This window comes from Tachyglossus aculeatus, chromosome X3 (genome assembly GCF_015852505.1).
Source record: "Tachyglossus aculeatus isolate mTacAcu1 chromosome X3, mTacAcu1.pri, whole genome shotgun sequence".
NCBI lineage: Eukaryota > Metazoa > Chordata > Mammalia > Monotremata > Tachyglossidae > Tachyglossus > Tachyglossus aculeatus.
The window spans coordinates 13325441-13613798 of record NC_052099.1 but is presented as its reverse complement, the minus strand read 5'-3'; the positions used below and the strand labels follow the sequence as shown (position 1 = coordinate 13613798).

The window sequence follows — 288358 nt, the reverse complement described above, 5'->3', positions numbered from 1 at the left end:
TGGAGCCGGGATTTGAACCCCTGACCTCTGACTCCAAAGCCCGTGCTCTTTCCACTGAGCCACGCTGCTTCTCCTTTCTAATGTGCTTTGGGATCCGCTGGGTTCAAGGGTCCAAAAAGACTAGATTCATTCTTCCGTTTTCCTTGGCCAATTTGTAATACATTATCTCCATATTAAAACACCCCTGAACAACCCAAGCCAAAACTTTGGGCATAAAAAGACCAAAGAAGAAGTTTAAATCGGTATCAATTTTAACCCACCATTTTGGCTCTCTCCCCATAGTGTGAGAAAGGCAAGAATCAGGCAGGTCTAAAAAGACCAATGGATTTTCCCCACTCCCTTCAGCCTGCCTCCTTGTTTGTTTCCATCTGGCTCACACTGTCCATTGCTAGCACGCAACATTCAAGCCCAACAAACGAATATAGACCAATTCCCTCCTAAATCAGAGGTGAGATCTCAGGCTATTTCTAGCACTAAAACCCCAAACCTCAACATGAAATTGGAATCTAAGCTCAGGTAAGAAAGCCAGCCAGAGAGTGGCATGTGATTTGGTAGTGGTAGTAGTGGAAGTAACTTATTAAGCGCCTGTTGTGTGCACTAAGTGCACTAAGTGCTGGGGAAAAAACATGGGAGAGAATTAGACAGGGTCCCTGGCTCTATAGGGACTCACAGTCTAAGAAAAAGAGCAGGGAAGGTTTTGCCTCTGCAATGGACTTCAGTCTCAGGCCTCACAGTTACAATTGAGAGCGCCTAAGAAAAGGTTTTTCTCCCTGCTCCATTCTGACCAAGGATGGAGAAGCACATTGTTCTGGTGGAAAGCTCACAGGCATGGGAATCCGGAGACCTGGGTTCTAAACCTGGCTCTGCCAGTTGCCTGCTGTATGACTTTGGGAAAGTCACTTAATATCTTGGTGCCTCAGTTTCTTCACCGGTAAAACGGATATTAAAAAATTGTTCTTCTTCCTGCTTATACTGTGAGCCCCATGTGGGACAGGGACTGTGCCCTCTCTGATTATCTTGCATCTACCCCAGTCCTGGGTATAGAGTAAGTGCTTAACAAATAGCACAATTTTTTTAAAAAAAGCAATCAATCAATAGTATTTGAGCACTTATTGTATGCTGATGACTGTACTAAACACTTAGGAGAGTACAATACAAAAAGCTTGGTAAGCACAATCCCTGCTCACCAGGGGTTTACAGACTAGAAGGAGAAATGGACATTGAAATAAGTTACAGATGGATATGTACACAGGGTCTGGGAGGGAGAGATGATTATCAAAGTGTTAAAGGGGTATAGACACACAGGAGACATAGAGGAGGTGAGGTCTTTTGGTTTGAGAGGATAGGGACTGGGTTCAACCCGATTTGCTTGTATCCACCCCAGTGCTTAGTACAGTGTCTGGCACATAGTAAGAGCTTAACCTACTAGTTATTATTCTTATTATCTCACCGCCGACCCCTTGTCCACTCCCTGCTCTGGCTTGGAAATCCCTCCCCCCTTCGTCCAATAGGCCGCCACTTTCCCCACCTTCAAAGCCATTCAAAAATCAAATTTCCTTCTAGAGGCCTTCACTGACTATGCCCTCACCTCCCCTATAGCTGCAGAAAAATTAAGAGTTGGGAAGTTCCGTGGAAGAGGGGAGGGGAGCAAGTATCGGCTGCAACTGAGTGACCCCTCCAGATATGCCTAGTGGCCTGCTGAGGAAGCCAGTTCAGGGAGACGTGCAGGGGACAATGGTTTGTCTGTGATAATAATAATAATAATAATTATGGTATTTGTTAAGCGCTTACTATGAGCCAAGCACTGTTCTAAGCGCTGGGGTAGATACAAGGTAATCGGGTCATCCCAGGTGGGTTCACGGTCTTAATTTTACAGAGGTAACTGAGGCACAGATAAGTTAAGTGGTTTGCCCAGCAGATGAGCGGCGGAGCCGGGATGAAAAATTGTAATAAAAAAGGTTAGTGCCGATGGCTGGGAAGAGAAAGCATGCTGGAAGTTAAAAACTCAACTCCCTTCCAGGGCCGTCTTAGGAAAGGCCACTGCAGGAAAAATGGCAGATAAGCTTCATTGGAAGCAGCTATAATGTAACCCACCCAGGAAATCAATCATCCAATTTACACCAACATGATGGCAGGCTCTGAGCTATCAATCATGACAAAGGAAAGACTCTGGGATTCATTGTGAGCAGTTCTTTCAAATAATCGGTTCAGTGTAAGTAGCAGCAGCAGCGAAGAAGGCCAGTTAGATGCTGGGCATCATCAGGATAAGGACAGAAAGAAGCACAGGGCAGCATTGCCCCTGGAAGACTACGTGCAGTTCTAGTTGATGAATTGTAAGGAAAAATGTAAAATAAATGAAGAAGGCATCAGGTTCAGAGAAGGGGCAACTATGATGATCGGGGGGGATGGAGAAGCTTAGGACTCTTCCAGGATGGAAAGATGTGGCCGAGGGGTCATGACTGAAGTCTACAAAATCACGAAGGGCGTGGGTAGTAGCGAAAATATGTTCACCAGCTCCCAGTTCAGCGGGATGAGGGAACTCCTCCTGAAGCGTGAAGATGGTAGGTTTAAAAGAAAGGGGTCCAGCAGGTGCAGTACCTCTGCACAAAGAAAGCACCCCAAAAATATTGATTGATTGACTGATTAATAGAGGGAAAGTTCAAGATGTAGAGTGGGCAAAGTTAGGAACGTTAGATGGTGTATCGGTTCCTCTAAGACTCTTGTTGCCACTGTTGGACTCAACATTGGGCCGGGCATCAATTATGTTTATGTTGTTCTGTAACAGCAAATCATAGATGAGTGCCGAAGAGGCAGAGCAGATGGCATGGGGATTGATTGGGGGATGCCACCTGGAGGAGTTCCGCCAACTGTCAGCTGTGTGACTTTGGGCAAGTCACTTAACTTCTCTGTGCCTCAGTTACCTCATCTGTAAAATGGGGATTAAAACTGTGAGCCCCCCCGGGACAACTTTATCACCTTGTAACCTCCCCCAGCACTTAGAACAGTGCTTTGCATTTAGTAAGCGCTTAACAAAATGCTATTATTATTATTATTATTTTAAAGGAGCTTTGAAAGAGGAGAGGGATAGGTTTTTGGAGGCGCTGAGGAAGGAAGCATTCCAGGCACGAGAAGGGATGAATAATGGACAGAATATTTTAAGGACACGGGAAAGAAAAGTCTCAATCTCAGAGACTCTTCCCATTACTACTGAAAACCAGGATACAACAGTAGCAGCCAAACCTGACTAGCACAGTGCCATAAAAAAAAAAAGAATGGCTCTTTTTGAATAGTATAAGATAATTGTGGCATTTATTGTATGCCAAGCACCGCACTAAGAGCTGGAGTAAATACAAGGTAATCCAGTCAGATCCTATCCCAAGTAGGGCTCAGAGTTTGAGGGAGGGAGAAGGGGTATTTAATTCCCATTTTCAGATGAGGAAAGTGAGGCACAGAGAAGTTCATTGACCTCCACAGGCAAGTGGAGCATCCGGGATTAGAACCCAGGTCTTTTGACTCCCAAATCCGTACTCTTTTTTTTTTTTAAAAAATGATCCCTGTAGCAAAGTGAAGTGTGAATTGGAGGGGGAGAGACAGGAAGCAAGGCAAGATAAGATAAGGGCTTGGACTGGTGTGATAGCTGTTTGGCTGAAGAGGAGGGGGCAGATTGTAAAGATGTGGTGAAGAAGTTTCTGCTATATTTAAAGGAGAATCTGTCGCTATCCGAGTCATGAGCTATGAAATTTTGCTGGTTTAGCATGTGACCTCAAGCCAGTGATTGGCCAGGAGGGCCAAGTCCCCAGCTGTCGCAGACTTGTCTCTGGAGAAGCAGAACTGGGACCAAAATGGCTTTGGCCTCAGATCCTTGGGTCTTTTCAACCGTTGCCTCAGCCTCAGATCTACTTTCCTTAAGACCCAGAACTGGGGCTAAGACTGGCAGGACCCAAAGAATTCCCCATTTTTTTTTCCAGCAGACATTTTGGGGTCAGGTGTCTCCCTGCCACCCCGGTGATGGGCTTAGGGGAAGAACAGCAGGAGATCTTCTCTTCCCTGTAAATTATTTGCAAGTTTTAACTAGTAATAGCATATTTTTTTTTATCCTGGAACACAAACCGAAAAGGAGCAATATCTACTGAACATGTTTGGGAGAAATAGGGCTTCTATGTCACCCTTCAATCAATCATTCGTATTTATTGAGCGCTTACTGTGTGCAGAGCACTGTACTAAGCACTTGGGAAGTACAAGTTGGCAACATATGGAGACAGTCCCTACCCAACAACGGGCTCACAGTCTAGAAGGGGGAGACAGAGAACAAAACAAAACATATTAACAAAATAAAATAAATAGAATAAATATGTACAAGTAAAATAAATAGAGTAATAAATAATAAATAGAAATCCAGCATGTTGCTTTGGGTATTTTGACGTGTACTTCTGCACTGTTTTTCCTGCCTTGCCATTTAGGCAAAGCTAGTGTTTATCTGTAATCATATCCTATGCACTCATAGTGCCAGGTAGCTTTTTTTTTTGATGGTATTTGTTAAGCACTTACTATGTGCCAAGCACCGTTCTAAGCGCTGGGGTGGATACAGTGTAATCAGATTGACCCACGTGGGGCTCACAGTCTTATTCCCCGTTTTACAGGTGAGGGAACTGAGGCACAGAGAAGTGAAGTGACTTGCCCAAGGTCACACAGCAGACAAGTGGCGGAGCCGGGATTAGAACTCACGACCTCTGACTCCCAAGCCCGGGCTCTTTCCACTAAGCTGCTTGGCACTTGACCTGCATTTCTCCCTCTGAAGAAGAACCAAGCCCCTCTGATTTGCAAGCGAAGATAAATGAGGTAAATCCTCTGTGCACTGAATGTATTCTTTTCAAGGGGAGGCACAGGGAGTCTGAGGTGGTTAAGATCAATCCTGCAGTGGGGGTTCTTAGCAGGTGAGGCTTGTTTGTACAGAAGAAAAGCATTTCAAGCAACTTTCCTTACTGTAGGGAATTCAACTCGTTTGTTTTAAGTGAAGATAGCAACCTTGATTTCCCCAGGAGAGCATCAAGCAGGAACTTCAGTTGTTAGCTAGAATCCTCTGAAGACAGGAGCCCTAAAAATCCCTGCCAGTGGAAACCAGACACGACTAATTGTGCATTTGCTGCATTTGTTTGTGGGCTGAGCGCTAGTAACAATTCACTTTGGAACTAAATTTCCCAGAGCTGAACTTCCACATGTCACCTTTCTGCAATCTATAAAGGCCCCTTGTTTTTTGACCAAAAAGTCCTGTAACCTGATGTTTAGGATAATCGGATAGAGAGATTCAGCCCAGGAAAATGCAAGAGAAGCAGCGTGGCTCAGTGGAAAAGAGCCCGGGCTTTGGAGTCAGAGGTCATGGGTTCAAATCCCCGCTCCGCCAATTGTCAGCTGTGTGACTTTGGGCAAGTCACTTCACTTCTCGGTGCCTCAGTTACCTCATCTGTAAAATGGGGGTGAAGACTGTGAGCCCCATGTGGGACAGCGTGATCACCATGTAACCTCCCCAGTGCTTAGAACAGTGCTTTGTGCACAGTAAGCGCTTAATAAATGCCATTATTGTTATTATTAAGTGTGTGAAATCGGCCAAAATATTTCAGTGCTGTGCAAATAGGGAAAGTAGAGGTTGAATTCTGTTTCGGTTTGCTCTGGTTTTTTCACGGATTCAGGGCTTGTGTGCGGAAGGTGAGTTTTGTTAGAGACACACTCTAAATAATAATAATAATGATGATGATAGTATTTGTTAAGCGCTTACTATGTGCAAAGCACTGTTCTAAGCAATGAACCATCGGGTTGCTCCAGGTTGATTACTTTCAACCAGAACATTATTTATCCTCCCCCCTCACTCCAGCATCTCCTCTCCAATCAATTTTCCCATCTCTAGAATAATAATAATAGTAATAATGGCATTTATTAAGCACCTACTATGTGCAGAGCACTGTTCTAAGCACTGGGGACGTTACAAGGTGATCAGGTTGTCCCACGGGGGGCTCACAGCCTTCATCCCCATTTTCCAGATGAGGTGACTGTGGCCCAGAGAAGCTAAGTGACTTGCCCAAAGTCACACAGCTGACAATTGGCGGAGCCGGGATTTGAACCCATGACCTCTGACTCCAAAGCCCGGGCTCTTTCCACTGAGCCACGCTGCTTCTGTGCTAGATTGATGAATGAGTACCCTCAGTTCTCCCATTACAATGTAGTCTAGCAGAAAGAGAATGACTCTGGGAGTCAGGAGGCCTGGGTTCTAGTCCCAGCTTCACCACAAACCTGCTGTGTGACCTTGGATTAGTCACTGAACCATTCTGGGCCTCAGTTTCCTCATTTGTAAAATAGGGATGAGACATGCTCTCCTTACCTCTTAGATTGTGAGCCCCTTGTGTGGCAGGGATTGTGCCCAGTGTGACCCTCTTGTATCTACCCCAGTGCTTAATGCATAGGAAGCATTTGCTGAATATCAGAATCATCATGTTTTATTACTCACCCATATCCAACACCATGTTCATGTGCACAACTATATAATAATAATAATGATGATGATGGCATTTGTTAAGCGCTTACTATGTGCAAAGCACTGTTCTAAGCACTGGGGAGGATACAAGGTGATCAGGTTGTCCCCCGTAGGGCTCACAGTCTTAATCCCTATTTTACAGATGAGGGAACTGAGGCCCAGAGCAGTTAAGTGACTTACCCAAGGTCACACAGCTGACAAGTGGCGGAGCTGAGATTTGAACCCATGACCTCTGGCTCCAAAGCCCGGGCTCTTTCCACTGAGCCACGCCACATCTCTAATGTGAAGGGGGTGGTGGGAGAAGAGAGTGGATACCTAGGAGAGGGGAGTGCTGATTGAGAGCCTAAAAGCCAACGGTTAAGAGTTTCAGCTTGAGGAGAGGAATGAACAATCCTTTGAGGTCTCCGATGGCGAGGAGACATATGCTGAATGACATTTTAGAAAAATGATCCGGGCAGCAGAATGAAGTATGGACTGGGGAGGAGAGGGTGGAGTATTTTTCCATCCAGACAAATGGGTATTGTTGGAAGAATTCCCTAATTCCCCAACAGCGTTTTATCCAATACGCACAAGACGCTTGCTGCTGGGTGATAGCCATGAGACCCCGATTCTTGGGATATAAGAAGCGCTCCACGGCAGGAAGAACAAACTTGTTATTTTCTCACTGCCCTCAGCCCAGATGTAAAAGATGAGGCAGTGGCTTTGGCTTTCGGTGAAGCGCCCAACGTGCCTGAGAACTGAGAACTGTGTCCCAGACTGGTTTTGTGATAAGGAACCTGTCATTCTGTGACTTGATACTTCAGCTACTCCATTTGGGTAGTGCAACAGCTGAACCTATTTTACCAAATGCTTCCTTCCTCCGCCCCCTGCCAAAGCCCAAGCCCCTTCCCCCACCCGGCTACTGCTTTGTACATCACTCTCAGTCATGTTTCACCATGGTAGTTGGCCCTTAATAGACCTGGCCAGGCCCTGTCTCCGTGATTAGGGGGGTCGCTGCCAAGAAACGAGTCTTTTTCGGTTTGTTTTTTGCTAAAGTGACATCAGCTGGGGATGGGAAAGTGGGAACTGTAAGGATGGGAAGCATGAATGGGGGTGAGGGCAAGAATGGGAGCCATGGGGAAACAGAGAAACAAAATCTCTAAGTCTCTTGGAGGAGGGATTACCTGAGATGGCAGGGAGAACTCAGCCCTTTTAGTTCTGCTGAAGTAAAATTTGGCTACAATATCATGCATATTTTTGTTACGTTCTTACCGCCCAACAGGACTGGAAGGATCTATTTGGGGTAACCTCCACCCCAAATAATCCAAAGGCTCGTGGAGATGTCTCAGCTACAGTCTGTAATGGCTTTTGGGCTCCCTAGGCACAAAGGCTTCTGGGGAGGTTCGTGTTGTTTTCCATCCCATTAGAACACGGGGTTTAAGAAAAGCCAAAAGTGTTGGTTGTATCAGAGTCCAGGGAGTTTCAGGCTGGGTGAATTTTTGGAAAATTAAGCCGTTGCTGCCGAGATCTGCAAACTTTTCATCTGCTTACAGTCGCATTCAATAAATCTCTTCAAGTGAGGAGAACGCCTCCACAGGGCCACTTCAGGGCTGGACGTCCGTGTTTCATAGTGGAAGATAAGTATAACCCAAATTGGGGAAGTGTCTAATGTTCCACCAAAGAGAGAGAGAGAAATGCTGCCTACTATTAGGATGCAGTTCTGCATTTCCAACAGGCTGCCAGCCACCACCTATGCGCTAAGCGCAGGGATAGACACAAGATTATCAGGTCAGCCACAGTCCCTGCCCCCCATGGGGCTCACAGTCTAAGAAGAAGGGAGAACAGGTATTGAATCCCCATTTTACAGGTGGGGAAACCGAGGCATCGAGGAGTTCAGTGAATCGCCCACAGCAGACAAGTGGCAGAGCCAGGATTAGAACCCAGGTCCTTCTGACTCTCAGGCCTGTGCTGTCTCCACAAGGGCACCCTGCTTCCCGAACTAAGCTGCTTCTTGCTGGACTCCCTCCAAAGGCGAGCAGCAGCACAAGCGGAAAATAATATACATCAACCCTGGCCGCCCCTCGCAATTTGTTGCACCTGTGGAGACGTCAACCTAGGGAGCTTCTATTCTTACACGCTCTAGCAACTGTTAGGGTCCATTAGGAGGATGTGGGCTTGGCTATTTCGGTATGCACGTGGAGTGGCTATTGTTGAGTGATGTGTGGGTGTTCTTGTGTTTGTGTGGGGGGGGAGGGTAATTTGCTGTGAAGGGGGAGAACTGTGGAATGACAGCCTTAGCGCTATCTCCCTAGCCCCAAATAAAGCTGGGCCTTTCCACGAGTGTTTTATATAGAAAACATCATATACCTCCAAAATCAAGCCGGAAAGATTTCATGATTCAGGGAATGGACCTATAATTCACTTGAGGTCTTGCCTGCTGCTCCCCGGTTGCTATAGCAACATCTGTAATTACCCCCACCACCCTATCATTTAAGACATTGCATTAAATGGGGAGAGTGGATTGAACTTGGCAAAGATTGAATTAGTTTAGCTTGGCCCATCTAAACTATGCCGAAGCTGCCAACCCGAAATGGATCTAGAATGTTGCTAAACGAATGGTATGCAGGGCTGCTGTAGCTGCTTCTAGACTGTGAGCCCGTTGTTAGGGAGGGACCGTCTCTATGTGTTGCCAACTTGTACTTCCCAAGCGCCTAGTACAGTGCTCTGCACACAGTAAGCACTCAATAAATACAATTGAATGAATGACGGGCGAACACTTGAAAGGCCAAGGCAAGGGGCTCCAACCAGTTATAATGCAGTCCTGTTTAAAAGTGCCGGGTAAGCACAGAATAGTCCATGGGACTAGAAACCATAATGATCAGCTGGCAAGATAAGCACACCTGGGACATGTCTTTTTGTATTTAGTTGGTTGGGGTGGTGGGGGTCTATCACTTTACAGAACCACCTGTTCATTAAGTGATTGATTTACTTGGCTCTCAATAACTACCACTGATGGATGAAAAAATAAATCACTGAGCCTATGCAAGTCTGTGCTGAGTAAAAGAGTCTGGGAGATTTTAGAGTGGGAATTTTAGCGAGAGCATGCTGATTTTTTTCCTCTTCTGTTGGGTTAAGTGGAGTAGCAGACCAAGGGGGTGTCCTCAACTTCCACTAAATTTAGTTTCTTTTCAACATGTGGAGGAAGAACTGTTGTTTTTAGTATGATTTTAGAGGCCAGGATGGTGGAATAAGAGCCAGGGAATAAAGGTTGGCTAGAAATAAAACATCTGCTTTTCCTATTCTGTGGTGAAAATACTTTGAAAGAGTCATACCCAGAGCTGCGGGAGGAGGTTAAGATGAGGAAATTTCCATCCCCCGGAATTCCTCCAAAACCAGGACACCACACTCCCTCATATCAGATGCAGCTTCAGAAGCCTCGTCTGTTCAGGGCTAGTTCATCTTCAGAGTACGCCCATTAGGGAAACTGGGCTTCGAGTGAGAGGTAGCATCTTTTCAAGGAGAGTTATTTCCACTTGGAACAGGGCTCCCCAAATATTGAGCTCAACATAGAATGGATGGTGAATGGGGGTCGATCTCCAAGGTGGTAACTGGCCTTTGACTGCAGAGGCTCAGTGACAAATTCTTGTTAGCGTCTGGAAGGGAAGAGAGAGTTTGGCGGATAAGGGCAGTAGCCTGAAGGGCAGACAGGCCAGTGCCCTGTGAACACTCTCTATGAGGAAGCCTTGATAAAGCCTGGAGTTGTGTGGAGTGCTAAGTACAGCATGACACTCAGTAAAAGCCTAACAAATACTATTATCATTATTGTTATTGTTAAGTGATCTCTGGAGGAAGGGGACTTTTCTAGGTGTTTGCCAGGACCCTTCCATTCCCCCAATCTGATCACAGTTAAGCAATTATAGCACAGACTCTCACTGCCACTGGGTCTTACATTATGGGGGCTATAGTTAGCTGACTGATTTGCCCAGGGGGAGTGTTCCTCTATGAGGGTTCAAAGGTGAATTCAAGAATCAGCAGTGGGGAGGACTTGCCTTATTGTACAATTCTGCAGCTGCCATTGGAAACTCACCAGGAAGTGGAAGTATGGGGAGCTCAAATGCCTGTCTCCAGAAAAAGCTGCCCAGGGTGATTAGCTCCGTGACCTTCCAGAATCAGACGGACATTAGGGAGGCGTCGGATCAATGAGTTTGTGTCCGCTCCCCTACCTGGGATGGGGCTGCCCTGACTGGGAAGAAGCAGCGTGGCTTATTGGAAAGAGGACGGGCTTGGAGTCAGAGGATGTGGATTCTAATCCCAGCTCCACCTCTTGTCTGCTGTGCTGTGGACAAGCCATTTAACTTCTCTGTGCCTCAGTTACTTCATCTGTAAAATGGGGATTAAGACTGTGAGCCCCATGTGGGACAACTTGATTACCTTGTATCTACCGCAGTGGTTAGAACAGTGCTTGGCACTTAGCAAGTGCTTAACAAATACCATTACTATTATTGTAAGAAACGAGGAGAAACTTCTGTGCTCTCCAACCTCGACTGCTCTCTCTCTCTCTCTCTCTCTCTCTCTCTCTCTCTCTCTCTCTCTCACTGAGTGGCGGGGTCTATTGAGACTCGAGAAGCCCCTAGAAACTCTCCCAACATCCTACCACCCATCACTTTGTACATGTCCTACCCACAAGAGGAGCTTAATGAATACTATGGAATGAATGAAAAAAGTCTCCTTTACCCAGCCCAGATGTCCTTGTATTCAAGATGAACTGTTATGTGGGCCTGGTATGGCCCAGTGCTTATATACATCTGGAAAACTCTCTAGCAAGCTAAAATGCACCTTGCATTGATTTAAAAAAAACCAACTGAATATATTCATTTATAAAGATAGCTAGCCTCTGATTCATGTGGCCCAGTTATTAACTAGCTGCTATTATCATCCACAGTGCTTCTTGTTGGGTGGAACCAAGTTTGAAAATTTTAGGAGAGAGAAATAATCTGAGGGTTACTTATTCTAATTTACTTGGTAAGCCCACTGAGCTGTAATTCCATGTTTTGTATGGTACAGGTAATAATCATGGGTATTAGCCCTGTTTATCTCCCTATTTAACACTTCAAGTGACGTCTCAAAAATAATGGGTTAGATTTTCTTTTTGGCTCATTGTGTAAATCCTAAATTGGTTATAGACAGGGTAGAGCAGTAATCTGGCTGGCGATTAGGAAATCAAGAGCTGGTTGTTTTGGCAGGGCTTAGTGCTCCATTTTTGGTGACAAAGCAGTAATTTACTCAGAGCCAGCCCAGAGGAGTTAAAGTCCAGAAAAAGGACAGTCACCCAATTTGCCCGCCCCAAGACCGGCAGGTCGCGTTTCAACCTATTCTTCTCCCTAGGAGAGGAGAAATCCATGGCGCATTTGGATTCCCACCCGCTTACGACCCTGACGGTTTTAACCTGGAACTAGGTGGAAGGTCTGACAAACAAAGCCACATTTTTAGAGGGCTTGCCCTTTGGTAGCTCGCAAGTATGTAACTCTACTCGTTGGCTCACTCACTCATTATTCTCGTAAGACCCTAGACCACACCTTTGCCCCAGCCAATAAGCTTCCCAATTAGTTGGGCAGGTGTGGTGGCCGTGCCAAGCCAATTCATCATGCCAAGGGTATCAAGTCCTTCTGATGACTCATTGTGAAGCCACCGTGAAATTCTAGGTAGGCGTAATGTTATCAGACTCACAAACATTCCTGCATAGGTGGGCACAGGCCAACTGGCTCATAGAAAATGCTCTTTGACCCGTGCACGAGTCCTTCCCTTCTAAAGAAGTCCAACTCGGAATGAAAATATTCGGCCAGTTGTGGGGTATTCGGAATTTGCCCAAAGGAAACCCTTCCCCCATCGAAGAAGATTTCATCAATCAGTCAGTCAAAAGTAAAATACTTTGAGCAGCTTCTGGGTGCCGAGGGCAGTACTTTGGTTTCAGGGCAGCTCTTCTTCAACCACCCCTGAAAGATGACGGCTTACCCTTTTCTTTAAAACCTCCAGGAAAAATGTTTCTTTCGGTTTGGATTTACCTGTGCTTTAAGCCTTTCCGGTGTGTAGAGTGATTCACAAGACAATGGGCTTTGCTTTCACGCTGAGTTTCCATTTTTTAGCATCAGAACGATTACAGCCAACAACGAAAGGAAAAGAAGCTGAATGTTCTTGGCCTTTTTCTGTTCGTTTCTATTTGGTTTTCCTTCAGCTTTGGTCAGGGGTGAGAGTTTGTGAGGAATCGTAGAGCAGCTGGACACTTAGGTCTTTTCAGATGTCCATTACCACAACTCTATTCGAGGATTTGCTGCTCAACAAGGCAGAGTGACCTAGTGGAAAGAGCACGGTCCTGGGAGTCGGGGGGCCTGGGTTCTAATCCTGCCCATGCCACTTGCCTGATGTGTGACCTTCAACAAATTATGGAACTTCTCAGTGCCTCAGTTTCCTCATTTGTAAAAAGGGGATTCAATACCCCTTCTCCCTCCTACTTAGACTGAGCCCCAGTGTGGGAGAGGGAATGTGTTCAAACTGATTATCTTGTGTCTATTCCAGCACTTAATACAGTGCTTGCACTTAGTAAATGCTTCACAGATACCACAGTCATTATAAGAAACAAACACAGCAACGGGCTCGGGAGACTCATTTCAAAATTTAAAAAAATGCCATTAATAGCTCCTCTTCATCAACAGTTACAGCAGGGGCTAAGTGAAAGGACTGTTCGATTGGGCTGCTGTAGAAAGTGGGACTCGTGCGGTTTGGCCTCTGCAGGTTTAGGTTTCACTTCGTCATTTTCTGCATTTCATGAGCCTCAAAGAGTCAACCTACTGGAGAAGGGATTGCATCGCCTCAGAATTCAGCTGGGCTGTCTCTGGGAAGACTTTCCTGAGCCTCCATGAGATCCATCAGTGGATTAGTATAGTCTCAGTCCTGCTTGAATACCCTGGGTCTCTTTGCAATTCTGAATTTAGCCTGTCAGCCTTCTGGGCCAAAATAGAGTTTAATTCCATGTGTGTTAAGCACCGGGTGTCCCGCTGGTCGCTCCATTTAGATTTAATGGTGTTAGCAGAGCTCAGAGGAGCTCCTCAGGGGTGCGGTAGCCTGCGTCCGAGATGGAGCCCCGAGGTCCCTGTGAAAGAGAAGTAGCGAAGTCAGAAGTTTCCTGTCACATGACAGCACGGGTCTGTGGTGAACTCGGAATGAGCACCACAGAGGCCGACTAGCTGAAACCTGAAATGGTCTGTTTGCTTCCTCTTGTCGTTTTCTGGTTTTGCTCCATTACGGGCCCAACTTCGCTCTCCATCTCGCCATTAGGTTTTATCTGGCTGGTGAGGTGAGTAGGAGTAGGACTGAACTGCTGCATTTTTTGAGGGCGGGAGACTTAATTACCACCTCTGCTAGATACAACTGGAGAAATCAAATCACCTAAGTGGTCAATAAATGTCTAGACCATTAGTAAGTCTAAATATGTCCCTGTCTTTCTCCTCCCGTCATCAGTATATATGAGCACCTATGGTGTGCAGAGCACTATACTAGGTGATTAATCAATCAATGGTAGTTATCGAGTGCTTATTATGTGCAGAGCACTGTACTAAGCGCTTGAGAGAGTACAATGCAACAGAGTTGGCAGACACGTTCTCTGCCCACGGGCTCACAGTCTAGAGGGGGAGGTGATTGGGTAAAAGTAGAAGACTTCCAGGAGTTTACCATCTAATTACACTAGGAATGAGAGACAGAGCCAAGACACGAATGATAAAAATGAAGTGGGCAGTTCACTAAGATGTTTGAAATAGACAGCAGCTGTACACATGCATTTTAAGGATGGCTTGTGGGATGACATGACCAGGGATTAGACTTTTCAGAGACTTTTCAGCGGGGCTTTGAAAGGCAGGAGGGCTGCGGTTTGTGGATTTGAGTGGGGAGGGAGGCTTCAGGCAGGAAGAAAGACATCCCACCCTGTTCATCGCATTTGGACTGTGACGTGAAAGTCTCCTGTTCTCTGCTCGCGGGGCCTCCCATGCAAGGATTCGACCCCCTTGCGTTAATTGAGCATTTCCCGGAGCTCACATGCGGTTGCTGCTCGTGATGTGTTTTTCAATCAGTCTGGGTTGTGAAAGGCTTCTGTGATGAGCTCCGCTGCATTCCTTTGGATACCTGTTTTTCGACAGAAGAGAGCCAGCCACATGAACAAAAGCCCTGCTATTCCCCTCACAGAAGGCGCACTGTGACTGTGGGGCTCTGGGCTACATGCGCTCTGTCTGGCTCTGTGAGAAGTAAGTAAACCGGACAGGGCTGGGAGTCATTTCTGCTCCCTGACTGTTGGATAAATGCTAAATAAGGTGACACCCTCTCTGGGGGTACAGCCACAGCAGAGTCAGCGGTGCCTCTGAAGGGAGTGGGGCAAGAAGCTTTCGGGCCGTGAGGAAGGAGGCCCCGGGTGCCACGGAGATCAGGCCGGGGAGTGGAGAGGTGCAACGATTCACTGGTATCTGTGAACTCTGGGCATTTGATATTTGTCCCATCCTCAACCCCACAGCACTTAGGTACAGATCTTTCAATTACATACTCTAAATTACTTATTTACATTAACGTCGGTCCCCCCTCTCTAGACCGTAAGCTCGTTGTGGGCAGGGAACGCGTCGGCTAACTCTGTCGGGTTGAGCTCTTCCAAATGCTTAGTACAGCGCTCTGCACATAGCGCTCGATAAAACCACTGATTGATTGATTAACGGATGCATAGCTGGAGTACCGGGAGAATCCAGGAACCCCAGTTTCCTCTCCTCCCGAGGCCATTCCGGTCACATCCCCTCCCCGTAGCAATTGAAGTTGTCTGCCCGGGCCCTGATTTCTTGGTCTGGAAAGTAGGGGCTGTGACAATACACCTGAGTGCAAGGCGGAGATGAGGATTGCTGACTGCAGAATTTTGAAGCATTTTGGAAACAGGTGCTACACAGAGAATGAGTGACTCCGTCCATCATGTGCCAACCAGGCCTTTGAGACAATACAGCATCCAATTTGGAGAGGAAAAAGACAGCTTTATATTGTATTTATTTTTGCGGGCGTCAGTGTTACGGTGAACAGATCTTAGGTCAGAAGCAGCACTGACAAATGACGTTTTATTAAATGGCAGCTTCTTTCATCCCATGTTCTCCAATTCAAACACGCATGTGCGTGTGCACACACACACACACACACACACACACACACATATACACCCACCCCACTTCCCCCGCCCTTTACCCAGCCTGGAAACACCTCTGTTCTTCGCACAATCCTTCCTGCCCTGGAAGCTCATAATCTTGGTATCATCTTTGACTCCTTTTGACTCGATGGCCAGTCGGTTGCTAAAGCCTGCATTTTTCCTCTTCAATATTTCCCACTATTTCTTCCTTTCACCAGCTCCTCGAGCAATAAGTAATGTGACGGTGGTATTTGTTAAACCTTTACTGTGTGTCAAGCGCCGTGCTAAGCACTGGGTTAGATACAGTACAGTCAGATCAGACACAGTCCCTGTCACAAAAGGAGCTCACAGTCAAAGGTGGAGGTTGAAGATATTACTGATGGTGAAACCTGTTTGGCAAATTCTCATCTACAATAGTAGGAGGCCTGTTGGAGAGGATGTTGAAATCTTCTTGCCTTCTTTTTAGGATTTCTTCCTTGTCCGTGATGAGACCGGACCTATCTTCACCCTGCGGAGGTACTGTGATGGCATGTAAAAGGCCATATAACGTGTCCTTCCATGCCAAGACGGAAGTACCTGCGGGCAAAGGAGAGCGGAGTCGGTCAGACCCAGGAAATGGGAATGGGGCTACTCACCAGAGACCTCACAACTGGAGCTGACCGAACCTGACCTCTCCATCCAAAATAAATCGGTAGGAAGGGGGCTGTTTTAACTAGGCAAAGTGTACCCAAGGAAACACAGCCTCAGATTCTTTGAAAAAAAGAGTCTTGTGTCGCTCGATTGTAAGCTCCTCAAGGGCAGGGATCATGTCGACCAACTTGTACTCTTCCAAGTGCTTTGCACAGTGCTCTGCACACGGCAAGTTCTCAATAAATGCCATGGATTGATTGTGTGTGAAAATCCAGTCTTGAAGTCAATTCTGTCCAAACCTCCCCGCCCCCCCCCCGCCCCACCAAAGTGCCAGGGCAGTTTGGTTACCCCCTGCCTCTCATTACTGCTTCAGGGCCTTCTGCTTCAAGGAGCAATTTGCTCTCACAGTGAAAACTGAAACACCCTCACCCCCGGCGAATCCAAACAGTTTTGATACTCCTGACCTCGGGGAAGAGGAAATGAATCTATGCCAAGTAACCCAAGCTTCTTGGATGCTGACTAAAGAGCTATGTGTGAAGCCAGAAAGGCATATTTAATTTCGCTCAATAGATGGAGACTGTACAGAATATCAATTCTGCTACGACATGTTTCTGCTACGACATGTCTTCCTTACACGATTCGGATGTAACACAATGGCAGCAGTAGGGCATGTTCTTCCCACAGCACAAATCTGTTCTGGTGAGACATTATCCCCAAATTGGCGCCAATATCTCTGGTGTAGGGAGGTAGAGTTGTGCACATGTACATCGTGTCTGTCAAGGCGTGATGCTGTTATGCTTCTCAGCTTCTAACTCTTTGCACTATTCCATGCAGTGCTTTTGGTTTCTTATGGCTTTTGCAACTTTACAGTATTTAATACAGTAAAATTACAATGAGTGGAAAAGGTATAAGGTTTTTTTTTCCCCTAATGGCGGATATCATGAAAAGCAGTGTGACCTCGTGGAAAGAGCACGGGTTTGGGAGTCAGAGGACCTGGGTTCTAATCCCTGCTTGGTCGCTTGTTGGCTGTGCAACCTTGAGCAAGTCACTTAACTTCTCTCTGCCTCAGTTCCCTCATCTGCAAAGTAGGGATTTGCCCACGGTGAACACTCAGTAAATACAACCGAATGAATTGAATGAATGATCCCTGTTCTCTGCACATAGTAAGCGCTCAATAAATACGATTGATTGATTGATTGTTCTCCCCCACCACTTAGGCAGTGAGCCCCATCTGTGACCTGATTATTTTGTATCTACCCCAGCGCTTAGTGCAGTATTTAGCACAGAGTAAGCACTTAATAAATACCACAATCATTGTAAGTCAGGAATCTGAATTAAATATCAGCCGCAATGGTTTCTGCATGCTGATTTGGCTGAAAAGATCTATGTGTGACCATGACCCGTGGCCCCTTGGTAGTTTCCAATCTGATTTTTGGTCTCCCGACGTTCATGAAGTCTCAGTCCAAGGTGAGCAACTGTGCTCCCGATCACCAGTTGTCAGGTGGGCCTCACAGCTCCAATGGCATCCCAACGGCCTGCTGGTCTACCACATTATTAGAAATAGTGTTTCTATACCCCAGCTCAATAAAGACAAGCAGGGTTGGGGTGGTGGGATGGGGGAAAAGAGAAAAACACAGTCTTCTGGAACTTGGATTGATGTGTCAGAATTTGAACCAAAGCCCATCAGAGAGAGAACAGGGCTTCTGTATGTTGAATGCAGGGAAAACGTCATCAGTGGCTGATTTTCCAGAACAGCGCAGAAGCTTCAATATAAAGGCATTTGAACAAAGGGATATGAAACTATCTGAATTTAGGCCTCCAAAAAAATCCCCTCCTTCGAGAGTAAGACAAGCACCTCCCCACCCCCACCGTAATTTCCACTTCGGTAAGGGCACAGCTCTGAGAAGAAAATGTTGTGTTTTCCCAGATGTTTCATTGTTCTGGTCTGACCCAGTGTCTGATGGAGGTGGGAGATGTTTTTCCAGCTGGAGACAAGGTTTTTTCAGTAGGCTAGAAGCATTCTCAAGCAGATGTGGTTAGCAGAGACAGGAAGCTTGAGACGATGAAAGGAAAGAGGAAAGAAGTGCTCAATTGAGAAATTTAATAATGACCTTTATGGAAATGATCTAAAACAAAACAAATTAGCCAAAGGGCTGATTTCCCATCTGAGCGTTTCTTGGCGCTTGGTGGCAACAATTCCCAAAACCAGAGTAACTGCAACTTGAAGTCTAATATGCAGAAACCTCAAGCTAAGATATCCTTAAAATACTCACCTCTTTCCCAGGTGAGGCATAAATGAATAGGGGAGATTGCTGATTACATTTTAGGACGCTGTCTGCTTCCATTGAGAAGGCAAACTAGCAAACGTTCGGCCTTGGATTTATTTACCAAAATAAAAGCATACACCCAAATCGGAAAGTACTAGAAGTTCTGGCTGCAACCGAATGGACTCTGTCCTAATCCTTCTCGAACTCTTGGCTGCTTTCGACTCTGTGGGCCTCCCCCTTCACCTGGAGACACTATCTAACCCTGGTCTAAAATGACACAGTTCTCCCCTGGTTCTGGGAACGTATATCTAACCGACTGTTGCATTATACTTTCCCAAGTGCTAAGGACAGTGCTTTGCACACAGTAGGCACTCAATAAATGCTGCTGATGGATTGGTTTGCCTCCTACCTCTCTGGCTGCTCCTTCTCAGTCTCTTCCTCTGTCTCCTATCCCTAACTGTGGGTGGCCCTCAAGGCTCAGTTCTGAGTCCCCTTCTCTTTTTAATCCAAGCGCTTAGTACAGTGCTCTGCACATAGTAAGCGCTCAATAAATATGATTGATGTTAATCTACACTCCCTCCCTCTGGGAGCTCATCCTCTTCCATGACTTCAACTATCACCTCCACGCAGGTGACTCCTAAATCCTCTCTCTCTCTTTGTAATTTAGCATTTCTTCCCGTCTCTAGGTTATCTGTACATAAACAGCCTGGCGGGATCTCAAGTTCAACATATCCAAAACTGAACCCATCTTGCCTCCCAAATCCCCTACTCCACCTAATTCTCCCTTCATCCTCCTCCTCCTCATCTCCCAGGCTCATAATCTTGGCATTATCCTCCACTCCTTCCTCGCTTTCAAACCCCATACCCAGCTTGTCATCAAATCTTGTTATTTCTTTCTCTACAGCATTACCCCCAATCCATCCTATCCACAGTCCCTGTCCCCCATGGAGCTCACAGTTTTCTGGGCGGGGAGAACAGGTATTGAAGAATCCCCATTATACCAGTGGGGAAACCGAGGCACATGACACCCAAATTCCCAGACCAGGTAAGTGGCCGAGCCGGGTTTCGAGCCCTGGTCCTCTCACTCCCAGGCCCTTGCTCTGTCCACTAGGCCATGCTACATCTCAGATGGTCTCCGCTTTAGCCGATTCATTTTGTGGCCTTAGGAGATAAGCCCCATTGAATGTTGAGGGAGGGGAAAACTGGGGTGACAGCGGTGAGATCTGCAGCAGAGACAGTAACGGGGCTTTTGGCATCGGACCTGTCCTGTGAAGGGACAATGGGGAACTGGAAGGTGGGTTTGGAGGGCCGAGAGAAGAGCCAGGAAAGCCCCCAAAGCACAGAAGCCCAGGGCGAAGGAAGGGGAGGAAGGGGCGGGCCAGCTTTATGTAGCTTGACAGGAAACTCGTGGGCAGGAAACGTTTCTTCCGACTCTGTTGTTTTGTACTCTCCCAAGCGCTTAGTACGATGCTCTGAACATAGCAATCGCTCAAGAAATACCATTGATGATGAAAGGAGTTGTGTATGTAACTTCTTCATCGCTCTGACGTGATCTTTTCATCCGTTCATCCTCCCTCCCATCCCCGCAGCACATAGGTATATATTTGCAATTGATTTATTTTTGTATGTTAATGTCTGTCTCCCCCTCTTGACTGTGAGCTCGTTGTGAGCAGGGAATGGGCCTGTTTGTTGTTACATTGTACTCCCCCAAGCTCTTAGTACAGTGCTTTGCACACAGTCAGCGCTCGATAAATCCAATCGAATGAATGAGGTTCTGGTGGAGTAAAATGTGCCAAATCTGCTCCCCTGATGGAGAGCTCGGCCCATTTCTCAGGAAATATCACCTGTCCGGTAAATGGTATGCGTTTGTGTGGGGGTTGGGGGAGCGGTTCTTTGTGTGTATATGAGAGCAGGGTTGGGCGAGTGAAGAGGAGTGTTTTTTTGTGGCAGGGCAGCTGACAGCCCTATCTCCACCTTCTCTGACAAGGATCTTAGTGTTCTCGACACATTCCTATAGGGAGGATTGATTTAACACGAAGCACTAGGGCGGCTGAAGATCATGAGTGTCTAAGTTCCCCGGGGGTGTCTGCTGCCAGAGTTGAAGGGGCTAAACTTTTCTCTTCCATTCTCTTCTTATCTTCCCCTTAAACTCACTCTGGACCCAGTGAGTGAACACGAGCCATCATTCCCCACGTTCATGCCCAGGTGAGGAGAAAGAAGTGTGTTTTGTTTTTCTTTTTTGACTTGTTACTGGATCTCTGGTGAACAGGATAGGCAATGAGATACCTCAGCAGGGAGGGGAATAGACATGATCAACTCTGGAAACCCTGTTCACTATTCTCCCACCTGCAGGGAAGTCTCCAAGCACAGTCTTTTAGACTGTGAGCCCACTGTTGGGTAGGGACTGTATATGTTGCCAACTTGTACTTCCCAAGCGCTTAGTACAGTGCTCTGCACACAGTAAGCGCTCAATAAATACGATTGATTGATTAGGGGCCCCCTGAAATCCAGTTGCCTCTGATGATAATAATAATAATGATGGCATTTATTAAGCACTTACTATGTGCAAAGCACTCTTGCACCTGTAGTGGATTCACCTGCTTTGTCTCTAGCTAATAATAATACTAATAATGATGATGGTATTTATTAAGCGCTTACTATGTGCCAAGCACTTGTTAAGCCCTTACTATGTACCAAGCACTCGGCTAAGCCCTGGAGTAGATAAAAATATTTAGGTCAGATGTAGTTCCTGTCCCTCAGGGGGCTCATGAGCTAAGGGGGAGGGAGAACAGGTATTTACTTCTCCACTTTATAGATGAGGCACAGAGCAGTTAAGTGATTTGTCCAAGGTCACACAGCAGACAAGTGGCAGAGCTAGACTGTGAGCCCATTGTTGGGCAGGGACTGTCTCTATATGTTGCCGATTCGTGCTTCCCAAGCGCTTAGTACAGTGCTCTGCACACAGGCTCCCAGGCCTGGGGGTCTTTCCTTGCCGCTTCCCATTTCTTCATGTCTACCCCAGATGTCAGCAGCAGAGCCCTGCTTGTCTAGTTAGGGTGGGAGAAGGATTCGGATTTCCACTCATTGAGAAAGTCCTTCCTGAGGCAGTACAGTTGAAAATTGCCTCACGCCTTCCATGCACGGGAGGCATGGGTAAAATAAAAATGGAATCGAATGGCAACGGCCACGTGAGTCTAAAAAAGCCGCCACTGCTACAGCTCGGTGAGGAGCAGGGAAACACTATAGGTCCCTGGGCTGAGTCTGAGTCTCATCTTATCCCGACTGGATTACTGCATCAGCCTCCTCTCTGATCTCCCATCATCATCAAACGTATTTATTGAGCGCTTACTATGTGCAGAGCATTGTACTAAGCGCTTGGGAAGTACAAATTGGCAACAGTCTCTCCCCACTTCAGTCAATACTTCACGCTGCTGCCCGGATCATCTCTGTGCAGAAACGCTCTGGGCATGTCACTCCCCTCCTCAAAAATCTCCAGTGGCTGCCTGTCAACCTACGCATCAAGCAAAAACTCCTCACTCTCAGCTTCAAGGCTGTCCATCACCTCGCCTCCTCCTACCTCACCTCCCTTCCTACAAGTTGGAACCAACTTGTACTTCCCAAGTGCTTTGTACAGTGCTCTGCACACAGTAAGCGCTCAATAAATGTGATGGAATGAATGAATGAGGCTGCATCCTGCTACCTGAGAGAGGGAGAGCAGCAGGTAAGTGGGACAGCTTTTCCCCCCTTCTTTACCATGAAGCAGTCCCTGCACCCTATCCAAAGTCACGCCAGTTTGCCCCCAGATTTGTCGGTGTTGCTTGGATTCCACCCCTGGCCAGAGGTTATTCCCCTAGTACTTTTCTGACCGAATGGACCAGAATTACTTAATCAGCCCTGATAAATTCTACCCATCTCACTCCTATCCTTTCCGAGCCCACCTCTCGTCTCTTTCCGTCCCTCCGCGACTCTAGGACTGGAGGCAAATGTGAAGCCCAGTAGGACCTGGCTTCTTATAGACAGTGAAAATAAATAAGATCGAATGAACGAATGAATGAAAACTGAAAATACTGTTTCCCACGTGGCTCAGTGGAAAGAGTCCGGGCTTGGGAGTCGGAGGTCATGGGGTCTCATCCCGGCTCCCCCACTTGTCAACTGTGTGACTTCGGGCAAGTCACTTCACTTCTCTGTGCCTCAGTTCCCTCATCTGTAAACATGGGGCTGAAAAGTGTGAGCCCCACACGGGACAACCTGATTATCTTGTACCTCCCCAGTGCTTAGGACAGTGCTTGACACATAGTAAACGCTTAACAAATACCATTATTATTATTACTATTATTTGCTAAGCACCTCCTATGTGTCATGCACTGGAGTAGATACAGTGAGGTCAGCACCATCCTTGTCCCATGGGGGAATTCTTGCTCCAACCCAAGTGGGGTTTGGGAGCAGGAAAAGTCCCAGAGCATATTCTGTTTCAATTTTAGAGAGCTGAGCTGAGGAGTCAAGGCTTTATTGGAAATAGCCCAATAATCTACTGTACAGCAAAAAATGAATTAATATAGGCCTGTGCTGATCAGTCATTCCAAATGAGAAACAGCAGAACTCCGGCCTCCTGAGAGGCCAGAAATTCACCATGAAGAAAACTGTTGGTGATGATGAGGAGGAGATGATCCAACCTCAACCGGAACTCCCATTACTACTACTAATAATCATGGCATTTATTGAGCCCTTACTATGTGCCAAGCCCTGGGGTACACAGAAAATAATCAGATTGGACACAGTCTCTGTCCCACAGTGAGATTCACAGTTTAAGATGGCAAAGTGACCCCTAATGCTCTTTGCCAAGAGGGAACACCTAAAGCCACGACCATATTCTTGCCTCACTGGATGGAACTGGAAGGGCTGGGAAAGGAATGAGTCAACCTCTAGCACTGTTAGAAAGGTCAGTTGCCCAGGATCAATTGGAGTTTTACCAGGTCAAGAGCAATTTAAAAGAGCTCTGTTTGCAGCTCTTCTCACCTCCTTATCACTCAGGTACCCTCTCGGGAGGACTTCCTGTCCCATCTCTGACTTCTTGAATGATTAGCAGGAAGACAGGCCAACTAGCCACCTCCCCGCCAGTTTCAACAGAGTTGAAACCGGGCAATTCTGGCTATTTTTGTCAGGAAAACAAATTACCACCGCCTGAGCTGATATGAGCAATTTCAGCTGCCCATCAGGTCTCTCCTGATTGCAGCTCTCCGGGTTGTGGGGCTGGTAAAACAGCAGGCCCTCTCAGGAATGCAACACATTGGGAGGAATGAGGAAAGCAAAAAGAGCTCTGCTCTTTTCTGAGTCTGAGAACCTGATATCCAATTTCATTCCCAGTCAGGAACCTCTCAGCAGGTTAGATACACACTCTGCCTACATCTTTAAGGCAGGTATTGCCTCTTACGGAATCAGTTTATCACAGAGAGAAAAATAATTTCCCATTGCCCTCCTCTCTAGGGTTCCAAAGCAGAGCGGGTGCTGGGTTTGAAAAGCGCATATTCCCATTTTGTGTCAGTGCTCCTCAGAGGCTCCAGTGCGAATCTCTGAGAGAGAGAGAACTGGGCTACAGGTAAACCCAGTAAAAGGGGTTTTGCCTCTAGTAGATTGAAGATACAGCAGACAGCTGATTTTCAGCCTTCCTTGGTGGATTTGAAACACCCCAGGGGCATCGGGCCACACAAAACCCTAGCACCTGCGTGATTAAATTCCATCCTCAGCACTCCTGCATATATGTATCAATCAATCCCTGGAAAATATTTATTGAGCACCTCCTGTGTGCAGAGCACTGTGCTGAGCAATTGGGAAAGTACAATAGCATCAGTAATAATAATAATAATAATGACATTTATTAAGCGCTTACTATGTGCAAAGCACTGTTCTAAGCACTGGGGAGTTTACAGGGTGATCAGGTTGTCCCACGGGGGGCTCACAGTCTTCATCCCCATTTTCCAGATGAGGTAACTGAGGCACAGAGAAGTGAAGTGACTTGCCCAAAGTCACACAGCTGACAAGTGGCGGAGTGGGGATTTGAACCGATGACCTCTGACTGCAAAGCCCGGGCTCTTTCCTTGTCCTCTCCCTTACTTTCCCATCTCTGTTGACGGCACTACCATCCTTCCCGTCTCACAAGCCCGCAACCTTGGTGTCATCCTCGACTCCGCTCTCTCATTCACCCCTCACATCCAAGCCGTCACCAAAACCTGCCGGTCTCAGCTCCGCAACATTGCCAAGATCCGCCCTTTCCTCTCCATCCAAACCGCTACCCTGCTAATTCAAGCTCTCATCCTATCCCGTCTGGACTACTGCACTAGCCTTCTCTCTGATCTCCCATCCTCGTGTCTCTCTCCACTTCAATCCATACTTCATGCTGCTGCCCGGATTATCTTTGTCCAGAAACGCTCTGGACATATTACTCCCCTCCTCAAAAACCTCCAATGGCTACCGATCAATCTGCGCATCAAGCAGAAATTCCTCACCCTGTGCTTCAAGGCTCTCCATCACCTCGCCCCCTCCTACCTCACCTCCCTTCTCTCCTTCTACTGCCCAGCCCGCACCCTCCGCTCCTCCACCACTAATCTCCTCACTGTACCTCGCTCTCGCCTGTCCCGCCATCGACCCCCGGCCCACGTCATCCCCCGGGCCTGGAATGCCCTCCCTCTGCCCATCCGCCAAGCTAGCTCTCTTCCTCCCTTCAAGGCCCTGCTGAGAGCTCACCTCCTCCAGGAGGCCTTCCCAGACTGAGCCCCTTCTTTCCTCTCCCCCTCGTCCCCCTCTCCATCCCCCCGTCTTACCTCCTTCCCTTCCCCACAGCACCTGTATATATGTATATATGGTTGTACATATTTATTACTCTATTTATTTATTCATTTATTTATTTTACTTGTACATTTCTATCCTACTTATTTTATTTTGTTGGTATGTTTGGTTCTGTTCTCTGTCTCCCCCTTTTAGACTGTGAGCCCACTGTTGGGTAGGGACTGTCTCTATGTGATGCCAATTTGTACTTCCCAAGCGCTTAGTACAGTGCTCTGCACATAGTAAGCGCTCAATAAATACGATTGATTGATTGATTGATTGATTTCCACTGAGCCACGCTGCTTCCCATGCATCAGTAAACATGATCCCTGCCATAAAGGAGCTTACAACGAAGTAGACAGACAGGGGAGACAGAAACTTCAAGAAATTACAGATAGGAGATACTTTCTGGACTGTAAACTTGTCTCTAGACTCTAAACTCACTGTGGGCAGGGACTGTGTCTACCAACTCTACTGTACTTTCCTGAGCACTTAGAGTATGGGAGATATTTACAAAAGGGCTTCAGGAGGTAGTGAGCATTTAAGTGCTTAGGTGATGTGGAAGTGTTGAAATGGAAGCCGGGGGAGAGAAAATCATGGGATTAGAAATGGATCAGGGAAGACCTTTCGTTTTATGCTGTCGAGTTTCCGACCCATAGCGACTCCCTGGATACATCTCTCCCAGAACGCCCCACTATCCATCTGCAATCGCGCCGGGAGTGTACCTGTAGAGTTTTCTTGGTTAAAAAAAATTGCAAGTGGTTTACCATTGCCTCCTTCCACTTCAGGATTATATATTCATCGATCTAAGCCTGTTTACCCTCCCAACAGACTGTAAGTTCCTTGAGGGCGGAAATCACGTTTTTACTTCCTCTATATCAATCTAAGGACATATGTCCCCACGGGTATAGAGCAGACCTACTCCGAGGTTTTGTGGGGGTGGGCTGCTTTTCTGTCTCACTCGCCGGGGTAGTGTTGGGCCGGTGGGGTTGGAGCTTCCTCGGTGATGCGGAGGAGAGTCGGGATGGGATGCCGGGGAGGCAGCGAGGCGGTCGGATAGAGGAGGACACCGAGGGCCTTGGTGTTGTGATGGGAAGGCGGAATTCATTCTGGACTGTGATCCCGTTGCTAAATAAATAATAATAATAATGGCATTTATTAAGCGCTTACTATGTGCAAAGCACTGTTCTAAGCGCTGGAGAGGTTACAAGGTGATCAGGTTGTCCCACGGGGGGCTCACAGTCTTCATCCCCATTTTCCAGATGAGGTAACTGAGACCCAGAGAAGTGAAGTGACTTGCCCAAAGTCACACAGCTGACAATTGGCGGAGCAGGGATTTGAACCCATGACCTCTGACTCCAAAGCCCGGGCTCTATCCACTGAGCCACGCTGCTTCTCTAGGTAGGGATTGTCTCTGTTGCCGAAGTGTACTTTCCAAGCGCTTAGTACAGTGCTCTGCACAGCATCTGACAAGTCCCTTTTGTGACATGAGGACATAGGCTCACTCCAGGGAGGGGTGATTCTCGCCGCCACCTCCATGCCACTTCCCCTGCAGAGTCTTGACTGCTTCTGTTTGGGCAGGACTTTCTTCCAGGAAAGAACGTTGCCCTCTTCCTCTTCTCTCAGCTGTCTGGACGGTGGGAGCCGTGCCTTCTGTTGGTAGTCCGTGTCCAGGCCAGAATAGCCTGTGGAGGCTACAGGTGGACGGGAGCAGAGCGGTGAGTTGCAAGGAGTAATAGTCTCCTTGGCCCGCGTGGGGGTCTTGCTTGGCAGTTGGGCGGCCCACCTTGGAGTGCCATTCAAGAGTAATGGCACCCTGGGTAGGCTCTCTAGCTGCCATGGAACTCTCTGGAATCATCATCATCATCATCATCATCATCATCAATCATATTTATTGAGCGCTTACTGTGTGCAGAGCACTGTACTAAGCACTTGGGAAGTACAGTCTCCCCACTTCCTCCCCTCCAATGCCATGATTATTAATAGTAGTAATGGGAGTTCCGGTTGAGGTTGGATCATCTCCTCCTCATCATCACCAACAGTTTTCTTCATGGTGAATGTCTGGCCTCTCAGGAGGCCGGAGTTCTGCTGTTTCTCATTTGGAATGACTGATCAGCACAGGCCTATATTAATTCATTTTTTGCTGTACAGTAGATTATCGGGCTGTTTCCAATAAAGCCTTGACTCCTCAGCTCAGCTCTCTAAAATTGAAACAGAATATGCTCTGGGACTTTTCCTGCTAACCCCTCCCTGGAATGCCACCTCTAGCCATTAAAACAGCCCGTGCCTCCTGGGCTGCCATTTTTGCTGTCCCACATGGAGAAACGAGTGTTCCTGAATGCGAGAGGATCCTTTTCTCGGCGGTGGAGCCTCAGCCTTCCCCAGTGGCCATTTCTTCATTCCGTGAGGGTGCAGGAATTGTGTGTTGGTTCTATCAGTCAGTGTGTGCTCTACTTGGACTCTGAAGGGAGGGCGTTTGTGCAATATCTTCCTCGTGGGACTCGTCAAGTAATTACACTGCTGATGCTGCTAATTCTTTCCCGTTCTCAGTTGTGTAAAGCTAAGAGCAGGGCCTTTGGCAGGGTGGGGAGGCCCTCATCGCCCTTTAGGAATGAGACTGTGGGAGTTTCATTTGCAAAATACGCTTTTCATTTGGGATCTGCCACCTACCAGTGCAATACTTTATGGTCTTGTTAGCTGAGTCTCAGGGATACATAAGAAGTGCACGTTGTGAAAGAGTTGCTCGGACCGGAGACACAATGTATGACTCTTCGGCTTGGTCCAGTTGGCAAAATGATGAAATCCGCTGTAACACATGGGGAGGAAGAGATGCCGGGAGTGGTGGGAAGACGGGTGCCGTGTCATTTTACCTTGAGCCTCCCAGGCAGCCTATCCTGTTAGGAAAGCCACGCTGCTTCTCTGCAAAGACGGTTCTGAGTTACTTGAGAGATCCCACAACCACCACTATTTTAAAATAGAAGCCTCTGATGTTTATAAACATATTCTTCTTTCCTGAACTAAATTCCATTACTAAAAAGTGAGGTCTTTCTGGGGAGATTGCTGTCTAAAGGACTTTTCAGGGTCACTGAAATTTTGAAAGAATCAGTCCATGTGGAAGTAAAATCAATTAGTGGCATTTATTGTGCCCTTCCTGAGTTCAGAGCACTGTACTAAGCACTTGGGAGAATTATAATAGAGTTGATAGACGCAATCACTGCCCACAAGGAACTTATAGACTTGAAATAAGCCTTCCACTGTGAATCCGTTGTTGAGGAGGGACCATCTTTATATGTTGCCAACTTGTACTTCCCAAGCGCTTAGTACAGTGCTCTGCACACAGTAAGCGCTCAATAAATACGATTGAATGAACGAATCTGGGACTGAATAGGCAACAGGCCTGGCAATGCAGTTAGTAAGTCACAAGTCCTGGGATGATGAAGAAAGACGCACGATCAGAACAGTAGCCTGGAAAAAGAGATTGTCAGACCTTCAACCTTCGAGACGAGAAGCCACCGAGACACAAACTCAGATTCCCCTCATTAGGAGGTGTTCCCTGAAAGCCCAACGTCCGTGGCTAGTGACAGCCTTCAAGGATACCGGGCATTGAGATGCATATGATATCCCATGCGTTCTGCGAGGCACAGAGTATAACAGGATGCCGTCGAATGTGCCATTTTGCAGAAGTATCCCGAGTTCAGCCAAACCTAGAATGTCTCTCCTGGGAAACGCCTGATGTCCCCAACACACGCTTGCTTTGTTTTCCCTTTCCAGATCCCTCAGAATATGGGCACTGTTTTCGAGTCATACCTTTTGGTAGGAAGTGTCAAGGGGAGGCCTGGGAGCCGCATGCTAATCCCAGCTCAGCCATTTGCCGGCTGTGTGACAACAGGCAAATCACTTAACCTCTCTGTGCCTCAATTTCCTCATCTGGAAAATGAGGATAAAATATCCGATCTCCTTCCGGCATGACTGTGAGCCCCATGTCGGGCAAGATCTCTGTCTGACCTGTGCAAAATTGCCTAGCAACAGAGACACCCGAGACCCTTCTGGCTCTTTATTTCCTGAAAATGGCAAGGAAAGAGAATGGTTCTGGCTACCAGTTTTTCTACACTCATTCTAGCAGTGAGTAGCGTTCTCATTGCTGAGCTAAGCAGTGCTGGCCAATCCCCTATGCCTTCATGTGACTTCTTATCGCAGTGATGCAATTGTCAGAAGACTATACAAGGCAGCAAGCCAGACTCTAATAGCCCAAACCACTCTGTAACCTTCCATCTGGACAAGTGGTGCTTCTGAACTCTAATCTACTCCCCTGAGTTACTTGATTGCCTGATTCCCAAGTGACAATGCCGGGAATTTTACGGCCTCCTTTTCAAAAAAAAAAAATTAGTAAAGAAGAAAGGGGACAATGGGGAAAAGAGACTAAGAAAATTCTGAGGGAATGTGGGAGCAAGGTCAGAGGCCAAAGAAGCAGGAGGCAAAGTCTAAAGCTGGGATTTCTTGTCCTCAAAGTAGGATTGCCCTGGAGAAACTGGGAAAGAGGCCATTTGATGTCCAAATCCTATTATTCTTTTCCAACTAGCCAGGTGACGGTTGTGGGCGAAATAGTTCAGGAAAAAACAGCCATTCTTTTTCTTTGGTGGGCTGGAATGTTCCCTGTTATATTGATAGTCTTTGATGTTGTTCTTTTTGGTTTCTAGACACTGCTCAGCCCTGTGCAAGACTACAGAAAAGAAATTTTTGGAGAAACTCAAATTGATTTTAAGACAAGGCAATATAAACAATCTCTACAACACATCCCAAATAAATCAGATCACTGGTGATCTCCGGGTTGATTTCCCAAGTGAGCCCATCACAGTAGAGGAAGAGAGGATGGGAGGTCTTTTCTCAGAATCTGGGCCTTTCCTGGGAACATCCACGTGGATAATGAAGTCCCCAGGGATCAATGAACAGACAGAGAAAAAGAGAAAGAATGTGAGAAAGGGATCAAAAGGGTACTGGAGTGAAAAGGAGGGCTTCTACAGCATTCTTTCTCTCTTTCTCTGTCTCTACAGTGATCCTTGGGGACTTCAATATCCACTGTTCTAAATGCAGAGGTAGACCCAGTCCCTATCCAAATGGGGCTCACATTGTTAACTCCCTTTTTACGGATGAGGTAATTGAGGCCCAGAGAAGTTATGTGACTTGCCCAAGGTTACACAGTGGACATGTAGTGGAGCCAGGATTAGAACCCAGGTCCTTCTGACACTCAGACCCATGCTTTATCCACTAAGCCATACCGCTTCTCTATTATCTACTTGTATAATAAGAATTCCTGATGAAATCGGTTGGTGTTTACAGGTAAACACAAGTTCCCCCTTTTAGACTGTGAGCCCACTGTTGGGTAGGGACTGTCTCTATATGTTGCCAATTTGTACTTCCCAAGCGCTTAGTACAGTGCTCTGCACATAGTAAGCGCTCAATAAATACGATTGATGATGATGATGATGATGAATAGAATTGCAGGTACAACTGCATATTGAAATACATTAAGCACCTCAGATACCACAAGAAATCCTCACAGCATCAGGTAAGGAGCACTTCCTTCATGACAACAGTTCTGAGTTTTAAATGCAGAGTAGTAGTAATAGTATTTATAGTATTAGCATTTACAGTATAGTAATACTGTAGTATTTAAGCACTATCCTATAGTAATATTACTTATTTAAGCACCACGTGCAGGCCACTGTATTAAGTTCTGGGAGAGAACAGTGCTTGGCCCATAGTAAGCACGTAACAAGTACCATAATTTTTTTTAAATGGGGATTAATCAATCAATCAATCAATCATATTTATTGAGTGCTTACTGTGTGCAGAGCACTGTACTAAGCGCTTGGGAAGTACAAGTTGGCAACATATAGAGACAGTCCCTACCCAACAGTGGGCTCACAGTCTAAAAGGGGGAGACAGAGAACAAAACCAAACATACTAACAAAATAAAATAAATAGAATAGATATGTACAAGTAAGATAAATAAATAAATAGAGTAATAAATATGTACAAACATATATACAGGTAAGACTGTATATATACAGATTATATATATATATATATATATATATATATATATATATATATATATATATACAGATTAAGACTGTGAGCCCCATGTGGGACATGAAATGTGTCCGACTTAGCTTGTATCTACTTCAGAGCTTAGTACAGTGCCTGGCACACAGTTAACACTTAACAAATACTATTTAAAAAAAATCCAAGTGACTAGTGATTTTTGTAATGCCACAAAGAATAATTAAAATATGTATTTATGTGACTTGTGTATCTATACCTTCTGAAAAAAAATCAGTTGGATAGGTGGCTCTCTAGATATAGGGTGCATGGAGATTAAATCCAGCCCTTCACCAAAGTGAATAGAGCACGGGCTTGGGGGGCAGAGGTCGTGGGTTCTAATCCCGGCTCCGCCACTTAACTTCACTGTGCCTCAGTTATCTCATCTGTAAAAGGGGGTTTAAGACTGTGAGTCCCACATGGAACAACCCGATTGTATCAACTCCAGTGCTTAGAACAGCGCTTCACACCAGAGTAAGCGCTTAACAAATACCATCATAATTATTGTCATTATTTTTACCACACTCCTCCAGGTAATAACAATTGTGGTATTTATTAAGTACTTACTATGTCCCAAGGACTGTACTAAGCACTGGGGTAGATTAGAGAGATCTGGCCTGGCTTGTCCTGGGTTGGCCTGACTGCTTTCCTCTTCTTGGAATCAGAGTTGGGGTAGTGGGAGGGGATTCCCACACGCTCCTGTATCCCTAGGTCCAGCAGGGAGTGTTTTCCTTAAAAAAAAACCCACTTAGAATGACCCGAGAATGATTCAAACCCATTTCCTTCCTGTCTGCCCTGTTGGAATTCTTAAATGTGTGCTCAAAATGAAGTCTGCTTCTTGCAATTTCCTCCACTAGAGTCTTCTTCCCCGGTATGACTACACGTAATTTTGTTCTCGTTGGTGACGATATATCATTTGAAACATAGAAGTATTTGGAAAGCGAAACCCTTGGACAGATCGGGGAAAACCCACGTGGGTCAGACTCCTGCTTTGGCAGTCCCAAATCATGATCTGGAATTCAGGGTTGAAATGGGTGTGGAACTGGAGGAAACGTACAAAAATTATAACAGGGTTCCATTTCTCAAGGTGTCTGGATTTCCCTCAGAGGTCTTTTTGTCATCTGGGCTGTCGGAGAAAAAGCCCCTTGTCTCTTGCTCAATAGGATGTACTTACTGTGTTGACTCACGTAATTGCTCCGCTTTCGGCACACGTTTTGTTACATTAAAACACGGGTGGGGCAATTTACGGGTCAAGTAAGAATTAAATCTACCAATGGCGGGGGGCGGGGCAGGGGGAAAAGCAGAAGATGGAAATGAGGAGGAGGAAAGCAAGGGGGAAGGAATAGTAAGGTAAGAGGGCACTCGAGAGAGTTTCTCCTACTTCTATCGCACTCTCCCAAGGGCTCCTTCACTGAGTGTACTCTCCCCCCACCCCCTGCTTTGTCGTCTCTGTTTTCGCCCTTAGAAATGTTATGAGTAGCTTATAATAATAATAATGATGATGATGGCATTTATGAAGCGCTTACTATGTGCAAAGCACTGTTCTAAGCGCTGCGGGGATATAAGGTGATCAAGTTGTCCCACGTGGGGCTCACAGTCTTAATCCCCATTTTACAGATGAGGTCACTGAGGCCCGGAGGAGTGAAGTGACTTGCCCAAAGTCACACAGCTGACAAGTGGTGGAGCCGGGATTTGAACCCATGACCTCTGACTCCAAAGCCCGGGCTCTTTCCACTGAGCCACGCTGCTTCCGAGCTTCAAATGCCATCATGTTTTATTTTATGAGAAGCAGCATGGCCTAGTGGACAGAGCACGGGCCCGGGAGCCATAAGGTCATGGGTTCAAATCCTGGCTCCGCCACTTGTCTGCTGTGTGACCTTGGGCAAGTCACTTGACTTCTCTGTGCCTCAGTTCCCTCATCTGTAAAACGGGGATTAAGACTGTGAACCCCATGTGTGTGAGCCCTGGGACGACCTGATGACCTTGTATCTACCCCAGCACTTAGAACCGTGCTTGGTACATAATAAGTGCTTAGCAAATACCATTATTATTATTATTATCAATCAATCAGTAGTATTTATTGAGTACTTACTGTGTTCAGAGAACTGTACTAAGTGCTTGGGAAAGCACAATGCAGTTAAGTTGGTGGACATGATCAAAGAAAAGTGATACTTAATTGGGGAAATAAGCACCATAGCTATATCTCTTGGCGGGGAGGGGTGTGTGTGTATGTGTCCCCATAGTCAAATTCAAATCCAGATCAGTTCTTCATGCTGATGCAGGACAGTGGTCAATGATTCACATCCACTAGGTCATCAAACAAAATATCCAGAAAAGGTAAAGAGGGCTAATCTGGGAATTCACTCATTCATTCAATCATCTATTGAGTGCTTATTGTGCACAAAGCACTGTACTAAGCACTTTGGAGAGTACACTACGACAATAAACAGACACATCCCCCCCAAAAGAGCTCACAGTCTAGAGGGGGAGACGGACATTAGTATACATAAATGCATTAAAGCTATCTACGTATGTGCCATGGGGCTGGGAGGGGGAATGAATGAAGGGAGCGAGTCAGGGCGACGTGGAAGGGAGTGGGAGAAGAGGAGAGGAGGGCTTAGTCAGGGAAGGCTTCTTGGAGGAGGTGTGCCTTCAATAAGGCTTTGAAGCAGTGGGAGAGCAATTGCCTGATATGAGGAGGGAGGGCATTCCAGGGAATCTGCTAGCTGAGGTTGTAATCTGGATGCTAATCCCAATTAATCGTAATAACTGTAGTATTTGTTAAACACTTACTCTATGCAGAGCACTGCACTAAGCTCTCGGGTAGATAGATAATGAGATATTCAGGTTGGATACAGTCCCTGTCCCATGTGGGGCTCACAATCTAAGGGGGAGAGAGAACAGGTATTTCACCCCCATTGTACAGATGAGGATACTGATGCTCCTTATCAGGTGTAGTGTCTACCAATGCTATTATATTCGACTCTCCTAAGTCCTCAGTTTCTGCCAATGCTATTATATTCGACTCTCCTAAGTCCTCAGTACAGTGCTCTGCACACAATAAATGCTCAATAAATACTATTAATTGATTGACGTGGGTTCTAATCCCGCCTCCGCCACTTGTCTGCTGTGCGACCGTGGGCAAGCCACTTCACTTCTCTGTGCCTCAGTTCCCTCATCTGTCAAATGGGGATGAAAACTGTGAGCCCCATTTGGGACAACCTGATTACCTTGTATCTACCTCAGCGCTTAGAACAGTGCTTGGCACATAGTAAGCGCTTAACAAATACCATCATTAGTTAATTAATTGAGGCACAAAGAAGGGAAGTGACCTGCCCAAGGTCACTCAGCAGTCGAGTGGCAGAGCCGGAATGAAAAGCCAGGTTCTCTGATAGCTTTTTCCGCTATGGGCAAGGATCATGTCGACCAACTCTGCTGTATTGTATTGTTCCAAGTGCTCAGTACAAGTATTCTGCACATAGGAAGTGCTTAGAAAATACCACTGATTGACTGACAGGCCATACCATTCGTTGAATGATCCTGGGCAAGTCACTGTCTTTGTTTTTCGGGTGGAGCAGCCCACATTCACCATCCACGCTCTGCCCAAGGATGTTGGGAAATGAATGAGATTCAGTATAAGAAGTGCTCTGAGGTCATCACGAGTAGAGATGCTATATAAATGCAAACTATGATTATCCCGAGCATCGATACCACCGATAACCAGCATGAATCACCCCACCTACTCCTTGGCTCTCCCTGCAGGTGGGGCAGAAACCTCGCCCCATTCAGTTGACCTAGCCACACAGTGAACAAACTCTTCAGGATCTCGGGGAGTTGGAGAATGTCACGTTCCATTTCCTGACCCACAGCCCAGTCTGGTTCATCAGCAGTGACACTCCCCAAACCTTGCCCTTCCTGTTCTGTAAGATCCTAGGAGCCATTCTTGGTCTTGATATGCTATAGCCTAACCCCCTTCAATGCAACCCGGCTCTGGCTTTTGTTCCGTCGAACGTCCCCTTCTCCTGGAAACATTATCCAACCTCGGCTTCAGTGACACCATCCTCTCCTGGTTCTCCTCCTATCTCTCTGGCTGCTCATTCTCAGTCTCTTTTGCAGGCCCCTCCTCTGCTCCCACCCCCTAACTGTGGGGGGCTCTCAAGGTTCACTTCTGGTTTCCCCCCCCCATTCTCCATCTACACCCACTCCCTTGGAAAACTCATTCACTCCCATGGTTTCAAGTACCACCTCTAAGCGGATGATTCCCAAATCTCCATCTCCAGCTCCGATCTCTCTCTCTCCCTTCAGTCTTGCATTTCCTCTTGCCTTCAAAACATCTCTACTTGGACGTCTCACTGTCACCTCCAAGTTAACATGCCTAAAACAGAACTCCTTATCTTCCCACCCAAACCCCGTCCTTCTTCGACTTTCCCGTCACTGTAGACGGCAACACCCTCCTTTCATAACCTTGGCATTATCCTTGACTCCTCTCTCTCATTCAACCCACGTATTCAATCCATCACTAAATCCTGTCGGTTCAACCTTCACAGCATCGCTAGAAGATGCCCTTTCCTCTTCAAACTGCTACCATGTTAATCCAGGCACTTATCCTATCCCACCTTGATTACTGTATCAGCCTCCTGGCTGACCTCTCTGTCTCCTGTCTCTTCCCACTCCAGTCCATACTTCACTCTGCTGCTTGGATCGTTTTTCTACAAAAACATTCAGGCCATGTTTCCCCACTTCTCAAGAACTGCCAGGGGTTGCTCATCTACCTCCGTATGAAGCAGAAACTCCTTACCATCGCTTTAAAGCACTCAATCACCTTGCCCCTCTCCTACCTCACCTACCTACTCTGCTGCTACAACCCATTTTGCACACTTTACTCTTCTAATGCCAACCTAGTCTCTGTACCTAGGCCTCGTCTATCTCTCCACTGACCTCTCACCCACATCGTGCCTCTGGCCTGAAATGCCCTCCCTCTTCATAACTGACAGACAATTACTCTCCCCGACTTCAAAGTCTTATTGAAGTCCTCCTCCAAGAGGCCTTCCCTGACTAAGCCCTCCTTTCCTCTTCTCCCACTCCCTTCTATGTCGCCTCGACTTACCCCCTTTATTCATCTCTCCTCCCTGCCCCTCAACACTTACATACAGATCTGTAATTATATTTATTTATTTATAGTAATATCTGTCTCCCCTCTAGACTGTAAACTCATTGTGGGCAGGGAATGTATCTGCTATATTGTTGGATTGTATGCACCCAAGCTCTTAGTACAGTGTTTTGCACACAGTAAGCACTCAGTAAATATGATCAACTGACTGAGTGACTTGGGCGAAACCCGAGCGCCTATTTCCAGTGACAGATCCCAGAGATGTCCAGTACCTGCCTGCATCCAGCCCCTAGGGAGACACTCTTTGTGTATCTACCTCCGCTCCACCCTCAGGAGCCCCCAGGCAGGCAAAGTCAGTCAGTCAATTGTATTTACTGAGCACATACTGTGTGCAGAGCACTTTACTAAGCTGACTTCAGTGATGTTGTGAAGGTGGGACTGACAGGGTTTAATGATGGATTGAATATGTGGGTTGAATGAGAGAGAGGAGTCAAGGATAATGCCAAGGTTATGGGCTTGAGGGACAGGGAAAATGGTAGTGCCATCTACAGCAATGGGAAAGTCAGGGGGAGGCAGAGTTTGGGTGGGAAGATAAGGAGTTCTGTTGTGGACATGTTACGCTTGAGGTGATGGGAGGACATCCAAGTAGAGATGACTTGAAGGCAGGAGGAAATGTGAGACTACAGAGAGGAAGAGAGATCTAGGTTGGAGATGTAGATTTGGGTATCATTCACATAGAGGTGGTAGTTGAAGCCATGGGACTGAATGAGTTCTCCAAGGGAGTGGGTCTAGGTGGAGAATAGAAGCAGACCCAGAACTTAACCGTGAGGGACCCCCACAGTTACGGGGTGGGAGGCAGAGGAGGAGCCCACAAAGGTGACTGAGAATGAACAGCCACAGGGATAAGAGGAGAATCAGGAGAGGACAGTGTCAGTGAAGCCAAGTTTGGATTGTGTTACCAGGAGAAGGGGGCGGTTGATAGTGTCAAAGACAGTTGAGCGGTCAAGGAGAATTAGAATGGAGTAGAGTGTGTTGGATTTGGCAAGAAATAAATCATTGGTGACCTTAGAGAGGGAGGTTTCTGTGGAGTGAAGGGGACAGAAGCCAGTTTGGAGGAGATCATGGAGAGAATTGAAGAGGAATTGGAGACAAGGTGTGTAGACAACTCGCTCAAGGAGTTTGGAGAGGAATGGTAGGAGGACAGTGGGATGATAACTGGAGGGAACTGTGGGGTCAAGGGAGGGTATTTTTAGGATGGGGAGACATGGGAATGTTTGAAAGCGGTGGGGAAGAAGCCATTGGAGAGTGAACAGCTGAAGGTGGCTGTTAGGGAAGGAAGGATGGGAAAGTGTTTTGATAAGGTGCGAAGGAATGAGGTCGAATGCGCGGGTGGAGGGCGTGAATTTTGAGAGGAGGTAGGAGATCTCTAGAGATACTGTTGGGAAGTAGAGCATCTGTTGGGAGAGTTAAAGAGTGGGCAGGAGCAGGGAGGGACTGAGGAGGGGCAGGGAGATTTCAGGGTGATCACGCCTCATAGTGTCAATTTTCTTAATAAAGTAGGTGGCCAGGTCATTGGGGGTCAAGGGATGGAGGATGCGGGGGGACAGAGGACCTGAGGAGGGAGTCATATGTCTGGAACAGCTGACCAGGGTGATGGGCACGGGTGTCAGTAAGGGTGGAGAAATAATTTTGCCAGGCTTATCTTGGTGAACAGCATTTTCAAAAGCTGTGGGTTCTGGCCAGGGCAATGATGAAGGGAAAAGGGTGTGGGGTAAGAGACAGGGAGTGGACAAAAAGGAAAGGAGGAGAGGATGGGGTGATTTATGCAAAACTCACCCACTCACCATTACGTCACTTCAGCCTCTGCTGCTTCATCTGCCTTATCCACCTGATGGCCCTGGCAATGACACAGAGCAGGAAGGATCAATCACCTGGGGCTGCTGAGCTAACAGCGGTGACAGTGGTTTCAGCACCGATGTGGACTAGCACAGACCAGTTTGGTTGGAACTTCCACCAGTGACTCCTCCTTGCAGTGGCCATGGTGGGAGATTCAGCAGCCCCAGAAAAATATACCCGTCCTGTCCCTTGCCATCACTGGGGCCCCTAAGTGTCTGAGATGGCAGAGGAGAAAGCACTGATGGGGAGCGAGTTTGCCTTTGATAAGCGGAATGGGTCTGAAGTCAGAAGGTTATTAGTCAGAAGGGGGTGAGGGCTGAATTTAAGGGGAGGGAGGGTGTGGGTTAGGTGACAAGTTAGAAGATTGTGATCAAAGAAGTGGTCAGAGCTGTTGAGTTTCGAGAAGAGGCCTTGTTTCAAGATGATGTGCTGTAGCGTGTATCCGTGCCGGTTGTGTGACTGAGGCGTTTTGAAGCAAAGAGGTCAGCTGACCTGAGGAGCCAAAAAGGAAGTGGATGGCTGGGGGATCAGAGGCGTCACCAGCATGGAGGTTGAAGTTCCCAAGAATCAGAGTCGGAGAAGGGAATGAGAGCAGGAAGGGGAATTGATTGATTAGAGAAGCAGCGTGGCTCAGTGGAAAGAGCCCGGGATTTGGAGTCAGAGGTCATGGGTTCAAATCCCGGCTCCGCCACTTATCAGCTGTGTGACTTTGGGCAACTTCTCTGTGCCTCAGTTCCCTCATCTGGAAAATGGGGATTAAGTCTGTGAGCCCCACGTGGGACAACTTGATTACCTTGTATCTACCCCAGCGCTTAGAACAGTGCTTTGCACATAGTAAGCGCTTAATAAATGCCATCATTATTATTATTATTATTATTCTACTATTAGAATGAGAATTAGAATGGCCCGCAAAGTGCCGCTCACGCACTCTTTCCACCCAGCCAGGCAGTTTCCTGCTGGCAAAATCAGTCGGTCAGTTGTATTTATTGAGCACGTACTGTGTGCAGCGCACTTTACTAAGCGCTTGGGAGAGGACAATATAACAATAAACAGATGCATTCCCTGCCCACAACGAGCTTAATGGTCTGGAGAGGGAGAATGCAGTGAGCAACTAACAAGAGCAGAAGCAGCATGGCTCAGTGGAAAGAGCCCGGGCTTTGGAGTCAGAGGTCATGGGTTCAAATCCTGGCTCCACCGATTGTCAGCTGTGTGACTTTGGGCAAGTCACTTCTCTGGGTCTCAGTGACCTCATCTGTAAAATGGGGATTAAGACTGTGAGCCCCCTGTGGGACAACCTGATCACCATGTAACCTCCCCAGTGCTTAGAACAGTGCTTTGCACACAGTAAACACTTAATAAATGCCATTATTATTATTATTTTTTTTTATTAAGAGCAGGGGTGGGGGGAACAGTACATTGAAAAATCCACACGTCCTCATTAGCCAGCTGAAGACAGAACTAGAGTTCGAACTCAGGTCTCCTGATTTCCAGAACAGTGCTCCTTCCACTAGACCAAGAGCCGGGTTAGGACAGCAACTAGTAGCTGTAAAGGGTGGTAGAGACAGATGACGTGGGAATCATAGGAAGAGAAGGAGAGAGAAGAAGGGGGAAAGCATCTTCCCATGAAGGAATGGGAGAAAGAATGGCAGGGGAGATAGTGTCATAAGGCAAGAACCAAATCTTAGTCACGATGAAGTTGTCCAAAGTGAAGCAGGGATTTCCCAGACCAGAGCTCAGGTGTGGAGTGGTGGAGGGGGAATCGATGGATTGATCAGACCCTCTGATAGGGGTCTTCCCTCGGGTAGATGTGATGATCAGCCGCTGCAGTCTTTACAGCATTTTGAGAGTCTTTTAGCCTGGGTTCTCTAAACTTTGCAACCCCTTGCTCCTTTACGGGAGAGTGAGCAGGCGGCTTCAGTCTCCGAGGTTGGGAGTGGGAAGAGGGCTTTGCTGCTCTTCGAACCCTCTGATCCTTTTCGGGAGAGGTGGGGCATGCAGATTCAGGTGACGCCCTAACTGCCTGAGCTTTGCTCACTGTAAATGAGGGAGGGGCTTGAAAAATTGTCCTAAACATTGGCGGCCTCACCCCGAATTCGAAACTGGTTCACCGGAGGACCACACCTAGGGAATCTTTATCTTGTGGTGCAACAACAGGTGTAAAACCAGTGGTTTATCTACCCCAGAAGCCCTACTGGAATGAGGAGCAACCAGCTACAAGTTACGACGTGCACAATAAATGAGCCCTTCTCAGAGACCCCATATATATGAAGACTTGGGGTGTGACAAGGAGACAGCACCAACACTAGTTTGATGTCTCAGGGACCCAGAGATGGAAAAATCTCTCATGATAAAGCAGGAAATGTTTCAAGAGCTTCTTGCAGCTCTTTATGACTATAACGACATGGAGGTTAACAAAAAGTTTGATGGACTATATGGAGGAGAGGCCAGAGAGATAGGAGGAGAACCAACTGAAACCCACCGAAAGCAACTGAGACGTCGAGGAGGATTAAGATGGAGTAGCGGCCGTTGGACTTCGCAAGAAGAAAGTCACTGGCGACCTTAGACGGGGCGGTTTCTTTGGAGTGAAAGGGCAGAAGCCAGATTGGAGGGGGTCAAGGAGAGAGTTGGAGAAGATGAAGTGGAGGCAAGAGGGTAGATAACTCGCTTGAGGATTTTGGAAAGGAATGGTAGGAGGGAGATCGTGCAATAACTTTTGCAGTAAAGGGACTGTGGCACAGAGAAGTTAAGTATGTCCAAGATCACATAGCATGCAGGTGGCATGTGGCAGAATCGGGACCAGAACCCAAGTCTCCGGACTTTCAGTCCTGTGCTGTTTCCACTATGTCACACTCCTTCTTCTGTGGGAATGGAATGCGTCTCATGCTTCTTTTCAACTTTCCCAAGTGTTTAGTAGAGTGCCCTGCAGTCAGGGGAGACTCTAGGAATCCCCTCTCCCATTTTCATCTTCTAAACTCTGGTTTAATACAGCCGAGGGGGCCCGAGGTGAAACGGGTGGAACCTCCAGTACGTAAAGCCAAAAAGACATGGGGACGAAGGGAAGAACAGAAAGAGGGCAAGAGGGACAGAGGAGGAGAAGGGGAATGTGAAAGAGGAAGAAGAAGGGGAGGGGGCAGATAAAAGGATGCTGGGCTGGAATTCTCAGGGGAGGTTCTGGTCATGGACGGAGGCTTAGAGGATAAGATGTCGCAAGAGACTGAGAGCCGGCTACAGAATGAAACACCACAACAAAAGGCCCGGGTGCTTCCTATCACCTCATCACAGGAAGCATAGCCGACGTAGGCCAGTACTTGACATTACAGAACTTTCCAGAACGGGGGAAGCATAGGCTCCCGTAGGATTTCGCCACGCTTTGCCACTTACCTGTAAAATGGGAATTAAGACTGTGAGCCCCATGTGGGACAACTTGATTACCTTGTATCTACCCCAGTGCTTAGAACAGTGCTTGGCACATAGTAAGTGCTTAACAAATACCATAATTTCCTCTAGACTGTGAGCCTTTTGTGGGCAGGGATCGTCTCTTTTTATTGCCGAATTGTACTTTCCAAGTGCTTAATATAGTGCTCTGCTCTCAGTAAGCGCTCAATAAATATGATTGAATGAATGAATATAGGCCCTAAAGATTTATAATCCTAAGGATTGAGGCCATAGAACCGGTAAAAGGTGCCGACTAAGGCCGCAGTGACTGACTGCGATACGTCAAACGAAGCTATGGCTGGGAACCAACGAACCGATCTCAGGGGCCAGCGCCTATGGAATCAGAAACCAACCGAGAAAAACAAAATATCATGCAGACAGTGAGTTGTCAAGCCAAAAGAGGATCAGAAGACGGTAGGCTTTTGTTCCAGATGTCCTCAGCTCTTCGGGGGGCGGGGGAGGAGGGATGCAGGGTGGGATGAAGGGGGAGGATGCAGGGAGGAAACTAAAAATCAAGCTCTGCCCCTTTTTAATCGCCCCCTCCCTTCTACTGTTCACTCAGGGCCAAAGAAGCGGCACGTCAGACTGTGAAGCCACTGACCCCATCCCCTGCCGGGCCCAGACAACCACCGGAATCCAGAAAAGGCCCACGCACAAGAAGTCAACCAATTCTGGAAGGTGAATATCGTTGTCCTGAGCATGGCGGAGGAGCTACAGGGAATGTGTCATGCGTCTTTTTCCCCTTTGCGGAGTAAAATGGAAAAATATGAGAAAATGGAGGATTGGCCTTGGTGTGTCTTCCCCCCAACCCGCGGGCAGCCGTTCTCACCATTCATTCATTCAATCGTATTTATTGAGCGCTTACTGTGTGCAAAGCACCGTACTAAGCGCTTGGGAAGTACAAGTCGGCAACATATAGAGATGGTCCCTACCCTATAGACAGCGGGCTCGCGGTCTAGAAGGGGGAGACAGACAACAAAACAAAACATGGAGACAGGTGTCAAAATGGTCAGAATGAATAGAATTAAAGATATATGCACATCGTTAACAAAATAAATAGAATAGTAATTTTCCTTTCTGGGAAAACTGACCTACCCTGGGAAGAGAAAACATAAACCCCCCACATCAGAAGCACACAACACATTAGTTGGTCTCTGAAATCCTGTGAAGGGAAATAGCACCTAGGTATTCCATTTTATTACTCACCTCAGCATTTAGGTATATTTTTATTCGGCAGCTCATTTATAAATACTATTATTCTGCTATTTCATCTTTTCATCTGGCTCTGATTATCTCCTTCCACACCTATCATTTGTGAATAGCTTTTGTCCGTGTTTTTGGTTATATTTTAAGCCTCCACCACCATGTCTTCCACCATCATGGCATCCTGAATCCAGACAGATGGACGTTGTTGGACGAATGTTCCCAAATTCTAGCCAGAGCGTAGCGTGAGAATCCATGCTGTGGCAGAACTGGATTACCTGCAAGGGACAACATTGCTTATAGCCTGTCTTAAAGTTGAAAGACCAGATTGAGAAAAAGGGAAAGATAATGAGGCAAGAAATAAATGCGTCAGGGAATGTGAACTGGAGCTGTTGCAAACAGTTTGACCCACAAATCAGCTGAATCCCATTTCTGTGGAAATGAGCTCATTACTGTTAATTTTTTTTCAAGCTTCTAGTTGATTCATGAAGTGCTTTTTCAATTTTTCTAAGTGCTTCATGAACCACTAAAAAACATTTAAGCAAAATATACGGTGTCGGTGATTACCAACTCTCTTCAGCGCATCATGATTTACAAACACCCACATCAAGGCTTCAAAAACTACGTAGAATTTGTTCCTGCATCTAGATGGAAGGGAAACCTAAGAATATTTGCCCTCAAAGGTGAACAGTGACAACATTATGTGGTGTCTGCGTTGTCCATTGTATTAACCAAAGCCTTCAAAACCGCTATGGGCTAGTCTGTAGTCACAGTAGTAATAATAGCGGTATTATTTCTCGAGTGCCCTCTGGGTACAGCACACTGTACTGAGCACTTGGGAACTATAAAACAAAGAAGTGACACATTCCCTGCCCACGAGGATCTTCCACTCTAGTTGGGAAGACAGATATAAAATATTTCTAAATAGAGTTGTAAAGATGATCAATTGACTGTAGGGTTGAACAAATATCATCATCATCATATATGTAAAAAGGGCTGAAGATGGGTATAAGTATGTTCATAGGCCCTGGAGATGACTGATGGGTTTCTATGCGAAGCAGCGTGGCCCAGTGAAAAGAGCCAGGCCTGGGATTCAGAGGACCTGGGTTCTAATCCTGGCTTTGCCCCTTGCCTGTGCTGTAGCCTAGGGAAAGTCATTTAACGCCTCTGCGCCTCAGTTTCCTCGTCTGTAAAATGGGGATTAAATGCCTTGTCCCACTCCAATATAGTCCATGAGCCATCATGGGGGACAGGGGCTATTTCTTGCATCTACACCGGTGCTTAATCCAGGGCTTAACACACAGTAAGTGTTTAATAACTACCACTACGATTATTATTATGACCGAGTGCTGGCTTGCTAGAGAAGGTGGGATTTTAGAAGGGCTTTGAATGTGAGGAGAGTTGTGGCCTGTCTGACAGGGAGAGGGAGGGAACAGGGAAGCCTGGGAATCCTTCCCTTCCCAAGCCTAAGCAAGGGGACAGATATGGGAAGGTTGAAAACATGATTAAAATGTCATCTTGGGAGGAAGAAAGAGTGATCTGGGGAATAGCAGTTGAAGAGAACAGGGAAAGTGGGGAGGCTTGGTGGAGAGCCGGGAAGCCAATTATGAGGAGTTTTTGTTTGCTGCAGAGAAATGCAGGAGCTAACAGAGAGCATGGTGATGTTACCGACTGAGAAGGGAAAGTTAGGAGAAGTTTAGGGGGAAAGATGAGGAGTTCACTTGTAAACACGTTGAGATGAAGATGTTGGCCGGGTATCTGTGTGGAGGAGGCAAGACAAGATGGAGATCTGCAGATCAGGTGAGAGGACAGGGCTAGAGAGAGGTGGAATTGAGACTTTCCACAGAGATGGAGCAGTTGAAGTCTCGTGAGCAGATGAGTTCCCCGAGTGATGGTGCGTACAGTGAGAAAGGTAGGATAGCCAGAAGGGAACCTTATGGGATGTCTGCCATAAGAGGATGAGAAGAAGAGGAGAAGCTAGTGAACGAAACCGAGAAGGGCGGTCAGACAGACGCCAAGAGAACCAAGTCAGTACTGTGGCCGTGAACAGAGGCCAGATATTGTTTGGAGGAGGATGGAGTGGTCTACACGGTCAAAAGCAGTTCTGAGGTCGGGGAGGATGAGGATGGAGTAGCCTCCTTTTGGTTTGACTCTAAGGAGGTCGTGGAAGTTCTCCAGGAGGTGGTGGAGTACTTATTGTAAGGATGAGAAAACTGGCCCAGAAAAAGGATGGGTAGAAAGGGCAGTGGATTACAGCCAATTCTGGCCCACCTCCATTCAGACCACATGTGCACCTCCTTAGAAAACAGTCACATAACAATAACGTTGGTATCTGTTAATCGCTTACTATGTGGTAAGGTAAGTGCTAGGATAGATGCAAGATCAGTAGCACAGACGCAGTTCCTCCCACCGTCTAATGGGGAGGGAGAACTGGTATTGAAACCCTGTTCTACAGGTGAGGAAGCTGAGGCCCAGAGAAGTTAAGTGACTTGCCCAAGGTCACCCAGCAGACAACTGTCAGAGCTGGTATTAGAACCCAAGTCCTCCAACTTCCAGGCCCACGCTCTTTCCACTAAGCAACGCTGCTTCTCGTGGTCAAGAAAGCTTCCCTCTGCCTTTCGAACCTTAGGCCCTGCTTCCTGCACTTCCTCTATCACCTCTCTGCCTCCAGAGCAAATAAAACAGGACGGCTCCTTCCCTGTTCTTTTTTATAGACAGCCGGCCAGCAGTGGAAGTATCTTTTTCATTCCCCAAATCCCACCCAGACTTTATGGCTATTGCTTGAAGAAACGGTGGAAATTCATTGAAGGGAGTCATTTTTCCCAGTTAATAAAGGCTTAGACGCCTGAAGTACTAGAAGACTGGGGCTGTTTCTACACTACACAACAACAACGAGAATTACACTATCAGAATTGAGTGGGGAGGATCTAGGGAGAAGTTCATGGTTTTCCCCATCATTATAAACCATAATAATTTGAGGCTTGGAGATGTAGGTTTAATACCCAGAGAGAGAAAGAGGAAAAAGACCACCCAGGGTCCAAATGCTTGCAATTGCTTAACTATTCAGTTATTCAATAGATATCCAACTTTCCATAAACACACAAGCTGACTTCCATAGATAGATGAAGTTCTATTAACATATAGGCCTTCTTAAGTTTAGGAGAGGCAGTGTGGTCTAGTAGAAAAAAATACAGTTTTGATGTCAAGGAGATGCAGATCTTCCTCCCAGCTTTGCCTCTGGCCCGTTGTGTGACCCTGGGCAAGTGACAACAATAATAATAACTGTGGTATTTGTTAAGTGCTTACAATGTGCTAAGCATTGTAGTTAGCACTATGGTAGTTACGAGAATAACCACATTGAACTCAGCCTAACCTCTCTGGGTCACAATTTCCTCTTCTGTAAAATGGGGTTAAATTGGATTGCGAGCCCAGAGCGGGACAGTGACTGTGTCTGATCTAGTAACCTTGCATCTACCACAAAGCTTAGCAAATATTAAGCAATTTATAAATTCCATAATTATCATATTATGCACATGTTCTCACTCTTCATCTCCTGGAAGGTCCTGGGGAAGATCCTTCAGAGCAGCTGGCAGGGAATGAGTCAGCAGAAAGCTAGGAACAGATAGGATCCTCTCCGTCCTGAATTTCAAAGCTCCGCTGTACTTGCTGATTAGGTAGCTCCAATGTAATTATGGCATATATTTAGCGCTTACTATGTGTTAAGCACTGGGGTAGAGACAAGATTATCAGATTAGATACAGTCCCTGACCCACACGGGGCTCACAGTCTTTTTTATCCCCATTTACAGATGAGGAAACGGACACGGAGAGCAGTAAAAATAAAATGACTTACCCAAGGTCGCAAAGCTGGGATTTATAACTCAGGCCCTTTGACTCCCAAACCTGAGCTCTTTCCACTAGGCCAGGCTGCTCCTTGTGATTCCCAGTCCCATGTACTTTCCTCTAGGTCATGTTGCCTGCCATTATTTCTGATGTAGTTCCCGGGAAGAGGGAGCTTTCCTCTCTCCTCTTTAATCCCCAATCACCTGCTTTGAACCTCACCATTTCTATAGCCAGTCAAAAAGATGTGCAGATGATCATGAATTGCTTTGCAAACTGAGTACAGCAATATGGACTGATAATGGGCCCAAAGAAAATTGGGAATATGTTCTAACCTAAACCTGGGAAGCCGTAAACTCAACTACAAGTTTTCATCAGCAACTCAGCACTTACTGCTGGCCCCAGATTCTGATATCAATTGATCAATCAAGCGATAGTATTTATTTGTCAAGAGCATAATACAACAGAGTCGGTAGACATGTTCCTTGCCCACAAGGAGCTTACAGTCTAGAGGAGGAGACATATACTAATATGATGTATACTATACTATACTAAATGATGTAAATAAATTATGGCTATATACATAAGTGCCATGACTGAGGTGAATATAAAGTACTTAAAGGGTACTGATCCAAGTGCATAGATGACACAGAAGGGAGAGAGAAGAGGAGAAGACGGGCTTAATCTTGGAAGGCTTCTTGGAGGAGATGTGATTTTAATAAGGCTTTGAGTGTAGGGAGAGTGGTGGCCTGTTTCATATGGAGGAGGTGGGAGTTCCAGATCAGAGGAAGCACGTGTGTAAGGGATCAGCGGCGAGATGGATGAGCTCAAGGCCCAGTGAGCAAGCTGGCACTAGAGAATAATGTGTGTGGGCTGGGCTGTAATAGGAAATCAGCAATGGGGTTGAGCTGATTGAGTGTTTTATAGCTGATGATAAGGAGTTTCTGTTTTATGTGGAAGGAGCTGGACAACCACTAGAGGTTCTTGAGACATGGATGAATCTTTTTTTATTTTTTTTTTAGACAAGTGATCTAGTGAGAGTGAAGAGTGAAGTAGAAACTGGGCTCCTTCTCCATCGCAGCCCACACCCTCCTCTCCTATGCAAACCTCCTCACTGGGCCTCGTTCTCGCCTGTCCCGTCATCGACCCCCAGCCCACGTCCTTCCCCTGGCCTGGAATGCCCTCCCTCCACACATCTGCCAAGCTAGCTCTCTTCAAAGCCCTACTGTGAGCTCACCTCCTCCAGGAGGCCTTCCCGGACTGAGCCCCCTTTTTCCTCTCCTCCTCCCCATCCCCCCCGCCCTACCTCCTTCCCCTCCCCACAGCACCTGTATATATATTTGTACAGATTTATCACTCTATTTTACTTGTACATATTTACTATTCAATTTATTTTGTTAATGATGTGCATAGAGCTATAATTCTATTTGTTCTGACAATTTTGACATCTGTCTCCATGTTTTGTTTTGTTGTCTGTCTCCCCCTTCTAGACTGTGAGCCCGCTGTTGGGTAAGGACTGTCTCTATATGTTGCCTACTTGTACTTCCCAAGCACTTAGTACAGTGCTCTGTACGCAGTAAGTGCTCAATAAATATGACTGATTGAATGAATGAATGAATCACCAACAAGGTCCTGGAATACTGTCAACTCTCCCAGATTGAGGTAATGCTCATAGCAACATTCATTCATTCATTCAATCGTATTTATTGAGTGCTTACTGTGTGCAGAGCACTGTACTAAGCACTTGGGAAGTACAAGTTGGCAACATACAGAGACAGTCCCTACCCAACAACAGGCTCACAGTCTAGAAGCAACACAGCTTCACTGGGCAGAACACTGGAGAAGAATGGTTAGTAGAAGGTTTCCTTTACATTGCACGGAGAAATGAAAATGAGAATATGCGAATGGGGACGGCAGAATAAACCATTTAATGACCCAGTGAAGAGCAGTCCCTAATACTACAGCACAGCCGAAGCCAGCTGGGAGACCCCCGCAACAGATGGATCGGCCTGGTGATAAGCAATTAGGAGAGGAGTTGCTCTCCTAGAACAGAGGATTTGAAAGATCAGACTATGAAGGGGGTAGTCTTGAAAATATGCATCTCTGCAGGGACTGTCTTTGCATACACCTGGCATTCAAAGGATGGAACGTTGGCCGCATATCTATCTTTTCAGTCATCTCAATGCATGCCGATAGGATCTCAGCCAGTAAATGAAGTTTAGCTATAAACATATATACTGTTTTATCTTCACTCTTCCTGCTCTGAAGCATGGAGAATTATAGCCTGGGATTCCCCCATTGATTTTATTTCAATTAGTGTTTTCTAGTGGGAATACTGCATTACTTTGTTCTCAGAAGCGCCTGAATCTCTGGGAAGTCTCAAATCCTCCCATCCTCCCACGTGTCTGAAGGTCTGGCCCATCTCTTTTCCTTTCATTTAAAATCCAGGAGTCAACCCAAATTTAGAATTTATTTGAATGTTCTGGATGGCTTGAATTTCACAAAAAAATTCAACAGCAGGAATAATGAAAAAGAATGTTAAGGCTAAGATTCCAGCTAGAAAGGGCTTTGGGTCAAACAATAGTGTTGCTTTCTTAGTATTTCTTCCCTTCAAACTTGTTCTTTTAACACTGATCCACTTTTATTCCAAGAACACCAGTGGCATTCTCACCTGCCCTCCCTCCTTCAAAAAACAAAAAAAGGAGAAAGGCTAAACAATTTGCCTTTGAGGTAGCATCCCGTGATTGAATGTTTTGGAAGAGACCAGATGTTTTGTTTTCATGAAAGTCTGTGGGATTTTGCTTTTCTTAGCTACAAAGCACAGAGAAAGGGAGATCTGCTCCAAATGGAATCTTTGTCATTTGAAGGACAACTTGATGTAGGTTACCCCCACACCCATGCTGAGATTTCATCCCCACTATGGATTATCACCTACTAGTGCTTGTTGGATTTTCAGGCAGGTATCAAGACTAGAGGATGCTACCTAATGAAGGAAATCAGCATTTGTGACAGTAATCTAAAGCTAGCCCATACACAGAAGTCACCCGTTTACTAGCCCGCCCAAAGGAAAACTCATTACCATGAGGAGTCAAGATATAACCCAAAGACATCATCTGGAATCAAGCCAGAGGTGGGAGGTTAAGGAAAAGGGGAAGGGGGCTAGTTGGAAAAGGACATGCTTATGTCTCCCCTATCCTAATAAAACCCTCCCTTGACCACCTGGCTCCCTTCACTTATCGCCCCATCTCCCTCCTACCATTTACCTCCAAACTCCTTGAGTGAGTTGTCTACACCTGCTGTCTCCAGTTCGTCTCCTCCAATTCTCTCCCTGACCAGCCTCCAATCTGGCTTCCACCCCCTCACTCCACAGAAACTGTCCTCTCGAAAGTCCCCAATGATCTTCTTATAAAAATACAATTGCCTCTACTCCATCCTAGTCCTCCTTGTCCTCTCAGTTGCCTTCAACACAGTAGACCACCCCCTTCTCCTGGAAATGTTATCTAACCTCAGCTTCACTGACAGTGTCCTCTCCTGCTTCTCTGCCTAGCTCTCTGGCCGCTTCTTCTCAGTCTCTTTTGCAGGCTCCTCCTCTGTCTCCCACCCCTTATCTGTGGGAGCCCCTCAAGGCTCAGTGTCTGTCACATCTCTTCCAGTCATTCAGTCAATCATATTTATTGAGCACTTGCTGTTTGTAAAGCACTGTACTAAGCACTTGGGAGACTACATTATAACAATAGACATATTCCCTGCCCACATTCCCTTCCCACAACGAGCTTACAGTCTAAAGGGACGAGTGAGAGGCCTTCCCCAACTAAGCCCTCATCTCCCCTCGTCCCTCTCCCATCTACATCACCCTTGCCCTTGAATTTGTACCCTTTGTTCACCCCACCCCACATAGCTGTAATTTCTTTTAGTGTCTGCCTCCCCCTCTATTCTTTAAGCTCCTTGTGGGCAGAGAATGTGTCTACCAACTCTGTTATACTGTACTCTCCCAAGGCTTAATACAGTTACAGCACTTCAGTTTACCATGAAGTGCTGAAAGCAGCAAGGAAAACTGGAACCAGAATTATTAGAAAATTAGAAAATACCTCCAGCATTACTGCAGGAAAATAGAAGGTTCTGGTAGCAGGGCAAGGGAACCTCTCTGGGAAAAGTTTCCACTTTAAAGGGAAAGGCCTTTGGATGCAATATTTGGACTGAAGTTTCTGTTCCTTAAATACTGCTCTTTTGGTCATTTCTATACTGAAACCCAAGGGGCTATTTTGATTATCTTTAGATCACTTACAGAAGTTAAGCCACCTTTTTGACCTATTGGAATTAATGCAAAACTGGTTATAATAATGATGGTATTTGTTAAGTGCTATGTGCCAAGCACCGTTCTAAGCGCTGCGTTAGGACCCTTAAGACCTAGAGTCTGAGTGAACTGAGGGTGTTCATCCACCCAATCACACTACTTCGGGTGCTAACCCAGATAGACAAGGGATGGTGAGAGTAAAATGAGTGGTAAAGTTTGGGGGCACGCCATGGTAAGCCTATAAACCACCTCATTCTTAGTAAAGGAAGCAATTGAGGGTGTCGAAACCTTCAGACCAACTTTGGGTGTTCAAGCTCTGGTTCAAGTGGCTTCAAGGGTTATTCAGGGATGGGAAGAGCTGGAAAAAGTTTCACACCAACACAGCACTTTCAGGCATAGTTTCTTTGGAGACAGGAAGCATTGTGGCAGAAAGAGCAGGCTGAGCTGGTATGAAAGGAAACATGGTGGAATATCACCTATTCCTGTGAATGTGACAAGGAACCCCAGTTAATTATTTAAGACGTCAGAACCCTGATAGAGGAGAATCCCCACTCTTCGCCTTCTAATCTACCACTTAACAGAAAATGTTCAAAATCATCAAGGGGAAATCCAAGATGGAAGCTGTACACCCAATCTGCCCCCCATTAGAAAATACTGTTAAGCACTGCTCTACTTTCTATTAAAACCATTCAGCTTTCATTAAAAGGAATACATGTGTGAAACAGGCCCACCTAACTTTTCACAGTCATAGACTTGTTCTCTACAAATCCTGAAGGCTTCGTATTCATTCTCGTTGCAGTGAAGCATCCGGCATCAAGACTTGCACCCTGCAGATGCTCAGTGAAAACTTGTTGACTGATTGTCAAATATCCTCTTTGCTTTTCAAACCCCCGTTGAGCGTAGGCTAGAGTTAAGCAAGTCTATTGCAATAATAATAATGATAATTATAATCTTTCTTAAGTGCTTATTATTTGCCAATCAATAAATCAGCTGTATCTATCGAGTGCTTACTTTGTGAAGAGCACCGTACTAAGCACTTGGGAGGGTACGACATAACAGAGTTGGTAGACACATTCCCTGCCCACAATGAGCTTACAGTCTCAAGGGGGAAACAGATGCCAAGCACATTATTAAACACTGGAGAAGACACAAGATCATCAGATCAGATAGAGTCTGTCCCACATGGGGCTCAGTCTAAGGGAAGGAAGACTCCCCATTTTACAGATGAGGAAACTGAGGCACGAAGAAGTTGAGTGGTTTGCTGAGGTCACCCAGCAGACAAGTGCGTAGGCCAGGACTAGAACTCAGGTCTGTGCTCTTTCCACTGTCATGCTGCTTCTCACTGTATTCTCCAAAGCATTTAGTACAGCATTCTGCGCAGAGTAAACACTCAATAATAATGATGGTATTTGTTAAGCACTTACAATGTGCCAAGCACTGTTCTAAGCATTGGGGGATATACATGGTAATCAGGTTGTCCCACGTGGGGCTCACTGTCTTAATCCCCACTTTACAGATGAGGTAACTGAGGCCCAGAGAAGTGAAGTGACTTGCCCAAAGTCACACAGTTGACAAGTGGTGGAGTCAGGATTAGAACCCATGACCTCTGACTTCCAAGCCTGGGCTCTTTCCACTGAGCTGCACTGCTTTTCAATAAGTGCTTCTCAATAACCAGTAAGTGCCATTGATTGACTGCTCTGTTCTTAACTACGAGGCTGGGTGACTAGGAGGGCAATTCTCACGTGGTTCCTCAAAGAACCTAGGTGTCTCATTAGAGAAGAGACCTGTGAGCCCATTGTTGGGTAGGGACTGTCTCTATGTGTTGCCAATTTGTACTTCCCAAGCGCTTAGTACAGTGCTCTGCACATAGTAAGCGCTCAATAAATACGATTGATGATGATGATGACCAGGGCTAGATGGACCATGTGGCCGACACAATAATGGCATTCCCTGGGCTTGAAAAAACCATGGCTTCGTAGCCCAGTGGTGGTTAAGTCCTGATTTGAAGCGCAGTGGTGAAAGGAACCGAGATAGTGACTTCTACCCTTATTGGACTTTTCCCAACAGTTAATGCCTCCGTGGGATCTAAATGAACAAATCCAGGTTCTCTGAGCTACTCGACCAAATCGGAATAAGCAGTCTGTATGATTTCTTCTGCTGTTCTGTATTATTTCTTCTGCAGTCAAAATGCATTTGGAATTTTAAATGGCTATGTCATGTTCCCTCCAAATTAATGGTAAGGTTTAGTCTCCTTGGGAAACCATTTGTGATTTACCAAGGGGGTTCCTCTTTTTGAGCACTTTTGTGCAATTCTTATACTTATAGCATATAAATCCATTGACATTCTTGTAATTGGGAAGGGCCAATGGGAGCACGTTAATAAACTGGGATAACACCGCAAATTACGCAAAGTAAAGTAACTGTTCAATTATTTTAAACCGTTAGCTCTGGAGATGCCATCTGGGAGGTTTTCAGAGACATTACGTTCACCAATTAAATGTTTATCCCTAAAAGAAGCAATATGAATGAACAGGACTTTTATTTTAATTCCAATTTACTGTACCTTCACCTGTAAATTTTAACCATGTTTTACTTATCTTGTTAATGCTGGCAAACATCTTCTATTAGGGTTTTAATTAACACTGACTGGGAAGGTTAAATGAAGATGGCAAGCCTTATTCAGGTCACATCTCCTCCAAGAGGCCTTCCCTGAGTAAGCCCTATTTTCCCTGATTCCCTCTCCCTTCTGCATCCTCTCTGCACTTGGATCTGTACTCTTCAGGCACTTGGTATTCATCCCCTCCCTCAGCCCCGCAGGATTTATGTACATATCAGTAATTTGTTTATTTAGATTAATGCCTCCAGACTGCAAGCTCATTGTAGGCATTCATTCATTCATTCAATTGTATTTATTGAGCGCTTACTGTGTGCAGAGCACTGTACTAAGCGCTAAGGCAGGGAACACTTCCGCCAGTCCTGTTGTACTCTCCCAAATGCTCAGTACAGTGCTCTGCACACGATAAGTGCTTGATAAATACCATTGATTGCAAGCCACTACTTCTTCTGGATTTAAAGTTGTCCAAGGAAACCCTTCAACTTCCAATTGTTTTAACATTTTAAGTCCTCGGAACTCTTTCATACACAGTGTAATATAACCTCTATCTTTACCAAGATATATGAGTAAGAAGGCATACTACATATTAAAGCCAAGTTTCTAACTTCCAAGTCAACACCCCTTCTGTAAATACAATACATGATACAGGGCTCTTGGTAAAGAAAAGTAGACTTCAGGCTTTCCAATAGCCCATGATGCATTTCCTCACGATAGTCCATATTATCAGAGTCTGGAAGTTCTGGACACCATTCAGCATTACCTTGTTTTGTGTTTCAACTAAATGTTAAAACACATATTTAAAAGTGTGTCTGTTCTGTCTTTGTAAGAATGTTCAGATATTCAGTCAGTCGTATCTATTGAGCACTTACCGCGTGCCAAGCACTGTACTAGCGCTTGGGAGAGTATAGTATAACAACAAACAGACACATTCCCTGCCCACAACGAGCTCACGGTCTAGAGGGAGAGGCGGACATTAATATAATAAATAGATAAATACATGTGCCTTCAATCAGGTTTTGAAGTGGGAGAGGGTCATTATCTTTCTGATATGAGGCATTCCAGGTCAGGGGCTATGGTGAGCCTCGTGAACAACAACAAGGAGGAGCCTTTGTGAAGCCCACTGATGGGCTTTACCTGAAACAGGTGATTGCTGGCCTGTGGGCGTGACTTTCTCTCCTTGTTCTATCCAGTAACAGGCCTGGATCAATCAGTGATGGCCATATAAGCCACAGCTGTGATGCCTAAAACAGGTAAAAGGTGGTTGCTTTGAATCAACGGGGGCCCGTGGAAGCATGCAGAAGGTGGCAGAGAGGCAAGCTGAGAGCAGCAGAAAAAAAGCAGCATTGGCAGAAGGGGCTCCTTTGACTACAGACTGGCATTGGACCCTTGGTTGAGTGAGTGAGTTTGTGTTTGGGTCACTCCCTTGCATGCTAGTAAAACTAACTAAAAAAAATTTCCCCAGTAACCTTGGTGATCAGAGGTGTGGTTTGAACTCTACTACGTGTCACTGAGGCCCCCCCAGTCCAGGCGTACTGGTCGGTATGAACTCGTGACAGGGGCGAGATAGACGAGGTCAAAGTACAATGAGAAGGTGAGCATTAGAGGAATAAAGTGTGCGGACTGGCCTGTGGTAGGAGAGTAGCCAGGTGAGGTAGAAGGGGGGAAGATGATTAAGTGCTTTAAAGCCAATGGGTGAGGAGATTATATGTATAAGTAAACTAAAATGTTCCAGACTTACAGCCAATATTTCAGATACATGAAAGAATAACAGGTAAGTGAAGTGATGTGAAGATGGTAGGTTGGAAAACAGTCAGGCCTCATTCCTTCAGCGCTTAGAACAGTGCTTGGCTCATAGTAAGTGCTTAAAAATTCCATCGTTATTATTATTATTATTCAGGACATTCATTCAATTGTATTTATTGAGTGCTTACGGTGTGCAGAGCACTGTACTAAGCACTTGGGAAGTACAAGTTAGCAACATATAGAGACGGTCCCTAACCAACAACGGGCTCAAGGGACAGGGACCCTGTGCAAAGGAATTGATTGTAGAGATGGTGGTTTGTGCAGTGAAGCAGTGTGGCTCAGTGGAAACAGCACGGGCTTGGGAGTCAGAGGTCGTGGGTTCTAATTCTGGCTCCGCCACTTAGCTGTGTGACCTTGGGCAAGTTGCTTAACTTCTCTGGGCCTCAGTTACCTCATCTGTAAAATGGGGTTGAAGACTGTGAGCCCGTTGTGGGGTAGCCTGATTACCTTGTATCTACCCCAGCGCTTAATACAGTGCTTGCCACATAGTAAGTGCTTAACAAATACCAACACATTTATTTTTTTTATTTTTATCTCTGACAGGCATGTTCTCACTGGGGAAAGGAATGCAATTAGCAAGTCGGTGGGCAGGAGGGTAGAACGTGGCAAAGGGAATGCACCCATTTTTTGTTTTTTACATGCAGGACCCATTTATGATAAAAGTGACAAGCACTCTGGTGCTGAGTTATTGAAGATGATGTCATGAAAATATCAATAGGATCGATGTTTACATGTATTCATGCGCAGCAGAGCCAGAAGGAAGTCTTAGATGGAAAGATTAGGGATGTGGTACGGCTCTTGAAATGTTAAATAGATTGTCAGGATGAGTTCTTGGTAAATCAATGATGTAAGATGCTTCATCCACATCCCTCACTTAGAGGACTGTGTATTTCAAGGAGGGCAACCATGCTATTATTCCTCTGAGCATCCTTTGGTGATGATGATGGTATTTAAGTGCTTACTATGTGACAACCACTGTTCTAAGTGCTGGGGGAGCTTCAAGATCAGCTAGAGAGGTAAGAGAAGCAGGAGAGAGTCGTGACGGGGAAACCAAAGTTAGGTAATGTTTCCAGAAAAAGGGTTCATAGGGCTGAAAGGTTGAGAAGCATTAGGGCATAAGAGAAGATCATGACCCAGCAGAAAGAGCACAGTCTTGGGAGTCAGAGGACATGGGTTCTAATCCTGGCTCTGCTACATGTCTGCTGTGTGACCTTGGGCAAGTTACTTCTCTGAACCTATTACCTCATCTGTAAAATGGGGATTAAAAGTGTGAGCCTCACTTGGGACAACCTGATTACCCTGTATCTACCCTCGCGCTTAGAAAAGTGCTTGATACATAGTAAGCACTTAACAAGTACCTTTATTATTAGGGAAAAATAGAATCTACTAGCGATGACATCGGTGACCTGGGGAGAGAGAGTGGTCTCAGTGAATTGAAAGGAGCCGAAACAGGATTGTAGAGGGTCAAGAAACCAGCTGGAGGAGAAGACATAGAGGCAGCGTAGAGAGTGTATGAAATCTGCTTCAGGAGTTTGGATAGGAATGGGAGGAGAGAGTTACACAGGAAATCTCATAATATATGGAGTTTTGTGGCAAGATAACATCTTTTTCCAACTTTAGAAGGTACTTGATCCGGATGGAACCTTGACTTCCAAGTTCAACTTCAGCCACTTAAGGTTTCAGTTCTGTTTACTTTTGGAAAATTTTCTCCAAAGAAAAGTTTAAAATGCTAGATTGGGGGGGAAAAAAAGCCCATCAAATTTTTCACATCAAATAGATCTTATAGCTCAACATTTTGATGAGGTAAATGGAAATGCAGCAGAAGCATATGGAACACATTTACTGTAAAATATACTTCAGTTGAATCATAAAGAAGAAAAGTTCTTGGCAAAAGAAGTTTAGGGTTTTAATGAACCTCAACCATTTTGCTAAATAGAGAGAAGTAGAGCTTTTAGTTTGGTAAAATACATGACTTGCTTTTCTTTTACGTTTGTTACTGAACAACCCGTTACTCTTCTGCCTTTAATGAAATGGTAGTTACACATTATTGTGGTTGTTAGCTTACCATGATTTCCTTCATTATCCTTTTCTCTCCCTTAAATTGGCACAACTCCCAGAATGCCACAGAATATCATCATTTCTGATTTGAGGTACTAAACTGTCCATGGCAATGAGTAAAAACTTCATTACCTAAAGTTGAGAGCAAATATTTTTAAATGTCACCATTCAAAATGAGTCCTACAAATGGGAAAGGGGGATGAATTTAAGAGGTTGATTCAGGATTTTGCAAATCAACCGGTCAGTCATCAATATTAATTGAGCACCTGTGTCCAGAGCAGTGTTTTAAGTGTTTGGCAAACAACAACAGAAGACATGATCCCTGCCCTCATGTAGTTTATCATCTACCTGGGAGGCAGACACAAAGCAATACACAATTAGGAGGAAGAGGAGAATGGATATGTGGATAAACAAGTGTATTAAATAGTAAGGTTATAATATGTAAACTCCTCCCCATCCCCCCGCCCTACCTCCTTCCCCTCCCCACAGCACTTGTGTGTGTGTGTGTGTGTATGTATGTGTGTATATATAGATATATACAGATTTATTATTCTGTAAATGTGCAGATTTATTACTCTATTTTACTTCTACATATTTACTATTCTATTTTGTGCATTTAGCTTTAATTCTATTTGTTCTGACGATTTTGACACCTGTCAACATGTTTTGTTGTCTGTCTCCCCCTTCTAGGCTGTGAGCCTGTTGTTGGGTAGGGACCATCTCTATATGTTGCCGACTTGTACTTCCCAAGCACTTAGTACAGTGCTGTGCACACAGTAAGTGCTCAATAAATGCGATTGAATGAATGTAAAGAGGCAGAGAGAAACCATAGCTCATACAGATGAGTTTCAAAGGGCAAATTTCCTCTGTGCCCAAAGGTAGATAGCAATCGATCGGTTAATCAAGGACTTAGGATGTTCTAGGCACTGGAATAGGTACAGGCTAATCAGGTTAGACACAGTTCATGTCCCACATGGGGCTCACAGTTTTCATCCCCATTTTACAGATGAGGGAACTGAGGCACCGAGGAGCTTAGTGATGTACCCAAGATCACACAGCAGGCAAGTGGCAGAGCCAGGATTAGAACCCATGCCCTTCTGACTCCCCAGCCTCCGTTCTACCCACTAGACCACGCTAAGTGCTGTGGGGCTGAGGAGGAGTTGAATAGCAAGTGCTTAAAGGGTATGAATCCAAGTGCAAAGGCAACCCGGAAGGGAGAGGGAGTAGAGGAAATGAGGGCTTAATTGGAGGAGATCTCTTGGAGGAGATGCAGTTTTATTAAGGCTTTGGGAGGGCGGAGGGAGTGATGGTCTGTCAGATATGAAAGAGGAAGGGATTTGGATGAGGTGGACAATGAGATGGGTGAGAATGAGAATACCTGGCATCAGTACTAAGTGCTTAGTACAGTGCTCTGCACACAGTAAGCGCTCAATAAATACAACTGAATGAATAAGGAGCGAAGTGAGCATTCTGGGCTGTAATAGGAAATCAGAGAGGTAAGATAGGAGGGGACAAGATGACAGTGCTTCATCAGCCTATGGTAAGGAGTTTCTGTTTGAAATGGAGTTAGGCAACCACTGGCGGGTCTTGAGGAATAATAATAATAATTCTGGTATTTGTTTAAACTCTTACTATGTGCCAAGCACTGTACTAAGCGTTGGGGTGGACACAAGCTCATTGGGTTGGACACAGTCCCTCTCCTACATGGAGCTCACAGTCTCGATCTCCACTTTACAGATGAGGTAAGTGAGGCACAGAGAATTTAAATGACTTGCCCAAGGTCCCACAGGGTGATGGACCTGAAGTTGGAGATGGTAGTAGTAGTCGTGGTAGTAGTACAAGGATAATTATTTATTGTTTAGAGAGTTCAAAGAACTGTACTAAACCCTTGGAAAGTACATCTGAAGCACAAGATACATTCCCTGCCGACCCAGGACTTACACTCTAACGGAGGAAATAGACCAAAAAATATTGCCAAGCGTCTGGCAGGTTTGTGGGGGAATTCTGCGAGCAAGAGGTCAGAAAAGGGTGAAATTAGAACACGGTACAGTTGGGAGATGAATTTGGGAGGAGCAAGCTGGAAGTTAGTAGGTCAGGAGAGCTGACTTGTTCAATGGAGAGAGTCAGTGAGGATAAGGAACTTTTCGTTTGAGGGAAAAGATTGGGAATCATAATCATAATGATGGTATTTAAGTGCTTACTATGTGCCAAGCACTGTTCTAAGCGCTTGGGTAGATAAAAGGTAATCAGGGTGTCCCACATGGGGCTCACAATCTTAATCCCCATTTTACAGATGAGGTAACTGAGGCACAGAGAAGGCAATCTGCTACATGTCAAAACTCAATGATGCCGGGCAGCAGCAGCATGGGAGAGAGTCGAGGGTGGAGACTCGAGTTTACCACACGGAAGGTGGCAAATGGTAAGCCATTTTGGGATTTTTTTTTTTTTACCAAGAAAACTCTCTGGCTACACTATCCGCTATAAACGGAAAGCGGGACATTCTGGGAGAGGTGTCTGTGGTGTCACTACGGGTTGGAAATGACTCAATGGCATAAGACAAGACCTAACCCAAAGCGCTTAGCCATTGACTTGCATGACCTAGAAAAAACCTACAGAATGGAGCTTCCCTGAGAGTCTCCCCCTCCTCTTCCCTTTCTTTCCCTATGATCGCTTCCTCACTGGGGTGATAGGAAACCCACCCACTTCTAGAAAATCCCTGTGGGTTTGAGGAACAAACCCACTTGGATGTCTTTTCCCCAAAGTCCCAGGTCTAACCAAAGGGATGATGAAAAGTCAATGGGCTCACCAGCACCTGGGAATTTATAGAGTCATCCTCATGGTTATCATGAAGTAAACCTTTAGGAATAAAATCAGTCACTTTCTAAAAAATCCTTCCCATATCCTGGAAAGAGTGTTAAAACGGCAGGGTGTAGAGCCAGAGATTTCAGACTGGAAGGCAGGACGTTTAGGAGAAGAAATGACATCCTCATTAATAAAAGGATAGAAAATCAACAAACACAAACCACCAGGCAACACACCAAAAAACCCTCATCTGAAATCTAGCTTCTGGAGCTTGTTTTAGTTTCAAAATGGCTACTTACGATTTTATTCTAAACATGTCATCTCCAATCCTTTGCTACTCTATCAGAGTGTATTTTGATGGATTACTATGTATAGGACTTTTCATATTCATGAGTATTAATATTTAGCTTTTGACAAAACATGCAAAAATCCCCAAATTGCAGAGATGATTTGTGAGTTTAGGTTTAATTGCTGACAAATGGGTTTTTTTCACAACATAATATAACCTCTGGACTAAATAATTAATTTACCACTAAAGCCTGCTGATGATCAGCTGTATGTCAGCATACATTTCAATTAACATTTAAATTATAAAGTATAGTGAGATTATCGCCATTTTTGAAAATGATCTCTTTATAAAAGTCAAAGTAAACATGGTATGCCTACTAGAAGTGCCATCATCCTCCTGTTTACTCTTGTCATGGTTCTCTGCATTCAAGTGGGTCTTCATCTTGTCTCAGACTCTAACGTTGCATTCAGATGGACCACAATTAACAAGAATTTTGGAGTTTTAAAGTCCATTACTAGGGTTCTTCATCCTGTCTTGTCAATGCAGTTTATACAGAAAATGGCTCCGGTTTCAAGTGGGATTTGCATAAATTCCTTATGGCTGAGTGGTCCGTAAGGAGGTACTAGAGGGAAAGTCAGGAATGGGAAGAGGAGAGCCAAGAGAGTTGGATGATCCTTGCTTGGTCACTGGAGGGAGAGTTGGGAGAAGGAAGAGCTAGGATAGCTGCTATCCCATCTGACCAGCCACCTACATACACAGGATTGTGCTGTTAGCTTGGGAACTCTCTGGCTTTTGAGCCTTTCTCTTTTTGAGAGCTCCACTCACTTTCAGTCATTCAATCGTCTTTATTGAGCACTTACTGTGTGCAAAGCACTGTACTAAGCGCTTGGGAGAGTACAATATAACAGATACGTTCCTGCCCACAATGAGCTCACAGTCTAGAGGGAGAGACAGACATTAATATAAATGAATGGGTAAATAAATACATAAATTACAGCTTATATGTGTGCTGTGGGGATGGGAGGGAGGATGAATGAAGGAGCACGTAACTCACATTGTCCCACTCCTCTGGAGGTCTTCTAGCGAGAGGAGGGAATGGTTTTTAAATTCAGAATGGGGAAAGAAAAGCACATTTAATAATAATAATGATAGCATTTATTAAGTGCTAACTATGTGCAAAGCACTGTTCTAAATGCTGGGGAGGTTACAAGGTGATCAGGTTGCCCCACGTGGGGCTCACAGTCTTAATCCCCATTTTACAGATGAGGTATCTGAGGATTTGAACCCATGACCTCTGACTCCAAAGCCCATGCTCTTTCCACTGAGCCACGCTGCTTCTCCAGTAATACATGAATGCATTTAATAATGTGTTAAATGTCCTTGGCACTATCCGAAAGCATTTAAATTAGAATGTTATAATGAGGGGGGTGGTACTTTTTAATCAATCAGTGTACATCTGCTTGTGATCTCCATTAAACTCTATGCTCTTCTTTGTATTGTCCTTTCCCAAGCGTTTAGTATAGTGTTTGGCACAGAGAAAGAGCTCAATAGATAGGGGGGATTGTATCCTTTACTTCTTCTGTATGTGACCAAAGTTTCCAGGTCAGGGAACATGTGAGTAGGGCAGAGAGCTGAATATCCAAACAGATACTGTATGGTGAGCTGAAATTGGGAATCTGAAAGCAAGGAGGTGTTTAAAGAATAATAAAAATAATAACGATTATAAACAACAATAACAATAATGTCAATGGAACTGGAGTAGATACAAGGTTATGCCAAAGACTGAATTAAACACTGGGGTAAATACAAGCGAACAATAATAATAATAATGGTATTTGTGAAGTGCTTACTATGTGCCAGGCACTGTACTAAGTGCTGGGGTGAATACAAGCAAATCGGGTTGGACACAGTTCCTTGCCCCTCGTGAGGCTCACGGCCTCAATTCCCCATTGTACAGACGAGGTGACTGAGGCACAGAGAAGTGAAGTGACTCGTCCAAGGTCACCCAGCACACAAGTGGCGGAGCCAGGATTAGAACCCATGACCTTCTGACACTCAGGCCTGTGCTGTAGCCACCATATCACGCTGCTTCATCAGTTTAGACACAGTGCATGTCTCACATGGAGCTCACAGACAGTCTAAATCCTCATTTCACTGATAAGGTAACTGAGGCACAGAGAAGAAAAGTGACTTACCCAAGGTCACACAGCAGACAAGTGGCAGAGCGGGGATTAGAACTCAAGTCCTCTGGTTCCCAGGCCCGTGCTCTTTCCATTGGGACACACTGCTTCTAGACTCAATGGATTGATTGCTATCTGTTGAGTCTAGTGTGTGCTCAAAGAAACCACTATCCTTAGATTCTGGTGAGAAGGTCCTTAGAAGCCTATTCACTTCTTTTTTTTGGGGGGGGGGGACTAATTTTCCCTACAAGTGAATGTTAAGTAGCAGGGAACACGTTTACCAACTCTATTATAGTATACTCTAAGTGCTTACTACAGTGTTCTGCACACAATAAGCGCTCAATACATAGGATTGTTTTTTTGATGGATTGAGTCTATGACAGTTCTTACAACACTCAGGTGTTTGTCATGTTGGCTAGACTCTGAAGCATTCCACTAAACCTTTAAAGAATTCACTGCCATCCCTCATGGAACAGATAATTAGATCAGCAATTATGAACCAAGATTTTTCGGATTATGATTCTGCTCAGTGTGTTTATGCCGCTTCGCTACAACAAATTCTTTATTGCTGTTGGTAATCAGCTCTTTTAGAATGAAGAGCACTGAATTTCAAATCCTCCCTGAGGCACATGTATGTAACTAGGAAACTTACCAGCTCTTACTCATAAACAAATTGATTATCCTTTCTTCATCTTTAATGAAATGTATACGGCCCAATTGTTCAGTTTCAGCCTAAGGAATGCATCATTAAGTCAAACACAAGCATTGTCTTCATTAATCAGCTGGAATCAATCAATCAGTGGTATTCACTGTGTGCAGAGCACTGTACTAAGGGTCTGGGAGAGTACAATAGAGGAGCAGCGTGGCTCAGTGGAAAGAGCACGGGCTTGGGAGTCAGAGGTCATGGGTTCTAATCCTGGCTCTGCCACGTCTGCTGTGTGATGTTGGGCAAGTCACTTAACTTCTCTGAGCCTGTTACCTCATCTGTAAAATGGGGATTAAGACTGTGAGCCCCACGTGGGACAACCTGATCACCTTGTATTTCCCCCAGCTCTTAGAACAGTGCTTTGCACATAGTAAGTGCTTAACAAGTGCCATCATTATTATTACAATATAACAGAGTAGGTAGATACATTCCCTGCCCACAGGGAGCTCGCAGTCTAGATAATTTAGTTGAAAGGAATTTCATCCTAATGTGATTTTAAGTTTCTAGCAGAATAATACCAACCCAATACACCATGGAAACACATCAACATTGGTAGGCTTTTGGAGTAACTTGGAGCCCCTAAAAGTTCTTTTATCTTGTTGACAGTTTTAGTGTCACAATGTCTCACTGCAGTTTATAATGCTAACTCTTCCGCTGGACATTTTAAGTATGTTAGGAAACAGGGCCCCTAGGTTCAAGGATTTGCTCTTGGAACTCAATTAATCAATGTCAATCCAACCATGGTATTTATTGAGAGCTTACTGGGTGCCGAACACTGAACTAAGCACTTAGGAGAGTACGCTACAACAGAGTTGATAGACACGGTTCCTGCCCGCAATGAGTTTACAGTCTAGAGGGGGAGACAGACATTAAAATATATTCTACAAATATACATAGGTGCTGCAGGGCTGAGGGTCGGGCGAGTATCAGGTGCTTTAAGATCCAAGCGGTTAGGTGATGCAGAAAGGAGAGGGAGTAGGGGGAAAGAGGGCTAAATCATGGAAGGCCTCTTGGAGGAGATGTGACCTTAATAGCTGCTATCCCATCTGACCAGCCACCTACATACACAGGATTATGCTGTTAGCTTGGGAACTCTCTGGCTTTTGAGCCTTTCTCTTTTAGAGAGCTCCACTCACTTTGTCATTCAATCGCATTTATTGAGCACTTACTGTGTGCAAAGCACTGTACTAAGCGATTGGGAGAGTACAATAGAACAGACACAATTCTGCCCACAATGAGCTCGCAGTCTAGAGGGAGAGATAGACATTAATATAAATGAATGGGTAAATAAATACATAAATTACAGATATGTGTGCTGTGGGGATGGGAGGGAGGATGAAAGAAGGAGCACGTAACTCGCATTGTCCCACTCCTCTGGAGGTCTTCTAGTGAGAGGAGGGAATGGTTTTAAATTCAGAATGGGGAAAGAAAAGCACATTTAATAATAATAGCATTTATTAATCGCTTACTATGTGCAAAGCACTGTTCTAAGTGCTGGGGAGGTTACAAGGTGATCAGATTGTCCCACTTGGGGCTCACAGTCTTAATCCCCATTATACAGATGAGGTAACTGAGGCACAGAGAAGTGAAGTGACTTGCCCAGTCACACAGCTGGCAATTGGTGCAGCCGGGATTTGAACCCATGACCTCTGACTCCAAAGCCCGGGCTCTTTTCACTGAGCCACGCTGCTTAGTTTGGGAACTCTCTGGCTTTTGAGGCTCTCTCATTTTTAGAGTTCCATTCACATTATAAATGTCCTTGTCTCACTCCTCTGCAGGTCTTCTAGTGAATGGAGGGAACAGTTTTAAATTCCGAATGGGGATCGAAAAGAACACTTATAAGAACCTAGAAAACTTTCAAAGTGAACAGGTTTTGGGGGATAAAGCAACCACAGGTTATCTAAAGTACATAAGTCAGCAAGCAAAACACTTCCCACGCTCATAGGAAAGCAACCGTAATAGAAAGGTTTGACCGTGTGTCACGAGATTGATGTTGCGAGGTGACCTTAACTGAAGCAGCCTCGTTGGTCGAAAAGGAGGAACTATGACATAGAGGAAAGAGCACGGGATAGGGAGTCAGAAGATCTGAGATTCATTCATTCAATCGTATTTATTGAGCGCTTACTGTGTGCAGAGCACTGTACGAAGCGCTTGGGAAGTGCAAGTTGGCAACATATAGAGATGGTCCCTACCCAACGGTGAGCTCAGTTCCAGCTCTGCTGCTTCCCTGCTCTGTGACCTTGGGCAAGTCAACTTAGTAATGCTTTGAAGGTGGAGAAAGTGGAGGCCTGGCGCATATAATAATAATAATGTATTTGTTAAGCACTTACTATGTGCAAAGCACTGTTCTAAGCAATGGGGAGGATACCAGGTGATCAGGTTGACCCATCTGGGGCTCACAGTCTTCATCCCTATTTTACAAATGAGGGAACTGAGGCACAGAGAAGTTGTGACTCGCCCAAAGTCACACAGCTGACAATTGGCAGAGCAGAGATTTGAACCCATGACCTCTGACTCCAAAGCCCGGGCTCTTTCTACTGAGCCACTCTTCTTCTCATATGGAGGGAGTTCCAGGCTAGGAGGATGATGTGGGAAAGGGAGTGGCGATAAGATAGACGAGATCGGGACACAGTGAGTAAGCTGGCATTACAGGAGTGGAGTGTGAGGGCTGGGCTGTAGCAGGATATTAGGTGGAGTAGGGTGGGGGGAGCTGATTTAAAGCCAATGGTAAGGAGTTTCTGTTTGATGCAGAGGAGGATGGGCAGCCATTGGAGGTTCTTGAGGAGTGGGGAGACATGAACTGAACGTTTTTGTTGATAAATGGTTCATGCAGCAGAGTGCAGTAGAGATTGGAGTTGGGGAGGACAGGAGGCCAGAGTTCAGCAAGGAGGCAGATACCGAAGTCAGGGCGGGTTAGGATAAGTGCTTGGATGAGCATGGTAGCAGATTGGATGGAGAGAAAAGGGAGGTTTTTAGCAGTGTTGTGGAGGTAGAACCAATGGGATTTGGTGACGGATTGAATATACGGGAGGAATGAGAGAGATGAGTCAAGGACAATGGCGAGGTTACGGGCTTGTGAGGTAGTGGTGTTTTTATAGTGCTGGGAAAGTCGGTGGGGACAAGTTTTGGGTGGGAATATAAGGAGTTCAGTCTTGGACATGTGTAATTTGAGGTGTAGCTTGCCCGTTGTTGGGTAGGGACCGCCTCTATATGATGCAGACTTGTACTTCCCAAGCCCTTAGTTCAGTGCTCTGCACACAGTAAGCGCTCAATGAATACGATTGAATGAATGAATACATCTTGAAGACAGGAGGAATTTTGAGATTGGAGGGAAGGAGGGTGGTCAGGGCTGGAGATGTAGATTTGAGAATCTTCTGCACAAAGGTGGTAATTGAAGCCATGAGAGTGAATGAGTTCTACAAGGGTGTAGAGGGAGAATATAAGGGGACCTAGAAATGAGCCTTGAGGGCCCCTATTGTCAAAGGGTGGGAGCCAGAGGACGAGCCAGAAAAAGAGACTGAGAAGGAGCGAACAGAGAGATCAGAGGAGAACCAAGGGAGGAGAGTGTCAGTGAATCCAAGGTTAGATAATATTTGAAGGAGAAGGGGGAGGTCTACAGCATCAAAGGTGACAGAGGTCTAGGAGGATGAGACTGGAGTAGAGGCAATCAGATTTAGTGAGAACAAGGTCATAGGTTACCTTAGGGAGAGCTGTTTCTATGGAGCAAAGGTGGTAGAAAACAGATTGGAGGACATCTAGGAGAGAATTTGAGGACAGGAAGCAGAGACAATGGGTGGGGGGGGAAAAAAACCTCGAGAATTTTAGAGAGAAATGGTAAGAGGGAGAAAACTGGAGGGAGCCATGGGGTCAAGGTAGGGTTTTATTTAGGATAGGGGATACCTAGGCATGTTTAAAAGCACTGGGGGAAAAGCTGGGAGAAAGTGAACTGTTGAAGATGGCAGTCAAGGAGGGAGCAAGTGTTTTTTAAAAAGGTATGAAGGAGTGGGGTCATAAGTACAGGTGGAAGGGGTATATTTAGAGAAGAGGCAAGAGATTTCATCCTGTTACTGCAGGGAACATATGGAGAGTCATAGAGGGTGGAGTGGGGGGATTGGAGAGAAGCAGGGGAGATTTTAGGGAGATCATGCTTGATTTTGTTGATGAAGTAGGTACCCAGATCATTATTAGGGGAAAGAGATTGTGGGGGTCAGGGGAATAGGAGGTTTGAGAAGAGAGTTATATGTCTGGAACAGCTGGTGGGGGCAGTGGGTATGGGAGTGAGTTAGGAAGAAGTATTATTGTCGCACAGTAGAGAGGGCCGAATTCAAGCAGATAAGAATGCATTTTAGATGGGCAAGGTCAGAGAATTGTCTGGATTGCCTCTAACAGCGCTCCACCACTCAGGCACAGGAGCGGAGGCGGCGGACTGTGGAGGTGATCCAGGCTTGTAAGTTAGTGGGACGAGACTGTCAGAGGGCCAGGGGGTCAGGGAGTTCAGTTCAGGGGAGAGGGTGGTGTCCAGTGTGTCAATTTGTGTGTCAGGACAAGGTAATTTGGGTATGGAGACCAAATGGGGTAAAATGGCTATAGTATACTGGTGGGGGGTCAAAAGAATGGATGTCTCTGAGGGAAAAGGACAGATTTGTGAGGGGGTGGTTGTATGGAAAAGAGAGCAGGTGAGGAGGTTGTGGTCAGACAGGAATTTCAGAAATGGTGAGGGTAGAGATTGAACAGTTACTAGAGATTATAAGATTAAGTGTGTACCTAAATTCATGAGTGTATGCCAACTCCTCCCCTCTTCCCAGTGAGTGTGGGAGAAGACAAGGCCTACCTCTAGAGAGAGTGGCAGGGGCGGTCTGTATCATCTGTTCATTGATGGCAAGAAGGATCTGTGATTGGGTCAGGAGCAGGTCATTAATGAAGGGAAGCTTGCTCACGGAGAGTGGGGTAACATGGGTGGAATGTTTTTGTGGAAAAATGATCCAGGTCGCAGAATGAAGTATGAACTGGAGTGGCGAGAGGCAGGGAGGTCAGCTGAGAGGCTGATACAGTAATCAAGGCAGGATAGGATAAGGGCTTGGATGAATGAGGTAGCAGTGTTGGTGGAGAGGAAATGATGGATTTTAGTGATGTCAAGGTTGAACTGAAAGGATTTGGTCACAGATTGAATATGTGTGTTGAATGAGAGAGATGAGTTGAGGATAAAGCTAAGGTTACAGGCTTTTGACATGTTAAGTTTGAGGCAGCACAGCCAAGTAGAGAGGCCCTGAAGGCAGAAGGAACTATGAGACTGCGGAGAGGGAAAAAGAGCAGGGCTGGGAGATGCAGATTTGGGAATCCTCCACACAGAGATGGTAGTTGAAGCCTTGGGAGCGAATGGGTTCTCCAAGGAAGTGGGTGTAGATGGAAAATAGAAAGGATCCCAGAACTAAGCTTTGAGGGACTTCCATAGGGATGGGAAGCAGAGGGAGAGCTCATGAAAGAGATTTAGAATCAGCAGCCAGAGAGAGAGGCGGAGAAACCAGGAGAGAACAGGTCAGTGAAGCCAAGGTTAGATAAGGTTTCCAGAAAGACGCGGTCCACAGTGTCGAAGGCAGCTGGGAGGTCGAGGAGGATTAGGATGTGAATGCCTAAACTGGCGTGGGAGTGCTGAGGTGGCAGTGGGAGCTACAATTTGGGGGAAAGAAAAATTCAAGTGCAGGATTTCTGAAAGGGATGTTATTTGAGAAGGGCTTGGTAGACGGAGAGAGCTATGGTCAGGAATAATAATGATGAAATTGCTTAAGCATTTGCTCTGTGCCAAGCACTGAGTGCTATGGTAGAAGATAATCAGGTCAGATGTAGCTCTGTCCCACATGGGACTCACTGGCTTAAACAGGAGGAAGAACAGGTAAATAATAATAATAACCACGATAGTATATGTTAAGTGCTTACTATGTGTCAAGCACTGTTGTAAGAAATGGGGTAGATACAAGGTAATCAGGTTGTCCCACGAGGGGCTCACAGTCTTAATCCCCATTTTACAGATGAGATAACTGAGGCACAGAGAAGTTTAGAGACTTGCCCAAGGACACCCAGCAGACGAGTGGCATAGCCAGGATCGGAACCCAGCTCCTTCTGATTCCCAGGCCGTGCTCTTTCCACTGCCTTGATTAGGTTGCCTTGAAAGAAGTGAAGCATGTGAGCTGGGGTATAGTGGGGAAAAGAGATGGATAGGTAGAAGGGAGAGAGCTGATTGAGTTGTTGTCTTTGCTGTCAAGTCGTGTCCGACCCATAGCGACGCCATGGCCGTATCTCTCCCAGAACGCCCCACTTCCATCTGCAATCGTTCTGGTAGTGGATCCGTAGAGTTTTCTTGGTTAAAAAAAAAAAATATGGAAATGGTTTAGCATTGCCTCCTTCCACAGAGTGAACGAGTCTCTCCCATGCCGACTCTCTCCCATTTCTAGACTGTGAGCCCGCTGTTGGGTAGGGACCGTCTGTATATGTTGCCAACTTGTACTTCCCAAGCGCTTAGTACAGTGCTCTGCACACAGTAAGCGCTCAATAAATACGATTGAATGAATGAATGCCGCTGCTGCCCAGCACAGGGGAGTTTTGACTTGTAGCTGATTGCTTTCCAATCACTAGCCACTGTCCAAGCTAGGAACGGAATGGGTAGGCCTCTGCTTGACTTTCCCCCCTGTTGTCAAGACTTTTAGAGTACTGGAAACTCTCCAGGTGTGACCCTAAGAGGCACTTTAAAGCAAATGGCCAGGATTATGTGCAGAGATGACTGGGTAACCACTCAAGGTTTCCGAGTAGTGGGGCGATTGTGTGCAGAGCATTAAAAAAAAAATAATTTGGACAGTTGAGTGAAATATGAACTGGAGAGGGCAGGGAATGATGGCCCGGGGGCCTGTGAATGAATGTGACTGAACAAACTGGGCTCCTGGGCAGTACACTAGCTCTCCAAGTAATAACTAACCCCTAAGCGAGGTAATGATAACAACACATGTTGTTCTCAGAGCAAGAGCTGCTGATTTCGTTTCTGTCACTGTCTTTTCTAGGTCAGGCAGTAAAGAGAACAGAGCTGGTCAGATGATTGTGCCAGCAAATTACTGCCAGAGGTCCAGCTGCTTTTTCAATCTTCACTTCCCCAAATCACGGACTTCCCCCACCAAGTGTTTTGCTGTTAAGCTGCATTTTCCCCCCGGGCCCTTACCCATTGGCCCGCTGGTAGATAGGGCACTGACATCAAATTGCTGTTTCATCTGAAATGTCTGGATTGTCCAGGAGCTGTATCACTTTCTGGGTTGCAAAGTTGCACAGATTCTAGCTTCATGCTTTTTAATAATACTAACGGCATTTATTAAGCGCTTACTATGTGCAAAGCACTGTTCTAAACACTGGGGAGGTTACAAAGTGATCAGGTTGTCCCACGGGGGGCTCACAGTCTTAATCCCCATTTAACAGATGAGGTAACTGAGGCACAGAGAAGTGAAGTGACTTGCCCAAAGTCACACAGCTGACAATTGGCGGAGCCAGGATTTGACCCCATGACCTCTGACTCCAAAGCCCGGGCTCTTTTCCACTGAGCCACGCTGCTTCTCATTATTATTTTTATTATTATTACGATTATAGTAAGCCTGGCCGTGGTATCCTAGGTATGCATTCCAACCTGTAAGGTTCCTGCTAATCCTTCCGGTAGTAACAGAGTTAGTAGTAATGATTATGGTATTTAAGTGCTTACTATGTGCCGAGCACTGTTCTAGTAGTAGTAGTAATGGTGTTTGTGGAAAGTACTGGTTTGTGATTGATCTGTGGCATGCTAACCTACGCTTCCCGTGACAAATGAAAAGCTTCTGGGGAAACTTTGTTTTTTCAATTTGTGCAATTAAAACATTCATTTATAATCTGCACCTTCCCCACCCCCTCATTCATTCATTCAGTCGTATTTGTTGAGCGCTTACTGTGGTCAGAGCACTGTACTAAGCACTTGGGAGAGTAAACGATAACAAAAATCAACTGAATTAATCAATCAATGATATTCATTGAGGACTTACTGGGAGTAGAGCACTTCACACAATCCCTGACCACAAGACACTTGCATACTAGGAAAAGAGAGAGATAGTACAATTAATTACAGATGGGTATGTACGTAAGAGCTATGGGTCTGGGGGAAGAGTGACTATCAGAGTGCTTAAGGGTAACAGACCTAAGTGCATAGACAACACAATCAAATTTATTGAGCGCTTACTGTGTGCAGAGCACTGTACTAAGTGCTTTGGGAGAGAACAGTGTAACAGACACAATCCCTGCTCACAATGAGCTTAGAGTCTAGATGGGGAGAAGACATTAATATAAATAAATGAATTATGGATATGCATATAAGTACTGAACAGTGCTTTAAAAAATAGGAAGCGCTTAATAAATGCCATTATTATTACTGTGGGGCTAGGAGGGGGATGAATAAAGGGTGATGTGGAAGAAATGGAAAAGGGCTTAGTCAGGGAAGGCCTCTTGGAGGAGATGTGCCCTCAGTAAGGCTTTGAAGCCAGGGGGAAAGTAATTTCCTGTCAGATATAATAATAATGATGGCATTTATTAAGTGCTTACTATGTGCAAAGCACAGGCCAGAGTCAGGATGTGGGCAAGAGGTAGTACTGTGGCATTTCTGCACCTAATTGCAGCTCTTCCAATACAAAAAAAGGATCAGTTTTTGGGTCCTGAGGAGTACACCTTGATTTAAGCTTGTCCTGCAGTTGCCCCTCCTGTCTCTGTTTACTGCGTGGGAAAGGGCTGTTCCTGCCAGCTTCACTGCTTGGAAATCCAGGGTGATCTCTGAACAAGGGCCAAGCCTTCCCAGCCGGCCAGCCTGCCTGCCCTTCTTCCCAGGGAAAAGTCTGTGACTCCAGGCACCAATCAGTCATTCCCTTGTGCTAGAAACAGAAGAAATGATTGTAGTGTTTTGAATCCCTTCCTGTGCTTGAATAATGGTATTTATCTGAAATGACAAACTTTAGGGCATAAAAATACTTGACCTTTAAACAAACAAGTAGGCTTGTTTAAATCACCCAGACAGGGATTGTAAATACTGAATCTTTCACGGGAGCAAGGTCTAAGATAAGCTCATGCCAGGTAGGCTCACCCTTGTCTTCTCCCAAAGGGAGAATCCAACACTACCATGCTGTCCTGGATCCAGATTCCTGAGTCTCCTGCTTCATTCTTTGGAGCAAGACAAGGAGTCGGTGACTTCTACTGGCTAGAAGACAGTTTGCTGAATGCCCCCCGCCCTCCCCGGGCCTTTTTTAAGGTATTCATTAAGTGCTATTGCCAGGCACTGTACTAAGTGCCGGGGTAGATACAAGATTGGAAACAGTCAATGTCCCACATGGGGCTTATAGTCTTAACCTCCATTTTACAGTTGAGAAAACAGAGGCACAGAGAAGTTAAATGACTTGCCCAAGGTCACACAGCAGACCAGTGGAGGAGATGGGATTAGAACCCAGGTCCTGATTCTCAAGCCCGTGCTCTAGCCTCTAGGCCATGCTGCTTCTCTTCATCTCTAAGCTTCCCCCCCAGGTCAGGTCAATGTTGTGACCTCAGCAGCTTGGGAGCTATACCCTCTTGAAATAGTCATTTCTCCTATACCACGGGCTTGCACTCTTGGTAAGAAAACTCCAGCTGCAGTTCCTATGCCATGACCAATACCACTTGCAAAACCACAACCGTTTCTTCGACAATGCGATTATATTTATCCAGATAAGTGGGCATGGTAGAAAGAAGGTTCCCTAATTCCCTAACAGCCTTCTAACCAAAACATGTCATGAAAACAATTATGAGAGAACCGAGTGTATCCTCTTGGTTTGTTCCATTTGCATAATTTTATGATAGGGGTTTATTGGTTGGGTAGCCTCCTTATTTACTGCTTGTTTTATTAGTTTACTACTCTTCTCCTCTCTAGTGTTTTTCTCTTTCCAGTCTCACTGGCCCATTCGTAAGAGAAAGGCAGGTGGATGAGACAGAGAAAGTACTGCTTGGGTTCTGGGATATCTTTTCCTGGAATTGTTGTCTGTGCTCAATTTATATTGAGAGAGGTGCTGGGATTCATGGAAAACAGGCCCGCTCCCATTGAGGAGTCAAAGTGATGAGCCTAAATGTAAGAGAGTGAGGGAAGAGCCCCCAAGCCCAGGCTCTTTCCACTGAGCCATGCTGCTTCTCAGAGTCCTCAGAGGGCTGGTCACACTTAAAGCCCAATTCCAAAACCCAGGTCTGGCATGTTCAGCTTCTGAAGGCAAGGTCTAGCATGATTTATGGAAGTCTGAGAATCTCCCAATCATTAGTCTAGTCTTCATCTTCCATACATGATACCTGGATTGTCTTGCCACTTATTTACAATTTCTAATCCATTGATCAATTGATTGAGTGCCTACTAAGTGCAGCACACTGTACTAAGCACTTGGGTTAGTAGATATGATCCCTGCCCTCAAGGAGTTTACAAAATTGTGTCGGAGACCGTTACTGAAGTAAATTACAGATAGGAGGAATAGTGAGAAACCACCTGGTCTGAGAAGCAATGAGGCCTAATGGAGAGAGCAAAGATTTGGGAGTCAGAAAGACCTGGATCTAATCCCAGCTCCGCCGCTTGCCTTCTGGGTGCCCTTGGGAAAGCCACTTAACTTCTGTGGGTCTCAGTTCCCTCATCTGTAAAATGGGGATGAAGAATTTGAGGCCCCTGTGGGTCAGGGACTGGTCCCGGTTAATTAACTTGGTTCTACCCTAGATCTCAATAAGGCACCTGGCAAATAGTAAGCACTTAGTACCATAAAAAAAAATATAAAAATACATACATTAAGGGCTACAGAGAGGTTGGAGTGGGACCGAGTATCCAAAGGTGGCACTGAAGTGTGGGAGTTGGGGACCTCACAAATGAATTTGGGAAGGGTTACTGGAAGAAAGATGATTTTAGAAGGGCTCTGAAGAAAGCGGTGCAATGGCTTGCTGGATGTGAAAGGGGAGGAAGTTTCAGGCTCGGAGGAGGGTGTGAACAAGCAGTTGTCTGTGGGGGAGATGAGACCGCCGCACAGCAAGTTGGTTTGAGAGGAATGAAGCATACAAGCTAAGAGAAGAGAGTGAATGCAAGGGAGAGTGCTAATTAGGTTCCTTAGAGCTGATGGACAGGAATTTCTGCTTGATGGAGAAGAACGGGCAGCGATCGGAGGTTTTTGAGGAATGAAAAGATGTGCCAAATGAAGGCTTAGAAGAACCATCTGAGCAGCCAAATCAAGTATGGATTGGGAAGTCAAGTCTGGTTGTGACATAGGTCCAGATCAGAGCGGTGGCTGTTTGGATGAAGAGAAAAAGACATTCTGGAAATGCTGGGGAGGAAGAAATGGTAGGATTTGGTGACAGGATGAATATGGTGGTTGAAAGAGTGAGAGGAGTCATGGATAATTCCAAGGTTACAGGCTTGAGAGATGAGGAGGATAGTGGTGTGTCTCGACTGTGAGGCTGTTGTTGGGTAGGGACCATCTCTATATGTTGCCGACTTGTACTTCCCAAGCACTTAGTACAGTGTTCTGCACACAGTAAGCTCTCAAATACGAATGAGTGAATGACTGGTGCTGTCAAACTGTGATGGGGAAAATTGGGTGGAGAAGATTAGGGAGGAAAGATTTCTGCTTTAATTATAATTGTATTTCCTGTATTTCAAACTTACTTCCAGTATGTCATCTTCTGTCCTAGACAGGAGGCCTGGAGGCAAGTGGCTCCAAAGGAAGGTTATTTTGAGGGATGGAACCAAATAGGAGAATCACATAATCATTTTAACTGGAATTCATCAATAATATTTTTATTGACTACCTACTGGGTGAAGAGCAGTGTACTAAGGACTTAGGAGTGGACAACAGATGTAGAATATGTGATTCCTGCCTGCAAGGAGCTTACAATCTAATGAAACACTGAAAAGGAGTAGGAGTGAATTTCAGGGTTTGGCAGCTCTCCTTCAGTATCCTGGTTGCACAAATGGCCCCGATGTCTGAACAGATGCTAATGCACTTTATTTTTGAATTTGTCAAATGCAAAATGACTACTCTGTGTTCTGCCTGCGTGAGCCTTAACACTCCCTTTCAGAAAAGTGGAGCTAGAAAAAAATCCCAGAGGGACAGGGAATACTAGGAGTGGGCATTGAAGCCATACGTGGCATTCTAGGGGGTCAGCAAGGAGTGGGGAAGGAGTCTGTGGAAGCCTGCTGTTAGTGTTTGTAGCTAAAAGTTCCAAGTGATAATAACAATAATAATAATAATAATAATGGCATTTGTTAAGCCCTTACTATGTGCAAAGCACTGTTCTAAGCCCTGTGGGGGATACAAGGTGATCACGTTGTCCCACATGGGGCTCACGGGCTTAATTCCCATTTTCCAGACGAGGTAACTGAGGCTCAGAGAAGTTAAGTGACTTGCCCAAGGTCACACAACGGACATGTGGGGGAGCCGGGATTAGAACCCATGACCTCCGACTCCCAAGCCCGTGCTCTTTCCACTGAGCCTCGCTATAGGAATGGGGATGAATTGAAAGTATTCTCCTTCAGGTTTGGAAGTAGGAGTGGGGAGGGAATGCAACCATAAAAGCTGGAGCTTAAGGCAATTTCTCTAATTCCTTGCTCTGCAAAAGCTTGAAAGCTTTCACCTACCAGGAAATGTCGCTCCTGGAGCCAGAAAAAGGGTTTTAAGTTGTCTTATGAAAGGAATCCCACTTCCTGCCCAAATGTCTCCCAAGTAGAAGAAACCTCAGCCACATGGCAACCCAAACAGGAAACTCCTGAAGACAGTACATCTCCCTCGGGGGGGGGGGGGGGGGTAGCTTAAAATGAATGGACCTCGCAGCATTTAATACTGTCCGGGGGGTCTGAAATGGTGAACAACAGAGCCCGGCCTTTACATACCTATGATGAAATCCATTTCCCTGTTTCCCTCCCTGCTCTTTCCTGTAAAGTCAGGAGTGGGAAATTCTGGAAAAGGTGACCTGCAGTCCTTCCCCCTCTTCTCCAGCGTCGGTCTCCTTTCATTCATTCAGTCATATTTATTGAGCGCTTACTGTGTGCAGAGCTCTGCACATAGTGCTTGGGAGAGTACAACAGTGCTCCCTCTCCTCCCCCATTGTCACTGCGTATAAGCCTCCCTGGGTGGCAATGATGGTGAAGAGCTTGCTGGGAGCAAAGTGGCTGTGACTTCTCCCTTGAGTGGCTGCCTCTGGCAAATGTTAGTCAAGAGCCCGGGCTTTGGAATCAGAGGTCACGGGTTCAAATCCCGGCTCTGCCAATTGTCAGCTGTGTGACTTTGGGCGAGTCGCTTCACTTCTCTGGGCCTCAGTTACCTCATCTGTAAAATGGGGATTAAGACTGTGAGCCCCCTGTGGGACAACCTGATCACCTTAATAATAATAATAATAATAATGATGGCATTTATTAAATGCTTACTATGTGCAAAGCACTGTTCTAAGCGCTGGGGAGGTTACAAGGTGATCAGGTTGTCCCACGGGGGGCTCACAGTCTTAACCCCCATTTTCCAGATGAGGGAACTGAGGCCCAGAGAAGTTAAGTGACTTGCCCAAAGTCACACAGCTGACAGTTGGCGGAGCGGGGATTTGAACGCATGACCTCTGACTCCAAAGCCCGGGCTCTTTCCACTGAGCCATGCTGCTTCACCTTGTAACCTCCCCAGCGCTTAGAACAGTGCTTTGCACACAGTAAGCGCTTAATAAATGCCATCAATATTATTATTATTATCTGAAGGCCGCCCACAGCCTCTCGACTTTATACTCCTTGTGGACAAGGAATATGTCTACCAACTCTGTCGTACTGTACTCTCAATCAAATCTATTGAGCACTTACTGTGTGCAGGGCACTGTACTAAGCTCTTGGGAGTACAATACAATGTGACATACATTACCTGCCCACAGTGAGCTTACAGTCTAGAAGGGGAGACAGACATTAAATATAAATAAATAAAATTACGGATATGGATGTTTAGTGCTGTGCAGCTGGGCAACAGAGAAGGGAGTGGGAAAAGAGGAAATAAGGGCTCAGTCAGAGAAGGCCTCTTGGAGGAGATGTCTTCAATAAGTCTTTGAAGTGGGGGGGAGAGTCATTGTCTGTCAGATAAGAAGAGGAAGGGCGTTCCTGGTCATAGGCAGGACATGGGCGAGAAGTCAGCGGCGAGGTACAGTGAGTAGGTCGGCATCAGCGGAAAGAAGTGTGCAGGCTGGATTTTAGTAGGAGAGAGGCCAAGTGAGGTAGGAGGGGGCAAAGTGGTTGATTAAAGCTGATGGTAAGGAGTTTCTGTCTGATGCGGAGGTGGATGGGCAGCCACTGGAGGTTCTTGAGGAGTGGGGAGAACATGGACTGAACATTTTTGTAGAAAACAGATCCAGGCAACAGAATGAAGTATGGACTGGAGTGGAGAGAGACAGGAGGCTGGGAGGTCTGCAAGGAGACCGATTTGGTAATCAAGGTAGGATAGTATAAGTGCTCGGATTCATGTGGTAGCAGTTTGGATGGAGAGGAAATGGCAGATTTTAGCCAGGTTGTAAAGGTTGAACTGACAGGATTCATTGATTGAATGTGTGGGTTGAAAGAAAGAGGAGTCAAGGAAAACTCCTTGAGAAGCAGCGTGGCTTAGTGGAAAGAGCACAGGCTTGAGAGTCAGAACGCCCAAGGTCACACAGCAGGGAAGTGGCGGAGCCAGGATAAGAACCCATGACGTTCTGACTCTCAGACCATGCTGAGAGTCATGCTGCTGCTTTCTTGCGGGGAGGCGGATAAAAATCATTTACAGATGAGAAAGCAGAAATGGACCAGGAGTTGATCAAGTAGACAAGCAAATACACAGGAAGCTATGTAAGTTGAAAAGCACAGAGGTGCTACCGGTTGGAATGAGCGCATAATTGCTTGGTTGCCACAGGAGTGCTGAGGTGGGAGTTGAGGGGATATGGTCTGAGAAGAAGAAATATTAATCGGAGAAAGGCCTCGTAGAGGAGATGTGATTTCAGAAGGGTTTAATGATGGGGAGAGCTGTGGTCTGAAGGGTGAGGGAATTTCAGACAGGTAGCAGGGTATGAGGAAAGGGCTAGAGGTAGGAGAAACAAGAACAGGACATATTGGGAAGATGTGCCATAAATCTTTGGACAAACAGTATGGATCACAACAAAAGACGATGGATTTTGAGCTTCTATCTCCCATCGCCCAGTGTCACAGACCTACCAAGCCCCTGAGACAATACCACATCCGTTCTACTAGGGATCTGCCCAACTTCATGCTTATTTTTGTGTGGGAATGATGTTGAAGGAAACTGACCCTTGACCCATGCAGTACAAACAAGAACTGTTTTTATGAAGGAGCAGCTGGCTGCAATTAAGTGGCTGTTTCGCTTGAGTCCCCCAACAAAATCAATTTTCCCCTGACCAAACCTTATCCCACACTTATTCCTCTGCTAGAACCTGCTCTGTTCATGCCAACCTATTCCTCCCCGAGTCCTCCCAGGGCCTCCCCATTTTCATTACTTTGTACAGCCAGGGGCATGCTTCTGGGTTTTCTGATAATTCCCTTCTGCCTTCTTCCCCAGGCATGAAGGTGAAAAGAGATCTCAGCCTAATAATATTTGTTGATGATGATAATAACAATTATAATAGTGAGATTTGTTAAGCTCTTACTATATGTCAAGTGCTTTGGTAATAATAATGATAATAATAATGGCATTTGTTAAGTGTTTAGTATGTGCCGAGCACTGTTCTAAGCACTGGGGTAGATACAAGGTAATCGTTTTATCCCACGTGGGGCTCTCAGTTTTAATCCCCATTTTTACAGATGAGGGAACTGAGGCACAGAGAAGTGAAGCCGCTTGCCCAAGGTCACACAGCAGACAAGTGACGGAGCCGGGATTAGAACCCAGGTCCTCCGACTCCCAAGCCCACGCTCTTTCCACTAAGCCATGCTGGTAGGTACATGATACTCAGATCGGACACAGTCCTTATCCCATGAAGGTCTCACAGTCTAAGGGAGAAGGAAAATGGATATTGAATTCCTGTTTTACACGTGGAAGCTGAGGCACAAAGAAGTTAAGTGACTTGCCCAAAGTCATACAGCAGACAAGTCAGAGAGCCGGGATTAGAACTCAGGTCTCCTGAATCCCAGTCCTGCACTCTCTTTCCACTAGGAACACAGCAGCATCAAAGCCAAAGAGACCTCAGCATGATACCAGTGGTGTCTATGACTTAGCAACTGCCAACTTTCTGTAAAGATTTATTTTTTTCCAGTCCTAAACCCTAGAGAGGTGACATTTTGAAAATCATCCAAATACGTGGTTTTTACAGATGCCATTTGGTATGGCATCACAGCAGAGTTGCGTTGGGCTGTTCTGATGTTGTCTCAATGGTCTAAACAAAATTCAGACCTCAGTTTGTATTCCTGTCTGGCAAGGATAGATCGTCCCTTAGGATAAGACCATTATCCTTGGAATTCTGTTACCTAGCCTAAAAGTCCAGTTCCTGGGCCTTCAGAAGAAATTCAGTTAGCTTCTTCCCATTGCCACCTTGCTTGTACCCCATGGTTTGCAAAGTAATTATGTGTTTAAATCTCTTGCCAGAACCTAAAGGAATCCCTAGAATTATTTAGGTGTGGTTCTGCTTGAAAGAAGGTGTCGGGGCCAGGGTGGCGGGGGGCCGGGGGGGCAATTCAGGCTCAGTGTAGCCACCTAAAATCTCTTACAGCCTTCAGACTGACTGATGGATATCTCAGATCTAACACTGTCCACCCCTCAATCTCAGGGTGCTTCCCCTGGGATACAATACATTCTGATCTCAGCTATAGCATCCTGCAACTCTGATTCAGTCAATCAGTGGTATTTACTGAGTGCTTATTACGTGCAAATCACTGTACTAAGCTCTTGAGAGACATGATTCCTTCGCACAAAGAGTTTACAGTCTAGTGGGGTGGCAGACATGAAAATAAATAATGATATAAGTGCTGTGGGACTGAGGGTTAGGAGATCTGATTGAGTGACAAAGCTAATGATAAGGAGTTTTTAATGAGCAACCATTTGAGATTTTTGAAGAGTGAGATGTGGACTGAACATTTTTTAGAAGAATGATTTGGACAGCAGAGTGGGGAGACAGAAGGCAGGGAGGCCAGAAAGGAGGCTGATGCCATGCTGGAATCAGGATATGAGTGTTTTGATCAATGCGATAGCAGCTTGAAAGGAGAGGAAAGGGAGGATTCTAGAGATGGTGATGATAGAACCAACTGGATTTGGTGGACAGATTGAATATACGGGTAGAATGAGAGAGATAAGTCAAAGGTGATTCCAACACTACAGGCTTGAGACACAGGGAGGATGGTGGTGGTATCTACAGTGATGGGAAAGTCTGTAGTAGAATAGGGATTGGGTGGGAAGATGCGGAGTTCTGTTTCGGACACGTTAACTTCGAGGTGTCAGCAGGGCATCCATGTAGAGGTGTCCCGAAGGCAGGATAGACATTTCTAGGGCTGCTCTGTGAATTGTGCGATTAGAGGAAAGGGATTGACTGGAAACTCCAATCAATCTCATCTGCTTGGGACAGCTTTCATCTTTTCAGCCTTCAAGGCCCCAGCCCTTCTTGTGGAGATAGTGGGAGAGAGTAGGGATGTGAGGCATCTGCCGCAGAGCAGATGGCACCATCGCCGCCTTTCCTCTCTCACCTGACTCCCTCTCCACCCAAGTCCTACCAGTGACAGAGTCTGAAGCGCAGATCTGCTTCAAATGGGAACTTGTCTGAGGAGCTGTGCGCTGGCTATCAACAACCCTTAGCCCCTCCCAAGCAACTCTTTAGGTAGGATTGAGGAGACTTTGAACAGGAGCTCCCAGACTGAGCCCCTTCCTTCCTCTCCCCCTCGTCCCCCTCTCCATCTCCCCCATCTTACCTCCTTCCCTTCCCCACAGCACCTGGATATATGTATATATGTTTGTACATATTTATTACTCTATTTATTTTACTTGTACATATCTATTCTATTTAATTTTGTTAGTTTGGTTTTGTTCTCTGTCTCCCCCTTTTAGACTGTGAGCCCACTGTTGGGTAGGGACTGTCTCTATATGTTGCCAATTTGTACTTCCCAAGCGCTTAGTACAGTGCTCTGCACACAGTAAGCGCTCAATAAATACGATTGATGATGAAGTTAAGGCCATGTTGATGAAAGAGTTGCCTGCCACCTCCTGCCCAGGCTAGGAATCTCCCTAAACAGAATACATGTGAGCCCTTGAATCCTGCCTCATCTTAGACAAGGAGCTCTCCGTGGAAAGGGAGGAAGAACAGCCGACGGTCCGTGCAATTTAGACTGACCGCTTTTGCTATAGAACAGTCCCAGTTCTGGGATGCTGGTGTATATTTTAAACCATTTCCCTGGGAAAGTCATAAAAAAAAATCCGAGATTGCCCTGGCCAGATCAGGTTATTTCTGCTTTTTGCTTGGTTATTTTAGGTTTGCTTATGGGAAAGCTGTGATTGGGCTGGGTTTGTTTTTTGTTTTTGGGGTGGGTTGGGTTTTTGGGGTTTTTTTAGCTAAATTTGCATGCTGGTGTTGTTGTTGGACTGTTTGGCTTTTGAGCGTATTCATTTGATTCTGAAGGATATGAAGTCTCACTTTTGCCAATTCATTATCTGAAAGTACCTTCATATCCGATAGACCACTGCTTCCCCACCTTCAAAGCCTTGTTACAAATCACAGCTCCTCCAAGAGGCTTTCCCTGACTGTTTTCCTACCCTCCTCCCTTCTGCATCACTCTTGCGCTTGAATTTGTTCCCTATATCACTCCACCTTCAGTTTTAGAGCATTTCCGTACATCTTCATAACTTGATGTCTGATTGTAAACTCCTTGTAAGCAAGGAACATGGCTACAAACTCTGTTCCACTGTACTTTCCAAAGCGCTTAGTACAGTACTCTGCACACTAAGTGCTCAAACTGGTTGACTTGTGTTGGGGCTAGTTGGATGCTGAAAGGAAGCAATGTCAAGAAATAGAACAAGAAAATAAAAATGAAATGGTGAATTGAAATCCTTTTCCTTCCCTAGGTTATTCTTATTCATTAGTATTCATTAAACACATGATAATAACCATGGCATTTGTTAAGCACTTACTAGTCACAAAGCACTGTTCTAAGCTCTGGGGAGGATACAAGGTGATCAGGTTGTACCATGCGGGGCTCACAGTCTTCATCCCTATTTTACAGATGAGGGAACTGAGGCACAGAGAAGTTAAGTGATTTGCCCAAAGTCACACAGCTGACAAGTGGCGGAGCTGGGATTAGAACCCATGACCTCTGACTCCAAAGCCCGTGCTCTTTCCACTGACCCATGCTGCTTCTCACTTATTACATGCCAACTCCTGGGCTAAGCACTGAAACAGATACAATTAATCAGATCAGACACAGTCCCTGCCCCACACAGGACTCCCATTCTAAGAGGTAGGGGAAGAGCTGTCCATTTTCCAGGTGAGGAAACTGAGGCACAGGGCAGTTAAATGATTGGCCCATGATCACTCAGCAAGCCAGTGACAGATCTCCTGACTCCTAATCCCTATCCTCTTTCCCCCCTAAGCACACCTACCTCCCTTGCTTTTTCTTTGCCCTTGGTAAAGAATTATACATTGTGCCTTTTATGTCTATGCTGTCACCGTAACACTGAGATGTTGGGGACTGATTCCCATTTGGCAGTTTTGATAATGTTGAGGTGTTCCTATGACAACCAGAGTCATATTCATGTCGCACTACGGTGAACTCTGTTACCCAGGGTTCTGTGGCCATGGATGGTATGGGTTTCAACCATTTCCACATCTTTCAACCACCCCTTTATATTAAGGACATTAAACCGGCTGGTGAGTTTTCTTTTTTGTTTCCTTCCTACCCTCTGGTGGTCGTATTGTTGAGCAGAGAAATGGTCAAAAGGCAGGGACAGAAGAGAGAAGCCACAGCAGCAGCGAGTCTGATCATCCACCCAGTGACAAGTTGATTCCTGAACAATTGAAAACGGATTCTCTGGGTCTGCATTTTGGTTGTGTGTTTCCATGCTTAACTGTTTATAATCATATGACCTGGCCGGGGCTGGTTTATTTTGGGAGCAGATCAACCCAGAGCTGAGCCTTCAAAAGCCTGTAGCGTGCCCTGGTTTGCAGGAGGCTCCTTAGGACAGGAGACAAGAGACCTTTATTGGGAGGACTGTCTACTGGGCTCCCTGTTAGTTGGTCACATGTGGTTATGATGAATGTCATAACAGCAAGCACTAGGAACAAAAACCACTTCTGGGCATATGACCATTATCCACCTGGGATTGGCAACAAGGGGGTGAAGTTTGGCTTTTGAGGCTAGGCAGGCCGCCAAAGCTAATGCACTCTGCCTTGCCGGTTGGAGCCAGATAGAGATCAGAGAGGGTGCTACCATCTTGGCTCCTGATGAGAGGAGGAGGAAAAAGAGGGGTAGGAGGAGGAAAAAGAGGGGTAGGAGGAGAAAGAAGAGAAGATGAGGGGAACACTTACATGCATCTATTTGTACCCTATTAAACCCTAATTCCCATACATTTCCATCTTTCCTCCTTCCTATCTGGAAATGCTTTTTGTTTCTGTCTCCCCCACCAGATCGAAAGCTCCCTGAGGGCAAGGATCATGATCACTAACTCTATTTTACCTTCCTAAGTGCTCTGCAACCAATAATTCCATTTGTTCTGATGACTTGACACCTGTCCACATGTTTCGTTTTGTTCTCTGTCTCCCCCTTCTAGACTGTGAGCCTGTTGTTGGGTAGGGACCGTCTCTATATGTTGCCAACTTGTATTTCCCAAGTGCTTAGTACAGTGCTCTGCACACAGTAAGCGCTCAGTAAATACAATTGAATGACTGAATAAGCACTTAGTAAATGCTATCAATGATGAGGATGGTGAAAGGAGAAGAGGGAAAAGGAAGAGGACATTGTCCCTTCTACAGTTTCCACTTTTCTACATCTCAAGGTCTGATCATTCTCCTTTTCTGCAGTGTCAAATTTCCTCCTGTCTTCAGGACATCTCTACTTGGACACCTCAAATTTAACATGTCCAAAACGGAACTCCTCATCTTCCCACTCAAGTCGTGTCCTCCCCCTGACTTTCCCATCACTGAAGACAACACCACCATCTTCCCTGTCTCACAAGCCTTTAACCTTGGCATTATCCACAACACATCTCTCTCATTCAACTCACATATTCAATCTGCCACTAAATCCTTTTGGTTCTACCTTCACAATGTTGCTAAAATCCACCCTTTCCTCTCCATCCAGACTATTACTGTGCTATGTGGGTTCTAATCCCTGCTCTGCCCCTTGTCCGCTGTGTGACCTTGGGCAAGCCACTTAACCTCTCTGTGCCTCAGTGACCTCATCTGTAAAATGGAGATTGAGACTGTGAGCCCCATGTGGGACAATGTGATTACCTGTTATCTACCCCAGTGCTTAGCACATAGTAAATGCTTAATACCATCATTATTATTATCCAAGCACTTTTGCTAAACTCCACTCCAGCTCATACTCACTCTGCTGCCTGGCTCATTTAAAAAAAAAATGATATTTAATAAGCAGTTATGTTCCAGGCACTGTGCTAATCTCTGGGATAGGTATGAGTTAATCAGGTTGGACAAAGTCTGTGCCCCACATGGGGCTCACAGTCCTATTCCCCATTTTACTGATGAGGGAACTCTGAGAGGCAGAGAAGTTAAGTAACTTTCCCAACATCACACAGCAGACAACTGGTCCATGTCACTCCACTCCTTAAAAGCCTCCAGTGGCTGCCCATCCACCTCTACAAACAGAAACTCGTTGCCATTGACTTGACGACCCCCTTGTGCCCCTGTATTTTACCTCACTGATCTACTTCAGCCCACCCCACTTCACCCCTTTAGTAACAGCTTGCACACTATGCCCCAATCTCATCTATCCTGCTGCTGACCCCTTTCCTATCTTAAGATTTGTCCTCCCCTCTAGACTTAGTTCACTCAGTTACCCACTCTGTTGTAATCTCCCAAGTGTTTAGTACAGTGGCCTGCACACAGTAAGCACTGGATTAACTTGCACAGTAAAATAAAATGGAGATTAAGATTTTGAGCCCATGTGAGACATGGACTGTGTCCAACCTGATTATCCTGAATGTAACTCAGCACTTGGTATGATGCTTGGCATGTAATAAGTGCTTAAGAAATACCATTAAAAAGGTGTTCAATAAATATCATTGATTGACTTTCTCCTCCTAACTGAACTTCAGAGTTGGTTGTGAGCAATTCCTCTCACTCCAGCCCCAAAGTCCCATGAAAGAATAGCATTAATAATAACAATTATGGTATTTTTTTAAGCGCTTACTGTGTGTCACACACTGGGGTAGATACAAGGGAATCAGACTGTGTGGCTCACAGTCTTATTCCCCATATTACAGATGAGATAACTGAGGCCCAGAAAAGTTAAGTGACATACCCAAGGTCACACAGCAGACAAGTGGCGGAGCTGGGATTAGAACCCACATCCTCTGACTCCCAAGCCCTTGCTCTTTCCACTGAGCCACACTGCTTCATCAATCATCCTCACCCCAGCTCTGAGTTCTAGGGTCCCTGTTGCTTTTTGCCTCCATGAGGCCACAGAGCAACTAAGCCCCTTTTCAGCCAGGGTCAACTGGCCTTAGCTTGCTATTTCAGGTATGAAAAGCAGAACGCAAATCTCTTTTTGCTTTGCATGCCTGTAGGACTCATACAGTATTCTAGTAGCTTGCTCACATGAACATGTAATTACTTAATGTGCAGGAACATAATTGTCACCATTGTTAATGGTTAATGACAATAATGCTGCCACGTATTCAAAGTGATTAAAATGGAAAATTTCATGAGCGCTTCAGCCTGGGACTTCTTTCAGTGATAATAATTATGGAATAATCCTGGTATCTGTTAAGCGCTTTCTGTATACTAAGCACTGGGGAGGACACAAGCAAATCGGGTTGACCCTGTCCCACATGGAGCTCACGGTCTCAATTCTTATTTTACAGATGAGGGAACTGAGGCCCAGAGAAGCCAAGTGACTTGCCCAAGTTCACACAGCAGACGAGATGGAGCCGGGAGATTCGGTCACATCTTCGATGACGGTACATCAAAGGTCAGTGCTTACCCACTAAAGCAATCTCCATCGAGTTGGAGACAGTCCCATCAGCTGCAATGTACAGTATGTGCCATTCTTACCCAACTACTTTACTCTGCTCAGCTGAATCCCTGTTGTCAGATGATTAACATTCCAGCTTGCCGCCACATCCTGGATCACTTTCCTTTAGACAGAGCTGCCTGAATGAGTTTTGAATTGTCAGCTGAAAGGGATATCCACAATTCTGGGAGGGTGAGTCAGTATCCTAAGATTGGATAACGCTGGTTTTTATGTTCGCCATCTTCGCAGATGAATGTATCTCTGGTGACCGGATGCCAGTTTCTATGAACCTCGATTTGAGGCAATTTCAAAACTATAGCCAGAGTGAAGGTCATCATCCTCTAATTTAAATGCTGAGATTCTCCTCTTTTTGTTCTCAAGCCCTGATAATAATCTTCCCACACGATTCTAGCCCTGTGCGTGCAGGCGTGCGTATGTGTGTATTGAGTAGAGAACATCTTCCAGGAGGCTGCATTAGCCCCTAAACGTGAACTCATCCATCCCTATAGTGAGAAGGTAAAACAGCCAGAGGTTGGGCAGCGTCTCCTGGGGTGAGGGTCTCTTACACGCTGGAATCCTGAAAATGGCAGGGTTAACGTGAGCAACGAAGACTGCAGTAGCTACTTGGGTAGCTAACCTGGCTACCTCTGGCTGGTCTGTGGTGCGCGAGCACAACATCAGTGTTAGGCTGCAGTTACTTTGGAGAAGGAGCATGGCGCAGCCGATAGAGCCTGGGCTTGGGATTCAGAAAGTCTAATCCCGGCTTCACCACTTGTCTGCTGTGTGACCTTGTGCAAGTCACTTCACTTCTCTGTGCCTCAGTTCCCTCATCTGTAAAATGGGGATTGAGACTGTGAACCCCAGGTAGGAGAGGACCTGTGCTCAACCCGATTTACTTGCATCCACCCCAGCGCTTAGTAGCGTGCCTGGACATAGCAAGTGCTTAATTACCACTTTTTTTTTCATAAATTAGTTTTGTACTTAATGATGGCATTTATTAAGTGCTTGCTATGAGCAAAGCACTGTTCTAAGCACTGGGGAGGTTACAAGGTGATCAGGTTGTCCCAGGGAGGCTCACAGTCTTAATCCCCATTTTACAGATGAGGGAACTGAGGCCCAGAGAAGTTGTGACTTGCCCAAAGTCACACAGCTGACAGTTGGTGGAGCCAGGATTTGAACCCATGACCTCTGACTCCAAAGCCCATGCTCTTTCTACCGAGCCACACTGCTACTTGTGTGGACGTGTCATGTGCACTTTGCAATGTGCTGCAGCCCTGCTCGCCTACTTTCTCGATACGCTCTGTGCCCCAGAAGGAACATGGCTGGCCAGAAAGGTACTACAAGTGGGGCCGTGCCAATCATTACACTATAATCACTTCCTCTGATCAGGTTCTTGGTCTTGAAGCCTTTGTGACTCAATTGAGGCTTTTCTGGGTTACTCCATCTTCTCTGCTTCTACACCTCTGGAGACCTAGCAGAGTTATTAAAGCTCCTGGAGAAACCACAGCCTCAGCACAAGGAAAAAAAAGCAACTCGGCACACTTGCCAATGTGGGCATTTTATTTGGCACAACTGGCCCATAGTGTGCTCTGCGCTAGGTTTCCTGTCCTACGCTTCTGGATTTTATCCCTTGCTTTCTACTCCATCTCTCATGGTACACAATCTGTGCAGGAGAAGAGCTCACAAGACATTCCTTTATTAGGATCGGCAGCTGTGTTTTCCTATAATGGTGGGATGCTTTTCATGGGAAGCAGTATGACCTCATGGATAGAACACAGGCCAGGAGTTAGAGGATTTGGGATCTAATCCCGGCTCCACTGCTTATCTGCTCTGTGCGACCTAAGGCAAGTCACTACACTTCTCTGTATCTGTTACCTCATCTGCATAGTGGGGATTAAATCCTCCCTCTGATTTAGACTGTAAGTCCCTTGTGGGACAGGGGCTGTTTCCAATCTAATCGCCTTGTATCTAACCTAGCCCCTAATGTAGTGTCTGGCATGTAGTAAGTGCTCAATTAATTGATTAATTATAGAGTGTTTCTTAACGTGGGGTGCTACAAGAATGTTAGACCCCTTGTTACAGGAGAAACTCAGAATCAAACTTCATCTTTTTCAGACTCCATCTAGAGGGAACATTTTGGGCTTACATTCAGGCGAAGAGAGGGAAGAGAGCCATGCTCCTTCCAGTAACACATCAGATATCTGTAAGTGGCCCACAAAATTAGAGCCAATTGTCCCAGTCCAAACTTTCAAGTCAGAGAATGAGTTGAAGAAGGGAAGCGCCGACCACCTACGCATCCCCATTGCCTCCCCAAAGTGCCCTTCCTAGCCTGCTGTTTCACACTCTGACCCTTCTTTCCCCTGGAAGTGGCTTTCCATTCTCGTGTGGGCTATCCTCGCCTCCCTGGAGTCCCACATGCCCCTGCCTTGTAAATTTCCAGGGGTATGAGGACTTACATTTCTGTTCTTTGCTGTCCGCTGGAGAGTCGAATGATGCAACCCTTCCAGGCAGAATAAGCTTTCCAGTAATGTCGCTTCTGCTAGAACCTGAATCTACGGGACGCTCCTCAGAGGAATCCCCAGTGGGAACTAAAAGCAATCAAAGAAGTGTACTCTTTGAAGATGCTGCCCCTTGATTGGGGAAAATAGGAACTAAAAAAATAGAAAGGAGAAATGGGGACATTTTTCACCTGGATCGGACCAGTTTGTAGTGCAGTCTGGAGTATACAAACATCCTCTTTTTCAGGGCCGGGAACGCTGTTAGGTTCCCTACTGCATATTAGTGAGCAGAAGTGCACAAGCAGCCATTGTTCCCCCTGGGAGTTTTCCCCAAAAGCAACTCTATGAGTAGGAAAAAAATAAACAGAGCTTAAAGAGGATGAAACTCGAGGCTCCTTGGGAATCACAGTCTAAATAGGAGGGAGATCAGGTGTTGAATCCTCATTTTATAGATGAGGAAACTGAGGCCCAGAGAAGCAATGTGACTTGCCTAAGGTCACATAGCAACCAGAAGGCCAAGTAGCCCATTGTCTTGACTTTTAGAAGCAAGGCTCCAAACCAAACTCTGTAAATCTCACTCTCTTGCTCTTGCATGCTCACTGCAGCAGGGGATCCAAATGAAGCCCTGGCCATTCCCTGTCATTCCTGGACGGGGAATGAGAAGGAGCGAGTGATCATGGGCCAGTGAGAGAGAGCAAGAGAGTGAGCTACATGGATCTGGGTTTGGATACCTGCTAGCCAAATTCAAGTTCAGCAAACCCGCCCCCTATTCCCTACCCATCCTAGTGAACAGACATTCCCCCCCAACACACTGGAACTTCAGTCACCCTGACGGGGTCCAATGGGGCCCAGGATGGGGAGGGGAGGCAGAGAGAATCTGCTAGTTCCAGAGGACACCTGGGCCCCATCTTGTGACCTATCCCTGAGCCCAAGGTGGACTCCCTTTTAAGAATCAGTTGCACCAGCTTCTGGGGCTCATGTGAACAGCAGGCTTTTCTGGTGAGGGCTAGACTTACTGCTTAGTCTCTGAGGTTGTGCTCAGCAGGGAGGGTGTGGGGTGGGGGCGAAGGGAGAGCTGAAGGCTGCGGCTGAGCACGAGGCCCCATCGCTCTTTCATCAACCAGCCTCCTCTTCACAGAGCGGAGGAATTAAAGGTGGCTGCCCTGCATGCCTAGCATCAGCGGGAACGGGAGAAGGATTGAGGAAGAGGGATTTCTGGTCAGCTCCAGTGCCATCCTGCTGATATTGCGCGTATGCTGTGGCCATCTTGGGAAGGTCTGGTTCGAATACCATCTTAATAAGGCCCCGGGAGGGCCATGAGGTACATAATTACCATCTGAAACAACGGCTCGGTTCACTTGTTTAAAGGTGCCAACAAATAATAATAATGATGGTATTTGTTAAGCGCTTACTATGTGCAAAGCACTGTTCTAATCGCTGAGCACTGTTCTGGACTTGACCCACCTGCCCCAGTTTTCCCAATCGTTTCCTGATAGTCTTGGTAAAATTTGGAGCCTAGTCACCCAAGCATTTTGGAAGGCTCCACCTGACCTTGTGGAAGTCTCAAGGCTAATATTCTGTCTACCTGTGTGCTACTAGCTGTCTGCTACCTGTGTGACTTTGGTTAAGTCACTTCACTTTGCTCATTTCCACTGAGCGTGGCTCAGTGGACAAAGCATGGGCTTCGGAGTCAGAGGTCATGGGTTCTAATCCCGGCTCCTCCACTTAACAGCTGCGTAACTTTGGGCAAGTCACTTAACTTCTCTGTGCCTCAGTTACCTCATCTGGAAAATGAGGATTAAGACTGAGCCCCACATGGGACAACCTGATTACCTTGTATCTCCCCCAGTGCTTAGAACGGTGCTTGGCACATAGTAAGCGCATAACAAATACCAAAATTATTATTATTATTATTACTGTCTCTAGAGCCAAACCCTCCTGCTAGTCCTGTGCAAAGAGCACAACTCTGCAAATCAAGAAACCGGGGTTTTGGTCCTGGCTCTCTAAGTAGGGCAAGGCCTGCTCGGGCTCTTCCAATAGAGATGAAGGTTTCTGACTGACATGGAGAGACTTTGTAGGAATCTTGAAAAACAACTGGCTAAATGGGCAGCCACCAAGGCAACTGCCTACTGAATTATGACTACCACTAAGCATCAGCACTATGGTGTGGTCACTTGGGCCATAAAAGAGTCTTGCATTTCAAAAAGAAAAAACTGCCTATGCACTGCATTGTGATTTGCTGTCCTACCTGCCTACTCACTCATTATATTCCATGCCCCATTATCACTATAATCAATCTGTGCAGGTCTTTGGTCCTGAAATCTCAGGATCAAGGCTTGTCCAACATCATCATCATCAGTGTCTCCAGGATGTGTGAATATTAAGGTGAACTGTAAGAATTTAATCGTGCTTTTAATCTGTCCAGTCAACCCCACTAAGCAGATGGTCACAGAGGCAAAAAAACCCCACAAAACAGCTGGCTCAGAATGATAGAGGGAAGTCCTTTTGTACATTTGGTTTCCTGGCCACCGTCTGTCCTGAAAAGGGATTTGAACAAGGAAATGGGGGAAGATGCCTGAAGATATAGTTGGAGCTAAACCAATCAATATAGGAAATGGATCAGGCAAATAAGGATGGATAAAGGCAGAAAACTACTGTGAATAAGGCATAAAATAGGTTTACCACGAGAGCTAAGGTACCTTGAGAATGAATTGCCAAAGGACAGACACTTTGGAGAAGCTGAGGGGGAACCTAATGGATGAAAAGAGAGAAACTTAATTAAAGGCCAGACCTAGAAGGATATATAACTTTGCAAGGTTCTTAGAGCAGGGAGTTAAACAGAACTAGGAAGACATTTGCACTTTGTGATTGGATAATACTAACAATTATTACTATGATATTAGTTAAATACTTACTATGGGCTTAACAAATACTAAGGACTAATACCTCCTAAACACTGGGGTAGATACAAGATAATCACATTGGACACAGTACCTGTCCCATTTGTGGCTGAGAAAAATGAAGTACAGAGAAGATAAGTGACTTGTCCAAGGTCACACCACAAACACAAGGCTTGTTGCGGGCAGGAAATGTCTGTTGCTTTGTACTCTCCCAAGCACTTAGTACAGTGCTCCATACACAGTAAACACTCAATCAATACAATTGAATCAATGACAGAGCTGAGATGAGAACCCAGGGCTTCCCATTAAGTCCCAGGCTCTCTCCATTAAGACACACTGCTCCTCATTTATGCTCTTTTGATGTTACTCATGCAATGTTGTTATCTAATGTAAACTTGTTCAATTCTGATTGCTGAACTGCCAAATATTTAAACTAGCTTATTTCACCTATAGTAAATATTTTTCCAGTCTGAGGGAACCTTTGTGTGTCTTGCGTTCTGGCCACACACATCCTTATTGCGCTACACAATATAAGGAGAGATTTGGAACAGCTTCAACTCAGCTTAGGGTTGGATAGTGAAACCTCACCCGATTCCTGTGCCTTTAGGGAGCTAAGTGCTAGGTACTATATTAAGCACTCGAGAAACTTTGATAGTAAGATACATGTTCTCTGCCCTCAAGCTTACCACCTAATGGGAGAGATAGACAAAAATTAGTTACAGACAGGGAAAGCTGCCCCTGTCCCCTGATTCCCTCTTACCCACAGGCTCCAAAACACCGCCAAGTTGGAAGGGAAGGAGACAAGTGGAAAAGCACCTTCCAGCTTCCTCCCACTCTTGCCTGGCCTGAGAGGCTCATTCAAGAGAGACCCTCTGCATTTGTCCCAGCAGGAGAAGCTGGGTGAGAAAGGGGAGGGTGGGTTTGGTAAGATCGGTATTTGTCAGAAAATAGGGAAGGGAAAGAGAGAGAGAATGTTAATATCTGTTAAGCTCTTACTATGTGCCAAGCACTGTACTAAACACAGCCGTAGATCCCAAGATAGGTTGGGCATAGTAGTCCTTGTCCCGCAAGTAGGAAGAGAGATGGGAGAGAGAAAGAAAGAACTTAACTTGCATCTGGTTGATTTCTTCCTTCTCCTCCGTCACCACTATTTTCGCTTCACTTGGCTGCTCTGGAAACCGAAAGGTGGGCAATTACACCTCCCAGCACAGCAGCTGAATTCATTCCCTGCCCCGGTGCTTTCCTGTTCAGTATACAGCCCACCCATAACCACCATCAGTGACCACAGCAGCCACTTCATGGCAGAGGGATTGTTCATCACCCCTGCATGCATTGGGGCACCTCACTTCCCTGTCTGACTTGACTGGTCCACCACAGGACTGCTGCCGCTTTCTGCAGGCAAATGGGAGCCATATGTGAGGAATAAAGGATGGCCATGTGGGAAAGCATGGAGTAGCCATTTTGTCTCTCCTCCCCCGACTCAGTGGGGTGTAAGACCTAGCTAATTCCTGCCCAGCTTTGGGCTGTGGAGTCTAAAGTAATGGCATCACCCTCATAATAGTGACTCTGCAGGTGTTCAAGAGCTGTATCTGATGCCAACAGTGGGAGAGATTGACAAAAATTAGTTACAGATAGGGAAAGCTGCCCCTGTCCCCTGATTCCCTCTTACCCACAAGCTCCAAAACACTGCCAAGTTGGAAGGGAAGGAGACAAGTGGGAAACCACCTTCGAGCTTCCTCCCACTCTTGCCTGGCCTGAGAGGCTCATTCAAGAGAGACCCTCTGCATTTGTCCCAGCAGGAGAAGCTGGGTGAGAAAGGGGAGGGTGGGTTTGGCAAGATCGGTGTTTGTCAGAAAATGGGGGAGAGAGAGTGTAGCTCCTAAGCCAGAGGTTCTCACCCCTATTTCAAATTGTTATAATACCACACCTGTGGAGTCCAGCATCTTCAGATAAGGTAGGATGAGGGATAAATGATACTAATAACGGTAACAATACCATCACAGGCTGGATATTAGACCCTGGAAGATTAAGCGTTGCCCTTATCCTCCAACCTTAAAGGAAGAGATTGAGATTTATTATTATTATTTTATTAATGACATTTATTAAGTGCTTACTATGTGCAAAGCACTGTTCTAAGCGCTGGGGAGTTTACAAGGCGATCAGGTTGTCCCACAGAGGGCTCACCGTCTTCATCCCCATTGTACAGATGAGGGAACTGAGGCACAGAGAAGTCAAGTGATCTGCCCAAAGTTACACAGATGACAATTGGCAGAGCTGGGATTTGAATCCATGACCTCTGACTCCAAAGCCCGTGCTCTTTCCACTGAGCCAGGCTGCTTCTCTGCTGCTCAGATGGCTGACAGTAAGTCTTTCGGGGAATCTACTGGCTGTATTTTGGACAAATGTGAAACTGTTCTCCCTAACATGGAACTCTCGATCACATTCAGTATCATCATTTATAATTGTTATCAACTAGCAGTTGCCATAGGGGTATCATTTCCCCTGACTCTTCAGTTTTAAGACAGTAAAGTAATAGAAACTCTGTCCTGCATCGGAAGACATAGATTGATGTTCACAAGCTGAAAATGCAGCATCTTAGCAGAGGTCTCTAAACTCCAAAACATCAAATAATCCAGGAAAGAAGAGAGGAATTGCGTATCTCCAGTTCTACGGGTATCTATTGCTTCTGTCGAGAAGCAGCATGATGTAGTGGTTAGAGCACAGGCTGGGGAGCCAGAGGTCATGGGTTCTAATCCCAGCTCCTCCACTTAGCTGTGTGACCTTGGGCAAGTCACTTAACTTCTCTGGGCCTCAGTTCTCTCATCTGTAAAATGGGGATGAAGACTGTCAGCCCCACGTGGGACAACCTGATTACCTTGTATCTACCCCAGCACTTGGAACAGTGCTTGGCACATAGTAAGCGCTTAACAAATACCAACATTATTGTTATTCAGTTACCTCATCTGTAAAATGGGGATTGAGACTGGGAGCTCCACGTGAGACAGCGACTGTGTCCAACCCAATCTGCTTGTATCCGTCCCAGTGCTTAGTACAGTGCCTGGCACATAGTTAAGCGCCTAACAAATACCATAGTCATTATTATTATTATCTTCCCTTTTCACTAGCCTCGGTGTGATCATGGTAATACCCAGAGACCTGCTCATGGGTAAAAACAAAAAAACCCCAAAACGCCTAATTCTTATTGGATTTAGTCATTTGTTTGCTCCATATGTCCAGCAACATTAAACAGTATAGGCCAAAGTTCCTAAATGCCCTGCTTTGGGAGAAGAAAAGCAATTGGTAAATACTGAATTATTATCTTCCTGACCAGACACTGCTGACTGCCATCTAGACACCCCAGACCTTCCCTTTCCTGAAAAACAGAGCAAGTGTGGTGCAAACCCCATTTCCTTCCACAGCTGAGTAAACACTGGGAGATAAAAGTCCTCGTTTGCATAGCTTCCCTTTTAGTCGGATGGTTCTTGTTCGTGTTCAAACACAAAGCCATTCGTGGAGATCACTCTCTGTCTGTGCGGTATGGCACTACGTGCCGTTGAAATGACTGACAGTCCCTCCCCCAATGTACACATGGAAAAATTGTCCTGGGGCTGCAGTTTCAGGATGAAGTGCTGATTTTTGACTTTGCCTATTTCAATCTGCCTTTCTGGCTTACCCAAGAAAATCTTGGGTTGTCTGAAAGATTTCCCAGAGGCCTAGTGGTACATACCCTTATTTTTCATCAGGTTTATTGTCAGCATCTGGCTCTGGACTCGATCTGCAAGCCTGGTCGTAACTGAATAGATTTTTGTGTTGTGCCTCTGGAATGGAGTTAGTAACATTCAGGAGTTCTTGGTAGCTATTTCCTATACTTTTGATGATAGTAACATGGGATTGCGTCCAACCTGATAAATGTGGATCTATCCCAGTCCTGAGAACAGTGCTTTACACATAGCAAGCACTTAAATACCATTAAAAAAAAATGTTTAGATGACAAAGTTTTCTGCTGGGTCAGAAGCATAGCGTTGTTCATAGTGATACTGCTATACTAGCATCAACTCTCTGTTCCCTTGCTTCATCTTCAAAAATGAAAATGTACAGTGGTTTTAACTGGACCGGAAACTCTACATTGTCCTGTTTTATTATTCTGACCATTATGGGAAACGAGTCAGGGTACCTCAACTCTGACTCTACTGCCCCTGCCATCTTGGAGTAGCCAAGATCTAAGTGAACTTCTACAGTCAGATTTGTTTAGCGTGCCTCAGTGGAAAGAGCATGGGCTTGGGAGTCAGAGGTTGTGGGTTCTAATCCCAGCTCCATAACTTGTCAGCTGTGTGACTCTGGGCAAGTCACTTCTCTGTGCCTCAGTTCCCTCATCTGTAAAATGGGGATGAAGACTGTGAGCCCCACGTGGGACAACCTGATTACCCTGTATCTGCTCCAGCGCTTAGAACAGTGCTTGGCACATAGCAAGCACTTAACAAAACCATCATTATTAATAGTAGTATTTAGAAGCCCACACTTGCTGCGGGTATAGAATGTTTTTATGATGCTTACAAATAAAGCGTAGGGGTCTTGATGTTGCTCCCTACATTTTTCCTGTCTCTATGGTAATGACTCCTGGAAATTAAGTCCAGGACCTCTTCGCCTCTAGCGGAGCAAAACATCTGGTAATCGCAGTCTTACCTCCCTGCGTGATCCCGACTATACCCCCTCATCCCCTCACGCCCCAGAACTCTGGCTACTATGGCTGAGAAACTCTGCCTCTGGCATACTCTGTGCATGCCGGGCTGGGTATAAAAACCACTGCTGTGCTTTCTCAGCCCCTCTTCACCTCTGGAGCTAAACAAAAAATCTGGCACCAGGCATCTGCATCCTCACCCCGACTGAGCAAACTGCCTTTCCTCCCTGCCACCCAGAGCTGGCCCCAGCTCCCTGCCACACCATCAGGAAGAACCCCCTCATGGCTTAGTGTAAAGAGAACAGGCTTGGGAGTCAGAGGTCATGGGTTCTCATTCTGGCTCCGCCACTTGTCTGCTGTGTGACCTTGGGCAAGCCACTTAACTTCTCTGTGCCTGTTACCTCATCTGTAAAATGGGGATTAGGACTGGGAGCCCCATGTGGGACAACTTGATTACCCCAGCGCTGAGAACAGTGCTTGGCACACAGCATCATCATTATTATTATTCCTGTTTTCCACTGCCCCTGCAGGAATGAAAACAGCATCTGCAGCGTGAAACATCATAGAACCTCGGGAAGGCTAGCTGTTGTTGTCAACCCTGAATCACTAGGAGAAATTCTGCTCTTCTAGCCACAGCTCCCTACTAGCTTTTGTTTTTCCTTTTGTGTATTTACATATTTGTCATTGTTCCTTATGCTGTGTGATGTTTTACTGTTTCATTGTCCCTGATTTGTCCGTCTCCAGTCTTCCCCCCCCCCCCCACCAAAGCCCTACCCATATTCATAGATTGTGAGTACCTTGAGGGACAGAGTCTGTCTAATTCCCACGTGGCTACTCTTTCCCCACACTTAGTACAGTGCTCTGCACACAGTAAGCACGTAATAAGTACTCTTTCTACAACCAGGACAGTTCCAGCTCATTTCCCACGTTCTCCCCCTATCCCGTTTTAATTACCGCATGAACCTCCTTGCTGGCCTCCCTGCCTCCTGTCTCTGCCCTCTCCATTCCATACTTCACTCTGCTGCCCGAATTATTTTTCTATAAAAGCGTTCAGTCCACATTTCCCCACTCCTCAAGAACCTCCAGGAAGTTAATCTACCTCCACATCAAGCAGAAACTCCTTGCCATTGGCATTAAAGCACTCAATCACTTTGCCCCCTCCTACCTCACCTCCCCGATTTCCTCCTACAAACCAGGCTGTACAATTCCCTTTTCTAATGCCAACCTACTCACTCTACCTCCATCTCGTCTATCTCGCCGCCAACCTCTCAGCCACATCCTGCCTCTGGCCTGGAATTCCCTCCCTCTCCATGTCCAGCAGGCAATCACTCTCCCCTTTTTCAAAGCCTTATTAACAGCACATCTCCTCTAACTGGCCTTCCCTTGACCAACCTCTCAATTCCTATTCTCCCACTCCCTCCCAGGTCACATTTGGATTTGACCCTCAGCCTCGCAGCACTTATCTACATATTTGTAATTTGCTCATAGTAATATCTGTATCCCCCTCTAGACTGTAAGATCATTGTGGGCAGGGAACATGTCTAAGAACTCCGTTATTTTGTACTCTCCCAAGCTCTCAGTATAGTGCTCTGCACACAGTAAGTGCTCAGTAAATATGATGGATTGATTTTTCCCCCCACCCCAAGCAACTCTACTGCATCACCAGCCTTTAAAATTAGTTATGGTATTAAGTGCTTCCTATGTGCTAAGTGCCAGGTAAGATATAAAATAATCAGATTAGACACAACCCCTATCCTTCATGGAGTTTGCAGTCTAAGAAGGGAGAGGTAGGTGTTATTATTCCCACTGTATATTTGAGGAAACTGAGGCCCACAGAGGTTAAGTGATTTGCCCAAGATCACACAAGAAGTCAGTGACAGAACTGGGATTAGAACAGAGATCCTCAGCAATCCTGTGCTCTTTCCACCAGGTCATCCTCCTTTCCCAGAAGCTCCAAACGAAGCTTCTTGAGGGAGTACCAGAGGGATGCCTTGGCTCACTCTTTTTTTTTTTTAATTTTGTGCCACCCTCATGAAAATAAGCCATAGATAGATTCAGGCCAGTAACAGAGCTTTCTAAAGGAACATTTATTTCCAAAACCACATCTGCTCTGAACAGGCACAGCTATTAACTCCCACCTTATTCTCCTCTTCTCTGAGTCCAACAGCCCCCATTTCTTTAACCTTTTCTCCTGGGACTCATTTGCCTCCCTTTTAAATCATTTTTGTTGCTCTTCTCTTGACATTTCCACCATTAAAAGCCCAGAGTCTGCTGGCCATAGGAAGCGGAAATTTGTAAAATGAAGGGAAAATGGAAGCTTGTTCCAGAACCTTGTCTCCTTTAGGAAAATATTCTGAAGTATATGCACAGGTTTCACGGGTATTTAGTCCTGGTCTAAACCAAATCCCAATATGTTGCCTCTCAACAGCAGCATTTCTAACCGGTGAAGGAGTTTAACCCATTTATCTGCTTAATGAGTGGGGTGACTACTTCACGCTGGGGGTTTTCCAACATAGAGGGAAAGATTTGGAGCTCTGGGCGTGTCACGGGGTTGTCGGAGCTCTTTAATAGTTCTCATCTCCATTTTGGCAAACCCCAAGTGAAAAGGACTTTGAAAAGGAAAATAATTTCTGCAAATACAAAACAGTGAGCATTTACTGTGTTGATATTTATAATTCGGTCTGTCCAACTTTTTTAAGGGGTTAGGATTGCTGTGGCTCACAGGCTTCTTAAAATAGGGTATTATTATTTCTTATAATAATAAACAAGAATATTTATATTAAGAAGCCCTTTGTGACGTAAAATAAACTCCCTTCAGAACTGCTGGTTGCAAATGCTCTATGGATTGAGCCATCCTCTGCTGTTGATTTAGACTGAGACACATGGGTTTTATGTAAACATGAATGTTTATCCGCCCAGCTTGCTATTCCAAACCATCTCTGTGGCGCTGCCAGCAATCTGCCATCGGCTATGCTATATACTGGACCCAGGAAGATTTACAGCCGCCTGGAGGTGATCCGGATTAATTTCATTCAAAAGAAGGGGAAATAATGTCCCAGGTGACAGATCCACAAAGAAAGACTCCTTTGGGGGTGAAGACAGATTCATGTTGACTTGAAATTACTAATGAGCCATTTTAGGAGAACCAGAATCTACCTTTCAATTTGAGGCTGGGGAGTGGACGGTAGAGTAGTGCAGAAATGTCAGCAAATGTAGTAATGCCATTTATGCCTGCCGGTTCCTTATCCAACAGCTTCTTGAAAGTATCTTCAGTCTCTAAATTCCCTTTGCCTGGGGGAAGAGAAAGGAGGGAGACGCAGAGGAAACTAAAGTGATGGTGGAATGATCCCAGCTGATTCTTGCCTACAGTAGGTACCTACATTTTGTGGAAGGTGAAGTCTACAGAAATCAGATCTGAGTCATCCTAGCTCTGGGGTACCTTAAGGTTAAGGGTTTTGGGGGTAATGGCCATCCTCCATACCTAATACACAGACTTTTAGTGCAAAATTAGCTTAATAGTGTTTATTAAGTGCTTACTGTATGCAGGACACTGTACTAAGCACAGGGAGGTGGGAATTCGACCTGATCCTTGTCCCTTGGAGGGCTCCGAATTTAAGACTTCTAATCCTATGGATAGACCCTGGGTGATACTGGGTTTCAGTGAGATGTCCCTGACAATAATTATATCAATAATGGCCATATTTGTTAAGTGCTTACTATTTGCCAGACACTGTAGACTCCAGACTGTAACCTCCTTGTGGGCAACGAATGTGTTGGTTTATTATGTTGTACTCTCCCGAGCGCTTAGTACAGTGTTCTGCACACAGAAAGTGCTCAGTGCAATTCGATGATCCGTACTAAGCACTGGGGTAGGTACAAGATAATCAGGTCAGAAACAGTCCCCCGTCCACATAGGACTCACAGTTTAAGTAGGAGGGAGAACAGGCATTGAATCCCCATTTTACAGTTGAGGAAACTGAAGCATAGAGCAGTCAGGTGACTTGTCTAAGGTCCCACAGCAGGCAAACGGCACAGTTGGGATTAGAATCCAGGTCCTCTAACTCCCGGGCCCATGGTCTATCCACTAGACACACTGCTTCTCAATTGTGATATTCTAAGGACACAGATGAAGGAGGTTTGCAGCCGGGATTCCCCATAGCACTTCACCCCACTCATATGGTGTGCATGTGTGCCTAATAATAATAATAATAATAATTAATGGTATTTGTTAGGTGCTTACTATGTTCCAAGTGCTGTTCTAAGCACTGGGGTAGCTACAAGGTAATCAGGTTGTCTCAAGTGGGGCTCACAGTCTTCATCCTCATTTTACAGCCAAGGGAACTGAGTGTCAGAGAAGGCCAAGGTCACAAAGCAGGAATGTGGCGGGGTCGCGATTAGAACCCACGACCTCTGACTCCCAAGCCCATGGTCTTTCCACTAAGCCACAGTGCTTCTCATGCTGCTTAGGGTGTAGTATCTCTGTGGACTCCCCACATCATGAATTGAAGGTATGAATTTCTCATGACCATACCTCCAAGGCACTCCTGTGGAGGCTCTGGTGACTTGTTCCCTCATCTTCGACCTGCCTTAGGTTGTTTTCAGGCAGCTAAGACTTTGAACTGCTCATGAAACCTTCTTACATTCACCAAGGTGTAGCTTTACCACCCCTGATGTTGGGACAGCTATAATTAAACAGCCCCAATCTGCCACAGGCTGCAATTCACATACAAAGTTTCTATCACCTAATTGGAAAAGGTATGCTATTAAACGAGTTTGATGACATACAGAAAATAAATTACAGGGAACTCGGCATACACTTACGACTGCTAGTTCAAATGAATTTGGCATAGAGTTCGAACCTCAGTAAGCACTACTGATGGATTAGCAACCGTAGGCAAAATGGGGGGGGAGTGGGGTTGGTAAGAAGACTGAGGAGAGGACAGAGAGAAGGAAAATGGGAGAAAAGGAGGGGGGGGGGAGGAAAAAAACTCCAGTGGTTGCCCATCCAGTTCTGCACCAAATAAAAACTCCTCACCATTGGCTTTAAAGCACTCCACCACCTTCCCAGACTAAGCCCCTCTTTTCCTCTTCTCCTACTCCTTTCTGCACCACCCTGACTTACTCCCTTTTTTCTTCCCCCCCTCCCAGCCCCACAGCACTTATGTACATATCCGTAATTTAGTTGTATTGATATCTGTCTCTCCCCCACCGCCCGGCTGTAAGCTCACTGTGGGCAGGGATTGTGTCAGTTTACTGCTGTTGTACTTGGGAGAGTACAGTGCTCTGCAGGCAGTAAGCGCTCAGTAAATACAACTGAATGACAGAAAAGGCAAACGGAAGAGAAGGGGAGGGGTGGGAGGAACAGAGGAAGCATTATGATGGCCAGTTGTCCAGTTTTAGTTGACTTTGCAGCTGTTCTCTTCCCTGTCCGGTACAGAAGTTGGATTGCATGCTTTCATGTCTGGTAATTTGATTTTCAGTGCCCTGCATCCCTTCACAGTATCCAGAACTGGTGTCTGCGTTTGCAAGGATCTGGGAGGGGAATGAAAAGGCCCTGGAGCCATCTGCGGGGAAGAGGGGAGGGTTTCAAAGATTCTCCTAGAAAAAATACTTGGGCGAATAATTGTACTTCTGCAAAAAGGTGTGTTTGATGCCATCATGTTGCCCAGTGACTCACATGCGATTCATTCATTCATTCAATCATATTAAGTGCTTACTGTGTACTAAGTGCTTGGGAAAGAACAATACAACAATAAATAGTGACAATCCCCACCCACAGTGAGCTCACAGTCTAGAATTGGGGAGACAGACAATACAAAGAAATAAAAAAACAGATATATACATACGTGCTCTGGGACTGGGGGGTGGGGGAGAGCAAAAGGAGCAAGTCAGAGTGATGCAGAAGGGAGTGGGAGATGAGGAAAAGTGGGGCTTAGTCTAGGAAGGCCTCTTGGAGGAGACGGGCCTTCAGTAAGGCTTTGAAGTGGGAAGGGGGGTGGGGGGAGAGAGTAATAGGTGTATCCCTCTCCGCTGTTCATAAAAACTGACATTGGCCATTCTAATAATACTGATAAGCAGAGAAGCAGCGTGGCTCAGTGGAAAGAGCCCAGGCTTGGGAGTCAGAGGTCGTGGGTTCTAATCCCGGCTCCGCCACTTGTCAGCTGTGTGACTTCAGGCAAGTCACTTAACTTCTCTGTGCCTCAGTTCTCTCATCTGTAAAATGGGGATTAAGACTGTGAGCCCCACATGGGACAACCTTGATTACCTTGTATCCCCTCCCAGCGCTTAGAACAGTGCTTGGCGCATAGTAAGCGCTTAACGAATACCAACATTATTATTACTGATGAGAGGGGTATTTGTTAAATGCTCACTGTGTTCCAGGTGCTGGAATACGTACAAAATAATCAAGTCTGAGAGAGTCCCTGAGAACCACTTGGGGCTCAGAGTCTAAGGGGGAGGGGGAACAGGTATTGAATCCCCATTTTCCAGTTGAGGAAAAAGGTAGAAGTGAAGTGACTTGCTCAAGTTTTCACAGCAGCAGACAAGGGGCGGAGCTGGGTTTAGAACCCAGGTCCTCTGAGTCCCAGGCCCATGCTCTTTCCACTAGGCCATGCTGTTTCCTCTTCTTCCTCCTCCACGGCGTCTGTCTGGCAGCCCCAGGAGAGGCATGGCCCAAGACAGGGAAGATGAACCAGTCCCAGCACCAATGAATTTGGTATTGACCCCAAAGTCAATACAGGCCCTGAGTCACAGAACTGTCAGGGCTGTCACAGGCATCCTTCCTGTCTTTCCCCTTCAATTCCTTCCTCTCCTACATAGGGAAGGAGATGTGCTGATCTGGGCATGTTTTTCCCTCCCATCGTGACGCCCCCCTTTCCCCTCCCCGCCACACCGCAAAAAAAAAAAAAAAACCCACCTGAAATATACACCCTTCTCATCCCACCATTTCTTTTCTTTAGCTTCTTCAGGACACAGAGAGCAGGGGACACCACAAAATCTTGTATTTCCCATCTAAATCGGATATCTGGTCTCCTCAGTTCAGATTCATTTTAGATTACCAGAGAAACCATCACAGAACCATTCTGTTTTATCCCAGAAAGGTTTGACTCACCTCTTCCAGGAAGTGAAGGGAATAGGAACCTCCTCTCCAGGACCAAAATCTTCTTCCAAACCCTGAGCTGGCTTTCAAATCCCTTATGTTTAAGGGGAAAACTAAAAACCATAAAGCAATCACTTCCTTGCCTCTCAATAACTATGATAATTGATCTGCTTTCTAGACCCTCCCTTCAGCATCCATTCATAGCCAAGAGGGACTTCAAACAAAAAAAGATATTGCTACAGACCGTGAATTTCTCAATTTTCTTTTAGTCAGGGAACGTGCAATTTGATGTGATTTAGTTTCTGCTTCTGAAGACATTTTATGACAGAAAGCCACTATAATAATTTCTTAAACTGTTTTTGCAGGGTGCCAATGTCCCTAAACTATCTCAGGGTACAGTTTATCACTTTTTCGCAGAGAAACCTCAGTTTTCCTGGCAGTATTAATCTAGTTTTCTTCCTACCTCTCTGATCACTTCACAGTTCCTTTCTTGGCTCCTCCTCTGCCTTTCATCCTCACGTGGCAGGTGTCCCCCAAGGCAATGTTCTGGTTCCCCTGCTCTTCTCAATCTTCTACTCACTTTTTATGGTATTTCAATTATATGTATTAAACACTTACCGTGGGCAGAATATCATACTAAGCACTTTGGCGAGTACAATATAACAGAGTCGGTAGAAACATTCCCTGCCCATAAGGAGTTTATAATCTAGTGAGAGAGGCAGACATTAATATAAATAGAAGGGAGTTCCAGGCCAGAGGCGGGAAGTAGGGGAGGGATTGGCCGCAAGTTAGAGCAGAATGAGGTACAGTGAGTAGGTTAGCATAATAAAAGCAAATTGTGCAGGCTTTGTAGTGGGAATTCAGGGAGGTAAAGTAGGAGGTGGAAAGGTGATTCAGTTCTTTAAAGCCTGTGGTAAGGAGTGTCTGTTTGATGCAGAGGTAGATGGGCAACCACTGGAGGAGTGGGGAACACGGACTGAATGGTTTTGTACAAAAATGATCCAGGCAGCAGCGTGGAGTACAGACGGGAGTGGGGAGAAACAGGAAGCAGGGAGGCCAGCAAGGAGCCTGCTACAAAAATCAAGGAGGGATAGAATAAGTGCTTGGATTAACGTGGTAGCATTTTGTGGAGAGGAAAGGGCGGATTTAGAGATGCTGTGAAGGTTGAACCGACAGGATTTGGTGACACTGAATATGTGGGTTGAATGAGAGAGTTGAGTCGGGGATAATGGCAACCCATCAGTCAACTCTAGCACTTAGTAACTTATTCATACCCATCCTCTTCACTCTTGGGCACGTATGTTTATTCAAAGTTCCTTGTGGGCAGGAAACATGTCATTTCATTATTTTAGTCCCTAGTCCAGTGCACCACATCCAAGTGGGCTATTACTACTATTGGAACGTTACATTCCATTATTCATTTTGACTTCTCTTATGATACTTGCATTTTGTCTATCCTATTAGAGTGTAAGTTCCTTGTGGGCAAAGAACTTGCCGTTTTGTTATTCTGTACTTCTCAAGTACCAAGTGTAGCACTAAAAAAATGCTCCTATTGAATTCTTAGCTTTTTTTCTTTGAATAATATCAAGGAATTTAGGAATCATTATCCCTTTGTGAAGCATTATTCACCACCAAGTTGTGGGAAGATTTTAGAACAGTGCTTTGCACATATTAAGCGCTTAATAAACGCCATCATTATTATTATTCACAACCACCAACTATCGTGTATCTAGTACCGTGTATCTAGTTCTTGACACATAGATGCTAATACCACTATTTCTATTCACTTAAATATCAAGAATATTGTCCTCTTGAGCTGGTGAATGGAACCCCATTTTGTTCAGGCCACGGTTTCGGCATCTCTGTTTCCCCATCTACCAAATGTTAATACCTAGAAATGAATTTTTTCAAGGAAATTCCTCCACTCGGGGATTTGCTAGAGAAAAAGCCTACTGCCAATATCGCCTTTTGGAAAATGGAGGCTTTCACCTGATAGTGGTTCTTTTGAGCTCCTATCTGGTTTTCACTTACCACTTGTGAACAGGATGAAGAGAAAAAGTTACCCCCATATGTCATTTTACTTCTCTCCCTCTGTTCAGCACTTAACATTTGCAAGAGACTTAACATTCACGGATATGTTGGTCCTCACAACAGCTTGAGGTGTAGGTGGCACAAACTCAACTATACTGCTTCATATTCTGACAATGACTTTTCTTCTCACTGAGCCTCTTTCTCACCCTCCTCCTAGAAAGAGCTGAATAATACATTCTCTGGCCTTTTATCTTCTAGGTGTGGCACAGTCTTTAAATTTCAACCTTGTAAAAATCATGATCATAACACTACTTTGTGTTTACTTAGCACTTTTCAGGTAGGTGCTCAGCACTTGCCAAAGAGGTTAACCCCTCTCACCTCACAAGAGTCCCTTGAAGTCATGACAAGTGCACCCCTGTGTAACTGCTGGGGAGAGATTCGCTTCCAAGAACCACAGTTCTTTTAGGAGACCTCTTACAGTGAAGCTCTGAAGTGTTTAATGTCCTCAGTTGGACAAGGACTTCAGGATGATTCCCCAGAAAGAAAACAGGTTGCTGATTGGGAATGTCCTGTTTCACTGTTTTAAGTTGTAGCTTTGTAAAACATTCCATTTCAGGGCCGGCAAATTGAATAATAAGATATAAATCATTAGTATGCTGCTGATGATGATGGTGGCGTCTGATAAGTGCTTACTGTGAGTCAAACACTGTTCAAAGTGCCTTCTAGACTGTGAGCCTGTTGTTGGGTAGGGACCGTCTCTATGCACTCCCGACTTGTACTTCCCGAGCGCTTAGTCCAGTGCTCTGCACACAGAAAGCGCTCAATAAATACAACTGAATGAATGAACGCTAGGGCAGATACAAGTTAATCAGGTCAGGCATAGTCCCTATCCCACATGGGATTCACAGTCTAAGTAGAAGGGAGGCCAGGTATTGAATTTCCAATTTCGGGGTGGGGAAACTGAGGCACAGATCAATTCAATGACTTGCCAAAGGTCACACAGCAGGCAAGTGGTGGAACCAGGATTAGAACCCAGATCCTCTGACTCTCTCGCCTGTTCTCGTCCCATTAGGCTTCAGAGCACTCTCACCTTGCCCTCTCCTGCCTTACTTCCCTGGTTTCCAAGTACAACCCAGCCTGCCGTTGCTCGTCTAATGACGACCTACTCACTCTACCTCAGTCTCTTCCATCTCGCCGCCGACCGCTCGCCCATGTCCAGCCCGTGGCCTGGAATGCCCTCCCTCTTCATATCCGACAGACAATTACTCTCCCCACCTTCCAAGCCTTATTCGTTCAATCATATTTATTGAGCGCTTACTGTGTGCAGAGTACTGTTGAAGGCACGTCTCTTCCAAGACTCCATCTCTGGCTAAGCGTTCATTTCCTCTTCTCCCTCTCCCTTCTGCGTTGCCTTATGTTATGATCCTACACCCTTTCTTCACCCCCCCCCCCTCAGCCTCATAGCACTTATGTACAGATCCATAATTTCATCTATTTACTTGTATTCATGTCTGTCCCCACCTCTAAACTGTAAGCTTGTTGCGGGCAGGGAATGTGTTTACCAACTGTTACATTGTACTCTCCCAAGCGCTCTGTACTAAGCGAGCACTCAATAATATGATTGATAAATAGATGAATTATGCTCTCGGTGGTGTCTTTGAACATAAAGGACAACTCTATATTTAAAAGTGCAAAACCCAGGCCCTGGAACCGGGGCAAGGGCTGAGGGACCTGGAGAATTGGATTATTAGTGCAGTTTAGCGCTCATTAAGTACGAATGAATAAATGAATGAACCATAAGGGATAAATTTCCAAAATCTGGTAACTGGTTTATAAAGCCTTTAGTAGAAACTTGAGGGATCTTCGAAAATATAGGGCATTCCCCTCCTTGGTCCATCCAAATCTTCTCCCCTGTCCTTCCTTCCTTCCACACATCTGTGTCTGTAATTCATCTCAGCCCAACTGTCTTAATTAGCCTGTATAGTCAATAACCACATTGGGAAAGAATTAGCCTGGAGCCTCAATTATGTCTTGTGCTTTTTCAGTCTTCCAGTGCTTTTATGGCATTTATTGAGCAATTGCTGTGTGCCAAGCACTGTGTTATGAGCTGAGGTAGACATGAGATAATTAGATCAGAGACAGTCCCTGACAGTCACCATCTAAGAGGGGAGGGAATTAGGGCAGGTATTTTATCCCCATTTTACAGATGAGGAAACTGAGGTACAGAATTTAAGTGACCTCCTCCAAATCATACAGTGGGCAAGTAGGAGTTGCCAGGGCATCGTCCTCTCCTTAGAGATCCCAGGCATAGGTATAAACTCAACTGGAAAAGGGGATCACCTGAAGGACTCAATCATATTTCCATCAATCATATTTATTGAGTACTTACTGTGTACAAAGCACTGAACTAAGTGCTTGGTACAGCATTCATTCATTCAATCATATTTATTGAGTGCCTACTGTGTACAGAGCACTGTACTAAGCGCTTGGGAAGTACAAATCGGCAACATATAGAGACGGTCCCTACCCAACAACGGGCTCACAGTCTAGAAAGGGGAGATAGGAAACAAAACAAGTAGACAGGCGTCAATATAATAGAGTTGGTTGACATGTTTCCTGCCCACAGCAAGCTTACAGTCTAGTGGGGGAGACAGACATTAACACAAATGTGGCTCAGAAAACTAAGCTAACATTGCGTCTTGAGTTTTCAAAAAAGCATCCTCTAAACCCCAATTCCAGCATCAGTGCCGTATTGACAATTTAGTTTGCCCAGCCAAAGCTCGGTTTATTTTGCTCTGTTACTTTATTAGTCAAAAAGAGGTGGCCTCTCTAATGGAGGGCTTAGTCTAGTGCCTGGAACATAGGAAGAGCTTAACAAATACCACAAAAAGAGTTGCCAAACGTGGAGCCCACTTGCGACAGTGGCCCAGGCCTATCCAACTCAGAGGGCTGTGAAGGCAGGTGAGATGGGAGGGTGGGGGGGATTTGGTGGTGTGATGATCATGACATTTGAAAGATGCTCTCAATCTTTGGTAGCGGCCTCCAAGAGTATACCCACTCCATGGGGATGAAGGAGGACGGAATTCCAAGAAGAGGAGGCTGTGAGAAGCAGAGGCATGATAACTCTAATGAGGGATCTGAATTTGAATATCCAGAATGATTTTTCCTTCTCTGTATTTTCCCTCAGCATCAGTTAAGGTAAAACATCTAATTTAGGGTCAAAGATCAGAAAGAGGGACTTTCAAGGCCAGCCTCTTCCTCCTTGCAGTTGATGCTCGTGGTTAATGAAATCTCCGTGGTCTGGTGTGTCTGTCTGTCTGTGCCTCACTAGTTTTTGCAGTCTCGGTGAGAAGCCTGCTTGGGGACTCATTAGTGACAATCAGCATTATGAGTGACTTGTTCCTAATTTGCTCCCAAAGCATCCTAGCTCATTCCATGATTATTATTTTTCTGAGAAGCACAAAATGAGAATGAGGAAAGCAATCCAACCTGCTGCTTTCTTGGTGGCGTGCGAGGTTCCAGATTTAAATGGAAAGCTTGATGAGATTAGTTGTGGAGTCCCATGATGAGAAAGGCATTTTCTTCCCTTTTTTCCCCCTTTGAGATCCATGAGAAGTGACAAAAAAAGGAAGGGAGGAGAAGTAAGAGCTAAACCTGAGCTGCCATCTCTCCCATCCCTACCATAGCTCCAGAGGGAGGGGCCAAAGTCAGATTGCCATTTTTCCCGAAGACGATTCCCAAAGAAGAAAGCAAGCAGCTGATGAAAGGTAAAATTAGCCAAAATGCCAGAGGATCAGGAGATCAGGGGTTCTAATCTCTGCCCTCAGCATGGGCGATTTATAACTAAAATTCCTTAGGGCTTGCTGGACTCAGCCGCTTTCATCTATCCCTGTGAAATTCAAGAGCAGCCATCCAGTCTTCTCTCACAGGGATGTTCAAAACAAGGGACTGTATTTGGGCATTTTCACCCCAAGACCGATAACTTTCAAATCAAACTCTCTTTCCTGTTTCCGGTGATGATCCATCATCAAGACACACTGTTTAAATCCTGTTTGCTCTTTTTTTCTGGTCTGTAGCCAAAAAGTTAGCCTTAACTTTATTTATAGTCAGTGGTTTGAAGTGTCCCCACTGTAATATTTTTTTCTTGCCACTGTAATCTTCCAACTGCAAAAAAAAATACTACAATAATTGCACCCATAAATCCCAAAGGTCATTTTTCTTTTCTCCCTAGACCGTGTGCTCGTCGTGGACAAGGAACATGTCCACAAACTATTAAGTTGTATTCTCTCAAGTGCTTCGTACAGTGCTCTGCATACAATAAGTGTTTGATAAATATGAGTGGTTGAGAGATTGATTTTGATCGACTGGCTAGGAAAATCTAACTCAGTGCTCCTTTGCTGAGATGTACCAAAGTTAGATCTTTGGAGAGAATCTGGTTGCTTTTCTTTGTCCTACGTGCATGGGTGGTGGTTCCTGTAGAACTCTGCTTTGCTCCATAATGGCTTTCTCTTACTGAGAGTTTCCTTAGTTAGTCTTTTTGCCCCCTTAATGAGTCCCTCTGCCCCAAAGGCAAGCCGGCCAGAATGACTCCAACCGGCAATAAACCAATGGCTCTGATTGAGCCGAGCACTTTGTGCAGAGCACTGTACTGTGTGCTTGGGAGAGTACTGTACAATAGAGTTGGTAGACTCAATCCCTGTCCTCAGAGAGCTTCCAATCAAGTCAGGGGACAGACGTTAAAATGAATTACAAGTAGGTGAAGCAAGAATGAAGAATAAATTCCTTTTTGATGGGGGAGAAAGTCTAACCTTAGGTTTAATCCTGGTTGCTCTGTTGCCGAATTGTACTTTCCAAGCGCTTAGTACAGTGCTCTGCACACAGCAAGTGTGCAATAAATACGACTGAATGAATGAAGCACCTGGGCAACAAGAATCCATTGCAGCTGGTCGTGAACACCATGCTGCTTAAGACTTGTGAAACCTTGATGATGATGCTGATAATGATGGTATTTCAGTCAGTCAATCCTATTTATTGAGTGCTTACTGAGTGCAGAGCACTGTACTATTAAGAGCTGGGGAAAGTACAACAATAAACGGACACATTCCCTGCCCATAACAAGCTTACAGTCTAGAGGGGGAGGCACACCTTAAGGAAAACATTCTGTAATATTCACTGCAAGCTCATCTGTGCACAAGCAGATTTTTTTTTTCCAGTGGTATATGTTAAGGACTTACTGTGTACCAGGCATTTCTCTCATAACTGGGCATGCCAAGTCCAAGCAGGCTTGCATTGTCAGAAGAACATCTAATTCCTTAATCACCTCCTACCTAAAACGCCAATTGAAAGCACACACTATGGCAGGCCTGAGGATACCTCTCTATTCGTTCAATCATATTTATTGAGCGCTTACTGTGTGCAGATCACTGTACTAAGGGCCTGGAAAGTACAATTCAGCAACAGAGACAATCCCTACCCAACAATGGGCTCACAGTCTAGAAGGGGGGGTGACAGACATCAAAACAAGTGAAGAGGCCGACTGTTCCACCTGAAAGACTAAAAGGGGCAATCAGAGGGAGGGTGGCCAGAAACCCTACTACTTCACTCCTAAGTGCTGCGGTCCCAGACCTTACTCTGTTCTCTCCCAGCTGGGGTGAAGCTGAGTTGAGGCAGGGGAGGCAAACTCCTCTGCCTGTTTAGCAGAGAGGTTAGCTCTGGATTGCCCTCTTTTTGTTTGTTTGCTCTCGAACATCGTGGTGTTCTGTCCAAAAGACCTGGGGAAGAGCCCTCCTGGACGGTATGGGCGTGAATGAAATCCTCGATTTAAAGTGTTGACTTTCATAATAATAATAATAGTGGTATTTGTTAAGTGCTTACTGTCTCCCCCTTCTAGACTGTGAGCCCGTTGTTGGGAAGGGGCTGTCTCTGATGTTGCCAACTTGAACTCCCCAAGTGCTTAGTACAGTGCTCTGCACACAGTAAGTGCTCAATAAATACGATTGAATGAATGAATGAATGAATGGAGGGACACAGTCCCTGTGCCACATCGGGCTGACAGTTTCAATCCCCATTTTACAGATGAGGGAACTGAGGCACAGAGAAGCGAAGTGACTTGCCCAGAGTCACCCAGCAGACATATGGAGGTGCTGGGATTAAAACCCGGGTCCTCTGACTCCCAAACCCCTGCTCTTTCATCTGCAAAATCCTCAATTTTGGGGTGCTCATATGCTGGAAAACGTTCTTTCTCTCTAGCATCCTAATTACAGCTGAGTCAGTGCACTTCTGTTAATGGTTTCCAGATTTACATTTGGCTGGCAGCAGCATTGCTCTGAGCAGGCTGATCAGAAATCATGAAATAAGGTAAGATATTAAAGGTTCTCCCTCCTACTTAGACTGCCAGCCCCATGCAGGATGGGGACTCTGTCCAACCGAATTAACTTGTACCTACCGCAGTGCTTAGAACAATGTTTGACACACAGTAAGCACGTAAATACTGTTAAAGAAAAATTAGACGAGCCATCCAGTGGAGGCCTTTAAAATTTCTATGGCTATGAACAGCGGCATTCAAACACCAAAGGCAATTTTGACAGCCAATAAGTCATCAAAACACTCATATACATGCAAATTAATATGACGAAGAACAATTTCCTTTCAGATTGTTCCGAGAATGATTGAGAACTAATTAAACTTTGAGCAATTCCATTCACCAAAAGAGTAGGCGAACTGACAGTTTGTCAAGTAGGACAGAAAACAAAGAGAAAGGGAAACAAAGAAAATTCCTTTCTCCATTTATCTAAGCATTCAAATACTGTCTCAGCCAGGTCTCCATTATCCTGGGATAAGTTATCCGGTTTATGGATACAAGGTAAACTCCTTGAGGGCCAGGATCATGTCTATTATATTCTCCCAAGCCTTCAAGGCTCAATAAATACTATTGCTAGATTGTTTGATTGTCCCTTTTCCCTCATGCCCTGACCCCACTGTTGTCTTCTTCTTCCCTCTAATCTTTCTCCTATTTATTGCTGAACTGCACATTTCCCAATCTCCCAGGTGTTCTAGGTTTTATTGTTCTCTTATCACATATAGTTTCAGGCTGGAGTCAACTTGGCTATTTTGAGAAGTATCTTGCAGTAAAATCTGAAAGCATGTGCTGCAAATGTGGCTGGTTTCTTATTTCTCTTTTTTCTGCCTTGTCACCCAAGTAATTTCCTGCTGAGTTAGGTTAAATAGAATCTTCTGGTGGTGGGCCACTGAGTTTTCTGGGTTTAATAAATTAGAGCATCAGCAAATCAAATCTCCTGTAGTTGTTTATGTATGGTTTTTCTTTATATTCCTATTAAATCCCCACTCCGGGGCACTAAATGCACTTAGCATTCCTCCTGGTGTTAATAAGGCTTTTAAACCCCGAATGGCTTGTCTGCCTGTTGTTGTTGGTTTTTTTACCCCCCTCCCCTCCCCACAAACTTTTGGATAAGTCACAGGACGAGGACATCTCCATTAAGCTCTAGGGACAAAGCCACAGGGCCCTCTCTGAGCTTGGAAGGACCTGAAAGCCTGATGTTCTAACCAGGATGATGTGTTTTGGGTCATGACACCGTATATCTTGAGGTTCCTGGGTTTGATAAGCCTCATCTTTCACCTTTCGCCACAGTGGATGATTTACAAGGATATTTATTCTCTTTCTTTGCATGTGCGCAGGCCAGCAGCGTCCCTGGATAAATAGTGCTTCAGGGTTAGAGGAAGGGGGAAAGAGTAAGTTCCTTAAACTGTCAGAAAGCGTAGGGAAGGGTAGAGTGCGGCTTTACAGAGAATCAGCTATCATGCGATTTACGTTTTAAGGAACATACTCAATCGGCAGCAAGACAAACTTCAACCGAACCAAAGACCCACCTGGACTTTTCCCATAACCCTTATCTAGTGACTGATTTAGTCGATGATGAAACTTAGATTTTTGACATTATGACATGAGATAGTCTTGTTGAGGATTAACTTTTTTCAAGAATTTGTCACAAGGGATCCTTGTAATTCAAGACAAAGTGCTTGACTCCGAACCTGCTGTTGATTCTCTCCACCTTGAGCTCAAGTCTTCAATGAAATCATAAGTGGAGGTGGCAGTGATGATTATGATGATGATGATGTCCTACTCAAGTGAAGTAGTGTGGCCCAGAGCACGGGCCCGGGAGTCAGAAGGTCATGGGTTCTAATCCCCCCTCCGCCACTCGCCCGATGTGTGACCTTCAGAAAGTCACTTCACTTCTCTGTGCCTCAGTTACCTCATCTTTAAAATGGGGATTTAGGCTGTGAGCCCTATGTGGGACAAGGACTGTGTACAACCTGATCTGCTTGTTTCCACCCCAGTGCTTAGTACAGTGACTGGCATATAGTAAGTACTTAATAAATACCATCATTATTATTATTATGTCCCTGGGGCTCACAGTCTTAACCCCAGTTTTTCAGCTGAAATAACTGAGGCACAGAGACGATAAATGATGTACCTAAATGACAAGGCCATAGAGCAGACAAGTGGCGGAGTCAGGATTAGAACCCAGGTCCTCTAACTCTCAGGCCCATGCTCTTTCCTTTAAGCCATGCTGTTTCTCAGACAGCAGCCACTGGTCTGCTGTGCGACCTTGGGCAAGTCACTTAACTTCCCTGGGTCTCAGTTTCTTCATCTATAAAATAGGGATTCATTAGTTGTTCTCCCTCATACTTAGGCAGCGATCCCTATGAGGGACTGCGTCAGACCTCAGTCATATTTATTGAGTGCCTGCTGTGTGCAGAGCACTGTACTAAGCACTTGGGAAAGTACACTACAACAATAAACAGACACATTCCCTGCCCACAATGAGCTTACAGTCTAGAGGGGGGAGACAGACATCAATACAAATAAATTGAAGATACGTACCTAAGCGCAGTGGGGTTGGGGGGCGGGGGAGAGGTGGGAAGAAGAAAGGGAGCAAGTGAGGGCAATGCAGAAGGGAGTGAGGAGGTCAGCAAGGAGGCTGATGCTATAATCCACGCGGGCTAGGATGAGTGATTGTATTAACATAGTAGCAGTATGGATGGAGAGGAAAGGGTGGATGTTAGCGATGTTGTGAAGGTGGGACCGACAGGATTTAGTGATGGATTGAATATGTGGGTTGAATGAGAGAGAGAGAGTGAGAGAGGAGTTAAGGATGACACCAAGGCTTCGGGCTTGTGAGGAAGGAAGGATGGGGGTGCCATCTACTGTGATGGGAAAATGAAGGGGAGGACAGGAAGATTATCTCATACCTAGTAATCACTTAGATTCCACAATCATTATTCTTGTTATAAGATCAAAACCCCTCAGACGCACCTTCTGCTACATAGGTGGGGGTAGCACAAGGAGGAATATTCTCTTGAATCTCTTTCACTTGGCTTGAGACTATCCTGTAGTGAAAGTCCTGAGGGTGTGGTATATTAGGGCCCAGATTCCTTGCACCTGCTGAGTACTTCCAGGTGAAGCAGCAGGACATAATAATAATAATAATAATGGTATTTATTAAATGCTTACTATGTGCAAAGCACTGTTCTAAGTGATGGGGAGGTTACAAGGTGATAAGGTTGTCCCACGGGGGGCTCACAGTCTTAATCCCCATTTTACAGATGAGGGAATTGAGGCCCAGAGAAGTTAAGTGACTTGCCCAAAGTCACACAGCTGACAGTTGGCTGAGCCGGGATTTGAACCCATGACCTCTGACTCCAAAGCCCGGGCTCTTTCCACTGAGCCACGCTGCTTCTCCCAGTTGCATTCCCGTGGTGAATGGAAATTGAAATGACACATCAATCTATCATATTTATTGAGCACATACTGTGTGCAGAGCAGTGTACTAAGTGCTCACGAGAGTACAGTATACCAAAGTTGGTAGACACATTCCCTGCCCACAGTGAGCATACAGTCTAGAGGCTGAGACATATTAAAATTACAGATAGGCCCATAAGTGTTGTGGGGCTGAAGGTGGGTTGAATAAAAAGGTACAAATCCAAGTGCAACGATAAAGCAGATGGGAGATGGAATGGGGGAAATGAGGGCTTCGTTGGGGACCGTTTCCTGTCTCTTTTCTCTCATTTCTATTGTGTCAGTACGCTTTTTGTGTTGGGATGGTTTTCGCCACATGATCATTGGACTGCACATTCTCTCTTCTGATAAAGAGGGCCAGAAAGGCCCTGGAGAAGGTCAGCAGAGCAGAGTCCAGTCAGCAGAACAGGAAGTCAAAGCTAATGCTGAGAAATTCCTACTAAGGAATTGAGCGTGAGGGCCAGGAAGTCAAGTGAAGCAGTTTTCCCACTTCTCCCATTGTCAGTATACATCCTCCCCCACTCCAGAGATTTTCCTTTTTTTAATCAGCATCCTAAAGGTTCAGAAAGGGATGAGGGGGCATTCCAGATGGTGTCTTTTCCACCATTCTGTCCCCAGGATTGTGAAGTGTTTATTTGTCTTGGTAGAACTCTCTGGGAGATCCATGGACCAGGGAAATGAAAATCTCCTTCAGAAGAGTTCTCCACAGGATGAGATAAAGGAGGAAAAAAGAGCTAGTTACCCCTTCCAAAACTTCAGCTTAGTGTCTTTAGTGCCTCCTTAGTGTCACATATAATAGAAGTTATTTACAAAAGCATCTAACACATAAACAACAGTAATAAATGAAGATGAGGGCCACTGCCATATGAGACTTATCTTACCCCAGAGAGGAATCCCGCTGGGAACTATGGCTGGAGATAAGGTTTGGGAGGAAGAGAGGGCTTTGGTTATTTGCTTTGTCTTGGGCCAGATCACATGAAGAAGCAGCGTGGCTCACTGGAAAGAGCACGGGCTTTGGAGTCAGAGGTCATGGGTTCAAATCCTGGCTCCGCCAACCGTCAGCTGTGTGACTTTGGGCAAGTCACTTAACTTCTCTGTGCCTCGGTTACCTCATCTGTAAAATGGGGATTAAAGCTGTGAGCCCCCCGTGGGACAAGCTAATCACCTTGTAACCTCCCCAGCACTTAGAACAGTGCTTTGCACACAGTAAGCGCTTAACAAATACCATTATTATTATTTTTATTATTATGTTATACCTGTGCTAAAACAGACTTCCATGCCATAGTCTAGGCTGTAAGATCATTGTGGGCAGGGAATATGTCTACCAACTCTGTTGTACTGTACTCTCCCAAGTGCTTAGTACAGGGCTCTGCATGCAGTAAATGCTCAATAAATACCATTGATTGAGTGATAGAGGTATTCACAAGCCTTTCTGTGCTCATAACTGTGAGTGATGACATGCTCAGGTGATGTATGTCAGTGATGCCCACCTGGGGCAAGTGGTTATGGGGATGGGCTGGCAACATTATTAAAATCCAGGTAACCATCCTTCCCGTGTTTACCCATGGAGACTTGTCTGTGTTTTTCTCCTCCATCCAAAGTTTCTCATTCTTACTGTGCTGGGTTCTACCAGTTACCCTAACTTTTCTGTGGTTAGAAGGGGTTGATTTTGAGATAAGGCAGGAGTTCTCCTCTTGAGAGAAAGTGAGAAGAATGAGAAAGTAGAGGTGGGGCCAGAGGTGAATTGGGGAGGTCAGGGGAAAACGCTGTGGAGCTCACGCCCAAAGGTTTCCAGTTTTTCAACAAAACAGTTGGCAAAATTATCAGCTCAATCAATCAATCAATCGTATTTATTGAGTGCTTACTGTGTGCAGAGCACTGTACTAAGTGCTTGGGAAGTACAAGATGGCAACATATAGAGACAGTCCCTACCCAACAGTGGGCTCATAGTCTAAAAGGGGGAGACAGAGAACAAAACCAAACATACTAACAAAATAAAATAAATAGAATAGATATGTACAAGTAAAATAAATAGAGTAATAAATATGTACAGACATATATACATATATACAGGTGCTGTGGGGAAGGGAAGGAGGTAAGATGGGGGGGAAGAAGTAAGATGTAAGAAGGGGGAAAGTGGGGGTCACCAGAAAGAAGTTCAGGATCTGGAATAATTGATGGGTTAAAGGGCCAGGAAGTTAATGAGGGAGGAAAAGTAACATTGCTGATCAGAAGAGTGGGAATAGTAGAGATGTCCTGGAGGCATGAGGAGATGCCAGATTGCCAACACGATGAGAGGTCAGGTCTAAAAATAGACCTGGGAGTTATTCACATTGAGGTGGAAGTGGAAGCTATGTGAGTGGATGAGGAGCCCAAGAGAGTAAATATCAAACAAGAAGAGTAAAGAACCTAGAACTGTCACCCACAGCAAGAAGATGAGTAGAGGAGCCAATAAATGACACTGAGAAGGAGTGATCAGAGAGGTTCGGTGGGAGGAGAACCAGGATAGTACTGTGTCAGCAAAATCAAGTCTTGTTTGGAGGAGGAAAAAGTGATCCACGAGGTCAAAAACAGCGGAAGGATCAGGATGAAGTAGTCTTTTGGACTCGGATACAGGAGGTCATCGGTGACTTCGGAGAGAGCAGTCTTGGCGGAGTGAAGGGATCAAAAGGCAGATTGCAGAAGGTCTAGAAGAGAGTAGTGGAGAGAAAATGAAAGCAGCCCGTGTATAAAACCCATTCCAAGAGTTGTTAGGCCTAGGAAGAGGTAAGTGGGGCAATAGCTGGAGGAGACCTTGGGAATGAGAAAGGACTTTTTTGAAATGGGAAGGACTTGAAAGTGTTTGAAGGCAGAGGAGAAGGAGCCGTTGGACAGTGAGGGGTTGAAGATGGCAGTATGGGAGGGGAGGAGGGTAAGAGGGTAAGAAAAAAGCACATTTCCTCCAAGAAGTCTTCCCTGATTAACCCCTCATTTCCTCACCCTGTTCACCCTTCCTTCTATGTCTCCTGTGCTCTTAGGTCTGTATCCTTTGAGCACTTTCCTTCCACCCCACCCATCGCCCCACAGCACTTATGTACATATCCTTACACTCTGCTGTTTCCCCTGTCTGTATTTTAATGTCTGTCTCTCCGACTGGGGATCAGGTCTACCTATTCTATTGCATTATGGTCTTCCGAGAGTTTTGTATAGTGCTCCATCAGGTCTGTTGTGTGACCTTGGGTGAGTCACTTAACTTCTCTGGGCCTCAGTTCCCTCATCTGTAAAATGGGGTGAAGACTGTGAGCCCCACACGGGACAACCTGATTAACTTGTATCTACCCCAGTGCTTGGAACAGTGCTTGGCAAATAGTAAGCGCTTAACAAATACTATCATCTTTATTATCCCAGCTCCGCCAATTAGCTGTGTGACTTTGGGCAAGTCACTTCACTTCTCTGTGCCTCAGTTACCTCATCTGTAAAATGGGGATTAAGACTGTGAGCCCCACGTGGGACAACCTGATCACCTTGTATCCTCTCCAGTGCTTAGAACAGTGCTTTGCCCATAGTAAGTGCTCAACAAATGCCATTATTATTATTATTATTATTATCAGGGTCATTTGGGCATTGAAAATGGTTTGGTGGATTTTGTATTGGGTTGCATATTGTACTCACCCAAGCACTTAGTACAGTGCTTTGCACATAGTAAGCGCTCAATAGATATGATTAATAATTAATAATATTTGGTTACTTCCCTATGTCCCACTTTCTAAGTTCCCTACTAATTCAGCCAGGTCCTTTTTGTCCCCCAGCAAGGGCTTTGTGTGAATGATCTGAACAACTGCCTTAGTTCTCCTCTTTCAGTCAAGGAGGGCCGGCTTAGCAAAAACTGCACGGAGACATATCCCTTACCAGGCAAATGAAGCCCACTGCCTTGCAGGATGTCAGAGGCTGAATCAGGAACCTGGACTCACCACATTTAGCTCTCTCCCGGGTTTCTTCTCCTCTAAGCCCTGGGGTTGTTAGTTCCTATTTAGGGGAATGCTCAAACAGGCGCTTAGCATCTTCAATTTCTTTCCCCTTCTGTGCCTTTAAGTATGCTGGGTCAAAGATCAAAAATAACTGGATTTTCTAGTTTCTACTCTTCCTCCAGGCAAACAAAGAATGATTCACTGGGATGTTCCCAACCACACTTTTGACAAACAGGTGCTGCTGAGGAACTAAGAGGGCAAGAGGAACTGCGGGGAAAAGGGAGGGAAATCAAGAAATCCCCAGGACCCAGGGAAAGGAAGCCTTCTGGCTGGCCTCTGGGTGGAAAGGGGAAGCTGGAAAAGATTAAGCTTCTTCTAGCTCCTTTACTCAATTACATATTTTGGTATTGTCACATTTCTCATCGATTGAACCTTCATAATATGGTGAGGAGAGTCCATTTTAGGGACCCAATCTTGTCTTGTCTTATGCTGTCCGGTCATCTCCGACCCATAGCAACGCCATGGACACATTCATTCATTCAATCGTATTTATTGAGCGCTTACTGTGTGCAGAGCACTGTACTAAGCGCTTGAGAAGTACAAGTTGGCAACATATAGAGACGGTCCGTACCCAACAGTGGGCTCACAGTCTTCTATCCCAGAACACCCCACCTCCATCTACAATCATTCTGGTAGTGTATCTATCCGTAGAGTTTTCTCGGTAAAAATACGGAAGTGGTTTACCATTGCCTCCTTCCAAGGACCCAACATGTACGTACACACACAGACACACACACACATATTCACTCTCCACAGGTCTTTCACATCACAATATCACAATCACATCGCATCACAACATCACAATCACAAGCCATCAAGGAAAATACTAACGTGGCAGGCATGGAACTGTGCTAACAGAATAGCAAATCTGGTGATGGGGAAGAGAGCTAAAATTAGGAGCATGAGGATTAGAACCAAGTGCTATAGGAAAAAGAGAAAAGAAACAGAGCGGAGGGGTAGAGGAAGGGAAAGTGAAGCTACCAGTGAATCTAGCCATTTGGGGTATTGGACTCTCCTCTGGCCCAAATTCTGAGACTCTGGTAGACACTTCTGAAGAGGCTAAATCTTGCAAGTTAGAGAGTCATCATCCCAAAATAGGAATGAGTGCCTGTTATGAGAAAAGCATTGTGTTACAGGATGGCCTGGGCCAAGATGGGTTAACTCCAGCACTGTTCAGAGACACACAGGTGGATGGAGATGGGTTGTACTGCTACTACCTCACATTACTGTGGACCAACCCCTTAACTTTGGCTTCACTGACACTGTTCTCTCCTGATTTGTTTTTTTCCTGCATCTCTGGCCATCATTCTCAATCTCCTTCACTGCCTCCTCCTCTGCCTCCCACCAACTGTGAGAGTTTTCAAGGCTCAGTTCGGAGCCCCTTTCTATTCTCCATCTACGCCCACTCCCTTGGAGAACTCATTCACTCCCCAGGCTTCAACTGCCATCTCTACATGGATGATTCTCAAATCTACCTCCAGCCCTGAGCTCTCTCTTTCCCTGCAGTCTCTCATTGTCGGCTGTGTGACTTTGGGCAAGTCACTTCACTTCTCTGTGCCTCAGTTACCTCATCTGTAAAATGGGGATTAAGACTGTGAGCCCCTTGTGGGACCACCTGATCACCTTGTAACCTCCCCAGCACTTAGAACAGTGCTTTGCACATATTAAACACTTAATAAATGCCATTATTATTATTATTATTATTTCCTCCTGCCTTCAGGACAGTATGGTCTAATGAATAAGGCACAGGCCTGAGAGCCAGAAGGACCTGAGTTTTAATCCTGGCTCTGCCACTTGTCTGCTTTGTGACCTTGGGCAAGTCACTTCACTTCTCGGTGCCTCAGTCACCTCATCTGTAAAATGGGGATTCAGACTGTGAGCCCCACATGGGACAGGGACTGTGTCCAACCTGATTACCTTGAATAATAATGACGGCATTTGTTAAGCGCTTACTATGTGCAAAGCACGGTTCTAAGCGCTGGGGGGATAGAAGGTGATCAGGTTGTCCCACGTGGGGCTCACAGTCTTCATCCCCATTTTACAGATGAGGTAACTGAGGCACAGAGAAGTTAAGTGCCTTGCCCAAGGTCACACAGCTGACAACTGGTGGAGCCGGGATTTGAACCCTTGACCTTTGACTCCCAAGCCTGTGCTCTTTCCACTGAGCCACGCTGCTTCTCTCTAAGTGCTGAATCTGCCCCAGCACTTAGTACAGTGTTTGGCACATAATAAGCGCTTAACAAATGCTATCATTATTATTACTGCATCCGATCCTGGCTGACTTCCCCTGCCTCTGCTCTCTCCCACTTCCAGTCCATACTTCACTCTCCTGCCAGGATCATTTTTCCCCCGAAAATTCTGTACATTCATTCACTCATTTAATCAGTGAGAAGCAGCGTGGCTCAGTGGAAAAGAGCATGGGCTTTGGAGTCAGGGGTCATGGGTTCAAATCCCGGCTCTGCCAGTTGTCAGCTGTGTGACTTTGGGCAAGTCACTTCACTTCTCTGGGCCTCAGTTCCCTCATCTGGAAAATGGGGATTAAGACTGTGAGCCCCCTGGGGGACAACCTGATCACCTTGTAACCTCCCCAGCGCTTAGAACAGTGCTTTGCACATAGTAAGCGCTTAATAAATGCCATTATTATTATTCAATCGTATTTATTGAGCACTTACTGTGTGCAGAGCACTGTACTAATGTACATGTCTCCCCACTCCTCAAAAACCTCCAATCATTTCCCATCTATCTCTACATCAAAGAGAAACTCCTTATTCTGGGCTTTAAGGCATTTAGTCAGCTCGCCCCCTCCTACCTAACCTCGCTAATCTCGCACAGGACAACCCAGTTTCATACATTTTGCTCCTGTAACAGCAACCTATTTAACTCTATCTCGATCTCATCTTTCTGGCTTTTAATCCTTTGTTCAAGCTCTCCCTCCCACTGGGAACTCCCTTCCCATTCATAGCGGAGGGACAACCATGCCCTCGTCTCCCAAGCCCTAATAAAACCACATCTCCTTCAAGAAACTTTTCCTTAGTAACCTCTCATTTCCCCAGCCTATTCACCCTTGATGATGATGATGATGGTATTTGTTAAGCGCTTACTATGTGCAAAGCACTGTTCTAAGCGCTGGGGAGGTTACAAGGTGATCAGGTTGTCCCACGGGGGGCTCACAGTTTTAATCCCCATTTTACAGATGAGGTAACTGAGGCACAGTGAAGTGACTTGCCCAAAGTCACCCAGCTGACAGTTGGCGGAGCCGGGATTTGAACCCATGACCTCTGACTCCAAAGCCAGGGCTCTTTCCACTGAGCCACACTGCTTCCTTCCGCATTACCTATGCACTTGCATCTGTACCCCTTAAGCACTATGACACCCCCAGAGTGTGTTGTTTTCCTCCTTATCTGCAGTTCATTTCAATATTGACCTCCCCCACTAGACTGTAAGTTTCTTGAGGGCGGGGATCATGTCGACCAAGTCTATTGGATTGTACTCTCCCAAGTGCTTAGTACAGTGCTCTGTAAAATAATAATAATTATAATAATAATAGTATTTGTTAAGCACTTACTATGTGCCAAGCACTGTTCTAAGTGCTGGGGTAGATACAAGTTAACCAGGTTGTCCCACATGGGGCTCACAGTCTTAGAAGAGTGCTCAGCACTTAGAACAGTGCTTTGCCCATAATAAGCGCTTAATAAATGCCATTATTATTAATCCCCAATTTACAGATGAGGGAACTGAGGCACAGAGAAGTGAAGTGACTTGCCCAAGGTCACACAGCAGACAAGTGGTGGAGCCAGAATTAGAACCCATGACCTCTGACTCCCAAGCCTGGGCTCTTTCCACTGGGCCACGCTGCTTCTCCATACTGTACACAGTAAGCACTCATAAATACCATTGTTTGGTTGCCTCGTCCTCTGTGGTTTAAGACTGGGGACGAGGATTATTTCAAACCCATCTCAAGACTGCATTTCTTAGTTTTTCTTTGCCCTCCTTCACTCTTCCTCCACTTCTGTATTTATGTTCAAGTCCTCAAAGCCCAGGACACATCTAATGTCTAGTGACTAATTAATCATGGCTCTTTAACAGTCTTCTGCAGGAGGAAACTACTGGAGCAATAGTAGGCACAAGGTGGGGGGAATAAAGAGATATTTGTCAATCAACTCTTATTTCACAGGCTCTTGCCTAAGGTGATTCTCTCTCTCTGGACCTGGGGACTCAAGTATCAAAGAACAATTGTCACAGTTAACTCAAGGCAGGACAAGCACTTTCAGTCAATCAATGAGTACTAAGTACAGAGCCCTGAACTAAGCATTTGGGACAGTACATTTCAGTGCTAGTAGATATTTTCTGTGTCCACAATGAGCTTACAGTCTAGAGGGGGAGAGAGATATTACTATAGTTTATAATAAAGACTCTATAGGAATGTACATAAGTTCTATGCATCAAATACCAAGTGCCCAAAGAGCACAGATCCTGGTGCATAAATGATACAGGAGGATGAGGGAGTTGGGGAATAAAGGGCTTAGGCCTTCAAATCTTACCAGAAATATGCTTAGCTTCTGGATCATTTTTATATGGATTTACTGGATGAAAACTTGGCATCAGTGGGGCAAACAATGCTCAGCAATGACTGTACTTTTATAGGCCATTAATGCACCAATACTGCCATCAAATGTATCGTTACTCTGGCACTGGTACAGTCTGGGCTGTTGCAAATCTTGCTTAATTGCATTTGAAACCAGTCAGAAAGAGCCAGCTCTCATTTCATAACAGGGACAGTTACTTAAGTTTATATAGCTACATTCTTCTGAAGATCCCGGAGCAGCTGACATTCAGATTTGAAAGATTTTGAAACTAAAGTAGCAGAGTTTTCAGGGGGCTATTGCACCCTATTGCAAGGCTATTGCCTTGTGACTGGGTTTGTGAAGCTGTCTTTATTCATTCCACTCATTCCTACATCTTTTTAAGCCCCTGTTTATAAAGGGCTTTGTTTGAGCTATTCTTGGGGGTCTTGGTTCCCTGATACGTTCAATGGGCGGTTTATAAAGGCTGCTGATTGTGCTTCCTCGGTTTAAATTACTAGGCCGCCCAATCTTCCGAGAAGGGGAAGGCACTGGGAAAGAGGAAGGTGGGACTTTCCCTGAAGCTCCATAGGAGAAAGGGTCTCGCATGTGGGGGACGGACTGCCCCCCAGCAACATGGATAGGTACATTTTGCTCTGTTTCCCAGTGCCATGCCCACACCAGAGTGGGGGGAGAGGTGGGAGCCAGGGCCCTGACAGCAGGGCACAGCGCTTAGTACAGTACCTGGTACAGAGTAAGTGCTTTAAAAAAACATAAAAGGGTGGCTCTAAGAAAAGCTGTGAAGGAAAAACCAGCAGGATTTAGCCACAGCCTGAATGTGAGAGGTTAAAGATGGGAATCAAAAGTGTTACTAAGGTTGCAGGCTTCTTTCTCCTCCATGCAGTGATTTGGTGGAACCCTATATAGCAGGGAGAGTTTAACTCGCATAACAATATTAAAAATTGTGGGGTTTAAGTGCTGACTATGTGCCAGGCACTATACTAGGCGTTGGAGTGGATACAAGCAGTTCAGGTTGGACTGGGGCTCACAGTCTTAATCCCCATTTTTCAGAAGAGGTAGCTGGGGTAGAGTGAAGTGAAGTGACTTGTCCAAGGTCACACAGCGGACAAGCGGTGGAGTGGGATTTGAACCCAGCTCTTTCTGATTTCCAGGCCTGTGCTTTATTCATGAGGTCAGACTGCTTCGCCAACAGAAGACATGGTTCCTGCCCCCAAGGAGCTTTCAGTACAAACACAAGAAGAGAGGCTGAGGCAGATTACGTGTCTGGAGTCAATCATATTTGAGTGCTTACTGTGCACAAATCACTGTACTAACTGGGAGAGTACAATATAACAGACACTCCCTGCCCACCACGAGTTTATAGTCTAGAGGGGGAGACAGACATTAATATAATAATAATAATAATAATAATAATAATAATAATAGCATTTGTTAAATGCTTACAATGTGCAAAGCACTGTTTTAAGCACTGGGGAGGTTACGAGGTGATCGGGTTGTCCCACATGGGGCTCACAGTTTTAATCCCCATTTTCCAGGTGAGGTAACTGAGGCACAGAGAAGTTAAGTGACTTGCCCAAAGTCACACAGCTGACAGCTGGCGGAGCCGGGATTCGAACCCATGACCTCTGACTCCAAAGCCCGGGCTCTTTCCACTGAGCCACGCTGCTTCTCCAATAATAAGGATGGCATTTATTAAGTGCTTGCTTACTATGCGCAAAGCACTGTTCTAAGCGCTGGGGAGGTTGCGAGGTGATCAGGTTGTCCCACAGAGGACTCACAGTCTTAATCCCCATTTTACAGATGAGGGAACTGAGGCACAGAGAAGTGAAGTGACTTGACCAAAGTCACACAGCTGACAGCTGGTGGAGCTGGGATTCGAACCCATGACCTCTGACTCCAAAAGCCCGTGCTCTTTCCACTGAGCCACGCATACATGCAGATACAACTGGTCACCCGTGAGCAGTCAGTGTGATGCCACAGGCCATCAATAGGGCCAGGGGGTGGCTAGATGGTATTCAATGTTAGTGGCACCCAGGGATTTGGGGAGATACAAGTAGGTGATAAAATCCCTGTCCTCCAGGGGCTTCCAGTCTAACAGTCCCTGCAGGATGGACTCTGATGCTGTTAGTCCACCCAACTCTTCCATTGGTGCTGCATCTCTGCTAGGCCAAACCAAGGGCAATGACCCATAAATGATTTCTGCAGTCATGTCAGGTCTCAGTCACACCATGGTTCACCTTGTTTCTGTACTTGTACTTCAGTACCTCAATCACTGCCCCTCCTAATTGGGGATTTGATTACACTGATTGGCTGAAAAATCAGTTAGGAATCTCCCGTGGCCTACCCCGAACGTTGGCTCGACAGCAAGGGCAATAATAGGCTGCCGTCGTTATTGTAATTGATTTCGTTTTACATACTTGGAGTTATGACCTCTCGACCTCCTCACTGATCTCCCTGCTTCCACGTTGTGCAAATGAACGTGGTGGCAAATGGTTTGCAAATTAGTCCTTGAGTAGACATTTCAGCTGAGTGGGACTGCAATATAAGGGTCTGGAGACAGGCCACCTTTGATACTTTGCGGCTAAACCGGTTCTAGCAGAGTAAAGAAAAATGAAGAGTGTCTCCTCTGCAACCAGCTCCAGTCAGGAAGTTACTAGGACTGGGATGATTGAATCTGAACTCTGAATAAGAGCCAAAATGGGGTCAAAAAATTAGACTGAAGTCTTTCAAATCCATCTCTCCAGTCCTGACCTCTCATCTGATCTACAATGTGGCATTTCATTTGCCTCAGGACATCTCCATTTGGATGTCCAGCCTGCACCTCAAAAATCAACATATCTAAAACTTAATTTCTCATCTTCTCTTCCAAGCCTATTCCTCCTCCTAACTTTCCCATCTCTGTCAATAGTATAACCATCCTTGTTATGGTATAAGAGCCACAACCCTGGTCCCCAAGCTACTACCATATCACTATCGTACTACTATATCAACCTCCTCACTGATCTCCCTGCTTCCAGCCTCCCCCACCTTCAGGTTATTCTGCTTGACACACATCGCCACACCTCAAAATCCTCCAATAGCTCCCTATCTCCCTTTGCATCAAAGAAAAATTACTTGCAATTGCTTCAGGATCTCCTCCAGTTCTCATTATTCAACTCCTCCTAAGATAACCTTCCAATTATACTTTGCTCTCAACTCTCCAACCTCCAAGAGCTCATGCTCTTTCTCCAGCCCAGCACTCCCTCCTTCCAAATCTGCCAGGTCATAGCTTTTCCCATTTTCAAAGTACTCCTAAAATCCCGTCTCCTCCAGGAAGCCTTCCCATATTAATTGAGAACTCCCTAGTCATGCCAACCTAACACCCACCCGTATCACTTATGTCCATATTAGTCACTCAAAGGCATTTACTGAGGACCTACTGCATGGATATTAATGCTATTAATACTACTACTAAGAATAATCATTATATTTGTTGAACTCTTACTGTGTGTCAGGCACTGTACTAAGCACTGGGGTGGATACAAGCAAATTGGGTTGGACACAGCCCCTGTCCCACGTGGAGCTCACAGTCTGACTCCCTGGTTTACACATGAGGTAACTGAGGCACGGAGAAGTGAAGTGACTTGCCCACGGTCACACAGCACACAAGTGGTGGAGCAGGGATTAGAACACATAACCTTCTAGAATGTGAGCCCGCTGTTAGGTAGGGACCGTCTCTATATGTTGCCAACTCGTACTTCCCAAGCACTTAGTACAGTGCTCTGCACACATTAAGCGCTCAATAAATACGATTGAATGACTGAATAACCTCCTGACTTCCAAGCCCATGCTCTATCCACTATGTCATGCTGCTTCTCTACTACTTTGTACTCTGGGGTTGATATAATAATAATAATAATGGCATTTATTAAGCACTTACTATATGCAAAGCACTGTTCTAAGTGCTGGGGAGGATACAAGATTATCAGGTTGTCCCACATGGGGCTCACAGTCTTCATCCCTATTTTACGGATCAGGGAACTGAGGCTCTGAGATGTGAAGTGACTTGCCCAAGGTCACACAGCAGACAAGTGGCAGAGTCAGGATTAGAACCCATGACCTCCTGACTCTCAGGCCTGGGCTCTATCGCCTATGCCATACTGTAGTAGTAGTAGTAGTGGTAGTAGTAGTAGTACTACTACCACTACTACTACTACTACTACTACTACTACTACTAAGAATAATAATATTTGTGGCATTTGTTAAGTGCTTACTATGTACTGGAGTGGATACAATTAGATCCCCGATATGGAGAACAGAAGGGGACCCAGAACTGAGTCTTGAAGAACCCCCACAGTTAGAAAGTGGGAGGCAGAGGAGAAGCCTGTGAAAAAGACTGAGAAGGAGAGGTCAGAGAGATAGGAGGAGAACCACGAAAGCGTCAGTGAAGCCAAGGTTAGGTAAGGTTTCCCAAAGTGGGTAAAGGCAGGGTTGAGGAGGATTAGGATGGAGTGAAGGCCGTTAGCTTTGGCAAGAAGGAGGAGGTCATTGGAGAGAACAGTTTCAGTGGAGTGGAGGGGCTGGAAGTTGGCCCTTCCTCCCAATCCAGCTCCATCTGCCTTCCCAGACTCTCCATCTATGGTCCAGTCACAGCCCTGCTTACTCCTAGACTCTGCCTGTACTTTTTTGCTCTGAGAATAGCCCCAGCTCTCCTCATCAGAACAAAGTAACCAGAAACCTGGTTATCTGACCCTGCCTTGGAGGAAGGGGCAAAAGTGGTTGTGGCCAAGCGAGGGGATGGATCGTGGAAGGGAGGAAGCGTGGAGATGCAGAGAAGGAACAAAGGGGCAGAGGGGAATTGAAGGATGAGGACAGAACTCACCTGCTTCTTTCACCACTGCTTCCAGCCAGGAGGGAAGGACTGGAGAGGAGCAGGGGAAATTTTAAGGAGATTACTCCTGACAGTTTCAATTTTCTCTATAAAGCAGGTGGCCAGGTCAATAGGGGCAAGAGACAGGGGAGATGGGGGGCTAGGGAGGGAGGAGTTAAATGTCTGGGACAACCGATGAGGACAATGGACTTGGGAGTCAATAAGGATGGAGAAGTAACTTTGCCGGGCAGAGGAGAGTGCAGAGTTAAAGCAAACAAGGATGAACTTGAGGTGGATGAGGTTGGCCTGATGTCTAGATTTCTGCCAGCTGTGTTCTGTAGCTCCTGCATAGGAGCGAAGCCGACTACGGAGGTGACACGGCTGAGGGTTAGTGGTGTGAGATGGACAAAGGGATAAGGGAGGGAGGGAGTTAAGTTCAGTAGAGAGAGCATTGAGGGCGTCAATTTGGTGGTCAAGGGAAGGTAATTTGGGAATAGTGACTAAATGGGACACAGTGACTTGAGACAATTGGATGGGGTCAAAGGATCGGAGGTCTTTGTAAGGGGAACAGGACTGATTTGTGGGAAGAGAAGGCAAGTGTGGTCAGAGAGGGATTTCAGAGTTTGTGAGAGAAGAGATGGCACAGTGGCTAGAGACAATGAGATTGAGTGTGCGTCCAAGTTGGTGAGTGGAGATCAGTGGAGTTGAGAAGTGATTGAAAGCGGGCAGTGAAAGAGTTGACAGGAACATCTACGTGGATATTGAAGTCCCCAAGGATCAATGTAGGGATGGAGAAAGAGAGAAGGAATGTGAGAAAAGAATCAAAATGGTTCAGAAAGTATGGCGGTAGAGGCCAGCGATAAGGGATCAAAGGAAGGGAAAGAGAAGGATGGGGGAGGTGGAATGGCGCGAAAGTGGCCCTGGGGAGTGAGAAGGAAGCCGACTCCTCCCCCTTTCATTGTGAGTCCGGAGGAGTCTTAGCTGGCATTTCTCTCTGGCTTTTAAGAATTAATTTGGAAAGACCCCCAGCCTATGAGACTAAACCAACCTCTCCTCTCTAGGAACTTGGTCTCAGCAAGAACTCTTTTCCTCCTCCCAGCGGAAGGAGTCAGACTTTTCTCGGATTCAGTGATGCAATTCATCAGGTGACCTGAACCCCAAGGAGTTTATCAAGATAAAGCTTTCTGTTTTTAGAACAACCTCCTCCCAGAAGATGGACAGCTGGGGGGCTATTTTTAACTTTAAATATAATCACGAGAGAAAGAAATGCTTTGGGAGAAATTAGTCATGGTTCGAAGGGATAATCTGTGCTAATGAGGGCCCGGCTAGCCGCCAAAACAGGGCAAATAATGAGGTGCCAAAATGTTCACAAACCCCAGGAGACTTCATTAACTGGGATTATAGAAATCAGATAGACAAAAGATAAAGATGTCAGCTAGAAGGGGGATGTCTTCATGTCACCAGGCAACAGTCAGAGAGAGAGAGAGACCTTTCTCTGAATTGACATTCCACAGTGCTACGCCTTTCTGCCTCTTCCACATCCACCCTCCCACACTCACTTTCGTTTTCCTGACTTCTTTTGTCTTCCTGCCTGCTCTGGCATGCAAATCGCTATGCTGTTCCCTCTTTCTTAGTCTCCCAGCTCCTTTCACCTGGTTGTGGGTTGCTCTCCCACTATGTCTTAGGTCTAGTCTTGTTCGATGGATTCTATGATGACGTGATCGGAGGTGCGTTGAGGAATCAGGAAGATGGAATCAGAATGCGCTTCCGAGCCTTCGGGAAACTGTACTAGGTCAGTAGGCCACAATCACCGATTAAAGCCCTTGACACAGTCAGACGGGAATGGCTGTTTGCTAACGATTGCGTTCTAGAGGCATATATACAAAAAGACACATACGTGGCTATGAGTCTCTTCTCAGATTTGATACAATGGTCTGGGCTGACAATTCCAGATCATATCCCCCCAGATAGTTGAGGAGCAGCATGGCCTGTTGGATAGAGCATAGGTTTGGGAGTCAGAAGTACCTGGGTTCTAATCCTGGATCTGCCACTCGTCTGCTGTGTGACCTTGGGCAAGTCACTTCACATTCCTGTGCCTCAGTTACCTCATCTGTAAAATGGGGATTGTGACTGTGAGTCCCACTGCTTAGAGCAGTGCCCGGCACATAGTAAGCACTTAAGAGACACCATAAAAACCACCACCCCAACACTGATTTTCTCTATTTCTTCTCCCTTCGGTGCCTCTCGTGCACTTGGCTCTGGCCCTTTTAAACACTTGATTTTCACCTTAGCCCCACAGCACTTGAGTTCATATCCATAATTTGTTTTAATGTCTGTCTCCCCCTCTAGACTGTAAGATCCTGGTGGGATCTGCTGTATTGTGCTCTCCCAAGTGCTTAGTACAGTGCTCTGCAAACGGCACTCAACAAATACCGCTGATTGATTGATTGAAACCCAGATCTCCTGAGAAATCTGAAGGGTAAATTGCTACAAAAAGTGGACAGTAGGTCAGCAAGGAGGCAAGGAGGAATAGGATAAGTGGATCAATGTGGTAGCAGTTTGGATGGAGAGGAAAGTGCCGATTTTAGCAGTGTTGTGAAAGGAGAGCCGACGGGATCGGGTGACAGATTTAACGTGTGGGCTGAATGAGAGAGATAAGTTGAGGATAATGCCAAGGGTACAGGCTTGGGAGACGGAGGATAGCGGTGCTGTCTACAGTGATGGGAAATTCATGGGGAGGACAGGGTTTGGGTGGGAAGATGAGGAGTTTGGTTACGGACATGTCCAGTTTGAGATGTCAGTGGGACATCCAAGAAAAGATGTCCTGAAGGCAGGAGGAAATACAAGGCTGCAGAGAAGGAGAGAAATCAAGGCTGGAGATGTAGATTTAGGAATCTAGATGGTAGTTGAATTCATTCAGTTGTATTTATTGAGCACTTACTGTGTGCAGAGCATTGTACTAAGCCCTTGGGAGAGTACAGTATAACAATAAACAGACACATTCCCTGACCACAACAAGCTTTGTACTTCCCAAGCGCTTAGTACAGTGCTCTGCACACAGTAAGCACTCAATAAATACGATTAATATAAATAAATTACAGATATGCACTGAAGTGCGTTGGGGCTGGTAGGAGGGATAAACAAAGGGAGTGAGTCAGGGCAACACAGAAGGGAGTGAGAGAAGAGGAAAGGGGGGACTTAGGGAAGGCGTCTTGGAGGAGATGTGCCTTCAATAAGGCTTTGAACGAGCAGAGAGTAATTGTCTGTCAGATTTGAGGAGGGGAGGGTATTCTGGGCCAGAAGCAGGATGTGGGCGAGGGTTCAGTGATGAGACAGACGAGATCGAGGCACTGTACTAAGTGCTGGGGTAGATACAAGCTAATAAGTTTGGACACAGTCAATGTCCCACACGGGGCTCACAGTCTTAATCCCCATCTTACAGATGAGGAAATTGAGGCACGGAGAAGTGTCTGGCCCAAGATCACACAGTGGACAAGTGGCAGAGCTAGAAGCCAAGTCCTTCTGATTCCCAGGCCTGTGCTCTATCCACTAGACCACACTGCTTCTCAGTGTTCCAGGATATTCATTCAGACATTATCCCTGAGGCTCACAAACTAAAAGCAGGAACACCGGAAGGGAAGAGGAGGGACAGACACACAGGGCAAGAAATAACTGAGCAAATCCGTTTAAAAAATAACAATTTAATTATGATAATAATGAGAAAAGAAGCCGGGCATCGCTGCTGAGACCAACTCAGCACAGGTTTAGATTCTCAGTATCTCAGAATTTCCTGAGATTGTTATTTCTGCAATCTCTCTTTATCTCTGGGGCTGATCTACAGGAAGGACCAGCGTAAACTAGGCTGCTCCCTGGGGGAATGGAACGGTTTTGTTCCACTCCTACCCCACCAAGAGATCCCAAGTGGAAGCTAAACCATCTCTCTGGCAGTAGCTGTCTTGCTCCTTGAATGCTTGGAAAGGATGTCTTTGCAGGGGGACCCCACTACTAGCAACTAGCAGTTAGCAGTGTTGGCGATTCAGCGCTGGTCTAAAGTTCTGGCAGGCCTCGGCTAGTGGAAGCCACCTGGTCACCCTGGCTTCAACCCACCCTCCCTGTAGAGGACACGCACCTTTCTTTCCACCCCCCACCCTTCCCTCTGCATTAGCCCTTCATTCTCCAGCATGACCAAGGCTTTTTATAAACCCTGAGCAGACCCTGGGACAGAGGCGGGAGGTTCTGTCAGGGTAGTGATGCTATCCTCTAGACTGTAAGCTGGCTGTGGGCTGGGAATGTGTCAATCATATTGTTCTATTATACTCTCCCAAGTGCTTAATATAGGGCTCTGCACACAGCAAGCACTCAATAAATACAATTAACTGGCCCACTGACTATATGCCCACTCAAAAAGAGGCCCTGTTGATATTCTAGAAGTGTTGGGGAAACAGCATGGCCTGATGGAAAGAGCACAGGACTGGGGGGAGTCGGTAGACCTGGGTTCTAAACCCAGCTCTTCCGATTGTTTGCTATGTGATCTTGGATAAGCCATTTAACTTTTCTGTGCCTCAGTTTCCTCATCTGTCAAAAGGGGATTGAATGCCTTTTCTCCCTCTCCCTGACATTGAAACCCATATCACAGGGACTGTGTCTGATTTGATGGTGTTGCATCTATCTCAGAGCTTGGCACAAAGTAAGTGCGCAAGAAATACCACCATTATTTTACAGAGACACGGAGCTAAATAAAACATCCCTTCTGGACATATTGTTATTATTATTATTATCAAAGTCATTATTATTATTATTATTGATAACAATAATAGGTGCTTACTATGTGCCCAGCACTGTAATAAGCACTGGGCTGCTTGCCTGTGGGCAAAGATGTACCCTTTCAAGATGTTGGCTTTATTCAAATTACTTGCAACTTTCATTCATTCAATCATAGTTATTGAGCCCTTACTGTGTGCAGAGCACTGTACTAAGCATTTGGGAGAGTACAGTACAACAATTAACTGATACATTCCCTGAGGAAAAAAATATGTATGTGTGGAATTTTAGCAGTTTGGAGATTTGGAGACAACATGGCCTAGTTGAAAGAGAATGGGAGAGGCTTGGGTTTTAGTGCCAGTTCTGGCATTGGTCTGCTGTGTGATCCTGGGCAGGTCACTTAGCCTCTTTGTGTCTTAATTCCCTCATCTGTAAAATGGAAATAATAATAGTATTCTCCCTACATCTCAGAGTCTGAGTTCTGTGTAAAGCTCTGCACACAGTAAGTGCTCAGTAAATACGATTGAATGAATGTGTGGGACTGGGACCATGCCTGATTTCAGTGTTTAGCCCCAGTGCTTGACTCATGATAAATAAATACCACTGATTGACTGATTGATAAATACCAGTTATCATTTGGCAGCGCATCAGTAGGAAGACAGGGGAATTTGCCACTGCTGATTAGCATAGTGATTATTATTGTGATACACTAAGCACTTTGATTTCTTTAATTATATCCATTCAGTTTTTCAATCAATCAGTGATATTTATTGAGCACTTACTGTATGCAGAACACTGGACTAAGCGCTTGGGAGAGTACAATACAACAGGGTTGGCGGACACATTCCCTGCCCCCAGTGAGCTTACAGTCCAGAGGGGGAGACGGACATCTCTGTAAATAAATAATTCGTAGTATATAATTTAAAGATACATATGGAAGTACTGTTGAGTGGAGGGTGGGATGAATGGCAAATGATGATGATGGTGGTAGTTGTTAAGCACTTACTATGTGTGAAGCACTGCTCTAAGCGCTGGGGGAGACACAAGATGATCAGGTTGTCCCGTGTGGGGCTCACAGTCTTCATCCCCCTTTTCCAAATGCTCAAAGGTCACAGATCCAAGCGCGTAGACAATGCAGAAGGGAGAGGGAGCCTGGGGAAAGTGGGCTTAATCAGGGAAGGCGTCTAAGAGAAGAAACTTTCCTAATGTTTTGTAGGTGGGGAGAGTGGTGGTCTGGTATATATGGACAGGGAGGAAGTTCCAGACTAAGGGAAGGATGTGGGAAAGGGGTTGGCAGTGAGATAGAGGTGATCGGGACACAGTGACTAAACTGGAGCTCGAAGAGCAGAATGTGCGGGCTGGGCTGTAGTAGGAGATCACTGCGGAGAGGTAGAATTTTCCTTTCTCTTCATTGTTATGTGTTGCCGTTGGGGCATACGTGCTAATGGTGGAAGCAAAGGACTCTGGCCATAGAAGAAGGCATATGAACAACGGTTGGTCACTTATGTCTTGAGCCCAGACACTAAGCCTGCAAATCCAACCCCTGAGTGCTTTCTCTCTGAGGAGGAGAGGTCTGTCCAAAGGAGAGCGTAGCCAGCACCTTTCTCCTTGAGCTGCCCTTCACCAGGGACTCTGGTTTCACTCAGTTGCTGCGATGTCAAATCTGCATCTCTGCTGAATTCATGAACAATGAGTCCTGTCCTTCTCCAAGGACAACTTTCCTTACTAGCATTAAGCAGCATCCAGATAGTCCATAATAGAATGGTTATTTTCTTTCCATTTCTGAGTTTATTACTGAGCCACAAAATTAATGCTCATTGAGTTTAGCTCTTTATGTGAAGGGTGGATTGTCATTTCAGCATCTCAGTAGCACTGTCTAATCATCTAAGCCCAGCCCGAAACTTAGGAACCCCTGAGTTCTCATGTAAGCAGATACTGGTGGAATAAGACCACTAAACCAGTTGCTTTGCACAAGGAGTGTTATCTCTGTGCCACTTAGATTCTCCAGCCATTAAATATGAGTAACACTCTTTTCTCTAGGAGCTCGATGTTGCTGTCATGTAGATGGATTAATGAGCATGAAAAATTCAGAAAATTAAAAGCAGATTTAGTTATTACCTAAATGTTTTTTGATGATGATGAGGCATATATTATTGTTCCCCTCCTCTTTAGTAATGATAAAATACCCCTCCTCTTTAATTGTGAGCCCTGCGTAGGATAGTGTCTGTGTCTGATCTGAGAATTTGGTACTTACCCTAGTGTTTAATAAGCTGCTTGGCACAAAACAAGTGTGAGGCCTAGTGGAAAGAGCACAGGTCTGGGAATCAGAGGATCTGGGTTCTAATGCTGGCTCCACCATTTGTCTGCTGTGTGACCTTGGTCAAGTCACTGGATTTCCCTGTGCCTCAGTTATTTCATCTGTAAAATGGGGATGAAGACTATGAGCCCCAGATGGGGCATGGACTGTGTCCAACCTTGTGTCTACCCCAGCACTTAGTACAGTGCCTGCACCTCAGGAGTACTGTGAGGGTGAACTTCATATGCATGCAAGATTCCTAAATGAAAGCTACGATCCAAGTTTTTAAATGAAAAATCCCTGTGTTCGTCCAGACTTGTCGTTATGTAAGAGATCATTTAACAAATGTTCTTTTGCACTCGTTGATGTTCTGCGGCTCAACAATTTAAGAGCTAGTATTTGCAGAGGTTAAGCCACTTGCTCTCATGCTCAACATTTCTGACTAATGTGACAAATTCCTAAATAGTAAATTATTTATGTGTGATATTTATACAGCTCTTGTTCTCTGGCAAGGGCAAACAGATGACTATTCCACAAGCAGAGGAGCAAATGCTTTGTCCAGATACGCACTGAGTATGGAGCCCTGGAACATTAAATACATTTGTCCTTGAGACTCCTAAATCACAAAACCTTGCCAGAGGAAGAAGAGGAACACTAGAATGAGCAGACATCTTCCAGAACACCAGTCGTACAATAACAGGATGTGCTGAGGGAAGCAAACTACTCTGCTTATCATGTGTCAAACTAGCTGTCTTGTCACCTTGTCTGTTTACTGACCAGGAAATCAAGCGGGGGAAAGAAAATGTTCAAACAGGCAGTCAACCCACACAATACAAAAGTTCACCCTTTGTCTAGAAGGTAACCGTCTGCCAAGACGGGATAGGTCTCAGTGGCCCAGCATTGCCGTCACCTGATCAGTCACAGTTCATTCATTCATTCAATCATATTTATTGAGCGCTTACTGTGTGCAGAGCACTGTGCTAAGTGCTTGGGAAGTACAAATCGGCAACCTATAGAGACGGTCCCTACCCTACAACGGGCTCACGGCCTAGACGAGTCAGAGAGGAAACCAAATCAACTGAGACAGGTCTGGGAAGAAAGAATAGATTTAAGAAAGAGTTTGGGCTTCTATTTTTCCCGTATTTTACCTATAGATTGCCAAGTTTCTTTGAGCCACCAAGTCAGCACCCTGCAATGGCTTCTGTTCCTTCCGCCTATTCCCAGGCCCTGCTCCCTTCCCTCATTTCCATTTTCCCCAACCTCTCTAACCCTAAGTCCACACCCACAGAGCCCTCCAATTGGCTTGCCTCAGTCTTTGGGCCCCAGAGGTCAGTGCAGAATGGACGCAGAACCGAAATGCATCTATACACTCCGGTCAGGGGCTCCCACGAGGTGTTAGAAGGTTGACACGGATGCTGCTATCCAAGGGCCAGAGTGAGGGGGCTGAGATTGAGGAATCCTAAGCTCCATTACGGTCTTGCCCAGAGTCACCGTAAGGGCTCCAACGCAGTTCTCCACTCTGGGCCCCAGTTTTCTCTATCATTAAATGGAGATGACAGATGCCAGCAATGTGGACTGGGGGGTGGAAGTAAGGTTTTCCTTCATCCTGCCTTTTGTTTGACTCTTGGCCTGTTTCCAGAGAAATTCCTGGAGAGGAAGGGGAATACTGGGGTGGGGGTAGTGTGGCGACAGAGCGGGGTGGGGGGGAGTTTTCTCCTGCTCCTGGAAAATTCATTTTGCCCTTCAGAAAGCTGCGTCTGGAGTGTCTGTTTCTGCACTAGCAGCCGAAGGACAGAGAGCTAAGCAGCAGAGGGTGGCTGGTTCCCACTGAGCAGAGCCCACCCCGGGCAGATCTATGACCTTCCTCCTCTGCTTGAGACCTGCCAAACGTGCATCGCTCACTTGCAGTTCAGTGTCAGGTTCCGAGTCATACGATTAGGTCACACTGGGGACAGTCTGAGGCTTCAGCTGTGTCATCCGAAACCCAGAAGGAGCAAAAAATAAAACTGCTCTGATGGACCAGACCCCCCCCAGATCGCCCCTCCTCCCCTCCACTGCCAGTCAGAAGGCAGTTAAAATGCACGGTCTGGAAGCCCACAGAACAGTCTCCCCAAGCCCTCGCCAGCCAGAACAGCAAGGCCGATTGTAACGGGGAGAAAAGCCTCTGTCAGGAAGGCGAACTCATTAGTGGAATTGAAATGAGGCTAGGGCTGCCTGACTTGGGAGCCCGACACCAAACTTCAACATTCAGAGCACACACAGCCAAGCTAGCACAGACACCTCCTGCCCCGCTGCCCTTCTTTGCCCCTGACCACTTGAGGGTTGCCAGCCGGACTCTGGTCTGCAACAAATTCCCTGCAAACTTCGCATTCCAACCAACTTACCAGGCGTGGGGGAGGGGAAGGAGGTGAAGTTCCTTTACTCTGTCTTCTCTCTCGGTATGACGGCATCAGAACAATGGCTCACACTCTCCCAGTGCTTATTTCATGAACCACGTTGTCAAGGTTCAGTGAAGGTTGGCTGTTCTCATGCTGTGACGATTACTTTGGGCTCGCGCAGTGAGAGACCACTGCCAAAGCTTTCCTAGATGGGCAGGACTAGACTGCGGGCTTCTTGAGGGCAGTTATTGTTTCTACCGACTGTATTGTCCTCTCCTGGGTACCTAGCACAACGCTGTGCACACAGCGCACACTAAATACCATTTGATTGACTGAAGGTTGTAAAGCTACAAAGTTCTAATGTACCAACCTCTCCCCCTTTCACTGAGTCCCTTTCAACCTCTGGTCGGGTAATTTTGGTGCTTAGAACAGTGCTTGGCACATAGTAAGTGCTTAACAAATACTATTAAAAAAAGAAGCTTCTTTTTAGGGTTTATGTTAAGTGCTTACTATGTGACTGGCCTGCTTCAAGCGCTGGAGCACATGCAAGGTAATCAAGTTGGACACAGTCTCTGTCCCACATGGGGTTCAGTCTTAATTCCCATTTTACAGATGAGGTAACAGGGGTTCAGAGAAGTGAAGTGACTTACCTAAGGTCACACGGCAGACAAGTGGCAGAACCGGGATTAGAATTAAAGTCCTTTGACTCCCAAGCCCCTGCTCTATCCACTAGGCTGAACTGCTTAAAGGCACTGAGTTCTACCTTTGGTTCCAAGAGGCCTCAGAGCATTCTTGTTGAGGTAGATGTGGTGGTGTGGTGAATTTCACTTCCTGGCCAAGCCAGGTTGACATGATGTCATCATCATCATCAATCGTATTTATTGAGCGCTTACTATGTGCAGAGCACTGTACTAAGCACTTGGGAAGTACAAATTGGCAACATATAGAGACAGTCCCTACCCAACAGTGGGCTCACAGTCTAAAAGGGGGAGACAGAGAACAAAACCAAACATACTAACAAAATAAAATAAATAGAATAGATATGTACAAGTAAGATAGAGTAAAAAATATGTACAAACATATATACAGGTACTGTGGGGAAGGGAAGGAGGTAAGATGGGGGGATGGAGAGGGGGACGAGGGGGAGAGGAAGGAAGGGGCTCAGTCTGGGAAGGCCTCCTGGAGGAGGTGAGCTCTCAGCAGGGCCTTGAAGGGAGGAAGAGAGCTAGCTTGGCAGATGGGCAGAGGGAGGGCATTCCAGGCCCGGGGGATGATGTGGGCCGGGGGTCGATGGCGGGACAGGCGAGAGCGAGGTACGGTGAGGAGATCAGCGGTGGAGGAGTGGAGGGTGCGGACTGGGCTGTAGAAGGAGAGAAGGGAGGTGAGGTAGGAGGGGGCGAGGTGATGGACAGCCTTGAAGCCCAGGGTGAGGAGTTTCTGCCTGATGCGCAGATTGATTGGTAGCCACTGGAGATTTTTGAGGAGGGGAGTGATATGCCCAGAGCGTTTCTGGACAAAGATAATCTGGGCAGCAGCATGAAGTATGGATTGAAGTGGAGAGAGACACGAGGACGGGAGATCAGAGAGAAGGCTGATGCAGTAGTCCAGACGGGATAGGATGAGAGCTTGAATGAGCAGGGTAGCGGTTGGGATGGAGAGGAAAGGGCGGATCTTGGCAATGTTGTGGAGCTGAGACTGGCAGGTTTTGGTCCAGGCTTGGATGTGAGGGGTGAATGAGAGAGTGGAGTCGAGGATGACACCAAGGTTGCGGGCTTGTGAGACGGCAAGGATGGTAGTGCCGTCAACAGAGATGGGAAAGTCAGGGAGAGGGCAAGGTTTGGGAGGGAAGACAAGGAGTTCAGTCTTCGACATGTTGAGCTTTAGGTGGCGGGCAGACATCCAAATGGAGATGTCCTGAAGGCAGGAGGAGATGTGATGTCCCATCCTGGCATCCGCCTACCCTAGACCAAGGGAGCCCTTCCCCTTTCTGCCCCACCTTCGTTGCTGCCCTTTAATAATAATAATAATGATGGCATTTGTTAAGCACTTACTATGTGCAAAGCACTGTTCTAAGCACTGGGGAGGAAACAAGGTGATCAGGTTTGTCCCACGTGGGGCTCACAGTCTTAATCCCCATTTTCCAGATGAGGGAACTGAGGCACAGAGAAGTGAAGTGACTTGCCCAAAGTCACACAGCTGACAATTGGCGGAGCCGGGATTTGAACCCATGACCTCTGACTCCAAAGTCCGGGCTCTTTCCACTGAGCCATGCTGCTTCTCTACTACATCAGCATCCTTGCTGACTTCCCTGCCTCTTGTCTCGCTCCACTCCAGACTAACATCTATACGTAATTTAATGTCTATCTCCCCCTCTAGACTATAAGCTCCTTGAGGGCAGGAAACGTATCTACCGACTCTGTTATATCATACTCTCCTCACTTGGTACAGTGCTCTGCACACAGTATGCACTCCATAAATACAACTGATCGATTGATGAAGTGAAATTTGCTACACTTTAATAGAACTCTCTACCCTCTACCAGCCCCGTAACTGCTGACTCCTTAGAGTTGTGCTGGGGCCTTTTCTCTCCCTCTCCCCTTCTCTCTTTCTTTCTCCTCTGACCAAATTCCTTACAAGTTAAAGGGTGTCCTCTGCTAGCCGAATTTGGGCATGGCCACCAGACAGCGGTGTAATGCATGTGCGTTGTAAAGTGCCAATCCCATGTCACACTGTAGCCCCATCTAAGGCTAGGAAGATGTGATTCTGAATACCGAACTGGGTGACAGTTCAGTATGGTCAGACGCCAGCATATTGAGCTGCCCCAGGGCACAGAGAATATTTCTGCCAAAAGATTGCATCATCTGCCTGCCTTGTGGCTGGCCCAGGGGCCTACCTGATAGTGACTACAGACCAGAGATGTTGTGAGCTCTGCACGGATCCCCTCACCCCCCTGCAGCCCGCCTGGAGTCCCCAAGATGAAGGTGAGTGAAAGCTTTAATTACAATGCGTAGGCCTGAAAGCCGATGTGCTGATGTCATGTTCCTGGAACAGGCAAGGAAGTGGTTTTGGTGGATTACAGTCCCCTGAAACACCAGTCCTTTTGGTAAAATTAAGTAGGCGCTCGTTAGGCCTGACCCGGACAGATGGGGGTAAAAGACTGAATTTCCCACAGGAAAATTCCTTTCGAAAACTAGGTCTGACCCGTGGTGACGAGGCCTGCTCTGGGAAATTCAGGGAAATTCACTTCAGTAGAAGGCAAACCACAGTGCTTATTGTTATTGTATGTGGCATATCAGAACCCAAATGTGATCAGAACAGGGAACTTAATGACTTCAAAAAAGGTACAGGATTGCCCCACAGTTGTCCAACTGAGAGAGGGTGTCTTTCGAGCCCCTCGGTTCAATGTCCACCAGGCAGTCACAAGGAACAGAAACCAACTCACTAACTCACTACAGCAAGAGCTGATGAACTGCCCTCCTCAGTCCTAATCCTGAAGAGACCCCTGAACCCTGGGTGAGGAGGAGAGGGTAGAAGGAATTCCCACCCCGGCCAACCCCAGAGTGTGTGTGTATGTGTGAGTGTGTGTCCCCCTTGGTGTAGGTCTCTTTCAGTGCATTCAGGATGTAATTAAATTGACTGTCGAAAAATCTCCTGTGACATCTCCTGCGGCATCATGCCGTGGATAGGGAGTTGGAAAACCCTTGCAGCAAGTTGCACTAATTAATGAGGGTTTATTTTCCAAACCAGGACTGGCTACCTCTCGAAGGTCTGTATAGATTTATGCAGATGTTATTCAAAGCAGTAGAAGCCCAGCACCACACTCTAACGGGTCCGCTGGGCTGACACAGCTTCCTGGCAGGGCTGCGCAGTTCTCGTGAACTCCCGCCCAATGTAAATTCTGCCTTGAATAAGGTCAGATATTGTGCATACACAATAACCCCAGTGCAGATGGCTGACTAGTTGCGCAGGATATTCATTGCACATGTAGACGGAATGGGCCCGAAAGATTTATTTCAAGCAGGCGGGGGTTTGACACTAAAAGCTTGAGAAATGCTAATAGCGAGGGTTGGGATCATTCATCTTGCCAAGATAGGCCCCACATCAAAGAGAATATGAGGACTGCTGCAGCAGCTGAACTGACTCACAGCCTCTTGGTTGAGAAAGGTAGAGCTTCAGTGAAAGAACAGGTTAAGGTTCTTCGGTCTCTGAATTGGCTACAGCACTCCATCAGGTTGATGACCCTGGCCCTAGACAAATAGAGAGTCTGCTTATTATTCACACCCAAGAGGACTGTGAATGCCAGACTGAGGAGCTCATGTTTAATTATCCCAAAATCAATCCCTGGGTGCCCAGTAGCCCTGGAGATTCTCATCATGAATGTATTTCACGTTAAAGTCTTCACAGGGTTGGTCCCTAAATAATTCATGCTATATTTTCAAGAAATTGTAAATGAGAATAATTATGGCAGCTTTCAAACTCCTTATGAGGCATAATTCACTATGAAATGTATCAATTAATTCATCTTCTACACCCTTTCACTTGTCTGGTAAACTCATGTAATTAGACAAGACTTTCCATCTAGTAGGTGAAAATGCATTCATTATTGCAGACCCACTGAGCTCAAAATGTACCTAAATTCACTTAAAGACAAGTGTAAAAAACATTTATTTCATTTAGTCGATGGGAACTTCCCAGTGTATTCATGTGAATGATTTGAAAATTCTTTCCCATCTGAGCAAATCTTCCTTCTCATCAACACTTCTGTACTCCCACCAAACGATTAGCTCCCAGAAGCAAGCTAGCAAATTAATGAAGCCTGATGAGCTATAGATGGCTTCAAAGAACGAAGAGCACCCATTGGCCAATGTATAAGCCATCTTTCCATTGTCATCTTTTTCAAAGTCTGAGAATGCACCTGAGCTATCCTTTCCATTTGGGCTGAAATATGCAGGCAGGGGAATAACTGTCTCCATCTGCAAGAAGGACAAAATGAGGAAAATGGGCTGAAATTGTAGGACAGCAGAGCTAGATCGTAAGAGTTTAGTGACAAACGAGGAGCGGTGTGGTTTAGTGGAAAAGAGCATGGGCTTGGGAGTCAGAGGCCCTGGGTTCCAATCCTGCCTCTGCCACTTTCCTGCTGTGTGATCTTGAGCAAGTCACTTCACTGCTCTGTGCCTCAGTTTCCTCATCTGTAAAATGGGGATTTTAATACTTGTTCTCCCCCCTCCTTAGATTGTGAGCCCCTGATTAGCTTGTATCTACCCCACTGAGACTGTCCTTCTCCATTCTTCCCAGGCTCCCTTTCTAACTGTCCCCTGCTTTCAATTTTCCCACCTCTGACCTTTGGCTCACAGTGTTACCCCAACCTGGACCTCCCCTTCCCACCTCAGATCTGCCAGACTTCAGCCTGCCCCATAGTTGGAGCCCTTCATAAAAGCCCACCTCCTCCAGGAAGTCCCCTCTGAATGATTCCCATCAGCCACCCTTGTACTTAAGAATTGATCCCAGTTCTCAGCACTTACGTTTTTATGTGCAATCGATTGTTTATTCAATTAGTTATTCTGATTTACTCTGCCAGCCCACCCTGGCGATTCACTGTAATAATAATAATAATATAATATTTATTTATTTAATAAATAATAATATTTGTTAAGCACTTACTATGTATCAAGCACTGTTAGACTATTTAAGACTCTGTTCTTTCTGCTGCTCTCACTATTTGTCAGTATTTTGTATATCTGTCTTCCCCAATAGGCTGTAAAGTCACCTTGATCAGAGAATATGTGTCTTTTGCATCTCTTGTTCTTTCCTAAGGACTTTGTACAGAATGCTGCCCACGTCTCACTTCTCCCTCAGGTGGACTGATGTTCCAGTCATTTAAGAGGAAAGACAGGTTTTGTGTAAGAGCAACCTTTTATTTTCTGTCTGAAGCAAACAGGATCTCCCTCTTTATGTCTGACATACAATTACTCTCCCCCCACTTCAAAGCCTTATTGAAGGCACATCTCCTTCAAGAGGCCTTCCAGACTAGCCCCCCCCCAACCTTTCCTCTTCCCCCACTCCCTTCTGCATCACCCTGACTTGCTCCCTTTATTCATCCCCTCTCCCAGTCCCACAGCACTTATATACATATCTATAATTTATTTATTTGTTTATATTAATGTCTGTCTCCCCCTCTAGATTGTGAGCCCTTTGGGGGCAGGGAATGTGTCCGTTTAATGTTATAATGTACTCTCCCAACCACTTAGTACAGTGCTTTGCACACAGTAAACCTCATTAAATGCCATTGAATGAATGAGTCTGGACTCCTTAAATATTGCCAGCCAAAGCATTTGATCCAAACGTGTTACAAATCAAAGAATTTTGATCTGAATGTTATCAACTTAAATGAGATTAAGAATTAAGATTGGTCACAAATGGACTTAAATCCAATTGCGGGGGGGGGGGGGGGGGGGGCAAAGTGGTAAGAACAACTTACTCAAGCCAGAGAAAATGAATCTCTGGTTAATTTTTCAGCTTTAACCCTAATTTTAAGAAAATGACGCAGGAGCAGAAATCAGGTAAACTGGTATAAAAATCCCAACTTTAGTCAATAGCCAGCACTTTAAGAATTAGCAGTAGACACATGATGGTGTTTTTTCTGGAAAGATCCATAAGTGTAATTAAGGAACCATTCTGTCTCTCCTGGGTTTGTAACTGAGGTACTGTATTATCTTTTCCAGGGCACTCCCCATACCTAATTGGGGTTCTAAGTGTGTTGTCAGTCATGGAGAGGAAACAGGATCCCCTCCAACCCCTGTTGGAACAGAACAGAAATGACAATCAACGTTGAAGGATCAAGGTGGAGAGAGTCAGCCCTGGAATCTTTCAACCTCATCAACATGCAAACTTTGGACAGTATGTGAATTATCTTCTGGCACTGGGTGAGAATTCCCAAAAGAAATTATTTCCAGTCCTCTCCCTGAAGACAAAGAACAGCTTTAACCAAAAGAAGCCACAACTGGCTCAAAGTGGCTATTCAAACCAAGAGGAGGCTTTGTAAGATGAGGAGTTTGCTCCACTGCCTTGGACCTGATTCCTAAGTTCTAGCTGAAAACTGGGGTGGCTTTTATTCATTCATTCAATCGTATTTATTGAGCGCTTACTGTGTGCAGAGCACTGTACTAAGCGCTTGGGAAGTACAAGTCGGTAACATATAGAGACCGTCCCTACCCAACAACGGGCTCACAGTCTAGAAGTTGCCGATTTGTACTTCCCAAGCTCTTAGTACAGTGCGCTGCACACAGTAAGTGCTCAATAAATACGATTGAATGAATGAATGAGAAAATATCCACTCTCCACCACCTCTCATCCCCACGTGGAGAATCGCTCCTTGGGCAGTAGAATCCTTCTTCTAGATCCTATCTCTCTCGGGTTTTTGAAGGGATGTGGGAAGATTTGTGGGCTGTCTACCTCCCGTGAAGACACTATGTAGTGGGGATCCACCTCGGCTGCTCTCTTTCCAGCAGAGAGTGTGGCCTGCTGAGCCTCAGAAGTCCCTGGAGCCTCCCCTCCCCCCCACACCCCACCCCTGCCACCCAGGGGCATCTAACTGAGGCACAGAGAAGTTGAGTGACTGGCTCAAAGTCACATAGCAGACAAATGGTGGAGATGAGATTAGAACCCACAACCGCCGACTCCCAAGCCCCTGCTCTTTCCACTAAGCCGTGATGATGCTTTTTCACTCCTTCTTCCTCCCTCTTCTTCTTTTCCCCCCTATTTGATCCTGACTCAGAGATAAGGTTTTTAGCATTTGTTTCCTCCGAGTCTGTGGTGTTATGGCATTCTTCCCAGAAGTCAGGATGCTTTAGGTTGAAGGTTTATTGCCTGCTATTTTACTGCAAAAGAGAAAATGTAGGTCTTGGCCCAGATTTCCAAGCAAATTGATCTGCCTCTCCGTTCACTACGCCACAATTACCCTTCCATGCCAGCCTAGGGCCCCTTCTTCCCGAATCTTCCAAAACAAAAGGTCCTAGGTCAGAGAACATGTACGATCTCACCCAATGCACATTCTGGGGTTGGGCCAGCTGTAGTGCTCGGCACACTTTGATTTCCCTATAGTCTGAGCCTTTCTGAAGACTATCAGACACCGACAAGGAAATCAATCAGTTCCAGAACCCCTTTAACATTTTTGGCAGATGAGAGCCATTTCCTCCAAGGCCCTCCCCACACCTAGCAAGAACAATCTTGGATCTGGTTCAGTGAGATTCCTTTCCCTCTCCCCAAACATAAACCCCAGACTCCAGAGATCTTTGGGTTGAGACTGAAGCACGCATACACACACACTCCAAGTTCTCAAAAGGATCATATGAGATCAAAAGGCATGAGTTGTTTTGGCCCAATTTTATGTAATGCTTTAGTATTTAAAGGAAAAAAGGAGTGAGGTTGGGTAACTGGGGAGGCTTGAGGAAGCTCCCTTATCCACCCGTGTCATTTTGCCAGGGCTCCAAAACTGAGCAACATCAAGGCCATCTGGAAATGTCATACTCTATCCCAACAAAGGTTCTCCATTTTCACTGGAAGCAGGGATTAAAGGGCAAAATCATCCCCATATGTTTCCGGAAAAAAGGGACCAAAAGGGGGAGAAATACTGCCTTAGGTCTGACTTTTTGAAGTAGAAAAAACCCAAAATGAATGGATATGGAGCTCAGGAGAATGATAGAGCCAAGTTAAAAGGTATTCAGAGTTGGGGATGGCTGGAAGGAGCCAAGGTACCAGTTAATTAGGTGATACCTCCTGACTCTTCTGTCCTGTATTTCTCAAGAAGCAACTGTGCAATTTTGTCAGCAAAGAGGAACAAGATGGGTGTTGGGAAGGAGACTGGAATAAAATTGATATATTAGAAGAGACAAATTGAAGAAATTGTTCTTCCTCCTCCTTAGATTGTGAGCCTATGGGACAAGGACTGTGTCTGATTCCAGTGCTTGGCACAAAGTAAACACTTAATAAATACCACTATAATAATAATGATGGTATTTGTTAAGCGCTTACTATGTGCAAAGCACTGTTCTAAGCACTGGGGGGATACAAGGTGATCAGATTGCCCCACAGGGGGCTCAAAGTCTTAAGCCCCATTTTACAGATGAGGTAACAGGCACAGAAAAGTTAAGTGACTTGCCCAAAGTCACACAGCTGACAAGCGGCGGAGCTGGGAGTAGAACCCATGACCTCTGACTCCCAAGCCCGGGCTCTTTCCACTGACCCACGCTGCTTCTCTATAAAATCAAACCACTATAAAATCAAAGGATGGCCCTATAAAAAAATCTCTTCTATTAAATTCAGAGTGAGTGAGTGAGGAGTGGTGAGGTGAGGAATCACGTACATTTCAAAGATGTTGCTTGGAGTCAAACAGGTCTTAGTCAAAAAACAAGACACGAACTGATACAAATCTCTGACAAGCTTGTATGCTTGAATTTGTCGCCTTTAAGCACTTGATATTCACCCCACCCTTAGCTCCATATCCCTAATTTATTTTAATGTCCGTTTCCCCCTTTAGACTGTGAAGTCCTTGTGGGCGGGGAATGTTTCTACCAACTCTGTTGTACTCTCCCAAGTGCTTAACACAGTAAGTGTTCAATAAAAACCATTGATTGATTGACAAACAAAAAATTGTTTTGACAGGGAAATTTGGTCCTTCCTGGGGTACACAGACCAGAAAGAGAGCAGAGTAAGCCCCTTAAACATGGGAAACATGTAACAGTAATTTAAGAAAACCAAGCCGATGGTTCTGACAAGTAGTTACACTCTGTTTTGAACTCTTTTCATTGAAGTTTGGCCTATACAAATGCGCTGATCTTGTGAATAGATAGTTCTCTCTTCTGCTCCATCGTTATCCTCATATATTTCCCAGGTCATTATTCCCTTGGCCCCGATTACTTGTTAGCAGGGATCTTTCCCTGGGAATACTTTACCTTCTCAATCACCTGACAGAGGGACCAGGGGTGGGAACTTCCAAGGAAAAGAGGTCCTCAGTCTACCCAGACTTAGTATAGTGCTCTGGACACAGTAAGCGCTCAATAAATACAGTCGACTGAATGACTGACCAAGAGAGGCTTGAAATATTAGGACTCAGTTTCTGGTTTAGAGCTAAAGGAACTTCGTCAGCCAGGCTGGGGAATGATTACGATTTATTTTCCTTTGCTAGGAAACATCAGCTAGGGGAGTGAAACAGACATCTCCTATCATAAATCAGACAAAGAAATAAACCTCAGCTCCAGATTAAGGCTTGTCTCTGGGAGCTTGGGATCAACAGAGTTAAAAAATCACAAGGGAGTTAGTGGAGGGTGAAATTCACCAAGGAGCTAAGAGAGAGTTAGAGCATGTTGTTGGAAGCCTGAATCAGTAATAGTAATAGTTGTGGTATTTGTTAAGACTTTACTACGTACCAAGGACTGTGTGAAACTTTCAGATAGATACCGCATAATCAGATTGGAAACAGTCCCTGTCCCTAACGGGCTCACCATCTAAGAGGCGGCTCACCATCTAAGAGGGAGGGAGAGCAGGTATTTTACCCCCATTTTACAGATAAGAAAATCAAGACACAGAGAAGTTAAGTGACTTGCCAAAGGTCACACAGTAAGCAAGTGGCAGAGGTCGGATTTAAACCCAGTTCTCTCAATTACCAGTCCTGCGCTCTTTCCACTAGGCCATGCAGTCTCTCAAGTTAAGATCTGGGGCTGAGGAGAGGGGGGGCGGGAAATGACAAAGTGAATAATCACCTGCTCTCTTCTCCCACTACACCCCAGTTGCTAGTCTACGGTCCTCTCAAGATAATCTGCTCATCGTGTTGCATCCTTGCTTCACTTGCTGTTGCCACACTCTACCTCTTACCCTTCCCCCGTCTGGATTTCCTTCTCCTTTCACATCTCCTAGACCATGGCTCACCCTATTTTCAAAGCCCTTCCGAAATCATATCTCCCCCCCAGGAGGCTTTCCCCACTATTGAAACCCCAACTGTCTCATGGCATTTTATTGCTACCTAAACACTCAAGTGTTACTATTACTATTACTTCCTCCTACCTGTAACACATTTTAGTGTCTGTATCCCCACTAGATTGTGAGATTTTTGAAGGCAGGGATCAGACTCTACTGTACTCTCCAAAGCACTTAGTACAGAGTGCTGCACACAGTAAGCACTCCCTATTTTTTTAAAATGGTATTTGTTAAGCTCTTACTACGTGCCAGGAACTGTACTAAGTGCCAGGGTAGATAAAAGATAATCATGTTAGACACAGTCCCTGCCCCACACAGAGTTCACAGTCTTAATCCCCATTTTACAGATGAGGTAACTGAGGCACAGAGAAATTAAGTGACTTCCCCAAAGTCACAGCAGACAAATCAGGCACAGAGAAGTTCAGTGATTTGCCCAAGGTCACACCGCAGACAAGTGGCAGAGCAGGAATTTGAAGACAGATCCTCTGACTCCCAGATTCGTGCTCTTTCCACTAGGCCATGCTGCTTCTTTGATTGATTGATTGCTTAATTGGCTAATCAGGATATTGCTGGTTTGGGATTTGGGCTGGACTTGTGGGCAAGGTTAGGACAACTAGGGTATCTTGCTGCAGGCAGAGAACCCCCATCCATCTTTCTCTTCTCAATATTTAGTGTCTCCATCTATCAACATTTCTCTCCTCATTCCAAGATATAATAATGGGCAACAAAATGAAATAATTAATGTAGCCCAGCTTGGAAACTTCAGAAACCCAAGGGTTCATTTGAAGTAGACAGCATCTCAATGTACTAGATGGAAATCGGTCATTATTACTTGTAGTTACTGAGAGGCTATTTTGTGCATGGCACTGTACTAGGGAACATTATTATTATTATTACTACTAAGTGCCGTCGAGTCATTTCTGATTCATAGCGACTCCATGGATATATTTTTCTCCAGAACATACTGTCCTCTGCCATAATCCGCAAACTTTCTTACAGTTCTTTCATTATCATTGTTATGGTCACTATCCATCTATTTGCTGGTCTGCCTCTTCCTCATTTTCCCTGGACCTTTCCTAGCATTAGTGACTTCTCCAGAGAATCAGTCCTCCTGATTATGTGTCCAAATGTGCCAATCTAAGTCAAACATACAGAGCATATATCAATTCAAGAGAGTCCTTGCACAAAATGAGCTTACAATCTAGAAGAGTGCATAAAAATGTACCTTCCAGACATTAAAATTACTCTCACCTTTCCCCTCCCATATCCCTACAGAAACAGCTCTCTAATCCAGCAGGAGAGCAGACGACTCATCTGGAATTAATCGGCTAGATTTGAATACCTTGAATCATATCAATCAGGTCAACTTTTGATAGTGAATCTGTGTGGTGAGCCTAACCAGAATAGCAGCTTTCTAGTTCCAATAATTCTTAATAGTGACTTAGCGTTTCCACTCAAGGAACTCATCCTCAAACAATTCTTTTAATGGCATTTGTTAAGCACTGACTATGTGTCAAGCGCTATTCTAAGGGCAGGGGGTAAATACAACTTCATCAAGTTGGACAGAGTCCCTGTCCCACTTGAGGACCACGGTCTATGTTGGAGGGAGGAGGACTTAATCCCCATTTTACAGATGAAGTAACTGAGGAACCGCCCGTGCTCTTTCCTCTAGGCCTCGCTGCTTCCCAGGGAACAATTTCTTGTGATTCTCACAGCACACTGACTGTATCGGCCTGTCCTACGGCAATCGGGAAAGCAATCGAGAAGCAGTGTGGCCTTGTGGAAAGAGCGTGGCCTGGAAGTCAGAGGGCTTGGGTTCTAAACCCAGCTCTGCCACTTGCCTGTGTGACCTTGGACAAGTCACTTCACTTCTCTGTGCCTCAATTTCCTCGACTGTAAAGTGAGGATTCAAAATCTGTTCTCCCTCCTACTTAGACAGTGAGCCCCAGGTGGGACAGGGACTGTGTCTGATCTGATTAACTTGGATTTACCCCATCACTTAGTACAATGCTTGATAAATAGGAAGCTTTTAACAAATACCATAATTAATTAATGAAGTGCGCAAGCTGGGAAAGAGAGTAGATAAGCAATAGGGATATTGCCAATCAAGAGCTTTGAAACCATGGGTCAGAAGTTTCTGATGCAGAGGGGAATGGGAAACTATTGGACATTTTTGAGGAGTGAGGTTATGCATGCAAAACGGGATATTAGAAAAATGATCCAGACAAGTAGAGTGAATGATGGACCGGAGAGAGAAGAGGGAGGTCAGCAAGGAAACTGATCCATGCAACAACATGCTAAAGGACTGCCTTCAAATGCACAACTGTGGAAGAGAGTGCGGAATGCACACATAAATGTTTTTACACACACACACACACACACACACACACACACACACACTCTTACCATCAGTAGCATTCTCCTCATGGAAAGGAAAACGGTAGGCTCTCACCCGCATGAGAAAAGAATTGGTAACTAGTGTATGTTAGCTATTCAAAGGAAAAACTTGATTCCATCAGCCTAACACAGGGTGACCACTGGCCACAGGATTTAAAAGGAAACAGCTGCAGGGATGTGTCTTTCTAGAACCTTGTTATTGAACTGCTCATACACTAATTGGCATATTAACCTACATAGTTCATTGCCAGAACACCACATCTATTGCAGTTTGCACGCTGAGTGGGAAGCCTGGCCCACTGATAAGAATTCAGTATTAATCCCTGGATCTTCAGAATGAAAGTCAGCACACGATACTGCTGCCATAAAAAAACTTACTACTACAAGGCCAGAACAGGTGGGAGGTGCCAACAGTAGATAGATAGCCAAGATGGCCTCATAAATCAACAGAGAAGATTCAGTCACTCAATCATATTTATTGAATGCTTACTACGTGCAAGCACTGTACTAAGCACTTGGGAGAGTACACCACAACGATAAACAGATATATTCCCTGCCCACAACAAACTTACAGTCTAGTGGGTGTCAATACTCACTCTCCTTTTCCAACTAGAGAAAAGTCACAATAGAAATATGATGCCCTCCCCTTTCTTCCAGCTGAGTCAACTGCTGATATTTCAAAGTGTTTCTTTGATTCATTTATTCAACAACAGTTGAATTTCTGCACAAGGTGCCCGGGAGGGTTTCATGCATGTAGAATTTGGGCTATGGATCCTAGGGTCAGTAAAGTAGTCGATTAGTTAGATACGGAGTTAATAAATTTCAAACACAATTCTGATTTTAAATGGAAAAATCTCATGAAGTCAAAGTAGTATCAAGGAGGCTTTGCCAAAGTCATGAATAGCAAAAGTGTTTGGTCATGCCTATTGCACCGGAAGAAGAGTTCTCATAGGTTTCCAAGGCTAAATAGAAACCCCCAAAAGTATTTCTCTCCTCCACCCTTGTTTTCATTACAAAAATATGTAGTTTTTTTTTTTCCACATATGGTTTTGGAGAAGCATGTCCCCAGAGTGAAATAATATCAAGTCACTATATCAAAATCAACTCTAAAATATCTGAAATGACAATTCTTCCTACCCAAAAGTCCTGCTTTTCAAGAGAATCTGAGACCATTTAGGTTAAGATTTCTTTCTACCTCCCAATTTATGACATCAAACTAAATTGTCACTGTAGTAGGAAAAAGAATATTTCTCATCTTCTATATTTTGGCAACCTAAAGTTTAATCCTTCTTTAAAGACGATTTCCAAATGCCCATCATTAAATTTAAGTCACTAGTTACTGATGTCTGTTTTCACATGGGATTTCTAGCCCTCCCTCCTTCAGAACATGGACTCTGTTCTTTTCTGTGATCATTTTCATTGTTTCAAAAGCCAGTCCTCAGTTCCAGGTCTCATTCTTTACATTCTGGAATTTGCAACCAACCATTTGGTGGCCATTTATTTGCATACGAATCCCTCCGATTTAATATTGATGGAGCCGGTTGTCCTTGCTTGTCCAGGCCCAGCTGAAAAGTTATAATTTTCAGGGAAGCAGGCTGGGCCTACTGGAAAAAAGCACGAGCCTGGGAGTCAGAGGACCTGGGTTCTAATCCTGCCTCCGTCACTTGACTGCTGTGTGACCCTGGGCAAGCCACCTAACTTCTCTGTGTTTCAATTTCCTTGTCCATATCTGTTCTCCCTCCTACTTAGACTGTGTGCCCCATGTGGGATAGGGACTGTGTCCAAACTCACTATGTTGTATCCACTCCAGTGCTTAATACATGCACTTCCTTTTCATTGTTCCAGCCAAGTTTTGGTACACCAAAACTGATTCCACTTCATTCAATGTCTTCATTTTGACATGGAAGATAAGCCCAAAGCCTGGACACAAATGTTTTCTTTCCTGTACAAAGTTTGTCAGCAATACGTGGCAGTTTAAACCATCGATCGATCGATGGTATTTACGGACTGCTTACCCTACGCAGAGCACTGTACTAAGCATTTGGGAGAGTGTGATAAAACAGAGTTGGTTGACATATTCCCTGCCCAAAAGGACCTTATAGTCTAGAGGGAAACAAATAGACACAAGTGAAGAAATGCATCCATAACAAACAGCATGGGCTTGGGTGTCAGAGGTCATGATTCTAAACCCAGCTCCGCCACTTGTCAGCTGTGTGGCTTTGGGCAGGTCACTTCACTTCTCTGGGCCTCAGTTACCTCATCTGGAAAATGGGGATTGAGACCGTGAGCCCCACGTGGGACAACCCGATTATCTTGTATCTACCCCAGTGCTTAGAATAGTGCTTGGCACATAGTAAGCGCTTAACAAATACTATTATTATTATTAAACAGATGAATAGACACCTGGAGTCTCCTATGAAGAATGATGATGAGTCTTGGTCCTAAGACTTTTCATTCATTCATTCATTCATTCAATCGTATTTATTGAGTCCGGAGTCCTACTCCAGACATGTACTGTGTCCAATCTGATTTAGCTTGCATCTACTCCAGTGCTCAGCACAGTGCTTGACACATTCATTCATTCATTCATTCAATCGTATTTATTGAGCGCTTATCATATGCAGAGCACTGTACTAACCGCTTGGGAAGTACAAGTTGGCGACATATAGAGACGGTCCCTAACCAACAACGGGCTCACAGTCTAGAAGGCACATAACATTTGGGCTGGGAAAAATGACTCCAAAAAGCCCTATCGATGCTCTTTTCAACTGAATCATAATTGTTTCTACCCAGGCATGTTTTCAGGGAGAGTTTTATGTAGAGAGTTTTAATGGGGGTTTCGTTTCAATAAACTGGGAAAGTTATAAATTTAAGATTGACTAGCAGTTATTTTATGTGGCTGCCACCCTGGCTGGTAGCATTCTTAGTAATTGCCAGGAACTGAAACATTTTCCAAACAGGTGATTTAGATTTTTGGACGATGCGTAGTCTCAGCCCCCGTCAGCTGGATTGATTGACAGCTAGGGGAACTTCGGCACGCCTGCTCTGGTGGCTAGTGAAAGAGAGGAAGTTTCTCTTCTGAAACCAAGGTCCTCCAACCAACCCTCCAGGAAGAAAATGAAACAGTGTTGCCTAGTGGAGAGAGCACAGGCCTAAAGTTGGAGAACTAGGGTCCTAATTCTGGCTCCATCACTTGTTTGCTGGGTGTCCTTGGGTAGAAAATAATAATAATTTTGGTATTTGTTAAGCACTTACTATGTGCAATGCACTGTTATAAGCTCTGGGGGGATACAAGGTGACCAGGTTGTCCCACAGGGGGCTCACAGTCTTAAGCCCCATTTTCCAGATGAGGTAACTGAGGCACAGAGAAGTTAAGTGACTTGCCCAAAGTCACACAACTGATAAGTGGCAGAGCAGGAATTAGAACTCATGACCTCTGACTCCCAAGCCCGTGCTCTTTCCACTGAGCCATGCTGTTTCTCTAATAATGGTGGCATTTGTTAAGCGCTTACTATGTGCCAAGCACTGTTCTAAACACTGGGGTGCATACGAGGTGATCAGGTTGTTCAACATTGGGCTCACAGTCTCAATCCCCATTCTCCAGATGAGGTGACTGAGGCACAGAGAAGTTAAGTGACTTGCCCAAAGTCACACAGCTGACAAGTGGCGGAGTCAGGATTAGAACCCGTGACCTCTGACTCCCAAGCCCGTGCTCATTCCACTGAGCCACGTCACTTCTTTGTGCCTGTGATCCCCAGTGGGACAGGGACTGTGTCCAACTTGATTATCTTGTATCTAACATAGTGCTTTGCGTATAGTCAGTGCTTAACAAATACCATTTAAGGGAACTGGGAGCCAGAAATTCAAACCACCTGAAGAGAGAGGTGGCTGATTTCTTCTTCACAGAAGGGCTGGAACTCGATCCAGGGTGATGCTGTCTTTTTTTGTGGAAGGACTTTAAGCCAGTCCTCAAACTTAACCATTCTCTCCTTCTTGACTCCAAGCTCACTGTGGGCAGGGAACTGATCTACCAACTCTGTTGTACTGTACTCTTCCAAGTGCTTAGTGCTCTGCACGCAGAAAGCTCTCAATAAATTCCATTGGCGATGATGATGATGATTTCTCTCTCCTTTTGGTGCAATGAGTGCATCTTTTTGCCACTGGGCAAGTTCCCACTGAGGTTCAAAAAAGTGACTGAACCTGCCGTGCAGGTTTTCTGGACATTCCTTCACTGAGTATGACACAAACCTGAGTGTGGCCCGTGAGTAAGTCTGACTGAAATAGAGTTCAGTAACTAACTGGCATCTTCACAGTTCAGAAAAAAAGCCAAAGATAAAGAGCAATGTAACGTGACCAGAAAGAGGGCAGCAAAAGACTCTCAACTTTTCACTGGCAATAAGAGAAATAATTATAGAATGTTTAAGCACTTATTAGGCCGTCAAGCACTGAGGCAGAAACCGTACAATCAGATCAGACACAGGCTCTGTCTCACGTGGGGTGAGACGTGGTCTATCTACAAGGGAGATTTTACAAAGGAAGAAACTGAGGCACAGAGAATTTACGTGACTTGCCCAAGGTCACGCAACAGGCAAGCGGCATTGCCGGGATTAGAACCCTAGTCCCTGGACTCCCAGACCCACTCTCTATCCACTAGACAACACTACAGTTTAAAGTTAAAACTGTTTAAAGTTAAGCTGGGGATACATAGAAAGGAGTGGTGGTCCTTACAGATGGAGTATTTTTCTGCTAAAGACTTCTCAAGGAATGAGATGGATCACTGAAGAAGGCAGTGCATTTAAGAATTCCATCATTCAATCAACCTTGATCCCAAGGGCGTTCCCAACAGCAACCAACTAAAACTCTTCCGAGTCCGTTCCCTGGGCAGCGACTATGGCAATCGATTAATCAATGGCATTTACTGAGCACTTACTGCAGGCATAGCACTGTACTAAGCACTTGGGAGAGTACAATACAGCAGAGTTGGTAGACATGTTCCCTTTCCGAGAGGCGCTTACCGTCTGGAGGGGCAGACAGACATGAAAATAAATGATGGATATATACCTAAGTGCTTTGGGGCTCAGAGTACACAACCGGTGCATGGGTGATGTAGAAAGGAGAGGGAGTACGGGAAATGAGGGCTTAGGTCTCTTGGAATATGGCTTGGAAGGCAGGGAGAGGGATGGTCTGTCGGATATGAAGGGGGAGGGATTTCCAGGCCACAGGAGGACCTTGACCAGGGGAGATAGATGAGATGGAGGTCCAGTGAGTAGGGTGCTGGAGAAGCGAAGCGTGCAGGTTGGGTTGTAGTAGAAAATCAGTGATGGAAGATAGGAGGGGGTGAACTGTGCTGAAAAATATAAACAAACATCAAACACCACCCGTATCGATAAATAGCTCTCCTACGTCAGGAACCAAGACCAGGCAGTGTTTGGATTACTAGGATATTTTATGGATCCTTCTACTTCCCTTTTTACAATTAGTAGCCGTTCAAAATGGAAGTGGATTCATACCCCTTATTTCCTAGGTTAATATAGTGTTTCCATGAAAACAATATCAAAATTGGGCTTGGAGGTATATTTCCTCTGCACTGAATATAAAAGTATGAAGGGCAGGATGAAAGAAAAAATACATGGATTTAGTCACATTCAACATATAATCTAAAGTTTGAAATGGGATAGTACTTTGAAAGGCTATTTTAAAAAGAAAAGGGAAAAAGACGTCAAGAGATGTATCTTCTTATTTCTTGGCCTGAAAAGCTTTTGACAAATCCTGTCAAGTGCCATTTATCATCTCTTTGGAGTAGACTATTCCTTATTTCACAGATGGTAGAAGCAACCCAGAGAGTTGAAGTGACTTGCACTAGACTCTCCATGAAATAGAAATATGGCCAGCCCCTTCAAAGTTTTGTCAAAGAAAAATCAATTCCCTATTTACTTCTTCTTCATTTACTCATCACTTAGCATGGCTCAGATCAATCTGCTTCTTCTACCCCTTTATTGTGGCTATTGATTTTTCCTTCTGGAAGAATAATTCTCCCTTCCCTCATTTGTAGGACCAGGAGATGGATGCACACCCCCCAGGAAGGCATGCAAAAACCAAATCATCCAACTATTAAGCTCGTTGTGGGTAAGGAATGTGTCTGTTTATTGTTATACTGTACTCCCCCAGTGCTTAGTACAGTGCTTTGCACACAGTAAGTGCTCAATAAATATAATTGAATGAATGAATATTACAGGCTGAGGATAAGTCTAGAGAAAACTGAAGGACTGGATCAGGCTGCACTAGGAAAGCCATATATATAACCCAAAATCTATTTTGGCAATATTGAGCTGAACACTGTGACAGAATTTTTATCCAGGCAGCTCACTGACTAACAAAGCAATGATGGACAAGCAAGCAGAAGTAATGTGGCCTAGTGGAAAGAGCAGGGTCCCGGGAGTCAGAGGACCTGGTTTCTAATCCTGACTCCACCACTTGTCTGCTGTGTGACCTTGGCCAAGCCACTTCACTTTTCTGTGCCTCAGTTACTGCATCTTTTACAGAGACTGTGAGCCCCACATGGGACTTGGGATGTGTCCAACCTGACTAGCTCGTATCTACCCCAGAACTTAATACAGTGACTGGCACATAGTGTTTAACAAATACCGTTTAAAAAAAAAAGCAGAATACCACATCAAGCAGGCCACCTTAACCTTCAGGAGGCCGTTCAAAAGAGTATGGCAGCAGTAAGGTATCAGGCACCAGACCAAATCAAAAGTCTACGGAGCTATAGTGCTGGCCAATCCACCTACATCCTACACAAACCCCACATCTGACTCCTTGAGTAGTTCCATCAGGGTCATTTAAGGACCAGACAGTATCATAAACACTGAAGTTTCAGAACAAAGCCACAGCCTCCCAGCACTGATGCTATGCTCCCTTTAACACGACTACACAGGGTAGGGCACATGAGGAAAATGTACCACAGTAGGATACCCAAACAGCTGCTGTGTGGGGAGAGCTGAAATTGGGAAACCAAAAGCAAGGACAGCAAAGGAAGCATTTTAAGGACACAATACAGCAAAGCCTCAGACAGTGCTATATCTCAGATGAAAACTGGGACTCTTTTGCCACAGACAGATCAGCATGGTGTTCTGTAATCAAAAAAGAAGTGGCTCTTTATGAGCAGAAATTCCAAGTGGATTGAGAGGCAAGGTAGCAAAAGCAAACAGAACGCAAACATCAAACATGATAACACAACAAGCGGCATTTTTTTTATAATCCTAGGTGTATTTCACTGTTCATGTCATCTTTGAGTATGTAGAACCACTAAATATAGAGACCAAGAGTTTACTGAATTAGTGGATTGCTAAAGCTTCACTTTGCTATGCACTCAGCTCCCTTCCTCATTTATGGGACACAGGGTTTTATCAGAATGGGCAAGTCCAGAGCTCTAAGTCAACAAGCTGCTCTCTGTATCTGTAACCAGATGACTTCCTCTTGGGTCTCCTGACAGTCCACCCCCAAATTTTCCCTTACCAGGAGTTCTATTTCACTTACCTCAGAAAACGCTCAATATCTTCATTTAGAACCCAAAGACGACAGTTCATTCTCCTTCAGGTTGTTTGTCACAGTTCCCAAAATTCCACCAGTCTAAATACAGCTCAAAATAGTGGTTTGGTTCTCAGGTCTATCTCTGAAATCCTCTGGACTGAATCCAACATGCCTTTAAGAGAGAACTTGCTTTTTACAAAAGTAACTAGGTTATTAATCAAAAAGTAGGTTCCTTCTGCATTTCCAAAAGGAACACATTTGAGGTGCATTATGTAGTCATATTTACTGTAACTTTGGAGCCCACCTTTCTGAGTGCTTTAGAAACCACGTGAGGCAGGGAAAATGCCAAGCACAGGAAGCCGGTGGAAGGTTTTGATAAGAGGAGAGGTGTCAGTTGAGCAGAACTTCAGAAAATGTCACTGTTCATTGTTGTACTGTACTCTCCCAAACTCTTAATAGACTGCTCTGCACACAGTAAGTGCTCAATAAATATGATTGATTGAATGAATGAAAGAATGTGAATCTACGCCTTGACTTTCTCCAACCGGAAGATGCTCTTTATTTCATGCTGTGATTCCCTCTCCCCTATAAAGCGCACTCCTTGTATTTCTACCACCTGCAAGAACTAGGATCCTTTACAATTCTGAAGTGCTCTGTCCCAAAAGGGGCACTTGAAGCAGGAGAAGGGCTTGAATGTGACCTGGAATTAGCAAGCAGCTGTCTTAGGAAATACAAATGAAAATGAGAAGCTAATTATAAAGGATTCTAGAAGAGACATTGTTCAGCAGTTTCCTAGGAGGCAGACAGCGCATCCACTCAACAGTCCCCAATGCCTGGAATGCTATTCATATTGGATGTCAAGAGCAATTTAAAATTATCTGCATTTCAACTTGTTTTCACCAGTAAGGATGCCAAATGTTTATTTTGAGTGTCTCTCCCCCATACTTATTTCCAATAGGAAACAAACAGGAAAAAAAAAAGGAGTTTAGTTTGAAACAAGAGGGGCTTACCCAGCACAAAGAAAACATCACCAATGGGATTTTAACTTTGTTTCACCTAACCAAAGTATATACATATAAAAGGATTATATATGTTATTACCATGAGACAGACACTTAGTGTTTGTTTAGGAAAAGAAAGCTAGTCTAATTGAAGCATTTGGCACCCAAATGAGCATTATAAAAATGAATATTTTGCATTTACGGAGCATTTTCCAACCAAAGAGTGACCAACATTCTTAGTTCCTCCAGCAATATCCCTATGATTTAAAAATTCACTTTATAAGCCTCATTGTACTGGGAAAGGAAATTGAGAACTAGAGGAATGTTCACCATTATTGTTACCTATTAACCACACACGATGGGCTAAATGTTTTGACTATCCTAATAAACTGCCCTCATTCAGTTTGGTGGCATGATCAGAATAGTAAGTCTCAGCTCTCCACCTGCAGAATAGTAACTCAGACCCTTATTTAAGCAGAAGAAAATGGTTCCTGATTTGCACAACTGTCTTATTTCCATGGAAAAACTCAAAACCTAGGGAAGGTGAAGAAGGGAAGGATGGGCATCACTGTTTCATTCAGACTCTGAGCCCCACGCAGGACAGGGACTCTGTCCAACCTAATTGACTTGTATCTACCCCAGGGCATAAAACAGTGTTTGACACATAGTAAGCACTTAACAAATACCATTAAAAAATTCCCAAAGAGTCTTGTGGCATTTGAGAAACATAAACAGCTGTTTCATCAGGGCTGCTTGATGGTGCTGACAGGAAGAACCTCTGTGATTAGCACAAAGCAAAGCAAAGCAGACCTGCTGGGGAACTACAACTAAATGATAAACTGAACTCAAGAGACCTGAACAAACATAATAAGTGCTTAACAAATTCCATCATTATCAAACAAGAGAACTTGCCAAAATCCAAGAGGTAAAATTGGACCTACTGTCAACCCCTGATAGTCTCCCCTAAAATCCCTGTGTTGATCCCTTTCTTGCCTCCCACTGTCTTCTTCCCAACTCAGCCATCCCAACCTCTTCTGTCAGTGTTTCAGGCATCCAGGAATATACTCTCCACAGCTTTCAACACCCAAGGTGGGGGTGAGACCCCAGAGGATCATTTTGGGGTTCCCGAGTCGTTCCAGCCTCTCCAAAGCCCCTCAAGGTGTACTGAAAGTAGACCAGCATATCTGCAGCATCTATGGGTCAGCTTTCTTAGAAGCCACAGGCAAGGTTAAAGTTTCAAAAGGGCTTTTCCTATCTGTGTAGTGAGCACCTAACAAACCAGTCTGAGGACTGGGAAAGGACAGAAGCAATGTGTCTGAGACTTTTTCGGGGGGGGGGGGGGGGGGGGGGACCCCAACTGAGAGAGTTCATGACAGATGGGAATACGATGCCGTGTGGAAAGGATTTGATTATGGTAAATACACCCACTTTCACCTCACTGCATTTTCACCTAGTTTCTTCCGGTGAGGTCCAATCTGTGCTCGCCATTTGTCAAAATTCCCTCAGCGTATAATGCAAGCTTCACCGCTCTCGCTGTCAACAGTATTCACCGTTTGAGCTCTGAAACCGTGGCTAGCTTCATCTGGGGTAATAGCCTCCAGAGGCATCCTTGGTGGGCATGTCTAGGAGCCATTGCCATGGTCCTAGGTATCCGGGAAGCCCTTCACACCGCACAGTAGTCTTTAAAGTGAGCATATGGATCGCTCCTTTGGCCGGGCTAACCTAACGTGTCCCAAAGTGATTGCCTGGTCATTTCTAGCACAACTCTAATATTCCCTTAACCTAAATTAGTACCTACTCCCAACACCCGCACACCTATGTTAGCAGTCTGCCCCTGCCTATGGATCAATAGTAGTGAAATCAACAGAAATACATCTTTTATTTCCCTACTTGCCCTCCACGAACTTCTGCTCTCCTTGGGTGAGTGGCTATCTCCAAAGCTTCTGTAGAAAGGCTTCATTTCAGGTAGAATCACACTGTGGGATTTTATTTTTTGACGCTCGCAATGGTACAAGGTTCCTCTTGCCCTCTTCAGCCATGTTCTTGCATTATTCCTCTGGTTTTGCTTTCAGGATACGATCAAGACGGCTCCCAGGAGGTTCTCAGAAAGTGATTTCATGGCCAGGAACCTTCTGAGAGAGGGGAAAAAAAAAAGAAGAAAGTCTATTAATCCGGCTGGCTTGCATTCACGATGTTCACTGCTGTTTTTAGATCTCACAGAAATCATTCTGTTTAAAAATCCTTTTGACTTTCCAAGCTAAGCAAAGCAGTGCCTGGGGACTCAGAGACTCCTAAACACTGCCAATTGTGGTAAAAGTGACCTCTACCTTAAGCAAACAAGCTAAAGGCTTTTTTATATCATTTACAAACCAAACTCGACCCAGGGCTATTTCATTCTCATTTCATGAAGGAGTTTCCACGAAAACAAGACACTATTTTCATTTTGCCTACAGATTGCCCCTTAAGAAATACGTCATACACAAATTCAATAATGTCTGTGGCTTTTATTCTGTTTTGAGCATATTCCCCAGTTTCCAAATGTCTTGCAGAGCCAACTCCGTTTTTAGTGGTCAGTTTTCCTCCCAAGAATCAGAGGTTGCAGTCCTGAGAAACCCTGGATTTTCACCCCATGTCTGTAGCTGCGCAGCCCAAGATATGCTCAAACTAACCCAGTAATCTACTTCTACAAGTATATATCAAAATACTTGACATGCAGCATTGCCTAGCGGGAAAGGCGCAGGACTAGGACTGTTTGAATCCCAGCTCTGCCATTTGCTGGCTGCCATGACCATGGTTAAGTCACTTAACATCTCTGTGCCTCAGTTTCCTCAACTGAGAAGCAGGAACAGCCTAGTGGCTAGACTGAGAACTCCTAGTGGGAAGGGGACTGTGTCCAGGCTGATTATCTTGTAGCACGTAGTACAGTGCTTGGCACATTGTAAGTGCTTAAAACATACCAAAATTATCTGTATTATTGCTGCTATTATATAGGAATTCATGGTATCAATGAAGACCAGGGCCATTCCCATCCTCCCACCCAACACTGCCAAATTAGCCTCTTCCTTCCAGGAGCATACAGCAAGCAGAAATCCCCCCAAAGAATAGTATATTGGGAAGGTTGTAACTCTTTCTCATCTAGGACTGCTTACCTGGATCTGAGAGGTACCCAAAGATTGCCCACTCCAAGCGCTGTGTAATTTACGTAATTTTCCGTGGTTATTTGTAAATTATTGAATTTCAAACCACCCTGTTGATTGGATTCTATTCTAATCTACACTGACCAATGTGGGGTATAGCGGCATGATGAGTTCCCAACATTTCTAGGTCATACTCCTTTTACTAGAGTCTAGTGCCAAATTGCCTTTTTCAATAATAAGGTGATATTTCTCACTCTGCTTTTCTAACAGCCTTTCCTGTTTTTGTTTTTTTTTTTCATTTTTGTCTGTAAGTTTCCTTAATACCTTGCATTTGTCCTATTGAATTCCATCCTGCTTTGAAGGGCCCTTTGTCCCATTTGTTTAGATTGCTTTGAATTTCTTTTAATTTCCATGGAGGGTTTCCCAGCAACCTAGGCTGATGGAGACCTGGTTTACTGATTTTTTTTCCAAGGGCTAATGCAAAATCTAGATTTTGAGACTGGCACATGTACAATGTGCTGGCTTTAGTGCAGCTGTTTAAACATTTTATGAATTGTTTACTGAAGCACTTTCGAAAACTTTTCTGATAAATGGCCCTTTTACAAATGAATCAAAGTCAACGGTATCCTTCGGCCACTCCCAAGATCATGACAGGAATATGTCCAAAATGACGTTGGAAAAAGTCCTACAGAAAAGTCATCTTAAACAGCTTTAAACCCTTTACTCTTTTCTATAAGCCAAGTGTTAGGTGCCTTGGTTAACAACTAGAAATGGTGAAAGATTGAAAGTGGAGCTGCAGAAAGCAAGAGGGAGAGCTACTACAGATAACATTATGCATCAGAAAACAAAGAGAAGAAAATGGAAAGCACCGATTCACCAGGACATCTTACAACTGGGAAACTACTTCATTACTTATTTCCAGAAAACCACTAGAATTCGGCTAAAGCAAGCAGTATGACAGAGTGTGTACCCAGATGCCTAAAAGGCTCAGGGTCAGAGATCAGCCTGAGTTGGTTATTTTCCCAGGAATACTCTCTCAGAATTATTCTCCCTACGTTCTCTTTTTCTTTCTTTTCCCGAGTCACAGTTTTCCTTCGAGATACTGAAAATGGTTAATGGCTAGAAGTGTGCCCATACTGGAGGGTCTCTGCTGCTCCAGGGGTCAGGAAGAGGCCTGATGGCTAGGGAATCATTCCCAGTCCAAGGTCTAATGACGTTGCTTTGAAGATAACTCAAGCCTGGTTCGGCAGAATCCATTCATCATCCCGGTAGTTAATAAACATGCCTTTTCGTCACAATATCTAAAAATAGTCAACACGTCTGTCTTCTCACTAATTCTTCTTGATAACATCGAAAAGTAGTGAATATGCATTATTAATATCCCCGCTTTACTGTTGTGGCAATTGAGGCACAAGAATGAAGCTTACAGCCAAAATACCAAGGATCAGAGCCAGAATGGGCATTTAGTCATCCCTGACTCCATTTCTGATGCTCAGGTTGTTACGGTCCAACCAGTTAGTATCATCATCATCATCAACAGCAGCATCACTATAGCAACAGCATGAATTGAGCAGACAGGTGGCGGAGCTGGGATTGGAACCCATGTCATCTGACTCTCAAGCCCATGCTCATAATAATACTACTACTAATAATTATAATGGTATTTGTTAAGTGCTTACTATGTGCCAAGCACCGTTCTAAGAGCTGGGGTAGATGCAAGGTAATCAGATTGTCCCACGTGGGGCTCACAGTCTCAATCCCCATTTTACAGATGAGGTAACTGAGAAGTGAAGTGACTTGCCCAAGGTCACACAGCAGACAAGTGGCAGAGCCAGGATTAGAACCCATGACCTTCTCACTCCCAGGCCCGTGCTCTATCCACTGTGCTGTGCTGCTTCTTGTCACTAGGCCAGGCTGCTTTAAGAAAGTAGGCTAGAAAGTTCTGCTGAAGAGTGACAAAAATCTCAGGAAAATATTTACAAATATTTATAAAAAGCGGCACAGAGCTGGTAGTGACACCTGAGACCTGCTTGCAAAACTGGAGTCACCAATGCTAAGGCCATCGGGGCGAGTTGAAACCATTTTAGTGGATTGCTCACATGCCTGGAGAAGCGCTATCTAAGGGAGGCTTGTCGTCAACCTGGTGACAACCTAGTGAGCTGGTAGCCCCCAGGAGATTGCCTGAGAATGATATCAGTCTCAACATCACTGATGAATCAATCAATGATATTTAATCCATCAATTAAATTGATTGAGCGCTTAGCACTATACTAGGCACTTAGGAGAGTACAATACAACAGAGTTGGTAGACACGTTCCCTGACCAGGATGAGCCTACAGTCAAGAGGGCGAGACAGACATTAATATAGATAAATAAATTGTGGATGTGGATATAAGTGCTGTGGGGCTGAGGGAGGGGTGAAAAATGAATGCAAATCCAAGTGCAAGGGTGGCATGGAAGGGAGTGGAAGAAGGGGAAATGAAGGTTTAGTCAGGGAAGGCCTCTTGGAGGAGATGTGCCTTCAGTAAGGCTGTGTACAAAGGGCAGGGACTAAGTGCTCAAATGGACCAGGTGAAAGAGCCCCGGTTTGGGGGTTGGAGATCGTGGATTCGAATCCCAGCTCTGCCACTTCTCAGCTGTGTGACTTTGGGCAAGTCACTTAAATTTTCTGTGCCTCAGTTGCCTCATCTGTAAATAATAATAATGACGGCATTTGTTAAGCACTTACTATGTGCAAAGCACTGTTCTAAGCGCTGGGCAGGATACAAGGTGTTGGGTTGTCCCATTTTACAGATGAGGTAACTGAGGCACAGAGAAGTTAAGTGACTTGCCCAAAGTCACACAGCTGACAAGTGGCGAAGCCGGAATTTGAACCCATGACCTCTGACTCCTAAGTCCGGGCTCTTTCCACTGAGCCATGCTGCTTCTCTGTAAAATGGGGACTAAGACTGTGAGCCCCACATGGTACAATCTGGTTACCTTGTAACTACCCCAGTGCTTAGAACAGTGCTTGGCACATAGTAAGCACTTAACAAACACTATTATTATTATTATTATACATGACAGGTGATAAAACTCCATCCCAGGCCCACAAGAAACTCCTCACAATAGGAGAAGACAGACAAGTATGAAAAGTCACCTGATAAAACATAATTCAAAATTCAAAACCTCCAGACAACAGGTTAAAATTCAACAATTCAAAGCCTTGACAGTAGGAACTGGATGGTTCATTGTTGCCAGGTGGGAGTGGGAATCCCAGTTTTCGGGCCTCCCAGCTACTCCAAGGAGAACCATCGCTGATCACAGTACTTTCCCAAGTGGTCAGTTTGGTGCTCTGCCCACAGTAAAGACTCAATAAATACTCTTGATGGATTAATGCATCAGTTCTTTTTCCACATTCCAAGAATTCCTCTCATGACAGTGGGAGAGAGGCCTTCCAATCTTCAGGCAGCCCCTCTCTACATCTCTGCTTTCCTCCCCACCTGTGCAAGTCCCCACTACTCCAATTTGTAAGGACAAGAAAATAGAGTTTAATATGTAATACTTAAAGTTATTTAATGTCTTCCTGGTGGCTTGGATGCAGCAATGGAACGTATACTCATCAAGTATTTGCCTGGATCGTTACCACAGAAAATATCTGTAAAATTCAGAGTGACTGACAAATGGTTCCTTAGAAATAAGATGACAATAGAGACAAGGGAATACACTCAGGATGAAGGCTCAGATAGAATACTGGTGATGATTGGCTTGGCATAAATCCAACATAAACAACCTTTTGCATGAGTTGCCAATGCACTTCTGCTCCCACACGGTACTAGGGAATATTTTAAGAGCCACATTCACACGCCTGGATAGCCTCTCATTGTCAGCAGCAGTGGATATATAAAAAAAGATTAGGACATACAAGTGAGAGCGTAGGGAAAAGAGATCCTGTCCTTCAGCAGGCCCCCATTAGCTCATGTGTCCAGTTTGTGTCTCCACATATTAAGCAAGTTCTGGAGAAATGGGAGAAGGCTGAGAAAAGACTGATAAATGAGGCATCCTACAAAGACATAGCATATTCCACTCAACAAAGACTGGAAACAGGGTGACCAAGAAGGCTGGATTCACCTATAGAAAGTCCCACAGAGATGGAGACAAATATCATAATGCCGAATCCTCCAGCTCGCACCTTGCTATTTCTCGTCATCATCGACAACATCTTCATCGTCATTCACATTAAACCCATGCAATCTCTGCCTGGCGGCCTTTGGCATCAGCTATCAATTCATCTGAAACTGTTAAATAATACTACTAATAATAATGATGGCATTTGTTAAGCGCTTACTATGTGCAAAGCACTGTTCTAAGCGCTGGGGAGGATACAAGGTGATCAGGCTGTCCCACGGGGGCTCACAGTCTTCATCAATCCATCAATCAATGGCATTTACTGAGTGCTTACTGTGTGCAGAGCACTGTACTAAGTGCTTGGGCATTGCCAAAGAACATGGATCATCATTTTTGGAGGTTGCCAGAAAGTTAGTCCATTACAGCATTCCTCACACAGTAAGCACTCAATAAATATGATTGACTGACTGATGGGAGAATAGTTTGGGAAGGGGAAGATATTTTTCTGTTCTCTTTACGTTTACCCCCTTTTACCAGAGCGTAAATGACGACCCTTATGCCAAGGGAAACAGCGACTTCAAAGCATAAGCAGGCTTTCTAAATTCTCTCTGAAACGAAACTGAGGGGCTCTATAATCCCTAATGGGGTACTACTTTGCCAGAGTTCCTATTAAATCCCAACCTAGCCCACAGCTTCCCCCAACCTTCCATATATCCTATTACTACACAGGGCACAATCTAAGAATCAGTTCTGCTTCCATCCCTCAATTTTGCAAACATCGCAAAATCAGAAATCCTGTTTTCTCCTGAGCTTCTGAAGATTTTAAGTGACCTAAAAAATTCTCAAATTATATGGAAGTTTGTAGAAATCCAAATTGTCAACATCTTAGCATTTTAGCCACCATCGAAGGGTTTGGAGGGCTCTATTGTAGAAGCTCTGGAAGGAGAACTGGTTCTCATCTCAGGGCATCTGACTTGTTGATTGAGGACTTAACAGAGAGCTTATCTCAAAATCCAAAAACACAGAGATGGAAACTGCAAACTGTGCAACAACCTAAAGGGTAGTAATTAGGCAACAACTTATAGAAGGTAAAGCATAACTTTGATTGCTCACCATCTTACTTCTGAAAAGCAAATCTACAGGGGGACTAGAGGGAGTTGAGAAATAATTATAGGGAAATTCCAATATAGACATGTGAAAGTGCAGGGGGAGGGAGGTGGTTTGAAAGGCAGAAGTTCCTCTCTTTTCTATTCAGGCATGGTCTCTGAGTACGAGTCAAAGAGGAAGAGAGAATGCAGTGTGTAGACATCATTTCTGGCTTTAAAAGAAGAAGAAAAAGTCAGTGCACCCTTGCAGCACCCTGAATCAAGGAAAATGCACCCCATGACCAACTCCGGGCAGTTAAATGGAACCATTTTTTCTGACACCACATTGCTCTCTATTCAGACAACCATGCATTGTCAGAGCAATGTTCTCTAATTCTCCAGCACATTCTATCCATCAGCAGGGAAAGCATATGTTTTGGTAGAACTGACTGTGCCATAATAATAATAATAATTGTGGTATTTGTCAAATACAGTATAAGTGAATGTGCATATGAAGTGCTTGGAGATACTCAATCAGAAAAATCTTCTGTGGATATCTGTGGAATGGTAAACTCTTTGGCTACTTCATATGTCAGACCCAGGATTTTGGCAAGCAAGAGGCACACCGAGGGCTGGGCTGGTTTAATCAATCAATCAATTATATTTATTGAGCACTTACTATGTGCAGAACACTGTAGCAATAATAATAAGTATGGTATTTGTTAAGCACTTACTATGTGCCAGGCACTGTACTAAGCACTGGGGTGGATACAAGCAAATTGGTTGGACACAATCCCTGTCCCACACGGGGCTCACAGTCTTTATCCCCATTTAACAGATGAAATAACTGAGGGACAGAGAAGTTAAGTGACTTGCCCAAGGCCACACAGCAGACAAGTGCTAACATTAGAACCCATGACCTTCTGTCTCCCAGGCCCATGCTCTATCCACTATGCCATGCTGCTTCCCACATTCCCTGCCCACATCGAGCTTATAGTCTCGAGGGGAACTAGAGAGATTTTAGAAATCATTAAGGAGAAATTCCAATACAGACACTTGAAAGTGCAGGGGAGAAGAGGTCGTTTGAGAGGCAGAAGTTCCTCTCTTTTCCATTCTCCATACTCCACGCTCCTAGGTGGCTCTGAATAGCTAAACTCCAAACAAGTAAGGAGACTCCTGGAGCCAGATGAAGGCCACATTAACTAGAACGGGCCAACTACCGTAGCAATTCGGTGTGCCAAGCTGGCCCAGATACCCAAAGCAGAAGTTAGAGAGTAGAAAAGATCGATCAGTCGATAGTCATTGAACATCTACGGTATGAAGAGCACTGCACTGAACATTTAGGGGAGGACAATAGAGTCAGAAGACACAATCCCTGCCCTTGAAGACCTCACAAATCTAGCAGGGAGACAAACACAAAATACATTACGGATAGAAAGCAGAAGAAAATGGACAGATGGATAAGTGCTAGGAAGCCCAGAGAAGCAGTGTTGACTAGTGGAAAGAGCAAGAGCCTGGAAGTCAAGGGACCTGAATTCTAATCCTGGCTCCACCCCCTGCCTGATGTGTGACCTTGACCAAGTCACTTAGCTTTTCTGCACATACGTTTCCTCAGCTGGAAAATGAAGGATTCAATTCCTGCTCTCCCTCCTACTTCGACTGTGAGCTCCTTGTGGGACAGGGACTATGTCCAACCTGATTACCTGGTATCCATTCCAATGCTTAGCACAGTGTGTGGCACATAGTAAGCACTAAACAAATACCACAGTTGTTAGAATTATTATTTATAACTAACATTATTCATTATCATTATTAAATAATCATACCACATCAGAGTTCCCTGAAGCCCAGGGAAGTGGCAGAGCTCAGAACAGCATGAAGTGGCCTGGGCCCTCACCTCATTCTTAGCCCAGCATTTCCCTGAGCTCCTTCCCTAGGCACCCTCGGCTAGGGATCTTTAGCCATTAAATGGGAATAAGAATAATTATACAGTTAAAGGTGTAGTCAAGCAACAGAAACATCATTTTGAACTAACAGATGCATCCAGATTTTCCCCAGCCTCCCAGGCTAGGGGCTGCCTATTAGCCTATGAGGAAGAAGGGCGCTCCAGACCAGAGTGAGGACGTGGGCGAGAGGTCGGCAGCGAGATAGAGGAGATTGAGGTAAAGTGAGAAGTTTAGCATTAGAGGAGCAATGTGGGCAGGCTGGGTTGTAGTAGGAGAGTAGTGAGGTGAGATAGGAAAGGGCAAGGTGATTGAGTGCTTTTAAGCCAGTGGTGAGAAGTTTCTGTTTGATGCTGAGGTGGACTGACAACCAATGGAGTTTCTTGAGGAGTGGGGAAACCTGGTCTGAACGTTTTTGTAGAAAAATGATCCGGGCATCAGAGCGGCATATGGACTGGAGTGAGGAGAGATAGGAGGTGGGGAGCTCAGCGAGGAGGCTGAGAGAGCAAAGTGGGAGAGGATAAAAGTGGTAGCGGGTTGGATGGAGCAAGTGCTTTTAGAAGGTGGGAGGGGTGGGGTCAGAAGCATAGGTAGAGGGGGGAGCTTTTTAGACCAGGTGGGCTTAGCGCACCAGTCAAACAAAATGACCACCCATCAGATGCTCTCTGTCTTTGCCTATGGGTGTCACCATTGGCTAATCACCTATTTGTTTGATGTTTCGTGTCAAAACGTTTTTCTGTTGTTGTATTTGATGATTGCACCTTATAATAAGGATAATAATGATGGCATTTATTAAGCATTCACTACATGCAAAGGACAGTTCTTAGCGCTGGGGAGGTTACAAGGTGATCAGGTTGTCCCATAGGGGGCTCACAGTCTTCATCCCCATTTGACAGATGAGGGAACTGAGGCCCAGAGAAGTTAAGTGACTTGCCCAAAGTCACACAGCTGACAATTGGCAGAGCGGGGATTTGAACCCATGACCTCTGACGCCAAAGCCCAGGCTCTTCCCACTGAGCCACACTACTTCTCCTATCATCATCATTATCACTACCTCCCTGGTGAAGTCAGCTCATCAGCCATCATGAGCACTTGTGTGTTGCTCTTATTTGCCTACCTTTTTTTCCATTGTTTTTTTCATTTATAGCTCTCCTCTTACTCATTTTCCTATATAAAATGTGCAATTTTTGCCTGCTTGCCTCCTCCATTAAATTGTAGTGTGCTTGCACATAGCAAGCTTTTAATAAATACCATGTTTAAAATCATCATTATTGCCATTATTATAAATATCAGTTTCTTTAGGGCAGGGCTTCCAATGCACATTCTCAAACACCTTGTACAGTGCTTTGCACACATTACTTGGATCTCTACCCTTTGGGAACTTGGTATTCATCCCACCCTTAGTCCCACAGCATTTATATATATATATATGTAATTTATCTATATTACTGTCTGTCTCCACCTCTAGACTGTAAACCCAGCTTAGGCAGGGAACGTGTCTACCAACTCTCTTGTATCATACTCTCCCAAGCTCTTAGTACAGTGTTCTGCACACAGAGAGCACTCAATAACTTCTACTGATGGACTGATGAGAGCTCAGTAAATGCTGCTGAAGATGATCCAGAAAACTTAATTTGCAACACTAATGTAATTCTGCACCTTGCTATTTTTCTGCCTGTGGAAATGGGAGCAAATTGCCTAATTTGATAACTCTACATAATGCAAGCATCCTGATATATTAAAAACCGTACTGAATTTCGTAAATGTATTCTGTCCCCTGAACAAGGTCTAAATGATAATTAAGACTCGAGTTTGTTTTTATGTTTTTAACTTTAAACACTGACAGGAATTACATAATACACAATGCTTTGCATATACTTAAATACAACACAAGGGAAAACAGCTTTTAAAGAACATAAATTAAAACTGTCGCTGGTACATTCAAAACGACAAAAACAACATCCCTTGAGATGCGGTTTGCAAAACCTTGTGGCAAATATACATTTTCATGACAGTCTGAAGCAAAACGAGTATTGTTCTGCCCAGTCTATAGACAGAGAACTGCAGAGGCTTGCAGAAGCCCCAGTAGCAAATTGGTGGCCAAGTCAACCTGCCTGTCGGTCAGTCCCTGGGGCATTCATGGATGGGCTACCCAATGATTGTAATCCTACACCTCGAGAACCTATAGTGGTTGTCCGGTCCTCTCCTCACTGAGTAAAACCCCCTGATCGTTATCTTGAAGACACTGCCAGGATTCTCTCTCGGAACCTTAGCTAGAGGAACTATCCCCTCTCTAACAAACTGAAGGCAGTGAGTTATCTCAGCTCACTGCTACATTGTTTATATTTTTGTCTTACCGATTCTGTTATATTGTACTCTTCCAAGCACTTGGCACAGTGCTTTGTACACATTAAGTGCGCAATGAATACCACTGATTGACTGACTGATATTGTTCACAGTCACAGATCCATCTCCACAGTTATTAACAAAATTGCTGCAGTCCCTTCTCCTCACACCCCAAATTTGACCTGCCCCCAAAGCCAAGTCAGGTTTGGCCAATAGCTTCAGTGTCCAATGATGCTGATCTTTCAGTATCATCTTGAGACTTCCCACTGTGAATGCAATTTACTGCATCGTGTGACATTATATTTCAGTGAGACTACACCAATATAAATCTCTCCCGCTGGATTGTCCCCAAGACATGACAGCTTTCCATGTCTACTGGAGTGACCCAGACTTCCATATGCATTCAGTCATTAGCCCTCCTGCCAAATAAGCTCAAGTACTATCACTCTCTTAGACAGGGACGCCCAGAAGCCACTGAGAAGATGTGACCTGCGATCCAGTATCACATGATTTGAAACATAGTGCGGAAATACTATATGATGGAAATATCAGTTGAGGGCTCCTCCCCACCTACTGCTATTCTCTACCCACCAGAGTCCGGGAAAAACGTCTAGCCAGGGAGGGAGGAAGGAGGGTGCGTACTCTATTTGGGTCCACATCTTGATCTTCTCTTGATGTCCCTCAAGGAAACAAGACCAAAGATGTGGTCTAGAAACTGAAGTAGGCAAAACTCTTGAAAAATGAGTAATTGTGCAAAAAATAAATAAATGGGAAGTGCTGAGCAGTATGTTTTTGCAGTCACAGAACCCAGCTATGAAAATAAGCCCTCACCCTGAAATCAAACACAGGTAATGTGCCCTTGAGCCCAAGGAAAATAAGGTTGGTGATACACATGCACACACAAACACCCACAAACACTCACACACACACAGAGCAAAATCAAATCCTGATTCCAAATGAACCAGATAACTTAGTTGTGGCCATCACAGGAACAGACAGCCATTTTGTTCACCCTAGGCCCCCCTTGGGAGTAAGGGGCAAGAAGTATAAATAAGCTTCTGCTAGGAACATATAGTTGTAACTGCTGCTGACTGGCCAGAGGCTGTGTGAACATCTAGATTAGTGGGAAGCAGAAGAAAAGCTTTGTTTTGCTTGAAATTTAAGTTAGGATAAGTCAGACTCTGGCAAAGCCATGAGCAACTGCCATTCCCCATATCCCGGTTTCTGCCCTGCGTATGGAATCCACGTACAAAAGGGGGGAAAAGGAACAGAGGCACAGGCACAGAGTCAGAGTAAATCACTCAGGTCTAAGTGGACGTCTTTATACAACGAATGTGTGATTTTTCATTGCTTTGATTTAAAAAGAGACTAATTAATCCATTAGCCGGGCTATCTCTCCGGAAATACGTGGCAAAACAATAAGTGGTGAAACAACCAATTAATCTAATTTGGTTAAAGATTTGGACTCAAAGCCAAGCAACCTGGGCTCCAATCCCACCTCCAACACCCACTCACTAAATGACACTGAGCAGTCGTCTAATCTCGAAAATGTATGCCTCCTCTATACGTCACAGAGGCATCGTGAAGACTCAAACTCAAGTCTGGCGTTTTAAGCTTCTTAAAAGAAAGAGACAATCTGCACATTCTTCCGAAGTTGGAAGAGGGTCAACAGAATTTACTGAGCACCCATAGAGAAGCAGCGTGGCTCAGTGGAAAGAGCACGGGCTTGGGAGTCAGAGGTCATGGGTTCTAATGCCAACTCCCCCACATGTCTGCTGTGTGACCTTGGGCAAGTCACTTAACTTCTCTGAGCCTCAGTTACCTCATCCGTAAAATGGGGATTAGGACTGTGACCCTCACATGGGACAACATGATCCCTTGTATTCGCCCCAGCGCTTAGAACAGTGCTTTACACTTAGTAAGTGCTTAACAAATACTATTATTATTATTACTACTGGAGAACAAAACTTCAGTCATTAGCGAGTTTTGGAAAAGTAGCATGGCCTAGTCTTCTTGGCCCTGGGAGACAGGTGACACAAATTCTGATCTCAGCTCTCCCACTTGTCCCCTGTGTAACTTTGGGTAAGTCACTTCAGTTCTCTGTGCCTCAGTTTCCTCATCTGTAAAATGGGGATTCAAAACCCGTTCTCCCTCCTTCTTAGACTGTAAACCCCATGAGGGACAGGGACGGTCTAATCTGACAATCTTGGATCTACCTCAGCACTTAGTACAGTGTGTACACAGTAAGCGTTCATCATATGCTACTATTACTGTTATTTTTTATAGGTTTTGTTAAACTCTTAATATGTTCCAGGAACTGTACTAAGCTCTGGGGTAGATACAAGCTAATCAGATTGGACATAGTCCCAGTGTCCCACATGGGGCTCCAAGTCTTAATCGCTATTTTACAGATGAGGTAACTGAGGCACAGAGAAGTGAAGTGACTTGCCCAAGGTCACACAGCAGACAAGTGGGAGAGCTGGGATTGGAACCCAGGTCCTTCAGACTCCCAGGCCCCTGCTCTATTCACTATGCCACACTGCTTTTCTATTCAGTTTAGATGCCCCATTAACCCTCACATATTCAGTAAAATAAATATATTCTACTCACATTATACTTGAGGAAACGGAGATGCAGCTAAATACTTGCCCCAAAAGACAAGAGCAGGAAACAGAAATCGCTAAAGCCACCAGACTGTTCTCTTTCCTATAATAATGATAACCGTGGAATTTATTAAGCATTTACTATGCACCAAACACAGTTTGATACATGTGGAAGAAAAATGCCTGCCTGCTTCCTGCACCATTCATTCATTCATTCAATCGTATTTCTCGAGCGCTTACTGTGTGCAGAGCACTGTACTAAGCGCTTGGGAAGTACAAGTCGGCAACATATAGAGACGGTCCCTACCCAACAACGGGCTCACAGTCTCACTTTCCACCCTTGTCACACTTTGTCATTTTCCTCTATTACATACTTTAAATTGCAAATTCGGAAAGAAACACCCAGTTGTGTACAAGTTCCGTAACACCAAGTTACCTTGCTGCTCTCCCGCTACAACTCAGCCCGCACACTGCGCTCCTCTAATAATAATAATGATGGCATCTGTTAAGCGCTTACTATGTGCAAAGCACTGTTCTAAGCTCTAATGCCAACCTACTCGAGGTACCGCGATCTCGTCTATCTCGCCGCCAACCTCTCGCCCACATCCTGCCTCTGGTCTGGAATGTCCTTCTTCATATCTGACAATTACTCTCCCCACCTTCAAAGCTTTATTGAAGGCACATCTCCTCCAAGAGGCCTTCCCCATCTAAGTCCTCTAGTCCTAAGGCTTTTTTTCCCAGATTCCCTCAGCTACTGAATGAGCTTGCCCAACTTTTCAGGGGGACGGGAGCATCAGGGAGGGATGCAGTGTAGGATGAAGGTAGGGGGTGCAAGGAAGTGACTAAAAAAAAATCAACAGCTCTGACTCTTTATAACCCCTCCCCAAAACCGCTCCTATAGAGGCCACCGACCCCTTCACCTGCTGGGAATGGACAACCCCCAGGCTACAGAAAAGGCCAATACATAAGGGCTCACCAACTGTGGAAGGCGAACACTGCAGAAGATCTATGGGGAATGTGCCGTGTGCCGTTGTCCCCTATGCAGAATAAAATGGAGAAAAATTAGGAGACGAAGGGCTTCCTTGGTATGTCTTCTCCCTCTTGTGGGCAGCCTTTCCCATCCATCAGGAGGGGGTCCCCTGGAGGGACAAGGATGAAGACAGGACAGGGATTCCAGTCCAGAGTACCGCAGGTTCTGGCACTGTGTTGCCAGGAGCTCAGGGCAGGTAGGAAAGTTTCAATGGGATCCATTTTTCCTTCCTGCGAAAACTGACATGCCCCGGAGAGAGAAAACATAGACCCCCCCACATGCAAACACACAAAACACTAGTGCCTCTCTGAAATTCTGTGAAGGGAGGTAGCATCTATGTATTCTATTTTTTCCTTTCCTCCAGACTTATGTGCCTATATTTTCATGTGATAGCTCATTTGTAAATTCTATTATTCTGCTATCCATCTCCTGTTAAATTGGAAGTGTCCTGACAGCAGGGATTGTAGGGAAGCAGCATGGCGCTTTGGATCGAGCACGGGCCTGGACGACAGTAGGTTAAGGGTTCTAATCCCGGCTCCACCACTCGTATGCTGTGTGGCCTTGGGCAAGTCACTTCACCTCCCTGTGCCTCAGTTACCTCATCTGTAAAATGGGGATTAAGACTGTGGGCCCCACGTGGGACAGGGACTGTGTCCAACCCCATTTGCTTGTAGCCACCCCAGCGCTTAGGGCCTGGCACATACTAAGTGCTTAACAAACACTATTATTAGTATTATTATTATTATTGTTATTACCTACTTACTCCATCGTACTCTCCCAAGCACCTAACAGAGTGTTCTGTGCCCAGTAACTGCTCAATAAATACCACTGACTGAGCCGACAGAACATATTCAGTAGGCACTCGATAAATATCATTACTACTAGTACATAAAGGAAAACGCAATGAAGTGAAAATCACATTTAAAACCCATAAAGTCTAATAAAAAGAGTTCTTAAAGTCTTTTTCTTCCTTAAAGGTAAAAATCACCTACAAATGGCTTTCATTGATTTCCTCTACGTTCAGAGTTTTGAGCAAAATACAAAGACAAAACTGTTTAAACAAAAAGCCTGGTGTGTTGTATTCATGGAAAATTAATTATTTTACCTTAATGGAATGACCATTATGAAAGAATTGATGTGGCCTACAGGGCACATTTACATGGTCTCTGTTTCTATCTCTAAGAGTCCTTTGGAAATATACATCTGTACTATCCCCATGGGAAGAAAATAATAATACCACAGGGTTTGGTTCAATCATTAGTCTTTGAGGCAGACCTTCTTCAACACATTTGGATTGCTATGATTTGTTTTTCTTTGGATTTATTAGAGATATAAAATCAAAGGGATAGCCTCCTGGAAAATTCCCAAGTGATGTTGAAAATTAGATTAGAAACAATAGGCAAGTTTCACAATTTCTTAGCTGGCCTAGCACACGACCTGGTGGAGAGTTCATGGGCTTGGCAGTCCAAGGGACACGAATTCTAATCTCTACCATTTCTAGTACAAATATCAAACTACATATCTCCACACCCAATCTCACTTTCTCACACACACACACTTGGGAGAAGCGGTGTGGCTCAGTGGAAAGAGCCTGGGCTTGGGAGTCAGAGGTCGTGGGTTCTAATCCCGCCTCCGCCACTTGTAAGCTGTGTGACTTTGGGCAAGTCACTCCACTTCTCCGGGCCTCAGTTACCTCATCTGTAAAATGGGGATTAGACTGTGAGCCCCATGTGGGACAACCTGATTACCATGTATCCCCCCCCCAGCGCTTAGAAAAGTGCTTGGCAAATAGTAAGCGCTTAATGAATATCATCATCATTATTATTATTATTATACACACACATTCTCACTCAAATACACACACACCCACACATACACATTCGCACACCTCCAAATTATCTTTTTTCCTTAGACAACCTGTGGGTATTATGCTGTGGGCAGGGATTGTCTCTCTTTGTTGCTGAATTGTACTTTCCAAGTGCTTAGTACAGTGCTCTGCACACAGTAAGTGCTCAATAAATGCAACAATGAATGGTAGAAACAGGAGAGAAACACAGTTGATAAGGCTCTTTCCCAAACTCTGCTGATAGCTAGGGCCTCTTCTCCCTGTTTTTCACCATGGGGGATCAGAGAGAATTAAAACAGTGACCCCCGCCACCCCTTCCACCTCCACTTCTCAGAATCGCAGGGAGCAATCCTCCAGCAGGGAGCAAGACAGATGTGGGGAAAGGATAGTCTCTCCTGCAGATTTCTTCCTGAATTTCCTACTGCCAATGGAATGGCACTGTGGGCTTCGTATTTGACCGTCCTATTTTAAAATGATTAAAGGAAAGTGATAATAAGGCTTTCTGGGTGGCTGTGGGTGGGGAAAAGGTGGAAATAATAAGAGATTCATATGAAAACTCACTTTCCAAACTGATTTTTGTGTTTACGTAAATCTCGGTATATTTCATGGCTCTTACTGGTTCCCAGATCGATTATCAATCAATCAATAGTATTTATTGAGCACCTGTTGTGTATGGAGTACTGAAGTACGTGCTTGGGAGAGCCCAACAGAATTAGTAGATATGATCCCCGGCCTCAAGAAGCTGATAAATATATACCTCAGATGAGAAGGTCATATGTTTAAAGCAGCAACATGGCCAAAGGGAAAGAGTGTGGCCTAGTGAAAAGACCCGGGTCCTAATCCCAGCTTCACCACTTGTCTGCTGTGTGACCTTGGGCAAGTCACTTAACTTCTCTGGGCCTCCCTCACCTGCAAAATGGGGATTCAATACCTGTTATCCCTTCTACTTAGACTGTGAACCCCATTCATTCAATCGTATTCATTGAGCTCTTACTGCATGCAGAGCACTATACTAGGTGCTTGGAAAGTACAGTTAGGCAACAAAGAGAGACAATCCCTACCCAACAATGGGCTCACAGTCTAGAAATGTGGGAGCTGATTATCTTGTACATACCCCAGATCATAGAACAGCGCTTGTCACATAGTAAGCCCTTAACAAATGCCACTATTGTTATTTAAAACCCAAACTGAATAGGGAACTCAATGGGCGGTATTTAGGGAGAAAAGATCAATTTAGTGTAAAAGTCTACATTACATACCAAACTGCTAAGAAGGACAGGAACACTAAGACAACAACAGCGGCCAGTGATCCCAATCCAACGCCCATCATCTGCTGCAGACTGAGTGATGAACCTGAAGAACACAACCACAAGGAACTGAAGAAAACTGACATTAGATGGTCTCAGTCTGCAGAATCAGGGATGAACAGCGCTTAGAACAGTGCTTGGCACATAGTAAACACTTAACAAATACCATCATTAAAAGCCGAATGGCCTAGTGGAAAGAGCACGCTCCTGGGAGTCGGAGGACGTGGGCTCTGCCACTTGTCTGCTGTGTGACTTTGGGCAAGTTACTTAACTTCTCTGTGCCTCAGTTACCTCATCTGTAAAATGGGGGTTAAGACTGTTGACTCCTATGTGGGACGGGGATGGGTCTAACCTGATGGTCTTGTGATAATAATAATAATGATGAATGATGATGGTATTTGTTAAACGCTTACTATGTGCCAAGCACTGTTCTAAGCACTGCCTCAGCGCTTAGTGCAGTGCCTGACACATAGTAAGAACTTAATAATTACCATTACAAAATTGTTTTCTTAGAGATTTATGACTTCATACAAATGGAGGAAATGGTGGTAAGGGTCCTACTGTAGACTGGAGTTGAACTATTTTTCCAAATTAATCACACTTCCCTGTTTCCCCAAGAACATTCACGCTGATCTCAAAATGATCGGGATTGCTCTTCTCACCCGGGGACAAAGTGCATGTGCATGGCAGCTCAGGTTCCTCTTCCTGTTGCCTTTTTGGACTGCTCCATGACTCTGCCCAAACAATGTCCCCAAGTGGCTAGCTCACTGTCCCCTTCAACTTCTCTCTGCTTGGTCACAAGTGGAACTCCTGACTGAGAATGGGGAAGTGAAAAACAGCAGGGAAGAGATTTATGAGTGGCATGATGCATTCTAGTTCCCGTATGGTAGTTGTTCTGTTTCTCTCATGAGGAGATTCCCATGGGACTGTGAGCCCCATGCGGGACAGGGATAATATTCCACCTAATTAGCTTGTACTTGCCCCCAGCGAGAAGAACAGTGTTTGACACATAGTAAGCACTTAAATACGATTAAAATAATATCACTGCTCCACTTCCCCAGAAACCCTCTTCTCAAGCTCGAATTTACAAAGGGGCCTTGCTCTCTCAGCCAACTTCCAATTCTACCCTCACCAACTCTGAAATCCCCCTATCTGACCACAACCTCAACACCTGCCTTCTCTCCCACATACCCTCCCCTCTAATCTCTTCCCCCACAGGGACCTCTGATCTTTTGACCCCATCTAATTTTAGAAGGATAAGTTATACTGAGGCTTAACTAAACTAATTGAGCCTGGGGCCATGGAAAGGAGAGGAATCTCACTTCTCCCTCTTCTGCTCTTTCTGTGGCAGTCAAACTCCCACATAGTTGCAACCTGCGAATCGCAAAGACCCCATTTACAGCCCTATCCCATACTGTGCACCACCAGGCAGTGTCTGACAGCCCCCAGCCTCACAAAACACGGCCCAAGGTGTTCAAAGGGTACAGTGAGGGCTGACAGGTCATGGGTTCTAATCCCAGCTCCGCCACTTGTCTGCTGTGTGACCTTGGACAAGTCACTTCACTTCTCTGGGCCTCAGTTACCTTATCTGTAAAATGGGGATTGAGACTGTGAGCCCCATGTGAGACAGGGACTGTGTCCAACCTGACAACCTTGTATCTACCCCAGCACTTAGAACAGTGCCTGGCATGTAGTAAGTGCTTAACAAATACCATCGTTATTACTGTTATTATTATTATTAGCCTACAGAATTACTGGGGGAGCATGATCACATGAAATACATAGGTCTCTAGGGTGGCATTTACAGGGCCAGCATGCGGGTACCCTGCAGTTGAATGTAGACAAGGGCTAACTATTCTGTGCTTGATTTTCAACTTATTGGCAGCAAACCCTCTTAGCTACTACTGTGCTTTCAACTGAAAACTTTGAATGCCACAAAATCTATATTCCCATTACCTTCGGATGGGTCCAGGACTTTAGCATCATCTAGAGGAAAGAGCACAGACCTGGAGTCAGAGAACGGGGGAATCTATTCCCAGCTCTGCCAATGCCTGCTGTGGGACACTGGGCAACTGACATCTCTGGGCCTCAGTTGCCTCATCTGTAAAATGGAGATTAAATAACTGTTCTCCCTTCTACCCAGACCATAAGCTCCACGCGGGACAGGGGCTTTGTCCAATCTGATTTTCTTGCATCCACCCCAGCGCTTAGTACACTGTTTGGAATGTAGTAGGGAATGTGTCTACCACCTCTGTTGTATTGTACTCTCCCAAGCACTTAGTACAGTGCTCTGTACTATAAATAAAAACACCAATAATTACCACTAATAATGAGAGTAAGTGCTAACAAATACCACAATTGTTATCATTATTATTATCATTATTTAGTTTTAGAACAAGGCAAGTTCTTGTCCAAGAAAATCAGGAACAATAGCAATAGCAATATTCAGTCAAAGACATATTATGAGATGGATGGTAAAATAAGAATCTTAAATCTCTTCTAACTGGGGATATATCGGAGAGAGAAATACAGCAACAAAATACGCCTCAGCTTTATTTGGAATTGTTCCAGCTTTGGGTTTCTCTTCAGAGGACTTTAATTTTGCAGCAACATTTAAGGTCACATCTGAAAGTACACAGTGGCGTGGGACCAAAGCCCATTTTTTTTTATTTCTTTATAAAAGGATAATTTAGGAACCCAAAAAAGAGAAGTAGCCAGAAGAAATTTTTTTCAAACCACAACCCACATCAAGAATTACCCTAAAAAAGTTCATTTCAGAACCCTGGAAGCTTTGTAAGTAAATACTATGGACGTAACAAAGTGAAGGTGTTGTTCAAAGCCCAAGTTTATCCCACCACCGTCATCATGAACCTCCTTGCAAAAGTACAACTAGCAACACACTACCTAGAGTCACTGTGAATGACGGATATGTCTGTGCTGCTCTTGAAGGTAGTGGGGGTTTTTTAATGGTCTTTGTGAAGTGCCAGACGCTGTACTAAGCACCAGGATCGATGCAACATAATCAGGTTAGACACAGTCCATGTCCTATATGGGGCACTGCAGTCTCAATCCCCATTTTAAAATGAGGTAACAGGCACAGAGTAGGTAAGTGTTTTGCCCAAGGGGACACAGCAAGCAAGTGGCAGAGCCGGGATTAGAACCCAGGCCCTCTGCTTACCAGGCTTGTGTTCTTTCCAACAGGCCATGCTGCTTCTAAGTAGGCCACGGTTCTCACAAGAACTATGTAGGAATTATTTTCTTAGATGGTAAAAGCGCTTACCTTTAATTTGGGCCCAAACTGCACAGGATTGTGTCCTGACCTGCAAAGGAAAATATGTTCCACACCGTTATTTTCTCTAGCTGGTACTTTCGTCTATACATGATACCCTGTTCTAAGCAGCGACTGGATCTGAGTCCCCTTTTATTGCCCATCTCCACCCACTCCCTCAGAGAAATCATTGGCTCCCATGGCTTCAACTGCCATTTCGGTGCAGATGATTCCCAAATCTACATCTGCAGAAGCAGCGTGGCTTAGTGGACAGATCGAGGGCCTAGGAGTCAGAAGGACAGGGGTTCTAATCCCGGCTCCACCACCTGTCTGTTGTGTGACCTTGGGCAAGTCACTTAACGTCTCTGGGCCTCATCTATAAAATGGGGATTAAGACTGTGAGCCCCATGCAGAACAGGGACCACGTCCAACCTGACAAATTTGTATCTACGCCAGTGCTTACTACAGGGTAAGCACTTAACAAATATCATTGGTGTTATTATTATTATCATTATCTCCAGTCCCTATATCTCTCCTTCTCTGCAGTCTCACATTTCCTCCTACCTTCAGGACATCTGTACTTGGATGTTCTACCAACACTTCAAAGTTAACATGTCCAAACTGAAACCCTGTCCCTTCCCCGGCTTTCCGGTCACTGTAGAAAGCACCGCCATCCTCCCTTTCTCACAAGCCCGTAATCTTGGCATTATCTTCAACTCATCTCTCTCATTCAACCCACATATTCAGTCTATCACTAAATCCTGTCGGTTCGACCTTCACAACATTGTTAAAATCCACCCCTTCCTCTCCATTCAAACTGCTACCGCGTTAATCCGAGCATTTATCCTATTCCGTCTTGATTGCTGAATCGGCCTCCTTGATGACCTCCCTGCCTCCTGTCCCTCCCCGCTCTAGTCCACGCTTCACTCTGCTGCCTGGATCATTTTTCTACAGAAATGTTCAGCCCATGTTTCCCCGCTACTCAAGAACCTCCAGTGGTTACCCATCAAACAGAAACTCCTTAGCAGCGTGGATCAGTGGAAAGAGCCCGGGCTTTGGAGTCAGAGATCACGGGTTCAAATCCCACCTCCGCCAACTGTGTGACTTTGGGCAAGTCATTTAACTTCTCTGGGCCTCAGTTCCCTCATCTGCAAAATGGGGATTATAAACTGTGACACCCCCCCCCCCCCCCAGGGCAACCTAATCAGCTTGTAACCTCCCCAGCGCTTAGAACAGTGCTTTGCACATAGTAAGCGCTTAACAAATACCATCATTATTTAACGTCCCAAATCACCTTGCCTCTTGTACCTTGTACCTCCCTGATTTCCTGCTACTAATAATAATGGCATTTATTAAGCGCTTACTATGTGCAAAGCACTGTTCTAAGCGCTGGGCAGGTTAAAAGGTGATCAGGTTGTCCCACTTGGGGCTCACAGTCTTAATCCCCACTTTCCAGATGAGGGAACTGAGGCCCAGAGAAGTTAAGTGACTTGCCCAAAGTCACCCAGCTGACAAGTGGTGGAGCCAGGATTTGAACCCATGACCTCTGACTCCAAAGCCCGGGCTCTTTCCACTGAGCCACTGCTGCTACTACCCAGCACACACATGTTGCTTCTCTAATGCCAACTTACCCACTGTACCTTGATTTTAACTGAGGTAGCAGCATGGCTCAGTGGAAAGAGCCCGGGCTTTGGAGTCAGAGGTCATGGGTTCGAATCCCGGCTCCGCCAATTGTCAGCTGTGTGACCTTGGGCAAGTCACTTAACTTCTCTGAGCCTCAGTTAGCTCATCTGTAAAATGGGGATAAAGACTGGGAGCCCCAGGTGGGACAATTCGATCACCTTGTATTCCCCCCAGTGCTTAGAACAGTGCTTTGCACATAGTAAGCGCTTAGCAAATGCCATCATTATTATCATTATTTCTGTACCTCTGTTACCTCACCTGTAAAATGAGGATTTAGACTATGAGCGTCCTGTGGAACAGGGATTTGCTTGTATCCACCCCAGTGCTTAGTACAGTGCCTGGCACGTAGTAAGCACTTACCAAATGCCATAATAATAATAATTATTGTTATTAATCTCTCTAGCCTCGAACTTCTCACCCATGCCCTGCCTCTGGTCTGAAACTCCCTCCCTCTTCATATCCGTCTCTTCCCACTTTCAAAGCCTTCTTAAAATCACATCTCCTCCAAGTGGCCTCTCCCAACTAAATCCTCATTTTCTCTTCTCCCACTCCCTCTACATCTCCCTTGCACTTGCATTTTCTACCGTTATTAATAATAATAATGATGGCATTTGTTAAGCGCTTTCTATGTGCTGAGCACTGTTCTAAGCGCTGAGCACTGTTCTAAGCACTGAGCATTGTTCTAATTGCTTTATTCACCCCTCCTTCAGGCCCACAGCACTTTATATACATATCCTGAATTCATTTATTTATATTAACATCCATCTCCCCCTCTAGATTGTAAGCTTGTTATGGGCAGGGAACATTTCTACCAACTCCATTATATTGTACGCTTCCAAACGCTTAGTGCAATATTCTGCACACAGTAAAAGCTCAATAAATACGATCGATTGATTGATATGACCACTTATTTCAAAGGAGGTTTAAGAATGGACTACAATTCATATTCTCCATCCTGCATGTTCTACAAAGGTCTTTAAATATAAATATATTAATAATAATAATTAAATAATAAATAATAATTAAATAGGGCAACTCTACAGAGTTTGTCATTCTTCTCATCTTGGTAACCTTCCGGAAACTACAAAACTTCTAAATCTGCCCTAATCTCCCATGGAATAGCCAATAAAAATGCAATAACCTATACACGTTTAGGAGCACGAGGTAAAATATTTTATGGTCATGTATAAAGCTCTTCTTTGAGAGCTCTCTTGACACAGTGCTACAGAATTTTTATGCTTTGCATTGCTAATGCACTTCACACTGTTTCATAGGGAAATTGTGCTTTGCTTTGCCCTCTTTCACTTTAACACTATTTTCATGAAACTAATTAAGAGCTCTAACCAGGGTATATCAGTATAACAAGGATGTGCTATATCTAGGATGCTGCAAAATTTCCCCAAAAACACTTTCTAAATAACAAGGCCACCTGTAACTCACACTTTTAGAGACAAATCGATAAAATGGAAATTTTCATTTAGAGATCTGCCTCTAACACTTGCTTCCATGCAGACCACGCATAGTATTTTCGTATAAGGAAAGACTATTGTTTGAAAATAGTGATGCAATGTGTTGCAAGCATATACTGTAGAGTTATGAGTGATAGGAATTTTGCACTCTTATGTTACAAACTGGGGTAGTACAGTGCTTGGCACATAGTAAGCGCTTAACAAGTACCGTTATTATTATTATTTCTGACACATCATAAAGTAAATTTAAAGTAGAGGAGAGAGAGGATAGGAGGGACACAAAGCAGATCTAATTTTTTTGTTAAATGGTATTTGTTAAGCGCTTACTATGTGCTAGTCACTATAAGATAATCAGTTGGACACAGTCCATGTCCCATGTGGGGCACACGGTCTTAATCCCCATTTTGCAGATGCGGTAACTGAGGCTCGGAGAAGTAATAATAATGGTATTTGTTAAGCACTTACTATGTGTGAAGCACTGTTCTAAGAGCTGGGGGGGATACAAAGTGATCAGGTTGTCCCACGCAGGGCTCAGTCCCCCTGATTATGTGTCCAAAATATGCTAACCTAAGTCGAGTCATTAGGCCTTCCAAAGACTACTTTGGCTTAATTTGCTCTAGAATCCATCTGTTTGTCTTTTGGGCAGTGTATGGTATTCGCAAAAGCCTTCTCCAACACCACAGTTCAAATGAATCAATGTTCTTTCTAGCCTGTTTTCTCACTGTCCTGCTTTTGGATCCATACACTGTCACTGGAAACACCAAAGAATTGATGATTTGTATCTTTGTGGCAATAGTTACATCAGCATGTGCCTTCTAGTTAAAGGTTAATAAGGTATGACTGGTAGTAGTTTTTCAAATAAGCCCTGTACAAAAACTTGGTCAGCCTCCAAATAAATTACAGCAGCCTCAATCTTCTTGGTAGAAGCTCAGACAGTAAAATGAACATCACTTCTTCTATTTGCCCTCCCTTCTGCATTGCTTTTAATAATGGAATTTATTAAGCGCTTACTATGTTGTACTCCAATGGGTACCCCTTAAACACTTTGATACTCACCTCATCCCCACACCTCTTATGTACATACCCAGGTCTGTAAACTCCCTGTAAGCAGGGATCCTGTCTCCCAACTCTACTGTACTTTACTCCCCCGAAGCACTTAGTACAGTGCTCCACACCCAGTAAGCGCTCAACAAATACCACTGAATGATCGATTGCTGGATTTGCTGCTTGCCCAGAAAAAAATGCAGCTTGCCCTAGAAGGATGAGCACTTTGCCATTAACGGGCCAGCGGAATCCCAGAGCACAGAATGTCTGGCCTTATGGGAGCCTTTCTTCCCCACAGCACAACATGAGCAAATGGACTGGAAAGATCAATGAGCAGAGTAAGAGAGTGACTAACTGGGGTGAACTGAGCCATCCTAGTACTGAATATTAATAACAGGAAGCATTTCAAGATGAAAGGAGGTAACAGAGTATACAAAACATCAATGAGAGCCAATTTAGCTCACTTTATAAAATGAATGATCTCAGAGAAAAAACCCATAGCAGCCTTACTGATGCAAGTCAGGGAAAGTAAATCATTGCCTAAAAGGATAATAAATGTACCACCAAGTCACTCAAATTAGAAGCACATGATTCTTTTCTCAACTCGGAGATTACAAACCTTATGACTAGTACTTTGATAGGATATTTGAGTAGAAATCCTAAGGGGCAACAGATACTGATTGGGGGATTGAATGAGTTCTTTTAACAGTATTGCCTCAGGCACTATTTAGGATCATTGTGTTTCTAGCTCTCTCTCTCTCCTTCTCTCTTCCTCTCCCTCACAGGTTGAGAGGTAAAATCAAGACACCAAATCTAGATAAGGGCAGTGACTAAGCAAGTGACTTTGGTTATCAAAGCTGCTTCTTTCTATTCCCCTATGAAGCACAGACTGCAGGACTGCAGTGTGCACAGATATGTGTATTTCCTAAGCCTATTCAACTGAAATACGCAGTAGAATCCAACCTCCTGAAGGCCAAATAGGTCTTACAGACACGCCAACAAAACCCCCCATCAAGTGCAAAGTACCATCACTGTTATCATTTTCTCAGTTCTCATTTACAAATTCTTAATGATCTACAGTTTGACATGTGCTCCAAAACTGGAGAGCTGGTTTGTCAGGTCTCAGATGGTTATTGTCCAAGATTTCCCTGCCCAATGATCATATTTTTTTTAGTTTTTAAATCAATAAAAACCAATCAAAATCAGCTTGCAAAAATTCTGAAAGAAACATACCTTTTCCCATTCACTTCTGATTCGCAATACAATGCAATAATCTTTTCCCCTTTCCAGGGGGCCATTATAAAACTTCCCATAGTATAGTCTATCTCCAAGAGAGACTTCTATGTTATCAGTAACATCTTTAGCCAGGAATTCTGCAGCCACATATCCCTCAGCATGAGCAGTAGTGCTAAAGTAAGTTGTAGCCCTCAAAGAGTCGCAAGTAAATGTGCTTTGTACATCCAAGGGAAGCACCAGCAGTTGGTAAGAACTAAAATAAAACAGAAAAGCATCCATCAGGTCCTATTCTACTGAATAGACTGACAGAGAGATTGCTGGGGCTGGGGGATTGAGTTTGGTTTCTATCCCTTTACCCACACTGTTCTCCCGATCAGGAAATTCTTCTCCCTAACCCCAAATCCAACGCACCACAGCAGGCCCCATGTTCAAAGCCCTCCTAAAATCCCACCTCCTCCAACAGGCCTTCCCCAATGAATTTCCATTGCCTGAATCATAGAATCATATCATCCCATCAAATCATCAACCATTCTAGCACTTAAGTGTATTTTTTACCCTTCCTCTCTACTTGGGTGTATACATAATTTTAATTGTACAGTTCATTGTTTCCTCTGTTTATTCCATTCGTAAATATGTTTGTGTGTCCTCCCCATTGGAGGATAAACACCTTATGACCAAGGTGTGTTGCTCACACTACTGTTGTACAATGCCTCACACCCACAGGGTGCTCAATAATTATGGTTTTTCTAGCTGGCCTATGAGCAATAGGGATACATTTTCAACAAGCACTCAAGCAATCAGGCATAATCTCTCCATGTCACTGAATACCCTGTAATGGACATCATCAAATTAGTATTTATTGAGCATCTGTGGTAAGCAGCTGCCTTGACTAATGCCTAGGCACCTTCAAGACTAGCCTCCACTAGGTGGGCCAAAGATAAAGTGTGTGGCAATCCAGTGCATTTTCTCGTCAAAGAATACACCATCAATGCACCCATCTTCCAGGATTAGTCAGGAACACACTCAAGGACAGAATCTCCAGTTTGAAAATGCTCTGTTTGCACAGCCTCCACCCAATGGCCCTTTAGCCCTCCCTTGCTAAATTGAGACAAAAAAGTACATTATCGAATCACTCTTGGCTCACTAACAAGTCATCACTCACCCCGAAACCCGGGCAGAATCTCTGAAGTTTTGGCAGTGTGATGTTAAGTTTGCCCTATTCAGACAGGGCATCTGAGTAGTGTTCACTTTGGGGGTAAGCAATGCCTCAAAGACAGGATTCCTGCCTTGTTCATTTGCAATTCACAGATTCTGGAGGGGACCCAGTCCTCTCTGGACTCCTAGGGACCTTTCTGGCTCCACTGGAATTCAGCAAAGGTTCCCAGAACCACCAGGGACACCTTAATGAAGGAGCTATTTTAAGTAGGGGCAGACCCACTATAGTCATTGCAGGCGAGAAGCAGTCCCCTAGCCCTTCTGTGATCCTTTTCCAGACTCTCAAATGCTTAGGGTCCACCCAGCCTCATTCAGGAAGCCAAATGTCAGCTCTCCGGAAGGTAGAGGTAGGGACTTTCCACTTGGCCTCAGAAAACAACGCAACTTATTCATTATCCCCAAGACTGCAGCTACTCACACAATTCTATTTCCTCCTCAGAAAGCACCAGTGGGCAAGTGGCCAAGAGAGTAGGTGGTAATTTAGGAGCTCAAATACCTGCTAATACACTATTATTTACCCTAATTGCTGAATCTGAATTTACAAATTTAACATTTTCTCCCTTCCTGTATGTAGGGTCACAAGCTCACTTTCGTTTTTTGAACTCTCCTATTGCCCCAGAATTAAAAACCCTTACCATAATGTACATTCATTTAAACATGAAATATTTGTTAGCATGTCCCCAGAGACTTTATTTTGAGTTGTTTAAAGTATAGATTTTTTAACTCAGCTTAAAGGTTTCATTCAGTGTGACCCCTGGAGAGCCCCTTGTTCATTCACCATATATACATTAATGGGACAATTGGAAAAATTCACACTTTCAACAAGCATACATGCAGCTAGGCATAATCTCTACATACGCTAACCCAGAGTCTTCCTTTTGACGATCACTGGTTAAAGGGGGTAAAGGGAAGCGAAAGAGAATATAGCCTGATGGACAGATTCAGTAGAACTGGCTTCTGCCCAGCTCTTCTGCAGGCTTTGTTACGGATCTTCCCCGATCACAAGCCAGTCTCTGGATGTTTTATTGTATTTTCAAACCCCAGAAACTTGAGCACACCATGGATTTATGTGATTTGACTTATGAACTTCTCTCCTCCTCTCAGTTCCTCTCTGCTCTTGCTGGCTCGCCTAGCACTTCTTGTCCTTCTCTTGAAACTGTTCCTCTCCAAGGTGTATCATTCACATTTCTTCTCCTGCCTGGCAAAAATACTTGCACATTTGATATTCGAAAAGGAATGCATGATTTAAATGCATTCCACAATTCCACGTTCTCTCAAGGCTGTCTACCCGCTCATTCAATTGTATTTACTGAGCGCTTATTCAAGTTGACCTTCTCAGAGTATCAAAATCCTGGTTCCACGTGGCCTGGAGTCCCCTACCATCGGAGCTTTAGGGTTCTCTAGAAGTGCGGGTGAGGTAGGGTAGGCTTCATCCTTCGAAGGATGGAGGGTTGGGGAGTAGCCCTGAAGCAGGGGGAGGTGGGTAGAAGCCCCTATAAAATGCCTAGAGTACTAGGACGGCTGTGGAAGTTTGGAGGAGTGTGGCCTAGACTACTGCCGTGAAGAAATGGAGAAGGAACTGTTCTGGAATGAGGAATGAACGTCTGCTGTTGTTTGGCTTCATTTAGAGCCTGTTATTTTTCAATCAATCCATCAATTAATCAAAGGCACTGATTGCCTATTGCATGTGAGGCACTATCCTAAACACTTGGGAGAGTACAACAAAGCAAGACACATGCTTTTACCAAGAAAACTCTATGGACACACTACCAGAACGATTGCAGATGGAAATGGGGTGTTCTGGGAGAGATGGCGTCACTATGGGTCGGACACAACTCGACAGCATAAGACAACAACAACAATTCTTCCCAGAGTTCAGTACAGTGGGTTGCAGATTGTAAAACCTTAATTCGTGTTCTTATTGCTTCATTCCCTGTTTTCTTCATTTCCCTCATCTTTATCCTCAGTGCGGTCTTCATTCTTTGTTTTCACTTGTTCTCTGGCATTCTATGAAATATGCTCATTCCACTTTGTATTAAGCTTCTGTTGCCATGCCTTTCATTATATCCTTCATTCATTCAATCATATTTATTGAGTGCTTACTGTGTGCAAAGCACTGTACTAAATGCTTGGGAGAGTACAGTACAACAACAAACAGACACATTCCCCACCCACAGTGAGCTCACAGTCTACGGGGGAGAGAGACATTAACATACATACATAAATTACAGAAATATACATATGTGCTGTAGGGATCGGGGGATGAATAAAGAGAGCAAGTCAGGGCGACACAGAAGGGAGTGGGAGAAGAGGAAAGGAGGGCTTAGTCAGGAAAGGTTTCTTGTAGGCCTTAAAGTGGGGGGAGAGCAATTAAACTGTACTGTACCCTTACTCTACTAAGTACCATCGCACATCATCAATTCGTTTTCTAAGGATGCCATTTAGGAGCAGAAAAATAGATCTCTCAGAGTGCCTAATTTACTCCCAGGAAGGGAATTGGGTTCATTATTTTTCAGAGTTTAAGATACCATATCATCTGTTGTGCAGAAGAAAACAGATTCTTCCTTGTGTCTTCTATGCACGCACAGCGGTAACTCACCTGATGGGCCCATTTCTGTTCTCGGATTTCCGCAAACTCAGGGGTGGCAAAGCCCCTTCCACTTCTAGGAATTCAATCTCTGGAAGTGGTGGCTCTGAAATGGGAAAGTAATAAAGTCTAATTTACAGATATTTACATAAAACATCTTGGGTTTAGGGATAAAACGATATTGGTTCAATTGGGGTATCCGATCTTTGTTGGGGGAAACCATTCCATATTTCCAGGGGTTCATCATCGGTCCTCAAGGGCTAACAGTCAATTCTTGCGTCTGCAAAGACCAACATGGCAAGTGCTCAGTACAGTGTTCTGCACACAGTAAGCGCTCAATAAATACCAATTACTGATTGATTGAGAAGTCCTTTGAGATGCCATGGTTGAGCCCCATTTGTTATGTTCTACAGCCAACAGAGCTTGAACCATAATATACTACTTCCTCCTATATTTTGATTCTTCCTCCGTCTCCTTCCTCAATTTGTAAATATTTTTTGTCTGTTTCCTCCACCAGAGAGTAAGCTCCTTGAGGGCAGGGAGCAAATGTATCACTTCTGTTGTACTCTCCCAGGTGCTAAGTACACTGTTTAGCATTCAGTGCTCAATAAATAGCGTTGAATGATTGGTTGATGGATTAAAAGCACAAATCTCACAGAGTAAGTCCAGCCAATTAAGAAAATGGAACTACAGTAGAGCTTTCATGCACTTCTGGATCAGGGGGAGGCGAGATTGGGAGGGAAAGGTATTGGCTCTTCTTAGCTGAGGATATATTTTCCATACAGTAAAGGAGCGGGAACAGATGCAGAAGTCTATAGCTTCTACTTTTGGTTTCTTCTAGCTCCAAGCAGCCAAACCTACTAAAATAAAGAATGGGCCAGATGTAAAAACCTATCTTAAGTCTGGGGTGTAGATGTTGAATGTTGCCTGGTCTTCACTGTGGCATAATAATAATAATGATAATGATTACAGTATTTGTTAAGGACTATGTGCCAGGCACTGCACTAAGCATGGGGGTGCTTAGTACAAGCAAATCGGGTTGGACACAGTCCCTGTCCCACATAGGGCCCACAGTCTTAATCCCCATTTTACAGATGAGGTAACTGAGGCCCAGAGAAGTGAAGTGACTTGCCTAAGGCCACACAGCCTACAAGGGGCGGAGCTAGGATTAGACCCATGACTTTCTAACTCCCAGGCCCTTGCTTTATCCACGAGCCCGTGTAAGAACAGATTCTTAACGCACTGAAAACAGATTCTTCCCGAGAGCCATGACTTTCTAAGTGTTATGTCATGACTTTCTAGTGTTAGAAAGTGGGAAACGTGCGTGCCTCACAGCCTTTAGAATGTGGATTACTGGGAAGACAGACACAGTGATGGGGTCTGTAGGGGGCAATCCTAAAAAAAAAAAATTGAAAATCATTTCATAGCATCCATCTGTTTCAACAGCTCAAAGTACCTGAATTGTTACCCTGCCAAAATTAGAGATTAAAAACTAGTGTAATAATAATAATGATGATGGCATTTGTTAAGCGCTTACTATGTGCGAAGCACTCTTTTAAGCTCTAGGGGGGATACAAGGAGATCAGGTTGTCCCAGGTGGGACTCACAGTTTTAATCCCCATTTTACAGATGAGGTAACTGAGGCTCAGAGAAGTTAAGTGACTTGCCCAAAATCACACAACTGACAAGTGGCGGAGCCAGGATTAGAACCCATGACCTCTGACTCCCAAGCCCGGGCTCTTTCCACTGAGCCACCTGTTTGTATCCCAGTTCAGGCCCACTCTCTTTAACCTGTGGCCAGCCCACCTAGACCCTGGGAGTGGCTTGGAGACCTATTTGGGGCAGTCCTGTGGTGGGAGAAGCAGGCTTAGATTGGGGAAAGTTTAAAATGTCCTCGGTCAACCAGGCAGGATCATGATTCCTCAGGACAACTTGGAACTCTGCACACTAGTGCGTGACCAGAAGTGTGTCACTACAAAATTGTGGGTCCTTCATCAACAGTATTGATGTCTACTAGGAATTGGGAGGTGTTTTAACGTTAGATTTGTTCAGGGAAGATTTGGATCAAAAATATAATTTCCTTGAGAAAAAATGATCTTACAAACAAACCTTTGCCCCATGCAGACATGACCACCAAGCAGGGTTAGAGAGAAAAACCCTCCCCAAACCAAATTCACCCTCAATGGTCTTAAATGTGCATGGCAAACAAAATACAGAGCTATAAATGGCTGCATTATTCACCTCAAAGTGTGTGAAGGGGCTTATTATGATCTTTATTGCACAGGAGGAACTTGGCCAATGGAATGTTATTTTTCAGTGTACTTTAACTTGAGGTGAAGACTTGCCAAAACTGCACCTTGGCCCTTCAGCCTTTAGAATATCCCATTGTAACAATCTGCCTGGAAAAATAAAGTCTCCAGACCAACATCCATGAAGCAGAAAGCAAACAAAGCCACGAGTGTTGCAAGGAACACTGCCATAGGAAAAAAACTAGAGACTCAAGTCATCAAGCTGCAATGAACCACTCTACTCCCTAACCCCAAGATATGTAGATATTCCCACCACAGGGCTGCCCAAAATACTGCTGGTGAATGTATTATTCTGTAAACCTCACAGTTGTGAAGTTTACATTGACATCATAAATGTATGGCATTAGCATAACAAAACCACTCCCTTTGTTCTTGCCCTGTGCAAGTGCCAAGGAATGTTCTTGTCTCCTCTTATGCTGTTGAGTCGTTTCCAACCCATAGCCACTCCATGGGCACATCTCTCCCAGATAGCCCCACCTCCATTGGCAATCGTTCTGGCTGGCAAGGGCTGTAAATACATTTTGCAATGATAATAATAATTATAATGATGATGATATTTGTTAAGCACTTACTATGTGCCAAGCACTGCACTAAGTGCTGGGGTAGATACAAGGTAATTAAGTCGGACCCAAACACTATCTAACACGGAGCTCACAGTCTAAGGGGGAGGGAGAACAGGTATTGCGTCCCCATTTTCCAGATGAGGAAAAGGAGGACCAGAGGCGTTAAGTGAGTTGCCCAAGGTCACACAGCAGAGCCAGGATTAGAATATAGGCCCCCTGACTCCCAGGTGTGTATTCTTTCCACTAGGCCATGCACTTCACCTCTTCCTACCTACTAGTCATTACACTCCAGGCCCCAGCGGGAACGTGACTGAAAGGGATGGGAGAGTGTGAGTGGCACTGTGAAATCAATTGCTTTGGGAAAATTCTCCATCCTGAAGTCTCAGGTCTGAGGCTTGTCCATCATTCTTGATGGCAGACTCTATTACACGCGAGAATCTCTGACATTCAACAACAAAAGCACAGGTCCAAGTTGCTCTATAATCTTTTCCTCTTTCTTAAAAGGAATGATTTCCTTAGCTCGATTATAGGGGGGGAAAGATGCTGTTTTTAAAAGGGAAATGAAAACCATATTTTAAATTATAGACCTGTCCTTTTGAGTTTGATGATGATGTCACTGCTGGTGAGCTTTTATCAGTGTGTGTGTGTGTGTGTGTGTGTGTGTGTGTGTGTGTGTGTGTAGTGGGGGGCATGACTGATAAGACCAATGTGACACAATCAGACACATATGTCTGAAAAGATAAAGAAGCAGCATGGCCTAGTGGATTAAGCACAGACTTGGGAGTCGGAAGGATCTGGGTTCTAATCCCAGCTCCACCACGTGTTTGCCATGTGACCTTGGACAAGTCATTTCACTTCCTTGGGCCTTAGTTATCTCATCTGGAAAATGGGAATTAAGATTGTGAGCCCCTTGTGGCATAAGAAGAAGCAGTGTGGCTAACTGGAAAGAGCACAGGCTTGGGAGTCAGAGGACGTGGGTTCTAATCCCAGCTCCATCGCTTGTCTGCTGTTGGACCTTGGGAAAGTCACTTCACTCCTCTGTGCCTCAATTACCTCATTTGCAAAATGGGGATTAAGACTGTGAGCCCCACATGAGGCAACCTGATTACCTTGTATATACCCCAGCGCTTAGAACAGTGTTTGGCACATAGCGCTTAACAAATACGATAATTATTATTATAGGGACTGTGTCCAACCTGATTACCCTGTATCTACCCCAGCATTTAGAACAGTGCTTGGCATGTAGTAAGTGCTTAGCAAATACCATAACAATAAATGCCATTATAGTGATTGTTCCCCTGCTGCACTGTTGCATTAGTAGAAGTAGTAATAGTAGTAATAATAGTAATAGTATTATTAAGCACTTACTTTGGTCAGAACATGGTACTAAGCTCTGGGAAAGAACACACAGATAGGAATCAGGCATGGTCCCTACCTCTCGGGGAGACTCACAATCTAAAAATAAAAAGGAGATGAGGGGACTGGTGACAGACATATAATGAGAGATTAAATAAAATACGAAGGCAACAGGAAGACAAAAAACAAGGCTACGTAGGGCACCACGGTAAAAGGGCCAGAATTTCCGGCTCCTCGCGGCCCAGAGGCTACAGTCACAACCATGGCCAAAGTCTTCCTGAAGTTTTGCGGCGGTTGCACAAGGCTGTGGTCTATGTCTCTAGGGTGGTGCAGGCCAGGTGGAGGTTTTCAGTTCAGACAGTATCAGCTGAGATTCAAAGGCCAGAACTTGTTGATTTCTTCAGAGCCAGTTTGAGAATAATAATAATAATAATAGTTATGGTATTTGTTAAGTGCTTACTATGGGCCAAGAACTGTTCTAAGTGCTGGGGTGGATATGAGGTAATCAGGTTGTCCCACGTGGGGCTCACGGTCTAAACCCCCATTTTACAGATAAGGTAACAGAGGCACAGAGGAGTGAAGCGACATGCCAAAGGTCGCACAGCAGACAAGTGGCGGAGGTGGGATTAGAACCCACGTCCTCTGACGCCCAAGCCCGTGCTCCTGCCACTAGGCCATGCTGCTTCTCAGGTTTTGAGTGTTTACTCAAACACTGACCGAAATTGTCCCCACAAAGGGAGGGAATTTTCACAGTACAAGCTCCTAATAGACTGCCCAGATGATGTGATTGATGAAGGAAGTTCTTGAACGAGCCACATAATTTCTGAGGTACAGTCACAGAAGAAGCCAATATGTACAAGCCAGTAAAACCTAGAAATATGAAGCAGTAATGAGGGTTGGGAGTAGAGAGATATGTGGAAAGCCTCAGAATGCAGGCAAGATGCACAAATGGCAAAGATAGAAAAGGCCAGGATGTGAATCCCTGGTGAGTCGAATTTTCTAAGTCCTTTTATCGCCCTGTAACAGTTGTAATGACAGGAGAGGGAGTGGGAGAGACAGAATGAGGGAGAGTGAGAGAGAAGATTAAAAATGCACAAAATCAGCTGTGGCTAAACAAAGTTGTATGTGGGAGAGGTGACAGCACTTAGCTGATTCAGCTGAAAATGCCTGAGAGATCAGTTAACATGTTTATTAAATGCTTACTAAATCCTGGGATCCACACAAGATTATTAGATCAAGCCCAGTCCCTGTCCCACATAGAAGAGCTCACAATCCAACAGATAAGGAAAGCCAGTATTATCTCCATTTCATAGATGAGGAAACTGAGGCCCAAAGAGGTTATTTGATTTGCCCAAGGTCACAAAGCAGGAAAGTGTCTTACAACACTTTCTGGGAGCCCTAAATACTTCCCGCCCTCTTCATAACCGTGGTATCCATTAAGCTCTTACTACGTGCCAAGCGCTGGACTAAACGCTGGGGTAGATACAAGATAATCAGGTTGGACACAGTCCATTTCCTGCACGGGTCTCACAGCCTTAATCCCCATTTTACACAAGAGGTAACTGAGGCCCAGAGAAGTTCAGTCACTTTCCCGAGGTCACAGAGCGGACAAGTGGTGGAGCTTGGATTAGAATCCAGGTCTCCTGAAACCCTATCACATGCTCTTTTCATTAGGCCATGATGCCTCTTTAAGGCCTCTCTTAAAATCATCAAACTCAAATGAGCCAGCTATGCAAAGAGATTAGCAAAGCCTATCATGACCCTTTGGGATCTGCAAAGTTCATCTTCCCAGAATACCAAATCCAAAATGCCATTAACTTTAGAGATCTGTGTGTCCATGGACATGTTTGCATATACATGTACCCATGTGGTTTCAACAAGAAAATGTACTACTATTCCCTGCATACCCCTCCAAATCAGCCGGTCAGTCTGAAATACTATTTGTCTCCATGCTCCTTTCCCCACAAACTCTCCCTTCCTCCTGGCACAAAGGGTACCAAAGTGAGTTTACTGGTAGTTAAACTAATAGGAAAAGGAGGGGATATAGTCAGATGGAGAGGACTTGACTGGCTCTGAAATTCTTACTGGAAGGGATTCCAGGAGGGTGTTGACAGAGGGAGGGAGAGGAGAGCGGTTTGAGGAGTGGATGTTTCTTTACTTCTGCACTGTTCTAACTGGCTAAAACATAAATTCTTGAGAGGTATGAATGGTTCTCAGTGCCTCATACTGAATAATCTTGAGCAGATCAGTTCAGACACTATGTTACACTATGTTCATTGCTCTGTTTGCCAGACAACCTAGGCCACAACAAACCAAGCCTCCACTGGCAGCTTAAGGATGAAACATTAAAACAGAAAGCTCCAGAACAGGAAGTGCCATCTGAAATCTGGGTCGGAGTCCCGATAAATATTTGTTGCCGAGGCCAGGTATCTGATTCAATTAATACAGTGTTCTGCACACATTAAGCGTTCAATAAATACGACTGATTGATAATGCTACACAGATCAGAAAAAGAGCTTACTCAGTAAATCTAGAACTGGATCTTTGATTGCTTCACACCTCCTCTCCCCACTGTCCCTACTCCAACAGGAATACAATCCTTGATTTAACAAATTTATGTAGAATGTCAGCTCCGGTTCATGGCAAATTACCCTTTTGATTAGTTCCAGATTTGCTCCAACATTAAAGAGCATTGATGTATGCATGGTCTTAACCTGAGGATTACATTGGGCCAGATCCAATAGCCATGAGGTTTTAATTGAAGATGCTTCTGAGTTTTTTCATCTCATGGCTTGTAGATGAATAGACCCACTTCTCTCTGAAAAGAATTTTTGCTTTTAGGGTCAACTTGCTCACCTTTTTAGAAGCTGATAAAAGGTTCAAAGCACAGATTTTATGGTTTTTTGAAATCTAAGATCTGAACGAGATCTTTAGAACTCATCTAGTCCATACAGCTGCTTTCCAGACAGTTATAAGTCTGGCCTGTTTCCAAAGTCTTCCAGAGGAAGAAGATCTCCTCAACATTCTAGTCGATTTCCCATGTCTAACAGCTCTCACTTTCAGGAACTGTTACCTTAGGTATGAACCAAAAATGTTTAGGTTACAGTTTAAGCTCATTTGAGAGGCAGTGTAGCCTAGGAATCAGGATGGGCCTGGGGGTCAGGGGTTGTAGGTTCTGGAGCCAGTTCTTCTGGGAATGTATCTGTTTATTGTTGTATTGTACTCTCCCAAGTGCTTAGCACAGCGCTCTGCACATAGTAAGCACTCAATAAATATGACAATGAACTGGCTTGCTGGGTGAACAGGGCCCTATCTGGGCCTCAGTTTCCACATCCATAAAACAGGGATAATAAATAAAACTTGCCTCTCTACCTTACTGGGGTGTTCTAAGAATAAAATCAGATAATATGGAAGTCCTGGGAAAAATAAAAGCCCTCTTTAAGTACCATTTCCTCTTATTCCATTTTTTTTTGTGGAAATCAAAAAAAAAGGGGAGTCACAGTCCTGTTGGCAAGAGCCCTTCAAGCTCTTGAAAACCATTAGCCTCCATTCTCCCATCTGAGCTACTGATGGCCTGTCAACTCAAGTCACCCCTAGAAGCTACAGATTCCCTGGACATTTTCACCTGCTACTGTCAGGGAAGTGGCATGGCCTAGTGGATATACTGGCCTGGGAGCCAGAAGGATCTGGGTTCCAATTCCAGCTCTGCCACCTGCCTGCTGTTTGACCTTGGGCACGTCACTTTACTTCTCTGTGCCTCAGTTGCCTCTTCTGTAAAATGGGGATTAAGACTGTGAGCCCCATGTGGGACAGGGACTGTGTCCAACCTAATGATCTTGGATCTACCCTAGTGCTTAGAGAAGCGTTTGACACAATGTGATTTGCTACAAGGTCCTATCCTCGCTAAAAAGGGGCAGAATGAAGTCTTCCATCCCCACAGAAATCTGCAGAGGGAAACCTCCTCAGGTTTATGAGAACCTTTTTTTTTTTAACCCTCCAGAGGGAGGAGAACTGGGTTTGCCATTAAACTACCCCTTGTTTTTTTTTTTCCTTTCCAAGTTGAAAATCTCAGTTGCTTGTAGCTTTTGTTTTATTTTTCAAACCTTTAATTATCTTTGTGGGTCTCCTTTGAACTTTCTCCAAGTTCTCCTCAACATTTAGTAAGGGTCTGAGCCTGAATTTAATGAAAGGATTATCTATAATGAGAAAATTACATCATAGCTTTTACGTTCTATAATTCTATTTAGGCATCCCTGGATCATGCTTATTATAATTACAGAGCTCTACTGCTACTATCTACTATGACTTCTAGATTTTTTTCTACCAAATCTGCACATCCTCAGTCCTTCTCCATCTTGTATTTGGGGAACTGATTTTCTCCTTCCCAGGTGTATTTCCCACACCTGGCCTTATTGAACTTCATTTAGTCTGCTTCTGATCACATCTCGATGGGATCGTCTTGTATCTATCTTAATCTACGTGCCAAGCTCTGTACCTAGCACGAGGATAGATATTACGATTACAGTTGTTATCTTCAATTTCCCAAAGTCAATTTGATTTCTGCCCCTCTACTCCAAAATATTCTTTTCCTCTCCAACCCCAGTGGGTACTGCCGGTGAAGAAATTTATTGAGTGTGCTCTCTATCCTCTCACCCAGATAGTTGATGAAGATATTAAATAACAATGGGTACAGAACCAACCACTCCAGAACAGCATTTGCTTGTGTCTCTCCATGGAGCCACTGATCCTCTGTCTAATCTCCTTATCTTCTAGACTGTGAGCCCACTGTTGGGTAGGGACCATCTCTATATGTTGCCGACTTGTACTTCCCCAGCGCTTAGTACAGTGCTCTGCACACAGTAAGTGCTCAATAAATATGATTGATTGATTATCTTGGACCTATTCCAGTGCTTAGCATGGTGCTTGGTTCATTGTAAACGCTTAACAGATACCACAGATTTTATTACTAAGATATGCTCTTTCAAACAGTTTTGCCCCCACCTTATCAATGAATGGTCTAGGCAGGGGTGTCAGCTTTTCATTTTGAGTGTGGGAGCAAATTTGGGCGGGACGTGGAGGGCATATGGAGTTTAGGGGTGTGTCATCAGGGGAGCCTTGGATGAAAGGGAAGAAACTCCCCTGAGCTCCAGTAGTGATACAGAAAGCCCTCAGCTGGCCAGTGAGTGTGGCTGAGTCCCAAATAGACCTTGGCTAGGGACAGGGCCCAGATGACCCTTCGCTTGGGTCCAGAGAAGCTTGAACTCACTCCCAAAACCTGGTGAAGAAGAGGAGTTCTTGGCTCTGCTACCAGAGACCCAACCCTAGCTAGGGAAAGTAGAGCTCCAATCTCTATCGCAAAGTCTTTCCAGGCTCTGAATCTTGGCCACGGGCAAGAGGAGCCCCTAGTTTTCCCCCAGATTCCTCTACAAACTTCCTGGCCTGAGAGGGGTGAGAATAATCTCAGTTTGCCCCTGGAAACCCCTGCTGGTCTGCTTGTCCAGGTAAAAGATGAGAATCCAGAACCCAGCATCCAGCAGAAGTGATAAGAACCCGCTCCTACTTCTGGGGGTGGGCCTGACAAAAAGGTTTGAGGGGATGGGGCGGGAGGGAAGCCATCAATCGCTCCCTCTACCCCCAAGGAATGGGCACCCCTGGGTTTTATCCACATTAATTCCAGTTTATTGATGAATATTTCTGCAGGACATAATCAGAGGCCTTTTCAAAGTCCAGAGGGATCACAACTATCACTTCAAGGACTTTCACCCCATCACCCCCTGTGGGTGCTCTGCTCTTATTAGCAGTTCCCTCATTTGGTAAATATGGGGGCAAACTGTTCCTCTGCCTTTGTGACCTCAAATACTATCAAGCTTCATTCCTTATATAATAAAGGGCCAACATTTTCCTTTTCTTGCCTGAGTTTGAGGGTGGAGGGGAGATATTTCTCTCATGAATTTCCTGCTTTATTGTGGGAAGGTCACGAAGAAGGGAGAAGCAGTGTGGCTCAGTGGAAAAAGCCCGGGTTCGGGAGTCAAAGGTCATGGGTTCTAATACTGGCTCCACCACTTGTCAGCTGCGTGACCTTGGGCAAGTCACTTCACTGTACCTCAGTGACCTCATCTGTAAAATGGGGATGAAGACTGTGAGCCCCACGTGGGACAAGATTACCTTGTATCTCCCCCAGCACGTAGAACAGTGCTTGGCACATAGTAAGCGTTTAACAAATACCATCATTATTATTTTCCTTATCTTTTCTCTTTTTTGCATTTTATTCCAGAATAAAATTTCATTATATAAGCAGAATCATGGTCCTCTAACCCAATAGACCTCAGACTCACCTCTAAATCTGACCACAGTCATACGGGAACCATTTTTAGAAGAAAGGGTAGGCAAATTAACTGGCTTGACCAGAAAACAGGATGGTCACTGTTTGATTTCCATGAAAGTATACACCTCCCTCATCACAGATCTGGGGCACAGGCTAGGAAGCGCCATCAGAGAGTCAAGGAGACATAATTTTACCGCTTCCCTGATAAACACATGGATTTCCAGAAGCATTCTTAAATGTCTGAATCATCCATCGCTTGAGTAACTAGATCTGACATGGGTCATACCATTCAGCACGTCCCAAGAGAAACACTTGTTTCTGTCTTTCAACATTCTTAGAACACTGACTCCGTGTGTTGTCATTAATGCATTCAAAGGACTTGCTTAATCCAGTTCCCATCGGATGGATTAGGGTTTACGTAGAGTTCACTGGAAAGAGAAATGTAATTCTCTACTTTCTGGTAATTCAGCTATGGCATTTTCCAGGTCTGAGCTTCTCTCTAAACAATTCCAGTTACAAGAGAAACAGTCCAAGATATTATGGAAATAAATCCAGGATATGGAAATCTATCTTGAGTAATCACACTCACCATTACAGGCTTCCTCTTTTGAAACCTGAAGAAAATTTTGTCTTAGATTTTAAAAGTCAAATTTTAAAGTATTCAAGAAGTGGAAAATACCGCAGCTAATTCTGTCTAGTCCATTCTGGACATGACAAAAATAAGCAATGTCGCATCTCCCCCTAGTGTCTCAAAACTCGGTTACTGGGAAAGGAACCAGTCAGAAAAATCTGATTTACAAACAATGCTATATCTGAGCAAAGAGAAAAATCTCCAAATTCAATCCCAAACAACGCTCGCACCTTATTAAATCACTTGTCCAGAGTTTTGTACAGTGCCTGGCGCATAGTATTCACTTAACAAATACCATAATCATTATTACCCACTCCCTTCTTCCCTCCATGACTGCTATCTGTGGACAGGAAACATGTCTATCAATATCTCTGTTTTGTCTGTCTCCCCAGTGTCAAATACAGTGCTCGGCACACAGTACGCAGTCAATACATACCACTGATTGAGGGACTGAAAAATTTTTGAAAGTAGATGAATGAAAACATTAGTATTAGCATGAAAAGTCCTCGAGTCAGAAGGTTAGGAGAATGCAAAATTTAGGTCTACACCCTCTAATTGCTCCCCAGATAAACTATGGGCTTTTGACTATAGTATTTGTTTACGTTTCTGTGGTCCTAAGGTGATACGGTTTTTCCTAAATGTCACAGCCCACCACTGGCCAAACATATTTTGTCCCCGCCACAATAGTTGATTCTTCCAAGAGGCCTTCCCTGATGAAGCCCTCATTTCCTCTTCTCCCACTCCCTTCTGGGTCGCCCTTGCATTTGGATTTGCACCCTTTATTCACCCAACTCTCAACCCCATAGCACTTATGAACAGATCCATAATTTATGTATTCATTTTAATGTCCGTCTCCCCCTCTAGACTGTAAGCTCCTTGTGGGCAGGGAATGTGTCTACCAACTCTGTTATACTGTACTCTCTTATGTGCTTAGTACAGTGCTCTGCACACAGTAAGTGCTCAATAACTTAACAGATAGAGCGAAAGACTGGGAGTAAGAAGAACCTGGGTTCTAATCCCCACATGCCTATTATGTGACCTTGGGTAAGTCACTTAGCTTCTCTGTGCCTCAGTTACCTCATCCATAAAATGGGGATTAAGATAGTGAGCCTTATGTGGGCCAGGGACCGTGCTCAACCTGATTAGCTTGTATCTACCCCAGCTCTTATAACAGTGCCTAGTATATAGTAAGTGCTTAACAAATACACTTAAAAAATCGATTGATTAGTTGATTGACTGAAAGGACATTGGCAGGAAAGCAAGGCTCAAACCAATTTCCGGAGCTCTGAACAATGACCCTTCACTGAAAGGGAAGCATACCAAATTGACTTACCCTCACTTCCCAAATCTAGTGTGGAGTCACCTTGCTGTAAGTGATGGCAGCATCAACACCTACCAGATATTCGTGTTGTCATGGTGACAATCACAGGAAAACCAGAAGAGGCTGCTGTGATATTCACAGAGTAGTTGGTTCCTGGATGCAGTTCTAGGCATAACTCTGGCGTTCTGCTGCCTGAGGTGATGTTAAATGTCACTTCCTGAGCGAATTCTTCCTGATACCATCTCTGCCCCCGGATGAGGATCTGTAATACAAAAGCTCATCACGTCAGACTCCCTAACATTTCAGTTCTGATTGCTTACAGGCACCCCAGTTTTATGCAAAAGGCATATGCACTCAAAAACACACATCACCACATATTTTCTGAGTTTTTTGAGATCCCAGAGGTCCAGAAAACTACGGGGCCACAAACTCACAAAGGTGCCCAGGGACCAAGCATCTTTGGAAAAGCGGGGAAAGGCTATGGGAAGTTCATCTGGAATAATTCTTGGAGAAGCCTACCTAAAGCTCTCCTGGGGAGAAGGCGAAGTGGAACCACGAGATGAGAGAAGTGTTTCCTCTCCTCTGATAAGAGGAATTGAATCTTTCCCTTTTCCCATCTGGAATCACATGGCTCGGCTTTTTCGGGCCACTGCCCGTTTTTGCAAAGATTAGTGGTTTCCTGACTCTGCCCTTTCACAACCCAGCCACCCTCAGAGAGGTTCTACTCCACACCTGCCACAACACTGCATCTATCCATTATTCTTTCCCTTTCTTCCCCAGCCTAGTGAAGTTCCAAATCCCATCAAAGACGGTCTTCCTACCCAGACTACCAGTGCAGACCTTGGCAGGAATCACTGGCATGGACCAATTGTCACTATGTCTACCTGTCTCTGTAGCTCTCTGTCTTGCTCCTCACCTTTCCTCTCTCCCCCTCAAACTGGCACTCGGCATTTTTGTTTTCATTTCATCATGCACCTAACTCCAGATGAGAGCCTTATTTGTTGTGGGCAGGGAAAATGTTTACCAACTCTGTTGCACTGCACTCTCCCAAGAGCTCAGTACAGTGCTCAGCACACAGCAAGCACTCAAAAAATGCTATTGATTGATTAGTACTTATTTTCTGGACTGCATGAAGGTTTTTCAAGCCTGTTGATACTCTCTCAACTACTGCTTTGAAAGGGGGGTGGTTCAAATGTTCCAGCTATGGAAAACTATTAGCATTAATTCAATTAACAGTACACTTACAAAATACATTTCTGGATCAGTTTTCTTTACACTTCCCTTCCACGTCAAGCAGGTTTCATTTTTTATCGACAGGTTACTGATTATTTCCTTTACTGCAAAGAAAAGATAAAAGAGGCATCAATTTACGGTCCACCAAAAAAAATACAGAGACTGCTGAGCTCCAACTCTCCAAATCGACCCAGTTAGAAGTCTTATAATGCACCCTCGCCAATGGCTTCTTTCCCGCTGCTTTCAAACAGGCCTGTGTAACCCCTAAGCCTAAAAAGCCTTTCCGTGACCCCTTGCCAATCTCTCATTATTGCCCGTCTCCCTCCTACTCTTCCTTTCCAAATTCCTCACGAGTTGTTTACAACCACTGCCTCCTCTTTCTCTCTCCTCCAACTCTCTCCTCGGCCTCCTGCAATCTGGATTCTACCCCGCTCCGCTACACTGACACTGCCCACTCTAAGGTCATTGTTGACTTTCTCCTTGCCAAATCCGGTGGCCTCGACTCCATCCTAGTCCTCCTAGATCTCTCGGCTGCCTTCGATATTGTGGACCACGACCTTCTTCTGAAAACAGTGGCTTCACTGACCCTGTCCTCTCCTGGCTCTCTGGCCACACATCCTCAGACACTTTCACAGGCTCCTCGTCTGTCTCCCACCCCTTAACTGTGGGAGTCCCTTAAGGTTCAATTGAAGGCACATCTCCTCCAAGAGGCCTTCCCTGACTAAGCCCCCCCTTTCCTCTTCTCCACTCCCTTCTGCATCACCCTGACGTGCTCCCTTTTTTTCCCCCTCCCAGCCCCACAGCACTTATGTACATATCTGTAATTTTATTTACTTGTACTGATGGCTGTCTCCCCCTGTCTAGACTGTAAGATCGTTATAGGCAGGGAATGTGTCCGTTTATTGTTGTATTGGACTCTTCCAAGTGCTTGGTACAGTGCTCTGCACACAGTAAGCACTCAATAAATACCATTGAATTGAGTCCCAAATCTACCTCTGCAATCCTGAGCTCTGCAGTCTCACGTTTCCTCCTACCTTCAGCACTTCTATTCTTGGACGTTCTGCTAATACCTCAAACTTAAAATGTCCAAACAGAACTTCCCATATTCCCACCTAAACTCTCTCCTGCCCTTAATTTCCCCAACACGGTTGACAACCCAGCCATCTTCCCTGTCTTACAAGCCCGCAACCTTGGCATTATCCTCAACTCACCTCTCTCTTTCAACTCACGTATTCAGTCTATCTTCAAATCCTGTTGGTTCTACTTTCACAATATCTCTAGAATCTGCCCCCTTCTCTCCAGCCAAACTGCGGCCATGCTGGTCCAGCATATGTCATATCCTGCCTTAAATCCCTCATTCATTCAATCGTATTTACTGAGCGCTTACTGTGTGCAGAGCACTGTATTAAGTGCTTGGGAAGTACAAGTTGGCATCATATAGAGATGGTCCCTACCCAACAACAGGCTCACAGTCTTTGCTGGCAGAGATCTATCAACAGTATTGTACTCTCCTAAGCACTTCATACAGGGCTCTACACACCAGAAGTACTCAATAAATACCACTGATTGATTGATACCACACTGCACCATGAAACAACCACGCTTAGCCTGTTCTGATACTTCTGCTGGTTTCTACCTCCAATCTGTCTAGTTATGCGTAAGACAACTGTATGGTTTTTGTCGTTGTTGTCCATGAGTCTTTTTGCTTTTTATTTTTTCTTTGTTTTGGGAGAGAAAATGGAAAACACCTCCTCCACCACCACCACCCCTTACTAAGCCAATCTATCAAACTCAACGATGGCTTACCAAGTTGGGTCAGGGGGATACTTTAGAAGTTGCAGAGATATTCTGTTCTGTGGCCCAGTCTCCCTACCAAGCCATCTCACAGCACATGTCACTGGGCATAAAGTGAGAGAGTATGGATGGATCAGTGCAATCCATCAACACGATAATATAAACAACTCAACTACCCGTCCTGCTGACGGTAGGACATATCTTTCCCTTCTTAAACACAGGCATCTGAGCAATGCTTCCCTGAATGATATGGAGCTGGAAAAGATGCACTACTGTATTTTCAGGGGTCCAGGATGTGAGGGATTCTCTCTCAGAGACAGTCTCACCATCGGCAATGATCTTTGAACCATAGGACAACTCTATTCCATGTGGCATCTTAGGGAACAACTTCTGGGCTGTCTTGCTTCTGGTCTAAAAATAGTGGCACTCAGTGTCAAAGTTTCAGGCCAACAGCCCAGAACACAAGTGAAAAATGTTTGTTTCAAACCTGCTCGGCTTATAGGAACGGCCCGAATGGGCACATCTCAAAATACATCCATGGGCAGGAGCAACCCCGGAGTTCAGTACTGGAGTGCAGTCTGGTTTAATTCATCTCACAGCAACTCCACCAATAAATCAGTGAAAAGAATTAGCCTTTCCCTGAGTTGGGGTTATACCAAATAACTGAATGAAACTGCCAAAAAGGAGGAGAGGGTAAGCATCAAAAAGTCAGCGCGGCTCAGTGGAAAGAGCACGGGCTTGGGAGTCAGAGAAAGTGGGTTCGAATCCCGGCTCTGCCACTTGTCTGCTGTGTGACTTTGGGCAAGCCACTTCACTTCTCTGGGCCTCAGTTCCTTCATCTGTAAAATGGGGATGAAGACTGTGAGCCCCACATGGGACAACCTGGTTACCTTGTATCTACCCCAGCACTTAGAACAGTGCTCGGCACATAGTAAGCGGTTAACAAATACCATAATTATTAATTATTATTATTATTAGGTCCAGGGGGAATGGAGACCCCCATTGGGATGTAACTATGTACTAAGTGCTGGGGTAGAAGATACAAGCCAATCATGTTGTATACAGTCCCTGTCCCACATGGGGCTCACAGTCTTAAACCCCATTTTTCATTTGTGGTAACAGGCACGGAGAAGGTAAGTGACTTGCCCAAGGTCACACAGCAGACAAGTGGCAGAGCTGGGTTTAGAACCCAGGTCCCTCTGAATCCCAGGCCTATGTTCTATCCATTAGGCTGTGCTGCTTCTCATATTGGGGGCAAGAATGAGTCCCCCCAAAATCAGAGATAAGTTCAGGTTTTCTGCCACCTAAGAGGGGACCAGACCATGGATAAAATCAGTCAAGCTTACAATCAATGATACTTTGGGAGTGCTCGCTGTGAGCAGAGCACAGTATTAAGTGCTTGGGGGAGTACAATACAGTTAATAGGCATAATCCCTGCCCTCAAGGTGTTTACAATCTAATGGGGAAGATAGATGTTAAAATAAATGAAAAATATGAAATATATACCTAAGGTCTGGGGCTGGGGGGGATGGACACCTAAGTGCTAAGGACGTTGATACAATAGTCAAGGCAGGATAGAATGATAGGATAAGTGATTGGACCATTCATTTAATCATTTTCATTGAGCACTTGTGTGCAGAGCACTGTACTAAGCACTTGGGCAAGTACAGTACAGCAATAAAGAGAGACAATCCCTGCCCACAGCATGACAGCAGTTTGGATGGAGAGCAAGAGGAAGATTCTAGAGGTGTTGACAAGGTAAACTCCAACAGGATTTGGTGACAGATTGAATATGTGGGTTGAAAGAGAGATGAGTCAAGGATAATGCCAAGGTTTCAGGCTTGTGAGACATGGAGGCTAGTGGTGTTTTCTGCAGTGATGGGAAAATCACGGGCAGGACAGGTTTTGGGTGGGAAGATGAGGAGTTCTGTTTTGGACTTGTTAAGTTTGAGGTGTCAGCAGGACATCCAAGAAGAGATGTCCTGAAGGCAGGAGGAAATGTGAGACTGCAGAGAAGGCGAGAGGTCAGAGACGTGGATCAGAAACTGTATCTGGGTGCTCCTTCCATTCCCTCAGCCCTGGTCTCTGGGTTAAGGGAACCATTTCTAGCCTGTTTCCAGATCTGACAATTCAACAGCAGGAGAGGAGGGGAAGCCTGGGATTCTCTTTTCTTATCCTAGAGCAGAAGTCAGGATCTATTCTGTGCAGCCCTGGACTTTGGACTGCAGGGGACTTGATTTCTGGATCCCATTTCTGCCCCTGAAGTGGACAACAAGAGCAGAAGTGGGGCCTAGGAATCCCCGGCTCTCAATTTAATACAGACTCAACTGGAATATGAGAGGGCAAATAGCCTTGTCCCCAGACTATTAGATTGTAAGCTCCTCGACTCCAGGAACCACTTCTTCTGCTGCTATTGTATCCTGCCAAGCCCCTGGTACAGTTATCTGAACTCGGTCACTCAATAAATACTGATAATGAGGATGATGAAAACCATATTGTTACTGGATTTTACTGTATGAAAACAGATCATCCATCTGCTATATAAAATTGGAACCAGGCAAAATGGACTCTGATTACATGTGGCAAAGCTCACCAAACCATTAGTCTTTTTTTTTTTTGTCTTTTCTTGTTTTGAGTTGGCTTCCATTAGATGTTTCCAGAATTCTGACAGTTCGGGGCTTGAAATGGCTGACTTCATTTCTTTTAACTTTAACACCCTACTAAACCTCTTTCATTAAGTCCGTTCCATAATACCTTAAACACGCCCTTAAATCAGCTCTTCCCAACATTATCTTGGCACTTTCTGCTCACTTGCTTAAATAACTGTGGCATTTGTTAAGCGCCGACCGTGTTCTAAGCACTATACTTAGAGCTGGGGTAGATACGAGATATTAAGGTACCACATGGTCTAAATAGGAGGGAGAACGGGCATTGAATCCCCATTTTACAGATGAGGAAACTGAGGCACAGTGAAGTGACTTACCCAAGGTCACACAGAGAATAAGTGGTAGAGCTGCGATTAGAACGCAGGTCTTCTGACTCCCAATCCTGCTGTCTTTCGACTAGGCCACTCTGACTTCTCTGTTAAACACACTGGAGCGTTGAATGAGCTGCCTAGTAGAATTTCTCTCCCTCCTATTCATTCAATCGTATTTATTGAGTGCTTACTGTGTGCAGAGCACTGTACTAAGCGCTTGGGAAGTACAAGTTGGCAACATATGGAGATGGTCCCTACCCAACAGCGGGCTCACAGTCTAGAAGAATTCTAGAATTCTCCTAGAATTCACACTGGCAACTTGATCCAGTTCTCCTTCCTTCCATATTGTCGTCCACCTCCACCACATGCAGATTTTCCCGTAAAAGCCACGGGGAGTCTTTCAGTGGGTTGGGGTTGAATGCCATTTGGTTCAAAGATTGGGGATTCGGGTTTTCTTTTCACTTGACTCTTGCTCATTTCCAATCTTGTATTTCTTTCAAGTTAACCAAGAATCACCATTGCCTCTTTTGTGCCTTTACCCCGCCCAGGCGCTCCTACGTTGGATACAGTGAAAGAAACTGTAAGCGTTCATAAACAATCTAAAACAGCTATGTCTGTCATTGTCAGATTAGTGCGTATTTGAAAATTATCCAGTGGGTGAGCAAAGCAGCAGCTGAAAGAGTAACCTGACTTATTGCCTTTATATGCACAGACTGTTAACTTGGAAGGGCTTTAGAAACCCTACTCCATCCAGAAATCAGTTGTTTGAAAAGTACATTTTGTCAAATTAATTTGTTTCCTCCAGAGTGCTGTTTCATGCTTCAAGGAGATGAAGTAACTAGAGAGAGCTGGAAAGGGTTTAAAATGAAATGAAAATGCTAAAAGGTCCCCAATATTCCTCCCCACTATTCATGGGCAAGGAGATTGATGTAATAACAGGGAAGCAGTGTGACCTAGCGGAAGGCCTGAGAGTCAGAAGGACCCGGGTTCTAATCCCCAGTCTGCCTCTTGCCTGCTGTGTGACCTTGGGCAAGTCGCTTAACTTCTCTATGCCTCAGTTTCCTCATCTGTAAAATGGGGATTCTCCCAGCCCCACATGGGACAGGAACCGTGTTCACCCTGATCACCTTGAATCTACCCTAGTGCTTAGTACAGTAGTTAGTACATATTACTACATAGTAAGCCCTTAACAAATGCCATTAATCATATTTACTGATATTTACTGTGTGCAGAGCACTGTACTAAGCATTTGGGAGAGTACAATATAAGACAGTTTGGTAGACACATTCCCTGCCCACACAAGCTTATAGTCTAGAGGTGGAGACAGATACTAATATAAATAAATTAAATTACAGATATGTACATAATAATAATAATAATAATGGCATTTATTAAGTGCTTACTATGTGCAAAGCACTGTTCTATAAATGTTGTGGGGCTGGGAGTTGGGTGAATGAAGGGTGCAATCCAAGTGCAAGGATCTGACAGATTGTTATGGTTAAGAAAACAATTCCTAGAGACCTTAAAAAAAAAAGAGAATGGAAACCTGCATTCCAAATTCCAAGTTTTACTAATGGATTATATTCCTCATCCATTTCCAAAGCCCTAAACTACTCAAAATGTCCACTTATTTTGTCACCTTTTCTCTGAGGGCATATCCGCAAACTGGCAAAATGGGAAGGTTAAATGCCTGTTTGTTCTACTTTTCAGGAGTTTAAGGGAGGGAAGAGGTTATGGGTTCAAATCCCGGCTCCGCCACTTGTCAGCTGTGTGATGGGGCAAGTCACTTAACTTCTCTGGGCCTGTTACCTCATCTGTAAAATAGGGACTAAGACTGTGAGCCCCCCGTGGGACAACCTGACCACCTTGTAACCTCCCCAGCGCTTAGAACAGTGCTTTGCACATAGAAGCGCTTAATAAGTGCCATCATCATTATTATTATTGAAGCCATGGGAGCAAATGAGTTCTCCAAAGGGAGTGGCTGAGGATGGAGAATAGGAGGGGATCCAGAACTTGAGGAACCCCCACTGTCAAAGGGTGCAGAGAAACCTGCAAAAGAGACGGAGGAGCAGTCAGACAGATAGGAGGAGAAACAGGAGAGGACAGTGTCAGCGTAGCCTATGTTGGCTAACATTTCCAGGGGAAGGGGGTGATCTACAGTGTCAAAGGCAGCTGAGGTCGAGGTCGAGGAGGATTAGGATGGAGTAGAGGCCGTCAGATTTGGAAAGAAGGTCATTAGTGACTGAAGAGAGAGCAGTTTCCTTGGAGGAAAGGGAGTTTGTGGTGGGGGGAAACCAGATTGGAGGGGATCAAGGAGAGAACTGGAGGAGAGGAAGTGGAGGCAGTGAGTCTAGACAACTCTCAAGGAATTTGGAGAAGAATGCTAGGAGGGAGATGGAGCAATAAACAGTGGGAGCCATGGGGATAAGGGAGGCTTTTTTTTGTTTAGGATTTCAGATACATGAGCATGTTTAAAAGCAATGGGGAAGAAACCATTGAAAAGTGTCCAACACCATTACCTTGCTTCTACCCCCATGCTTAGTACAGTACCTGGCACATAGTAAGTGCTAATATCACAATTATCATTATTAATAAGTGAACTGTTGAAGATGATGGTCAGGGAGGGAATGAAGGGAGAGGGCAAATGTTTTAATAAGGTAGGAAGGAATTGGGTCACAGATGCAGATGGAGGAAGTAGATTTTGAGAGGTGGTGCGATCTCCTCTTGAGATACTGCTGGGAAGATTAGGAGAGTTGAAGAGGGCACAGAAGGAGAGCAGGACAGGAGATGAGAAGGGGAGCTTTTAGGGTGATCACACCTGATCAAGGCCAGGTCGTTAAGGGAAAGTGTTTGGAGGGGGTGGTGAGGTTTAAAGAGGGAGTTAATCATCTGGAACAGTAGGTGTGGGCAACAAGTATGGAGACTATTTTGGCGGGGTGGGGGGAGGAGAAGGAGAGAAGAGGGCAGAATTCAAGCAGCTGAGGATGAATTTTAGATGCATGAGGTCAGCCAGGTGCCTGGATTTCCTCAGCAGCATTCTGCAGCTCAAGCCCAGGAGTGGAGGAGGTGATCCAGGGTTTTGGGTTAATGGTATGAGATTGGCAGAGGGACAGGGGAGCAAGGGAGTTTTTTTTATAATGGCATTTATTAAGTGCTCACTATGTGTAAAGCACTGTTCTAAGTGCTGGGGAGGTTACAAGGTGATCAGGTTGTCCCACGGGGGGCTCACAGTCTTAATCCCCATTTTACAGATGAGGTAATAAGGGCACAGAGAAGTTGTCATGTGCCCAAAGTTACACAGCTGACAACTGGCAGAGCAGGGATTTGAACCCATGACCTCTGACTCCAAAGCCCGTGCTCTTTCCACTGAGCCACATTAAGTTCAGTGGAGAGAGTGGTGTTGAGGGAATCTTTAAGTTATCAAGAAAAGTAGTTTGAGTATGGAGACCAAATGGGGCATGATAAACTTTGAATATTGGAAGGGGTCAAAAGACAGATTTGTGAGAAGTGGGTGCGTGGGAGAGAGAGCAAGTGAGGAGGTTGTGTTTTGATAGAGAAATTTCGGGGTTGGTGAGTAGAAGACTATCGAGAGTTTACATAGTGAAGCCTTCAAAGGCACTCTTATGGTACTGTGCTGATTCTCACAACCTCTTGTACAGTATTAAAAGGACAGGATCATTTTACAGTTGGAGAAACTTGGCAGTACATCTTTGTGCATGTTCAATAATTCAGTAGTAGAACAACCATGAAACTCAAAACTTCAGTGTCCCAAGCTTTTGACCCTTGGGCCCCATTCATGACAAGAAACAACCTTTATCTTACATACTAAATAACCTCCAGCTCCCACACAGCTCATCTAATGTGTTCAGTAGGATCCCATTGTAATGTTAGGCTGGGGTACAAAAATCAACCACCACATAATCATTCTGTCTTCAGTATACAAGGTTATCTTTCCCTGAACACAGTAGAGAGAAGGGGATTCTACATATTTCTCTGACTTCACTCCGTGCCTAGCTGTTTGGCGTGTCCATTAATGTGTGTTCAATGTTTGTCCATGGACTTTCAAGAAGCCCACTTCAGTTCTCCCCAATCCCCAAGACACCGAATGTAGCTCTCCCTCTTTCCCCTACTGCCTTATTTTCCCAGAACTTCTCTTCCACCGTAGCCCCATGCTGGAGGCAACTAAATTAGTGGTTGGTAGCTAGCTCTTCAGAGCTCTGGGGACACAGGAGGTATACTCCTGGCACTGGGAAGGACTGACTCTTCTTGGAATTCAAAAATCTCTTTTAAAAAAGTGGGGTCTAAGAAAGCAGCGCTAGGCTAATTTGTACCGTTTAACAAGCCACCTTATAATTTGGGGTACCACGATATAATTTTGTGAGCCAAACATTTTAGAATGCACCCCTAAAAAAGTGAGACAGTATTTTCCTTACTTTAAGAAAAGATTCCCACAGCACCTTATGAGCTCTACCTTAACTTTTCTTCAGAGTCTCTCTAATTCTAAGGACACTGAGAAGCATGAACTTTAGCAGAGAACGTTTTTGTGGAACCACCTTTAGGGTTCAAAAATCAAGGTGGGATTTTAGTATCAGTTTGCCAATACAAGAAAATGAGGCACTTACCTCCTCTTGGAATTACTATGGGAATAAGGGCAGAATGTTCTGAAGATGTCATGAGGGAAATATTCACTAAATAATTAGTTCCAGGAAATAGATCTAAACACAACTCTGGAGCTCCATCAGTGGTAGTGAAGTTAAATGTCATTGCATTGGAGAAGTGATTCTGATACCATCTTCGTCCCAGGATATAAAACTGTTTGGGGATTTAAAGAAAAAGACAGTGTTAATTTTATGTAGATTCCTCAAATTAGAATTATAGCCAAAGTATACACTTCTTTTCCTTTCTTCTGATCCATTATTTTAAAAACATCTGTAGTCCAGACCTATTTTTTAAAATGTAAAAACGTTGGCAGTGACAGCATCAACACTGACTAGTGCTGCAGTCTCCTCTACCTGGTCACCAAAATTCCAGAATCCGTTACTTTCTGAGAATACACTGAAGTTGATACACTCAAGAATGCTTACGCCACATTCAGCTATTCTTTGAGGGGTGGCCAAGAATAATGAAAGGCAAGACAAGTTTCTCCTGCGCTGAGAAAAGAGAACACTAGGGTTGTCACCATTCATTCATTCAGTCGTATTTATTGAGCGCTTACTGCGTGCAGAACACTGTACTAAGCGCTTAAGGTACTAACCACCGTCCCTTCCTTCTGTAGATCTCAAAGCACTTGATAAATTTGCATTTATTAATTTGCAGGAGCATTGCAAGACAGAAAAGTAGGAAGAAAACAGTGATCTCAGCTGACTGGTGGAAGGGTCTTCTAAGTAAAATCAACTTCACCTTCACATCCTGCCCTCCTTTGAAGCTATCTCCACTTCGACCTGTGGAAATGTAAGTCAGTTATCTCATGTGTGCTAGGCAAGTTTGCCCAGCTGCAGTAGATTATGGATTGGATGATGGCATTGTTGATGGTGAGAGTGTATATGGGAGTGTGAGTGTATCTTTGGGAGAGACTCACTTGCACACTATGTGTCCATGAAAATACAATCGGGCTTCTTTTCTGGTCCTTATGCCATTCAGGGTGAATACCAACAATTAAGAAGGACAAGATATATTCTACCACCAGTAAGACAAGCCCCTGTGTATATCTGTATATTCAATATTTCCACATCTGTCTCCCCTTTTGAGCATAAGATCCTTGAGGGAAAATATCTTGTACTTCTGTTGTACTTCCCAAGTGCAGTGCACTCCACTAGTAAGCGCTCAATAAATACCATTACTATTACCACTACTACTGAGTTTGGTTTTTTGCAGTAGTGATGGCTTGCACTGAGATATCCCCACTCCTTCAACTGGTCCCCTTAAGCATCGCAAGACAGCCAGTAGGGAGCCTGGGGGCAGTCTGTGCTCATGAGACAGAATATTTCTTAGATCTCAAAAGCAGTAGAGATCACTGCTCTCGCCCATTTGGTAAGCCGTCGTTGAGTATGACACTCAGAGGGCTTTCCTTTGCACTGGGAGACTCTTTACTACTTTCTTGCAAAGACCAAAAACAAGAAGTCAAACAAAACAAAAAACCACCACGACAACAAAAAACAGAGCTGGAAAATCATAGGCACTTCAGAGCCCAGTGGAGGTAAGCAAAGCTAGCTATTTTAGTGAGAGAGGTTCAATATCAATTCAACAGTAGCATTTGCCTCCCTAGAGATCTACCCTGAAGTAGAATTTCAAACCACTCGATAGGTATGGGAAATAGATCCCTGTCATGGGAGCTATAGTTAAGGTCCTGAAGGCAATTAGCTGCTATCAGTCAACAGGTGCAAATCACTGGGCTGGAGGTGTCTGCTATAGCAACGGCTTTGCTCTGTCAGCCCCAGGGAAACCAGGGTCTAAGGATACCAAAAGGATAGCTAACCGAGGAGGCAGTTGTAAAATGGACAAAATACAAACTTCTGTAATATAAAATAAAGGCCCTTCCCCATCTACTAGACTGTAAACTCCTGGTGAGCAGGGATGGTGTCTTCTATTGTACTCTCCCAACTGTTTAGTAAAATGCTCTGAACCCAGTAGGTGCTTAATGAATACTTAATGAAGGAGGAAGGAAAATAGGCTCAGTTTTTCTCTCTCTTTCTACTTCAGTTCCCCTTTTCACGGGCCTTGTCTTCAGTTTTCTGCAATGACCAACTAGAAAAATGCTGGGAAGTGGGTATACAGCTAACTCAAAGGTTGTACACGGAGGGTGGTTATCAATGACTTAACAGCCAAACTGGGGGAATGTGATGAGTGTAGACCAACAGGGATCACTCCTGGAACTGATACTATTCGATAATTTTGTTCTTGACTTAGATGAAGAAATCAAAAGTATATTCATCAAATTTCCAGGATTAATCAAAGAGGAACAGCAGTCAAGGGGCCTTCTAGACTGTGAGCTCATTGTTGGGTAGGGACCGTCTCTATATGTTGCCGACTTGTACTTCCCAAGCGCTTAGTACAGTGCTCTGCACACAGTAAGCGCTCAATAAATATGACTGAATGAATGAATAAACAAGTTGGAAAAATGGTCCTACGAAAACAGAATGAAATTTGATAAGGCGAAGCATAAAGAAGCACACCGGAGGAAGGCAATAAGAATGAAACTGAATTAATAAGAGTTCTTTTTAGGTATGATCTCACTGGTCTTTCCAAAATGTATGAGGTTAGCAGGGGAATCACTTTTTTAACTGAGGAAATAGTTACAGAGACACATTCAAGTTCTCCCAAGGTAAGGACAGAGCCAGGAAAAAAAAGCCCTCATATAGTAATAATAATGGCATTTATTAAGCACTTGCTATGTGCAAAGCACTGTTCTAAGCGCTGGGGAGGTTACGAAGTGATCAGGCTGTCCCATGGGGGGCTCACAGTCTTAATCCCCATTTTATAGATGAGGTAACTGAGGCCCAGAGAAGTGAAGTGACTTGCCCAAAGTCACACAGCTGACAATTGGCAGAGCTGGGATTTGAACCCATGACCTCCGACTCCAAAGCCCATGCTCTTTCCACTGAGCCACGCTGCTTCTCGTGGTATTTCATATCTTCTGCTGGCCACAGATTTGGGGGGGATGTCTTCACAGAATTGGGCCCAGGGGTTATCCAGCAGCAGAATCACAGACTACTCATAGGAGAACAATGTACCAGTACCCACCCCTACTTAGTTCAAAAAATAGTTTAAGAATGCATCAGTAGCAGCTCCTCAGTGTGAGTTATGAAGGCTACAGGGAAACATACCCAAACTTTTTGTTCTTATTTTCCAAATGTGGCCATCTTGCCCTCTGGTGGCTAGTTAGTAAAAAAAAGTTTATCCAGACAATGCAGAGCAGAAGTGAGTCAAATATGACCCACGAGTTGCATGGGACTTGCCAGTTGATTCTGCCCTGCCTTCCCCTCTTTCCAGCAAAAGAATATGTGGCATCATCATTGCACAAGGGAATACCGGTGGCAAGTTAATTAGCTGGTTTAAAAAAAGTTGAAAATTCGTGTTGACCCAACATGAGGGGTTCTTTGGGCAAAAAAAAAAAATGCCCAGACGTCTTGGTGTGTGATATGTGTGTGTGATTGTCCTTCCTAGCAAAAGAAGACACCACTGACAGGGTAATTCATCTATGTGTTCGTGTGTGTGTCTGAAAGGCACAGAACCAGCTACAGAAGATACACAAAAAATTTGTCCCTTATTATGTTGCTGAATATAATACTTGCAGCGTCTGATGCTATCTTCTCTTTTGCCTCCTTTCTTTCTTTCAGTACAAAACTTTTGCTCAAAGAGAGCCACTTCCTTCCTGATGGCAATGCGCCATACAGGTTTGTCCTCAGCAACTGACTCCCGGTTTTCAGCTGGAATACAGCACTGCCTGAGAATTTGTGGGTTTTTTTGTTTTGTTTTTTTTTACTATACCCTTAAAACATTTCCTCTGCCCTCCTTGCTTTTGGTCTCCCAATTTTGGCTCTCCGTATGGCAGCTGTTTGAGTATACTGCTGTCACTCATTCCTTGGTACTAACTAAAACTAGTTAAGTGGCATTCCGACTCAAATAATTGCCCATTCCTTAACTAAAGAATCTTCTCGAATATTAGAAATCATAGAACTTTTGGATGAATACAGGTAAGAATTTTTCTTATTTTTTAAGATCTCTTAGTATTTCAGGCTCCTTGATTAAAATACTAATGGGTTCTGAAAGGGCCCCAATTCAGTCAGCATGGTCTCTATTCATGAATGTTATATTCTCACTTAAACCCCTAGAAACAGTAGGCAAACAGGAAGGATTAGTGACCTTGAAAACTGCTGCTGTTACACCCTTACACTCCCCAAAACACACCCGACCACACATACAAAGAGCTAAATTCTCTGTCCATTAATGATGATGATGGAATTTCCCATTAGAAATAACAGGTGAGCCCCAATCCTGAGATTTAGAGAAGCAGCATGGCTTAGTGCCAGGAGCACAGGCTTGAGAGTCCGAGGTTGTGGGTTCGAATCCCAGCTCTGCCATTTATCAGCTGTGTGACTTTGGGCAAGTCACTTAACTTCTCTGTGCCTCAGTTACCTCATTTGTAAAATGTGGATTAAGACTGTGAGCCCCACAATCAACCTGATTACCTTGTATCTACGCCAGTGCCTGGAACAGTGCTTGACACATAGTAAATGCTGAACAAAATACCATCATTATTTTCTCAGGACTGAGAACTCGCACGAAGAAATTGATTAGAGTGTCAGTGGGCCTGGAATGCCTTTACCAGTCTCTCATCCTGTCACTTATGTTTCCACTGGGGCTCAGAGTAAAAGGAGTGAAGACCTGGACAGGGTGGAGCACATTATGATGTGTATGCGTGGTCTTAATCCCCTTAGTCACAAGTTAAAGACAACGAGAAATGGCTTTGCCTCTTAGAAATCAGCAGACAAAAAGGATACATTGCTAGGATTTATGACAATTCTCCTTGAGTCAAAGCTCCCACTTTTAGCTCCAAAGTCCCTTGTCTGAACCTCGGCAGGAAAATGGTCCTCAAAAGTGATTAATAATCATCTCCAGATAGGTTTCAAATTCCATGGCCTCCTGTGAAAAATTTTCACCTACCAAACTCCACCCGACAACTCCCTCTCACTATTCCCCATGGTTTAAGAGTAATAAAATGTAAGTGATGGGTCTGGAAGTTGGAGGGCCTGGGTTCTAATCCCAGCTCAGCCACTTGTTTGCTGTGTGACCTTGGGCAAGTCACTCAACTTCTCCATGCCTCAGTTATCTCACCTGTAAAATGGGGATTAAAACTGTGAGCCCCAAGTGGGACACAGCTGTGTCCAACCTGATTAGCTTGTATCCACCCCAGGGCTTAGGACAGTGTTTGGCACATAGTAAGTGCTTAAAAAGAATCCTTAAAAGAAAATACAGCCAAATTTAGCTAGTGTGATACAAAAACATTCAATTCTACGATAATACAACCAAAAAAGTAATGAAAATATTAAATTATTTTTGTTCTGGTTTCTTTTAGCCTTAGCAACTTATTTCCTTTGGATCTGAGTCATGGAAATACATGTTATTTTGCATATTTGGTTTTACCGGAAGCAATATGAGGGCTATCAAGAATACACATTTCACGGCATTCTGCACTGCTATTTAAATCTTTCCTTGCATCTACATCTCTTTCAAATAAGCTGTGCCATAACAGCATATACGCAATCCTTTATCTCTTAAAATTTATCATGAGGAGAAATTGCTCTTTCTTAAACTAATAAGCTGTAGGAAAAAGTCAACTTCTTATTCATTCATTCATGCATTCAATGGTATTTAAGGAGTGCCTACTGGGTGCAAAGTACTATAGTAAATGCTAGGAAAAATAACATGTATACTTCTCGAAACTGTAAGCTCCTTGTGGGCAGGGAATGTGTCTACCAACTCTGTTGTAGTGTACTCTCCTGAGTGCTTAGTACAGCATACAGTAAGCTGTCAATAAAAAGAAGGGGAAGAGTATTTAAGGGGGGAGATGAAACAGGAAAAACAGGAAAACCACATAAAAAGACAAGGACAACAATGTGTGCAGTAAGATGCAGAATATGGTGGCTAAATGAACAGCTTCATTATCTTCACCACCTAGATAGGACTATCTCAGGTTTCCACAATCACAACAGCCACAGTCAAGGCTAAAGCCATCCCACCCCCAGTATTCTAAAAGTTCAGAAGGCATGCTGTCACTTCAATCTCACCCTACCATGCTGGAACAAGGCAGGAAGAGTGACTTTTCTTCCATGGAGTCACTTCACAGCTTGTTGATGACAATCCTACTCTGCACACCAACTGCCAGTGGCTAAATATCCTGTAAGGATCGGCACACTTCTTAGCCGTATTCAGTTTCCCTTTTGTCTGCCTGAAGGTTAACTCTCCTTGGCAGCCTCTCTTTCCCCTGCATGAGAGTTGTTATGAAAAGGCCTGTTGACACGCAAGGAACTATTATAACATGTCACTTGAATGATTTCCCATCATTCCTATTTATTCCACAATGAAACAGGAGTGTGAGATGTCAAGGAAAAGATTCTAATTCAAGATTTTTCTCCAATGCTTCAGTTTGCCTTCAAAACAAAGGTCATAGCAAAGAAACAGGTTGAGATTTACTCTCAATGTTTGAAGAGTGCTTTGAGATCCATATAAGTGAGTTTTGAGGATTTAAAGTGCCCATGTTTCTTTCCCCAATAGTATTTTCTAGAACAAAAGTTATCTCACTTACTTGGTACATTTCCTCTTTCCCAACTTTCCCAGTCCTCCTCCATTTCAAACAAGTTTCATTAAATATCAAAACACTGAGGAATTCATTCTCTTCTGAGAGGTAAAAGAAAAAAAAATAAAGGAAACATCACCACTTGGTTCCAAACAATACACTTATAAATGGTTCTATGCTCTAGAACTTCTTTACTACATACAACTCAGTCCAGTATACAGAGTTATGGTTTAGCTATTCCCTGAGCAAAGAGGCATAGAGAAACACAACTCTGCTATGCGGAAAAAATGAAATTAATTACACACAAGGGAGTAAACCATCAAAGCACTTTTCTACAACCCTAAGGATGGAATATTTTTAATCTAGAGGAAATACAAAAGCAGGAAGGCCAGAGGGGAAGACTTGATCTCCCTGATCACTGAGCTGAGTGTGACACAGAAACTACTCAGTCATATTTGCTTAATTTGCTGCATTATTGAGCAGTTTTGTTTAATGTTTTCTTTTACTGAATGATTAAGTAGTTTCTGTGACACAGTCCAGGTAGAGAAAGCCTTCTCCTCTGGCCTTCGGAAATGTATCTTTCTAATAGACTGTAAGCTCCTTGTGGGCAGGGAACATGCCTACCAACCTGGTTATACTGTGCACTCCTAAGTACAGTGCTCTGCAGAGAGTAAGTTCTCAATAAAAATAATTGATTGATAGATTGGAAACACATCTTGGAAAAAAGTATTTTCATTCCTCTTGTGGGTCCCTTTCTCTTAGTTCACCCTCACTCCCACCAAGGAGCTAATCCCCTCCCACAGCTTTAACCACCACCTCTCTGCAAATGACTCCCAAATCGACCCCAGACTAGCCCTGACCTCTCATCTCCTCTGGAATCCTACATTTCTTCCAACCTCCAGAACATCTCTGTTTGGATGGCCCAACGCCACCTCAAGCTCAACACATCCAAAGCTGAACTCCTCATCTTCCTTCCCAAATCCTCTTTTCCACCTAACTTTCCCACCATCCTCCCAGCATCTCAAACCCATAACCATGGAATTATCTTTGACGACTCCTGCTCTTTCAAGCCCCATATTTAGTCTGTCTCCAAATCCTGTTGGTTCTCCCTCCACAACATTTCAAGAATCCAGCCTTTCTTCTCCCTGCAAACTGCCACCACGTTGGTTTGGGAGACTGTCATAATCCAAAGTAACTGCTGCTCATTTCCCTGCCTCGAGTCTTTCCCCTCTTCACTCTGCAGCCTGGATCATTCTTCTCAAACATTGTTCTGGGAACTGAACTGCCAATGGTTCCTCATTCCTCTCTGCGTCAAGCAGAAACTCCCGATCGTCGGCTTTACGGTACTCAATCAGCTCTCCGCGTACTTGTTTTCCTCTCTTCTCCCACTACACCCCAGCTCACTTGCTTCCTTCCCCTCGAGCCAACCTATTCACTATGCCTCTTTCCCATCTCTCCCACCTCCGGTCTACTTAATTGAAGTGGTATGTTTTTCTGAACAATATTAAATACGTTGAGATATATGGGGCTGATTCCCAGCGCTTATATTGTTAGAACACTTATTCCTTGCATTACGTCCGCCCAGAATTTTGATTATCTTGTAAATTTAGTAGTGGTAGTAGTAGAAGTAGCAGCACTAGCAGTATGACTATTACATTATTACACTGTATTCATCTTTCAAATACCTCTCTCTAATGTCCCATTTTATCTTACTGGCCCTTTCATCAGATGAGACCTCACTCTATTCAGCTCTGGTTTTTCAGTCCATTCCCTGTCTAAACAGTGATCACATTTTACATTGAAAAGAGGCCAAGGCTGACACCCAGGTTAGAGGCTCTACCACATAGGATAGTAGGGCCTGATTTCAGAAACAACCATTCAGATTTCCTCCCTGGGGTCCAGCCCATCTACTTGGTATGTTAAATTCTAAACTACCCTAGCACCTAGCACTCCTTATTACTGGCCATTTTCACCCCTGGATCCAGGACAAATGGGCTTGTTTACTTTATGAGACTGCTCCTGACAGCCAAGGGGCGGGGCAGGGGTGAGGGGAGAGGAGAAGGCTACTTACCAGCTGTTTGGATCATGATGGAAACTGGCACCAAAATCCCAGGAGAGACATTAGTGATGTTCACAGTGTAATTGGTACCCTGGCACAGATCTAAGCAAACCTCTGGAGCCTCACTCTCTGTGGTGAGATTAAACATCTCTTCATGAAGGAATTCTTTTTGACCCCAACATCGCCCTTGCACATTTATCTTTGAAAGGAAAAACATGGGGGAAAGATTCAGCTCACCAGAGGATTACAATGTTTAAAACATACAATGGGAGAGGGGACATATTTAGAGGAACTCATGGATTTTCGGGAGTCCAGTTTCCCTTCCGTTGCCTTGTGACATGCAAATCTATTGAACTCGAGGAGACAACGCCTGAGCTTATTAATGATGAACCTGACTGGACTGCCTGATACAGCTTAAACACCCTGAGAACAAGTAATAAATGTCAGTTGATTCCAGTGAAATGTCATCTACACCCCACAGATCATATTGTGTTACTTTCTATATGGCTAAACTCAATAAAACTACATAAGGTATATAATAATGATTGTGGCATGTATTAAGTTCTCTCTATGTAGTTTCTAAGCACTGGGGCAGATTCAAGTTAGGTTGGCCACAGTCCCTGTTCCACATGGGACTCACAGTCCAAGAGGGAGTTCTTGAATCCCCATTTTGCAGATGAGGAAATGGAGGCACAGGGAAGCGATAGTCACGCCGCAGGTAAGTGGCAGAGACAGTAGTAGAACCCAGTTGTCCTTATTAGAAGAAGACGCTACTCATGGCGAAGCCCACAGTCCCGCCCACGTTGTGTTGAACTTAATATTTGCAGTACTGGGTTTTCTCTTTGGCCTCCTCGTCTCTCTTTCCAGATGAAGCTTTTGCTCAGAAGAGCCACTCCCTTCTTGTTTTACCGTGCCCTTAAAACATTTCCTCGGCCCTCCTGGCATTGAGTTTCCCAATTTCTGCTCTCTGTACAGCAGCTGTTTGGGTATCCTGCTGTTACTCATTCTCACATTATTCCACCCATTGTAATTGGGTTAAGATGAGCACAACTTCGACGCTAAGAAGCTGACTACGTTCCAGAACTTCAAGGTTGTGGTGCTGAAGGAAAAGTGGCATCTACCTGGGGCAAAGGAAGTACACTGATTAGAATCCCCCAATTATGCCAAGAAATCAGACACCTGGCCTCTTCCTGAAGTCGGAGTGTGGAGGGAACTAGAGGCATTTCTCCTATCCAGCCTTGGATTTTCTGCATAGCTCCTGAAGGGCTCCTAAAATCCCCATTTTAGTGACGTGTTAATAATAATAATGGTGGCATTTGTTAAGCACCGCAATGTACCAAACACTGTTCCAGGGTAGATACCGGGGGTGTCCTTAGCAATGTCACCCCTTTGCAATTCACCTATCAGTTGCCACCCAAACCTGGCCCAGAAGTTACTGCATTTCCACTGATGAATCCGCATGAAAACTCTTATCTTATTGTTGGGGAAAACAATGAGATCCCAGGAAACAGGAGAAGAGGGACTCTCAGATCATTCCTAGTCCAACAATAGCTGTATCTGTTGGCATTTCCCTCTCCCCCTTTCCATTTTTAGATTGGGAGCCCCCACCAAGGAACAGGGACTATACCTTATTCCTACTTGTATATTCTCTCCCAGTGCTTAGTACAATGCTCTGCACTGTAGAGAAGCAGCGTGGCTAAGAGAAGCAGCATGGCTCAGTGGAAAGAGCACGGGCTTTGGAGTCAGAGATCATGGGTTCAAATCCTGGCTCTGCCAATTGCCAGCTGTGTGACTTTGGGCGAGTCACTTAACTTCTCTGTGCCTCAGTTACCTCATCTGTAAAATGGGGATTAAGACTGTGAGCCCCCCGAGGGACAACCTGATCACCTTGTAACCTCCCGAGCACTTATAACAGTGCTTTGCACATAGTAAGCACTTAATAAATGCCATTATTATTATTATTATCCAATAAGTGCTCAATAAATACTATTCCTATTACTACAACTACAGTAGCTTCAGAGGCTGCTGAAAAGTTCCTCCAAAGATTCTCACAGACACAAGTTGCCCGTTGTGGGCAGGGACCGTCTCTATGTGTTGCCAACTTGTACTTCCCAAGTGCTTAGTACAGTGCTCTGCACACAGTAAGTGCTCAATAAATACAATTGAATGAATGAAAGTCGCAGTTCCATTCTAAGGCCACCCTTGGCTCAGTGGAAAGAGCCCGGGCTTGGGAGTCAGAGGTCATGGGTTCAAATCCCACCTCCGCCACTTGTCAGCTGTGTGACCTTGGGCAAGCCACTTAACTTCTCTGTGCCTCAGTTACCTCATCTGTAAAATGGGGATTAAGACTGTGAGTCCCACATGGGACAACCTGATCACCTTGTATCCCCTCAGCGCTTAGAACAGTGCTTTGCACATAGTAAGTGCTTAACAAACACCATCGTTATTAAATCTCCCTCAAAGAGTAGTTAGTCAATCGTACTTATTGAGCTCTTACTGTGTGCACAGCACTGTACCCAGCACTTGGGAGAGTACAATATAATAATAAACAGACACATTCCCTGACCGCAATGAACTTACAGTCTAGAGGGGGAGATAATGTAAATAAATAATTAAATTCCAGATATGTACATAAGTGCTGTGGGGCTGGGAGAGGGGGGGATGATTAGAAGGAGCAAGTCAGGGCAAGGCAGAAGGGAGTCAGAAAAGAGGAAAGGAGGGCTTAGTCAAAATATTGAAAGACATTTGCCCTTAAAAAAAAGTTAAGTGATTTGTGACCCTCAGGATCTCTGAGCTGAATTTTCTTCTATGATAAAAATAATCCCACACTATGCTGACCTCCAGCTCAACTCAGCCTGTGTGGAATACCTGCTCTCAGGGACAAACACTTTACTAATTAAAAGAAGCAAAACAACCACGCAACTCACCTTGAATTGACCTCATGTTTGAATAATAGATTTGAGAAGGGAACAAACCCTGATTTTTCAAAATATGAGACGCATTGCAGTCTAGTAAAAAAAGAGCAGGGGCCTGAGAGTCAGAAGACCTGGGTTCTAATCCTAGCTCTGCCACTTGTCTGTTGTGTGACCTTGGGCAAATCACTTCACTGTGCCTCAGTTACCTCATCTGTAAAATGGGGATTAAAGCTGTGAGTCCCAAGTGGGACCTGGACTGTATCTAACGTAATTATCCTGTATCTACCTCAGCGCTTAATACAGTGCCTGGCACATAGTAAGCATTTAAGTACCATAAAAATATTAAGTAGCAGTAAAATTGTGCAATGAAAGGAGATAGAATCCTTCCTTAATTGGATTTAAGCTCTAACATTCTACCATTCTGCACACAGAGGGAGGGGAAAAGGGTTATCAGACTTACCATATATACCTCCTTCCTGTCTGATCTTCTAGTACTTTTCCTCCATCTCACACAGGTGTAATTAAACACGGATACATCACTGATTGCGGCCTTCCCTGGTGATTAAAAAAGGACAAATTAGTCAGAAAAGATCTCTCTTGGGAGTAGAAGAGAGAATTCCAAACTGTGATTATTGCGGCAAGCCACTGGATGACACTATTGGTCCAGAAAACTCATGATGAGGGAAATCTGATGGAGCCAGGGGCTGAAATATCCATCCTAATGTGAGTCATTCATGTAAAACTCACTTCCTCTCCTCAGCCTACCTGATGACAAATCACCATACTTTTCTGGTTTGGGCATTTCTGAAAGCCAGGAGGCTGTGGGATACTGCACTGCAGATGGACGATTACCTAAATTATTCAATCAATAGTATTTATTGGGTACTTACGCCATGCAGAGCACTGTACTAGAAGCTTGGAGGAGTCCAAATAGAATTGAAAGGCATGACCCCTCCCCTCAAGGAGCTAACAATCTAAGAGGGGAGATAGAAACTAAAAGAAATTACAGGTAGGGGGAAGTCAAGGATTTTTTTCCAGTTTTTCAACACTGAAAATCCTCTTCCTCCAGAAATCTGAGCCTGTGGTCAGCCCAGTAATAACATCACTCTGTTCCAGGAATCAAAACCACCACACTTATAGCCTCTCTAGCTAAATAAGTATGCTCAACCAGGAATACTCAGACATTCCTTTTAGCCCTTGTCTATCTCACCGCCGACCCCTTATCCATCCTGGCCTGGAATTCCATCCCTCTTCATATCCTACAGACCACCACTTCCCCCACCTTCAAAGCCCTACTAAAATTCTATCTCCTTCAAGACACCTTCCCTGACTAACCTCTCATCTCTCCACCCTATTCTCCTTTCTTTCTGCGTCACCTGGCTTTTTTTTTTTCCAGGACTCCATACGCAGAAAATCTGTAATCCAGGGCTGGATGAGTCAGATTCTCTCAAGGCCTAAATTTTCAGTGGTGTCCAGCTTATTCCCAAAGAGTTGTTGAGTGATTGACCAAGGTACTATTTAGTGCCTGGAGATGGAAGCTATTAAGTAGCACCTTTGGGGGCCTGATAGGCATTGTTGATAAATACATTAACTCTAACAACTAAAGAGTAACTGAGGCACAAGCAGAATTTCACTCCTTTAAGCTATAAAAGTTAATATCCTGCCGGCGGAAGGCACCAGACTACCAAACCCAGAGAATAGAGTGGAGAGGACAAGAGCACTGTCTAGAATTGGTCAGTTTTTTCACTCACTCACATAGCAACCACAGTAATAGTATTTATTAACCTCCTTCTGGAAGAAAAGCACTAAACACCGGGAAGGAAATTTGCTGATGAGAATTAGCATGGTCCCTGTCCCTCCAGGGCCTCACTGTCTAAGAATAAGGGAGGAGAGAGATTTGGCATCTAACACTTAAGGAAAGATGAAACAATAAAAACACAATAACAGCATAAAAGACAAGGGTAGTGAGAATCACGAAAAAAGCAATAGTCTAGAAGGGATTCGGATTCTAGTCCCAGTTCTGCCACTGGCCTGCTCTGTGACCTTAGACAACTCACTTAACTTCACTGGTCCTCAGTTTCCTCATCAGCAAAATGGGTATAAGCTACACTGTGAGCCCCTTGTCTGATATGATAATCTTCTATCTACCCCAGCAAGCAGAGGCCTGTCCACTCCATTCCATGACTACCTTGGGCAGTGGCTAGTGAGTGGGAGGCCATCTGCTACACGTCAAAAGTCACCTGTGCTGGGCAGCAGCGGCACGGGAGAGAGTCGAGGGCGGAGACTCAAGATTACTGTGCAGAAGGAGGCGATGGTAAACCACTTTCGGATTTTTACCAAGAAAACTCTAATGGATACACTACCAGAGCTATCGCTGATGGAAGTGGGGCGTTCTGGGAGAGATGCGTCCATGGCGTCGCTATGGACGACTCGACGACCTAAGACAAATCTACCCCAGAGTATAGCACAGTGCGAGGCATATAGTAAGTGCCTAAAAAGTACCATTATTGTCACTATTCTCAAAGGGAGCAGGGAACAATAAGCCCTATATTGTATGGGTCATCCCTTTTTTAGCCAATTCAATAGTAATGATAATCATATTTACTGGGAGCTTACTGAGTGCATAGCACTATAATAATCTCCTGGGAGATAAAACAGAAACCCAAGGCAATTTGTCTTCACATGTCCTAGGACCTCTATGAAATCAGTATGGGATGCACTTGGTCTCACAAATTTTTTTAAATAAAATTAATGGGTCTGTGTGGAGTCAGTTCTGCCTTCAACTTTGAAACTTATGTTCTGCAGAACTCTTAACATGTAATAAATGCTACACCATTATCTGAGCCGCAACTCTTCCTGCCTTCTGGAAAACCTAGAGAAAGTGAGCTGGAGGGAAGAGAGAAGGAGGATGTTGGAGATTTCAGATTGTTCTGTTTCATTTGTAATTTATTGTTTTTAGTCAAACATTCTTATTGCTCTACGTATCTGGCTTCCCTTTCTTAGAAGTGAACCCCATATCTGATCTATCTCGTATTTTCCCCCACACAAGTACACAGTACCAGTAGGTACTGGTAAATGTTGTTACTACTAATACTACTATTACTGCTACTACTACCATTGTTATTACTACTAATAATAATTGAGATATTTCATTCAATAATATTTATTGAGCACTTACTGTGTGCAAAGCACTGCATTAAGCACTTGGGAGAGTACAACACAATACAAGAGTACAATACCACAACAAACAGACACTCCCCGCCCAAAATGAGCTCACAGTCTATTTGTTAAGTGTTTACTATGTGTCAAGAGCTGTATTAAGTGCTGGGGTAAATACAAGATAATTAGGTCCCACAATCAAAGTAGGAGGGAGAACAGGTATTGAATCCCCATTTTGCAGGTAAGGGGACTGAGACACAGAGAAGTGAATAATAATAATAATAATAATAATAACAATGGCATTTGTTAAGCGCTTACTATGTGACAAGCACTGTTTTAAACTCTGGGGTAGATACAAGGTAATCAGGTTGTCCCACAAAAGGCTCACAGTCTTAACCCCCGTTTTACAGATAAGGTAACTGAGGTACGGAGAAGTTGAGTGGCTTGCCCAAGGTCACACAGCAGACAAGTGGCAGAGCCGGGATTGGAACCCACATCCCCTAACTCCTAAGCCCAGGCTCTTTCCAGAAACTCTTCCGATACACCCAAGGGAAGAATGAGGAAGGTAAACGCAGGCACGTTGAGGACAGTTCAGGACAGTTCAAATGACTTTTCTAACTCCTCCCACTGACTGGAGCCCATCATGAGCAGAAAAGTATTTCATTTTCTCCCCACACAACTCTACTCCCCAGGAGTGACTTGCCCAAGGTCACACAGCAGATAAGTGGCACAGCAGGAATTAGAACCCAGGTCCTCTGACCCGCAAACCCATGCTATTACTACTACTGAGAGGTAGTACAAGCCACAGGGCAAATTCTAGCAGCGAGAATGTCACTAACACGCACACTTAAGGCCACTAACAGGCTATTTACCAGGCTCCTCCAATTCAGAAAAAGAAGTTTAGAAGCAAAATGATCTCAATTCCCATTTCACTTTAAAAGAGAGGGAGTTCATCCTCCTGGAGCTCCGCTCCTACCTCACTGAGCATTGTTTAAAAACAAGAATATGCCACCTCATCTAGCTTCTCCTCCGAATAGTGGTTAAAATGAACAGCCAACAATATTTTGATTCACTCCTTTCCTCAGGAAAAACAAACATTAGCATTTTCTTCCCCATCTCCCCTATTGCTTTTTCACTGTAACAACTGCAAATGACACAGTGCAGATACCATCTGCTACAAGTTTGTGCCATTCATTCTCGAGAACGAGAACCAGAATTCCAGAAAACAATACAGCATTTCAAAAACAGTTTATGCACTTCTAGAGGGTGATGGAGAGATGTCAGTAATATTTTCTCTGACCCTTCTCTTAAAGAACCAACTGTATCCATGTTTTATTCAAAGACAGTTTATGGACTTATTTAGGGTGATGGAAAGATGTCAGTAATATTTTCTCTGACCCTTATCTTAAAGAACCAACTGTATCTATGTTTTACTATCAAAAAGAAAGCAGAGCTGTGGGAGTACAAATATGTATATCCCTTATGCTTTCTTTTTTTTTCAGCTCAAATGTTGTTTGATATGAAGCAGTGACTGTGATGGAGACAGCTATACCAGTACAGCAGCGGTTGTGGCAGAGCATCTTAAAAGAGCTTTCAGTAGACATCATTATCTTGTTAAGAGACAGGCGCTAATCATGCAACGTGGCTGGATAGAGCAGGTAAGGTGAGTGCTCTCTGCTCCAGCCAAGGTATTACTGTTAGGAAAGCCAGTGTAGTAATCATCAATCTTATACTTATTAACTAAGGTTATAAACATAAAGAGCAAAATTAACTCCTCTAAATGAAAGCCAGGAGTAGTCGTACCAAATGTGAATCACATCTCTTTGATCTAAGAGGAACTGGCTTACCAAACCCAGAGTCCCTGCCAGGATTTTCCCAGATGACTACAGCGGTTACCCAATATTCAGGTGTCTGGAGTTACCAGTCTGAAGTGGTCTTTTACAAAATAATTCAGATAAATTAGCTCCTAGGCAAGATGGGGAAACTAGTATCACTGAAGAATAATTGTGGTGCTTTTTAAGCAATTATTCTGTGCCAAGCACTGTAGTGAGTACTGGAGAAGATACAAAATAATCAGATTGGACACAGTCCCCATCCCGCATGGGCCTCATAATCTAAGTACAAGGAAGAACAGTTCTTGAATCTCCATTTTACAGATGAGGAAACTGAGGCAAAGAGAAGTTAAGGGGCTTTTCCAAGGTCAATCAATCAATAAATCATATCTATTGAGTGCTCACTGTGTGCAGAGCACTGTACTAAGCACTTGGGAGAGTACGGTGTAAGAAAGGGTTAGTCGACCCTTTCCCTGCCCACAACGAGCTTACGGTCTAGAGGGTGAGACAGATATTAAAAGAAATTAGGGATAGATACATAAGTGCTGTGGGGCTGAGGGTGGGGTGAATACAGGGTACAAATCCAAGTGCAAGGGGTGGGAGAAGAAGAAATGAGGGCTTAGTTAGGGAAGCCTCTTGGAGGAAATGTTTTTGTAATAAGGCTTTTAGGATGGGGAGAGTGCTCATCTGTTGAATATGAAGTGGGAGGGACTTCCAGGCCAGAGGCAGGACACGGGAGAGGGGCTGGCAGTGAAATAGACAAGATTGAGACTGAGAAGGTTGGCATTAGAAGAGTGAAGCTAGTGTGCTATGTTGTAGTGGGAAAGCAGCAAAATAGGGTAGGCGGGGCAAGGTGATTGAGGTGAGGAATTTCCGTTCGATAAAGAGGTGGATGGGCAACCACTGGACTTTCTTCAGGAGTGATGAGAGATGGACTGAATGGTTTTGTACAAAAATGACTTGGTGTCAGAGTGAAGTATGGAATGGAGTGGGGAGAGACAGGAGACAAGGAGGCTGAAGGAGAACTCAAGGTGGGATAGGATATATGCTTGGATCAACATAGTAGCAGTTTGGATGGACAGGAAAGGGCAGATTTTAGTGATGTTGTGAAGGTAGAACCAACAGGATTTGGTGACCAATCTAATATGTGGGTTCAATGAGAGCGATAAATTGAAGATAGTGCCACGGTTATGGGCTTGTGAGACAGAGGGTGGTGACGTTGTCTAGAGTGATGGAAAAGTCAGCGGAAGGATGACAGGGCTTGGGTGAGAAGATGTGGGGTTATTTTCTGAGCATGTTAAGTTTGAGGTGTCATCAGGACATCCAGGAGGAAATGCGAGATTACAGAGAAAGAAAAGTTCAGGGCTGAAGATGCAGAACTGGGAATCATCTACATAGAGCAAATGAGTTCTCCAAGGGAGTGGGAGTAGATGGAGAAAAGAAGGGGACACACAGCAGGCAAGTGGTAGAAACCAGGTCCTCTGACTCTCAGTCCCTTTCCTCTTCCACGAGAGAGCTTCCCACATGGCACAGAGACCAAGTTAATTGCCTTTGTAATTGAACTCATCTTAAAGTTAGCAGAAAATAAATAGTAGGTGCCAACTTTTCATTTTGAGTATGGGGACAAAAATCAGTCTATCAATGATATTTATTGAACACTTACTATCTGCAGCACATTGTACTAAACTCCTGGGAAAGTACGTTATAATAGAAGATACATGTGATACCTATAGTTGACACTGTCAACTATCCACTTCTGGAAGCGTTATCCAACCTGTCAGTTCAACCTTCTTCACAACATCGCTAAAATCCACGCTTTCCGCTCCATCCAATCTGCTACCCTGTTAATCCAAGCATTTATCCTATCCCGCCTAGATTACTCTATCAGTCTCCTTGCTGACCTCCCTGCCTCCAGTCTCTCGCCAGTCCAGTCCATACTTCACTCTGCGGCCCAGATCATTTTTCTATAAAAAAGGCCGTGTTTCTCCACTCCTCAAGAAACTCCGGTGGTTGCCTATCCACCTCCACATCAAACAGAAACTCCTTACCATGGGCTTTCAAGTACCTAATCACTCAGCTCCTTCCTACCTCACCTCACTACAACCCAGCCCAAACACTTGACTCCTCTAATGCTAACCTTCTCACTGTGCCTCGATCTCGTCTATCTCGCTGCTGATCGCTCACCCACGTTTTGCCTCTGGCCTGTAATGCCCTCCCTCTTCATATCCGACAGATAATTACTCTCCCCTGGCTTCAAAGCATTATTGAAGGCACATTTCCTCCAAGAGGTCTTCTCTAAGCCCTCTTTTCCTTTTCTTCCATTCCCTTCTGCGTCGCCCTGACTTGCTCCCTTTATTCACCCCCATCCCAGCTCCACGGCACTTATATATGCATCTGTAATTGCATTTATTTATATTAATGTCTGTCTCCCCTCTACACTGTAAGCTCGTTGTCGGCAGGGAACGTGCCTGTGATATTGTTATATGGTACTCTCCCAAGCACTTAGTACAATGCTCTGCACACAGTAAGTGCTCAATAAATACAATTGACTGTCTGAGTCATAAGCTCCCGTGACTTGTTAGAGACCTGAGTTGAGTGAAGCTTGGCAGCAATCAATCAGTGGTAATATTCAGTGCTCACTGTGTGCAGAGTACTATAGTAAGCACTTGGGAGAGTACAATGCAACAGACTTGGTGGACACCATCTCTGCCCTCAAGGAACTTACAATCAAACTGGGGAGTTAGGTATTAATATAAATTACAAGTAGGGGAAGCAACATGGACATAAGTGCTGTTGGGGTGGGGATGAGGTGTCACAGTACTTAGGGGTACAGACCAACATGCATAGGTGATGCAGAAGGAAAATAGTATAGGGTGTGAGAGATCAGTCAGGGATTAGCTGCGAGTAGACCTTGGGTAATTCACTTCTCTGTGCCTCAGTTACCTCATCTGTAAAATGAGGATTGAAACTGTGAGCCCCACCTGGGACAGGAACTGTGTCCAACCCGATCTGCTTGAATCCACCCCAGCACTTAGTACAGTGCCTGGCACCCAGTAAGCACTCAAAAAATACTGTTATTGTTATTATTACTATTATTATTATTCCTAGCAACCGTTCTGGCAGCTGCATTTTTAGGGTCCCCCATTGTAGGAGCTGAAAAAATAATAGTATTTTTCCACCAAGATTTGGGGGATGAGTTATAAGCTGGTAGGTGAGAGAGTTTAAGGATAAGACAAGGTGGAAGGTGCCAGTGTCAAAGGGTGGGTGGGAAACCGTAAACTTGATTACAAAGGAACAGCTATGCTGATATTAGTACTACTTGCCTAAGCCTTTTTTCATTTTATTATTGTTTTTGTCGAATTTCATAGGCATTTATTAACCCTTTCCCTCTCCAGCCCAGGGCCCAGCCTGGACTGGCTGCCAGCACCCCATTCTTGAGAAAGAAACCCAGTGTGGAGTCAGAGCAGAAAGTGGACCAGGTAAATGCCTCTCTCTGGTGTCTCTCTCTTCTCTCTCCCTCCTTTGAATATCTGGAAGCAGTATGACCTGGTGGAAAGAGCCCAGGCTTGGGAGGCAGAAGACCTGGGTTCGAATCCAGGTTCTACCACTTGTCTACTGTGTGACCTTAACTGCTCTGTGCCTCAGTTTCCTTATCTGTAAGATGGGGATTCAATACCTGTTCTCTCTTTGACTGAGCCCTTTGTGAGACAGGGATTGTGTCCAACTTGATTATCTTCTCCCCCTTTAGACTGTAAATTTGTTATGGGCAGGGATCGTGTCTGTTAATTCTGCTGTACTGTACTCTCCCAAGCCCTTAGTACAGTATGCTACACATAGTAAGTGCTCAAGAAATACCATTGATTGATTGATGTACCACAGCACTTACTACAGTGCCTGGCACATAATAGGCACTTAAATACCACAATTACTTTGATCTGCTGGGTGACCTTTTCAAGCCACTTAACCTCTCTGGGCCTCAGTTTCCTTAAAGGTAAAATAGGGATTGGATCTCTCTCCCCGACAGACTGAGAGCCCAACGTGTGACTGGCCTGATTATTTTGTATCTACTACAGTACTGAGCAGGTATTAAGTGCTCAACAAATACCACAATTATTATTATCTCCCAGGTTTTGGCACCATCAATTTCCTGTCTTTTTGTCTCACCCCCTACAAGAGCAGTCCCCTGGAAAAGTTGGCACCCATGAAAAGGGACAACCGTCACCTTCACTCTCACGGTGGTGGAAAATTTGGAATAAACAATTCAATCTAGTTTGTCCCTAAATAACAAAGTGTACAGAAAAAGAGAGATAGGCCTGCGAGGAGAGGATAACAGACAAGAGAGAATTTAGAGGATGGGGGAGGAGAGGGGTAGAAATCTGAGCAAGCATCCACAGAAAGAAGTATTCTAAACACAGATCCAGAAGCTACCATCATCAGAGAAAAATATGCATTGCTCCAAGCTTGAACTACAGAACAATTGCCCAAATAATTGGCTGAAATGAAATTTAACAAAATCTGGAATGAGTCTGTAGAAGAACCATTACAGAATAATCATAACAATCTGTGAGATTAGTCCTTCTCTGGCTTTCTTTCTTCAAATCCAAGATGTGGAAGGAACCAGTGAAAACAGTTGCAGCTGGAGTCCCAGCCTCGCTAAAGGTGGCACTGATGATGTTCATTATAATTAGCAGTTCCAAAACATGTTTGCGCTTCAAAAACGCTTGACAAGCATCAACTAATTAATATGTCACTATCCCCCATGCAGATCCACCGGTCTTAAGCACAGAGCATGACTACTCTCTGAATCCCAGTAAATTCCAGAGGAGGCTGAAGCAGTCATCTCTGTTCCCACCTGAGCAGCTGCCTGGGCTCCAAAGACCAGGCTGAAGAAGTCGGAGGTAGGAGCACAAGCTGAGACTAAAACCCTGACCTTTGGATTCCCAGCTCTCTAATCGGGGCTCGCTTCGGATATTTGATGGAGCCGGGGTTTGGGAAAAGGGAGTAGTCCCTTTCCCTAAGGTAGCATTTTATGGAATAAAAGTAATGATGGTATTTGTTAAGCGCTTACTATGTGCCAGGTACTGTACTAAGCGCTGGGGTGGATACAAGCAAATCGGGTTGGACACAGTCCCCGTCCTGGATGCGGCTCACAGTCTTAATCCCCATTTTACAGATGAAGTAATTGAGACCCAGAGAAGTTAAATGACTTGCCCAAGGCCATACAGCAGACAAGGGGTGGAATGGGCATTGGAACGCATGACCTTCTAACTCCCAGGCCTGTGTTCTAGCCACTATGCCATGCTGCTTCCCAAGTCCTCAAGTCCAACTGAACTTAAAATCTCTGGGGAGACCACAGATCCTCCCTCTTTGGCTCCAGAGTCACTGCACCTCGCTCCCAGATGATTCCATACCTTTTAAGCACTTGGCATACACAGACAATTGTATTTATTGAGGGCTTCCTGTATGCAGAGCGCTAAACTAAGCACTTGGGACAGTACAAGAGAGTTGGGAGACACCTTCCCTGTCCACAACGAGCTCACAATCTAGAGGGGGAGATAGACATTAATAGAAATATAATATTTAAGTGCCCTACAGCACTTATGTACATATCTGGAATTTCTTTTAATGTCTGTTACCCTCTCTAGACTAAGCTCCCTATGGGCAGGGAATGTTTCTTCCAACTGTGCACACGGGTAAGCGCTCAATAAATTCCAGTGTTTGATTGATTCCGACCCAGGCAGAGGGAAGCTGGCTGCTTTCAAATTTTCTACCACAGCCACTCTGTCTGATGCAGTACCTGGAAGCAGTTGTTTCACTCACTTTCCGCCTAATCCGGCCCCGCCTCTAAGATGAGGCAGCCTACCAAAATATAGGAAAACAGTTTTACCCCCCAATAAATCTGGAAAGGTTTTAGGCTTTTTGTTATCTATCGCCACATAGAAGACTTTGCCCACTTCAGGGAACACAGAGCGTGCTTTTGCTCCAACTAAAGAAGTATCAGGGTCAGCTCTATGACCACTTCAGGGAACGCAGAGCGTGCTTTTGCTCCAAATAAAAGAGTATCAGGGTCAGCTCTAACATCATCCCTCAGAACATGAGGCTCAGGTTGGCTTTGCTTTTCAGGATTTTCTGTGAGCTGAGGTCACAGAAGCCCTGACTGGAATATAGTCCGCACCTGTACATACTAGAGTGCTTTCCATCCAGACACCCTCCTCTGTGCAAAGTGAAGAATTCGTCCCTCCAGTGCTTTCAAAGCCATCTTGACAGGCATAGTGCACCACACTTCCCACACTGGAACTGTGATTCCACATCAGGTCAGCATGCTGGATAACAGGAGGAGCCCCACAGTTTAGCTCTGCAACAGAAAACCAAACACTCTTATTTTCAGGGAGAGCAGGTGAGGGGAAGAGAGGAAAGAGAGAAATTGTGAGCTCAGTTTTCTCAAGCCTGCATTTCCAAACTGACAGCTTAATCGATTGGTATCTAATTATGAAGACAATTGAAATGTTAGGAGCAAATCATTCTTCTGTTTTCCAGCTTGGCTGTATGCTTAATTGCCGGATCTGTATTTCAAATTACTCTAGAGTGCATAATAGTTTTTACAGGGTTTTTATCACCTTTACAAATCAAATAAACACTTTCTTACCTACAGCCTCTGCCACTGGGCCCCAAGATTTTCTTCCCATCCCCCATGAAATATGAATCGAGTCAATTGATATTATTTCATGAGTGCCTACTATACTTGGGTGGAACTAGAGACAGGTGGTGGCAGGTAACGATAATAGTAATAATAATTATGGTATTTGTCAAGCACTTACTATGTGCCAAGCACTCTTCTAAGCACTGGGTAAGGTAGAGTGGGCAGAGAGCAGCGAGAGATGATACAGCTGGGTTAAAATCAAGGGGGCAGGAAAAGCAGAAGCTTCCGGAAGGTCTGTAGTTGGCCCTGATTGAAGATAAACTCCTGGAACTGCTGTTCTTGACTTGTCCAAGGTTTTTAGATGGGACTGTGACACTCTGCCCCTCCCCTAGCCCCTCCCCATTGTCGGCCCTTTCTTTGATCGCCAGCAGCTGCAACTCCCCATTTTCCATTTCACTCCTCTCCCCCCGGCCCTGTTAAGTTTCAGGTGCTGGAAGGATATACGTGTTGAGATTCACTCCATCGTATTTATTGAGCGCTTACTGTGTGAGAGCACTGTACTAAGCCCTTGGGAAGTACAAGTTGGCAACATATAGAGACGGTCCCTACCCAACAACGGGTTCACAGTCTAGAAGGGGGAGACAGACAACAAAACAAAATATATTAACAAAATAAAATAAATAGAATAGTAAATATGTACAAGTAAAATAGAGTAATAAATCTGTTGAGATGACCTGGAGGTAAAAGGGAATAGAAGATGTAAAGCTGATAAGAGGTTGGAGCTTGTGAATAATAATAATAATAGTGGTATTTATTAAGCACTTACTATATGCCAGGCACTGTTCTAAGCACTGGGGTAGATACAAGATAATAGGGTTGGACACAGTCCCTATCCCACAAAGGGCTCAGTCTTTATCCCCGTTTTACAGAGAAGAGAACGAAATGAAGTGGCTTGCCCAAGGTCACAAAGCAGACAAGTGCTGGAGCTGGAATTATTCATTCATTCAATCGTATTTATTGAGCGCTTACGGTGTGCAGAGCACTGTACTAAGCGCTTGAACTAAGCGCTTAGAACGCATGACCTGACTCCCAGGGCCGTGCTCTATCCACTAGTCTATGCTGCTGGATTTGGGATTCATGCTCACAGAGGTGGTAGCAGAAAGCACGTGAGTGCAAAAGGAGAAAAGGGGAGAAACCAAAATTCAGCCTTATAGGACATTAATAGCTAGGGATTAAGAAATGTGCGACCTTGGGCAAGTCAGTTCATTGCTCTGGGCCTCAGTTACCTCATCTGTAAACTGGGGATTGAGACTGTGAGTTCCACATGGGACAGGAACTGTAGCCAACTTGATTGGCTTGTATCTACCCCAGTGCTTAGCACGTAGTTAGTGCTTGACAAATGCCATAATTATTATTCATTCATTCATTCACACATTCAATCGTATTTATTGAGTGCTTACTGTGTGCAGAGCACTGTATTAAGCACTTCGGAAGTACAAGTCGGCACCATATAGAGACTGTCCCTACCCAACAGCAGGCTCGCAGTCTAGAAATTATTACTAGAGAATGAGAGATTGATGAAAAGCAGTAAAAGAAGGATGGGAGTATGGGTTTTTAAATGGTGAGGGGTTAGAGGGTCCAGGCAAAAGTACAGAGGAGGAGTTAGTGAGCAGGATGGAAACTTTTGCTGGCGAAAAAGTTAGAAAAGAGAAGGATGTGGACACTGAGGTGGCAATGACAGCCCTAAAGAAAATACACCTCCAATGTCAGATTCAGTTGGACTTTTATTTTAAATCACTTTTGCACTAAATTATATCATTGAGCTTGAAATTTCAGCATCAATTATTTGAATAGTGTGATCAAATGAATCAAGAGAATTTTATTGCAATTACTCTGAAAAATGTAGTCAAAGAATACATCCTCAGGAGTAATTTATTAACCTCATCTATGGTGCTAATTAGGTTATTATTACCAAATAGTTCATTTTCTTTCAAAAACACAGAAAAGGTTTTCTGACATTTTGTAAATTATTCTGAAGCCATATCGGTATTTTTCTCAATTAAATGACTGTTGATTAACTGCACATTTCCTTGAGATCTCAGTCACCTGAAAGACTCAATTAAGTAAAGGCATATTTCCATTCAACAGAAAAAAAAAAAACAGTCTCCATGGGGATTCAAGGCCTTACCCTTCTCTCTTCTATCCCAGCTAACAAGACTATCTTCCCCACTTCTACCTGGAATAATAATTAATGATAATTGTGGTATTTGTTAAGCACTTACTGTGTACCAGGCACTGTACTAAGCACTGGTGTGGGTATAAGCAAATCGGGTTGGACACGGTCCCTAACCGACATGGGGCTCCCAGTCTCTATCCCCATTTTACAGATGAGGTAACTGAGGCACAGTGAAGTGACTTGCCCAAGGTCACACAGCAACAAGTGGCAGAGCCAAGATTAGAAGCCCCAGCCTTCTGACTCCCAAGCCCGTGCTCTTTCTGCTACGCCGTGCTGCTTCGCATGGCTTCTCATGAAAGCCAAGGGCTCCCACCATTCCCACCTGGGGAATTCCAGTCCCGGGAGCGGAATAATGACAATTGTGGTACTTGTTAGGCACTTACTATGTGCCAGGCACTGTACTGAGAATTTTTGGAATTGACTGAACCACAGGGGAGGGAGCAGTAGGTATTCACCAGGCTGCCCTAAAGATCCATATAGGACAACCTGATCACCTTGTAACCTCCCCAGCGCTTAGAACAGTGCTTTGCACACAGTAAGTGCTTAATAAATGCCATTATTATTATTATTAGTAGTAGTAGTAGTAGTATTATCCATAGCCCAACTGATTTCTAGATTTTGTTTGATCGTTGACAGTTGAATCTTTCAATTTGAACGTTTGATTGGGTTTGTCTTTCACTTTAATAATGAACGCTCTGAGGGCAGGTAGCAGGTCTAATAATTTCTCTGTAGCTACTCGAATGCCTAGTATATTGTTTTGTGCCAAACAGAATTTTACTTCAATTACAATGAAAAAGGTCTCAGCACAAATATGTGCTCAGTAAATACTTTTGGATGATGACAATTTAAAAAAATCACAATGCGTATATTTCTAAAAGTTAACAGCCTGTGATTGAGGGGTGAGTGATACATAAACCAAACACAATAGGAATTTTACCAGCCTATCTCCCGCATTCCTTCTTGTTGTGGAGAATGTTGTTTGGGGGTGGAGGGTTGAGGTTTGAGTTTCAAATTAAGAAAGGATGCTTGCCTTAACAAATGTAAATGATCAAACTTTAAGCTGAACTTTTCAGAAAAATCAAAATAATAGTAAGAAATAACATTTCCTGTATTGTCAGAACAGGAACTACGCAATATTGTATCTAGGATGCTGTCCTCATGCTCATGGATATTAAAATACGACTGACGATGATGCTTACAAAAGTCAGAATTCAGATATCAGGTAGGTTCTTTTATTTCCTTTTGAATATTGCTCAACAAATGATGTACTCCTTTTATTATATTTCTCCTCTCACCCCCTAGCCCACTAAAACATGGCCTGGAGCCGGGGCCCAGAAGGCTCTCAGAGGAAATGACAGGTGGAAATAGCCCTCTGGGATACCCCAACTGGGTTGGGGGCCGGGGGGCAGCGGGGAATCCCCCCATTAATAATAATAATAATAATGGCATTTATTAAGTGCTTACTATGGGCAAAGCACTGTTCTAAGCACTGGGGAGGTTACAAGGTGATCAGGTTGTCCCACGGGGGGCTCTCAGTTTTAATCCCCATTTTACAGATGAGGGAATTGAGGCCCAGAGAAGTGAAGTGACTTGCCCAAAGTCACACAGCTGACAATTGGCAGAGCTGGGACTTGAACCCATGACCTCTGACTCCAAAGCCCATGCTTTTTCCACTGAGCCACGCTCCCCATTCCCACCTGGGGATGCCAGCCCGGAAGTGGAGTAATAATAATAATAATACTGATAATGATAATTGTGCTACTTTCTTTTTAATGGCATTTATTAAGCACTTACTATGTGCAAAGCACTGTTCTAAGTGCTGGAGCAGTGTTCTAAGCTACTTGTTAAGTGCTTACTATATGCCAGCCACTGTATTAAGCACTGGGGCGAGTACAACTAAATCAGGTCCCTGTCCCACATAGGGCTCACAGTCTTAATCCCCATTGTACAGATGAGGGAACTGAGACACAGAGAAGTGAGGTGACTTGCCCAAGCCCACACAGCAGACAAGTGGCAGAGCCCGGATACGAACACATGACCTTCTGACTCCCGGGCCTGTGCTCTATTCACTACGCCATGCTGGAGTAGTGGAGAGGGAGGTCCTTTCTCCTTGTTGAGGTATCAATCTGCTTAAATTCCGGTTTCAGTGTCAACAGTCAAGAAATAGAACACGATTTTCTAATGCAGCATTTGCCTATACAGTGCTCCGCACACAGTGGATGCTCAGTAAATACTAGGATTGACTGAAAGACCATCCCTCCCAGCAACTGCCATCCCCACCTTCCCTCAGAGAGGATTTAGAGAGGTAGGACCTGAAACCAGAGGGGTTGTACAACTTGCTTAAAGTAACACAGCATTACCGGAGTAGCAGTAACCAGCATCCCAGGCTCCTAGCTTCTGGCCCTGAACCTTCTGCATTCTACGACCAGGGATCGGGGTCTGAGAAGAGCAGGGGGAGAGGAGGAAGATCAGGGCAGTGTGGAAAAGGGAGGGAAAAGGAAGACTTGGGGAGAGGAAGGAATCCAAGACCAACCACCTTGTGTCCAGCGAGGAAAACGGCAGGCTGAGAGACCACCTCAGAATGTCTTCAAGAAGGTCAGGGCCCCTCTACCAGAGAGTGACAAACTCACAAGCAGCTCGCCACTTCAACTGAGGGTTGGATAGGAAGAAATGGGTGTCAGCTGCAGCAGGAGGGATTTAGGGATTTTTTTGTCGTTGTTGTTTTTGTTTTTATGGCATTTGTTAAGTGCTTACTATGTTTTAAACACTGTTCTAAGCGCTGGGGTAGATACAAATGAATTAGGCTGGAAACAGGTCCTGTCCCGCATGGGGCTCACAGTCTAAGTAGGAGGAATAACAGGAGAACTGAGGCACAGAGAAGTTAAGTGACTTGCCCAAGATTACACAGCAAGCATTTGGCAGAGCCGGGATTAGAACCCAGGTCCTCTGAATCCCAGGCCTGCACTTTTTTCCATTATTCCATTCATTCCATTTTTAGAGAAACAGTGTGGCCTATTGGATTAAGCACAGATAGAGCCTGGGAGTCAGAAGGACCTCGGTTCTAAGCCTGTCTCTGCCACTTGTCCGCCGGGTGACCATGGGAAAGTCACTTCACTTCTCTCTGCCTCAGTTCCTTCATCTATAAAATGGGGATTAAGACTGTGAGTCCCACATTGGGCCATGGACTGTGTCCAACCTGATTAGCTTGTATCTACCCCAGCCATTAGTACAGTGTCTGGCACGTAGTAAGTGCTTAACAACTGCCATGACAAAAAACACCTAACAATGACTGCATTCTTTTATCTCCAAGCAAAGGAGAAAATGGAATCTGTGTAGACACACAATCAGGATTATCCAGACCCTCAAGTAGATATGCTGGCCTAGATTATCAATCAGTGGCATTTATTGAGCACTTACCATGTGCAGAGCACAGTACCAAGCACTTGGGAGAGTACAATATAACAGAGTTGGTAGACATAATCCCTCCCCAAAGCCATTTTACCATTTTGAGGATGTAAATTATCTATTAGCTTCCTATGCCATTCAAGAAAATTGCCAACTCTCCATTTCATTTTGCGCTGGCTACGCAAAACCAAAAATAAACTCCCTATTAGGGAATCCATTTTCTTTACAGTCAACTGCAATTTATGTGTTTGAGATTTCAATAAATACTCATCCTGGTAAGGGGGCAAATGGTCTTTAAGGGGCAAAATATCACTGGGCTAAATTGTACTGACGAGGCAAACTTTTAATTCCATGTCTCCAGTCCTTCCAAGGACCTTACCAGCAATTCCGAAGAGAAATTCTGCAAAGTGACAGTGTCTTGTTATCACAAAGGGGCAAACAGTCTGATAGTGTCTGAGAAAGCTTGTGATTCTCCTGCCCCAGCCACTGTAGGGTTTATTATTGGAGACAGAAACTGCAGTCTGCAACATCTGTTCCTCTTGAAAACATCATATTATTACTGTGTCACCATCAGCAGCCTATGCATTTGCATTTTAAACACATGGTTTGCAGGGCTTTAGAACTCTAAGGGAAAAATACACTCCAGTCTGCTATCTGGTATTCAAGCTGGAAGACCTGGAAATAAGTTTGGAAAGAGAGGGGCGATAGAGCATGATAAAATATATCTTACTTTAAGAGGAAGCGCGTAAGTGGTGAAGGAAAAGGGGAATGAAAGGAAAGGGAAAAAAGAAGACAAGTGTGTTCTTAAAGTGTTCTTTGAAAATATATTAAGATTAATAAAATCATTCTTAATAATTGAAAGCTTGACTTGAAAGTAAAATCCAAAAATCCTTTATCTAGGCTGTGAATTCATTGTACTAATTTTAAATTGATTATTTAATTTCAACATATAGCACAAGATCCATGTTTTTCTATCCGCTACGATTAGGCATGATGTGATCTCTGTTCTAAATTTTGAATAATTCATTATTTTAAACTGTTATGTGTGAATCACCCTTGGAATTAAATTACTAAAATAGTAATATGAGGCTGGAGCCAAGCTGCTGACAGTAAAGTATTTTTCCATCAGAGAAGCCATAAACATAACTACAAGACTGTGCCTGGATGTCTTAATACCCACACCATAATCCCACTTAATTATTAAGCATGACATTTGTTAAGCATTTACTACTACTAATAATAATATTAGTTCAGGTATTCTTAATCACTTAGTGTGGGCCAGGCATTGTACTAAGCACTGGGGTGGATACCAGCAAATCAATCAATCAATCAATCGTATTTATTGAGCGCTTACTGTGTGCAGAGCACTGTACTAAGCGCTTGGGAAGTACAAGTTGGCAACATATAGAGACAGTCCCTACTGAACAGTGGGCTCACAGTCTAGAAATCAGGTTAGAAACAGTCCCGGTCCCACATGGGGCTCATAGTCTCAAACCCCATTTAACAGATGAGGAAACTGAGGCCCCGAGAAGTGCCTTCACAGACTGAGCCCCCTCCTTCCCCTCCCCACAGCACCTGTATATATGTTTGTACAGATTTATTACTCTAGTTATTTTACTTGTACATATTTACTATTCTATTTATTTTATTTTGTTAATATGTTTTGTTTTGTTGTCTGTCTCCCCCTTCTAGACTGTGAGCCCACTGTTGGGTAGGGACCGTCGCGATATGTTGCCAACTTGTACTTCCCAAGCGCTTAGTACAGTGCTCTGCACACAGTAAGCGCTCAATAAATACGATTGAATGAATGAATGAAAGTGAAGTGACTTGTCCAAGGTCACACAGCAGACATGGGGCAGAGCCGGGATTAGAAGCCACAACCTTCTGAATTCCAGGCCCGTTCTCTAGCCACTCCACTACTGTGTGTCAAGCACTGTTTTGAATACTAGAGTAAATAAAAGTTAATCAGGTTGGACACAGTCACAGTCTAAATAGGAGGGAGAACAGGTATTGAATCCCCATTTTACAGATGAGGAAACTGAAGCACAGAGGAGTTAAGTAACTTGCCCATGGTCACACAGCATTCCTCTGACTTCCAAGCCCACGCTCTTTCCTCTAGGCCATGCTGCTACCCAATTACATTTTTTTTCTAACACCATGGTGAGGAGGAGATGGGACACCATCTTGGGCAGATCACTTGACCTCTTGTGACTCATCTGTAAAATGGGGATAAGATACTTCTTCTCCTTTCTTCCTAGATTATGAGCCCCAGGGGAATTGGACTGTGCTGATACGGTTATCTACCCCAGTGCTTATGGTATTATTATTACTATCGTCATCACTTATTATTATTTATTATTATTATTCTCAAATAGTCTATAGAAGTCAACCTTCTGTGAAGAGGAATGTGAAGAGTCCAGAAATCCTGCCTTGTGGATATAGAATGCAACAGATACTGCCATTTGAAATACAGAAAGAACAAGAACGATACCATATTTCCTTGCACAACTGTCTCACTTTTTGTCTAATTTTTGCAAGCCAAAAACAGGGGAGGGGCTACTGCATGGGGAATTAAGTCTAACGAAAAAGGAAGCAGGAGAAAAAAGAGACGTACAAGAAGGAGGGGAGAAGGAAGAGAAAGGTAAGAGGGCATTTGAGATCGCTTCTCTTATTGCACTCTCCTAAGTGCTGCATACAATAAATTATGGATGATAATTCATCCCTTCCCACCCCCAGCACGCCCATTTTGAAGAGAAACTTTTCTTCCCCAGTGTAAACCTATCTCTTTGGAGCTTTAGCATTGTCACTCTTCCCCTCTTCCTATGGTAGACTCTGCATCTTTCCTATTTTGGCACATACTGCTATTGCTCTTTATAATTTATAATTACCGATAGGTGGTACCCAAAAAAATATTTCTGCCTCAAAAATTGGGGGTGAGGAGGGGAATTGTGCAGTGGAGGCAATTATGCAAGAAAATACAGTATGTTTCAAACTTTTCTGTATTTATTTTTCTATAGAGGAAAGAAGGGACAGTAAGAGAGACAGGAAGTGGCAATCAAAAGCTTGAAAACCCAATTATTTGGTCAAAAATTCAAGTTTCTGGACACCATGCACCATTTTCAAATCACTTTTGAGGAAAAATCTATTTTTGTACCACTGAAAAATTTTGTTCAACTGAACTGCAGTACAGAAATTCATTTTTGGTAAGAGCTTTGGGATTCCACAACAGCCTATCAGAAGTCCTGTTAGAGATAGCAAAGGTGCTGTGGGGAAATAACACTGCTGTGGTATTCCCTGATGTCTGCTGTGTGACCTTGGGCAAATCACTTAACTGCTCTGTGCCTCATTTACCTCATCTGTAAAATGGGGAATAGCACTGTGAGCCCCCAAATGCGACATGGACTGTGTCCAACCTGATTAGCTTGTATCTAACCAGCACATAGTACAGTGTCTAGCACATAGTACATACTTAACAAATGCCACTAAAAAAATGGGGCAGGACTACATTTCCTACTATGCAAGGGGGCTGATTTCCATTTTCCAGCAGAAAGGAGCTGTTCTGGATGGAACCCAAGTGCTTAGTACAGTGCTCTGCACACAGTAAGCACTTAATAAATATGACTGAATGAATGAATGAATGAACCAAACTCTCAAGCGTTCTCTTGTAGAATTTTGCTTTGCTCTGAATCTTGACCTGAAATATGTGGTTAAGTCATCTAAACCACTCTTAATCAATCCTTGTAGGAAAGATTAATCAAAGTAATAAGGGGCTGGCTTTTAGGTTTTGTGGTTTAAATCTGAATTCAATCTCAGGTTGGACACAGCCCGTGTCCCACATGGGGCGCACGGTTTTAATCCCCATTTTACGGATGAGATAACTGAGGCCCAGAGAGGTGAAATGACTTGCCCAAGGTCACACAGCAGGCAAGTGGCGGAGCTGGGATTCGAACCCAGATCCTCTGCTCCCCAGGCCTGTGTTCTTTCCACTAAGTCACAGTGTTCCCCTTAACTCCTGTGTTCTAGGCCCAGGTTCCAGACCTATTGGATAGGTTACCTGCGGGGAGATACCCTACCTGGTCTCCCAAGGGACAACCCCTCATACAGCTGAGGAGGAGGTTTTTTTCTGCTCTTTCTCTAAAACCTGACAAATAATAATTACAGTATTCATTAAGCGCTCACTTTGTGCCAAGCACTGGGGTAGATATGGGACAATCGTTGAAGACAAATTTAGCCAGTTCCCTACTAAGGAAGGGACTGTAGCTGGCTGGAAAACCTCCCTTCCCCAGCATATTTACTTTCTCCGCTAGCCAGCCGGATATTAGATGCTCAGTGAATGGCCTTAGCTGACCATTTATTATGGATAGAAAAAACAAACTGGAAACACATTCTTGGCTGTGATGTCCAATATACTGATGGGAGCAATTTGACTTTTCTAGTTTTCAGCATTTATGAGGGGTTTTTTGGGGGGATGGGGGGCTATAATTGACATAGCCACATGTCAAGTGCGTGACCTTCTCAGTTTCCTATCCTTGGCTTCTTTCCCGCATTCTGTTCTTACCGATAACGTGGGTCCATTCTGTGAGAAATTCAACTGAAAGCTTTGAGATTGTATCTTGCTAATTATATTAGGCACTACAGCTGTCTTTTCATGTATATTTGGCAAGAGACCATGGAACTGTCCTTTCTTTTTTTATATCTACCAGCTGAAAAGTGAGGGCTTTCCATTTGTTTCAATTAGAAATGAATTTTTTTCCCACTCTACCCCCAACAATCATCAACCATTTTTCACTTGGCGGATAAGAGAATGAAATCCTGGCTGCACCTAAGATCTAAGCAGGGACATCTTATTGACTCTATCATCTTCCCACGGTGAGACCTGAAAAATGTCCACCACCGCTGAACTTGCCATCACCTGATAAATTTCAAACTTTTGTTAGAGATGAAGCCAATATATTGTCCAAAGAACCCAGCTGGCTGAAGAATAAAGATATATGCAAGCAACTTTGTATCACTGAAGTAGCCCTCCCTGCTTGGTTGGCTGTACAGGACACTCTCTATTCTTTTACGACCATGACAGAAGATGCCAGAAGAAAACATCAAGACTGGTTTAATCATTATTCTGAGATCAAAGAGGTACTCGCGGCATAACAAGCGATGCATCATCAAACCCTTAGAGACCCTCAGGACTCTGACCAAACAGATGCTTATCAAAACTTAAATCCTGGAAAACAGGACAACTTAAAAATCACATGTGCCAAATCGTGAGACATCAAGGCTAAAGAAAAACAGCGCCACAGAGATTGAAACCAAACCAAGGACTCCTACGTATTATATATCCCTGAAGGGTATATGGACACAAACATGTTGCCACAACACTACTGAAGAGTAGAGATGGCTCCATCTTTATCACAGAGAGGGAATCGAAAAGAACTACCAACAACACTTCAATGACCTCCTTGACGCATCTTCCCTCTGCAAAGGATAGGTGAAGATGCAGATCTCGTTCCAACATCTCAGGAAGTTACCAAAACAGAAATAGCACCAGGCAAAAATAGCACTAAGCAGCAGATGCAATAGTTCACCATGGGGCCATCTTTGCATGCACAAGATGTGGAAGAGATTGTCGTTCATTAGTCTTACCAGCCACAAAAAAAAATAGTTTTCACACCGTCTTAGAAGCCGAAATGTTGCGGCGGGGGGGAGTGTATTGAGTACTGGAGAGATCAAGAAGGAGAGACTGCTAACAAGGAGTATTAGAAGCCCAAGGAAAATGTTTGCCCCAGAACTACAACAGTGAAAATGGTAGGTATGCCCCAAACCAACATAAAGTTAGAAGCACTCTCCCAAAGATCATACAGAGCATAAGGTATTTTTCATCTCGTTCAAGAGACTTAGCTAATTCAAACTAGCTCTAGCTCTAGTGCTGCTACTGGACTGAGTAATGAATGTAGTGCAGCACTTGGAAAATAAAGTACTAGAAATGCATAAAAATTATAACAACAATGAAAGCAGTAAGTGCCACTCTAGCAGAGAGCTAACAGAGTTCAGGCTCCTTTTAAATGCACTCTTACACCAAAAGGCAAAGGCAAAACCTAAAATAAATGGCCTGGCATGTTATGGAATATCTACAATAGAGGCATTGATTGTCCTCTGGACTACACTAAGCCAGCCAACTCACAAACCAAATAAAACCTCATTTCCTAGGGAATTCAGCTTGGAAAAAAAATCAGTAACCAGAAAATTCAATGTTTTGTTGGGGTTTTTTTGTCCTCCATTCTCTATTTCTGTACCTTATGCCCATGCTAACCTTCTCACTATGCCTCGATCTCACCTATCTCACCGCCAACCCCTAGCCCACTTCCTGCCTCTGATCTGGAATGCTCTTCCTCCTCAAATCTGACAGACAATTACTCTCCCCCTCAACCCCTTCAAAGCCTTATTGAAGGCATATCTCCAAGAAGTTTTACCAGACTAAGCCCCCCACTTTTCTCTTCTCCCACTCTCTTCTGCGTCGCCCTGACTTGCTCCCTTTGTTCTCCCCGCCTCCCGGGCCCACAGCACTTATGTACATATCTGTAATTTATTTATTTGTAGTAATGATAATGGTATTTGTTAAGCGCTTACTCTGTGCTCAGCACTGTTCTAAGCGCTGGGGAGGTTACAAGGTAATCAGGTTGTCCCACATGGGGCTCACCGTCTTAATCCCCATTTGCCAAATGAGGGAACTGAGGTACAGAGAAGTTAAGTGACTTGCCCAAAGTCACACAGCTGACAAGTGGCAGTCTCATCACCTGACTCGAATAATTCAAAGCAGGGAAAAATATTATGTTTTCCCTGATTTATAATACCTTGCATTTGTACAGTGCTTTCATTTTTTTCAAATCATCTTCACACCAATGATCTCATTTTATCCTGTTAACATATCTGTGAGGTAGGGAGAGTCAGATATGATCATCCCCATTTTAGAGATGAGGAAACTAAAGCACAGAGAGGTTAAGTGACCTTCCTGAAGTCACACAACCACCATTGCCAGACTAGGATTAGATTCCAGAACTCCAGACCCATACAGTTCCTACATGCTCCCTCTCGATTATGCTGTGCGGGTAAAAGACACAATAATATTGTGCTCTGCCCATAAATACTCTTGCTTAACTTGATAAGCAGAAAGGCCTACTAGAAAGAGCCTGGGACTGGGAGTGAGAGGGCCTGATCTAATTCTGCCTTTGTCCTTTCCCTACTGTGTGACCTTGGGCAAGTAGCTTAACTTCTCTGTGCCTCAGTTACCTCACCTATGAAATGGGGATTAATCCTGTGAGCCCCAGAGAGGACATGGACTGTGTCCAACCTGATTAACTTTTATCTACCCCAGGACTTATTACAGTTCCTGGCACATAGTAAGAGCTGAACAAATGACATAAAAATATCAATCAATCAATGGTATTTACTGAGCACCTACTGTGTGCAGAGCACTGTACTAAGTCCTTGGGAGAGCACAATACAATACAGTTGGTACACATTTTTTATAGCATTTGTTAAATGCTTACTATGTGCAAAGCACTGTTCTAAGTGCTGGGGGGGGATACAAGGTGATCAGGTTGTCCCACGTGGGGCTCACAGTCTTAATCCCCATTTTACAGATGAGGTAACTGAGCTCAGAGAAGCTAAGTGACTTGCCCAAAGTCACACAGCAGACATGTGGCAGACCTGGGATTAGAACCCATGACCTCTGACTCCCAAGCCCAGGCTCCTTCCACTGAGTCACGCTGCTTCTCTGCCCACAAGGAGCTTACAGTCTAGAGGACCACCTTCTTAGCTTCTCTGTGCCTCAGTTTCCTCATCTGTAAAATGAGGATTCAATACCCTTTCTCCCTCCCCCTTTAGACTATGAGCGCCTTGTGGGACAGGGATTAAATGCTCCAGTTAATCAATTAATTAATTACAAGGGGGAGGTTATTTTATTAATTATATCGACTGCTACAACAACACACTACATTTGGGTGCAATGAAATCTACCCCCAGCACTTAGCACAGTGTCTGGCACCTAGAAAGTGCTTAAAAAATACCACAATTATCATCATTCATTATTAATGACTGAAACCGCCTATTACATGACAAACGTCAACAGCAACCTTCTCTATCCAGATTATAAGCCTTTTTTATGGAAGGAATCATGTTTATTGGCTCTTGTACCCTTCCATGTGATTAGAACAGTTTTCCACCCAGATTAGGTGTTCAATAAATATTACTGATGGCTTGCTTGCTTGATCTTTCACCTGACCAGAACTCCTTTTGAAACCTCCAAGAATAAGTAACAAGCTAAATTTTGAGGTCCTATTAAAACACAGGAATCTGAGTCGCCGTGAAACCTTACCTTCACAGGTTAAATCCGGTATTTCCCAGGACCCACTGGATGTGCAACGTGACAGCTTGCTTCCTGAAGTGCTGGAAAACCCCTTTTTGCACACAAAGCGTACTTCACTGCCCAGGATGGTCTGGCTGTCCCAGATCCTGTCTGCGTTTGGGATGACTGGAGGGCTGCCACAGTCCATTGCTGAAAATGACCACAGTTACAAAACAGATCGGTTGACTGGAAAGTGCTACAAATGAGACAGTGAAGTGAAGGAAAATTATCCAATTGGAAGACATCAAGTGTGAAATGAGAAGGAAAAAAAACGCTGCGTGGCTTATTGGAGAAAGCATGGGCCTGGGGTCGTGGATTCTAATCCTCGCTCTTCCAGCTGTGTGACCACTTAACGTCTCTGTTCCTCAGTTTCCTCATCTGTAAAACAGGAAGTCAACACCCCTTCCCCTTTCCCCCTTAGACTGTGAGCCCCATGTGGGACAGAATATTGGGTCCCAGTTGATTAACCTGTATTCACCCCAGTGCTCAGTACAGTGCTTGGCACATAGTAAGTGCTTAACAAATCCCACAGTTAACAAATTAATTAAAAGAGGGGGAGGTTATTTTATTAATTATATCGACCCCAACAACAACACACTACATTTGGGTGCCATGAAATGCTTTAATTTAAAAAAAATTAAATGTTACTCAAGTTGTGTGTGTGGGGGGGGGGGGGGAAGGTCTGTTACAGGTCAAATTAATTGATCAAATCAAACAATTCTAGGACCCGGTGAGATCATTTTGTCTGTTCCCTGGCCTTCAAACAGGACCACACCTCAACTACTGCAAGGAAATAGAGAATCCATCTGATCTTTAAAGAGCTTGAAATAGGAAGAGCCCCAACTTCCTTAAGAACTCTCTTTCAGTGTTTTACAATCTTCACTACTGGGAAATTCTTTCTAATATCTAATCTGAACTCCTTATTCTTTAATTTGAGCTCATTTTTTTTTGTTCCTATTTTAAAACCCATGGGAGGAAACCAATGTGATCATCACCATCAGCGGTATTGATTGAGCTGTCTGCTGGGTGCAGGACATTGTGCTAAGCACTTGGGAGAGTACCATTACAACAGAGTTGGTAGCTGTTGGTAGCCTAGCAGCTCTATCCACTAGGCCATGCAGCTTCTCATAAACGGGAAGTCTCTGCTTGAAGGCACCAGGTATTTCTTGGACTCGAGTTCCAAAAATAAAGCATGCATATAAGGAGTTTGAGAAGCTCCACCTTCGGAGTTCCAGGCCCTGTCGGCACCATGTCAGAGTTTTTTCCCTTTTAGAGGAAATGAACCCACAAAGGAATGTAGTTAGTCCCCCTTCTACAAAAATCCCCTCCCTCCCACCCTCTAAAAGCTTACAGGGAAGAAGACATAAAATCATAAAGAAGTGCTATTAATCATTTCAGGTTAAGATATCTGCAGTGATTTTCCTTCGCCGACTGGACCACAGAAGATTTGGAAGTGGAAAGTTATAAATCACAATAATAAAATAATCAAGCCTAGTGATTCATGAAAAATTGGGGAGTTAAGTAACGAGGCAACCCACATCCAGACACTTCAAAAAAAAATTAAAGTACCTCGACAGATTCTCCTAAAAACAATGGGAACCAACATGTTGTAGAACTTTGCTTTACCCATAAATTATGCCTACGTCCAGCCTGCCATTCCATGGTACAGCTAGTAGTTTACCATCTGTATGTTTTACTTAGATTCTAGCCTTATAATTACAGAAAAGAAGCCACAGACTTTAATATCTGATAAACATTAACCACGAATACATGAAATCCACAAAAACTGGTGGAGGGGAGAGGGAGGGAGGGGTTGGAAAAAAAATCAGTGTGTTTTTGTCCTTCAAAATGCCATTTAAATTTTATAATTCCTTTCTCAATTTTCAAAAAATTGCATTGGAATAGTAAAAAAAACAGCTAATGCATAACACAATTTAAAATCACCACAGAAAGGGAAATAGGAGGAACTGTAAAAGGCAAATGAATCATAAAGGGTGTAATTTTATAAAGGATAAAAAAAGATAAATGAAAATGATACTACTGCCACTATCTAAAGAAAGGAGAGCACTAACTTTAAACAAGAATTTGCGACAACAATAATTGAAGGAGACTAGACGTAAGAAAACAATGAAAAGAAGAACCACCACCAATAATAGAACGATGATGGGCATGAAACGGAAGAAATGATTTCTGGATTGTGCATTTTAGAAGAGCTGTGTAGAAATCCTTTCTGTAGAATGTGTAAATGATGAAGTATTTAATCATTCTGAATAGATTTTGAAAATGCAACCACATATTTTGAAGATTTCCCAAATGTAGTGCAATGAAATAGGGGAAGAAATGAGCTATTTTATAAAATCCAACAGACCATCTTCAAAATCCTACTAAGATCACACCTCCTCCAAGAAGCCTTCCCTAACCCCTCATCACACCACCCTATTCTCCCTCCCTTTTGTGCCATGTACCCGCTTAAGTCCGTATCCCCAAAACGCTCTGGTACTCATCCCATCCCTAGCCTCACTTATGGAAATATCTTTATATTTCACTGCTTCCCTTGTCACCCCAACTAGATTGTAAGTTCCCTGAGGGGAGGGGTTGTGTTGACATACTCTATGGTATGTATTCATTCGTTCGTTCATATTTATTGAGTGCTTCCTGTGTGCAGAGCACTGTACTAAGCACTTGGGAGAGTACAACAATAGTCACATTCCCTGCCCACAATGAGCTTACAGTCTAGGTGGGGGAGACAGACATCACTACAAATAAATACAATCGCAGATATGTACATAAGTGCTGTGGGGCTGGGAGTGGGGAAGAGCAAAGGGAGCAAGTCAGGGTGATGCAGAAGGGAGGGGGAGATGAGGAAAAGTGGGGCTTAGTCTGGGAAGACCTCTTGGAGGAGGTGTGCCTTCAATAAAGCTTTGAAGGGGGAAAATAATTGTCTGGTGGATTTGAGGCGGGGGAGGGCATTCTAGGCCAGAGGCAGGACATGGGCGAGGAGTCAGCGGTGAGACTGGTGAGAACGAGGCACAGTCAGAAGATTAGCACTAGAGGAGTGATATGTGCTGGCTTTGTTGTAGAAGGAGAGAAGGGAGGTGAGGTAGGAGGGGGCAAGGTGATTGAGTGCTTTAAAGCCAATGGTGAGGAGTTTTTGTTTGAAGTGGAGGTGGATGGGCAACCACTGGAGTTTTGTGAGGAGTGGGGTGACATGTCCTGAACGTTTCTGTAGAAAAATGATCCAGGCAGCAGAGTGAAGTACGGACTGGAGTGGGGAGAGACAGGAGGCTGGGAGGTCAGCAAGGAGGCTGATGAAGTAATCCAGGCTGGATAGGATGAGTGATTGAATTAACACGGTAGCAGTTTGGATGGAAAGAAAAGGATGGATTTTAGCTATGTTGTGAAGGTGGGACCAACAGGATTTAGTGATGGATTGAATACGTGGGTTGAATGACAGTGCTTAGAACAGTGGTTGGCACATAGTAAGTGCTTAACAAATTCCATAATTATTATTATTATTATTATTATATTTCTCTGAGGACTGAGCATTTGTCACCTCCATTCTCCAAATAGAGTACAATATCCTACAGAAGGTAAGGAACACACGGACTGAATGATATCCACATGTTCTATCATTTCCCCTACTTGTAATTTATTTTAATGTCTGACCACTTTTAGATTGTAAGTTCTTTGCGGGCAGGGATCGTGTCTACTGAGTCTATTGTACTCTACTTGCACAAGCATTTAGCAAACTGCTCTGCACCCGATAAACATTCCATAAATGCCACTGATGGACTCATTGATTTGACTTGGCCACACAAAAGTGATATTTTCCTATTTTCAATCTTTTATCCACAGGGAGATGTTACACCCCTCTGCTATTGGGAAACGCCTCCCCATAGAACTATTCAGGGTTGGGAGATCAATCAATCAATCAGTTGTATTTACTGAGAACTTACTGTGTGCAGAGCAGTGTACTAAACACTTGGGAGAGTACAATATAGCAATATATATATATATATATATATATATCATATATATATATAGATCAACTCAGGGCAGCCAACAGTCTGTTTCTAAGAAGGGAAAAAAAACCCATATCAAATGCATAGGAGTTAACGAGTAGCACTTAGTACAGTGTCTGGCACATAGTAAGCTCTTAACAAATACCATAATTATTATTATTTTTTTATTAGAGATGGGCCATGAGGTGGAGAGATGCCACACTGATCACTTGGAACAAAGGCCCTCTCATTTTCATACTTACTGACTTGGAAAGCAAATTGTAATTGCCTTTCATAGCTGATAATTCAAAAGCATCCCAGGGTAAGAAGAAAAGTAAAAGAAAGAAATTCCTACCAAAGTAGTAACCCTCAGGTCCAGGAAACTTAACTCCTGAGGTGAATAGCAGAGGCCAATTATGCTGATTTACAGACCAACTGGGCAAAGGCCGTGTCCATGTCAGACCCGGGGAACATGTTGGCTCCAACCTATTCCAGAGAACCATCAACTGAGATTGTGCCAGTTTGCAACCTCGATGACTTTCTTTGTCTTCCTCCTCCCCGCCCTACCCCAACCCCAATCCTGACGAAACTAATGAATCAGATGGCTTTTGTCTGCTCATGAGCTCAAGAGGCATGAAGTTCCTCCAGTTCCTTAAACAAAAGGAAAAATGAGATTTATGTTTTGTCAACTTCATGCACCGGTGGTTATCAGCAAGCCGGAGTCTGATTCTGCCATTCTTGAATTCACCTTAAGCATGTGGGGGCAAGATATTTTCCTAAAAACAGAATCTCAAATAAAGTGTGGGGTGGGGCTTTTGTTTGGTTTCCAAAATAGCCATCCATCCAGTGGGAAAGCCGTAAAACCTCGGGGCTTGAATCCCAGTCTAAACAATACCTTGGGTTGTGCCAGCTACAGCCATGTTCGGGAAACTTCTTCCCCTTCGGTGCTTTCCCACAGCGTGTTTAGCTCAAGGTTTCCCTCCACCACACCCCAGAGCAGAGAGACATTCCATTTTGAAAAAGCAACTGCAGTAACAAGACCTGAGCAACGAAACCATTCCCCATCACGCAACTCCTAAGACTCTGTCTTCACTCCTTCCCATCGCCTCCAATGCCCCAGAGATGGTTTCCATGGAGCAGCTGTTTGAGCCCACGGGACAAAACAGACTTCATATCCCTTCCCGCCTGGGCGGTGCCACTGCCCTCTGGTTGCTGTCCTCTACCAGCGGCAGTGGCTTTGGCTTTGTTTACCCGTTACGGGCTGACCCTGAATCCCCGCCTAATACCAATGGCGGTCAGGAACAGGGGTGATGCCAGGCCAAGAAGGGGTACAGAGACTGATCTGCTCAGCAGAATTTCTAGGGGGCTCATTCTAGAGGGCCCAACAGCCCAGGTAGGTTGAGTTGAACACGGGCGGCAGAAGAGAGCAACCCCTATGTTCGGGCTGTCGCCAAATCCTGTCACAGCATTTCCAGGTTCCACCCCTTCCAAATTGCCACCACAGTGGTCTAGGAACTTGCCCTATCCTGACTCAACTATATCCTCAGCCTCCTCACCGGTTTCCTTTTCTTTAGTCTCGCCTCTCCAGCCTATTCTTCATTCCCGCTGCCAGGATCATTTTTCTAAAGCATCATTCTGCATCCTCTAAAACCTCCAATGATCGTCCATTCCTCTCTGCAGCAAACAAAAACTCCTGCCTATCAACTTAAAGGTACTCAGTCAGCTCTGCCCGCCCCCCTTCTTATCCTCTCTTCTCTCATTACACCCCAGCTCACACACTCTGTTCCTATCAAGCCAATCTTTTCTGAAATTTTAAAACCGGTATATACAATTCCAATTAATCATATTTATTGAGTGTTCACTGTGTGCAGAGCACTGCACTAAGCGCTTGGGAGAGTACAATATAACAGAGTTGGTAGACACAGTAGAGAGGCAGTGTAGCCTAGTGGATACAGCACAGGCTTGGGAGTAAGAAGGACCTGGCTTCTAATCCCAGTTCTGACACGTCTGCTGTGTGACCTTGGGCAAGTCACTTAACTTCTCTGGGCCTCAGTTACCTCATCGGTAAAATGGGGATTGAGGCAGGGAGCCCTGTATAGGACAGAGCCTGTGTCCAACCTGGTTTGTTTGTATCCACCCCAGTGCTTAGTACAGTGCCTGGCACATAGTAAGTGCTTAACAAATACCATAATTATTATTATTATCATTATTGGAAGAAAAGACACACGGAGAAAGTATAAGTGTTTTCACTGAGTGCCTACTGTGTGCAGAGCACCCTACTGGGCACATGGGTGAGTATAAGAGAAGAGAAATGATCCAAGGGCCTTCTTATTTTTCTCTTCTTTCCCTCCTCACCCCTTTCCCTCCTTCCCTTTTCTTTTCCTGCTTCTCTTACTCTTTCTCCTCCTTCTTCCTGTCCTTTTCCTTCTCCTCCTCCCCCTCTTACTCCCTCTTCTTCCTTTGTTTTCCTCCCCGGCCTCTCAAAGCCATGTTCATGCACTGTGCATGGACAGGCACTTGATAAATGCTTTTGTTGTTAAAATGATGATTACATCCCACTAGTTCTCAAAAACAGGGTGTAATCGGTTTTCTATCTGCCTGCTGTAGGTCAGGGTCCTTGATTCAGCTTTCAAAACACTCACACACACACTCATCCTTTTAGATGACTCATTAAAAGCGCAATTTGCTCCACTCTGACCTTCTGGATTTGATTTCCTACTTTCTTTAGTATTGTTGCATTGCTGTACAGTCTGATGTTTAAGGAGTAGAATTCTAGGATGGCATTTAGTTACGTATTGCCAGTGAAGGTTTTTCTTGGGTGGAGGGGTTCCCGAGTACAGGCTGATGCATTCCCTGGAGCAAGTGGGATGGAAGAAGTCCTCGGGCCCCCTGTGTCAGCTCTGGCTTGGTAGGAACAGCTCTGGAATTAATAATCCAGTCTATCTCCTGAGTGTTATGGGCCTGGCCTGACAGCGATGCATTGCTTAGCTTGCAGGGCCAGACTTGATCAGATCTGTTCAATTCTCTTCTACACCCCCCTACCCCGGTCCCCCATTCATCATCATCATCATCATCATCAACAACAACATTTACGGAGAACCTACTGTGTACAGTGCACTCTAATAACTTTACCTCCGACCAGAGGATTCAACAATGCTGACAGAGCAGAAGGAAGGTTGAAAGCAAGGGACGGCAACTCCGGTCAAGAGACTGGCTACACCATCGGCCCTGCTCTGCTGGTGCTTTCAACCAGAGCAAAAAACTGACAGACGTAGCCTTCATTGGTAACAACCCAAAGCCATCTCCAGGCGAAACTTCTTTACGCCCATTCCAGCCACTTTCCCCTCCTGCTTAACTCGGTCCTGCAAATCACAGGATCCAGGACCACCCGCTGTTCTCAAAGGAGACTCCATCCATTCATCTTGGCAGCAGACCACCCAAGAGGATGGCGGAGCGAATGGGGGAAGCAACCCTCGCCTCTCTCCAGAGTGGGGAAATGCCTTAGCTTCACCCCGACCAAGGCTGTGGCACGAAAGGCAAGTGCCATCTTTGCCATACTTTCAGCAGAGTTGTGATAAGAGCTTTCCCCAAAAACACGGTCTGAAAGAACGGCATTAGCTACCATAGGTCGGCATTTATATTCTCTTTACCTGTACAAATGAAATTGGTACCTTCCCATTGTCCTTTGGCATTGCAAAAAGCAGTTGGGTTTCCACTTTGGGGGATATAGCCCTCCTGGCATTTAAACATAACTTGGCTTCCATAAGTGCTGTTGCTCAGATAAATTGGATGGGCATTTGGGATTAAAGGTAAAGCCCCACAATCTACAGCTGCAGGAACAAGAACAAGGAAAGGGATAGAGGAAAGAAAAACAATGCAACAACATTAGAAAAATCACCACACAACAGCAACGGTGGGGCCTTCTCTTCAAATTAAGGCCACGTAACAAACCAGAAGGAGTGGAGATTCACTTAAACGCTTTTCTGTATTATTGCTGGGCTATAATTTCATAAAAATCAACACGGAATACAGTGAAGGGGAAGAGGAAAAACGGTCCCACCCATTTCCCAACCCCTTCTCTACTTTGTTCCTTTTAATGAAAGCCTTTCACAAAGACATGCTATATTTAAATTTGCATTGAAGAAGTTCCCTTCTTCTTTACTCTCCCTTCCTTATCCAGAGCACACCATGATTATGGCCCAAACCCATTCTGATCATTTAAATGAAAATGAAATAAAGATCCCTTCTAGGCACCCAATATCACAATCACAGGTGTGAAATAAGATTTGAAAACTCAAGACTTGGTGCTTTTTCAAAACTCCCTCCCTACCACTCTTCTGCTTCCCCTCTCTTGCTGACATGTTCATGGAATCTGTCCTCTAGTCAAAATGGCAAGGAACTCAGGTTTTCCTCATAAAGATATGAAAAATAGAAAATAAACCAAACCTTGAAAGGGCAAGGCGGGAGTCTTTCAAGGAATAATAATAATAATAATAATACTGGTATTTGTTAAGCGCTTACTATGTGCAAAGCACTGTTCTAAGCGCTGGGGGGATACAAGGTGATCAGGCTGTCCCACGTGGGGCTCACAATCTTAATCCCCATTTTACAGATGAGGTAACTGAGGCACAGAGAAGTTAAATGACTTGCCCAAAGTCACACAGCTGACAATTGGCGGAGCCGGGATTCAAACCCATGAACTCTGACTTCAAAGCCCGTGCTCTTTCCACTGAGCCACGCTGCTTCTCTTTTTTTTTTTGTTTGTTTTTTGTTTCACTTACTGCCCCCTGACAAATTTTTACTCCTCTCAGGGTCACACCTGGAGAGTCTCCAGTACTCTACCAGTCTCGACTATGGGAGGGAGAGAAAAGCAGAGGCCTATCCATTCCATTCCTAGCATGGGCAGTGGCTAGCGAGTGGAATGTAATCTGCTACAGGTCAAAACTCACCCATGCTGAGTAGCAGCGGCATTGGGAGAGAGTCGAGGGCGGAGACTCAGGTTTACCGCGCGGAAGGAGGCAATGGTAAACCGCTTCAGGAGTTTTACCAAGAAAACTCTATGGATCCACAACCAGAACGATTGCAGATGGAGAGCGGAGCGTTCTGGGAGAGATGTGTCCGTGGTGTTGCTATGGGTCGGAAACGACTCAACGGCATAAGACAAGACAAAACCATTTTTTGTTTTTTACACTGATAGCATTTTCTCCCTTCCCATAATTCTTCCATCCTCTAGAATTACTGACATGGGGGCAGCTTGTTATTGCTCTTTCAATCTGTCAATGGTATTTACTATTTATTACTTAGCAAATGTAGAGCACTAAGTGCTTGGAAGAGTTCAATATAACAGAGTTGGTAGACATGTTCCCAGCCCTCAAGGAGCTTACAATCTAGAGGTGGGGGCACTTCAGTGTGACGTCTAGGTCACGATAAAACCCCAGGCCTAAAGAGACGATGATCATGTCCTTGGACCTTCTGCAGAAGAACTGTCTTTTTTAAGCAAGCTACACACCCTCATAGATGACTTTATCCATTTTGCTGTGTTTTATGCTGTCAAGTCATCTCCGACCCATAACGACATGATGGATACATCTCTCCCAGAATGCCCCATGCCCACCTGCAATAATTCTGGTAGTATATCCACAGACTTTTCTTGGTAAGAATATAAAAGTGGTTTACCATTACCTCCTTCTGCACAGTAAACTTGAGTCTCCGCCCTCAACTCTCTCCAATGCCGCTGCTGCCTGGCACAGGGGAGTTTTGACTTGTAGCAGATTGCCTTCCACTCACTAGCCACTGACCCAGCTAGGAATGGAATGGGTAGGCCTCTGCTTGACTCTCCCTCCCGTAGTCGAGACTGATTGGAAACTCCCCAGGTGCGACCCAGAGAGGGGATTTTATCCATCCAGGTATATTAATGTGGGCTCAGATACCCAGAACCTAAAGAAATTGGGATGTGCTTAAAATAAATAAGTTTAATAAAAACTAAAATAACACAGGTACCATTATTTTCCATGTAATTGCTACTTAGTGCCATCAGAGGCATCAACCACGTGCTACTGGAAACTGGGAAAATGTTAGTAAAGTGTTCAACCCGATTTGCATGTATCCACCTCAGCGCTTAGTACAGTGCCTGACACATAATAAGAGCTTAACAAATACAATTATTATTATTACCTGTTCTCACTCTCCCTTAGACTAACCTAAGGATATATAGCTTGGTCAAGGCTGGAAATAGGAGGTTGGCAACAAATAAGGACTAGGGACTAAGTCATTTTATTGAATTCAGAATGAATACATATATGCCCTTTAGGCATACGAACATACCATTGTAGAGTCCGGCTCACCTTGACATTGAAACAAAGGGGATTCCCACACACCAGAATCTGTGCAAATCGCCACTTGTTTTCTGCCATCACTGGAAAATCCTTCTTTACAGGAATAACGAGCCTCACCACCCAAACCAGAACTGTAGCCTCCTGAGATATAGGCGTTGGTGACTTCAGGCGGAATGCCACAGTCTATTTCTGCAATCAAATAAATGCAAAGTTAATCAATTCTTTTTTTAACAAAAAGGAAAGCTGGTTGCTTGGGCCCTATTCTAAGGAAGTTGACTCACTCTTGCCTGGCTCTTAAGTTCTGTTCCACCCATTTTCCAGGCTATCTCCAGTCTGTGCCCATGTTCTGAGCTTACCTTCCAATTTAGTAGTCCCTCTGCATAAGTAACACAGAGATTTTTTTAGCTAAGCCAACATTAGTAGGGGAAGCGTCAAAAAGAAGAGCTCAGCTCTACAGCTCTTCATTCAAAACGGCAGTGTAGAGCAAATCCCTTTAGGAGCAGCAGCCCAGGCAAAGAAAGGAGTGAATGAATGGATTCAGAGACTTATATCCCCATGCTAGACAAGCTCCTCAAATGGGAAAAAAAAATCCCATCTCCTCCAACAACCTTTCCCTGATTAACTTCCCAGCACCTGGAGTTAGATCATCCCTTTAGCCAGTTCTAGCTTTTATGCACTTCTTTACACCTTCCTTAGCTTAGAAGCCTTTATGCCTGCTTTCATTTATTTATTTTGATCACTCTAGTTGTAAGGACTGTTATGTTCATCTCCCCCATTAGAGTGGAAGTTCCTTGTGGGCTGGGAATGGTTATTAATGTACTTCCAAAGCACCAAGAATCACACCAAGTAGGTACTCAAGAAATGCTTCTCCTGCTACTACTACTACTACCTAGTGGATAGAGCATGGGCCTGGGAATCAGAAGGACCTGGGTTCTAATCCCGACTCTGCCACTTGTCTGCTTGGTGACCTTGGGCAAGTCACTTAACTCCTCTGTGCCTCAATTACCAAATCAGTAAAATGGATTATGAGCCCCATGAGGGACAGGGGCTGTGTCCAATCTAATTTGCTTCTGTCTACTCCAGCACAGTACAGTGCTTGGCACAAAGTAAGTGCTTAACAAATACCACAATTACTATTATTACTACTACTTTACAAATATATGCTCCAGGGAGAGACTTCCCTCCTACTGCTCTATGAAGGGTTCAATGGTGACTTCAATTTCTCTCCACTCACCCGCTCAGCCCTCTAGCACCAACTCCACATGCCCCTGCATTCTTTGAAGTCAAATTTGCCCTTGACTGCCTTAACTCTGCCCTCTCCTCTGCCCGGCAACTTTATTGACTCCCAAACCCACTGGCCTCATCTTGACCAGGCCATGTAGATTATTGAGAAAATTGAAACCAGCAAGTGTGATCGCCCTAAAATCCTCCCTGCTCCTCTCCTGGTCCTTCCTCTACTCTCCCATCTTTCCCTGCAGTATCTCAAGAGGAGATCTCCGACTTCCACTCAAAATCCTCACCCTCCACCTGTGCCTCCCTCCTCACCCTTCTGCAACTTACCTCCCTGACCACCATATTCAACCATTCACTCTCCAATGGCTTCTTCCCCACTGCTCTCAAACATGCTCATGTCTCTCCTATCCTAAAAAAAATTTCCCTTCACCCCTCGGCTCCCTCCGATTATCACCCCATCTCTCCCCACTGCCTCCACTGCCTCTCCTCTAATTCTCTCCTTCACCTCCTCCAATTTGGCTTCCGCCCCCCACACCCGCACTCCACAGAAACTGTCCTCTCAAAGGGCACTAATGATCTCTTTGTTGACAAATCCAATAGGCTCTACTCCATCCTAATCCTCCTTGACCCCTTAGCTGCTTTCCACCCTGTCAACCACCCCCTTCTCCTGGAAACATTATCCGACCGTGGCTTCACTGACGCCGTCCTCTCCTGGTTCTCCTCCTACCTCTCTGGCCACTCCTTATCAGTCTCTTTCTTGGCTCCTCCGCTGTCCCCCACACCCTAACTGTGGGAGTCCCTCGAGGTTTAATTCTGGGTCCCCTTCTATTCTATATCACCACCCACTCTCCTGGAGAACTCATTCACTCCCATGGCTTCAGCTACCACCTCTATGCAGTTGATACCCAAATCTACATCTCCAGCCCTGATCTCTCCCCCTCTCTGCAGTTTTGCATTTCCTCCTGCCTTCAGGACATCGTTACTTGGATGTCCCACCGACACCTCACTTTTAACATGTCCAAAAGAGAACTCCTCATGTTCCCACCAAAACATATACTCCCCGTGACTGTAGACAGAACTGCTATCCTTCTTGTTTTACAAGCCTATAACCTCGGCATTATCCTCAACTCATCTTTCTCATTCAATCCACAGATTCCAATCTGTCACCAAATCATGTCAGTTCAACCTTCACCACATCGCTAAAATCCGCCTTTTCCTCTCCATCCAAATTGCGATCATGTTAATCCAAGCACTTATCCTATCCCACCTTGATTACTTCATCAGCCTCCTTGCTGACTTTCCTGCCTCCAGTCTCTCCCCACTTCAGTTCATACTTCACTCTGCTAACCGGATCATTTTTCTTCAAAACCACTCAATCCATGTTTCCCCACTCCTCAAGAACCTCCACTTGTTGTTTATCTACTCCCACATAAAACAGAAACTCCTTAACATCAGCTTTAAAGCACTCAATCACCTTGCCTCCTCCTATCTTACCTTCCTGATTTCATACTACAACCCAGCCCACACTTCAATCCTTTAATGTCAATCTCCTCACTGTACCTCGATCTTGTCTGTCAATCAATCATACGCACTGAACGCTTACTGTGTGCAGAGCACACAGTAGACATGTTCCCTGCCCACGATGAGCTTACGGTCTAGAGGGGGAGACAGACATTAATACAAATAAATAAATTAAGGATATGTACATAATTCCTGTGAGGCTGAGGGAGGGGTGAACAAAGGGTGCAAATCTAAGTGCTAGGGTGACGCAGAAAGGAGTGGGAGAAGAGGAAATGAGGGCTTAGTTAGAGAAGGCCTCTTGGAGAAGAAGTGCTTTTAATAAGATTTTCAATGTGGGGAGAGTGATCATCTGTTGGATAAGAAAAGGGAAGGCATTCCAGGCCAGAGGAAGGACGTGGGCGAGATAGAGGAAATGGAGGTACAGTGAGTAGGCTGGCATTACAGGAGTGAAGTGTGCGGGCTGGTTGTATAGGAAAGCAGCAAGGTAAGGTAGGAGGGGGCAAGGTGATTGAGTGCTTTAAAGCCGATGGTAAGGAGTTTCTGTTTGATGCGGAGGTGGATGGGCAATCACTGGAGGTGTCTCACCACTGACCCTTCATCTACATCCTACCTCTGGCCTGGAATGCCTCCCTTTTCGTATTTGACAAACGATCACTCCCCACCGTCAAAAGCACGTCTCCTCCAAGAAGCTTTCCATAACGAAGCCCTCATTTCCTCTTCTCCCACTCTCTTCGGCATCGCCCTGGCACTTGGATTTGTACCCAAGGAGAAGCAGTGTGGCTCAGTGGAAAGAGCCTGGGCTTTGGAGTCAGAGGTCATGGGTTCAAATCCCGGCTCCACCACTTATCAGCTGTGTGACTTTGGGCAAGTCACTTAACTTCTCTGGGCCTCAGTTACCTCATCTGTAAAATGGGGATGAAGACTGTGAGCCCCCCGGGGGCCAACCTGATCACCTTGTTAACCTCCCCAGTGCTTAGAACAGTGCTTTGCATGTAGTAAGCGCTTAATAAATGCTATCATTATTATTATTATTACCCCTTTATTCACCCCACCCTCAGCCCCACAGCACTTACATACATATCCATAATGTATTCATTTATATTAATGTCTGGCTCCCCCTCTAGACTGTAAGTTCGTCGTGGACAGGAAATACGTTTACCACTTCTGTTATACTGTACTCTACCAAGCCAGTCAGTCAGTCAATTGTATTACTGAGTGCTTACTGTGCGCAGAGCACTGTACTAAGCGCTTGGGAGAGTACAATATAACAGACACATTCCCTGCCCACAAGAAACATCAGTCTAGAGATGAGCTACACTTAGTACAATGAGCTACACATAGTAAACACTCAATAAATATGATCGATGGATCGATTCATTGACTGAGGAGACACTGCTTCTTTATTTAAGACGCTAACCATACTGCTCCTCTCCCACAACACGATTTGCTTAGGCAGCTCTGAGGCCATTCCAAGGCCTTGGGGAATTCAAAATCCATTGCATTTAGGGAAGAGTGCCCCTACACTGTTAGAAAACAGATAAAGTCCATTCCTGGAGAAATGTTCCTTCCCTGCCCCTGTGGGCTATTTAAAGCAGGCAGGGCCCCAGCCTCACGGATTGAATCTTACCCTCAAACTCTGCACCAACTCACTTGTGCAAGGAGTGACATCTCCGGCAGGATGGAAAGGTTGTGTCCCATTCTTCGGTCGGTATCCGTCCATACAGTAGCACAGGTAGCTGCCATCGATGTTTACACACCGTCCCCCGAGACCACACTGGCTTGAAACTTTACACTCATCCACATCTAAAGGCCCCAAGAGTGGGGAGGGGGAAAGGCGAAGAGTGGGAAAGTAGAGGGGGAAAAAATATTAACAATCAACATCTCTCATCCTGTTCTGTTAATCTGAGATCCGTAAGTCTCCTGACTTTAATCAGTCTTCCTTTACGTGACAAGCAAATAAAAGGTTCTCTAGTTACCCAGAAAAAAAATTTTTCAAGGTACCACCACTATCTCTTAAGTCCCGATCTGGACTGTATTTTTAGTAGGCCAAAACAAAATACCTTCTATTCCCTAAAGGGTCCTCCTTCGAATGAAAACAAAACCCAGAAACAAACCAACAATAGCAAAAACAGAAAAAACAACTGTATAAATCCAGCCTTGCCCCAGAATCTTTAATGATAAAGACCAAAGGAGGGTGACAAAGAGCCAGAAAAAGAAAGTCACTGCTCCAAACAGCCCACTCTGAAGTAAACTCTACCACTGTAGACACAATCTGCTCTGCGTCTACTCCAGAAAGGGAAAGTCATACAATGTAAGGGCAAAAAGGCCCTTCTTTCTGCTGGGTATCATTCAATCTTGACTCCTCTAACTAATTGATGAATGTTTCATCGTCACCAAGGTTACCACCAGGCTTTCTGACAAGCCCCTATCCTGCCCTCATACCATCCTTCACACTGAGCCCCTTCTCTGAATTCTTCAGAACGGGAAGCAAAACGTTCAGAGTGAAGGTTTTTTTACCTTGGCCAAGAGGGATAAGTGGGGATGTGAAAGGACTACTGCTTTTTGAGAGGATGCCACAATGAGAAGTTGCAATGGACAAATGAAAAAAAGCTAGAAAAACAGAAAACCTTTGAAGAAAATCCAATTCCACTCAAATACTCATGTCACTGTGAAAAATAAAAGTAGATCGTTCTTCAACATTATCACTCTTTCAACCCCACACGGAATGTGCAGACAAAAATGTTTTTTTCCCACAACATTATACTAAAGCTCTCCAAGTTAATTCCTGAAAATTGCCTTTCCTCAATTGCAAATCTTCATCTACACTGTCAACCTTAAGGCACCACTTAGAGATCGTGAGCACATCCACTTAAAACAAAGAATTCTAGTCTATTAAATCACCTTACTGCTCTCTCTATGTTAACAAGCAATCTTGGATTTTATAAAATCTTCAAGCAGGATGAAGTCGAATTCTTACTGAAGTAATATGCAGATGGGCCATCCCAATTTGTTTCGCCAGTGAATGAAGCTGTAGCATATTCACTGCAGTCGACACAACTTAAATTAGCACTCGGTGCTGAAAATGACAGAAAACTGGGATAATTAAAGCCCTATAGGAAGTCTCTGGTGGAGGGGGCTTAGACTAACTTCATTCAGAGTCTGACAGGCTTTTCTGCCATTTTGATCTACCTGACAACTATCTCATCAAAGCTTTTCATCAAATTAAAAATAATAAACCTTCCCTGTAAATAAAGTTTAGGGCAAGGAATGGGGGGAACAGCACACTTTTCGAAAGCAGCAGCCCCAGGGTTATCTGACCCATGGGTGCCAACACCATAACTTTAAGGGCAGGCAGGAAGAGATCAATACATGTCACTGATTAATTGATGGATTGATTGACAGGCAGACTTAGCCCTTTCCCTTGCAGCTGGAAAAGTACCAGAGACATTGGATTCACCCCTTTGCTACAAAGCCAGGCAAAGGGCTAATCTCTGTCTTCCCCTGTAGACTGTAAACTCCACTCTATCACATTGTACTTTCCCAAGCTCTTAGTACAATCAATACCACTTATTGATTGATTGATTGATTGACCGAGGGAAACCAGTTCAGTCCAGCACACCAGCTGCCTGCCAAACATTTCTTTCAGCATGGCCTAGTGGAAAGAGCACAGGCCCGGAAGTCAGAGGTCGTGGGTTCTAATCCCTACTCTGCCACATGTCTGCTGTGCGACCTTGGGCAAATCACTTAACTTCTCTGTGCCTCAGTTACTTCATCTGTAAAATGGACATCGAGACTGGGAGCCCCAAGTGGGACAGGGACTGTGTCCAACCTGATTACCTTGTATCTACCCCGGCGCTTAGAACAGTGCATGGCACATAGTAAGCGCTTATCAAATACCACAACTGTTATTGTTGTTTCAATGCAGTAAGACCAAGCCAAAATCATGGCAAAAATCACCATATGTGCTCTTTCTACAGAATGCCAATCAATCAATCAATCATATTTATTGAGCACTTACTGTGTGCAGAGCACTGTACTAAGCTCTTGGGAAGTACAAGTTGGCAACATATAGAGACAGTCCCTACCCAACAGTGGGCTCACAGTCTAGAAGGGGGAGACAGAGAACAAAACCAAACATATTAACAAAATAAAATAAATAGAATAGATATGCACAAGTAAAATAAATAAATAAATAAATAAATAGAATAATAAATATGTACAAACATATATACAGGTGCTGTGGGGAAGGGAAGGAGGTAAGACCAGTAAATCAATGGCCTTTTAAGGGTCTGGGACATGAGATATGTCAATCCTGTGTCCTGCTCAGGGCCTGGCAGGTGAGTTTTCACAAACAAAACACTCAGAATCACTTGACAGATCATTCTAATCTGCCTCTTGCCTAATGGGTGTTTCTGAAAAGGTCAGGCAAACTGTCGTTTTCAACAGCCATCTCTAGGCACCAGGCAGGCTCTGCCTATTAGGGGCTGAGTTTCCAAAGTTAAAGACAAGTGCTCTGAAGGAGGATGTACTTTTGTCATCCCAAAAGAAACAAAACGCTCTAAGAAGCTAAACCCCAAATGGGAAATTGGATTGTTTCAATGTCCGTCTCCCCCTCTAGACTGGAAGCTCGCCGTGGGCAGGGAATGTGTCTATCGAGTCTGTTATGTTGTGCTCTCCCAGGTGCTTAGTACAGTGCTCTGCACACAGTAAGCCTTCAATAAACACTAGGAGAAGCAGCATGGCTCAATGGAACGAGCGCGGGCTTTGGAGTCAGAGGTCATGGGTTCAAATCCCGGCTCCGCCAATTGTCAGCTGTGTGACTTTGGGCAAGTCACTTAACTTCTCTGGGCCTCAGTTCCCTCATCTGTAAAATGGGGATTAAGACTGTGAGCCCCCTGTGGGACAACCTGATCACTCTGTAACCTCCCCAGCGCTTAGAACAGTGCTTTGCACATAGTAAGCGCTTAATAAATGCCATCATTATTATTATTATTACTGATTGTTGGGTTCAAATTCTCAGCCCAGATCTGCGGTGAAATCACCAAGGCCACTCTCAGGAACCGAGAGATCAAAGGTCGCCATTCTTTTTTAGGACTCTGGCAGGTGAAGGGGTTAAGTGTGAGGGAGGAGAGGTCTCTCCTTAAAGGTGCCAGTCTGTAACCCAGAGAATGACAGGGTGGTCTGATTGAAGTGCCCCTTAACTGTACCTATCTCCCCCTGTTTCGTCCCCCATCACTCTATGCCACTCAATATACAAAGGAGAGAGGGAGAAGAGAACAGTACAGTCTTCCTCTGTTCTTCTTTTCCTTCTCCCCAAGCCTGTTCGGTCAAGTGAGTCAGAGTCCCCCCCTTCTACAGGGCTCAGAACATTTGCCCCTACTTGCCCCGTGTTCACTTAACCTTACTTACCAGTCTGAGTTTTCTCTTTTATCAAAGGAGACAGCCAAGAAGACCTAGTTACATTTTGCCAAATAAACAACCTTGGGAACAGAATGATTAACTTGGCCAGAGATCATAGAGAGCCCTGTAGCATCTAAAAATTAGCCATTACTATGACTGATATGGGCCTGCTAATAATTATCTGGCTCTTTCAAAAACTTACTAAGTTTCAAAACAACCCAGTGACTCAGCTCAGAATTATTACTCCCATATTTCAGATTGGGCAAATAGTTACAGAAAAGTGAAATTACCTAAGAAAGGTAGAAGCCAGGTCATCTTAGCCCTAGCCGGTATGCTTCTTCCTGAATCATGCTGCTTCTTAAATAATCTGAACCCCAAAGAGATTGTTTTCCTTTTATTCCTTTTTCAGAATGACTGACCCTTGAGAAATCCTGTAATAGCCTGGCTTTGTGTAAAATAAAATAAAACAAAACAAAAACACAACTACTCTGGCGAACTCCTTGTCAAAAAAAAAAAGATTAACACACTAGGAAAATCAATAGTCATGTACAATAACCAGTATATTGAGGGAATTCGACAGAATGACATATAATCTTGCAATTTCTTGCTATGTTTCTGCATCTCCCAACCACCGAGTTTAATTTCTGAGTCACATGTGCAGTCATGTGGAAAATAACTGGCTACAAAGAAAGGCACTCAAGATGTTATGAAATATTTTCTTTCAGTCAATCTGTACATTCATTTCTACAGTAAACCAAATTGCACCTATCTAGAGCCATTATGTTGGTACTAGTCAGGGAGGAAGAATTAATCAAACATAGTTGCAGTCAAAGAAGTGAAAATAGTATTTTTCTTCTCTATTTCTCTCCCAAAACCTTCATGTACGGCAAAGCTTTCATTTCAGTATAGATGAAACCATAGTTGTTGGGGATTTTGTTCTGTTTTTTCTCTGGTAGATAACGATTTTCTTGAAAATGAATAGGTTTGTCATTAAATCTCGTAGCCTTTTCTTTTAAAACACGTCACACTGAACTCACTGATGAAATGAAGAGAGAGTGTTTTTTTAGGAAACTGGTGATCAAAGAATGGCTTAAGTCAGAAGAAATAAGTCCAAATTTGGGGTTCAAACAACAGAAAAGAAAAGATGGCCTATGGGTCTCCTTTAATAATGATGGCATTTGTTAAGCGCCTACTATGTGCAAAGCACTGTTCTAAGCGCTGGGGGGGGATACAAGGTGATCAAGTTGTCCCACTTGGGGCTCACAGTTTTAATCCCCATTTTACAGATGAGGGAACTGAGGCCCAGAGAAGTTAAGTGACTTGCCCAAAGTCACAAAGCTGACAAGTGGCGGAGCTGGGATTCGAACCCATGACCTCTGGCTCTCAAGCCCATGCTCTTTCCACTGAGCCACGCTACTTCTCTAATTAGATGATTTGAGGACACCAGTCATGAAGCCTGATTTCCACATTCTGTACCCTATCCCCCTCAACTTCCCAAGATAAAGCCCCGACTCTTTCTTGGGGGTGTTGGGTAGGGTGGAGATTTCTCTTTGGAGGGAGTGTGGTGGTTCTCAAAGTTGCCACACTCTGATGCTCTTGCTGGGGGACACCTTGGAGGAATCCACTGAGCCCAGGAATCCCTGGGGCCAGAAGTTAGGACTCCCTGGTAGCAGTAGTAACACTATTTATTACACGCTTACTGTGCGCGGAGCATGGTACTAAGTGCTGGGAGAGGATACACCTATCCCTTGAGAGGGACGTTCACAATCTAAGAGTATCGTGGGGAAGTTAGGAATGCCAGCACTGCATTGGGAGCTCCTGGCCACCCTAATTCAACCAGTTCTGGGTGGCGTCAAGTTGAGGAGCCAGCTTTGGCAAATTTTCCACAGCCTCTTTTCCGGAGACTGGGCTTAGGGGCATAAGGCCGGAATTCCCTCTGTGCCAGGGAGCCCCTATCATTGGTACAACAACTTGAGGACGAAGGCCCACATTTACCTAAACAAGAGGTGCCGTCATTGGGGATGAACGTCTTATTGTTGTTTGATGCTTGATACCCTTCCAGACAGATGCAGTAAAAACTTCCAGGAGTATTATGACATGACGTGTGTTCTCCACAGACCAGTTTGGCTCCAATGTTGCACTCATCCTTATCTGTTGGTACATTCAAAATTCAAACCGCATAATCATAAGTGGGATATTTGTTAAGTGTTTACTACGTGCCGAGCATGGTACTAAGCGCTGGGGTAGATACAAGATCATCAGGTCCCACTTGGGGCTCACACTGTAACTAGGATAATAAATAATAATTAAGGTATTTGTTAAGCTCTTACTATATGCTAGGCACTGTACGAAGCGCTGGGATGGATGTAAGCAAATCGGGTTGGACACAGTCCCTGTCCCACGTGGGGCTCACAGTTTACAGATGAGATAAGTGAGGCACAGAGAAGTGAAGGAACGTGCCCAAGGTCACACAGCAGGCAAGTGGCAGGACAGGGATTAGAACCCAGATCCTCTGACTTCTAGGCCTGTGCTCTTTCCATTAGTCAAGGCTGTTTCTGTCAGCATAAGGGTTTTAAACATGTAGGTGACCATTTTTGCTTTCCTAAGAATGAGGATAATTCATGACAAAATGCTCACTCCTACTCTTTGGACTTTTCACCTCCTAAACACTTAGGTACTCACCCCAGCCCCTCCCCCTACAGCACCTATGTACACATAATAATAATAATAATAATAATAATAATGGTATTTGTTTAGCGCTTACTATGTGTGAAGCGCACATCCTTACCCTCAGCTGCTTCCCCTACCTATAATTTATTTTAATGTCTAAATCCCCCACTAGATTAAAAGCTCTTTGAGAGAAGCAATCATGGCTACTTACTCTATTGGACTGTACTCTCCCAAACACTTAGTACAGAGTTCTGCACACAGTAAGCGCTCAATCAATACCACTGATCGATTGACTGATTTCTCCTACTATAGACACTTTCCCTCCAATCCACAAAAACGCGTTATATCTCGTCAGAAAAGTTTAATTCGAAGTTTTTTACTTTGCAGCTTCAATTTAGAAAGACAATGTATTTGTAATACCCTACAAAAGCAGCCAGAGAGATACTTAAAAGATCTGCCAACTATGAACAAAGAGGCAAGTTTTACTCTTGTTTCCAAGGTCTTTAGCCATAGGACATCTTCGTATGACATCAGAATACTTACCAATGCATTGGGTCCTTCCGTTCCCCAAAAAACCGTAGTTACAGATACAGATCTTTTTCCCATCTCTTTGTTGACAGGTAGCAAATACATGGCAAGAGGCGCAAACATCTGGGACTGAAATGTTTGTTGTACCTGTGTTAAAAGAAAAAAAACCACAAAGAAGAACTTGAGCAAAGCAGGTTTTCATCGATGGCTCTCTAAGTACTCTGTGATATAGACTAGCTCATTCCTTGCCCTTCCCTTGCACCTTGAGAGAGTACATTAGAAGAAGACAAAGCCCCTCCCAACCACATACACACACACACACACAACCACACACACAAATGCCGTGGTCGTTCAGGTTTGGAGATGGCACTTCTGATAATATTTGCTGAAGTGTGTAGAGTGGTTGAAAGGACCAATCCATGACCCATCCTGGAGCAGGACAGGGTGAAGGTGGGAGAAGAGTGTGGGATTCTGGGGAGACATATTCAAGATGTTGTAGGGAGAGAGGCATGGGGGACTAGGAGGACTGACAGGGAGGGGAGGAAAGAGTTACAAGGAGGGGTGCCAGGAAGAAGGAAGGCAGGGTGAAGGGGACAAGGGTGAGGAAAGGAGAGGAAAGGTGAGGATGGAGGGTGGGGCAGAGGGAGCAGGACCGGGGATAGCTTATGCATCTGGTTGCCAGCATATCCAGTAACACTTCATCAGAAAGGGCATTTCACCACCCTGCCCAACATAAAGAGAAGCAGCATGGCCTAGTGGATAGAACACTGGCCTGGGAGTCAGAAGGACCTGAGTTCTAATCCTGGCTCTGCCACTTGGCTGCTGTGTGACCTTGGGCAAGCCACTTTACTTTCTCTGGGCCTCAGTTACCTCATCTGTAAAATGGGGATAAAGACAGTGAGCCCCTGTTGGGACAGGGGCTGTGTCCAACCCGATTTGTTTATATTCGCACCAGTGCTTAGAACAGTGCCTGGCACATCACAGTAAGCGCTTAACAAATGCCACAATTAATATTATCATTATTATTATTATAAAAAGCAATGGGAAGCAAGACCCAAGCCCTGCAAAACCCTGTCCAGTATTTGACTCCATGCCCCTCTGATAACCACGGTAGCTCTAACGACATTTTATACATGCCCTCTTATGCTTGCCTGGATCAATCAATCAATCAATAGTTTGTACTCATTGAGCACTTCCGGTGCGTGCAGGGCACTGTACTAAGCACTTGGGAGAGTCGGTAGACACATTCCTTGCCCATAAAGAGTTCCCAGTGTAGAGGGGGAGACAGACATTCTTGGCAGTAAGGACAAGTGTCGCATTCTTCGTTCCTCTCAAGCCAACCTACTCATTGTGGTTCATTCTCATCTCTCCAGCCTCTGACCTTTTGCTCACATCCTTTCTGCCTGGAACTTACTCCTTTTTCAAATCCACCGGGCCACAGCTCTTCCCATCGTCAAAACCCTTCGGAAACACACCTCCTCCAAAAGCCCTTCCCCGATTCATTTTTCCTCTTCCCGGATCATATCCTCAAACTCCTTCCTCAACACTCCATGTCAATTATAGATTTTAACACCCGTGTTGCTTATGTACATATCGACTTACATACCCTACTATCTATTTATACATCTAATTCTCCACCATTTCCTTCTCTCTTATAGCTGTAAAAAAAAATTATGTCTGTCTCCACTAAACTGTAAGCTCCTTGAGGACAGGTACCTTGCCTTGGAACTCTGTTTTACTCTCCCAAGCGCTTAGTACAGTCCTCTGCTTGGGATAGGTGAATGATGGATATGATTGACTGACAATGAGTTTATCCAGATAGAATGTAATGCAATGTTGAAAGAAATGGTTTTGTGTATGCATGTGGCATTAATCAAGGCATGCATACTGGAACACTAGTTTTCCTTTGTCAAGAACTTAACCCGCATATTATAGGAGAATTGAGTGTTTGTAGGACCGTGTGTCTCAACAAGAATTGCTTCAGTGCCAATAAGGTGCTCCTCTCCTTTCTAAGAACTCGATGGTCTGTCTTGCCTTTCCAATCTGTATGGCTCTTAGGTGATGCTAGTGAAACTGGTCAAAAGCTAGATGAGCTTTTATCACCGAAACAATTAGGCACTATTACTGCTCTATAGCCTTTTGATTTGGTTTTGAACCCGATGTCCTGTTGGGATTAAATTCTGCTTAGTAGTTTCACAAAAGCCCATCTGGCCTTCTACTTTATTTATTCATTTATTTTTGCCATGCAATAATCGCTGGTATGCTGCCTAGGAACAGATTCCAGGTCTGGCTTTCTGCTTTGTATAACCTTGGTCTTTGGTACAGTAATCCACAATCTGCATCTCGTTGCCTTGAGTGTGAGCTTCGACAGTACAATCAACAGTGCACAGTGAATCCTTGAATGGCTGTTGGAAGAACTTCTGATTATGTCCACAGCCTATTCGGGAAACAGCATCCGCTTTGCAAGTCCCTTGTTGCGTTCTGGGCTCAAATAAATTTAAATTTCTTTTCTGGAAACTTGTCAAACTCATTGGTGGTAGTGGGAGATAATTTAGACAGGATGCCATCAATTCTGATGCAACTGGTCAGACCACAGTTGAGTAATCTTAGGACTTTAGTGAATTTCTCAGGACAGCCAACTTGCTTAATAGCTCTCAGAATTCATATGCTGGAATCAAAGCTAACCAAATGAGAATGCAATAATCAGCTTTTTCGATATAACTAATTTATTTGTTAGGTTTTATTAGGTATATTTATACTTAGGTATATATAATATACCTAAATATATTTAGGTATATTTATAAAATATAAATATATTTATTAGGTATAAGATAAATATTTGATTTATCTTACAATGGAGTACTTATTTTCGATGACAAAATGCATGAATATGCTTGAAAGACAATGATTATGCACTCAAAAATTTGGAGTCATATCTCAACTCAGATATAGGTGTGAAAGAATTGTCTTCCACTTCCATGTACAAAACTGTATCATACTTTATTCAAAAGTATTTAACCTCAGTCCAATTATTTGGCCGGCTCTAAAGAGCTCATTAAAAACAGCTTTTTAACTTGGCCAAATATTTTTCTAACACATTTCGTTTACACTTGATTCCATTGCTTTGCTTTCTTCGAATTGGGTGTGGGGGAGAAGCACATCTTCACGTGTACTTGCTGCTGTCGTGAATTTTAAAACTAAGTCAGATACAACCGCCTGAAAATAAAAGCTTCACACTGTGGATCCTTGATAAAAGGAAAAGGAAGGTGTTTTGACATATTTAGAAATTAAACTGCTTTTTGCCTCCCACTATCTTTATCAGATAATGGATTGTTATCAGTTGCATCACATTTAGCAATACCCACGGTTTCTGCCAAGAAAAAGCACTCAATTTTCCTTAGCCTAAATGAGTTCCTGTGAGACCAACTGCGCGCGGCGAAATGGAACTCAAGGGGGTCAAGTGAGTCATTAAAAAGGTTTATGACGACCCTGTCATCAGCAGATAACTAAAAATGAGAACCCCGGCAGTTGTAGAAAGGAGGGAATTCACTCCCTTGTTCTCCAAGGGAAAGCACAGGGCTGGAGTCGGGAGAAATGTGTCCCCTTTTCTTCTACCGGGCCACAACCCCCTACGGCTGAAATCTCACTGGCAGCTGCTTCTTCAAACAAGAAGGCCATATCTCTGTTTATCAGTGACTTACTGACACTTTGGAGTTTTTGCCTTGGCTTTGAGGCTTTTGAGTTTTGGGGGGAGGGGGATACCCAAGATTAGTAAAGTCAATCCTGTGGGGACAACCACCTCTCACTGTGGCTATGGAAAGATTATCGGCTTTTGACTTCTATTGTATATTCCCAGTGCTCCTCTCACAGTTCGAGTCCATTCAATTCATTCATTCCATCATTTTAGTAAGTGCTTACTGTGTGCAGAGCACTGTACTAAGCACTTGGGAAAGTACAATACAACAATAAATAGTGCTACTGATACTGACACGGTGCTGTGGTTGAGCGCAAATGCTGGGCCAATTCATAAGGCGACTTGGGGGAAGAGGGAGAGGCAAAGATAGTTTCAGCATCTCAAACCTGACACTTCTCTTAGACTCCCTCCATCTCCGCCATTTTTTATCGCTTATATTACTTGCTTACATCCCCCCAGCGCTTAGTACAGTTCCTGGCACAGAATAAGCACTTAAAAATACCATTATTATTATTATTATTATTATTATTATTATTATTATTATTATTATTATTTCTTCCAGTACTTCTGTCATTCTCTTGATTCTGTTACTGCTGCCCTTTGGGGTTGTGAATCCAGAAAAGAAGCCAACAGCAGTGGCAGGAATTGTATAGTTCCTTTCTCTTTCCCTGCGAGGAAAGCACTTAGTACAGTGCTCTGCACACAGTAAGCGCTCAATAAATATGATTGAATGAATGAGGAAGGAGGCATTCAGTTCTAAGCAGTTGCTTTCCCACCCTCCCCAACCTATTTATAAGCAACTCTACTTTGATTTGTTTTAGCAATGGTGTTTCCTCTCCAGGTAGAATCCAGAATAACCCCTAAACACCTTTTAACAAGTCAGTTTAATGTGGAAGCATTGTGCTTTGCGACTCTGGCTCCAACCCTCTCTCTTTCCCATATAGAAAGAAAGGGAGAGAGAGAGAAACAAAGTAAACTCGTTCTTGGCTGTTTTTTCCTCCCTTTCTCTCTCTTTGCTCTCCTTCCATCTCTCCCTCTCTCTTTCTTCTCCACTCTCTCTTTCCTCCTGTTCCACCTCCTCCTCCTCTCCCTCTCTTTAATATTATTATTTCATAATTACACCTCCACAATTGAATCAAGCTACGTTAAAGTGGATTTCATATGCACTTCAGCTGTAGAATGGGTTCTTTGCACACCAAAGGCTCAAAGGTTTCATTTTGTTTAGCTCTTCTGCACAGAGGTTACTGACCCCTGATTCAGAGTCTACTGTCTCAAGAGATCTTCCGCCTGCTGTCCAACTCTACCCTTCTACCTATGCCTCTGACTCCATTTCAACTCAACCCTTGCCTCCCATACAACATAGTCAACCTCTCTCTTGGATAGCTCCTCCCATCTGCCTTCAAACGCATCCAAGTCTGCCCTATTTTTGAAAAAAAAAATTTCAATCCTGCACCGCCCTCCAGCTATCACCCCATCTGACTCCTCCCTTTCCTAACCAAATTCCTTAAATGGGTGGTATACTCCCATTGCTTTCACTTCTCCACCACCAAATCTCAATTTAATCCACTTATAGTCAGGTTTTTGCCTCCTCGCCACTGAAGCTGGACTCTTCAAAGTCACCAATGAGGACCTAAGCCAAGTTCTATGGACCCTACTGGCTTTCCTATCTCCTTTCCAGCTACTCCTTCTCAGTTAACCCTTTCTAGCTCTTCTTCCACTTCTCATCCTTTTACCACGGGTGTCCTGCAAGGTTCTCTGCTGGCTCCCCTGCTCTTCCCCCTCTGTGCTCACTATCTTAGGGAAACTTATCCACTCACATGGCTTCAGGTACTTTCTTCTCCCTGGCTGTCCAAACCCGTATCTTCTCCTGCCTCCAGAACATCTAATGATAATAATAACCGTGGTCTTTGATAAGTGCTTACTATGTTCCAAACACTGAACTAAGCACTAGGGTGAATGCAAGATAAACAGGTCAGGCGCCGGGTCTGTTCCCCATGGGGCTCACAGTCTAAGAGGGAGGGAGAACAGGTATTGAATCATCATTTTACAGATGAGGAAACTAAGGCACAGAAAAGCTAAGCGACTCGGCCAAGATCATACAGTAGGCAAATGGCAGAGCCAGTCGGTCTGTCAACTGTATTTACTGAGCATTTACTGTGTGCAGAGCTGGGGAGAGTATAATACAACAATAAATAGACACATTCCCTGCCCCCAACAAGCTCACAGTCTAGAGGGGGAGATAGACATCGATATGAATAAAAAAATTACAGACCTGTACATAAGTGCTGTGCGGCTGGTAAGGGGGATAAATAAAGGGAGCAAGGCAGGGTTATGTAGAAGGGAGTGGGAGAAGGGGAAAAGAGGGCTTAGTCAGAGAAGGCCTCTTGGAGGAGATGTGCCTTCAATAAGGCTTTGAAGGTGGGGAGAGTAATTGTCTGTCAGATATAAAGAGAGAAGGAATTCTAGGCCAGAGGGAGGATGTGGGCAAGAGGTCGGTGGGGAGATAGACAAGATTGAGGTACAGTGAGAAGGTTGGCATTAAAGGAGCGAGGTGAGGTAGGGGGGACAAGGTGATTGAGTGCTTTAAAGCCTGAATTAAAACACATCTTCACTTGGATGGATCAATCAATCAATTGATCAATTAGTGGCATTTATTGAGCACTTGCAGTGAGCAGAGCACTGTACTAAACACTTAGGAAAGTACAATACAACAGAATTGGTAGACACGATTCCTGCCACAAGGAGCTTACAGTCTACAGTGGGAGACGAACGTTAAAATTAATTAGGGCTAGGGAAAATAGTAGAATTTAATAGTATAGTATTAAGGTAGACGGATGACCCATTGGCACCTCAAGCTCAATATATCCAAAACTGAACTTCTTACCCTCCTTCTAAGCCCTCTTCTCCTCTTAATTTCTCTATCGCTACTGACAACACCACCAACTTCCCTGTAACGGAAGCCCTTTGGTATCACCCTCGATGCTTCACTGTCATTTTGCTTTCACATCCAAGCAGAATCAGGCAGAACAGCTCCTCCTTGCCTCCCCCCAACACCCAATCCAGTCCTTTTTGCTACCCCAGGGCCAAGTTCAGGCCGGTTCCAGTTTGCTTCCAGCACCATCTCCCAATTAAACCGCGCTCCAACAGTGCGGGATCCTCTGAAGGACTTGACTGAAAAAAATTGGACACCATCACCCTTCTTAAGAGAAACACCAGTCCATGAGTGTGTAAGCTACTTGTGCGCAGGGAATGTGCCACTTGTTGTGTACTTCCCAAACATCTACTTCAGTGTATTGCACCCGGAAGGTGCTCAGTAACTGCTGTGACTTCCGTTAACCGTGAGCTCTTTTAAGAGTCTTTCTTCAAAAGCTAGGCACACTTTCGCCTTATGCGCTGCTTCTCTCCAAGCACAGTATTCATGATTGAAAAAGCGAAAGTACTGTAATTGGAGTAATTACACTCCAAGACAAGTTACGCTACACTATAAATATTACCCAATTGAACTTTGATGCTGCAATAACGATGTCTTTATTCACTTATGTCCTTCTGGGAAGACAGATTTGTCTTTGCTGAAAATGGCAACATTTACATAACAGTTCCTGGAAATGTATTTCACCTATCTGCCGAGGTATACTTTCACAGAATAATTCTATCAAATGTAAACACAATTCATGAACAGTAAGATTGAGATTTCAGACAAAATCCAAGGACTATATTATTCAAATGAATGATTTTCCACGTCCATGAGTCCCAAGAGCATAAGATGAATAATTTTCTGAGCCACGATATTTAACTAAATTAAGTTCCTGCCATCTGTACAATTTGTGGCTAGAATGCTTGACAGGCAAGTGTCTGCCCCTACTCCTCTGGGATCTAACAATTCGGTACCGTGTCCAACTCTACCTAGCCGGTTGCTGGACTGTCCTCATGCTATATAAATAAATATTTGGGTCATAGTTCAATATTAATATGATCTATCACAAATAAGGCAGGTTTTTTTTAAAGTAGAGGCTCTAGGATAATCAAGATACCCAGCAGTAGAATCACAAGCGGTCCCAGATATTAGCAAATGCAAATCCTCGGAAAGGATAATCCCATGGCATAGTGGAGAGAGCATGGGGCTGGGAGTCCGAAGGTCATGGGTCCTAATCCCAGCTCCGCCACTTGTCTGCTGTGTGGCCTTGGGCAAGTCTATTAACTTATCTGTGCCTCAGTTACCTCAACTGGAAAATGGGGACTGAGACTGTGAGCCCCATGCGGGGCTCAATTTGGTTGTAACTGCCCCAGCGCTTAGTACAGTGCCTGGCACATAGTAAGCACTTAACAAATACCACAATTATTATGATTATGTGTGAAGAGTCTGGGTGGGGCTATTAAAGGTATGGCTGTCTTTTCAGTCACTTTCACACATGTGAATAAACTCTCACTGTCAGTGGTGTCTTCGTCAAGTGATGAGTCAATCAATCTATTACAAAAAGGAAATATATCAGAGCTTAAGGTGGGAAAACCATGTAAATCTATAGTCTAGCTGCATTCCTCTCTGTCAAGAAGAGGGTAATGTTTTCAGTGATAGGGGCAGAAGAACCCACAAGTTGGATTATAAAACTGGTCATGAAATGAAATCCTTATGCAGAGGTAACTGCATAACCTGCGTTACCTGCCACTTAACATTTGGAAAATAACAGCAGACCACACACCAAAAGATAAAATAAGAGGATCCATGGCCCATGCATACCAACTCTGTTGTACCATACTCTCCCAAGTGTTAGTAGTGTTCTGCAAGCAGTAAGCACTGAATACATACCACTGATTGAATGATTGACCCTTTCTATCCTGTCAAGGAAATGAAACAGCTTAATTCCGTGGTTCCCAAACTTTCACCCCCATTACTACTATTATTATAGTATTTATGAAGTGCTTACTATGTGCCGAGCACTGAACTAAGCACTGGGGAAGATACGGGATAATCAGGTTGGACACGGTCCCTGTCCCACATGGGGCTCACAGTCTAAGTAGGAGGGAGAACAGATATGGAATCCCCATTTTACAGTTGAGGAAACTGAGACCCAGAGAAGTGAAGTGACTAGCCCAAGGTCACGCAGCAGAAAAGGAGCAGAGCCAGGATTAGAATCCAGGTCCTCTAACGCCCGGGCCCGTGTTCTTTCCACTAAGCCACGCTGCTCCATTACCCAACTAAAACCCCTCGCCCCACCTGATGCTTTTCATCAACCTTACACTAAAACAAGAAACAAAAAATAGAAACAAAAATACATTGTTTCTCTTGGCCTCAAGGAAGATCTTTAAAGTAAGGAAGGAAAGAGTGCTGGGAGAAGACTCAGAAACTGGAGGAGGCTAGCTCCACTTTTGCCTAGAGTCCACATCTTGCCGCTAATACCAAAAGCTGTTCAGAGTTCTCTAGCTCTCTACTAGCACCTGGGAATTCTCCCATAACCTCTAGTTGAAGACTACCTTTCGGCAACCTAAACATCTGACACCATGTATTCTCCTTCTGATAACTTTTATCCAAATTCAACTTTATGCCAACTGCAGAAAGTAACTTCTCTTGGAATCTACCTTCCCAAAATTATGGAAATACTCAGCAACCCACCCAGGTAGAAACAAAGACAAAAGTTAGACCTCCCAAATTTACTGGGAGAAGAAACTTTAAGACTTTTGTTTATTGAGATAATCTGAGTACTGTCATCTGTCTTCTATAACCCTAAGTGCCAGTGCTCCAAAAAGATAAAATAATAAATACTGCATGTCTTTCAGAGTATAGAAAATTTCACATTTTTTCATGGAAATGATTTCCCCTGTCTCTCAAACTAAGCTGACAGCTACTTCTGGTTATTGATGACTACTAAGTAGAAACGTGTGACCATTTTTCTATTCGTGATGGGAGTAAAAGATATAATAGCTAGCTTTGTGTCAACCATGAGACTGATAGCAGTCGTGAAGAGTTTACCTTGAATATTGGATAACCGAAGTGGTGAGGATTTTGAAGTTGCTCTTAGGATGAGAGTTCTTTGCCAAGGTAACAGCAGCAGAAAGAGAAGGATAAGTATATTTGAGAAATTGTACTTTTGTGAAAGGCATGTAGAGGGTTGAGCATGACCATCTAATATCGACTGCTTTCTCCTCTGTGTATTTATTGCAAGTCCTTAGACAAATGGATCATCTAGTCTGTGAGCTCGTTGTGGGCCAGGAATGTGTCTGATGTTACACTGTATTCTCCCAAGCACTTGGTACAGTGCTTTCCACACAGTAAGCACTCAATAAAAACAATTGAAGGAATGAATCTTTTCTCATTATGAAAATCTACACATTCTCATCCAGTGTCACACCCAATAATCCACATCCCGGGTACCCCATCGCGATATGCATTATAGCAGACAGCAGGCAGGTTTACCTCTCTTCTGCTCCAGCCCTCCAGGCATACAGATCTATTCTGACACGTTTGTATAAAGCATCCTCCACTGTGGTCGGGCAGTACTTTTTCCAGATGCTTTTTTAAATTATTATTATTATTGACCTCAACTTCACGAATGGCATAGCGGATAGAGCACGGGCCTGGGAGTGACAAGGTCATGGGTTCTAATCCCGGCTCCACCACTTGTCAGCTGTGTGACCTTGGGCAAGTCACTTCACTTCTCTGGGCCTCAGTTCCCTCATCTGTAAAATGGGGATTAAGACTGCCAGCCCCGTGTGGGACAGGGACTTTGTCCAACCCGACTGTGCTTAGAACAGTCCCCGGCACCTAGTAAGCACTCCCACTGTTGGGTAGGGCCTGTCTCTATATGTTGCCAACTTGTACTTCCCAAGCGCTTAGTGCAGTGCTCTGCACACAGTAAGCGCTCAATATGATTGATTGATTGATTAACAAATACCATATTATCAAAATCAACCCATTTGGATAGAAAAGGAGAAGCAGCGTGGCTCAGTGGCAAGAGCCCAGACTTTGGAGTCAGAGGTCATGGGTTCAAATCCCGGCTCCACCACTCGTCAGCTGTGTGAATTTGGGCAAGTCACTTCACTTCTCTGGGCCTCAGTTCCCTCATCTGTAAAATGGGGATGAAGACTGGTAGCCCACCGTGGGCCAACCTGATCACCTTGTTGACCTCCCCAGCGCTTAGAACAGTGCTTCGCACATCATCATCAATCGTATTTATTGAGCGCTTACTATGTGCAGAGCACTGTACTAAGCGCTTGGGAAGTACAAATTGGCAACATATAGAGACAGTCCCTACCCAACAGTGGGCTCACAGTCTAAAAGACATAGTAAGCGCTTAATAAATGCTATCATGATGATCATGATGATGCTCCACTTGGGACGTGGACCTATCCGGATGCACTGGTCCGCACGAGACTGTGAGCCCGTTGCGGGCGCGGATTGTCTCTCTTTATTGCTGGAATTGTACGTCCCAAGCGCTACAAGTCCCTACTGAGAGCTCACCTCCTCCAGGAGGCCTTCCCAGACTGAGCCCCTTCCTTCCTCTCCCCCTCGTCCCCCTCTCCATCCCCTGCATCTTACCTCCTTCCCTCCTTCCCTTCCCCACAGCACCTGTATATACGTATATATGTTTGTACACATTTATTACTCTATTTATTTTACATGTACCTATCCTATTTATTTTATTTTGTTAGTATGTTTGGTTTTGTTCTCTGTCTCCCCCTTCTAGACTGTGAGCCCACTGTCGGGTAGGGACTGTCTCTCTATGTTGCCAGCTTGTGCTTCCCAAGCGCTTAGTACAGTGCTCTGCACACAGCAAGCGCTCAATAAAAACGATTGATTGATTGATTGATTAGCACAGTGCTCTGCACACAGTAGGTGCTCAGTAAATACGAATGACTGAATGAGTGACTCGCTCCAGTTCTGAGGGAGGAACACGGGGGGGGCGGGGGGGGAGTGTGTGTGCACGAGTGTGTGAATGCATGCGTGGGTGCATGCATGCATGTGTGTGTGTGCGTGCACACGAGTGTGTGAATGCATGCGTGGATGCATGCACGTGTGTGTGTGCGTGCACACGAGTGTGTGAATGTATGCGGGGGTGCATGCATGCACGTGTGTGTGTGCGTGCACACGAGTGTGTGAATGCATGCGTGGGTGCATGCATGCATGCATGCGTAGGTGTGTGTCCAGGGGGGCCGAGGGAGGTGGTTATTGCTCGGCCCGGGCTCCAACACTTACCGAGGGCGCGGTGGGCGAGGAGCAGCTGGAGGGGGCGGCGGCCACATCTGGGAAGGAGGAGGAGGAGGAGGAAGAGGAGGAGGAAAAGGCGGAGGAGGAGCCGGAGCCCCTGCAGGGAGCCGCCGCCCCCGGCAGCGCGGCCCATGTTGCCGGGTTCCCCGATCCCCCTCCTGTCGGCGCCTGGAGGGGCCTTATTTATCCTAAAAGGCCGGGCGCCGGCTGAATGAGCCCGATAAAAACAAAAAAAAGCCTCCTCCCCTCCTCCTGGGTGCATCCGCAGCGCGGGGGGCGGAGGCCAAGATATTGCGGGCCTGGAATGGCCTCCCTCTGCCCCTCCGCCAAGCTAGCTCTCTTCCTCCCTTCAAGGCCCTGCTGAGAGCTCACCTCCTCCAGGAGGCCTTCCCAGGCTGAGCCCCTTCCTTCCTCTCCCCCTCGTCCCCCTCTCCATCCCCCCCATCTTACCTCCTTCCCTTCCCCACAACACCTGTATATATGTTTGTACATATTTATTACTCTATTTATTTGACTTGTACATATCTATTCTATTTATTTTGTTAGTATGTTTGGTTTTGTTCTCTGTCTCCCCCTTTTAGACTGTGAGCCCACTGTTGGGTAGGGACTGTCTCTATATGTTGCCAATTTGTACTTCCCAAGCGCCTAGTACAGTGCTCTGCACATAGTAAGCACTCAATAAATACGATTGATGATGCCGGGAACATCTCGCCTTGCCTCCTCCTGGCCCTCCAGGGCCATCTCTTTGGACCCTAATCCCGGACTGTCTTTCACCCTCTAGACTGGGAACCCGCTGTGGGCAGGGGTCGTCTCTATTTGCGGTACTGCCCTTTCCGAGCGCTTAGTACAGTGCTCTGCACTTAGTCAACGCGATTGAATCCCCCCTCCATCCTCCCCATCATACCTCTTTCCCTTCCCCACAGCACCTGTATATATGTTTGTACGTATTACTCTATTTTACTTGTACATATCTATTCTATTTATTTTATTTTGTTAGTATGTTTGGTTTTGTTCTCTGTCTCCCCCTTTTAGACTGTGAGCCCACTGTTGGGTAGGGACCGGCTCTGTATGTTGCCAATTTGTACTTCCCAAGCGCCTAGTACAGTGCTCTGCACATAGTAAGCACTCAATAAATACAATTGATGAGTCGGGGAACATCTCGCCTTGCCTCCTCCTGGCCCTCCAGGGCCATCTCTTTGGACCCTAATCCCGGACTGTCTTTCACCCTCTAGACAGGGAGCCCGCTGTGGGCAGGGGTCGTCTCTCTTTATTTACAGTACTGCCCTTTCCGAGCGCTTAGTACAGTGCTCTGCACTTAGTCAACGCGATTGAATCCCCCTCTCCATCCTCCCCATCATACCTCTTTCCCTTCCCCACAGCACCTGTATATATGTTTGTACATATTTCTCTATTTATTTATTTATTTTACTTGTACATATCTATTCTATTTATTTTATTAGTATGTTTGGTTTTGTTCTCTGTCTCCCCCTTTTAGACTGTGAGCCCACTGTTGGGTAGGGACTGGCTCTATATGTTGCCAATTTGTACTTCCCAAGCGCCTAGTACAGTGCCCTGCACATAGTAAGCACTCAATAAATACGATTGATGATGCTGGGAACATCTCGCCTTGCCTCCTCCTGGCCCTCCAGGGGCAACTCTT

At 44.7% G+C, this 288358-nt stretch overlaps 1 protein-coding gene and 2 non-coding genes across 3 annotated transcripts; 1 reads left to right on the top strand and 2 right to left on the bottom strand.

The window, feature by feature from the left end:
* Positions 1-70354: 70354 nt before the first annotated feature.
* Positions 70355-70492, bottom strand: LOC119949021. The gene has a single exon (XR_005457119.1). It is a non-coding gene; the product is annotated as a small nucleolar RNA SNORA7 (small nucleolar RNA).
* A 92069-nt stretch (positions 70493-162561) lies between these two features.
* Positions 162562-286750, bottom strand: SUSD1 (sushi domain containing 1; the record flags this gene model as incomplete). Its single annotated transcript, XM_038770257.1, has 20 exons — positions 162562-162890; positions 176956-177016; positions 180115-180208; positions 183443-183482; positions 188860-189115; positions 192677-192770; positions 205245-205431; positions 206415-206506; positions 215796-215985; positions 222479-222570; positions 224541-224727; positions 227904-227998; positions 238610-238789; positions 253087-253266; positions 260768-260947; positions 263462-263641; positions 267857-268009; positions 273602-273757; positions 274820-274951; positions 286687-286750. Coding segments are annotated over 19 exons (2583 nt in total), but the record flags the coding sequence as incomplete, so codon positions are not given.
* On the top strand, positions 261919-262056 carry LOC119949055. The gene has a single exon (XR_005457151.1). It is a non-coding gene; the product is annotated as a small nucleolar RNA SNORA7 (small nucleolar RNA).
* Positions 286751-288358: the final 1608 nt, after the last annotated feature.